The 283,911-nt window shown below is 48.2% G+C and overlaps 14 protein-coding genes across 32 annotated transcripts in view; 4 read left to right on the top strand and 10 right to left on the bottom strand.

The window, feature by feature from the left end:
* The window catches only part of LOC114857322 (zinc finger protein 536-like), a 13,555-nt gene extending 8,241 nt beyond the window's left edge, over window positions 1–5,314 (top strand). The window contains exon 4 of the mRNA XM_041071171.2: window positions 4,845–5,314. Within this exon, the coding sequence (XP_040927105.1) occupies window positions 4,845–5,080 (236 nt within the window). The 3' untranslated portion in view covers window positions 5,081–5,314. The remainder of the gene's footprint in view (window positions 1–4,844) is intronic.
* Window positions 5,315–24,320: 19,006 nt separating this feature from the next.
* Window positions 24,321–39,816, bottom strand: tshz3a (teashirt zinc finger homeobox 3a). The gene is made up of 2 exons (XM_029154469.2): window positions 39,435–39,816; window positions 24,321–28,021 (listed from the first exon to the last, which is right to left on the bottom strand). The coding sequence occupies exons 1-2, from the start codon at window positions 39,472–39,474 to the stop codon at window positions 24,717–24,719; spliced, it is 3,345 nt and encodes a 1,114-aa protein (XP_029010302.1). The 5' UTR covers window positions 39,475–39,816; the 3' UTR covers window positions 24,321–24,716.
* A 26,202-nt stretch (window positions 39,817–66,018) lies between these two features.
* On the bottom strand, window positions 66,019–137,436 carry LOC114857563 (neural-cadherin-like). Of its 3 annotated transcripts, none has more exons than XM_029154145.3 (33): window positions 137,297–137,436; window positions 112,127–112,324; window positions 109,180–109,405; window positions 108,215–108,419; window positions 106,984–107,095; window positions 105,356–105,605; window positions 102,882–103,024; window positions 101,298–101,470; window positions 99,774–99,942; window positions 99,118–99,288; window positions 98,590–98,762; window positions 95,885–96,052; window positions 94,759–95,008; window positions 94,223–94,350; window positions 93,777–93,963; window positions 92,096–92,239; window positions 90,452–90,735; window positions 88,496–90,104; window positions 87,545–87,638; window positions 86,711–86,895; window positions 85,528–85,760; window positions 84,882–85,159; window positions 82,935–83,149; window positions 82,097–82,218; window positions 81,874–82,001; window positions 79,985–80,108; window positions 78,342–78,525; window positions 78,055–78,221; window positions 75,782–76,046; window positions 74,972–75,161; window positions 73,190–73,440; window positions 67,557–67,711; window positions 66,019–67,065 (listed from the first exon to the last, which is right to left on the bottom strand). In XM_029154145.3, the coding sequence occupies exons 1-33, from the start codon at window positions 137,304–137,306 to the stop codon at window positions 66,499–66,501; spliced, it is 7,758 nt and encodes a 2,585-aa protein (XP_029009978.1). In that variant the 5' UTR covers window positions 137,307–137,436; the 3' UTR covers window positions 66,019–66,498. The 3 variants fall into 3 exon arrangements, with proteins under 3 accessions (XP_029009978.1, XP_029009976.1, XP_055365580.1); XM_029154143.2 differs by lacking the exon at window positions 137,297–137,436 and adding an exon at window positions 132,027–133,722; XM_055509605.1 differs by lacking the exons at window positions 73,190–73,440; window positions 137,297–137,436 and adding an exon at window positions 132,027–133,722 and having other exon boundaries at window positions 66,923–67,065.
* Window positions 137,437–137,745: 309 nt separating this feature from the next.
* mtss1la (MTSS I-BAR domain containing 2a) lies at window positions 137,746–158,267 on the bottom strand. Of its 8 annotated transcripts, none has more exons than XM_029154149.3 (16): window positions 158,067–158,267; window positions 157,086–157,148; window positions 154,272–154,333; window positions 154,096–154,169; window positions 145,371–145,455; window positions 145,108–145,199; window positions 144,944–145,018; window positions 143,189–143,346; window positions 142,980–143,087; window positions 142,451–142,548; window positions 141,125–141,257; window positions 140,431–140,505; window positions 140,061–140,216; window positions 139,547–139,723; window positions 139,244–139,409; window positions 137,746–139,155 (listed from the first exon to the last, which is right to left on the bottom strand). In XM_029154149.3, the coding sequence occupies exons 1-16, from the start codon at window positions 158,082–158,084 to the stop codon at window positions 138,350–138,352; spliced, it is 2,346 nt and encodes a 781-aa protein (XP_029009982.1). In that variant the 5' UTR covers window positions 158,085–158,267; the 3' UTR covers window positions 137,746–138,349. The 8 variants fall into 8 exon arrangements, with proteins under 8 accessions (XP_029009982.1, XP_055365582.1, XP_055365583.1 ...); XM_055509607.1 differs by lacking the exon at window positions 158,067–158,267 and adding an exon at window positions 146,137–146,248; XM_055509608.1 differs by lacking the exons at window positions 157,086–157,148; window positions 158,067–158,267 and adding exons at window positions 146,137–146,248; window positions 156,903–156,964.
* A 4,464-nt stretch (window positions 158,268–162,731) lies between these two features.
* Window positions 162,732–166,922, bottom strand: mapk12a (mitogen-activated protein kinase 12a). The gene is made up of 12 exons (XM_029154158.3): window positions 166,618–166,922; window positions 165,754–165,883; window positions 165,579–165,637; window positions 165,387–165,498; window positions 165,276–165,305; window positions 165,043–165,090; window positions 164,851–164,965; window positions 164,372–164,443; window positions 164,111–164,190; window positions 163,952–164,030; window positions 163,690–163,863; window positions 162,732–163,588 (listed from the first exon to the last, which is right to left on the bottom strand). Exons 1-12 carry the CDS (start codon window positions 166,734–166,736, stop codon window positions 163,521–163,523), a joined length of 1,086 nt encoding a protein of 361 aa, XP_029009991.1. The 5' UTR covers window positions 166,737–166,922; the 3' UTR covers window positions 162,732–163,520.
* A 388-nt stretch (window positions 166,923–167,310) lies between these two features.
* selenoo1 (selenoprotein O1) lies at window positions 167,311–172,051 on the bottom strand. The gene is made up of 9 exons (XM_029154155.3): window positions 171,373–172,051; window positions 171,082–171,285; window positions 170,793–170,970; window positions 170,431–170,561; window positions 170,053–170,330; window positions 169,733–169,901; window positions 169,149–169,334; window positions 168,758–168,914; window positions 167,311–168,613 (listed from the first exon to the last, which is right to left on the bottom strand). Exons 1-9 carry the CDS (start codon window positions 171,924–171,926, stop codon window positions 168,392–168,394), a joined length of 2,079 nt encoding a protein of 692 aa, XP_029009988.1. The 5' UTR covers window positions 171,927–172,051; the 3' UTR covers window positions 167,311–168,391.
* Window positions 172,052–172,242: 191 nt separating this feature from the next.
* trabd (TraB domain containing) lies at window positions 172,243–177,912 on the bottom strand. Of its 2 annotated transcripts, none has more exons than XM_055509613.1 (10): window positions 177,808–177,912; window positions 177,264–177,309; window positions 176,959–177,025; window positions 176,560–176,726; window positions 176,165–176,305; window positions 175,777–175,887; window positions 175,562–175,701; window positions 174,827–175,014; window positions 174,451–174,547; window positions 172,243–174,359 (listed from the first exon to the last, which is right to left on the bottom strand). In XM_055509613.1, exons 2-10 carry the CDS (start codon window positions 177,285–177,287, stop codon window positions 174,188–174,190), a joined length of 1,107 nt encoding a protein of 368 aa, XP_055365588.1. In that variant the 5' UTR covers window positions 177,288–177,309; window positions 177,808–177,912; the 3' UTR covers window positions 172,243–174,187. The 2 variants fall into 2 exon arrangements, with proteins under 2 accessions (XP_055365588.1, XP_029009990.1); XM_029154157.2 differs by having other exon boundaries at window positions 174,827–174,999.
* Window positions 177,913–178,635: 723 nt separating this feature from the next.
* panx2 (pannexin 2) lies at window positions 178,636–186,186 on the bottom strand. 2 transcript variants are annotated; one of them, XM_029153047.3, is made up of 6 exons: window positions 186,079–186,186; window positions 183,761–184,318; window positions 180,769–181,883; window positions 180,517–180,652; window positions 179,979–180,164; window positions 178,636–179,898 (listed from the first exon to the last, which is right to left on the bottom strand). In XM_029153047.3, the coding sequence occupies exons 2-6, from the start codon at window positions 183,987–183,989 to the stop codon at window positions 179,579–179,581; spliced, it is 1,986 nt and encodes a 661-aa protein (XP_029008880.1). In that variant the 5' UTR covers window positions 183,990–184,318; window positions 186,079–186,186; the 3' UTR covers window positions 178,636–179,578. The 2 variants fall into 2 exon arrangements, with proteins under 2 accessions (XP_029008880.1, XP_029008881.1); XM_029153048.3 differs by lacking the exon at window positions 186,079–186,186 and adding an exon at window positions 184,668–184,826.
* Window positions 186,187–186,655: 469 nt separating this feature from the next.
* On the bottom strand, window positions 186,656–192,256 carry mlc1 (modulator of VRAC current 1). Of its 3 annotated transcripts, none has more exons than XM_041071084.2 (12): window positions 191,991–192,256; window positions 190,986–191,295; window positions 190,505–190,594; window positions 190,314–190,367; window positions 190,129–190,230; window positions 189,949–190,050; window positions 189,777–189,848; window positions 189,585–189,701; window positions 189,451–189,507; window positions 188,613–188,735; window positions 188,283–188,438; window positions 186,656–188,025 (listed from the first exon to the last, which is right to left on the bottom strand). In XM_041071084.2, exons 2-12 carry the CDS (start codon window positions 191,238–191,240, stop codon window positions 187,945–187,947), a joined length of 1,209 nt encoding a protein of 402 aa, XP_040927018.1. In that variant the 5' UTR covers window positions 191,241–191,295; window positions 191,991–192,256; the 3' UTR covers window positions 186,656–187,944. The 3 variants fall into 3 exon arrangements, with proteins under 3 accessions (XP_040927018.1, XP_029008883.1, XP_029008884.1); XM_029153050.3 differs by lacking the exon at window positions 191,991–192,256 and adding an exon at window positions 191,511–191,920; XM_029153051.3 differs by lacking the exon at window positions 191,991–192,256 and adding an exon at window positions 191,511–191,916 and having other exon boundaries at window positions 186,656–188,022.
* A 761-nt stretch (window positions 192,257–193,017) lies between these two features.
* Window positions 193,018–240,696, bottom strand: btbd11b (BTB (POZ) domain containing 11b). The gene is made up of 17 exons (XM_029153046.3): window positions 239,646–240,696; window positions 211,944–212,096; window positions 206,635–206,839; window positions 204,964–205,116; window positions 204,525–204,690; window positions 203,815–203,904; window positions 202,723–202,824; window positions 201,682–201,775; window positions 201,376–201,511; window positions 200,529–200,749; window positions 200,276–200,454; window positions 195,270–195,375; window positions 194,845–194,947; window positions 194,478–194,559; window positions 194,316–194,384; window positions 194,100–194,213; window positions 193,018–194,013 (listed from the first exon to the last, which is right to left on the bottom strand). Exons 1-17 carry the CDS (start codon window positions 240,496–240,498, stop codon window positions 193,804–193,806), a joined length of 3,036 nt encoding a protein of 1,011 aa, XP_029008879.1. The 5' UTR covers window positions 240,499–240,696; the 3' UTR covers window positions 193,018–193,803.
* Window positions 240,697–243,167: 2,471 nt separating this feature from the next.
* cry1b (cryptochrome circadian regulator 1b) lies at window positions 243,168–251,469 on the top strand. Its single transcript, XM_029154387.3, has 12 exons — window positions 243,168–243,482; window positions 243,939–244,110; window positions 246,732–246,840; window positions 247,099–247,241; window positions 247,364–247,548; window positions 248,231–248,319; window positions 248,459–248,599; window positions 248,712–249,023; window positions 249,139–249,290; window positions 249,615–249,817; window positions 249,918–250,037; window positions 250,408–251,469. Exons 1-12 carry the CDS (start codon window positions 243,428–243,430, stop codon window positions 250,485–250,487), a joined length of 1,761 nt encoding a protein of 586 aa, XP_029010220.1. The 5' UTR covers window positions 243,168–243,427; the 3' UTR covers window positions 250,488–251,469.
* A 1,900-nt stretch (window positions 251,470–253,369) lies between these two features.
* On the top strand, window positions 253,370–256,683 carry zgc:153031. 2 transcript variants are annotated; one of them, XM_029154287.3, is made up of 6 exons: window positions 253,370–253,640; window positions 254,355–254,404; window positions 254,719–254,824; window positions 255,197–255,323; window positions 255,701–255,816; window positions 256,206–256,683. In XM_029154287.3, exons 1-6 carry the CDS (start codon window positions 253,633–253,635, stop codon window positions 256,288–256,290), a joined length of 492 nt encoding a protein of 163 aa, XP_029010120.1. In that variant the 5' UTR covers window positions 253,370–253,632; the 3' UTR covers window positions 256,291–256,683. The 2 variants fall into 2 exon arrangements, with proteins under 2 accessions (XP_029010120.1, XP_029010118.1); XM_029154285.3 differs by having other exon boundaries at window positions 253,372–253,657.
* Window positions 256,684–259,549: 2,866 nt separating this feature from the next.
* On the bottom strand, window positions 259,550–264,659 carry mterf2 (mitochondrial transcription termination factor 2). Of its 4 annotated transcripts, none has more exons than XM_055509604.1 (2): window positions 264,523–264,659; window positions 259,550–261,437 (listed from the first exon to the last, which is right to left on the bottom strand). In XM_055509604.1, the coding sequence occupies exon 2, from the start codon at window positions 261,409–261,411 to the stop codon at window positions 260,284–260,286; it is 1,128 nt and encodes a 375-aa protein (XP_055365579.1). In that variant the 5' UTR covers window positions 261,412–261,437; window positions 264,523–264,659; the 3' UTR covers window positions 259,550–260,283. The 4 variants fall into 4 exon arrangements, with proteins under 4 accessions (XP_055365579.1, XP_029010115.1, XP_029010117.1 ...); XM_029154282.3 differs by lacking the exon at window positions 264,523–264,659 and adding an exon at window positions 262,166–262,275; XM_029154284.1 differs by lacking the exon at window positions 264,523–264,659 and adding an exon at window positions 262,140–262,215.
* A 9,766-nt stretch (window positions 264,660–274,425) lies between these two features.
* Window positions 274,426–280,351, top strand: si:ch73-62b13.1 (Carbohydrate sulfotransferase 1-like). Of its 2 annotated transcripts, none has more exons than XM_029154569.3 (3): window positions 274,426–274,638; window positions 277,599–277,770; window positions 278,488–280,351. In XM_029154569.3, the coding sequence occupies exons 1-3, from the start codon at window positions 274,636–274,638 to the stop codon at window positions 279,615–279,617; spliced, it is 1,305 nt and encodes a 434-aa protein (XP_029010402.1). In that variant the 5' UTR covers window positions 274,426–274,635; the 3' UTR covers window positions 279,618–280,351. The 2 variants fall into 2 exon arrangements, with proteins under 2 accessions (XP_029010402.1, XP_029010401.1); XM_029154568.3 differs by lacking the exon at window positions 274,426–274,638 and adding an exon at window positions 274,649–276,501.
* Window positions 280,352–283,911: the final 3,560 nt, after the last annotated feature.

Below are 283,911 nucleotides of genomic sequence, written 5' to 3'. Positions count from 1 at the left end.
CGAGGAGCGAGTGTGAGCGTGAGAATGAATCACGCCAATTACGAGCCACACACTTCCCTCATACTTATAGCACTTTGGCGTCTCCTCCTGCCTGATCTTATCTCTGATCTCGAACAGGGGCTAAAGAAGACACAGGTGTGTGCCACTGATTACCCCCACACTTTAAAGGATGATATAATCTCCTTGTGCGATAGGTTACAAATCGCCCGAACCCAGCGAGCCCACTGATGGAGAGGTTTAAGCTCTTGTGCTGGTGTGATATGCTTGCTGAGTGCAGGTTTAATAATGCTGTCTCTCAGGAGAGGGAATCCAACAGCTGGGGTCTTTGATATGCATGTATTATGAGTGCAACATGATACACCTTCCCTCTGATCCCCCTCTTATTCGGAAACTCAATATGTTCATGTGAAAGACAGGAAAGTGCCTGTCAACTCCATTAGGGATTAACATCTGTTCCCGTTCTTTATGATTCCAACAGCAAGATGTAGTTTTCTGTTCGACTGTACAGATGGTTATTATAATATTCGGAAAAGGCTCCCCTCCTCTTCCACCGCCATCATAGCTGTCACACTGCTTTCTTTTGCTTTTATCGTCCATAACGCTGTTTGGATTGAAAAATTAGATAGGGTTTAGAAAAGCAGGCGGTTTTTCTTTGAGTCGTCTTTTATGCGATTTCTTTGTCTGAACAATCGGCGTCATAGCTCCTAGCCGCTATATTATAGTGTAACTGCTGCTTGTGTTTCTCAACAATCGGATCAATGTATCATTAGCTGCGAGCAGCTATTTCAAGCACCCTGTATTTGTTTCCCCTCGTCGCCGCCGCCGCCGCCGACGACGCAGCAGCACTCGCCTGTCACTCAAACCGGACCCGGCGACTGGCAGCTGACATTGAGAGTCCACTGGGCGTCCTCCAAAGCGGAACCGGGCAGGTGGTCCGGCAGCCTGTCCTGTCTGCGTGGCTGACCAGGTGGCTTTGTCACGGGGCTGTCTCCCGTCGCCCCCCCCACCCCCCGCTCCCCATCCTCTCCACACTGTACGGCACACGGAGTGGCACGGTGACATATTGCCGGGCAGTTTGGACATGGAGTGATGTGTTTGTGATGACAGTTCAGGTCGGCTCCAATGTGCCAACAGTGGTAATTGGCCAGATGGTGACCTCTGGTTGAACCTGTCTGCATGCTCATTAGTCTCGCTGAGCCCTCCCTTGCGTTTTAAGCAGGAGCTCTCAGCGGCTGCACTGCTCAGACTGAGCCACTAGATGGCGACATTCACCACTCTATCAGCAGATGTGCGTATGTGGCGTCCTAATATTCCTTCAGCAGATATTATGACCTGCATTCATATTTTTTTACTATAGTCATGCAGCACTCAGATGCCTTTATTGTTAAAAAATAAGCTGACTGTAAACCAGTTAACCAGTCGACTGGTGTAAAGGCCGTGGACCAACTGGTTATTTAGGATCTGACATCAGGCCTCCCGGCTGCATGAGAACAAGTGAATATGAGAAGATCGATAAAGAAAGGATTAAGAATGAAAGCACACAGAGGACAGAGAGAAATAAAAAGCCCTGATTTGAAAGGTTGAAAGGGGCGAGTCATTATCTCATTGTCTGACCTCTGCATAGCCTCCGCGGAGAGGGTGACAGAACGCGAGAGAAAAGGGAAGAGGACGATCGTATGGAGATAGATGGAGCGACAGCGAGGTGAAAGAGGAGCGGTAGCGCGGGCCGTCTCCGCGAGCAGATGTCGTTCGAGGGCAGCGAGAGGGCAGCGCGGCCTGCCTTTGTGCCGTGTCTCTCCCCATAGAGATAATGAAGGGTGGAGCACTGGGAAGGATGTGCAGTCATCACTCACTGTCTGTGTGCCATCAGAGCTCAGGCCAGTGTCATCCGTCACCATTCAGCTCCTCTGGCCCCCGTCGGCTCCGCCACTGTCATCATGGTCATTATCTCAGCCTGTGACACACAGAACACGCCCCTGCCACACACGCACACGCGCGCGCACACACGCGCGCGCGCACACACACACACACACACACACACACACACACACACACACACACACACACACACACACACACACACACACATATGTTCAGACCTGAGCTGCACATGAATGTATTATTTTACATTTTAACTTACATAAGTATCAAATATCCGGCTAAAATTACTTTTTTTAATATATAATATATAAATAACTATTTCATGAACCAGTTAACCCCGCTCCTGCCAAAGGTAACATCATCCGTCTCTCCCCACCTCTGGAGCTCACTAATGACGATGTTATATCTTGTTTGTTTAATTTGTACAAAAACCAAAGCTTAAATGGGAAAAGTGGCGGTTTTTAGGGAAATGTTATGCGCTCAAATGCTCTTGGTGAGTGAGGGAGCTTTGCTTGTATGACGTCTGAGTAGAGAAGAAGCATAAGCGCCCACACGGACACACGCCGGGGTCTTAGCAGCACTTAAAAGTTAAAAGGGCTTAAAAAATGAAGACAAATTTGACCTCACATCAGTAATAAACAGAGCGACTTCCTGCTTGGTCTGAGGCCTGGCATGCTTCATAAACTGTGAGGTGAACAGTGATTTGCAGCGTCTCTGTGCAAATACAACTGAAGGAAAGGACGGCAAACAAAACATGTCACGAAGTGGAATTATCCTTTAAGACAGAGTCAAAGTCAGCATCACTTTTTCAGTTTTGTTAAACTATTGGCACATCTTCAGTCTTTCTCTCAACACCACATAATACCACCCTGCTCATTTCCTGTCCAGAACTATTTGTGCATCTGTGCACATGGACATGTATGAGAGGCTGTGTGTGTGTGTGTGTGTGTGTGTGTGTGTGTGTGTGTGTGTGTGTGTGTGTGTGTGTGTGTGTGTGTGTGTGCGTGTGCGCGTGTGCGCGCGCACGCGTGTGCCTGTACACGTGCGTGTGTGTGTGCATGTGTGTGTGTGTGTGTGTGTGTGTGTGTGTGTGTGTGTGTGTGTGGCCAGAGCAGCCTGTGAATGGAGGATCATGTGGTGAAGAGATGGATGGCTCTGAGCCTGCTGCTGTCTCCTCTAATTGTAAAATATTAGTTACATTAGACTCTGGCCTGTGATTAATGGAACTTATTTGGAGGTTGCCCTCTCTTGGACCTCCCCTCTCCACTGGTGGGAGTGAAGAAAGAACAGCAGACCCGGGACGACGGGGAGGAGGGAGAGGGAGGGAGGCGGGGGGGGGGGGGGGGAGCAGCAGGGTAATGGGCAGCTGATGTAGACGTGAGTCCGCTTGACTTGTGATTAACAGACTTTGTGAGAGCGTGACACGGGCCAACTTCAACAAGTTTGTACCGAGGGGGGAATCTGGTCAGTTCATCAAGTCGCCAACTGGCGAAATGTGGAAAAGTTAGGTGAATTTATACATTTCTACAACTTTAGTATCAGTATCAGCAAAATGCTGCATCACCCCCCCCCCTCGTTTCCTGTTTTTCTGCTCCCAGTGATTGAGGCTGGTGACGTGGGACAGGTGGTGTTTAACTTGGACCACTAACCGCTATATATGTGGCTCTGACAAAGCTTTTCTTTTACTGTTGTTCCTCCTAAAACGACCCCCCCGTCCCCTCCCTCCCATCGCTCCCACCCATACACTGCTCTCTCTCACACTCACAAACAAACCCCACTGTGCCATCCTGATGATATTCAGATGTGTCAGACCTCATTCTCTCTCTGACTAGTCTGGGAAGACGTGAGTGTGTGCATGTGTGTGTGTGTGTGTGTGTGTGTGTGTGTGTGTGTGTGTGTGTGTGTGTGTGTGTGTGTGTGTGTGTGTGTGTGCGCGTCCTTTACGGCCATCAGGTTATTATACACCAACAGATGGAGCATTACCTTTTATTGCTCACACCTTCTGTGAGTTTTCCCTCTTTTCCCCTCAAAAACACCTTTTTTATGTAGATGTGAACGCGAGTGCTCAGCTGCGCGCAGCTGTCTCCGCTCTGATGAGGTGCATGATAGAGAGGACGAGGCGCGGGGTGGGGTGAAAAGGCTGAGGCAGCCCTCGGTTTTTGGGAAGTGATGTCAAATGACATCAGCACATAATGGTTTACTGTAACCATGAATCACCGAAAAACACATTGAAGTGTTAGACGGGGGGGGGGGGAAGAGAAAGTCATTATGTGAGGTAACATCTCAAAAATAGCTCGGCGGCGAACAAGGACACATGGCTGTCGAGGTAGGAAGGTAAATGATTCATCCGGAGCAGTTTTTTTGTTTTGATCTCAGCAACAGCTTCGGGGTTCGGTGTCACGCTGATGTTTACTGAGGTCGGGTAAACCTCTGGAAGCCGCCGCTCGCGCCTTAAAGCCGCAGCGCTTGTCGTGGAGGTATTTCGGGGCGGCGGCGGCGGCGGCGGCGGCGGCGGCGGCGGTGGCGGCGGGCCGGGGCTGAGTGACGGGCAGGAAGCTCCGGCGCGCCTTCGCCTCCCAGCTGCAGACGTCCGTCATTCCTCGGCTCGACACTTGCGCGTGCGCGCCTGTTTGTTCGTGCCACTGTGTGGGTTTTGTGTGCCCTGGAATGCGCCGCAGCGGACTGGAGTTTCTGCTCGGATAAAGTGTGCAAATAGTTCTGATGAAGCGGAATCAGACGGCTTCATGTAGACGTAGAAGTGTCGGAGGCATTTGAGGGTCCCTCTCAGAAACCACATTTCCAGTCAAGTGTCATATTTAAAATACTTTTTAACCATATGGACGATTTAGAGTAACTCTGGACTGTGGGATTCACACAGTAGCACAGAAAGGCATGAAAACAGGGCAAAAGCTGTATTATCGGTAGCACTAAGTCCATTTCCTGCCTCCTGCTTTGTTTTCCAGCTCGGAAGCCCTTCCAGTGCAGGTACTGCCCCTACAGCGCCTCCCAGAAGGGCAACCTGAAGACCCACGTCCTGTGCGTCCACCGCAAGCCCTTCGACAACAGCCTCTACCCCGACCGCCGCCTCCGGCGCTCGCACGCGCCCCACCGGCCCTCCAGGTCGTCTCAGGGCGTCGCGGGGGACGACCCAGCGCCAGGCAGGGACCAGATTGGCATGACATCGCTCTGTGGGACTTGATGTTGTCATGGAAACAGCGGATACAGACAGTTACCAGTGCTGCTTCAGCGTCACCTCGAAAGGCTTAGGATGATTGAGATTGTTAAAAAAAAAAAACGAAACAAAAAAAAAAAAAAACATACCCAGCCAACCTTGATGTACATTCCAGTGTTTATTTGAGAGCCACAGTACGTATTTATCTGTAGCAAAAGAAGCTGCCTATAATAATAAAGTCCCCTGTGATGTGAAAGTGTAGCGGGGGTATTTAGTGCCGTTCATTTTGTCAAAAGTGTCCGAACGATTTACTTGTGTTTACATGCATCTATCAGTTCAACACTTGTCGGATAGGGAGAATGTAGCGTGCCTGCCCACAGCACTTGTTCTTTCATCCAGTAAATACCCAGTGTTGCATTTTTGTAAATATCACTCGATTTCCCTTCCAGTCCAGAAGTCTCGTCTATCTGTCAGGATGCGGTGCCAGATGTTCGGGCTTTAATCGCGGCAGATGTAATGAAGTAGAATGTTGCACATCGGAGCTTCCATTTGTTCTGGATTCCACTCCAGGGAGAAAGCCTCTCTCACATATAATTATTGCCCATTAACTCCTATGCTTCATGCCCTCGCGCTGGAACAATGCTCAATTAAGGGGAACCAAGGAAATGGAAAAACTGCAGTCATTCAATGATAGTACATTCATTTTCTTTTTTTTTCCCATAATATTTCTCTTATTGAGTGGAGCCACCCGCGTGCGTACGCCGTCTGTCCACACGCGCTAAGCGGCCGCGGCCGCTCTGAACCTGAGCCTCCGTGGGGCCCTCGTGCCAGCAGTCGGCCCGCTCACCCGGGGATCACCTTGGGCAGCTGTGCGCCTGTTCAGCCGGGGCCTCGTAGCCACGGCGATGTGACTTTGACTGACAGCAGGCCTGACAACTCCATTCATGCGCCACCTGCTAGCTGTCAATCAGGGCGGCCGTCCTGGGGCTATTGACGGAGCTGTCAGCCCGTGTGAGATGTGTCTGTCAAAGCCCACCCGCTCTGCCACTCTGTCTCCCTGCCTGGGCAGCCTGACATTCGTTTACTGTCCTCCTTTCCCTCCAGTCTCCTCCTCTTTCTTCCACTCGCCGTCTGTCTGTCTCCTGTCTGCTTCCCATCAGAGACGCCGCGGCCCCTTAATCCCTGATCCAATCACAGATTCTTTGGGCACACATTTGTCATCCTCAAACTCCCCCTGTTTTTGTAATGGAGTGCTTCACGAGCGCGTCTGCAGGTGACTCACGCCTGATGTACATGTGTTTCTTGTGGCTGCATTCTTGTGTTTGTGTGTCGCCTGTCAGCGCTGAATACTGCGTGGCGTTCCTCCCCCTGCCCTCGTTCTCCCCCTGCTGCTCGCTCGCCCTTCACCTCCCCTGCACCCGCCGGGCGACGAGGCCCGGGCCTCCGGCTCATCAGAGGCCTGTCATACCTGTCGATACGTCTCAGAGCCACGCCGGGTCACATTACGCCCGACCCGATCGCACGGGGAGTTTACCGAGGCCACGGAGTTCACCACGAAGGGAGGAGACGCCCCCGAGTCTCGGCGTCGTAGAAGCCCGTCGCTTGTTCCCCTGCAACGGCCCTCTGGATATGGAACATCCCCGAGGCCTCATCCTGTCAAACTTGCTAATTAAGCACAGTTTCCCTTAAAGCAGGGCCCTTTAATTAATGCCGTGGAAGTTTGTTAATTACTCCTAATGGTGATGAATGTTTTAGTTAACGTGTCTCTACCATAGTCGGTGTCATATAGGCTGCTTTATTCTAGTGCACGGTACAGTCCCGCGTGCTTTTACAGTGCGATCGGCCTGGCAGGTACAGTAGCGCAGACGCGCAGATGCCAAATTCCTCTATTTCGTCCGTTTAAGCTTTGATTCACCTTGACCTTTTTTTTTTGCAAAGAACGTCATCCTGTTTACCTGCAGTAAATCAATCCCCGTTCTCCGATGCCTATAAATAACCCGTCTGCCGAGAGACGTGCCGTCTGACAGACCTCCTGTGCATCCGGCTCCGCGTAAAAGGATACGAAGGTACAGTATGCAATTAAAAGGCTAATTAGCTGAAGGCACCGTCGACTTCATCACGCCGTCATGTTTTCCTTCGTTCCCGTTCCTCCCCTCACCGTTCTATTACTATTTACGGCCGCGTATCCGCGGACCACGTCTGAGGTCTCCTTCTCAGCCTCGTGGAGAGAGGCGGACCATGTACCGCTAATCAGCCTGAATAAGTAAAGGAAACAGTTTGACAGGCCAGGTAATGAGAAGTAATGAATCACTAATCACAGTCTCGTACAACCCTTGGAGCACAGATGAAAAATTAAAGGTAATTAGCTAGCACAGTTGTGAAAACAATATTTAAGACTGTTGGCATCACATGGCACAGACTTAACAGATTTTCTCCGCCGACGACATACATCAACGCCGCTCTGAAGTCCTAATATCAAGCTGTTATTGGAAAAGCTTTCTCAATGTAATTTTAGTGACTGATCTGATCAGGGTACACAAGTCTCCCCTTTTTTCTCCGTCTCGCAGGCAATCTTGCCAAAATGCCGGCATGAAAAATGATTCGTTTAGTTTCTCCCTCGGGATTTCCGTCGCCGAGGAAAATAGGGAACACGCCAGGAACATGCTTCGGAGACTGGGCTTTTTTTTTTTTTTTTTTGGTGGAGGCAACACCGGGGGAATAGCGGCGCGCCAGTTATTATCCCGCTCCCACTTCTTCTACCCCGTGCACACGCTCGGAGTGTTAGGTGTTTCAGAAACATGTGGTGGGAAGCTGCCGCCGCCGCCGCCGCTCTCCTGCGCCTGACGGCGGAGTGAGGGATGCTTTGACAGAGCCTGTGTTTGACAAGTCTGCGCCAGACTCAAAGTACAGGATCCAGACATGGGCTGTCAGTCAAGGCCGGCACGTCTCCCGACTGAGACGTGCCAGTTTAGTCGCACTTACAAAGGAACTAATATGCGTTAACTGGAGCAAGGCACACATATGGGCCTGGTAGAGCCCCGTGTCCCGGGGCTGGGATTGAGCGGGTGCCAAAGAACATAAGCCCGAGATATAAAAAGAATTACAAGGGGACAAATAAAACATGGGGATTATGTCAGTGTGAGAAATGGAGGCGTTGTAATTCGGCATGTGCGCCGACTCGCCTCTCCCGTCTCAGCATCCAGGGCCCGTGGGCTGTAGCCCCGCAGTCCTGCACCTGTGCTCTGAGCATCCAGGAGCTTTAGAGACGGAGGCGGGGAGGAGGCCGTACTGTATGTGTCTGTGGAGGGAGGGGGGAGGGAGGGAAAGTGGGACAGGACATGCTGATTCCGGATGATGGAGGCAACAATAACAGCCCGGAACGCTTCATCTCATGCATAAAGCATAGGTGTGGATGTGGGACAGGTTTAGTTAAATACCAGCAACAGGAAGTGACGAGACTCAGGCCCGGAGCTGCTCCCGCCGCCCAGATGATCGTCCAAAGTCCATTTGAGCCCCCCTCACCCCCCCACCTCGGCCTCTCCGCAGAGAGGAACCTGTCTCGCATAACAAACAATTGCACCAAACTCCATTAAAATCACTTCCTGGCGATGTGATAGTGCCTAAAGTTAAAGGCTGTAATTGAAAAGCGTCTGACAAACCACGCACCGCAAAGCGGCAGCGGACAAGCTGCGATTCTCACTTGAGTTATTCAGTGGAAATGATTATCATCATTTTATTCCGTGCCCTACACAACGTGCCCGAGCGCCGCCGCTCTAAAACAGTGATTCTCGGGTTGGTTCGCGCTAACGATCCTCCGATGGATCGACGCCCAGATAATGATTTCCTTTGTCGCTGCGAGTCTGCATGCAACGGCCCGACGGAAGCCACACACTGATAAAATAAAAGCAGAAATGAGTTGCTTTTGCATTTTCTCCCTCCTTGATGCAGTGACACCTAAGCCTGGCTGCTTGAATGCCACTTTGACAACTTACTGTTCTCCAGCCGGCACTGAAGCGCAATGTAACCAGCCAGACCCTAAGAAGTGGAGAGTCTCCCTGGGAAGATGCTCCCGTCCATTGATTTGAAGTGACAGCCACATCCTTGACAAACACACCTGTCATTGTTCAAGTCACATCACATTTTCAGTTTCATAGACAGAAGACAGCCGAGGTGTGCGGCTGTGTGCGTGTCTGTGTGTGTGTGTGTGTGTGTATGCGTGTCTGTGTGTGTGTGTCTGTGTGGGAGGATGCGTGTGTTCACGCACATGAGCAAGAAAGCAGGAAAGTTTCTTTCCCCTTTTTTTAGGGGGAGGGGTGGGGGGGGGGGATACGTCCACTCTGCACCAGCTGTTGTTCAGGAACACGGCCAGGTTCTTTCACTCTGCTCCCTCGGCCGATGTTTATGAAACAAGACATCTGGGCTGCTTATCTTCACACGCGCGTCACCAATGGATTTAATGCGTCACAACGCGCTGACCGTCGCTTGTGAGTCGTACGAGTCGCCGGCTTGGTCAGACGGTCCTCTCCCAGTGTCTCTGCAGTGGTGAGTTTTCAGAGAGGGGGGGAGGGGGGCTGGTTACGGGGACGGAGGGAGGGAGGGCGATGAGCTGCTGCAATAATAAGCAGATTTTAATGATTTACTATAAATCAGCGGCCGAGGCCTCTGCTTGGGGAGACTGAGGGGGATGACAGCTCTTGACTCACACACCTCGCAAATGCCTTGCTGATGATGTGTATGCGCTTTGGATCATCAATCAACGAGAGAGCGCACACACACACATGCGCACGCACACACACACACACACACACACACACACACACACACACACACACACACACACACACACACACACACACACACACACACACACACGCACCTCCCATGGCAGGGGACAAATCAATCACGGGTACAGAAGTTCAAGGGGGTAAAAGATTGTCTGGTCTGTTTTTCCCTCTGCTATTGATCCCATTTTACTGGCATCATCGCCAAGCTGTCTCGCAAACCCCAGGAAGGCGCTGGATTGAAAGTGGATGATTGAGAGAGGAGGCAGGGTGACATTCACTGTAATCTCAGCCCCCACCCACACCTCCACCCCTGCGCCGCCCTTCTCCTAACACGCCGACAAATCCAATGACATTGAAAGTTAGAATTGGACTGGGAGGTGTTTTTTTCTGTTTTTTTTCTGTATTTTTGGAGCAGAATCAGCCTAAATCTCCGCTATCTGGCAGCAAAGGAAACACACTTGGCAGAGATTAACCGTTTGTGCGCGTGTGTTTGTTGCCCTGTCTCTTTGCGTTTCTCCGGCATCCGTCACCCCGCGCGTCTTGGACGTCGGTAGGTGTCGTGGCGCCTCCTCCTCTGACGAAAAGGACATCGGAGGCAACGCGTGCTGACAGCGCCTCCCAAAGCGCGTGGGAGCGTCAAAGAAGAGTGACACGCGCCCGTCCTGTGGAATTCCAACATCAGCCTTGTAAAGCGGACTGACGAACGCTCCGGCTCATGAGTCCTCGCAGCGCTTCCTTATCGCTGGTGTGTCAGCGAACGAGGGGGAGTTTTCCCAGAAAGGCCCGAGCGGCAGAACAATGATGTTCAAGCCGTTCAAGGTATCGCAGGAACAACAGATTGCAAACAGATTTTCCAGGACATGGTCGTTTGTGCGGAATCCTGGGAAAGTTGCACGGCACTATCTTCTAGTGAAGCCCAGATGATGACTAAGAAGCAGAGCAACCTCAACCATCTGTGTTTTTGGGGGCTTCATCCTAAATCCAGTGTGACAACGATCATTAAAATAATTCACCTATTAGAGCAAGTGAAGATGCACAGCACCGGGTTTTACAATGTAAACCCATAATTACAATATACTGCAGCTCAAATCATTTACCTTCAGTGCTACAATGCACACTTCAAGCCACGATGAAGCTCAAATAACTCACTGCGCTATTAGTTTCAGTATATCACCTTCAGGCTGTTTATCACATTATATCTACATTAAGATGATGCACAAGTTTAATTACAGATAGATGGATGCTTCATTCATCTTTCCTGTTGCTGACATCTTGATTAAAAATGCGTAAAGGATTGTCTATCGGGCTCCTATTTGTGTCCTTGTGTTTGTCTTTTCAACTTTCATCCACTCGCCTGATTTATTCCCCTTGTCTATAAATAAGTGGACAGGGTTCATGTGATGGATTAGTCTGTTGACATTGTACCAACTGCAGGTAAACAATTACTATTCATGCTTCATCGTCTCTCGAATCTATACCAGGATCCCGCCACTTAGCAAAGGGACAAAAGGTTATGTTGTAAGCTATTGTTCTGCGTTTGGTCAGATGTCATTCATTTCCTAATCCACTGGAGAAGCAGAAATTGCGAAGTGCCAGGATGTGTGAAGACATGAAACGGCCTCGTATGAAAACCCGATCCCGGCTTTTGGAATTTGTTTAATCGCGTAATCAAAGGCTGCTTTGTTGTCACGGCGGCGCGCTGCGGTCAGCGTCTGGAGGACTTTCAAATCCCTCCGCTCGCCGACGACCACGTCCCGCCTGTCGTCGCGCGGCGCTTGTCCAGAACCGGCACACGAGTCAGCGCACATGAAGAAGAGCCGGATGCGTCTCTGCCTATTTAAACGTAGTGGCCCCACATCTGTTAGAGTGTGATTAAAGTGTTAGGACTTTGGGAAACAGCCTCTGTATCAACAATTATTCATGCCCCTCAGGCCACAGAGCGAAAGACCTTTTTTCAGCCCAGACTGTGGAAAAAGGGATTAGGGAGAACACTGTGATGTGTGGCTCAGGAAAACAGGCCGCACAATGGCAGCATTCAAGAGCTATACTCAGGCAGTGTGTTCTCCAAAACATGATTTGTTTGCTCAGTCAGATTTAACTATATTTAGCTATTGTTTACTTTTGTTTTGACTGCGACCATCAAAGGAAAGCGCCATTGTTCACGCCGGAGGATGACAGACGCAGCTCAGAGTCAGAGACGATGAGGACTCTGTCCCGATCTGACGCTGTCGAGAGAAGCGACCGCAGCTTTTCTAACCAGAGGACCACCCATGCAGAGTTGCTCTCAATTTATTACACCTTGGCTTGAATTTGCATGGTTCCTTGTCTTTTAATTTGGCGAGTCACTGTTATATTCTCTAAATTGCTGATGAGTGCAATTTGTAAATGAAACGCGAAGATAAGAGGCAGACAATCACAGAGACCGACGCTTGAGCAACATTACGCTGCACGGAGGAACACATGAACACTGAGGAGGGATTTGATTTATATTTGTCTTTGTATTGTTACAATTTCCTGCATATTCGCTTCCAAATGCAACGCATTGATAATGTGTGTGTTTTTTTTTTTACTTTAAACAACAGGAAGCAGGAAAGAATCAGCAGGACAGAAGAACTAAAACACACAGGACGCAAATTTAGGGTTTTTAGTTTTTCTTCATGCAACAAAATAACAACACAAAGCTTGAAAAATATATAATAGCTGAAATAACTTTAAACAGCGGAATGATGACCCATTATTTTATTTCTATTGATACATCTGTAAAACGATTACATACGGAACACAGTCAGAATGAAACCACCAGCACGACCCACTGAAACAAAGCAATAGCAAAAGGCACACGAAAGCCAAGCGGTGATGGGTGTTTATGTGGAGACACATTAACAGGCGGTGACAGCAGCAGGCTGCTGTTTGGACTCAGCTGTGATGGAGGGACAAAGCTGTGGCCCGTGGTTCATTGGCCGAGACATTACTGGGCCATTTCTGTCTGAGGCGGCGTGATGCCTTGTCACCTGACACTGGGCTGCTTTGACAAGCTGTAGCACCTTCGCCGAGGACTCGGTGCACACACACCGCCGCCTCCTCCCGCGCCTGTTTTGCTGAGGGCCTACAACATGGGACGCGAAAATGAATGAATGAATGAATGAGAGAAAATGAATGAATGCCGCCCTGTAATAATAATGATTCTAGCATCAGGTTCTGGTATTTCATCTATGAACATAATTTTCATTAATATACGTAACGATTGATGGGCTGTCAAGTTTAAAAAAGTTCAAATATATGATATACTGTGTATATGTATGTATATATGACATATGATGGGACAGCTGAGCTGTCAGCACTGATCTGCCACTGGCGTAGAATGCTGTTGTCTTAATAGTTTGCAGGTGAACTAGTTGTTCGCTCCTACTGTGACTGTCGATCTGAAGCGTGAGGTCAGAATCAGGACCTGCAAGACAGCTGCTCATGTTGTAAATATTGATTATGCTGCGGGGGGGGGGGGCTTTAAAGGGTTTTCTGAAACCATTAAAGTGTACACACACGTAGAGGTCGGCGCCTCCACGTACTGTACATCTGTTTACTCCTGTTTACTGTCTTTGATGTTTCTTTGGTTCTGAGTAAAACATGTACGTTCAAACTCACTTTTCCATCCAGACTTAAGAGGGTTGAGTTTCACGCGGCCTCCTCCTCCTCCTCCTCCTCCTCCGCCTCCAACCCTCAGGTATGGAAGACATTTCTTGCGAGAACAAACCTTTAATTGTCTTCCCTGTCGACATGTCGGGGAAGTGATGCGTTCTATTATATCATCACTCTCCCTCACGTCCTCTGAATGACCCCGGAATCAATGATTCAGCTAAATGGGCCTATTGTTGCTCACATTTTAATCTTAACCTTTCAGTCATCTGATGAAATATCTACGGGGCTTAAAAACGCTCTGCGTAAATCGCTTCCTGCGTCTGTTTAACCTGATTGCGATTGACACGGGCTCCAGGAGCGTGTCCACCATCGAAGGAGAGCGTCCGCCATCTTGGCCCAACTTTAAGCTGCTCCTTTGTTCCTGCCTGTTCTGGAGAGGGGCTGCAGCTGAGTTACAACGCTGACTGAATTGCCCTTCACCGCGTGAGGGTGCAAGTTTGGGTCACTTACTATCGACAAGTCTCCGCTGAGCTCTGAAGTAGCTGGAGGCGAGAAGGGACGCATTGTTTGCTCTTCTGGGGCTAAATGTTGCTGCGGTTCGACTGAGAACACAAAACCCTAAACCCAAAACCAAAGAAAGGACAGTAAACACATTTTCCCAGCACAACGTCTGTATTGGTCCATTCTGGTGGTGCCGGTGGTGGGGATGCACATTCTTTCCAGTGACTGACAACTAAATCAGCTGTGGAATTAGCTACACACTGTTCCTCCCTTTGTACACGTTTCCTTACACAAGCCGGGCCTTTATTGGATAACTAATTAGCCAAAGAAAGTGAAGTGCAAAATCCTGTATCGCTGAAAGGTTCCAGACGGGGAAAGCAGCAATGCATTCTCAGACAAGCGACTGTTTGGTGGACCTTATTGATTCCCGCGGCAGAGGCAGGGATCAATGAAAAGAAACAGACTGAGACAAAGAGTGGCATTTAAGGGTGGAAAACGCTGACATTTCCTCCATCACTGTCACGGCCGCGGCCATAAAGCGGCGGCAAATATTAAAACATTATCTGCGCTGGAGTATTGGCAGCAGGAATTGTTTTCCCGGCGGTGTGATACTCGGGCTGAACTCCCCCGGCAGGATCCCCGGGGGGGTGGGGGTGTGTGTGGGGGGGCGCAGATTGGTGCCTGTGACACATCGGCGCCGGCGTCCACGCACACCTGCCACTCAGCCGATAGCGGCCGCGGAAGCCCCGGTCCAGGCGGCGAAGGTGCGGTGGAATTCATCAGCGGTCGCTATTAGTCAGCGGCGTCATCGCAACGAGCGCCGCCCCGCGTCCACCTGCACGACTCTTATCTGCGCAGCTGCAAATACAGTGGGACCCAACCGCGGTGGATGCAATTATAAATGTGCGTCCTGTCCTTCGGGTGCACTCCGCCGGAGTCTTGAACTCTGAATGACACCGGCGCCGAGGGGTCATACGTCTATTTGCGGGATAAATGATATTATGCTACACTAAGAGAATTACATGGAGGATGTCCCTTGGAGTCACCGGGCTCAGCCATCAGTCACTGTTACTTTGTGTGTCTCTTAAGCCCCTCCATCTGTACTCATCCACTGGTCTGGAACGGGTGTTAAATGGATCCGCGACCACATCCCATCATTATGAGCTTATGATCTCAGCCTTGCGACTGGGAAAGGATGGGAGACAGAGCAACGCATGGGGAAAATTAAGACAGAGAACGCGATTGGAAGAAAAGATTAATTCCGCCGTCCCACACACGTCCCTCGTCCTAACCCGTCTTTTAATCCAGCTCTTCTCGCTCTTTCCCATCCCCTCATCCGTCCTCTCCGATCTCCCTTTCAAAAATTCCACCTCCTCCGCCTCCCTCCTTCTCCCGTCTCCCCTCGCTCCTCCGCTCTCCCTTGGTGGCATTTGATAGCAGTAAAACAGGAAGCAGGAGAGCAAACAGCAGGTGAAGCCACTCTAATACTCAGCTGTGCCATCTGCTGCAGTCACATGACTGAGCTGCGAACGCCATGATGCCCCATCACACCTGACACATCGATCAATCACCGCCAAAGAGCCAGGGAGGAGAGGGGACCTGTCACCGCCGAGAGAAATCAAGGCAGCATTAAATATTATACGTCTTATTAATGAAGCCGAGCCTGGTGAGTGATTGCAGCTTCGCGTCATATAGCTCCAATAGCTGCTGCATCGCAATCCGCTCATTAAAGGCCTGATCTGCGCGTTGATAACAAAGAAACGCGACCAAGAAAGCTAATGAGGAGAAACAACAACGGAAAAAAAAAAAAAAAAAAGTCCGCGCTTCAACCCAAAGGTTCTCGATCGCGGTGTGAAGAACACATTCAATTACAGCAACAGCGGCCACAGGAAATGACTTCAGTCAAAACTGTCCCTGCCACAATTAAGCCGTGTTAATTATGTATTTCATTAAGTAAGTGGATTAGAAGCAGCGCTGATGAAATCATAAGAGGGTTTGCCGGAGGCCAGGCTGCAGAGGACAGACAGGAAACGACTGATATCTCTCCCTCTTCCTCGCGCTCCTCCGTTACACCCTGAAATAACCCTATAAATACTTAACACCTCTCGCGGCCTATCGGCCCTGTCTCCGCTCGCCCGCACAATCGCCTGCCCGCTGTATCTGCATACTGTTGTTGTGTAGGATCATATAGTGTAATTGTGCCATACATACTGTTGACATCCGCCCGCTGCCTGCGAGTCCTCGGCGAACGGCGGAGTCTCTCCGTTTCGCCGGAGCCAGTTCATTACCATTCAGGTGCAAAAAGGAGATAAAGCGAAATGCAGATCGCTCTCCCCCCTCCTCCTCTTTCTCGCCCGTGCACTCTCCCGTTCTATCTCTCTCTCCCATTCTCTGTGTTCTCTGATGTTTTATTTGATATCCCACAATAAAGCCTCTCTTTGAACTGCCATCAATTGTGTATGGATTTTTCCTCTGAGGAGAAACAGAGAGCTGTCTGAAAGGGCTCCAGTCCCGCAGGCTGCCTTCATATTGATGCAGAGGAGTATTGCCATCCTCATTGCTGGATCAATCACTCACGTCACTGTTGTTTTATGGCCGGGGCCACTTCACAGAAAGAAGCCTGACAACATCACCGCAGAGGTTTGCAAAACGATACAGCTCTGATAGTTAAGGAGGGTGGAGGAGGCGGCGCGGGGCTGCGGGAGGCGTTCACGGGCGAAAGGGAATGGATTTAGATTCTGTAACTGTCACGCGCATACGCTCACATATATCTCTGGCGCCCACAGCTGGGGGAGTCTCCGCTTTATCACTCGGCGCGCTTAAATGGAAGGGGGAAAACGCTGACGACGCCGCGGGACGCCGTCCCGGTCACCTTGCGGGGCTGCGGCGCGCCGCGTCCCTCCACTTCCTGTCTGTGCGACGTGACGAGCTTCCCTTTCCGCGGTGATGAGAGGTCGGCGTCAAGCATCTGCTCGCTGCCACCATCACAGCTGTGACAGGCCCGGTTCAGCCCTGGTTCGGGCCTGGATCGCCGACGTACCCCCCTCAGCCTGAACTCCAACTGACCCCCGCCCCCCCCCTGCTCTAAAAGACTAGTGCCTTGTGTGCACTCTGGTATTTCCATGCGCACCTTAAAGAGACAGAACCTACTTTTTCCTCAATGAGTCTCAATGAAAGGTGCCTCTTTCACCACCTACTGGGTGAAGGAGCGCCGCTGACCTTAAAGCTGGTAATAGCAGGGCAGGAGCGAGCGGACGGAGGCCTGCTCGGAGAGAAGTGGAAGTGTTCGTGTCTGGTGAATGGCCCTTTAATTCCCTTTCCTGACAGAAGGCAATGGCAGCCTGCAGGAGGGTCAGGACACCAGTTGGCATGAATAGACACATTTTTGTCTCGTCTCCAACTTTCTCCGCTTCGTGCCTCCACCGACTGTAACCCGCCCCCCCCCCCCCCCCCCCCCCCCCCAAGCTGGACGTCGTCTCAACAGCCATTCTCTTGTCATTGGAAGGCGGGCCGGCAGCTCTCTGTCTCCTCGCTCGCGCAGATGAATAGAAAATATTGTGCCAAAAAGCTCCAGACTCACCAAGCTGTTTTTGATTGCATATAAAACACAGAATTTGAGAACATGTTTGAAAATGACAGACTGATTGGCTGTGGTCATTTCAGGCTGTGTGGGCCTCATTTTTTCCTGTGTTTCATCAGTGGGTGCATTCATCCATTGAGGATAGATTGAAGCAGTAGCCTTTAATAAAGTCACTAGGCTTGAAAATATATGAATAAAATGACATCCACTGCCTTCGATGGCTCAAATTGACTTATCCTGGTAATAGCCCAGGGATAATGTGTGTGTGTGAGTGAGAGAGTGTGTCTGTGCAGACAGAGCTGGAAAAAAGAATTAGGAGCAGAAACAGAGATGGATATACTAGTAAGACAAAGGCACGAAAGACAGGAATATCAGAGAAATAAAACAAACTTGACCTAAGGGGACAGAATTCAATGAAAACATGCTACTGGACACGTGACTCTGAATCTTATTTGTATTGGTGAAAGTGACCCATCTCAGGTGCGAGCGTTATTAGAGGGCGCCGGGAAGGAGGAAAAACAAAGCCATTAAAGGCGAGAGCAGAAGAAGAAGAGTGACAAACTTGATCCTAACAAAGTTAAAGGGTTACTCAACACAAAACATCAAAATTATGAGTCCAATTTCTCCAATTCCACTGCAATTTGATCACGCTGAGCCACAGAGGACTCAAAATCCAATGATACACCGGAGGAGGCACGAGGAGTCGAACAAAGAGAACAAAGATGGCACAAAAAAAGTTTCATATTTCAAGTGGATTACAAGAAGAATAACGCACAATTTCATCTCTTCAGCCGCCGCACTTGTTTTGCACCGTCTTCTCCATTTTTCTCCCCTCGTTTGGCCGAACTGGGATTTTTTGAGGGAGCAGCTGTGAACCACAATAACGACAGTCAAACGCGACGGCTGTACAAGGAGACACATGTCTGTTCTCCGCTCTTCAAACATCCAGCTTAAACTCCTGCTATGTGTGAATAAAGAGGACAGGAAGTGGCAGTTTGGCAGCTCCAACCAGGAGTGTCACTCTCAATTGCGTCCCCTGCCAGCTCCAGACACGTCGCACGGCCGAAGAGGTCACGGGCCCGACTCCGATTTCTCCCTCTCGCTCTCTCTCTCTCTCTTGCTCCTTCCCTTCCCTTCCTTCCCCTCTTTCGTCTGTTTTACAGGACATTCCATTTCGGTGCCACCTACGCGATGCATAGCAGTCAGGGGAAAAAAAAAAAAAAGAAGACAGAATGATGTACGGAAGACACAAGCCGGAGCGACGGCGGCACATTTTCTGAACGCTCCGATAAAACATGAGGCTTGTCTTGTCAGATTACCCTGACAACCCCGTGTCAAAATCCCTGCCATGTCTCTGTGAAGCAGAGAAGCAGATGTCCTGAGTTTGACTTCCTCCTCTGGATTGAGCTGTCAGGATCTGCCTGTGAAGGACACTGAAGACGGCGCAGGGGGAAAGATTCGGCTGCTCGAGCTTCGCCGCCGCGTTTCCGAGTCAGGAATAAGTTTCCCTGTGAGTAATGTGTGTTGAAAAGGGGGTTTGTGACTTTATTTCCCCAACGTAACAAATTACATAAATGAGAACAACCCACTAACAAGGCTGAGTACATTCACTGAATAACAGTATAATTCCCACTCACGCAGCTGCTGCTGCTGCTGCTGTTACAGACTTGCTAATAAATAATGAACTGTGAATGAAGACAGTTCCCTCCATCTTTGGTGGTGCGTCATTATCACCAACAGGTACGTGACCTCTGGGAGCTGGTTTCCATTCCACAGCCTGGATGCCATGACATCAGTGTTATCATTGCTTACAGTAAATGTATAGTATGTTAGAGACAGAGTTTGTTGGATTATTAGTTGAATGCAACAAGAGATGAACACGTCATAAATGGACTTCCATTTAATAAAACGCTTAAAGGATCATAGAAGGACAAATGTCATTTTGCATCACAGGTAATGTCTACTTCAAATGTCAATTCCTACAATGGCTGCTCCGTGCTTTAAGACTGTAGGCACCCAGATTAAAATGTACCTATGAAATGTCATTTGTATCTGATATGAAAGGGTTCTTGATGATAATAAGCCTCAGCCAAACAGAAGGGAAGTCACACGCATTCTGATTCCGCTCCGCATCATTCAGCGGCTCCCCCGCTAATGTAACTTGATCAGGGCACTCTCAAACCCGAGCTCTGTGAAATGACAGTTGGGATTAATTTTGTCAGCCTTGTAATCGCGCCTTATTGATGTGTTTCCTGTGATATGGCACGTTGGAAAGAGCAGCCTCAGCCACGGGGCAACTGGCTTTCAGAAAGCGCTCAAAGACGGGCGTCAACGCTGACCTCCCGATCGCACACCTTGCTAGCGCTCCCAGGTAACGCTCTGTTATGCTGATTTATTGAAGGTTAATTTAATCACTCCCGTAACACCTGACCAGAGGCTGTTCTTACCCGCGACAAACCCGAGTGGGGAGGGATGGGAAAAAAAAAAAAAAAAGAAACGGAGAAAAACATGACAACAAATCAAAAAGTGATTTCATGAAGGTGGCACCAGAGACGGGCCGATCCATCAGCGGGGCGGCGGAGTGTGGACGTGCTGCCACGCGTGGTGCCAGGCGAGGTGCCAGGTGGTCCGAGGCGCATCCTCCGTGCCAGCGCCCCGAGGCTGCGTGTCCTCGTCGCAAGGACAGCGAGGTCGTTAGGAGCGGGCGCACTAAATCACGCGCCTCCTCCCCCACCCGCCGCCATGGCCGCCGAAGAGGCCGGCGCCGGGATGAGGCGCCGGGGCGAGCGGCTGGAGGCCGCCGGTTTCCCCCCGGAGGAACGCGCGTCGCACGGATGCCGTAATCTATGGCGTTGTTATGACACTTCCCCCTGCTTTTGAGAGCACCCCAATGTCAACAAGGCCTTACGCGGAGTGAATGATTCCCCCTAAATGCATTTTAGAGTTTCGCACAAATACATTTTCAGAGCTAAGTAAACAATGCGGGCCATTATCTAGATGTATTGTTTATGCATTTTGTGCGCCGTGGCTGGGATGAGCAAGTGAGTGGCGAAGGGAAAGACAAAGGGAGGGAGAGAGAGAGAGAGAGAGAGAGAGAGACAGCCTCCGTCTCCAAAATACATCAGCTCCGTGAGCAGCGCGGGCACATTTTCCATTTCGTCAGCATTTTTCCTTACGTGCCGAACAGAAAGCTAAAGGTACCACTTAATGTGATGGGAGACAGGATCTAATGGATTGATACACAGGTTTTGACATGCTATTTGAGCATGGAGCTCGCCATAATTGCTCATGTCATTGTGCATTAAACTAACGACATATAGAGCAGTGCCCGGAGAGGAGTGTCTTTAGCAAATCTGTCAGATATCACACCAAAATACCTCTGACAGCTATCTCAGGCAGCGGCGGCGCGCTGCAACACAGCGCCATGAAATCCCTCGCCCACTTCTGGAAATCATGCCGCCTTAAACCCGCGTCTCCTTCTCCCGTGTCTCTGTCTCCATCGCTTTCCCACTTTCTCTCTTCCCTTTCAAAAATCTCTGCATAATTTTCATGGCCTAAAGGGTTTGTGCCTTTTCAGTGAATCCACACACTGCGCCTGTTCCTCCAGCACTGGGGGGGAACGTTGCCGTCCTGGCAGGCCGGTGACCTTCATATTGGCTGTCAGACGCGTGACTCCTCCCATACATTGGAGACGCGGGGTGAGAGGTCCAAGGTGAAGCTGGCTGAGCTCTGCCTGTGACTCCTGCACCGCTGTCAGAAGGCATCGCGTCACCTCCGTCATGGAGGCTGCGTGAGTGAACGGCGGCTCCTCGGTCGCCTCGCGTCGTGGCGTGCGAGGGTTGTGTCTCATTTGTAGCCAGCAACACCATTGTGGCGTGGGGACACATAGAGGCTCACTGGATTGGTTGTAGCTTTATAACAGCCGTTAATCCGTTTTAGCATCTTAACCTGTTGATGATTTCAAGGCTTTGTCTGATCAGCGCAAACTACTTCAACACAACAGCTGGATTCAATACATCGCCCACAAATCACAGTCTATGGATTTTCACCGCACATACTTGTGTATCCGTTTACACAGTTGCACACTGAGGCAGAAAGGATATATATCAGCGTGTTCTAAAGACACCCACCACTATTTTGGCAGCCATTTTGTTTTCCTAAATACATACCCTCTCCTCCTCGGCTGTCTATCTGTCGCTGCTGTCAGCCACTCTTGTGTGATTGGTCTGATGGGCTTGATGCTCATCACTCTGTCAGGCCGGCCTCGCCTTTCATTAGTCTGGGCCCCTCCGTCCGCCACACTCACACAAATCACATTGACATCCAAACTCCTCAGATCCACAGAGCAATTTAACTGATATTCATTAGAGGGATGACAAGAGCTGATGGGAGATCTGTGGAGTGGAGGAGTGGGGGGGACTCATTCTCCTCCTATCCTATCTCTGTTCTGTCCGCCTCCTTTCTTCCCCCTTCACTGCTGACTTTGTTTTAGGAGCATCGAGGCGCATCGGCGTCTATAACTACCCAGCCCTCAAGGATAGTCAAGACAAAGGAACAATGGCTAAAGCATCTAATCTCCTCTTTATGACTGCCGAAAAACACAATCCAGAGGAGTTTTGTGTTTTCGGTGCTAAATAATTAGCCACAGCTCCTCTAGCAGCCGCTATAAAGCTCATCCATGCAGAAGTCCAATCATTTAGCCCTCTCCCTCCAGCTCCTCATTAACCCCCGAAGTGTCAACTATCCCATTAACACCCGAGCCATCGTCGCACCGCATCTAAGACTAATCAGAAAGCGTTCGACACGTCGCGCTGGAAAAAAAAAAAGAGATCACGTCTGGAGAGATAATTTTATATCTGCAAGTTCTCTGTAGGCTTGAAAAAGTCACAAGATATTCAATAAGGCAGCTCGGGCTTTTTCATTTGCATTATCAATGGCTACCGGTCGGAATCCCATCTTTCAATTATCATCCTTTTGTTAAGGGCTTTATTCTGCTTGTCAGATGTGAGTCATCGCCGGGTTCTCCCACAACGTTCGACCAATGTATCCTAAACGTCGGAGGGCCGGGAGCGAGTCTGAGGCGGTAATGAGTTTGTGTGAGAAGACGGGGTCAGGACACAGTGTGTGTGTGTTAATTAATCTGTTCCCGGGTGGGAGGAACTGAAGCGAGATGATGAGATTTAAGAGAGTAAATGGGTGTGCTGCACTCGAGCTGTCCTCCGTTGAGTGAGCGAGCGGGGTTAGAGGCTGGGCAAATGGCCGTTACCATAGTAACCAGATAACTTCCCCAGCCCCTAGTCACTCACTCAGTCAGTCATGACAAGCCAAAGCCTGGGAACATCAAACAGAAAGAACATCGTGTCCCCAGGCGTCGTCAAATTAGACAAAGGTAGACGTTTGGAAAATCGGAGGAGTAAACGTGTGCGTGCGTGTGTGTCTCTCTCTCTTTTACGCGCACTAAAAAACAAAAAACTTTCTCATTATGTGGCACTGAGCCTGAATTGTGACTACTCTGATAGCATCAACACCTGCCAGTAATGTTGTTAGATCCAAAAGCCCGCTTTGAGGGAATAGCACCTGTCTGTGCATTCTGCACCGCTGTCAGCTCGTCTCAGCACGCACATATAGGATCCGCTTTATTTTTTCCAAGGGACAGTCTTGGAGTCCAGGTGTGTGCCAGATCTGCCGTCTCTGCCCAGGGCTCCTGATGGCATCCAAGCCCCCGTGGTAATCAGCCCACTCTGCCTGCTGTTGCAGCCCGCCTGCCTCCTCCTCCTCCTCCAGTGGCTCGTTTCAGAAACATCTGGTGGTTTACATGCAGCACACACCACCTGCCAGACGCCTTGCAGGCAGTGGCACCGCTCGCACCTCTCGGGTCCCCCCCCCCCCCACCATCACCACCACCACCTCCCCACCCCGCCCGCAACAATGCGACGACGCAGGAATCGACAGCAAATGTGGCAAACCGCGGCTGCGGAGGCGAGTTGCACGGGGAAAAAAAAAGGCAGAGGGGTTTTTCGTGCCGCGTTCGGGGTTTGTGCGGATGAAATCGGGTTTGAGGAATCTGTCAGCCCATTTGTAAATGCTTAGTCATAACAATGCGGGGCGACGACTGGAGGGGGAGTTGTTTTCCGGCGAGCCAGGTGAAAATTAAATAACAGTCTAGAAATTACATTTCTGACCAAAACTGCGACGTGTCATCGCTCCTCATTAACAAACTGCTTTGAGACGCCGCCTGGTGAAATATTGCTTTTCAAATCTAGAAACATTGCAAGTGAATATGAAAGAAAACAAATTGTTGTTGCAGCAGTTAATTAATTTTAATCATAGAAGCACAAGGCATTAACATATTTGTATTTTTTTTATCAAATAACATTTATAAAACTATTGTGCAAAACAATGTCCTTTTAATCTTCTTCAAAGGCTCTGCACCAGTGGATAGTCGTAGTCCTCTTAAATTAGGAAATATAACAAGTATGCATAAGTTAAACAGCAACTTTTAAGCTTATACACTATATGTACATTTTTACACAAACCTGGATTCTAGGCGCCCCTTCCTCAGTGAGACAGAACAAGGCAGTTTTTACAATCAGCGAGAAAATCAACAGGCTGTACAGAGAGAATGATTAAAGCGAGCAGTAACCTTTGCCGTTTGGCAGATACGTTTAAGAAGCATTTCCAGGCGTTTGGCTGTTTTGCGTCGGTGTGTAAAAAAAAAAAATGACCGGCTTGAAAGGGACATTTTTAAAATCTCGACAGGTCAGGACTTTACAAACGGAACAGGAAAACTGGTCGAACATGCAGTCTACTAGCAAATCAGAAAACAGACTCACAGAAATACCAAATAAATACATTAAAGTTAACATGTTTCAAGTTATTCGCTGACTATCGTGTCAGGGGACTCGTTGTGGCCGTGGATTAACGCGTCCTCTGCTGTCTGCACAGAGGCGTCGAGTCGAGCTGGATACCTTTAGCCTACATTGTGTTTTAATGCGAAATGAATCAGAAATGTTTAAAGGCCAAAAAGATGTAGAGACCTTGTGCTGACATTTTTAACAGGAGTTCATTGCATCTTTGTGCATTACCACACTTAAATATTCTTTTAGTTTTTATTTTTTTGTTTTTACACATGTTGTCCAGCGCATCTCCTGCTGAGAGTAATTTAGTGTTTCTCCAGCTCACACACATATAGCAGATGGTCCTCGGGAGACTTCCCATGGCTCTTGCTGAGGTGAAGCTTGATTGCGTGCTTAGTGGCAAATTTACGGACACAGAGCTGGCAGCGGTACACCGCCCCATTACTGCTGCAGTCGTCTTGGGGAGAAAGGAAGGACTCCAGGGGCACTAGTTTCTCAGTGAGAGCGTGGGAGTCTCTGACGGTCTGTTTGGGCGACAGCTTGGCCAGGTCTTTGATTCGGAACCCTAGGTGGGCTTCCAGGTGGCACACATAAGCTGCTGGGGTTCGGATCTGTGAGGCACAGTCGCTGCAGAAGAATATTGGCTGACCGGAGTCCAGGTTCTTTAGGAACTTGGTTCTGCCTGTTCTCCTTAACTGGTACTTGACGTTCGCCAGCCAGTGGCTGATGGTGGTCATGGAGAGGCCTGTGAAGCGAGATACATGCATTCTTTCCTGTGGGCTGAGGTCATGGATGATATACTTCCCCTCTGACGTCTGCCTCAAGCTTGAGGCAAACTGGGCCTGAAGAAGGAGGAGGTGCTGCGGGTTCCAGTTTGAGTGGCGGCCTTTGCGTTTGTGGCCGTGTAGGGAGGCGTCGTCATCTTCGTGTGTGGATCCCACAACCTCAGCTTTATCGGCGACACGGGACCGCGTGGGAGGTTTCGGGACATGGTGAGACTGTGTCAGGTTCCTCAGCATGTCTGAGATATCTGACAAGGCATTTTCGTGCAGCGGGCTGCTGGATGTGTAGGGAGAGACCACGGTTAGCTTTGCAGGGGTAACAATGGAGGAGGGGGAGATGGAGGAGGCTGTGGATAGGGGCGTGAGTGGGGCTGATCCTACGGAGCCTCCTCGTTCGCTTTTCCCTTTTGTAAGGTCCATGGGTTGGTCATCACTGGGCTGCTGGCAAAAATGATCAGCCACACTTTCTGGCTTTTTGGACTGCGTGGGAGGAGCAGCCACAGCAGCCCTCTCAGCCATGTTGTGGCTGAGCCTCGAGAGCAGGCTCAGGGGATCCTGGTTTGGCAAGGAGGGCTTGGCTGCTTTCCCCAAATGAATGTTCATTACTGACTGAAGAGCACTTAGAGGGTTGACAAAGGGCTGCTCCAGAGGAGTATGGCCAGTGATAATGGCGGCGCTGCATCTCAGCGCGGAGGCGAGCGGGGATTTGACGGCTGTCTCTCTCTTGGGTTCTGTTGCCGGGGACGCTCTGTTGCTATGGCTTCCCCTGTCGCTATTGGCTGGGGTTACTGCCCTCCATTCTCGAGGTGAGTCCGCCTCTCCTCCCTTATGCGACTCGGCTTCACTGCTACAGGGGGAGAGCTGGTTTTCACCTTTAGGAGACAACTGCTTCACCCTTTGCTCTACTTTTGCAACTTTCTCTGTCACTTTCTTTACCAAGTCCTCCATTGCCTGAAAGTTGTTGCTGGGGAAGGGCGAGGACTGAGTAAGTGGTGGGGAAATGAGGGGCTGATTCTTGGTGAGGGTAGACAGTGTGCCATCTCCCCCGTTGTATAGGAACTTCATTGGGGAGTTCTTCTCCATGTTGCCTTGCTGAAGCTTGAGGGCGCCGGGGAACTGGTAGGCTGCGTGGATACTAGGGTAGCCCCCCCAGCTCGGATTCCCACTCTGTGCCTTGTTGATGGCTGATGTCACAGTGTTTTCCAGTGATTTGAGAATATCCAAGCCCCCTTTAGGGCTCTCCTTCAGGTCCTCTTCAGTAAGATAGTTATACTTTGAGATGTCATATTTTTCCTCCTTCTCAGCATCGTCCTCCTTTCCAGCAGGAACAACTTGCTTTTCATTCCCCACAGCGTCTTGCTTAGTGCACTCCTCTTCCACATCCTCCTTCTTTATGTCTTTCAGGGGGGGCGATGTAGACAGGGGAGTTGTAGATGTTGGAAGAGGTGGAGGGGAGAAGGTGGAGGGTGCTAGCGGGACAGACTGGACCCTATGTTCAGTGGGTGTGGTGACCCTGCCAGGATTTGGGGATGTGGCCTCAGGAAGTGTTTTGATTTTCTTTCCCACAGAGCTGGTCACCCTAAGGAAGTGTCCTGTCACCATCATGTGGGTTCTCAGCTCTTGCAGTGTATTGTGGGAACTCCCACACTCCATACATTTCAGGATCTGGAACTTGTTGGATTCAAACTGCCAAGCATAGCTAGCGCCGTTCTGGTGGCCGTAGCGGTTATTGGGGGTGGTGTGGGGACTGGAATATGGTTTCTGTGTGGGTTCACTCAGATCTGCTTGTTGGTGCTTACCCCTGTGACTCCCCTCCCTAGAACGAGGTGACGCAGTGAGGTCCAACCCCACGAGTCCTCTTTTCTTAGAAGACATGATTTTGGTTGCCACGGGAGCCATGGGCTCCTTCAGAGGCACTTTCTGATAATGTTTGGTCTTGATCATGTGGACACTGAGGTCCTGTAGAGATTCAAAGGAGTGGCCACAATACATGCACTTCAACACTTTCTGGGCATCTTCCTTCCCCTCCATCTCCAACAGCGAGCGCTTGCGCGGCTTTGACCAGCGCTTAGCGCCGCGCTCCGCCCTGTCCTGGTTGTCGTCGCGGTAGTGGCCTGTGTCATTCATGTGCACCGTCAGCTCCACCAGCGTGTCATATGCAGCACTGCAGCCCTTGCAGCGGAATTTACTGGCCCCTGTGAAGATGGAGCCAAACAGCTTTGGGTTCTGCCTGTGGAGCTGGACTGTGCTAAAGAGGCTGGGCTCAGACGGAGCAGGGTGACGGCTCTGGGGAGGGTGCTGTTGTAGCGTCTTTGCCACCGCAGACTGGTGCCAGTCGTAGCTGCCGCTGCTGCAGCTGCTACTGCTACTCGTGCTGTTGCTGCGACTTGGCTTCTCAGTAGAAGCCGACGACTGCGCCTGCGGTGGGGTGGAATCAAAATTCAGCGGCGACCACAGGGGGCCGGTCAGAAAGCTGGAGTAGATGGCCTTCATTTGCTCCAAGGTGTCCACGCCTATGGGAGGCGTCTTGGCGCCGCCATTCAGAGATCCTGTGACCAAGTTGCCCTCAGCTTTCCTGGAGGGGCTCTCAAAGTCTGACAGACGGTCACTGGTCTCACTCACATGTGACTCACTGTCCATCTCCTGCCCTGAGAGCTCTATGGCCCCAGCTGATTCCTGGTCACACGCAGGCTCCTTGGCAGGCACCGCGCTTTGCTCCACAAACTCATCTTTCATGGAAAGGTCATCCTGAGGGGCCGAGGGCAGGTCGTCTGCTTCCACCGCCTCATCCTCCGCGGCGTGCTCTGTCAGCTCCTCGGGAGAATAGGCTGCGAGGAGAATGGAGACAAAGGGAGAAAGGAAGAAAGAGATGAGTTAAATTGCAGGGAAAGAACACGCTATGTTAGAATAACTGGAGAAAAAGTTTCCTTGCTATGTGTGCCCGAGGACTCCCAGGGATAAATGAGCCATCTGTGTGGGAGCCTTTAAAGCTGAGCTGAGAAATTACAGTCATCCCATTTCACCTCATCAACCGTTGAGGTGTTATTTTCCTCTAGGCGAGCCTGTATTTATATACTACCCCAGCCACATGGAACTTATGCCTCCCCTCTTTTAACTCCTTCTATTGGAGAAAAACAAAAAAGAAATATCTTGGCAAAAACATAATGCACCATTTTATTTATCTCAGGGCGCAACAGCTTGAAATGAAAACTAAATCTGAAATTAATGAAGCCCAATCTCACTGTGGCATTCTCCTCTGGGGTAATAAATGAGTTGGATCAACCTCCATCTGTCAGTTAATATGTCTGACGCCTCTTCATCTGCCTCTTCTCTGATTACATACACATTCATTGAAACACATACACACAGACAGAGTATCTTGAAGAAAAAAAAAGGGGGGAGGCGGATGTCAGGATTTTATTGATGAAATTGTGACACGATGGACAGACATCGCACCCTGTCATCTGGACCAAAGCAAGTTTATTAGATTCCGACTACGTGGAGGACAGACAATAATGAGAGTCCAAGCTGCATTCTTAAAAGGAAACATCAGCGGCGCGAACAGGTGTTAAACCACACGCAAACATGGAACAAAGCGATTTCACACAGCGCAAAGCCAGAGTTGAATAAATAAGGAGATGAATAAAACGGGACAGAGGGGAAAGAGGACGAAGTGAGACTGAAGATCGTCAACATGATCGTGATGCATAAGCGACCTGTCACTTTGCGTGCTGGCGCCCACCGCTCACACGGAAAGAGATGAGCATCGTGCGTGCGTGTCTGTGTGTGAACATTACCAGGCCCTGCACACACACAAACCCCAGTGTCTGCCGTGGCACCGAGCCTGCCCACTCAACGCCAACTCACCCACCACTCACCCCCGTCCTCCACAGTGTCACTACGCCCTCCTCCCTCATTTCCTGTCCACCTCACTCACTAAACTACTCAACTTAGGGAAAAGCAAACACACTCCGAAAATAGTGGATGGCCTGTGGACAGAGCCGAGGCCATTTGGACAATGTTGTGTACTAAGACAAATGCCACAGAAGGAAGCTGTAAGTGTGGGCTTTAAAGGATTGGACAGTCACACAGTTGAGCTTGTGAATGTGGACTCAAACAGATACACGCACACAAACACACACACAGGCTGTGACTGAATTCCTCACCACCACCACCCCCACCACCCCCGCCCCACCCCACACGTACACGTCCAGTCTAAACAAAAATGTCATAGCTGAAATAACTCTCATTTCCAGTGCTAACAGCCAATCTCTAGGCAGCCATGCGGCTGGCGCTGGTCTGATTTGGGCCCTGGGGGCACAGTCAGCAGGCAGCCCCACCGAGAGGCCAGCCTAATGGAGACCTGGCAGGTGCGGCCCACTCTCCGTCCTCCCAGAGATTTGGTTTGTCACTGGGTATCCATTACCTGCCATTCTCCGCTGATAGGCCCCGACAGCCCTGATCAAAAGATGTCGTCGGGCCCCAGTCCGCTTGGCAGTCAGTGGCATGTCGTTTGTAAAAAAGGCCAAGCAGGGTGTAAATAAAATGACATGATCACTTCCCCGGCCCCTCATGTTCTGGACACAATTATGATAATGCGGACGCGGAGGGGGAGGGCGGGGGCTGGGAGGGTTCGGGGTAAATCGCTCACGCTTGGGCAAACACGCAAAAGGAGATATCTCACAGCTACCGATGCTCCAGCAATCGCCTGCACCCCCTTTGCTTTCGCTTTCCTCTGCAAGGTATTCGTGTCAGAATCTCATTCAAAAGAGGAAATCCAGCCGGGATGAGGTATAGTTAATGTGTTTGTGTTCTGACTAGCTGCTCGCACGTGTCAGCTCGCATCAGGCGTGCCGGGCACACCGCTTGACCAAGTTGTCAGGTCACCTTTCTCTCCCTCAACCTGAAGATATTCCACACATCGCCAAACTATCGTCCTGTCCAATTTCACGTCGCATCATCGTCTCGGGCCTCTCGCTCTCTGGGCCTCAACCCGGTGGTAAACGCTTTACATTTCACAGAGCCGTGATACGGAGGTTATTGTTCATTCGTCATTAAAGCCTCACTAGTGCAGACGAGGGTAGGGCCAGTCCAAGAGGACCGGCTATAAAACCTATGGAGTTTAGCCCTGCTCCCAAGCAATTTAAAATGCAAAACAAAAACCATTATGTCTGAGCACTATCTGTTAATTTAATCCCCAATGACTGATAATCCATCACACAGGGCGACAACCACATCCAATTATTCTCCCTGGCTTGACTGACAACAGAGGTGATTTATCAAGCTAATAAAAGGTGATGGGAGTATAGAGGCTCCCTTTGAATAAAAAGAAGATGATTATGAATACAACAATACTCTTAGATGCAGTCTTAACTAAGATCTGAGCATATGCATAGGGTCAGTGGATGTGTGTTCCTGGTGTGTGTACACGGGTAGGAGAGAAAGTGTGTGTGTGTTGTACTGATAATGTGAGCATGCCATGTGGAGGAGCGACAAGAATCATTAGGTTCCATTAATGATTCTTTTGGGGTGGTGGGTGGGTGGGGGTGGTGGACAGGAGGGGTAGGAGGTGCACTCTTAACATGTCAGTCACGGATCACACAGAGACTGCGATAAAACGTTTACGCAAACAACACACACGGGCTGCGGGAAAGAGAACCAAGTCTCACCCTTGGTAACACACATTCCACCCCCCCAGGAAGACACCCCCCCCCCTCTCACTGCAATTATAAATAAGGCCAGTCAGTCCGTCACAACGCGCCCCGCACAAACACAGCAGATCGACGCACGGCGATGAGGAAAGACAGCGACATCTTGGCATGCGGGAAGGCATTCCTGAGGAGGATCATTTTCATAAACATAAGGGCCGCAGACGAGGAGGGAGAGATCATCTGATAGAAATACTGCAGTGCTGCTCCGACGATCAGGAACAACAGACAGGGCAGGGACGGGGAGTGATTAAGCAGCAAGGTGCTGTGGCTGCCCCCGAAGCAGAGCCTTTCAGCGTCTTCCTTCCCTCTCTCCCATGGGTTGTTTCTCCTCAAGTGTCTGTGTTTGATGTCGCGTTTTTAAATAGGCCTCATATGCATGAGTTATAATAGGAAGTCCAAATAAAACAAATCAATCATCCATTTAAATTCTCTGTATAAATTTGAATATATTTCAGCACATTTGTCAAGTTGCAATCTGGTACTTCTTCATCAAGCGACAGCCCAAACCTATTCCCGTTCTCAAACCAGCCCCTCGACCAGCTCTACCATGCAAATTCCAGGTCTGGGCTCCGCAGCTGGGGAAATGGTGTGGGAGTCGGATCACACCCAGCGGCAGCGGGGTAAACAGGATGTGCCGTTAAAACCTCTACCTGAGTCTGACCCTCGGACGGCTGCAACCTTGCCACGGGGCCTCGGGATATGAAAATAAAACCTTTTGTTGTGTGAGTACAATATTTCATCTGTGCTTTTTTTTAACGCTAAAAGAGCAGATGGCTGTTTAGTGCAGAAAAATATGTTTTGGGCTTTTTTTTTTTTTTTTGCTGATACTGTGCAATGATGCAGAGCAAATCAGTTTAAATCCGCGTGCACATACTAGCATGTAAAATAATTCGTAAAACTTTCCATCCTTCATGAACAAATCTAAATTAGTCCTGTATGTTATAGCACATTATGAAGTAAACAAAACAGGAAGGTATAAAAAAGGGGGTATTTATGTGGATTTCTTGTTTGATCACTTCATTTAATATTTCTTTGTTTATGTACGCAAAATGTTTACTGTGCAGAAACACACAGCTGGGATCCAAGGAGGGAGAGGAAGTTGTCTACATGGGTGGCCGCCTATAGCTTTATTAGATATAACAGGAAAAACAACTCTATTGTTGCTGCTTTTATCAGATATAAATCTACATCGTTGTGCGATTGTGCCCTAAATATTAAAAATGAATGCAAATTGAGCTTGAGCTTTATACACAAAAAATCTGAATATCTATCATTAAAATACAATCTCTAAAAAAGCAAAAACGGGGAGAAGGAGGTCGAGCGGGCCGGGCGGCTCTGACGGAGCTGAGACTGACATGTGTACAGCGTTCCAGCTGGACCTTGATGCCCTTAAACCAACACAGCCGCTCAGCAGGGGGCTCTTACAGACAGGAAGCAGCTCCAGAACACTACGGGACAGGAAGTCACCTCCGTCTCAATCACACGAAAACACAACTTCCAGTCATGCTCTCAAGTTTCCCAGCAGCCCAAAAACTCCTTAAATAGATTAGAATAATTTAGCCCACAACAGCCCCATTCTGTCAAAACAGCAGCAGATCAGTAACACATACCTAAAACGCCTTTCTGTTGTACACATTCGTCAGTGTAACGCACTCCATCAAACTCTGTTCTCTCCCTTTGCCTTTGATCCTCGCAGGCCGGCTCCGAGTCCCACGAGAAAATATGTAACAGGTGATCTGTGGCCATTTGAGATATTAACAGGCTCTGACATAAGTCGCTTTTTCCGAGGCAGCCGTCGAGTGCTCCTCGCATTCCACCTCTTTTCGAACATGCCCAACTACTCCGGCATGTTATTCTCGCACAGGCGATCGCGTTACGAGCGATCATGGACGTCTTTGTCAGCTTTCATTTGTGCGTGTTCTCTACCCCCCGATGGCATTGTGAATACATTGTGTCCGCCGATTGTAGTACAGGATGTGTGATATGGGAGATGGGAAAAACAGAGAGATCATTCTGGCCCCAGGCAAAGCTCAGGGCTGAGCCTTGTCAATGCACATATTCAGAGGAGCAGGAGAGTCAGATAGAAGAGAGAATGAGAGGCTGAGAGACACGAACAGAAAAAGACCCAGATGCCGAATAGGTTAAAGACTTGTCTCATTGTGTTTTGACTGGACCTGGACGCTGACAGCTGCACACGCAGACCTTCGAATTCTCAAACTTCATGTCACGTACCCGACAGAGACGGGCCACAAACAAGCGATCGGGCCGACCGAACGCGTAACGTCTAAGGTCCACGCAGCCACAATAAGCGATAAACGCAACGGAAACACACGGAATCGGAGCTCCTCCACAGGTGCAGATCCAAGGGCAGTAATAAAGTCGGAGACTCCACAGGAAGGCGACGCTCCGGTTCGACGTCCACGCGGAGCCTGTCTCGTCTGGAGATGCGTAGTCGCTCAAACTTTCCCTCAACCAGCCTCCATCTTTTCATCATCATCAGCGTTTCTCCAGCAGGAGCTCCGTGAAGCAGAACCACTGTTTATTTCCCCAGCTTCTAAACTGTTTGGGCCTCACGTGACAGGGGTGTCAAAGGGTCACCCGGGTGCGTGACTGAGGGCAGAAGCCTGAAAGTGGGGCCCCGTTAAGGACGTTTGAATTAAGCTACAGGCAATCGTTGGACTGCTGTGTTCTCCTTGAGTGTTACACGTTATGCTATAATACCTGTTGCAGCAGTTTGGAGAAGCAGGGACTTTAGGAGCGCAGGTTTGAAGGGGAGGCCCCGTAAACAGCAGGGAGGCAACGGATATTAAACATGTCACTTTTAATCTGAGCTAAATGAATGAAAATGCATTTAATGTCAGTTATATTTATGGCTGTCACGCAAACCTGCGTGCGCTAAAACTACGGACAGTGGAGCAGATTACAGGCGATTCCACGACAAGCTTACTTAACCCTACGAATGTATCTCCTCATCTTCAATAGAACGTTTCCGTAACCGGATTAAATTTAAAAAACCTGTTTAATCCACTCACGGCTCCTCTTCCACCTGAACTTGGCTGTAAAGCTGGTGGCACGACAGGAGGCGCAGATGTGTGACTGTTCTCCGCTGTCACGACTGGCAAAAGTTAAAAAACAAGCACAGGCCTCGCATGTGACGTAGCTACAACACAGCGGGTTTTGGTAGCAGCGCTAATGAAGCGTCTCGGGCCGGGTCGACCGGACCCCCGGCCCCAACGCGCGGCTGCTGCGGCGATCGCCTGGCAACGAGGAGGTGATGGACGCGGCCTGAAGACGGATGGCCACCATAAATCACGGCAGCGTGTGGGAGGAGGAGCGGGAGCGAGGGGAGGACACACACAAAACAACAGTTTGTTCCCTTTTCTGCGGCGGCCGCAGACCTGCCCTCGCTTTGACCTCTCACTGTACGCGTTATTCATGGGTGGCGGCTGGAGGCTCCTCTTAGGGGGGCGAAGCGCTTATAAAAGATATTCTTTTAAATAATTGTAATAAACTCTATTGTCTCCGACATGCCCTTAAGTGTCTAGAGTTTCTTCGCGATACCGCTAACTTTTTTGAGGACGATAATAATGACAGACAATACCTTTCATAAAACAACCCTTCAGGCAAGGCAATCTGGGTAGTGTAGTTGTGGCATAAACATCCCTGGGCTATCTGATTATGGCCCACTGCTGCGGCACCGGTGTCTAGTAACACTCAGAGAGAGCGCTCAGTCATCCATCACACAGTGAGTGTCTGTCTCGGGCTTTCCACCCTGCTTCTCCTCGTCCTGGCTCTCCGGTTACAGCCATACATGGTCGGCCTAAATAATATTCCTCGTGATGAATGGCGCTATAAGCCCGGTATCCATCATTAATCTGATTTTTAAAGAAGCATCCATCTTGGGGAGAGCCTGTTAGGGCCACGGGAGAGCGGAGCGGCCCGGGTTCATGTAAAGGCCAGGCTGCTGCATGAGTGATACCTGTCAGGCCTGTTCATCAGGGAGCAGCGCGCGTGCACACACATACACACTCCGCCACACACACACTCACGCAGCATTAAACGTTGACGCCATATGGCCACCCATGTGCGCACACGTTGGGCACACGCGTCTCCGCGGTGCATTTTTGTCCGACTTTGTGTACTCACAGAGCACGTCTCACTGCTCCGTTCACACATCTGGGGACGCGTCACGGAGCAACGTCCTGTCACTCATCGCAACACAAGTCGGTGTTACTCAATCCTCCCTGTCATCTCGAAAAAATCTCCCCTCCCAGACACTTCCCTTTAAAGGGTTTCAGGAAAACTCACTCCTCACTGGAAAAAGTCTCTCACACGCACGCACACGGACGATGACAAAGTCTCCTTTATTAACTGGGCATTTGTCTGCCTCCGTCCACCTCGCTCTCCGCTCCCGTCCCTCTCTTTGTTTCTCCCAGACCTCTTTCTGTCTTCCTCTCCCCTCTTTCTCCCCCCCCCCCTCTGCCCCCCGTCCGCCTCCCCTTCTCTGTGTGTCTGCTAAAGCCCGTTTGATAAATGACACACGTCACCGTGTCAGAAGCGAAGGGTGGGTCAGTGATAAATGACTCTGTTGAAAAGGAAATCGGCTCTCTGGCATGGCTGGGCTATTCTCCTCCTGGATTGGGTTTCAGGACCCCTGAAGACCGGAGCGGCTCGGTTTCTCCGAAAAGAGCACACATCCCACTAGGCTCTGACGCTCCCTGCCTCTGGGAGGGGCGGGAGGCCGACCGAGTGTGTGTGTGTGTGGGGGGGGGGGGTTTGCGTCGGAGGGATCCAGTCTGTCCCAATTGTCGCCACGGTGCAGCTGGATCTATCACAACAGCGGTGGGACTATTTTTACAAAGCCTCCGACTCGGTGCCCAGACAGCGGTCCCGGCTGAAAGCACACTGAGAGCTGAAAGGGAAGAGTGGCTGACGCTCCTCTATGTGTGACACCGCTACAGCACTTACACTCCTCTTTCTCTCCCCGAGCCCAACCCTATGGCTTGACATCTGCCAAGTGCGTGTTAAAGAGTAGAGAAAGCCCATTCCGCCGCCCCCGCTCTTCTCCTCCTCATCGTCCACCCCCTCTTCCTCCCCCACCTCCCCGCCCCGTGCCCTCCTTCTCTTCTCTTACTCTCTCTCTCTCTCTTTCGCTCGCTCGCTGGCAGGGTGGCACTGTTATCTTTACACGGGCAGGATTTATGGAGTCAGGGCCTATGGCAAAAACAAAAAGGCATCTGTCAATACCTGTGGGAAACACTCCGTCACCCCCCCCCCCCCCTTCTCTGCTGGTGCTCACAGCCTCATTAGGTATGCACTTATCAGACACATAGATCACAGACGTGACTCAACCTTGCCGGAATCCAGCCACAGGACTTTCATTAGCGACGGGGGCCCGCGAGGCCAAAACATTCGCCGCCGCCGCGCTCGCACCTGCAAACGACGGCGCGCCGCTGCGTGCGTCGGCCCAAACAATTAGGTCCCAGCCCTCGCTCCCCCGCTGCTTCCGTAAGGGCATGCTTTTAACACGTAAACAACAGGAAGGCAGACAGATATAAAACACAGCTTACATGCATTTGACCCCCCCCCCCCCCCCCCACCACACACACACACACACACACACACACACACACACACACACACACAGTCACAACAGCATGTGTCGGCAACGTGTGCCACGAACGCGCTGGGTGGACTTGCGTTTGGAAGTTGGCTGCAGCAAGTGAAGACAGAGGAGAGGTGTGTGTGTGTGGGGGGGGGACTAAAAGGTTTAGAGAATTACATGTATGGCCTGACCCAGCAGGTGGCCTGCAGTTACAGCTCCTTTCATCAGGATCACAGGCTAAACTGTGCACACACACATACTCAAAGCCAGCAGAATTGGTGCATAACCACTAATCTGAGGGAGCACACACACACACCTTACACACACACCTCGCACACACACACACGAGTGATGGCAGCTATAATCCTGACCCTGCAGAAAGCAACCGTTGCCGTGGAGCCCGGCCCAAATCAGGCTCCACCGCCTCCTTTTGCTTCGGACTCACACTCCTGCTCCGATGGGCCCGGCTGCGGGTTAAAGGGGGTGAGCGTCTTCCTCACACGCGGCACCACACACTGTAAATAAACTGACCAAGTCGGGGCGGACGTACAGTATTGCGGAGTTGAGGCGCTCCAGAGAAACAGCCACGCCGCTGCCCACACATGCAAACGCCGTTAAGTACGGCGGCCGTGTCGTCCGCTTCAGGCCTCAGACCTGTGGCAAAGCTAATCACCGGCCCCAGAGGAAGGAGGTCTGTGTTTCCACAGCTGGGAGAGTCTCCCTTCGTGTTTGCTCGGCTGTTTACGTGGCCGGCTGCCCTCGGTTGTTAAGAGCACTCAGAACCTGACCCAGGTACGCGGGCCCATTTGTCACCTGCAGCGGAAAATTGAGTTACAGCGCAACCAAAGGCGAGCGGCTCTGTGTAATATCAAGTTGATTACATCAAAGTGGTGGCAAACCTCATTGGGCCGGGCACCCCGAGCTTGTCATCTCCAATCACAGAGCCTGTCAGGACTCCATCAGCCTCACGGCTAATTGGACGAGCGCTAATGAAGCAGGCAAAACAAGTTTTCTACTGTGGAGAGAGGAACCCTCTCAGACAGAGGAAGGAAAGAAAGCGAGGGAGAGTGTGTGTTTGAGAGACAATGAGAGAGCAAAGCAGTGTGTGTGTGTGTGTGTGTGTGTGTGTGTGTGTGTGTGTGTGTGTGTGTGTGTGTGTGTGTGTGTGTGTGTGTGTGTGTGTGTGTTGGGGGGGGCAGATTTTTCATGCAAGTCTCAAGGTTGCAGTGGGCTGACTCTCCCCCTAAGTCCCTAATCAAGGCCCATCATCTGTCATCCTTTTCTTTGCTCTCTCTATCACCATGCTCTGTGCTGCAATCAATTCATCATCACCCTTTGTGTGCCACTGAACAGTTGACAACTTTATAACTTGCAGCTGCACGGGCTGACTGACAGGGGTGGAAGGGGAGCACGGCAAAAAAAATGAAGAAATGAATAGATGAATGAATGAACAAAGACGCGTGGTTTTCAGGGAGAAAAAGTTGTTTTCTAAAAACACAAAACGATCTATATTACAGCCCTTTATTCCCTTTCGTCAACAGAGCAACAGCAAGTGTAGCGGGGAGGAGAGAGCGCGAGAGGAGAGGAGAGGAGAGGAGGAGGAGATGAAAAAAACATCCTTCTCACTGATCTGAAATCAGAAAGCTTTCAGTCATTCTTTATGTGCTCCCCGCGGCCACTCTGAGCCAGTGAGCATGTACATTAGGCTTGGGCATTTTGATGAAATAAAAGCCCAGGCCAGCTTATGGCTAAACAGAATGGGAGCACTCACTCAGCCTGTCTCTGATTGACCATTAAAGCCATTGATGAATGGGCCTGTCAGGGGAGAGACAATTAAATCAAACATGAAACAAAGCCGTTGTGACGGCCCGGTCTGACAGAGCAAACCCATTCCTCCCCTCCATTACATAGCACACGGCTCCTTTTACAACCCCTAACCCACTCCTCCCGCCTCCTCTACCCACCGTGTGTGTCTTTAAAGTGAACAAGTGAGCATGTGCACATGGCAGTGTGTGTGTGTGTGTGTGTGTGTGTGTGTGTGTGTGTGTGTGCGCGTGTGTGCGTGATGCTTCCCTGTGAAACCACTTTGTCTCTCCGTCTTTCACTTTTTCGTGAGTCACTTGACCATCAGAGTGCGAGACCGGAAGCGTGAGTGTGTGTCCGTGCGCGTGTGTGTGTGTGCGCGTGTGTAAAAAGTACACGGGGCCTTTCAAAGTGGCTTCAACGTGACGTCAGGTGCCTGCAGCACATGGTGGGAAGTGATTTTCTGATGCAAATCGGGAGGGATCAGATCAAAGCCGCATGACAGCCAATCAATCAACCGTCAAATCAGACATGGCAACTGTCGATTATGGCTCCTTCCAGCCCACGAAACACCATTGTCTGCTTTCAAATTGTTTATCTAATCCCAAGAAAAGGGGGAAAAAAAAGCTCAGAGGTGAAGCTTTTTTGGACGCTTGTGCAAATAAGTTGTGCGCTCGGATCAAATGCGCACAAAGCCCCTGTGTCCCCCTTATGGGACGGACGCCTCGGGCACTCGCCATTAGGAAAACACTGGACTATTTCAGGAGAGTTTACTCTCAACGAGCAAACGCAGATGGCACTCGGAACTATCGGGCATTCAATGTGGGAATAATGGGAAGTGAAAGTTTACAGCGGCCGACTCGTCCGGTGGGACGAGCGGCCGTGGAAGGCGCAGAATAGCAGATTGTTACGTGTAAAACGCGTTTCCTGCTCAGGAAGGTGACAGTTCCTTTGAACGAGGACAACACGAGACTAGCCCACGGTGACAAAGCGCATCGTTACCAAAGCCAAAGTGGAAACGGAAATGCAGTGACTGTAAAGTGAGCTTTACAAAACAAAGGTAGCGACTCCGGCTTGACGAGCGTAAACCGGATTTTTACGCACGGTCCAGAACACACGTACCTGCTGCGCGCTTCGGTGCCTCCTGTTTCCTTCGTGGCATTTTTTTTTTATATTCGTGAGGAATTTCCGCGAAACTCTTCTTTTCGTTAAATTTGATATACTCCCCCGTCGTGTCCGGGAAGATCCACCTCTAGTCGGGAAACATTCACGCCTTCGTGGAGCAGACCGCACAACATCGGGGAGTCCGACGCGAAGGGAAACTAAAAATCATCGCGGCGGAGCGGCGGCGTGCGGCGAAAAGTCAGCGGAAAAATAAATATGCGGGGTGGTGGTGGTGCTGGTGTGTGTGTGTGTGCGTGCGTGTGTGCGTGTGTGCGCGCGTGTGCGCGTGTGATCGCGTTGAGAATGTCAGCGGTGGGAGCCAGCGTCCACCTCGGCTTGCCTGGTCTGGCAACAGGCAAAGTTGAGGGATAAGAGCGATGATCGCGTCACTCACAGCGGGAGAATGGGCAAACCCACCGCTCCGTTAACTCTTTACTTCTCAGAGAGGGGGCAGACGCGCCGCGCGCCGAGTGTCCTCCCACCGCGGCTTCGCGTGTGACTCACTGCTCATGCGCTATTAGTTCATTATTACACACGGCGGGGCGATGATTACCCGCCGCAGCACCGCGAACGCTCCGAATAGTATTCCAATACTGTCACCAGATATGTGTCACGCGCGCGGATTCGTCGCCGGTGAATTAAATCTTTATCCCATTTTAGCCGCGGTAATGTCTCTGTTTGAGCGACTATGATTGACGTGACTGACAAAACACGTTTTTTTTCTTTAATATGCAAAACACACTCAGTGTTTCGCTACACAATATATTATAAAACGTCCGATGTGAACTAATTGATGGAATTGTGGAATGTTTATATACCTTTATGTTTGATGTATTTTTAGAGATAAATAAAGGTGGAGAATGACCATGAAGGGAAAGGGTGGTGTGTGAACAATAACGCACATACAATACAAAGCTGTGATGTATCCTCATAACAGGATGTGCAGGAACTTGCAGGAAATAAGTCCTATATGCTGTACATTACCGAAGGAGTCATTATGTTCTTCTTCTACTGAAAAAAATGTGTACAAACTGTTCAATTTATTGTACATAACAGGAAGTGAAAACAGAATCCAATGAGCCCTAGAGCCAGAGCCCTTTATGTGTATTTTTTAATACGCACACAGGCTACAGTACATTTAATTTATTCAGCGCCTCCCTCCTCGCTGCCTCTAAAACGCAAACACGCCTGATGCCTCTTTCTCGCTAATTTAATGTGAGCAGCTAAACGTTAGCTTTCATCAAAGTAAAAGCATCACTTCGCTCATATATCCACATTAGGTAGAGATCAAAGGCGGTTCAAGGAAGGAGCGTTAAGTCGCGGTGCCGAGGTAACGTTGAGGTTTTTGTGTTGTTTTTTTTTTTTTTTTCCCCCCACGGCTTTGCTGGCGTTTCTGCCGAGTTTTCTGTCCTCCATTGAGCCTCTGCGTGCGCTGACCCCTGCCAGAGAGAAGGATGCTTAGCAATAACCAAACAGGCCTCGAACCCAGATCTCAGACTAAAGAATCTGCCACCCACACCTCATCTCTGTGTGGCTCTGTCTGCAACTCCAACACACACACACACACACACACACACACACACACACACACACACACACACACACACACACACACACACACACACACACTAGAGGCCTTCCTGATCAGAACCTTACCCCTGCCTCCCCGTTTCTAGGAGCACAGAGGCTCTGTCCCCTGTCACTTTAACAACATGAAATTACAGCCCAAATGGAATGTCAGGGGTTAGCCGTGTCTCTACGACAACTATGTGAATATATTTCCTCCTATGGACTTGCCCCCCCGGTGACCTCCCCCAGGAACAAGAAGTAACCGGCTGATTGGCGTTTTTACAGCCAAATTAAACCGTCGCGCAGTCTTCAGGAGCCAGGAGGAGAAAGCAGCCATTCCAAAATTAGTGAGCCATCATCGTGACAGAAAGTAGCGGGGACATGGTGTCATCCAGCTACTGTATCGATTAACCCATAAATAGTATACGGCCTCTCTGCCGTCTCTCCCCGGCTCACGCTGTAAGTGGAACTTATCTCAGCCCTGTCTTGCTTCGCTGTGCGCATTAAAAGGCCAACATCCCGAGACTGCAACGCCCGAACCGTTAGCACATCCTCGAAAAAACAGTACATGAAGTGTTATTGTGCATGCATTTAATGTTAGAAGAGGAAGTTTCTTGCACATGTTTTCAGGATATGCAGTTTGACACTGCAAGTGTGCATATTAAAAAAAAAAAAAAAAACTCAGATTCTTTTCATTACAGGACTTTGTGTGAATTCTCCTCATATGTCAGGTAGCCATGCTGCATTATTCCCCTCTTCTCGCTCCTGACACCGGGATTATCATAAAAGAGCTACGTCTGTCAAGCCCGCATTGATTTGCACACAAGTTCCCCCAATCAATCTCAAAGTTACGATTAAAAAGCGCGAGCTGCTTCTATTTTTCTATTGAAATCTTTTGGCAAAAAAGAGAGAGGCCTTTCAATTTCATAGCCTCCAGAACACTCAAGTATTCATTGCGCTCTACTTTTCGCTTTCAACCTCTCTGCGGGAGGCCGGACTCATGACATCTATGTATGCCGCTCCTATTCATGATGCTATTCAGCCTTCAGATGTGTGCTGCAAATGATCCCTCAATACCATCGGATCGCTCTTATTGGCAACATCCCAGTTGTGGTCATGTCCAGAAAAAGGAAGACAACACAACAGCGCCCGGCTCTGTCGTCGCGCTGGTCCCACTCAGCACCTCTCCGCTCGCGCTCCTATTAAGCGTGGGTCCGTTTGTAGAGAAAAGTAAGAATAAAAGCTCAGAGACGACTCCTCGCTTATTTCCCTGTGAACAGAAACATGTGTTTGTCCGTGTGCGTGCCTTGCGATCTTATCTGTGTATTCATGTGGGTATTTTCATGTGTGGGAGTGGGCTGCGTAATGCATGGCCCTGTTGAGAAGAGTGATTGCTCTATTCCTGCCCTGTAGGTTGCTGTGGGGGCCGGGGCTGTGTCTTTGGGCAGCTGTATGGATGGCTTGAGGAGGTCTCCATCATTCATAAAGCAGCCTCCTACATGTAGAATTGATCTCGCAAAGAAACAGGGTGGCAATAGCAGTTCATCAGTCTTCCCCGACCACAAATCACCCGGAAGGTGTCCCCCCCGGGGGAGGAGGGGGGGGGGGGTGTGACACCGGTGTCAGCGCGGCGGTCCCCTCGGACAGCGGGAGGGGCCGGCTCCGGCCCGTACCGCGGCCCCCGAAGTGTCCGGCGAGACAGCTCCTGCGCAAAACGCCCACAAAAGACGCCTGCGCCGGGAAATAATGGCCCAGAAAAGACTAACACGAGTGCTGGAGCTGACAATGCGGCTAAATCAAGGCATAACAATAAATAATGTCTGACTGTTTTTCTATTATCTGTTTGAAGAGATGTTTTCTTAATTTATCGCCGCTGTTTAAAGTGCGCGGAGCCGATGAATTAGAAGCAAATGATAATTCAAAAGGGGGAAGGAGGCGCGATTGCTTTATTAACGCTCGTTCCTCAACGCTCTGATTCATTTGGAAAACGCGCCTACATGCCAGGCGCCGAAGTCAAACAGGTTTTATAAAGAATGCATAATTAAAGCTACCTTTACTCGTGGTGTTTAATATATGCATCTCCGCCTATTAATAACCCAGGTCATTAATTTGTGTAAATCATCTATGTATGGCACCCAGTAATTTCCAGCCCTCTAAAGAGAATCGGTGAGATGAAGTTCTTGCCTTTGGCCTTTGGTTGCACATCACACTCATCTTACATTAGGTCACATACTCCTCCTCCTCCTGCTCCTCCTGCTGCTCCTCATACCGTTTGGACTTTGCCATTGATCTTCATTCTAAAATAATCTCTTATCATTCCTCATTGTGCGCCCGCAGAGAAACCTTTTCCACATCCCAATTCATTAGCGCCTCTCCGAAAATAGAAGAGCCCGGGCAAAGGTGGACGCGCGATGACGTCCGAGAGCGAGCACCTTTAAGACGTGTCCGGCGACGCGCGCCCCTTAAATACGCGCGATCCGTCTCCGCAGCCGCGACGTGCTAAGCATTCCTCTTTTGGGGCCGCGCGTGCCCTAAAGCGCGAGCTGCTCGCGATAAATAATGGATTCGCAGCTCCGGCGTTGTCACTCTTCCCTCAGTCTTCAGCGCGCTCCCCTTGTTATCAAGCCGGCGTAGTTCAGTTTTCAGCTTGTGTCTTCATTAAAAAAACATTAACATTCACGCGCTGAATGGGTCGGACAGAAAAGGTCTCCTTAACATTTCTTGGGGCCTCTTCCGAGACGCCTCAGTCAGAGTCCAGGCAGAGCACGCGCTACGGTGCGAGACAAAGGCAGATCTTATAGCGTGGAGGTAAATTATTATGAGAGATCTGATAAGGCTCATGCTTTAGGGGTGGTAGATGACTTCACGCTGTTTCAATTAGCGCACTTCTGATTGTAGAGGCAGAACTCAGACGATTGATCAAGTCTCTCTCTGTTCTCCTCTTTCCCTGCCTCATTGCCCAAAAGACCCTTTTTAAATATTCAGGTAGATTATGAATGGTTACACCCCCTATCTATTTATACCTCTTTTATTGACAGTATTACATTTATATGAAGTCAAGGTGAGGGATTTAATTTAAGACTCTTGCAGAACTGCTCAGAATATTTAGCAGAAGACTGATTAAGGAACGGTGATTTATATGATTAACACTTTGTAGCCAACGTCTAATTTTATAAAATTCAGGAGCGTTTCGATAAGTTTTTATGAGCTATGGTCTCTGAGTGACTAATAATTGTGGCGTTACCTTGTTATGGAAATTCAAAGCCACGTCTGGCACATCGCTCCTCTGATGTCACGTCAGTCTGCTTAGCGCTGTCAGCTCGTGTTTGAGAGAGGGCTGATTTCTCTCTTTCGCCTTTCCTTCCCAGGCGGGGAACATAAAAGGGAGGATGTTTATGATGGACGGGCAGCTTTTTAAAGAGGAGCATCACAGGGCTGTTGGATGGGAGGGATCCGAATCAGCACGGCTGTGATGTGACGAGACAGACAGGAACATCCTTCTCCCCGTGTCGAGGTGTCAAGCAGGGGGAGTCTTAGCGGAGTCGACAGTATCATCGCTCTCCGGAGAGAAGCGGGGGGGAATTCGCAGGGGAGGAGAGGCGCGGAGGGACAGCGGTGCAGAGCGGGGCGACGTCTCAGCCGCGGAGGGCTGACTTCCCTGTCAGACTGGCCTTTTCTCTTTGTTATCGCCCGTGCGCTCGCGCCCGTTCGTCGCCACCTTGTTCATTTAGGTCCCCGGACATTAAACGGTGCTCGTCCAATCGGTACTCGTGCACGTTAGACGGACTGGATCTGTCTGATGCAGATGTTTAACTGCAGCTGGATGCAGCCTCTGACCTACAGGCAACCAGCTAAAACTCAACTATTATGCAAAGTATAATACCCGGAGCTCCGGGAGGCCCTTGTTTATTCACTCCGTCCACGAGTTTGCCAGAAAAGAAGAACTCGGACACATTTGCGAGGTTCCTCTTCCTCTCGAGTTACAGCTGAACGACGTTCCAGCTTCAGAGATAATCTGCATAAATTTACACCTTTTAGAAAATGTGACCGCTCAGATGTTCAGTCTTTCTCTTCCTCTTGCCTCTTATCCTGTTTGGCAATTAGCCTTTGACCCCCTCCGGGCTCATGCAGGCGTGAAGACTGAAGGACAGAGGTAGTTTAAGCGACGGATTTGTCATCGGAATTTCTCATCAGTCTGAAATCTTGAGGGCAGAGCTCCCAATTTATTACATTACAGGGCACATCTTGTAGCACTATCACTTAGGCAGGAAGTGTCAAGCGGAATCTGGCTGTGACTGTCGTGCCAAGCCCATTTGCCGGGCCTTTTTTTACAGCGCGCCCCCTTGACTTCGCCATGTGTGGAGAATCACTAGACGCTCGGTGATGGGCAGTAATTCCCCCGCCTGTACGAGCGAGTGATCAGAATTCATATTAGCATCTTTACACGCTGACGGCCGGCTGTCACTCCAGGTGCCAAGCGGTCTCCTTGGACTGCAGTCAGTCAGTGGCGGGAGGAAAAGGGGGCGGCGGCGTCCCGTCTCCAATCCCGCCGGCGCCGCAGAGAAAAACCCAGTCAGATCCAGGGGTTCCATTTGGAGGACGGAGCTGAATATTTGCTCCGCTTTAAGGCAGAAGCCCTGTCACCCCCCCGGCCCCCCGCCCCTCGGTGTCACATTGCTATTCTACATCCGCTTGCTCCTCTGCGTTCACATCGTTACGAGATCTCTTCCCGTCTACACCTTCTGTTAACAGCCTGCGATTCCGTTGTTTTGGTTCCCCCTCTCTTTAATTCCGCGAGATTAATGACACTGTCACACACTTGTAAAGGTGTCCTTAACTAAGATTCAGCGCCATGATGTCCACTCCATCTTTGTTTCATTTTTTTTCCATTGGAAGCGGCGTTCCAATCAGCATTAGGCCATCTTGAACGGCGCCTCGTTCTGGCTACCGCGCGGCGGCGCCGGCGCCAGCGTCGGAGGGGAAATGTCTTTGCCAAACAGATGGAAAATCATCACTGTGTTGCCCACACACAGACACGCGCACCCGAGCGCACGCTTGCCTCTCGGTGATTTCACGGCCTGACACTCAGTCATTCATTACAAAGCGAATTAATGTGCCAGAGTTGCAGTTTCCTCTTAAAAACAGATGTCGCCAGAACATCTAATTAAGCGACGCGTCAAATCGTCGCGCCTCGGCCATCTCCGGCCGCTCCCGCTCCTCCGGGAGGAGGCGAAGCTGCGAGTCGAGCGTCGGACGCCGGATCAAGTCGGCGTCGTGGTCGTGACCCCGACGCCCAATAACCTAAATCACCCTTTAAATTATTCACACAATAACGACAGCGGAGAACTCCATTATGAACATTATTGCTGAGAAATGGGCTCGGCGGAGGTGAAGGATGAGTCTTATCTTTCGCTGTCAGTCGGGGCATTAGTCATGGTAACGGGTGCCTCAGACCCATGTTCAGGGTTTTCATTGAGCCCCACGTGGCAGATTTATCACGGATCACTAGCTGATGTCAGCGCCCCGACAACGCGGTCGAGATGACCGTCGAAAAGCTGTTTAGCCTCAGCGTCGTAATTTAGGGTTCGGACGATGCAGGACGCGGACGATCAGGGAGGTTCGGTGCAAAAATAGGGCAGAAATTCAAGAGCTGTATACTGACATTAACATCTACATTTACTGTGACCCAGGAGTGAAAGAAACTTCACAGACAGGAAAAAAAAGAAAGTTTCCATTTGAGCCAAACAAGACAGAAGAACAGAAAGTGTTTTCTCTGTCATTGCTCTTTTCTCCACTGTCAAGAAGACAAACTCAATTTATGTCAAACAAGGTTTAAAGGACCTTGGGATTAAAGCCATAAACTGGCTGCTGTCAGACCTGAAGCTCTGCTAACAATTTAGTGCCAAACTGGCGTTGTTCAATATCATTTCATATTATATCATGTCACGACACGGTGACAGCTACACATCAGCCCAGTCACAGCTGGTTTGCCCTGAAGAACTCCTCCGACGTCGGCTCCAATCGAAGCTGACTCCGCTTTGCCGCGATCTAAAATGGGAAATCTATGCGAAAGGACTCTGCGGGGAACGGCTGCATCTTTTGGTAACGAACGCTAACAGGTCGATCGCGTAATGAGAAGAGATATTTGGGTGGGTGGGTGCGCGTGCGAGTCCGGCGCTGTAATGGGCCTGCCAAAAGCCTTCACCGGCTCCATTATAACGCCTGGAGACAGCACTAATGGAGCACTCACCTATACAGGGATACACAACAGCTACGGTCAAACCAACAGCATGTTGATGCGTTTGGTGCTGTCTGGAGGGGTCAAAGGTCACGGTCACGCCGATGCAGACGCATTTCGAAAGACGTAGCCAGACGTCAGTTTTTCCAACTGCCTTCAACAATTCAAGCAACAGATCATGTTACAGCTTCACAAATGTCACAAAGATAACAAACATACCTACTTGTTAAAAAATTGGTCAAGCAGCTGTAGCAGAGCTACAGCAACTAACTAAATGCTACATTTTTGGGTTTTCCTCCGGCTCATACATATGTGACGTTTTCTAAAAAACTTACCACAGATGACAAAGAACCAGCAGCTAGTCGGAGTCCACTGGAACAGTCCACTGGAACAGCTTCCATACATCATGTACTGTACATTATCCAAACAGGCCTCACATGATTCAATCAGGTTCAAGTCTGCTCTAAGTCTGATTCACTTCTTCTTCTTTTCAGTTCAGCATCCAGTGGCAAAATGCCAGATCTCAATATATTTATATATATATATATATATATATATATATATATATATATATATATATATATATATATATATATATATATATATATATATATATATATATATATATATATATTATATTTTATTTTTTCTTTTAAATTGTTTGCAAACATGCAAACGTCTGCCTGTGTTTTTCTACTGAGTGAATGAACTAATTACAAATTTCCCAGCCACCACTAATTTGAAAGTTTCAATAACATTAAAGAATCATGAAGTAACCTTTTTAATCCCTATTTAATCAGTTAAGCAATTACATCTTTTAATCTAAAAATAGATTTCTGCGCTCTTGTGATATTGCCTCAAAGTTCTGCGATCTGGCAATTTATTGAACTGAATTTGCCTTAACTTGTCAGATAAAGTCTGTTCACATATTAGATGACATTTATGCAGGAGTAAACAGGAACTATGCATGTGTACAAACGGCCCCTACTGAATGCGGTGACTTGTCTTGGACCTCCAGCTAACGTGCCCTGCACTCTGCACGCCTGCAGGCCTCTCTCTTTGCACCCATAATTCCTCATTCTGCACATCACAGTTTTCTGCGTATCTGCTGTATGCGCGAGTCGTCTCGAGCGGCCGAACCTCCTCAAAGAGACGACGGGGAGCCTGCGCGGCAAGAAGGACGGTGGGACAATTTGTTCAATCGGGGGAGCGGGCGGAGAAGGAGAGTGACAGAGGGCGGGCGAGACCTCCACGTGTTTGATGGCGACTGGAGACGCCTCGTACACAAACAATGAGGCGGAGGATGACAACATCTTCTGCGTGACGAGTGTGTTTGTGAAGGCTGTCCTCACACAACGGAGTGGCACTTTGAATCATCCTCACGCCTCGGACGTGTGCGCACATGACACGCACACACACACACACACACACACACACACACACACACACACACACACACACACACACAGATTTCACTTCGCATTTTCCAGCCCGACGTCGTGTAGAGTATGTAAAAAGGTGGAGAGGAAACGCGGGGTCACTTTGTAATATGCCCTGTTTGTCACTCAATACACAAGCGCTCACACGACACAAATGGAGTCAGGTGAATTGAAAAGATGGCCGCGTGTGGGGAAGCACAAAGACACTGGCTCCTCTCTCCCTCTCCGCTCGCCCTCTTGTCTTTCTCCCCCGAACATAAATGGCTTTGACGACCCACTGGTCTATGGCCGTTCGGCGGCACTATCCTTTCATTTGCCTTCCCCTTTAGGGTAATGTGATTTTACACAGTGGAAGTGGAGACACTCGCACATCCAGGATCAGTGAGCTGAGAAGACAGGCCATCATGCCCCGACAGTGGGGTCTGGTTACACACTGTGGCTACCTCGCGTATGGCACAGATGAAAAGGTAACAGGGAGGTCATCGGGCGGATGTTATGTGGAGTTTAGTTAATATAACACTGTACGTTGCCCTCATCCACAGGCTCCAGCAGAATGAATCTGAGTATTAGAAATGATAATGAAATGTTATTCTGTGAATAAAGGTATTTGTTCTATTGACAATTAGTGTCATTTTTGTTCGCTTTTCCATTTCGACGGCCCTTCAGAAAAACATTCAGACGTCTGTGATCGCTGGGGAGAAGGTCCGCTGAGTTTTCTCGCCCTTTCCACGGGGAGGTCAAGGTTCACAGCCCAGCAGCACCACGGAGGTGGTCATTTTCCAGTGCTCAGCTGAGCAGATGATGCTCGGACCAGTGCGGCGCGTTGCTACGCTTGGTAAGATGTAAAACGGCCTTTAATGAGAGCGGAGCTCTCAGCCCATGCTTTCCTATCGGTGCGGACGCCCAGCGCGTCGCCTTCCTCAGGTGTTGTCCTCCCAGATACAGCCCATCAGCTGTGCAATCCACCATATTCCGCTGCCAGCCTAATAAATGGCTGGTGTCAGAGGCAGCGCCAGTCTATTGGCTGCTCATTTTGAGTTTGTCTGGGGGGTCGGAGAGGAGCTTTGCATTCTCCGCCGCGCCGCTCACTGAGTGGCAAAGTCCTGACTTTATTGATTTCTTTCTTCACTGCTCTTTGTCAAAATATCCAAGCGTGGACCTTAAAGACCTCCGCCGCCGCTCGACATATGCAGCCACACACGCGGCTCCTCTTACGACGGCACTTTGTTTTTTGAGGGGGGGGGGGGGGTATTGTAGGAAGGGATGATAGGCCGTGTGAGTGGAAGATGATTGGAGAACACAATCTACAGCCTCGGCGGCTCCCGCTCCCTCCATTCTCTGCGTTTTTGCTCTGTCTCTCTCTCTCTCTCTCGCCCCTTCCATTCTGACACAGAGAAAATATTGTACACTGACTGGCTCCCATTGAATCCACGTTGTGATTCATCGCCCAATTTCAAACTGCCAAGCAGCTAAATTGCACCAGGTCTGCCAAAATTCATCCCAGGAACACGCAGGAGATGTGAAAAATTAAATGTCATCGTGGCACAGTGGAAAACTTTCACCTCTCATCGAGCAGAATATGCTCGCTTCATTCTGTACTGATGGATGACGGCCCGGGGCTATACTTAACCTACTTAGTAATGTCATGTACCGCAGAATGTGTTTACTTTTGAAAAATAGTGAGAAAACATAAACTCTATCAGAGCTTGACATCTACGCATTCTTCCTCCAAATAAAGTGGCTTTTTATGTTGATGCAGGAATGAATTTTCCCCTTCATCAGACTTGTTTGCTGTATATCATGGACTAATGCTGGAGGTGTAAGATAATGTAGGAGGAACGTAATGACAGATCCTGCTTCTGAATATTAAGGGATATCTGGTAGACGCGAGGGGTTGAATGTCTGGAGTGATTAGATTTTTTTTGCAGAGCTACTCTTTAAATGCCAATTTGAAGTTTTATCAGTGAAACTTATGTCATTTTGAAGAGATAAAGGTACATTATTGAGTGGGAATAAGAGAGAGGGCGAGAGACAATGGGCTGAAAAGCACAGAAAGGATGAGGTTGAGAGGCAGGGAGAGGGTAGGAGGGCTGAGCGATGACTGGCTACTTTAGCAATTAAAATGTGGGGCAAAGACACAGAGGCTTGGTTTGACCGAGAGACTGCACCATTCATCATCCCAGCTGCCATAAAGCAGCAGTAGATGGAATCTTTGATTTGAGCTTCACAGGAACATAAATCAAAATCCAAACCATGGCCTGTCAGGGCCATCGCCAGAATAACCCATTTGAGAGCGGGGAGGAAGAGGAGGAGAGAGGAGGTAAGGGGCTGGAGAGAGTAAAGGTAGTTACTTTTCTGGCTCGGCGCTCCATCCCGCACGCAGTCGCACAAAGACAGGTCCAGTTTACCGACGCACACCTTTTGTCCCCGCGTGCTCTCGCACTCGCCGAGGCCCGGACGCAGCTGCCCCGCACCTCGGCGCGGTATCGAGTCGCGGGATCATTGATCAAGTGGCTGGGTCCTGTCAGCGGCCAGTGGCGCGCCTGACCCGCCCCGCCAACCCCCCCCCCCCCCCCCACCTCCCACCTTCATAGCGTCCAATACAAGGCAGGGTACAAGGAAGTGAGGTCATGCGGCGTGTACACCCATCCATCTAAATAGCATGACAACGACAGCTAATAAATCATTCATTCATTGTTTAATCTATTGTCTGCCCGGGCAAAAGTCATGTGGCTCATATGAAGACAGATTTACCCCATGCAGGTGGGGCGCGCTGGAGAGGAGAGGGAGTTTTACTGTTACCGGTTGCCTTATCAATTAGTAACGTGTTCATTATACCTTGGAGCAATTAAAAGCACTAATGATTGAAATAACACGGAGGGTCTTTTATCAAGTCAGTGCCAAAGTAATTTAAGCCAATTTAGTCATACATTTTATTTTCGCTGGAGGCTTCGGGGCCCTCGAACGCCGTGATTTACCGGCGCTCGGTGAAAGTTGACTGAAAGATGAACGAGCGCTCGTCTAGAAGTTATTCCAACAGCACATTCACCTGCACATATGCAGGAATGACTCTAATAATATATTCATTTACGAGGGGGATGGGGGGGGGGGGGTGCTTGACTCACTTGCAAGGTCGGGGAAGGTTCACTCTAAATGCAACGCACAATCCCGGAAGGATGAATATTTAGGTTCATCGCCTCCACCCTGAGCCATGTTTAATGTATTATAATTAGAGAATGTCTGAGTGAAGGCGGTTTGCTGTGAGCAGAGGCAACAACTCCATGAAGGAGGGGTTACGCTACAAATAAGTGTAAGACACGTGACCCCACGTGACACGCGGCTCAGGACAGGTTCATGAGGCTACTGTATGTTTCCACTTGTTTGAACTTGTTTACAGAAGCCCCCCTGCGGAGCAGACGTTTTCCCGAAGCGGAAACGTGGAAAACACCACGTGACGCGCTTGACCCGGGTAACGGTCACGCGCTCCGGTCCCGCGGCGAACGCGACCAGGGGCGATTGTTTCACGCCGGACGAAACCATAGAAAGCGGCGGGGCGGCGTCGATCCCTCAGACGAGGCCGCGGCCGCCGCGCCGACGAGTGATGGACGAGCGCGCGCCGGACGGGCGGGAGCGGCCGCGAGGAGGCGCGTGTTCGCCCGCGTGGCGGCGCGCGGCAGCCAAAAGCAGTGTGTGGCACCGCCGCCGGTGCCCGCTCGCGGAGCGTGGCATTAGTCAGAGTGTGTAAAGCCCTACCAGTCAGACGGGAGACGTGTTGAGGGAGATGAATGGGAGGCAGGTTCACTTTATTACTGTCACTCCGCTCTCTCCCAGTCTGCCTGCACCTCCCCACCACCACTCGCCCATTAATCACATGTTTCTGCCTCCTCCCTCGCTCCCCATTTCTCCTCCCTCCACCTTCCCACTCCCCCCTCGTCGCTCAGCTCCCAGCACTTCCGTCCTTCCGTTTTCCCCAAACTCCTGATCGCTCGTTGTCACTTTTTGTCTTGGAGTTCGAGGGGTTTTTAGTTTCAAAAGTGATTTTGCCGCGAGTTGAGGGCTTTGGTTTGTGTTTGACTGGTTGAGTCCATCCTAGAACAGCATCACCTCCGACTTAGATAATAAAATTATAAGAATCTAGCTAAAATAAAGCCACTCAGGGTCAGATCCTTTCTTCACTGAACTTCGGTGTGACTGCTACATTTTCTGTTATGTTTCTTCCCTTGAATGAATGAACGCAGCATCATTTTGTCACTAGAAGGTACCAAAACATCAGACACAATCTAATGTAATTGCTTCTAAGCCGCTCGCTGTGTGACTATATTTGACCATTAGTACTTACATGGGGTAAATACTTCCTCCCCAAGGTGTGTTTCAGCCTGTTTCGACGTTCTTACACTTTAAGACGTTCCGACTAGGTTAAACTCACGGAGCATCTGGATCCTGATCCATAAACATGCAGACTGTTGAGACCATCCAGTCGTTCCACAGATCAATGCAGGGATGCCACCAGCTCCCATGGGCCAGTGCCATGTGTGTATATATATATATATATATATATATATAGCCTATATATATATATATATATATATATATATAGCCGGCTGGCTCTGCCTCTCCTGGGTACCTGGATGAGCTTTGTGCTCTGTGGATACCAGGGCTGAGAGGGAGGAGGGAGGAGGGAGGAGGGAGGAGAGGCCCCCATAGGCTGGCCGTGCCGCCGCTCCCCCGGATCCTACCGGCTAATGGGTCGGCAGGGATTTGGGGAAGGGGGTGGAGGTGGACAGAGACGGATGGCTCCTGACAAACTCGCACTGACAGCCAGTGAATACAGGGCAGCCTAGCAGAAAGGTCAGAGCGGGGATGGATAAAGGACCGCTTGACTTTCAAAGTTCCAACCTGCTCGGTGCCACCGCGGCCGGCGGCGCGGGGAGAGAGACGAGTGTTTACGGCTCGTCACCCGCTTTTCCCGTCAACTCGGCTGCTTCTTCTTCTTCTTTACACTCCAAAAAGCCCCTTGATTCCCACGGAACACGTGCACCCTGTGCAGCACGTAAGCGGAGCTGTGACAGCCCTTTCCAGAACTGACTGCGTCTCAAACGTGGGGTTTCTACGGTAGCTAGCGCATATACGCCCCGGCACCGACACCGGCACCGACACCAACGGGCTCATTAAGTCTTTAGTCGCTGTGCACCTTCAAGGGGAAAGAATCAAACCCTCTCTAAATGAACTTATCTGGTGTTCACCCCAGAGGCTCTGTTACTGTGTGTGTGTGTGTGTGTGCATGTGTTTGTGCGTAGGTGATGTGTTTATTGACTCCCTTTAGAGGAGTGGATAAGAGGAGAGGCTCTGACTGAAGAACACTGATCCAGTCAGATGTCACAGGCCCTCAGAACTGCCTCTAATGGGGCCCCTGAGACCCTCTCTCTCTCTCTCTCTCTCTCTCTCTCTCTCTCTCTCTCTCTCTCTCTCTCTCTCCTGTCCACACCTCACTGGCTCTCCATAACCAACCTCTCTCCATCTATGTCTATCTGCTGCTGGCGTTCTGCTCCTGTTACACTTTGTGAATTTGCAAAACTGGTACCAGGAAATGTAAAGTCCACCAGAAGTTACCGTGGTGGCCGTGGTCTAACATCTATTCCAGATAAAGATGTCTGAGTTTTTCACTATACAAAAAAAAAAAAAACAAGCCTGCCCTGATTACATGTGAAACTGTCCGCACTTAACCGCATTTGATTGGCCTGCTTAGCGTGAGCCTCATCATGCGAGATCAGCGAGGACACCGCTCGTCAGCGGGCCAGCGGAACCGGAAGGGACAGTTCCCGGCAGGACGTCCACTCCTACCATCGCTCCCAGAAGGCCATGCTTCAGCCATGTGTCCGTCATCACCGTCGGGAGGCGTCCAATTCTGAGTCCTCGCGTCCTCCGTCAGAGGCACCCCTGTCTCTTTGACGCGCCGCGTGACCTTTTCCCCACGTCGCGCTCGGTTACGTCAGGGTGGCGGCCGGGTGTCAAAGTGGGCTCCGGTTTGCGTCTGTTGACTCCGTTAATGGTTTTACCCAAAGAGCAGCGCTCTGGAGTGAAACTGGAGACGATGTGCGATGACAGCGGCGACGCAGGCGGAGCCCGGCTGCGTTCGATGCGTCGTCCCCGGCGCGACGGAGGGCGTCCGGTTGCTGTGGGACGGGACGCGCTGTTCACCATTTACACCCGGTGCGGTTCTGACACCTCAGACCAAAAGGCCTGAATCTAATCTTGACCCCTTTTCTTCTCCCCCATTACACTTCATAAGATGGGCCACCAGCAACCACTGCCCCCCAGAGGTTTCTTCCTCACAGACCCCCCCCTCCCCCCCTTCCCCACTGAAAGACGCCTCACGCATCTAGCTGGACAGTAAAAAACAGTCCTTTGCCGCTGTTTAGCCCAGTTTACCTGAAACCCCTCCGTTCCAGCATTTAGACCCGTTTGAGAGACGCGCTCGAAGGCCCCGACGCCCCGGCGTTAATAGGGCAGAACGGCAGGGGGCCTTTGATAACCACGGCCGCTCCAGTATGACATCCACAGCCAAACGATGGCTACCAGCTCTGCAAACAACCACCACACCCTCGATCCATTTTTATTGTATTTGAGCAGCAGTGTTATATTTCCTGGCCTCCCCTTAGCACCACACACACAGGGCACTCCAAACAAAAAATCCATACTATCGACCCGCCAATGTCACCACAATTACTCTTCCCAAACAGCCATTGAGGACAAATTACATCTGCACTGCCTTTTCACCCGGTCAGTATGGCTGAGCAGTAGCCCTCTCACACCGTCACCTCCTCCTGCTCCTCGTCCCCCTCCTCATTCTCTCGTCTCTCGTCTCCGTCGCTCCATTTGCCCCCAGAAAACGAAAATCTGTATATGGAGAGAGAGGGGTCACAGCAGGGGGGGGGGGGGGGGGGGGTGCCAAAAGCTTAAACTGAACATAACAAAAGGCATTTCATGAAATATTGCCTCAGCTTATCGCCGATCGCACGCTTTCGAGCCTCCCGGGCTAAATGTGCAACAGTTATTCTGCTCGAGCTGCGATTTCCCCCGCGCTGACACGCGACGCGGGGACGCTGATACAACCCCCCCCCCTAAAAAAAATACGTCTTTGCATATACCGCGTCGGAATGGGTGATGTTCAAACACCATCTTCCTCCCAGTGACGGGCTCAAGCTGCGGCTCCCTCTGCACCCAGACGGGCCTCCAGCGGGGAGAGGTAATCTCGCTCTGAGGTGTGAAGAAAACCACTTCCCATGTTTACATGAATACAGAAGCCCGGCAGCACATAAAAACCCTCTGGTATTGATTTCCCCATCTGTATACACTGCCAAAATCATTTATTCACTATTGGCAGCAGAGCTAGCAACAACCAGCGTTTAATGCTCTTAGCTATTAAGTTTCTTTGCAAGTAATCTCTGAGAGCGTTGTCCCCCATCCAGCAGCAGACAGGGTGATTGAATTTTCCTGATGCTACAATGGCCCAGGAGGACATTTAAATGACTTCTGGTGCAGGTGGTGTATACCTGGGTGTCAGAGTTTGATTCTGTTTCAGACGCCGTGTAGGTCTCCTTTCTGAATCAGGATCATCAGTCACCACCCACCCGCAGACACGCACGCACGCACGCACGCACGCACGCACGCACGCACGCACACACACACACACACACACACACACACACACACACACACTGCCTTTCACCTTCATCTTAAACAATGGAACGTGCTACACTTGCTTAACTGTAATAGCTCCGGTGCCACTTACTCAGTATTTCAGCAGTCGTGTTGAACCGCTTCCCTCTGAAGCACATCAGCGATGTTTTCTGCAATTGGAATCAGAAGAGAGCTGCTTTTTTTTTTTTTACTATTGTCCCCATATCTGGAACAGCGTGCAGACACCGCGTACACGTGCAGGAGGGGTTTTCTGCAGCAGTCAACGCCGATGACGCACGCTGTCTGTCATAAACGCACACTGTAACGCATTATTTACTTTCCTTCATTCGGAATGAAACAAATAAAAAAAATGTACCTCAGCTTATTGGAATGGATTTTTCAAAAATCAATCAGACGGTGACTAGCATGTATATCAGATTTTTCACAGATATAAATGATATTCATAAACAACACTGTCCCAACAACGCTTTTCCCACTGAGAGTAACAATATGAGAGAAAGGGGGAAAAAGACACAACAGGAGACGAGTAGGAGACATAAATCTTAGTTTTGTCGAAAAACATGGCGTCATGTCATACTGTACATCAACATAATCTCATATGAACAACAAAGGATATTTGACTGGCTTGTTTTTAGAGACGCAGATGTCCAGTGTATTATCAGGAAGCTTTTCCATTTCAGAAGTAAAAGACATGTAGAATTAGGCTGGTAGACATTTTAAACTCTTTGCTAAGACAAAATAGCAACAAACGCTTGACTAAATAGATCAAAACTGCCTCCCGTCCGCATGACACCCTATTATGGTCCCTCTGTAGATCCCACATTATTGCACAAATGTGCATTTTAACAGTAGAGCTCCTCATATTAAGAGCCGTGATGTGTGCGTGGGCGTGAATCACTCATGCATCCATACGTGCGCGTGTGCACGCTACGCGGCGATCAGTCACAGGAGGGGTTTTTACTGCGTGATTATTTCTGCTGTGACACTAACGAGCTTCGGCTGCAGATCCACTGCAGACCAATTACACCGGAGAAAGAGGCCGCTCGCTTATTACACTCAGACAATCAGCGGGTTCCAGCCTCATGTTGCAGCTCCCTGTTACACGCACGGAGGCTTGATTTTCAGAAAAAGATGTTTGAGGCCCGAGTGCTGCATTTCTGTCTCTTTATACGTGCTGGTGCATCATCATGCTGTTGTCTGTGATGCGGTGCTGACTATGTTGAAGAGCCCCAGCTTGTTGATTTATCACCGCTGCAGCTCTGGATTCGATTGTGTGCTTGGTGTGGCATGTGTCAGATTGTTGCCAGGTCTGCTGTGGGGGACCCTGCAAACAGGAGACCTTTGAGGACGAAGGAGACGAAGATGAGGGGAGAAAGAGGGATCAAAATCTCTCTGTGTTCTGTGACTGGGTTATTCTAGGCGGCACCGTCAGCACTTTCCGCAAAGAGTTGCAGGAAAGCAGGGAGGGCGGCGGGGGAGATCTTTTTGATGTATACTGTACCAAGGCATCAGTGTGTGTTTGCGTGTGTCTGTGTGTGCAAGTGACGAACTCTAATCACCTTAATTATTTCCTCTAATTACCTGCAAACAGCTAATGAATTCCTCAGGAATCCTATCATGTTGTGTATGTGCTCACATCATCATCCGTTTTGCACGGCTGCCATTAATTTGCTCATAAACAAATACAATTAGCATAAAATGTTTCATTACAGGCTCATATATCTGGTTTAGTCTCTGGATGGGATGCGAAGCAGCTGAACGACGCACACGGAGGAAGGAAAGCATCACTTTGCTGCATCGTCTGTTCTAAACGGTGGAATGAAACCAAGGTGGTTGAGGAAAATCTCCCAGCGTGTGTATGTTTGCCGTCCTTGGGGACGCTGATGTGTGCACTAGCGTGTGTGTTTGTGCCAGCCTCTGTTTGTGTTTGTGTGTGTTATTTATTTATTTATTTATTTTTTTTCATTTTATAAATTTTCCATCCAAGGTCGTCCGGAGAAGAGGGACAATGGGCTCGGTCCTGGGTGGACCGATGATGAATGTGTACATTTCATGACAACAAAAGCATAATGACCTTATTCTATAATGAATGGATTCATCATTAAAAATCTCTGGCCTGCGGCAAAGTCTTTTTTGCATATTCTGATGTCACCTCCTCTCTGAACATCACATGCGAGTGTGTGTGTGTGTGTGTGTGTGTGTGTGTGTATGTGTGTGTGTGTGTGTGTACGTACACATGTGTAGCCCAGACAGAGCCAGCTACACAGCAGCCATTAACGGCCATGCTAGCTCGAACAGAGTGGTGTTCGATTACCCGTGTGTGTGCGTGTGTGTGTGTGTGTGTGTGTGTGTGTGTGTGTGTGTGTGTGTGTGTGTGTGTGTGGAAAGACTTGTGTTTATATAACTAATGCTTCCATGATTGCAGACTGTATATGCAGCATCTTTCCTCAGATAATTAGCCAACCAACCCCCCACGTCCTCCGCGGCTTCGTTGAGTTGAAAATTTGTCTTACACCGAATCCAACAATCAAGAAGCATCCTGACACAAAGCTACAGCAAATTCCCAGAGCACGTTGCGGACGGCGTGTTAAGAATTGTTGTTTTTAACTGTTCTAGGAACGTTCCAAGGCAACACGTACAGTAGTGAGGTGACGTTTCATAGATGCATAGAAGCTGAAAGTTTCACATTGTGATTTAAAGGCACAAATGTGTCATGCAGGAAATAGAAAATATACCATAGCAATGTGAAAAACGACACCAATTAAAATAATTACACTGCACAATACCATGATTTTTCGCACAGCTTGCTTACATCTTTTTCCACTTTTACTTTTATGATAAATATGTGATCACTTTCAACTGTACTGCAGGTTCTGCCGACACAAACACTGAGCCAACCATTTCCCGGCTCCCGGTTTTTTAACTTCCCCCTCTTCTCGACCTACAGGGCACTCGAACAGACGTTTATTGGCTGCACAAACCCAGCGCTGATTGATTGACAGCGGTCAATTATCAGAGGCTCCCCCGCGTCGTATCGATCCCCGGGCGAGATTAGTATCTTTTTTCTAGCTCTCCGTCCTGCAGGTCATGTAAGAGGCTCTGACCCCGCCATGGATACAAATGGCACATACATCTCCTGAACTCCTCCAAATGTCACCTGTCAGACAGGAGTGCAGAGTCGAGGGGGGCGGACGGCGCTTTGGGGTGAACACGCACGCTCCGGCGTCCAGCGTCCAGCGTCCTCGCTGGAAACCATCCCACGCTGCAGATGAGGCTCCAGTTATGAAGCGGTCAGCGTCATGCGACAGCACCTCCTCACTGTACGTCCCCTCAGCAGGTACGGCGTGCATTATCAATGTGAAAAGTGCAGGTAAAATCACTCGGCCTTCGGTAAATATTTAATTAGAGGATCTCATTGAGCAACGCTATTCCTGAGCCAGGAAGCGCACCGGTGCATTTCACAGATAAAGAAGCCCACTGAATGTGGAAGCCACAATGGTTGTACTGTACGGCAGCGAGGGGGGGGGGTCGTGGCGGGGGAGTCCAGATGCCAAGTTGAGAATACAGAGCTCCCCCTCGGTTTGTAGTCAGGTGGGATGACAGGGGGCGAGTGCTGGTTGGTGGCTCTCCGGCGGCACTGACAGCCTGTCACAGGGAGATCACTGCCACATGCCTGTCTGTCCACGGTGCTGACGGCTGACCCGTCCAACACGGCCCGGCCCGCTGGTCATGCCATCCCTGTCTGCCGTCGGACGTCTCTGACAGCTGACAAGACACCTGGGACGCGGCAGGCAGGGGCCAGAGCACTGCTACCTGTATAGACATCAGGATTTACTGCTGCCAAGGAGGAGAGAGGAAAGGAGCGGAGGGGAGGGGGGTGGGGTGGGGGGGGGGGGGTAGAGGCACAAAGAGCCACGGACTCCAGAAGCTCCGTTTTATTATTAGAACACAATTAGTCGGGATTAGTCGTCAACTCATGCTCAAAGACACATATTACGGTTAATACAAAACTTGGCTTTGGACAAAAGTAGAAAGCAGTGTGTGTGTGTGTGTGTGTGTGTGTGTGTGTGTGTGTGTGTGTGTGTGTGTGTGTGTGTGTGTGTGTGTGTGTGTGTGTGTGTGTGTGTGTGTGTGTGTGTGTTACATTTTTCACAGCGTAACTCCCTTTAGATGTTGAGACAAAGGAGGCTGGCGGCTGGAGTCTGGGCTGCTGAAACATATGGGCCGTGTCATTTATCACGTCGGCTGGTGAAGGAATGAGAGCCCATCAGTGGCCTGGCATTGATCCCTGTATGGGCCGGCCATTGTTTCCAGCAGCACCTGGTGGAGCTCCGTCTGCAGTAATGGGGAGGAGGCGACACAAAGAGGGGAGCGGATGATTACGGAGCGGGCGCTGTTTGTTAGCGGCTCGCAGACTCGCTGCGGGAAGATGAAACGAAAAGTTGGGATTTTCATTCGCAGCCGGCGTCAGTCGCCGGCCTTTGTGTTCGGGAGACATTTTCTCAGCTCACTCATTTTTGATGCGTGGGGTCACGGTTGTTTGCGAATTGCGATGCTACACAAAACATTTGAGCAAATAATTCAGGAGAAGAACCAGCGTCTGTCAGTTATACGGTTTTCCAGTATATTTTCAAACATACGGTAAATACGTTTTTGTCTTTGAAGAAACACAGCAAAGAATTAAGGAAATAAGATTACAGAATAAGATAGTGCTGTTGATGGTGAGGAGGAGGATGTAGTAAAGGAAACTGTAGTTAATTTCATTTCAAGTCAATTGTAGGAAATATCGAAATAAACACAGTAAATTAATTAAATAAAAGAATTAATATTGGCTTATATTTAACATTCTACCCACATACACACATATAAAACATAAACACAAATAGAGTTTGTGTTATGAAGCTGTAATATTTTCACCTGGCTTTGTTAAAAACACGTTCGCTTACTCAGCATTGTTTGTCTGCAGTGATTCATCACGCAGGCCGGAGCTATTGATGGAGCCCTCATCCGTTAGCGGGCCCTTGTCAATGATTCACTCACTAAGCCCATCTGTCAGGTGCCCTCTGTTTCTTCCCTCTTCCTCCTCTCTACTGCTCAGCCCTCCTCTTCCTCAGTGATGGATGGATAAAGTCCTTGACAGCCTTGAACGGCCACGTTTAGCACAAGAACACCTCCCAGCTTCAGTTGCTCTTATATAACCCCCCCCCCCCCAAATATTTAATCAATTATTGTCTCAAAGTCACCTGTGGCGCCGAACAGAAGCCATTTACAACTTTTGAACTGTGTGGGAAGGTGATTTCTGGAGGTGACTGGTAACTATTTGAGTATTCACAGCCCAGGACAGTGATCAATAAGTCAACTCCTCGCAGAATCCATCACGACTGTGCCATTAAATGCTCCCAATACAGTCAATGATAAAGTGTGGCCAGCGCATTTCTGGGAGGAGGTGGCGCATCCTCGAGGAGGACCCCACAGGCGGAGCACGGAGGAGGCGACCGGCCGGGAAGAAACCCGGGGGTGACGCTGTGAGCTCAGGTGCGGCGAGGAGCGCCATCTGTGGGCGGAGGAGCGGAACTGCGGCTGTGACGCAAAGCTCACGTTCAGAAGGTGACGCGTCAAATAAATTCCTAATACTGTGATGGATAATAAGAAAGATCAACGTTTTTGTATTGTTACAATGCATATAATGCATGAAAATGCATTAGAAGGGAAGGACTCTATACGTATAGATAGATATATTCATGTATGTAAACCCTCTTCATAGCACTATAAGCCTCTCAAATTCAGTAAAATAAAATAGTACAGTTTCATAATAATACTAAAAAAATAAAACAATATTGAAATTCTAATGAATGATACTTGATAAAATAAGTATCAAGAAAGCCTGAATTTGAATTTGAAGAAATTATGAACTGTAAAAAGGTTTGTTTGGAGAAAAAAACACTTTTAATAAAAAAAAATAAAAAAAACGACAATAAACGTCCCATGAGAGTGAATGTGTCTCCTCCCTGTTTCATTCAGACTGAAGGGAAGCAATGATTTCCATATGTGATCTGAGCGGCTCACCTGAACTGATGAAGGTGAAAGCCACAGTGTCTCCTTAGAACTAACAGTGACCTCTGCCATGAGCCAAATGTTGGAGAATCTGTGTGTTCTGCATCCTTTGCAAGACTTTCCAGCAACTTTATAATAATTAGTTTGTTCCCTTAAAAGAAAAAGTCTCTTCTGTTCTATCAACTAGTTGAACTGAATAAAGCCTTCTGTCCTGGTGTGTGTCCTCTTTGTTGCTGCTATTGCGACTCTACCCTGCTGTGTGTAATTTCCATTTTTCTGTCTTTAATTTCCAGAAAAGCATGTTTCATCATTTCTCCTCTGTTTTTGGGGAAGAATTGAGAACTTCCTCGCAGCCCTGAACCAACAAACACCTTATGTGAATAACTGTGCTATGAAATAATTAGTTGAATAATGCTGGAGTCATTCGCAGGAGGACGGTAGAGGATGCGTTGACGCTAACACGCCGCATGTGGTGCATTTAAGGACCCCGTCAGCACATCGCTGACATAAACAGGTTCCTCTCGGATCCCGGACTGTAAGTGAGGCGCGGGACACTTCCCGTGTCTCCAGCTGTGCAAGGATCACTGCAGCCTTCACTCAAGCCCCCGAGAGCTCGGGCCCTCGGCGCTGACCCCCCACCACCCCCGCCCCCGCATCAAACTCGACTGCTCGTGTCCTGTCGGCGCGGCGAGTTGTCGCGCACGCTGTGTCGCTCTGTCACGAGACATGTCCCACATTTGCGGGCGCCCGTCGTCGGCCGGCGGGAGGAGCGCGTCTGTCAGGAGGGCTGACATGCATGCCACTTTACTGGGCGACTGACAGAGGGCCACGCCGCACTGTCACTCCTCCCAGATCTATTGCCTGAGGATAAACACGGACACGCACACACACACACACACACACACACACACACACACACACACACACACACACACACACACACACACACACACACGCGTTAATAACACAAGAGTAAACAGAGCAGGAATCTGGGCGCGTGACTGACTGACTGAGTGACAGCCTGACTGGACGACCGGCCGCGGCCGCGGAAGCTGGAGCTCTGTGTCACCCCTCATTCCTGCGATCTGCAGCTGTCACATCAAACACTCGCTCCGCCTCCGGACTCCAGCGAGCCACCACCTTCGTCTTCTCCGCCCCCACCTTGTGTACTGAGATCTCATCAGAGACGTGTCCTGTGGTGCAGGACACCGCCGCCGCCGTGCTCGGTGCATCATCCGCCCTCACGGTTCCTGCGCAAATATTGCCTCATTTTATTGATTCTGTCATGTTAAATGTTGTCATCTGCCGCACAGACAGATCGCGGACTTGATGTGATGAATTTGTTTAATTTAGGGCTTTCAGGTTTTCTGGGAACTTGTGTGAGACTTATACAATCTGATGAGTCCAATTGTTTGGTTAGCTGCAGGTGGGTGGCAAAAAAATACAAGACTTCAACATGTCTAATCACCTCAAGGCCCCGTGACAGCTCCAATGGGCTATAGCTGCAGGTTACTGGGGTTTATATCAGCAGAACGCTGGTGGAAAACAACCCGCCTGTATCCAGAGCCAGGTACTCACCTGCTCTGCAGCCCAGAGCTGTGACCTTTGGTAAACATTTGGTCGGATTCTGAAAAGCAGGCGATAAAGGAGGCGCGAATCGGTGAGTAATTGAAAATCTATATGAAGCAGAAAATGAGCTTTTAAATCTTCAGCCATCGGCCGCCTCAGCTCCTAAACACTTCCAGACAGTGTTTAAAAGAAGACGTGCTCAGTAACTTGTATTAAAAGTATAAAAGTGATACTAAATATTCCTCAAAGTCATAGGCCTCCAACTGGAACTCGTACTTTTGCTGAGGCGCAGTGTTGAACATGTGGACGCTTCTGGTCTGTGACCTTTAGAAAACAGCAGTGCCTTAATTGGCGCCGGTGTCATGTGCTTTTATGAATTTCCCTCAATAAACTTTATAGGTGGTTTCATTTCCAGCAGTCGAAGCAGTAAAATGACGCAGGATTTCCTGTTCCTGACCTGCAGCGTGTGGATCGCCGGTTTGAGCTAATAAACAGTGCGTAAAGCTACTTCCAGCTCCAGTATGGATCAGTGCATCAGCATTAAAAGCCTTGTAACGTTGTATTGAGAAATGACATTATTCGCATTGGGCTACTTTTACAGCTGTAGTAAAAGAGCTGGACGCTTTCAGCTGCAGCCCGCAGGCTCACAGCGACCTCTAGAGGCTGCGTGGACGAATGCAGCCACTGAAACAAATCCTTGTAAACACTGACAGCATTCCTGACGAATGATTTTCCACCGATTTATGGTGATTCTGCGGATGATGACGTCAGCGAGAACAGCTCGCGAGACAGGGTCTCATCCACACTGCACAGGTAAGCTCGCTGTGGCTGCACAGCGTTTCAGGAAGCCACATGGAAATCAATTTGCATGCAGCACTGGATGCTCATTTACAATTTTTATTTGGGTTTTTAATTAGAATTTAGATGGACTTTAAATTGATGTGACTGTTTACACTGTAAACCGGTGGAAAAACAGAGCAGTAAACAAATGTGCATTTTAAAGATGCACTTATCATGCATACAGTACTCGCTCTGCTTTCAATAAATGTAATAATGTCTGGGATAAATGTTAATTCCTTCTGCCGGAGATAACCGTGAACTTGTTCAAGGCTCCTTAGATCCCACTATTTCAAATCCCACTTGTCCTGCACAGATAAAGTGAAATAATGAGCCCTTGCTCGCGTCGGGTGCAGTGCAGCCACGTGGCCAATAGGTGACAGTGTGCATTCACGTAAAAGTGACTCGCCGAAGAGGACTCGGGTGGAATAAGGTATAATTTAGCACCGATAATAACCAGCACAGACAGGAGACGGAGCGTTAATGCGGTGATGATCCTTGGAAAGGTTTCATGTGCACTACATCAAGACTCATGAATAGAAAACAGATAAATGTGAAGCTCTTAAAAACCTAAAGGGAGTAAAAACCATCCGTTTAGCTTTTTATGCAGTGGTGGAAGATGGGCCAGATAAAAACATCAAGACCATCAGCTTCATGCAGCAACTCCCCAGCGGCCCACTCCAGTGTCACAGCTGTTTAACTCCAGTAATACTGTCCAATTAAGCGCAGTGTCGGCGGCCTGCTGGGGCTCCCGCCCGTCTCGGTTCGTACCGGAGACTCCCAGAAGCTCGGGTCAGAGGGCTACAGGCTCTGGGCATGAATGATTAATCCTGGAATTGACTTTGTTCTTTTCATCAGAGCTGTGTTGCCGGTAATGGTCTCGCAGAGTCAAACAAGTACAGATGTTCCAGTTTGTTTCGTGGTCACGATGCGTCCCGATCGCGGCCAGGAATAAAGGCCCGGCGTACGAGCTGGAGCCGCGCGGACGGGATCGCTCACGAGTGGGTGACGAGAGAGACGTCTTCACTCTGCGGCCGCTGACCAGGAAAGAAAAGCAGCCGCGCCGACGTTTGATGATGAAAGTTGGCTTGAACTTCAAAAGTGGACGGGCGTTTGAACAAGATCAAGCTCCGCGTATTATCAAAGATATTAATTTATTTAAAAGGAAATAGATAATACAAATGAAACTAAATCATTTTGTCACATAAATGATTTCATGAGTCATTAACAGGAAAGAAAATCCACTTCTCGCACAGGAAACTCGTTTGCCGTCTCGCAGGCAGACGTTACTGTTATGAGGTTCATGACACGAGTAGTTTAGACACAGAGCGCCTCCAAAAAGCAGCTTCCTGTGGAGCAAATACTGTACAGTGCAATGTCAAGTAAACAATACATCACATCTGATCATTCATTGGTAAACATCTTTTATATCAAAGAACATGAATGTTCAAAGTTTCATCAATACAGTACATGTAGAGCAGACTTCACATAGAGCCTGGGAACCTCCCAGACTCGGAGTAGTTCACATTTAATTATCTCCCATTGGAATTTCTCCTCCGCCTTTTGATTAGCGCCGCTCCCCCCGCGTCCCCCAGCTCTGCCTCCCTGCGACGCCTCACCCGCTCTTCTCGCAGTTCAGCTGCCCTCTGCTCTCCGACGCTTTGTCCCGCCGCTCCTCCGGCTTCTTGGAGTCTCCTCTCAGGTCGCTCACCGCGGCCCGGAGGCCCCTGAACCTGTCCGCGCGCGCGCCCCGGGCCCAGTGGAGCCGCACCTCGGCGCCCGGGGCCGCGCTGAGGGAGCTGAGGGAGTGCACCGCCGCCAGGCCGCCCTCCCTGGCGGGGGGGCGCCGCGGCGTCGTCATGGCGCCCGGCTCCCCCGGGTGCTCCATGTCCCGGATGACCTCGCACAGGTAGCGGGCCAGGTCCTGGCTGGAGAAGGACAGGGACTTCTGGGAGCGGCGGAAGGCGAGGGGGGACGGCAGCGTCTCCGCCTCCGAGGGGGGGGTGGCCAGACGCAGGGCGATGGCCGCGCTGCCGTTCTCATCACACGCCGGCTTCTTGTTGTTCTCCTGGGGGAGCTTGGTGTGCGGGTAGGAGATGATGCTCTGCGGGTAGCTGTAGCGCAAAGACTGGGCCGGACTGGGCTGGAGGGACCGCTGCAGCTCCACCATATTAAAGGCGTTCTGAGGGGGAAACCAGCACAGAGACACGCAGGAAATGAAAAGGGCAGATGAGAAGCGGTGCTTTTACTTTCCTGTGTAATCTTTTAAGGAATTTAGGAGATAATGAAAAACAACATTGCCACATGACACCAATCTGTGCTGGGAGCAGCGTAGCTCAGCTAATGCCTCTGCCAGCAAATGAACCTGTTACTCCAGACTGAGGCGAAGATGCAGCGCGTAGGAGGAGATGTGGCACCAACAGCACTATTGATTAGCCAAGTAATTAATTATCTGATTGCAGCGCGATCTGCTATTTCCAGCACTAATAAAACAGACGTCAACAGCTACCGGTGTCTACTTGCTTAATTCCAGCTAATTGACTCGCGCTGGCCGGTCCCCGTGGAACTGATATTTGGTTTTCATTTCAAGGCACCGGCAAACACTGTCGCCTGTCAAATGTTACGGTTTGCAGCCGGCATTTCATACGCGTGACCGCGAGAGTCGGCGTTTACCTGGTCCTGCTCGCCGCCGCCCTCCTCGTCGTAGTTGAGCACGTTCTCGCGGATGTCCTCCCACTCGCCGTGGTGCACGGACACGTGGTACACGCCCTCCTTCAGCCCCTTGTGCCTCCTCCAGCACGAGTAGAGGAACAGGCCCAGCATCAGCACTGGGGGGGGGGGGGGGGGGGTGCAGAGAGCGGAGATGGAGACGCTTTCACATAATTAAAATAAGGCTCTGTGCAGAAAAACACATTTTGTGTGTGTGTGTGTGTGTGTGTGTGTGTGTGTGTGTGTGTGTGTGTGTGTGTGTGTAAATGAAACATGAGCACAAGGCGATGATGCAAACGACGATTGACTGCACGTTTTCTCCATCAGATGCGAAACAAGGCCCGGCATCCTTGGAAAATACTCATAACGGCCTCTAAACGGGTTCCCCCTCGCGCCGATTCGGCCCGTTGCAGCAGCCGCAGCGGCCGCGCGCCCGGGAAACGCCGCGGGAACATCCGCGGAAGCCGAGGAACCACCTTTCCACCCGGCGCCTTTGATGTTACCTGTGTTTCCCGTCTTATCAAAGACCGCAGCTCCTCGGAAACCTATTAACGGAATTTGTGCTCCTCCCAGCTTAAAGTCAAAGCCTCGGCGGCTCGGAAGAACGCGGAGAGGAATGCACCGGGAGCGGAGCAGGAAAGGTCCCAAAGCACACACATCAATCACAGCTATTGTGTGTTGAATTATACAACACGCAGGACTGACCTTTAAAGTCCATTAATCTCAACCAATATATTTTTTCCAGCTGCCATCCCTATTCCTCCTTCTCCTCACTATCTGTTTTTACTAGTTCACACTCTGACTCGCTTCCGTTTTATCTTCGTAATTCTTTCTTTTCGTCTCCCTTCGTTGGAACTTCCTGTGTATTTTCTCTGGTCGTCCTCACTCATTAAGCCAGCGGCTGTTCGCATTTCGCCGTCTCTGTCTCTGGCCTCTGTCTGGCCCCCGTTTTTAGATTCCTTTCCTCACTCTTAGATGGGATCCATTTCAACAAGAATAGTTTACATGTTATGTTCCAAGCGTCAGTTTAATTGGAAATCTTCAGAGAAAAGCGGGGTAATCACATTAGTCGGGAGTTTTAAAGTAATTGCTTCAAAGGAGAATAATACAGCAATGGCTCTTTGGGGTCGCACTGAGAGGCAGGTACTCAGAAACAAAGACGGGAAAAACAACTCCCTGTGAGCAAATCAGCCTTGGAAAAAACGTGATCTCAATTAAAAACCATTATCTCTCAATTCGCTGCCTGCGACGCCTTCAGCGCAGCAGCTGTTTGACTTTTCTGTCTCTCGCATCACGCAGAAGAGGAGGGACGGCTCCTCAGCCGAACCTCCTCGGTACGGGGCGGTGTGTGTGTGTGTGTGTGTGTGTGTGTGTGTGTGTGTGGGGGGGGGGGGGGGTATTGATCAGCTGACCCCTCTCCTCCACCGCTGCGCCCGAGAGCCTTTGCAGAAAACACCAGAATCTCGATGAAGCCCCGCGTCGAGCAGATGCCGGGACGCCCCCCAACCCTCCCTACCTCCCTCCCTCCCCCCTAAACTACCCGCTCGCCTCCCCCCTCAGCATCACCTGAGCCGGCGTTAAACACACCTCTGCAGGCGAACAGTTCGATGGGCGTCGCCGTAGGACTAAAGTACAGCCCCCCCATCACATCACAGTGTGCACAATCACACCTGCACACACCGCTCGGCCCTTATACCTGCATCCTGTGCTGCCTGGGGTTCAGTGTGTATAGCTATGTTCCAGCGAGATCAATATCACTCTGGGTGGAGAACAAACATCGCAGTCATTCATCAATCCATAATGCTGCTACTTCTTTGCCCTCTAACCGTTACTGTAAACAGGGTATTATGTTGTTAGCCCGGACCAGACTGTGCATTATGAATGAATCTAAAGTAAACAACTACAACATAACTTGATCAGAACCCCTTTAACCCTTTAGCCGCAGCCCCGGTCTGAAGCTAATGAGAAAAAATGAGCCCTGGGAGGAGATGAAACGAGATTTGGCAGAAAAGAAGACGAACGAGCAGACGGAAATGAGACAGGTGAGAGATGAGGAGGAGTTGGGCAAATTATTTATTTATAAATCTCTCAAGGAACGAAAAGAACAGGCACTTTACATGATCGCCCGGCGTCAGCGAGCCCATATGGGAGGCTGCCCCCCCTCCCCCCATTCTTCGAAAACAAGACGCCAGGTTTGACGGCGGACTAATGAGGCTTGGTCGGACATCAGCTCATCTGGCTCTGTCAATAACGCGCGGCGAGCTCACATTCGGCTCGGCCCGTGATGGCTTATGTAAAACTTAATAATGGATGATGGTTTTAACTTTTAATGCACTTTGAGGCAGAGAGGGACCCCCGCCTCCTCCTTTAATTTAGCAACCAGCTACTGGGCTTGCTTAGTGCACCAAGCGTTCACAGGGCGAGTGCGTATTTACGGCCGCGCGTCCTCCCTGTTAAACAGCTGCATAATGCATTCTTCATTAGACCCAACGACTGCAGTCTGATGACTTCTATATGCAGCGCTGCTAGAAATTGGCATTTCTTGCTCAGTCTGTGAGAGCACACCAGAGTTTATACACGGCCCACTCTTATGTAGTAAAGGAATGCTCTTTTAATCGCCGTTACAGAGTGTGATTCTTGCTGAGGTGAAAGGTTTGAGCCTTGAATATAAATACCTCATCAGGCAGCGCGGGGCTGGGGAAGCTACTTTAAATAGACGCCACCTGCTCCGAGATAGCGTGCAAGCAACACGCGCATTTCCATGATTGACGCCAAGGCCGCACTTTATCATCTTTGAATTCATTATCAAATATTGAAGACTGCTTTATAAGTTTCACTCTCAAGTGTCAGAATAAATGATGTCCCAATACTAGCCACATGGCCTGGAGGGAGTGTTGAGTCAGTTATGGAGGCAGGGACAGCGTATTGAATTGCCCGAGCATTTTATAAGCTTGTCTCTGACAGAAAGACTCATAAACAGCGATGTGGTCTCACAGAGGGCCGGGACCGGACCAAAGCACACAGCAGCAATTATTTTAACGGTCATGACTCAAAGGATGCTTCTTTCCTGACACGCGTGTGATACTTGTGCTTTACGTATATATTAAACATGAACGCGGTTCAGTGCGACCGGTTTCCTTTCCCACTCCAACATTTACCCCGGCAGGTTCTGCTCGTCGCCGGCGTCTCATATTTACAGGTGGAACGTTTATCTGATTAACTGAAATGTAATTAACTCTTCATTTTTTGATACCTATTGTGATAAGTGACTAATTCTTTTCTCGCCAGAGTTGCTAAAAGCTGCTGGTGCTCATACTTTATTAGTGTGATTCTTTTCACTTCATTAAAAAGCAGCGCTGGTCATAAAAATGGAAAAAAAGGATCCACAATAATGTAGTCAGTTACAAACACAGGCAGATCTTGATTCTTTATTCCATAATAACACTTGCTGGGTTTCAGATTTTAGGGTTTATTGATTCTCGGTTTGTTCCCACATGGTTTTGAAATATAAATAAAATATAAATACACAATGTGTAAAGCCAGGTGGTCTCTGACAACTTGTCTTGCTCCTACAGTAATAGTAGCCATGTGAGAACTTTTTGAGCACCAAAGCGAAACAGATGCTTCGGAGAACGAGTCTCTCTCAGTTCACCGTGGAAATATTGTTATTAGTAGATCAAATCTCATCCGCACGCTCATTAAATATGACGCACAGAAAATAAAAGGCGCGATTTATTCAGCTGTGAGGCACTTCACGCCTGGAAAAGGTCATATATGTATTTATATCCATCTTCCTATGGCTGCAGCAAGGCTACGCGCTCAGGCATTAGTCCGAAAACTTCAGAATTCAGCAGCTCCTCTCGCAACAGGCATGAGGGAGAGACCAGATAACCCACGTCTTAAACTTATCGATTTTAAGATTCTGCTCCACACCTACAAAAGGAGTCAGGGGCTGGGCTCTGGTATACATTTCTGAACTCATGACCTCTCATGTGTCAGAGTGCAGGCTTAGATGAACTGACAAGTCAAAGTCTTCAAAGCCAGCGAAGACCCTCAAACTCCCACGCCAAGACTCGGCAATTGGATTTTTACTTTTCTATTATTTACAATAAGCCTTTTATAGAACTTCAATTGTAACGATCAACTGTACTGCTATAGGACTATACATGTAGGAGTAAAATGATGCACTGAGCCTTATTTCTAATTATAGCCAATCACAGGATGTTAACTTGTCAAGAATATTATGATTACAAAATCATAGACTGTTTTAAATATGCCTTGTAATTATGTTTTAAAATGTGTTGATCTAAAAGCAAAAAAGGAAAGAATCATCAAAATGATCTTCGTGTAATGTCTAATTTGAAGCTTATGAATAGTTTTGACATCAACAGAGGACAAAGCCCTTGTGGGCAGCTACAGGCGCTGTTGTTTAGATCACATGCTGTAACTACAGGACAGAGCTGATAAACTGATTGTGCTTCAGCGCCGAACAAAGCAGCTTGTCCAGAAAAGTGTTTTTTTGAGAGGAGACACAACAGCAGCGGTTCGCTGTCGCAAGCCCTTAAACTGTCCAACACCTCATGTTTTGGCACAAAGCATTTTTTGCTGAAGGACCTTTTTTTGCTACCGTTGACTTCTCCCAAACATCTGACAACAGGCGTCCTGACCCATGCGTTCCAATGTGCCTGCAAGTACGAGGGCGGAACTCGTCACTCCTGTGTCGAATCAAAACCGGCCTGTCAACATAAACGTATCAGCTCTCGCTTGTAGGCATTTCATCCGCAACTTCACTGGCTGAAAAAGTCCTTAACCTGGAGTAACCCTTACAATAAACACAGAATTACTTTTCTGTACTTTGGAGGTTTGTGTGTGTGTGTGTGTGTGTGTGTGTGTGTGTGTGTGTGTGTGTGTGTGTGTGTGTGTGTGTGTGTGTGTGTGTGTGTAATGCACAGTTCTACACACTGTACACAGCCATAAAGTGCACAATACGGACACATTTGGTAGAACTGGGAAAACAGAAATGTACACAGAAAAGAAAGGAAAAAAACACATCGAGGGAGTAAAATGAGTGGATGGTGGGATATAAAATAAGTTGGACAGATAAAAAATAAGGCTGAGAGTTAAATTGACTTCTGAAGTCAGAGCGCAACATTGGAAGAGACAGGGGACACAGACGTGATGAGAAATACAGAAAAACACATAAAGAAACTCCCCATTTCCCCTGAGACTTTTACAGCCTCCATGTGACTCACAAATTAAGACGTGCGCCGCCTCCCTCCCCGCTTTTGTCTCCCGCCTCCCTCCAACAACCTCCCATGGAGCAACCGCATCCAGGCACAACTCAAGAGATCAATACAGCTACGAGGGATGTGTATGAATAGATTTCACGGGCGCAAACATGGGCGGGAACACAAATAAAACACTGGATGTTACAGATAAAACCAGACATAATGGAAAAACAATGCCGTGAAATGGACAAGAAAGCAGAACCGGGGTGAGAATCAATGCGATGAATATAAAGACAGCGAGAGACGAAGGGAAACAGCGATGGCGGCGTGGTCACCACAGGTAGAACATGACATAGTCCACGTAGCTACCTAGGAAGGCCATGACGCAGATGCTGATGGCGAACATGGAGCTGAGGCTCAGGCTGGCGCCGTCCTCGTCGTGGAACATGGCGAGCGTGACCTCGCAGTGGCGCCCCCTGTAGCCCTCGCTGCAGCGGCACGTGTAGCGGGACGGCGAGTGGGCCACACAGGTGCCGTGGCGGCACGGGCGGCCGGCGCACAGCGTGTAGACGCACGCCGTGCCGGCGGCGCCCTCCCTGGTCAGGTGGCCTGGCGGGCACCTGGGAGCGAGAGACAGGAGGCGGCGCTGGATGAGACCGGGCGGACTGTGGTTAAAAAGAAAAAAAACATCCCCGCAGGCGTCCCGGCGCGTGGGTCGGATTTAAAGATATGCTTTTCGAGGGTCAGAGGGTCAAGCGTGCTGCAGGAAGCGCAGATTGGCTTTACAATGGTAGTGGCTTAGTATATATGTACAAAATCCCCCGTGCCACTGCTTCACTCTGGGTTTTATGTCCTGAGGCTGTGCTGCAATCACAGGATATGGGATGTTCAACCGGTGATGGGCTCCAAACTGGGTTCGCAGAGACTCTGAGTCTCTGACAGCTTCACTCAGGTACACAGCGAATTAGACACATGGTTGAACTCAGCCCAGCCGCCATCTGGTGGACTCTCTGGTTTTAAGTGTGTTCCCCTTTCATGCAGTAATGAATATGTATTTGACGTTAATGCGTTTGCTTTTGGAACGTTTTCATCTGTGTGTTAGTTAGCTGCGCCTCTAAATAAGACAGATTGCAGCACGTGACGTTCATGTTCATCACTGATGACAAAATGATCAGTACAGTAGGTGCAGTTACCAGCACGCTCATTTATTACAGCCCTTATAATTATCAGCGTCACTGTTTGTCAGGCTCTAATCTAAAGCCATGGAGCCATAGCATCCCAACCTGGCAACCCACCACCAATTGTTATTAATGAGGCAAAAACATTAGCAAAGCTTTTGAATCCAAGTTTTTTTCTTCCAAATTTACATTTTCCTGCCTACAAACACCGCACATTGCAGCAAACTGCTTCATTACGTTTCCATTCATGTTACAAAACGCCCATTAGTTACTTTCATTCCGCTTTGTTTTTCCACACTCTTCGGGGGAACTATCTCGCTCTTTGCTGCTAAACGCTTTCGTCGACCAACTCCGTCGTGACCAGTTACAGCTCAGTGGGTTTTGGCATTATTTTCGGCGGCAAAAGTCCAAAAACCAAACAGTAAAACTACACATTTGCCAGATACACCGGTAACTGAGACGTCGTCGCCTTATCTCCTTAGATGCTTAAACGACTGCTGTAGGACGTGATTACCGTTAGTGAAGCGCTTCAGACTCCTATTTTGGTCACAAAATACGACATAAAACAAAAGTCAACATTATTACCGCTGACGTGTTTATCCATCTTTGAAAGATAATGTCAGGCTTCTTTGGTTGTTCCACTTGGCATTTGATATTTCCGGACCACTGCACCTGCCATTTACTCGCAGATGATCACTCTTCACTGACTCTATTTTTGTGGAGGCCTGTACATTTGACTGATGTACATTCAACCTTTCATTCAAAATGACTGCATTATTAATTTATTGCAATGTATTATTTATCGGTGCAGTGTTAAGTGCTGGTGTTGCTAATTTTACCATGTGCATAGCAGTGGGTGCGTGTTTCCTGACTCTGGATGAGCAGCATGTGTGTGAATGTATACACAATGTTCCTGCCAACTGTTGGGCCTCATTAACGCGCGGGGTTATTTATCTCGTTGTATCTGCAGCACCTGCACTCGTGTTGTCTCCAGAGGTCCACGCAGACGAGGGGGGGGGCGCAGTGATGCTTCCTGCAGGCGTCCGAGGAGCAGCCCGCGGAGACGCCCTGCGAGGTGACCACCTGGAGCTCCTCCGACGTCGGCTCCGGCTCCGGGTCCAGCGGGACGGGGCGGCCGTTGAACCTCACGTCTCGCAGGCAACCTGGTGCAAAGGAGGGGGGGGCAGAGGAAATAAAAGGCCGAGCTCACGGTGCAGAGATGCAGCAAGACACCAGCCCTCCGGCAACGTTCTTTAAGTGCACATTGGTGCCGCGGCGGGGGTTTCGACTCACGAACAGAGACGTTGGCCCTGACGCACCACACACACAACCGACTCGCTGACACACCTGACGACGGGTGAACACGCCAGCTCCCCTGCACCTCACACACAACACGCGTAAACAGCCCCAGGCTACGATGTCAGCACCAACTTCTGATTTCTAGCTTTTTTTTTTTGCGGGATATTTTCTGTGCTGACTCGTTTCTCGCTCTGTGGGAAGCACATCATTTAAACACAGATCAGCTTTAATGACACACTTCCTCTCATCTCAGCTAAGGGATCAAAACACCTTTGGGTCAGATGTGAAAGCATCAGTAACTGGTGGGAGAAAGCACTGAATCATTTACTGTATGTGTCCAGTTGTTTAAATGCTTTCTGACAAATCGTCTATTTGCAAATTGACCTGTTTTTCCTTTCCGACACAGTTAATTTATCCTTTCGGTCGTTTATCTTATCTTGTCCCTTCGCTCGCATCCCTTCAAAACGCACGAGCAGCCACCCACCGAGGAAGCTCCGGTTGTGTCCCGACGGGAAGGAGTTTCCGAGCATCACCGCCGCCGGGTCGATGATGAGCTCCACGCCCCTCCCGGGCGCGGCCGTGACCTCCCGCCGCCCGCCGCCCCCGTCCAGTCGCAGGGTGAACTCCCTGTCGTAACGATCCAGCTCCACCTCGTGCCAGTCTCCGTCATCCAGGCGCAGGTGCGGCAGCGTGACGTTGTGGTCCCCGTCGCCGAGGTTGTAGAAAACGGCCAGCAGCCCCTGAAGAACCTGAGAGACGCGGGCGGAGAAACGCTGAACCACGCAGGCGAAGCCTCTAAACACACAATTAACTTATTGGATGCGCAGAGAATCTCTCTCCAGCTGGAGATCTTTGCTCTGTAAATCAAGCGAGTCCTTGTTGTCAACACATGCACTAACAACATACTGTTTGCCTTAGTGTGGATTTCAAGCCTCCTGCATCAAACTGTTAAGAGGAGGCGACGCATATGCAACGCTCACGGACCTCGACTCCTGCCATATTGCGCTGCGGTGATGAGCGAGAACAGATCTCCAGCGTAACAGCGTTATGAGAAGTGGGCCGGATCCCAAGGCGAGGTAAAGGCAGCAAAGGGTGAGCCCGGCAGGATCGCTATAAAACCTACAGCAGCTACCGGGCACGCGATCCACGCGCTGATCCTGTCAGGAAGCGGGGAATTTCAGTGCTACAAATTAATTTGCCAATTTTGCAGCCGCGATGCTCGGCGACAGCACGCTGCCCCGCAGACGCGTGGAGTCGTCCCCGGAAGGAAGGTGTAGTGGGAACAACAATTATCTTTAGCAGTTAGGGATGAGCGAGCACAATGGACTGAACCAATGAGGGGCCCTCACAACGGCAGCTTGTACATGTCTAAACCTTAATTGGAAACGGTGGGGCAGCATAATTCACACTCAGCTCGGCGTGCGTTAACTATTGGTCCCTCAGCATGAGCATCACACACACACACACACACACACACACACACACACACACACACACACACACACACACACACACACACACACACACACACACACAGTAAAAGCTGACCATGCTTTCACCTTTACCTCCTCCTGCCCTGAAGTCCACAACAAAAATGAGCAGAGGACAAAAGACTCAATCAATACTGGGGAAAAACCTGATTATACAGACTACACAGTTTCATCTCCCGAGAGATGGATGCACTCGCCATCACGCACCAAATGTTTAAGTCAATTCATCAAGCACTTTTCACTCACGACTCAGTTTTAAGTTTAAAATAAGAAAGAGAAAAGCTGTTTTCGGAGTTTTACTGTTGTTGAGGATTAGTGGTTTTTGACAAACTGCTCCATGACATCAGCTCTGGAAGAAAATCCCTCACAGATCGCATTAGATAAATGTTTTCTTTACAGAGACACCGCACTCCTTGGAAAGCTGCACGCTGTTTATTCCCAGCCAGCCCCTGGTAACCTTTGTGTTATTTATTCAGCATGCGTTCCATCCCGTATCTACTCCAAAGAAAAAGGGGAGAGACGGGCCTTTAAATTGGGGCTTGTTGTGGGCAAACACAGCATGCTTGTGCTCAAGTGTTTCTAAGAGCTCGGAGACGACCGGGCCGAAAGCGCCTCAGTGTGCCGCCACGGACAGACATCAGATGCAGCCTTACACAGCTCACCCCTTCACCCGCGGAGAGAAGCCTCGCGAACGGCTACAGCCTTCTGCTTTGTCTGTCACTGTGGGGCTGCAACGGGGTGGGGGGGGGGGCACGCTGTTTCTCCTCCTGTGGTCTGAAGAGCCGGTTACACCACAGCCGAGACGAGCGTCCACGTCCGGGTGCCGCGGCTTCACATCCACTCCATCACAGGGGCTTCTGTACAGTGACAAAGGGGCCGAGTGGCGGAGGATTGCGCTCCACTCGACCGGAGGATCTGACCTTCAACGGGGAGCGCGCTGCCCTTGAGCTACCGCGCCGCCGCCACCGCCGCGTGCTCACTGGCCACGTCCAACTTCGCTCGAAACGGGATCCACCGATGGAAATAACCTTCGAGAAAGACTAATTTTAAAATAGCAGCCTCTCAGTAGCGACTGTGTTCCGACTTACTGAAAGACCTTGTCGAGAACATGCATGTGCCAATCACCGGCCCACTCAGTAACCACCCATATGTCTCCAACCCTGATATTACTCACTCTCGGCTTGACAGGCGTTCGCTGCAATCATTGTCTGCTCCGCTCTCGTCACGTTGAAGACTCACAAGACAACGAGGGAGCGGCGTGACTCACCTCCAGGCGCAGGTACTCGCTCTGCTCCTGGGAGAGGAGGGCGAGGAGCACGCCGGCGGCGGCCCGCGTCCGGACCCCGGCCTGGACCCTGGTCTGCCGCGCCGAGAGGGGCCACAGGGGCTGGAACTGAACATGGCTGCGTCCGTCGAAGGAGAACTCGGGGGCCACTTGTCAACGGAAAACAGAGAGACCCGTCGGCAATTAGCTTCTGTCAAAGCTAATTGTTAGGAATTTCCCACAGTACTTTCCCAAAACAAACCGGATTCAAACCACTTCCGCGTGCCTACCTTGGTCACACCGCGGCCCCGTAAACCCCGGCTCACACGGGCACCCGAAGGACCCCCGCTCGCCATCACAACGGCCCGCTCTGCCGCAGGAAGGAGCCTGCTCGGCGCCGGGGCACTGGTCGTCTGTGGCCGAGCAGCCCGGCGCCGTGTCCGAGGACTCAACGGGGGAGCCGAGGTCGTAGAGCTGAACGGAGGGAAGACGGAAAGTGGGATTCAAAGGAGGGGAGCGAAATAAAAGGCTTTCTGACACATACTGTAGAACTTTTCTAGCATTCCAGCTTCTCTCCTTGTGTGTTGTTTTGGTTAGTTTTCCTCCTCCTCCTACTCATGTTTCGTGTTTTCTGAGGTGATGGGCTGGAACCATCCACTGGGCAACTTTCTGATCTTCTGTGCCAGATGTTACCATGGACACAGCAACGTTAGCAACATCCAGCCCGTTATTAGCTACTAGCTATCAGCTGTGATATACACACGCCTGTTCCCAGGAAAGAAAACAGGAAATACAGTATCTGCCAGAGGACCTGAAATCCAACCCGGAGGTGCAGACACGGCGAGATGTGAAGGTCTGCGACCAGAACCGGACACGGATGAATGAACTAAGTCCTCATTCACTGTAACTGGGCAGCTTTCAAAGACTGAACAGCTAACAAGGGCCTGCTGCCTTGGGACGACTCTGACTCCATCAGTCTCAACAAAGTCAAGTGACCTGAATAACTGCCGACTGATCTGTTGGTTTCTCAGCTTAAAGGCTCCTGTGGTTAAGTCCCTTCACGATGTTGTATCTCACCTTGCTTACTATACATACAATGTTTAATTTGTACTTGAGTGGGAATTTTAATCATGTTTGTGGATGATAGACATATAAGTAAATAAATAAAGTTTCCATTTGATGCTCATGTTTACACTGACTCCAACAGGTATGATTTCTCAGGTTATTTCCCAGTTCATTGCTTGCAGATTTTGAAATCACACACACTCCTACACTACTGAGAACAAATGCTTTGGAGCAGTGCTTTTATGAGGTCTGTGTGTGAAACATATGCATGAGGACAAACATGCACAAAAATGCCCAGAGAGTGTCCATCGCGAGCAGCGGTTCATTATAATTCCACCTGAATCAGGTCAGTCCAGAAAGCTACAGTACAACTACAGTAGCTTGACTAATGTTTTATGAAGATGCCTTCACTGTGTTTTTTCCCCCTCGTAGATTCAGGGCATGTGTTCTGGTTAGAATCACCCGAATTAAACAAAAAAATATGTTTATGACAAATCTCTACAGGGCACCTTTAAGAACCACCCAGCAGGGGAAACTGTCTCTTGTTAAGCTGTATTTGTGTGCTGCGATTTCACTGCCTTTGCAATTTAAATCCGTCTTCCAGAGCGTCTTAAGAATTAAGAAGCAATAAAAGCGCATGGAAACAGCATGAACCCCATAATTAGACTAAACAAATAAGTACATGTGGAATCCAGATGCCAAAGTTGAGGTAATGAGAGAGAACTTGACCAGAAAGGAAGACAGTGGGAGTCACATTTACTGTAGGTGGAGGCATTTGGCACCTGATCCACATTGATGGCTACAGGTACATACTGTATATACTGTCTGGAGTCAGCTAACAGCCCTCATAGCTATTCTTGCCCCATACCTTGCTGTCCACAACCAGGTTCCTTATACATCCGGTGTAGTGTTTGTGCTGCAGCTGTGGGTATTCATATGATATGTTCTCGTTGACCCCTCCGAGCTGCAATACATGACTTCCATTCAGATACCTAGGAAAGAAGAGCGATCCTCAATGCACAAGTAAACAGAGAGCAATGTGAACACAGGGAGAAAAAAAAACAAGCCTGGTGAATGCACAGTATGTAAGTTCTCAAGGTCAACATTCAAAGCAGACCTCTCACACACATCACACAAACTGCAGAGGTTTAAATTTGTGACTTTATTCTACTCCTGCCGAGGCTGTCATCGCTTTTGCGGCGTCTTGACAACTAATATGAATGTATTTCTCTTTTCCAACCTATCTCGAAAGTAAATGCATGATGGGTAAATTACATCTGACTGAAATCACGCACACATACAGATTCAGCAGCAGCGCCTCTCGTCAGAACTGAAACTCTCCAGACAGCAGCTGATACATCACAGAGTGTGTTCAGTCACCGTTTCAGCCCATTAACCAGCATATTTCTATGGTCATCATCATTATTGTTTACTTTTTTGAATCTACTTCACCAATTTGCATTAGGAATTAAGACTTTCATTTAAATCACCTGAAAATTGAAACAGTAAAAGGTTCATGATAGTCAAAACTATAAATAATGCAACAGTCGAAGCGTTCCATACATGTCACGCTTCAGGTTGGGTGTTAAATTTACAGAACAAACAATGACCCGAGTGACAAACCGAGCCGTCGGTGGCATAAAACAAACTCAGCCGCGGCAAAGCCAAATCTGATTATGTACACACTCACAGTCAGAAAGATTAGTTGGCATTTTATATCTGGGATTTGATCAACAGTTTCCTCCCTCCAGAGAGAACAGCCTGCTACATAAAGAAATTGAACAGTGTGAGCCTAAAACAGCCTGAGTCACCATCTGATTTGATTTTGATAAATGATGCAGCTTGTACATAAACACAATTTTAGATGCTATTTACTCAAGAGGAACTGTAAGACTATGCACTTTTGTTTAATATGCTGTTTAATGCTGAGAGAGCTTTGAGGGAACATTGGTTCTTTTTAAGTATTACTTCGAAAAAAAATGGGACAGTAGTGCTAATGTTTCTAATGTTTTTGTGGATCTGATGTTGGTTATGCTAATTTTGCAGACCCACCTTCACTGGGAGCCGTTATTCAGGGTGTTGTGGCTGTGCGTGTGGTTATTACTGTATATCAAATTAGCATCATTAACAAAAAGAAACCAGCCCCTTGAACATTAGTTAATGCAAACGAACAATCACAATTAAAACTGACGTTACATAGTAAACTAAAGTAGTATTACATGTTTCTTTTCTTTCAGTGAAGCTATTGTTTGGTTTATTAAATATGTAACAACAACAATTGCCTGTTTGTTGACACACTGTTCATGGAGGCTTGTTCCCTGATTAGAATAAATAAGTACATCCACTGTGGCATCGCGCTGCGTGTCTGTGTGCAAGCACTGAATTCATTTTCACTTTTTAACACCTTGCGCGCCGCTGCTAGTGCCACCGCTAATGCTCTGTGGAGGATTGTTTACCCCTGTGGGAGCGTGAGACATTTACACGCTGTCCCTACAGGCCACGCTCGCTTTGAGTTTTCAAAACTGTGAACGCAGAGAAACCAAACAGATTAGTAGTTTGTAACCACACAAACAGCCCCGGAGGATCTCTAAACCCTAATTGTTGGCTACTTCCACCACAAATATGAACTTCTTTAAAAGCATATTGTTATTTATCGGGTGGTTTCGAACTGGAGGTCTCACCAGCCAAGTGGGCTCCGCTGGGATTCAGAGGTACCAGACGACTCTTGGGCTCGGTTCATTAAATGACTCCACTTACTTGTCTCGGTTGGGCGTGACCCCTTGGATTTCACAGGAGGAGCGGTCGTCTAGCAATGTCCATGAGTCGACGCCTTCCATCTCCATGACCATCGCACTGGAGCATCGATCCAGAGTAAGACGCACGGTCTTTAAATAGGGAAAGGTTGAACAGAGGTCATCGTTGCTGCATGTGCTGCTAAATACTGGCCCTGGAGCCACCATCACGAACCAGCTCCTCTTACTTTACTGTTGCTCCTCACATCGAGGCGATGCCACTGTCCGTCAGCCAACCTCTTCGTTAACTGGAGGACCAGTGTGCCCGAGCCGTGGTTGATTTTCAGACTGGGTGTCCCACCAATTAGCTCTGAGGAGAGAACAAACTGTTATTAGGCTCAAATGGAACGATCCCAACAGAAACCTGTGGTGCAACTTATATAGCTCTGTGGAATGGGAAAAAAAAGCGCTTCACTTGCTTGCACATAGAGAAAGCGCAGGCGAGGTGAAAAACAACAGTGATGAAATGCGCTGCAAAAGGAGATAAAGCTGGCAAGATGCAAATAACAGCTTTGAGAACACATGGGAAAAGACCCAGGGGACATATGAAAAAGTCTCACCTCAAAACAAACATACAGTGTGAACAAAAGACGCAACGTGACAACGCAACACAGTCGGTTAGTGGCTATGAATATGAATGACGCCAGACGTAAACAGGAACAAGAAACAAGTACATGTGATCAGTTGAAGGTTCACTTCACATCAAGTACCGGTTACAGGGAGAACTGGTGATTACCCAGGAACAGTCAAAGCCTGATTGTTGATGATGTGAGCCTCACTACACTACTGACACCTTTCTATCACCACCAGCACCCACTTACCCATTTCATTTTCCAAATGTTCCAACATCATGTCCTTTATGGAATTATCATAAATGTACAAGTATCAACATTAGTCCCCTGTACACTAGCGAACAAAATTCGCTTCATAGATCTGATTAGGTACCAGCCAGTAATTAAACCCCATTTTAGCGCAGTAATGGCCCAGACGCCCCTCGGTGCACATCTAATTACCCAGGCTCTTTACCTATGGCCATGTAGTCCTCTGTGTCCCCAGGCAGAAGAGTGGCCAGTGGGCCCACGTAGAGGAGCAGCCCGTCACTCTCCTCCGTCATGAACTCCAGCGAGAGATGGCTATCGAAGCAGGGCCTCGTGGGGGGAAACCAGGCATAGCCGTTGCCAAGGAAACTGAGTCCCGTCTGCTGACAGTCCGGCCCCTGGAACCGCGGGGGGCAGCGGCACCTGTAGCACAGCGGCGGGAGATAGTGGGGAAAATAAAGGCGTGACGCGGGAACGCAAACAGCCGGCGCCGCCGGATTTGACAAACGTCCACAGCGTTTTGACTTTTCTGCGGCAGTTCCGACACCGGCCCGCTGGATATTCGGCCGTACGTTAAATCAATTAGCCGCGAACACCACGTCGCTCGTGTCTATTCTTTTATCTGTCACAGCTGCCCGTGCTGGACCCTCTGGAGACCGTCCCCGCTCCACACATTAAATCTCCATTGTTCGACCATAATTAATTCTAGTTCTTTCGCTTTCCTTCGCCGCTGATTTCCTGGACTTTTTTCAATTAACCCCAACCGTCCCCCCTTCTCTTTCTTAAGGTATTACACACTCTAGTTGATATCTGTGCAACTGCCTCCGCTTGTACTTATCTACTGGGATTAGAGACTGAGTGTTTAGGATCGCCGCACATGTGGAGACTAAAAACTAAATGGGTTTCTATGCCTCTCTTTAGTGCGTTTGTGTTTGAGATGCTAATGCTAAACATTGTAGCGATCACGCAACAGTGCATTGTGCCTCCGATGCGAGCGGGGATGTTCGATCACTGGAAAAGACCGGTTGATCTCATACTGCCCCCCCCCCCCAACCCCCATCCACCGCAGGAACGTGAGACAAGCTGGCTCTGCTGATAATGTCAAAGCCATCTATTTCCACACGGCGTACGAGGAAAGGAATGTGCGCTGAGGCCGTGAGGGGCCGTTTCTCCCCCATTGCTGTTTATTCTGCAGAGAGGCAACACACACGTGGGGAATACTGATCCGCACGCGGCGAAAGTGCCGGCTTAGCCCCGGCGCAGCCGTCCGCATACATATGCACGTACGCCAGGCATCGCGCCTCGCTCTCTCACCGCGCCGGGGTGTGATTCACGAGAGCGATGCCAATCCACAGAAGTGCGGGGCATATTTTTCTCTCACTTCTGACTGACAACATCTGATTGGCCGCTGTCTGAGACTGGCTGTTGGGCTTCTTCAACACAGGACAGAGGAAAGAAATTGAATTCTTTATGGTTAGGCTGCATTCACACGGGGGCACGCGTACTGTACGGGCAGGCTTTCTTCCCACAGTCGCGAGTCTGCAGATCTAATGCTGGAGATAATTCAAGACATACGAGAGAAAAAGGACTGCGCTTGCATGTTCATGTTCCGTAAATGGCGAATGAGATTTTGTGAAGTTGCAAAGAGGGGGAGCAGAACTGTACTAATCCCTTTGCCCTATATTTATTTAATCTGGGCATTAGTGCGAGTATGAAAAACTGCATGCGGCTTCTTGGGCGACTCCTGCAGAGAGTATTTCATTCAGAGGTGAAGCTCTGGCTTCGGACTGCAGACGTTTATTAACATTTAGGGTTAATATTCAAAGTACCGGTGAATGACCTTGAAAGATTGGCCGTGTGGAATATTCCCCGTTAAGTTCTGCAAAGAGGACCAGAACTTTCAAATCTTTCGCACGAGGCTATAAATCTATAGACACATGCTGTTCTGTTTACAGACACGTGGGCATTGCTTTTGCCTCTGAAGCCTTTTGAAATCTGCTGCCACTCAATATTCAGCAGAAAACGCAGCAGAGCAGCTCCAGGAAGTTGCAGTAGGTCAAGTAGCAGGTGAAATACATTTTTAGGCATAATTACAACTTTTGGGCAAATTCCCGAGTCGTCTCTTCTACAATAAGTCAGTGAGACCCCCCCTCACCTGTATCCACCCTGGGTGTCCACGCACGTCCCCCCATTGAGGCAGGGGTTGCTGGCGTAGGAGGAGCAGGGCCGGTGGGTCACCTCCCTCGCAGCGCAGCCGCACACGGCCACGGACGTGGCCCGCACCGACACCAGGGACAGGACCCCCGCGTCCACCAGCGTGGGCTCGTCGCCGACGCTCAGCTGCGTGGAGCAGCCGCCGGACGGCCCGCAGTCGCGGCGCGCGCACTCGTCCACTTGCACCTGGCTCACGTTCACGCGCAGCAGCGACTGCAGCTGCGAGGAGACGGGGAGGAGGATGAGCCTACTGCGCGTGCCAGCGGCGTAACGAGGAGCATTTAGGAAGATAGCGAAAAAAGGATGGCGAGATCTAATACACACATGCATTATGTTTTATGACAGGCGATTTAAAACCATGTGCGAGCCAGACATCGTAGGAAGGAAATAAACAGGAGGTGGGACGCAGGCAACTAATAAATGGGGGAGACCAAGAGACATGACAGGGCCGGGCAGTAAACAGACTGAAAGTTGGTGTAAAAATAACAGGGCAGATAAAAAGGCCTGTTATCGCCCCCCCCCAAGCTCCCAAGTGCATTGTTTAATATATGAGCATTGATTTCTATCTATCAGACAGGTTCACATACCTTCTTTTTGTGTGCGGCGAGGACGGCGTGCAGCTTTTCCGGGCGCAGGTAGCCGTTGTCGGCGAGCACGTAGAAATGGACGTCCACGGCCCCCGCCTCTCGGTCCGCCACGCTGAAGACGTTGACGCGCTCCGGCCTGACGGACAGGGCCTCGGACAGGAAGTCCCAGAGCGCCTCCAGCCGACTCCTCCCGTCGACGGAGCGCGGGTCGATGAAATCCCTCGCGGTAACGCCTGGAGGAGACAAAGAGGACCCGTCAATGGCAGCGACGGAGCCGATCAAAGTCCGGCGGGCTCCTCGGTGCATTAGCGCGAGGGGTAACCTATCGATCCCGGTCCTTGCTGCATCTGCCACGAGGGGACGCGGCTAAGCGAGAGTGATTTATACGTAATATTATAATAGGTTTGAGGTTTTGAAGAACGGCCTTCTACATAAAACTTCAGCAACAGGCCAATCAATCACATTGGCGGCACCACCTTCCAATAACATCTGGGAGATGTAAGTATTCATCTTCAAGCCTCCCAAAATGATAATGACTTGCAGTCGGAGGCATCCATAATATGCGCTCGCCAAACGACTTCTTAAATGTCAAGGACTTTACCTGACACTTCCAAATTGACCTTTATGCCTCTGATTTGCTCGGAGAGAGACTGACAGAAAAAATGAACGCTCCGACGGAAACTTCAGAGTGTGGAGGAATAATAATAACACGAAAGGAAACTATTAGCACTGCGCGGCGTGAATAGCGGCTCTACAATGCTTAGAAATGTTAAATAATGCAAGTATAAAACTCTGTCCTGACAGCCCATTATTTCAGCATTAACTGGATTGACAACCTGATAATCATTCAATGAAAAGTACCAATTTATTCATGCCTGTGGCAGATGCTGTCTCTTTCAACATTAGCTTCAAAAGAGAGGATTTTAACAACAACAGCGGAAACAAAGAGCAAGCTTTCTAGATTGTGGAGGATGACTGGGACCGAGACAGGGAATCCTATTGAAAAACTATTTTACTCAATATTTTTTTACTAATAGTTCTGAGGGTCATGTAGAGACATTAATGGCAAAATGATTCACAGCAATAATCATCCACCTGCAGAGGCTGCAGGCATCCAAGTGATTCCAAATGAACAGTGCTTGTGTCATTAGAGGAGTCAGCGATTGTGCCGGCATTACGGTACCTGTCAGGCGCAATGAGGCAGATGACAAGACGGCCTTCTCCTCCAGCTCCCTGACATGAACCCTGACGCCTGACATCACATCGGGCCACACCCCGTCAGACACCAGCACCCTGAGCCAGTAGCTGCCTGCCGGTGTGTTCTGTTGGATAGTCAGCACTCCTGAGCTCTCATTCAGGCTGAAGTATCTAAAAGAAAAAAAGAAGAAGCAGAGAAGATGTGAGTCAGGAGGAGACTGCGTAGCAGGAAGATGAGAGAAAGGGAAAAAAAGAAGACAAGTATCCTTTTGTTTCCGAGCTCTTGTTCAAAGGAGAAACACCTGACAGATGGCAGCTCAGACAAGAACAGAGGCGGTCAGCGGTACCTGGTTCTCCTCCAGCGGCAAATGCAAATTTACTTTACAAAATACAAAAAAAAAACTAAAAACTGCCACAAAGAACAAAAAGTCGGGAAAAAATCACTCTTTGGCTCACAAAGAGCTCATAAAGGCTTGTGGTGGTTGTCATGGTAACTGTCACAATTTGTTTTATGGATAATAAAAAAAATGTGCATTTCATATGTCTAATCTGATTTTGATGGTGTGAATAATGAATAGCTGCACAAGGTCCTCGCTGGAGTCAGACGTGCTCACACAGGGTGTTTCATTATGACCACGTCACACAGGCGGAAGGTGGATGGAGACTCTTTGAATCTCACTGCATTTTCCAGAACAGACGAATACGGTAACTGTTGATGCCTGTGATTAAAGTCTCTTACTGTACTTTGGCTGCAGATTCGTAAACCAGGGTGCCCCCCCCGAAATAACGTCTTTAAACAAATCTAGCCGTGAGCTCTTACTTGGCTGCGCTCGTCTCCAGCGTGTAGGTCTTGTTGTCCCAGTCATCAGGATCTGGGGCGTACACCTTCCCAAGTGCTGCATTCCCCATCCTTCCTGTTCAAAGTAAACACACACACACACACACACACACACACACACACACACACACACACACACACACACACACACACACACACACACACACACACACACACACACACACACACACACACACACACACACACACACACACACACACACACACACACACACACGTTGATTCCGTCTGGACTGAATCTGCTGATGCCAACACTTATCTTTTTGTCCCCCTCTTCCCCTTATCTTGCATTCTTGTGTTCTGTTCTACTTATTATGCTCATAACTGTGGAGCCCCACCGCTGGAATGAATAGGCTCTCTGTGCTCCACTTCAGACAGCATGGAGCTCAAGGAAGCAGGGCTATCTCGGTATGGATTATGTTATTATCGACCTGCAGTGCCAGAGTACTGCAGCTGGGTAAACAATGGCAGCCTGAATGAGTCACAGCACTCCTGTTTTCTACAATTACCAAAAGTGCCATGTAACCGCATGTGCAATCAAAACAATAACGAACCAGCACACCTAACGAACTTACCTGGGGGGCGAAGTGAATGAAACAGGGCGGAAAAAGGATTCATGATCCTTATCATAATTTGATGTTCAGATGAGCTTTAGGCGTATGGCTGGCAAAGGAAGAATGTGCTGAGGGGTTGTTAAACGACTCAACAATGACATTACCATAACAAAACACGGGTGAATGTAGGAGGAATTATGAATTCCAGACTACACCGAGTAGGTAAGGGATTGAAAAGTTTTCCCTTAAGCCGTAGACTCCCCTCTTCCCTCTTCACTCAAGCTCTGCCTGCAGTGAAAACCTCTGTTGTGACAACAGGGGGGCAAAGAGAATGAAATGAGGGGAAGCGAGCATCTCACCCCTTTGGCTGTGCACATAGACGTCTTTCTCCCCGGCCTGATGGGCGTTATCGTTCTGGTCCCCGATGGTGATGGTGAGGGTGCCGGTGGCCGTCATCGGCGGCTCGCCGCCGTCGCTCATGATCACCGGCAGGTGGAGCACGCTCTGCCTCTCCCTGTCGAACCGCCGCAGGGCGGTGAGCGTGGCGGAGCCGTTGCCGTGGTCCTGCAGGTGGAAGCTGGCGGAGAAGAGCGAGGGCAGGGAGAGGAGGAAGGGGGGCCCGTGCTCGGGGGAGTCTCTGTCCACAACGCGGAGCAGAGTGGAGGTCCTGTTGAGCCAGACCACTTGAGGCGCCGGGCTGTTTTCCCACAGGATCGGGGTGTACGCCGCCTCCAGCTCCGGGCCGTTGTCGTTCACATCTAGCAGCTGCAAGTGGACCGTGACGCTGCCAGTCAGCGCCGGGGCGCCCCGGTCAGTTGCCATGACAACCAGCTCATAACCCGCAACCGTCTCCCTATCCAGCGTCCTGGCAACTGTGACCACGCCAGCTTGGCTGACTGTGAAATGTCCATATGGGTCAGACTGAGGGAGGATGCTGTACGAAACCTCCCCGTTCTGGCCCGAGTCCGAGTCAGTGGCCACAACCTGAGTGACGCTGGTACTTACAGTTACATCCTCAGGCACAGGGGAGAGCGTGTAGGAGCTCTGCGCAAAGGCGGGGGCGTTATCGTTCTCGTCGTCCACTAAAATCACACAGTGGATGAGGCTGGAGAAGTCCGAGTCCTCCACTTTGATGGTGAGGTTAAACCTTTGCTCCCCTGGCTTCTCATAGTCCAGCTTCTCCTTGAGTTTCAGAGTGCCCGTCTGCTCCAGCCGGCGGCTGACCACGTAGAACTGCTGCTCCGGGTCTCCGGCCACCACGCTGAAGGTCAGCTGCCCGTACGTGCCGGTGTCGGGGTCCACGGCGCTCAGTTCCAGAACGGCGGCGTCTACGTTAGCGTTCTCCGGCACACGGGCCCCACACCGGCTCGTCTTAAACTTCGGAATGTGGTCGTTGATGTCTGTTACTAGTACGGTGACAGTAGCGGTACCCGTCATACCTCCCCCGTCCCGGGCCTCCACTATCAGCCGATGGCTGTCGGCCACCTCCCGATCCAGACCCTCTGCGGCCACAGATATGGTGCCCGTGCTGGAATCAATAGTAAAAAGGTCTGCTTTGTTTACAGTGGGTGCATTCTCAGTAATTCGGTAGGTAAGGATTGCATTCTGACCTACAGCTGCGTCGTCAAGGTCTACTGCTGTCATTTCCACAACAAACGTTCCGGGAGGGGAGTTCTCTGCCACGCTACTATGGCAATTATCAGGCGCGCACGCGAAGGTGGGGGCATTGTCATTGATGTCCCACACATTGATAATAACATCCGTGAAGCCGGTTAGTCCTTCGCCTTCTTCGTCTGTTGCCATAACAACAAAGCGCCACACGGCACGCTCCTCCCGGTCCATGGTGCGCTGGGCATACATCTCTCCTGTGATGTCATTGATCATGAAATGTGACTCCGCACCTTGACCGTGGATGGAATAACGGATGGCGCCCTGGTCCGCGTCTTTGTCCGGGTCAGTGGCAGTCACCTGTAGAAGAAGAAGAAGATGAACAGTCAGGCACTTAGCCAAAGCCACATTATTGCCTTCTCTCGTGTCTTTTTACTCAGCAAATCACATTCTTTGCTTTGGAATTCCTTTAGACAGCTCATTTAAGTGCTTGAATTTCTTCCTGACCGGCTAAATTAAAGCAGTGAGCTCTGATCAGGCTTGTTTCTTGCACCGGGTGAGAGTGGGTCTGACAGCCTTCCTGCTGAATTTCCCCACGCAAGATCCACAGGAAAGATGATTCCATAATTTTTCAAATTGTAAAGTGTAAACTGAAAGGAAATGAAAGGAAAAAGTGCTAGATAGACGAAGCGTCTCAAGCCTCCCACCTGTAGCACGAACACGGGCGACCCGTCCAGCTCCTCTGTGACAGAGCCATAGTATTCGTTCATGGAGAACACGGGCGCCTCGTCGTTCTTGTTGACCACCGTGACCACCACAGCGGCGTAGTCCTCCCACTTCCCGTCGGATGCGAGGACGAGTAACTTGTATCTCTTCTGCTGCTCATAGTCCAGCGGTTGTGCAATAAAGATGGTGCCCACTTCTGGCTCTATGTCAAAGACGCCGCCCTTGTTGCCAGATGTTATCTGGTAGCGCAGCTTGGCGTTGGCCCCTGTTACAAAACCAACACAGAGACACTGGTGAGATGTGAAGGTGAACCACAGGTGGATTGGATGAACTTGACCATCTAGAGGAAGTAAAGGTTGTAACAAGATTTCAGTAGGTGAACCTGTGGAAGATTTCTGGCAGAAAAGAAAGACATACAAACAAAGGTAACATCTCATTTCCTTCAAGACCGGACCATTAGTAGATTTTCATGTATCCCCCTCTCTTGCTTTGATGACTTAATTAAACGGAAACTTTGCACCTCGTTTCCTCGGCTTTAATCAGATACAAATTAAAAAAAAGCCAAGCAAGAAAAGTAAAATGGGGCTTGAGAGTGAAAACGGTGTAATGCACATTGATAGTTTCCTCAAGGGGATGCTTTTGCGGTCTAGGCGGGGGTGGGGGATGTAGTTGAGTAAAAAAAGAAGTCAATATCGGAACGCATCTGCTTTGTCTCCATGGAGACCGTCCAATCCAGCGGTTTAACACTGGAATAGATAAGATAATCTCCCGGAATGTTCGGCCTTTGCTTTCAATCATCCTGTTGGGTTAAAGTAGCTACAATCCCATTTAAATACACTAATCTGCACTATTAACACAAGCCTTGCCAACAAAGTGCTCCCTGCCTCCCACTGAGATCTGGTAGGCTTACATCAGACAAGCCCAGGATGGAGTTATTAAACAAGACAGATTGAGCGTGGCCTCTCAGGCATGAGTGCAACCGTGTTGCATCCTCAACGTGGGGGGCTGTTCTTCGTCTGGAGCTATTCATCATTAGTTCTGCAGCTGGGCCTAAGCCGCCCCCTCCCCCTCCCCACTCACCGTAAATACTTGATTAACGGACCCAAACATGCCTGATAAAGGGGATCTTAAACTACTGCAGTACAGAGGATGAGCAACTGCTTTATTGCTTAAATCCCGCCCACCTACTGTGTAGGAGCGTGTCGTTCTTTTTGGAACATATGCGCCGCGGTGCATCGCTAAGTACTCAAATGGCTACTGCTAAATCTAGCCGACTGCCTGATTTCAGCAGAGCTGTTCAACCTAGATTGGGGAGAGAGAGTGCCCACGGGGTCACTTTATGCATACTGATACAAATGCAGGCCATCCTGCAGAAAAGTGTCTACTTGGCACGAAACTCAGCGACTCGTAGACTGCCATGATATCTCTGTTATTTTAAGAGCGTCTGGTGCAGGATGCAAACAGCATCTCCTATGTTTGCTGGAAAGTTTCAAAGTAGTTCACGAGAACTTTATATTGGCTCCGCTTGAGTACCTTCTTTGACCTTTATTTCTAGGAAGTGGCATCAGTAGAATCTCTCAGGGCCCCCCCTCCCCTCCCCCAGTGTACCGCCTCATCAGGCGTACCTTCATCCTCGTCATTAGCGCTAACGGTGACAACAGCCTGGCCCACATCTGCATTCTCGTCGACGCCGACTTCATAGAGGCGCTGAGCGAACACGGGCTTGTTGTCGTTGACGTCGCTGATGAAAACCCTCACATAGGCCGTGTCTGCGTGAATGACAGGGTGGCAGACGCGCACACACGCACACACACACGCACACACACACACACACACACACACACACACACACACACACACACACACACACACACACACACACACACACACACACACACACACACACACACACAGTTAGCTGCGTTTGTCTCCATCCATCTGTTTATTGATTCTACAATTCATTGTCATTGTTTAGTGGGGAAGAGGCACTTAACCCGACGCAATGCGCCTCATTGACATGGAAATCAGACAAAACATTTCTCACAAAAGATGCGCTGTAAATTACATAAATTATTCATTTTGTCAGGAGTTTATTGGTTTAACAGTGGTAACAGAATCTACAGACAGAATTACAGCAATGGGGCTAAACCTCTTCAACAGGGTGCTGTTTTTTGAGACTAGATTAAGAACCTTTCCATTGGGAAGGTTAAATATTTATAAGATGACAAGTGTTTATGTCTTATCTGCCCCCCCTCATTATGCTGTTTATTCCTTTAGTTAGAAAGAGTAAATTATCTGCTCAAAGAGCGCACGGGTGACATGTTAATATCGAGCTGCAGCCGCTCGTGGAAGGTGGCCCTATTTCCACGGCTTGTTTTTACATTTTATTCTTCCCCCCGGCGTTTCCCCAAGGGAGACGCAGAGACAGGTAATGTTTGCAGAGGAGACGCCGGCGCTTCTGGATGCGGGAGATACGTTGCGCAAGACACGGCAGAGGCTCATTGCAAATGCTAAGCAGCCCCGGCGAACCAGGAGAGGAGGCTTTGCTGCTCCAAAACGTCACCCTATATCTCCAATGCTCCCATTACGAACGCTGGCGAAAGACCTATTTCGCTACAGGGACGTCTTACGCCCTCAATCTAGATACAAAGCGAGGTTTGGGGGACTGCCAGAATGTCACGAAGAGAGCACGGTAAACAGGCAGAGTCCGTGCTGGTTAAATAATGAACAGCACAAATTAAAAACGGAGGAAAATTAAAAAAAAAAAAAAAAAAAAAGGTTGCAAGACGAAAAAGAGGGCCAAGAAATCTCTGAGCTGTTTTCACATGGATGAGAGAGTGAGGCTGTCTGGTCATGGCGGTGGAATGAATCAAATTAAGATTCACTTTACAAAGTCACTCCCTAGGTGTAAACGAATGCGATGTAATGCTGCTGCAGCCTGTTTAAAACACAGCGCACAAAGGAAGCACAGCTCGTACTTGAGTTTTCACTATTACCCTGTAGGCTCTCGCCGACCGAGCAGCGCTGTGTTTTTATGAACAGGACGCGGCAGCAGAGGTCACTTCAAAGTTGAGTCAGCTAACTTATATAGTCCATTAAAAAAGAGCTCAAATGAAATATAACTCCCACCGTCTGTATCAGGGAAACACTAAATCTGAAGCCCCCGACTCAGATAAGCGAGCGGTAATGAGTCTAACCCGAGGTTACGATACTGTTAATGAAACGAAGCAGCATTTAAATTCACCAGCAGTATCACAGCACACGAGCGAGCCTTGTGTCAACATGAGAGCCCTCATCATTTCTCACCTGAGTTGGGCTGCTTGTTCTTGCCGGGTCGAGCCGACTCCTGGCCGTCCTCCGACTGAACCTCCAACAAGTAGGAGCTGCGGGCCTCGCGGTCGAACACGGCTTCTGTGTAGATGTTGCCGTGTTCTGGGTCAACGCGGAACAGATGGTGATCGCCGCTGCTGTCACTTAGCAGGGAGTAAGTGATCTGCGGCGCACAGGGAATTTAAAAGTGAAGTTACCGTTTTAAGCAATAACCTGCAGAAAATAGGGAGAAGGAAGGGTTTGAAGCCGTGAAAATGTCAAGAGCTCTCTATTATACTCCCAAATTCTGTCATCTTATTACGAGCAGGATCGATGTGCTATCCCATGTGTAGTGTCACAGTCAATCATGCGGACGCGGTGGCGTATGTTTCCTTTAGCGCGAGGCGGGTGGTTTAACAAGAACGAAGCCCGTCGGCACACACCTCCCCGTTCAGACCCAGGTCCTTGTCGTGCGCCGAGACCTGGAGGACGAGCGTCCCCGTCTGCGCGCCCTCCGTCACCGAGGCCTCGTAGATGGAGGAGGTGAAGAACGGCACGTTGTCGTTGACGTCTTAGGAGCAAAGGCAGAAGTAGAAACAAGGTGGGCATGCGCTCGTTTCCAGTAATTAGATACAGTAATACATTCTTTCAGATCAAAGCTGTCACACTCATTACACATTTAGAAGTTTCGATTTTCTGTCTCACTCCAATTTTCCGATTATTGGACTTTTCCGCCTACACGTTAAACTTAACGACCAAAAAGACTGCAGTTATATAACGATTACATAACGAATAAACCAATGTATTAAAAACAACATACTAATAATACATGTAATTATCACTCAGCAGAATGGTGAAGCTGATCATTATTAAAGACACAATTGGTTCTGATAAAAAACTTAAACAATATCATAACATCAGATTACATCATGTTGATTTCACAGCCATAAACAGATAATGGAGGCAGAAGAAATGATACCTGTGACATTGACATAAACAGTGGTGAAAGCTGCGAGAGGAACCGGGGCCACGTTCTGCGCTCGGACCCGCAGAGAGAAATACGGCGTGGTCTCGTAGTCCAGCGGCTCCGACACCAGGATGGAGGCAGAGCCGTCCTCACGGTTCGGAGACAGATAGAAGCGCACCGGCATGTTGGTTTCAGGAACCATCCCGTCCTCCAGGTTGTACGTCACCCTCGGGTCGCCCAGATGCGAAGTCGCTTTGATCGTCTGAACGGAGCGAGAACAGATCAGCGACGACAGATGCAAGGAATTAGAAATCAGCGCAATTACAGAGAAGACTGGGGCTGAGGGAGGCTGTTAGCCTGACTCCATTTAAAGAGGAGAAAAAAAAATCAATTTGACCGTCAACCAAGTAGAACATAACATGCTAATCTGTTCCCATTGCTTCCTGCTTCTCCTGTGAGCCAGAGCTGCAGAGCAAAGTGCTTAGCTTAGCATAACCACTGGAAATGGGGAGACTCTACAGCTGCTGCTGGGCTTCTTTTTACACTGTAGACACGGTGATTCTCCAGCCTTTTCCTCTTTATGCTAATCTAACAGCAGCAATTAATGTCTAGACTCATTCAAACCTAGAGCTATGCTTTTCAGCGAGAAGACAGCAGCCTGAACGGCACACAGATTATGTTAAATCATAATTATTAGTGATCACTGATGAAACTAAAGACTGCTATAGGAGAAGAGTCCGACTTGTTGTCTGGGCCCTGACGCAACCCTCTTATTTCAAAGTCAGTCCCACTGTGAAGACCTTGGGAAATTTGTTGCGCTCTTCAAATTGACAGCTGTATCATTTTCATATCAAAGGAACAATTTGAATGGCTTTAATTAGCCCAGCACACCAAATCCAACGTCAGTCGTCTTCTACAGTATCGAACTTAAGCACATCCACTGTTTTCCCGCGCGCTGACGTGCTTCTGAAGGTGGATTTCCAGCACAAAGGAACAAAAGTGTCTGAATAACATTCAGATGGCGCGCTAATCCAGGGAGCCCGGCAAACAAACATTTAAGCTGATTTCTCCAGTACTGAGAAAAGCTACGGTGGAGAATGTAAATAATACCCGCTTTGAGAGGAACCCGGACACGTACCGCTATCGGAGTGTCTCTGGCGGTGTTCTCAGGGATGACAACGCTGTAGCTCTCCTTATCCCACTGCGGAGGCTGGTTCTTCACGTTGGTGATGGTGACAGACAGCTCCACGGAGGTGCTTCGGTTTCCCCCATCAGTGGCTATGATGTCCCGCGTGATATAGGTTCTCTGGTCAACATCAACAAGTATTTTTATTATCAGTGTGCCCTTGTTGTTGGAAGCCATGAAGATCAGCCTTCCCATGAATATAAATATTTCTTTCAAATAATCCTTTAACAGATGTTTTATGAATGAGGTTTTTATGAATATATAAGGGAATATGCTGATTTCTGCTTTTCAAAAGTAAGAATTTGCTGTTTTCTTTGTGTGAAGTTCAGATGAATGTACAGTTTTACAAATGAGACGCATAGTGAGTCAAAACAGCTCAACTGAAGCCGACATGCCAGTAACCTGGAATGGAAACAGTACAATAAAGTACTGTGGCCTTCTTGATAAAACACAAAGTAAATCATTGTAATAATAAACAAAATCCAACAAGTGATACATTAAAAAAAATACATTATATGCAAATACTTGTATTGAACACAGACACAAAACTAACAATGTGTATCATTTTGGTATAGTTTAAAGGATGCTTGGTTCACAGGGAGCTGGTGGGAACTGAGTCCATTAGATGTGTTAATCTGGGTGTTAAAAACGTTGGCTGTTGTGTGAACAGTGTGAACAGCTCAGAGCCTAGGATCAGCTGAGGGGCAGCAGTGACTTCATGCCCCTGCGTGAACCTAAACATATTTGATATTTAATTATTCACCACATTTAAGCCAAGGACAACAACACAGAGCCTTAATTCAGGTTCCACAAAAAGCCTCTCTACATGTTTTACAGGAAAAGCTAAAAATCTTCCCAAAGAGGTCATTATAATGTTTGACTCTGTTTATCGAAATTAGACATTGTGTAAAATCAACATCACACACACCTTCTAAAAGGCTTCCTTCACTCACACCAAGTAATTTGTTTCATTATAAGACCTCACTGTAACAATGGTTACACCACTATGGTAATGAAAAAAAATTGCTATTCAATTGTTAAGTTGTAACAATTCACCCACCAGCTGCATTACTCCATCAATGCAAATCACGGCCTGGTGACCCATTATTGTGCCGCGATGGCCGGATGAAAAGAAATCTCACTTAACTTCAAAATTACATCTTCTATTCCTGGGACAATTCAATTAGTATTTATGAACAAGTCCAAGTCGTGTGCATGGCGCGGGACCAGAGAACGAGAATTACGCTCTGCGATGTCAAACGAGCGCCCAGCAGCAGCCGCTCGCGGCCGGCTGATTGTGTGCCAGCATCCGACTGTGGCTAAAAATTAGATTTGAAATCATGGCGTCGGGCCGGCACCAGGAAACACCCATGAAATATTCAGAATCCGGTCACAGCGACCTTTTTTCATCTTCTCTACTTAATTTTCCCCAACGCTGGTGCTGTTTCAGGGCGCGGGAGCATCCGCTGCGGTTCCGCGGGCTTGTTTTGCCCCCACGCGCCGCAAGTCAGCTGCATTATTCACCGTGAAGCGTGGTGTGAAAATTTGGCCCGGCGTAATCAGACGCCCCCAAAAAAGAATCAAATCAAGAACAATGTCTCCAACCAGTCAACACGTTTAACATTTAATAAAGGCCTTTTACAGGCTCGCTTGCATCACGGAGGCCATGGACCATCCAGACGGCTTTTGAAGCCGTTCTGAAATATGCAGCAGCTTTGTTCAGTGGCGCCTGGACTTAACACTTTCAATTTTGCATAATGTCAGCGGCAACATCGGAGTAGACACCCAACACCAGCACGCTAAGAGTATGCTGAATAATGAAGGAGCCCATAGTGCGATAGTAGGTCTCCAGCCAAACAGCGTGACGGACACAATAATTCAATTATAGGACATCAATTAGTTGACAACCATCAGCTAAAAGAGCAGCATGCTAGCGTGACGCTAATCTTTTTAGCCAGTTGTCTTGCTGAGCACAATCCATATATACAGTAAGTTGAATACTGTAAGTCCTACTTATGACAATTGTATCTACATGTAGAAGGAAATCACTGTAGTCTGAGTTTTCCTCTGCTTACGACTGAACACTTTACAAGATAAATGCATAGATCATCTTAAACCGCTGCTCTGTGTCAGTCTCCAGTGGCAAACTAAAAGGCTTTTGAATCCAATATCTTAAAGTAATAGCGTTTAATACAGAGAGAGTCTCGTCTGTTTCCAAACAGCATGTCTGCTTTGAAAGCTCCAGCAGGTCAGAGGAGAGGGTTCTTAGGGCGCGTTTAAAGGCGGCCTTTAGTAACAGGCCAATAAACAAATCTGTAGTCATCAAATGGAACCGCAGGAAGCCCAAGCTGCTAAAATCTATTTTAATAATTTGTTTAGCCTGATTTAGTGCCTCCATCTTCTCTCTGTGGCTTTTCCATATGCAGCACCGCTGGGAGTACACACAGCTCAGATTAGAAGTAGCAGACAGAGGCACTTTGAGGTGGCCCATTCATTAACTCTGTTGACACAGACCCACAGGCTGCCATTTGATACTGTGTGTGTGTGTGTGTGTGTGTGTGTGTGTGTGTGTGTGTGTGTGTGTGTGTGTGTGTGTGTGTGTGTGTGTGTGTGTGTGTGTGTGTCGACAGAGAGTCTGATAAAAACTGCTGACTGACCTGTGATATAGGCTGGTTAACGTAGATCCATCCAGTCACGGGGTTGACGCGCAGGTACTCTGGCTGCTCCAGGGACATGGAGTAAGTGATAGCCGCATTAGTCCCGAAGTCATCATCGTGAGCCGCTACACGCAGGAAACTCGTGCCCACCAAAGTGTCTTCTCTCAGGAAGTCTACGGGGGACAGAAATAATGCATGTGCACTCAGCAGACGTTCGTAGGGTTGAAGGCGAAAGATGATGAAAGGTCAAACATGACTGATGAGTTTGTTATGAGCACCACAGGGAACAACAAGGTGTTTTTAATGCCGGGCTCCAATTGCCACGCTAGGAAGCACATTTCTTCACATTAAACGCATCCATAGTCACATTTACTTTCAAAACATGTTCTCATTTAAATTTCTTACATTCCAGTAATGAAAAAGAACATGGTGTGAACTCCATCTCACTGTGTATCATTAGTGCTGTCTTCACTAATTATTCATTTGGATACCGACGTGTGTGTGTGTGTTTTTCTTGTCCACACTTACACTCGTAGCGCAGATTCTCAAACTTGGGGCTGTTGTCGTTCTGGTCCAGTATTTGGACGGTGAGCTGGCAGATGCCGATGAGCGGCTCCTCTGCCCAGTCGGTGGCCGTGACCGTTACAGAGTACTCTCTCTGGCGCTCGCGGTCGAACCTCCTGGCCGTCACAATCCCACCTGTAAATACAGAGCGATAATTAACCCCCTGCCTGACCCGCGCCGACAGCACCGGCGCATGAATACGTATGGGCTTTAATTAACATATTCAGGCAGTGTACCTGCCCATGCATCTTATTCTCTCTTTCTGTATCTTAATGAGCAAAAGGACTGTGGGTGCATTGTAAGAGATACGTATTGACTGCATGTTGATTTCAGAGCAGCCTCTTAAATCAGTTTTATTTACAGTATCATTTGGTCTTGATTGAGCATGTTGCTCCCGAGCGGTCGCACTAGGCTTTGCCGGGAATAAATCAAATGAAGACCACAGACGGGCTTGGCATTTATCCCACAGTGTGGCCATTTGCAATATCTGCACCAACATCTCCCCTCCTCTCGGATCACAGTTCGACCGCAGTGACCATTATCGATGCGAATCACCATCTAGAAGAGTAAACTCCGGGCTCTGGACGTGATTTATCCCTGACAATCTGCGGCAGCGCTACCTGTGTCTGGATGGATTCTGAAGGCAGGCATGGCGCTGTCTCTGTGCATTAAGCCATATTTGACTTTTCCATTTGCTCCCTCATCTGCATCCACGGCATGCACTTGCAACACAAAAGTCCCCGTCGGCTGGTTCTCCAGCACTGAAGCCTGCTCACGATATTGCTGGCACTGAGACAGAGAGGTGGGGGGGGGAGAGGCAATTCTCATATATTAGGTTATACGTACTGTCAGAATGAGTTACATTAACAAGGATACAGGGATCAAAGAAAAGGGACTCATTAGGTAGATGGTCACCACACACACACACACACACACACACACACACACACACACACACACACACACACACACACACACACACACACACACACACACACAGAGGTAGATGTACTTGTACAGTACTTCAATGAAGCGGTGCATAGAAGCGATGCACACAGAGACCATATATGTAAAAACAAAAGCTCTTGAGCCCACTTCCTTTGAACAGACAGTGACAGCTTTACATTAGCCACGAATTCAACCCATTCCTCTTAATGAACATACGCCCCAGATGACGAGCTGCTCTCTGGAGTGTTTCCTTTTTTGCAATCAGACACACTCCTTTAACAGAATGACCATGAAAAACATAAAAACAACAGTCGAGAAGAAACGGGGGTGAAGCAGAGGGAGGGAGATGGATGAAAGGACGAGAGGGTGCAATAATCCAAAAAATAATGCAAGGAGTCACGGGCTGTGATGACACAGACTCTATGGCCTGTAGGTAGCTCTTCATAAAAATCACATTATATCAAACATAAGGTCACACTGGCCCAGATGGTTCTGAGGCATAACTTGATATTTAAACACATCAAGTAGTCAAGACTTCCAGCCGGCCCAAAAGACCTCCGGAGTATGTCTGCTGCTGAAGTTCAAGTCATTCCTAATTAAGGTGGAAGTTAATTAAACAGGTATAGTATATTGTGATGATATTGCACTTTTTTTCATAAATTAATTGAAATCCCCGTGGAGCGCCTAAAGATAGAGTGGGTGTGCAGGCTAATCAGAACTCGTGGGAAAACAGGAACGGAGAGCGAGCGAGCGAGCAAGAGAGAGACAGAGAGAGAGCGATAGAGAGACGGAGGCCATGGAAACCAAGAGAAAGCCAGGGCAAAGGAAGGAAAAAATACTGGAGAGAGGGAGGAAGTGGTGCGGTGATAGACGGAGGAAGAACCGAAGTGCTCCGAGAGGATGAAGCAAACGAGGCAGACAAAAGGGAAATGTAACAATACAGTGTGAGCGCGTTTCTTCGATCCTAAAGCGAAAGCCCCGATTGTCAGCCACGACAAAGGGCCGATAGCGGCAACAAAAACAACAAGTGAATTGTTCCTGAAACGCAAGTTTAGAACAAATATGCTGTTGCACTTCCGCGCGGATCATTAGCCGAGAACATTGATACTGCTGCCACATCTGGAAATGACAAACAACGCAAGCAGGACAGGCCATTCAGATGAACTAAAATGAAGAAATAAACATCAGCAACTCACCTCCTCAAACACAGGTTTGTTGTTGTTGACGTCGTCGACCCCGACGATGACCCGCGCGGCGGCGGCGAGCGGCTGCGCGCCGCCCGACGCGTTGTCGTCGGTGGCCGTCACGTTCAGGACGTACTCCAGGCCTTGCAGCTTGGGCAGCGGAGCGGAGCGGAGGCGGATCAGACCTACGCACAGCACAGGGCGACACACGGCTGAGCCTCGACAGGGTCACGAGGCCGGACGCTGCTCGCGCGGCCAAGCGCAGGCCGCGGCGCTGTTGTTGTAGGAGTCGTGAGCGAAATAGCAAGCGATGGACTCGCACCCCCCGAGTCCGTGGGAATCTGATACGCAGACTAAATTCAAAAACCAATTTCACAGTGGTGACTTTGTCACTTTCCTAATCTACTAATTCCATGCTCTCCTACGTAACGACGCCGGTCCGGCTCCAGCACTTGAGCAAAAACATAAGCCACTGCGGCGAGAGACTTGGGTGAGAAGTTAACCGGGCTCAGCAGATGCCTATTAGCCGTTCCTCTCTCCCCCCTTTGTCTGCTTTCATGTAACCGTCGAGATAAAAGGTGGGATAAAAGGATGCAGCGTCTGAGTCAACATCTTTCTCGTCAACAGCGTTACGGAAAAAAAAAAAAAAAAAAGTCTGAGGTTGCAGGACGAGTAAGAGGCTTGTGATGTGGGGGCAAACTCATTGAAGTGTGAGCATGGGAAGGGTTTTTGAGTTTCTATTCATCTCGTTCAATGCTCCTGATTAAAGACAACACAGCATGCTGATGCACACAGACTTTCTTCTCTCCCAATTTACTTGGGGAGCTCGGCTGCCCACCGAGCAGAGAGGGGGTTCTGGCCCCTAATAACAACGTGTGATGTTGACAGCGTTGCACCACTACATTAAAATAAGTGAAGTGTGGGATGTGCACAGTAATTCTTCCAGCCTAAATGTCAGCCTTGTTTACAAATGTGACATGAGCCCTAGCAGCTCCTCGACGAGCCGGCGCTCTTCACGTACACGGCAAATAAGGAGCTGTATGGTGAGTACACCCCCCCCCACCACCACCAATACACCGGCTTCAGCATTCTCTCGCTCGGAGAATGCACCGAAAGGGAGGAGAAGGGTAGAAAAAGATGACACAAAGGAAAGAGGAGCCGGCAGAGCACAGCCGGAAGATTGTCAGCGGTGATAGAGCAGTTGTTGTGAAATTGAATTGAAAGGGTTGGGTGACAAATGTCACAGCGATTGCCACTGGTTTCAGATCAAAGGGTAAATAAAGAAGATAAACTGCGCAGTCGCCGGTGCTAGAAAGTGCAGAAACACGAGGAACGTTCGTCCTTTCGCATTTGCAAAAAGGCAGAAAATCTCCTAAATGATGTCATCTTTAATACTTAGCGCACCTAGAACATAAAAAAATGACGATCAAACTTAAATTATGCTTTTCATATCAACTTTCAGTGTAATTTCAGAACACTGGCCTTGAAGGTAATGGGCGTTCGCGGGAATGGGTTGGAATTAAAGGCCAGATTTGACGGAGAGCCTGTCGACTGGATGTAAAACGCGAAGGCCGTCGTTAAATTAGGATATAGCACCTTTCTGGCTGTCGATGACGAAGTTTCCCTCTTCATTTCCTGCCGTTATGGAGTAGATTATACCGTCGCCATCTGGGTCTTTGGCCAGGACCGTGGCGACGAGGGTGTTGGGGCCAGCGTCCTCGGAAACAAATGTTCGATATCTGCGGAGAGGGATTCAAGTGTGAGAAAGTGGGAAGAGACACTCGAGAGTCGCAGGTCAATGAGAAAGAACGCACTCAGTCTGGAGATGGGAATCGTTTACGCAGCCCGGAGCATCAGGAGGCTGATTAGACTTATGGCTGTGGATTTTGCTTGTCGCTATGATTTAACCTGTCCTCCTACTGGCCGGGCCAGAGACGAATGATAATGTCTGTGGGGATGTTGGAGTCGTTGAACAAATGCTGCTTCCACAAACCCGGCCCACTGTGGCCCATTTGATCCACTGCCTTTTAAAATGTCAGCGGTGATTTGCTTGCTTTGTGGTGCCGGGGCGGCGAGTTGGCCCGGCGACGCGAGGGGAGACCGATGAGGCACCGCGGCCGAGGGGGTGGAGGCGAGCGCGGGAGGAAGAGGGGGAGTCGGAAGCGCATCAAAAGCGAGCGAGGGAGGGGAGCGGTCGACAAAAGGGGACGGCTGGCGCTGACATAACCGGCGAAGTGATGTGCGGGAGCGACTGAGAGGAGCTGAGTGATGGGCGGCGGGGGAGCAGGCTGCTCGGGGGGGGGTGCTCACTCCGAGTTTGAGCTGACTCGTCAGCAGAACCCGTTCCCCGGTGAGACTTTGGGCCGGATCCTCCTCTAACACGCGCATGCGGGCGTCCGGCGGCCGGCGTCTACGGCGCGAAGTCAGAGGTGATTGATGGTTTACAGAGGAACGCTGATGGGTCATTCATCTCCGCCAGACGCCACGGTCTCCGTGGCAACACGAGTGACCTGTAATCCGTCACCCGGCGCGGAGGCCGCCTCTCCGGGACCAGACGCATGCACTCCCCTCGGTCCCGTTCTTCAAGCATCTGCCCACATCTCACTGAGCTGTGAAGTTATACTCAGTCCGCCTGTCTGACTGTCTGTCTGTCTGTCTGTCTGTTCTCCCCTCCGTCCGCATGTCGGTCCATTTTGCATTTCCGCAGGCTCTCCGTCCTGCACTTCAATCACTTTTAGCCTCTCCACAACTCATTCAGATGTGAAGTGAGAGGACACGCCAGTGAACATCAGCCTGTGCAATCACATGTCCAAGTATCTACACTAAACAGATTCCAAACTAATTTCACAGTCAGCCAACCTTTACAGCGCGCTACACGTTAGCTGGTGGGCTGCAGCTGGATGCTCTGTCCTCTCCTGTCCCCGGCGGCACCGGAAAGCCCCCCCGGCGGGGGCACAGCGCCCAACACGCTCCACCTGAATGTGAATGCGAGTGCGGGGCCGGCAGCAGCGCCAGTCTGAGCGCCGACAGCCTCCCGTGTTTATCTGCATATCTGACTGTCTGTCTCCCGCCCACTCGCCCCGCGTGTTTTGGTATTCTCCACTCACTCGCCCTGCAACCGTGTTCCGGTGTGCGTTTTTTATGTTTGCCTGCCAACATCCCCACCCCTCTGCCCGCCTGTTTGTTTGGCTCCGTGTCTAGCCACCCACTGCGACTGACACCTGACAACGCAAAAAAAAGGGGGGGGGGGGGGGGGGGGGGGGGGCGCGGAGGTCTGCAAGGAAGGTCACTGGAACATGACTGACGGGACCAGCGGCCTACTCATTGGGGGAGAAATAAATGCAGCGGAGCAATAGTGACAGTTCCTGCCAACGCGCTCGCCGGAAAGGTGGCGGAGGACACACACCGGATTGCATCTGTATGACAGTTTACCGCCTGCCTTCAGAAAAGGGCCAAAAATAAGCCTGGGCGAACGCTTCCCTTTACGACACCAGTGGAAACAGAGCCGTTTTTAGCCGACCCCAGGAACGCGGCGTGACAGCGGCAACGCCAGGCGTCATGTATAATTTGCGGGGAGCGAGTACGAGGCTCCTCGGGTGCCAGGTGGCTGCGATTAACCCACCGAGATCAGATGTGTGGATGGAGGTTTTCACCGCAGCGACGCGGGCTGGCCGCCGTTCATGGCAGGACTCCCAGCACCAGAAAGCCTGAAGGGGAGCGGAGCCGCCACGTGTGATGTAACAACCTATATGTTTGTGATGCAACGGCCGCGTCGGCTCAAAGCGCCCGGCTTCAGTGTAATGGAATGTGATCAACCGCTGGATCAGATAACTCGCCCGGGAGGGGAGCGTTATTTAAACTTGTCATCTTGGTGACAAACTTTGATCTGTGCAGCTCCACTCTGGGCTCGGTTAACACTCGGATTTGCTTTAATCATCTGGGAATCATCTTTTGGAATAACGACAGACCGGGCATCGAACTGTAGCGTATGCCCAAATAAACATGTACATTGACACATATGTTCTATACTGTAATCCACAGCTGATCCACAGACTGATCATTGTGCTCACACAGGCTGGGAGAACTCGGGCGCCTCGTCATTGACGTTCGCCATCCGGACGCGGACCGTGGCCGTGCCGGAGTGGGGCTCGTCGCCGCCGTCCACCGCCATCACCACAAACTCGTACAGGTGGTTGGGCCGCTCGTAGTCCAGCCGCCCGGCGGGGAACACTGTCCCGTGGGGGGAGATGCTGAAGTCTGGGCTGAGGGTGTAGTAGGTCAGCTCGGCGTTTAAGCCCGAGTCGCAGTCCGTGGCCAGAACTGGGGGGTGAGAAAGAGAGAGAGAGGACGTCACGCGCTCGGCCCGTCAGCGAGCACTTAATCGAAGCGCGCCGATGAAATGGCATCAGCTGATGAATATGTTGACATTTGTGTAGATCATTATCTCTTTATGGCCCTGCTAAACATGTAATAGATCATAAGCGCTGACAGCTACAATTACTAGCACGCGAACTGCACAGTGCCCCTTCAGAATAATTACCGTCATTTGCCAAAACGATACAACAAACACGGAGAAATAACAAAAAGACGGAGCGCTGGATATGGAGTCCATATCATTTAGTTAGTTTGGAGGAAAACATTGTTATGAGGTAATAAGACGGAAAGTTTGTTTGTGTTCTGTAATGCTAAAGCCACATACGCCCACGGTTCACTGTGGAGTAAATGAGGAGCAGCTCATCACGTTTGTTTCCTCAGAGTCAAATGTCACATGCAGCTTGTACATTATTCTCCATCAGATGCAACACACTGTACAGTATGTGCATTAAAATAGTGATGTGAATGTCTTTCACTTAAACCTCACTTCTTCTATACCACGAACCTCAGTTGGAGGAAATTCAAGTCTGATTTCAAGCTGTTTAGATTGTTTTGAATCTATATTTTCTCTTTAACCCATTGTTGAGGCATTCTGGGTTGTCGTCAGACTTTTGAACCCATACTGTATATTTGCTCAGCTGTCATCTATTTGTAGCATGAGGGTTTCACTCTCACGTTGGCAGCTCGCTCAGAACACTTCCTGTCTTCGTACTCTCTACCTTTGATCCCACTACAGCTGATTTTTCCTCACATACTGGTAGCTTTAGTATTTTTTGTTGATATTTTGGGTTGCCATTTCTTTCCCACCCATTGCCTCTGCAGTGCCAACGATTTCCACCCCTCCAGGCTGTGTATTTGAATGTTTTCAGATTAAATTTGTTCCGTTTTTTTCTCGGCCAGGAAGCAAAGCAGGAAGAAATATTTTAGAATCTCACAGATTTCCACAAATTACCTAAGGAAGGAAGGAGAGATAGAAATTCCACATGTGCAAAAAGATTTGACATAAATTAAATAAATAAACATCAGTGATTAAGAAACAAAACGTTTATATTTAATTAAAAAAATGAAGAATAATATGAACAACAACTACTGTAGCAGCAACTTTAGTTCAGTATGCAGTATGAGTATGCTGCTCAGCAAAATTAGAAGCATCTCACTGATCTTTAGGCCAAAACAGTGGCTTTAACTCTGAACTGGAGTTTCTTTTTTCTCCCAAACTACATCTGTTGTTTTCTTTTTGAAAAAAAGGGGACTTGGATAGTTTCTCTCCCCACTTCAAAAAGAAACAGATGGATGTGAGAATACGGGGTCAGAGGAGTCTCACCCTGCAGCAGCGACGTTGCCGTGGTTACAGTCTCTGGAACTCCATCCACACTGTAGATGGACTGAAGGAACTCGGGGACACAATCATTCTCGTCTGTTATCAACACCTGAACCTGATTAGCACCAGCGTGAGGAGGAGGAGGAGGAGGAGGAGGAAGAGGAAGAGGAAGAGGAAGAGGAGGAGGAGGAGAGGAGAGGAGAGGAGAGGAGAGGAGAGGAGAGGAGAGGAGAGGAGAGGAGAGGAGAGGAGAGGAGAGGAGAGGAGAGGAGAGGAGAGGAGCAAAAACAGAAAAAAACGGTGTAGGAGAATACAGAATTAGTCTTACTTTAATAGCCCTCACATCCAGGAGACAGCCATATGAAATTCCCAGTACAGGAAGCTGACCTCAAAACTTAATCTAAATTGCATTTTATAGTTCCTCAAGTTGCCAGTTCAACACATCCTTTATCTTCCACTTCATGATTTTCCTGAGTCAAAAATAGAAATGTTCTGAGCATGTGTGTGCCTCACTGTGTGTTTTCAACAAAGGCCCTTAGCCGCCCTGCGCCCTACAAGCTCCATGTCACCACTGTGTGTAAAGTGTGAAGTGACAGCTGAGTAATAGTCCTGAAATAGCCAGGATAGGTTTTCCCAGTCTCCATCTCGTCCTCCGCAGCGTGCAGCTGAGCAGAAGGAGACTGCGCCTGCTAAATCCGTGGAACGGAGCGGGCGCCTGACGAGATAATTAGGTAACGCAGTTAATAATTCAAATGACACTCAGCTGATGAATACTTCATGCGGAGATCTTGTTGTTTGTATATTAATACGTGGACTTGTGAGTTTGTTCTATATTTCATATAGATGAAACTTTACAAAACGCTCTCTGCTGAATCAAAAGGGTAAAAGGAAATCACTTGGGCCACACAGTTCACTTGTTCACATTTGAGAAGCGCTCAGCCGTGGCACCGCCGCAGACAAACACAAACCTGGCTTTTTTCCCCCCTTTGTGGTTATCTGCCAGTGGCTCGGTGTCAATAGGTCAGCGCTGAGATCCGATCACCGCTGTTAATGCAGCCTCCGTCAGCCAATACGAGCCGGAGCACTTAGGTGAGAAGTGCTGTGGCTTAGAGCCCAAGCACGGCCCCGGGGGAGGAGACAAAGGCGGCCGCGCAGAGTTATTTTAGTCCAATTCAGCTTTTGGTTGACCTGAGTGCACGCAGTCCCGTCCGCATCCCGCATCGCTTTAACCCACCTCCGTGGCGGCGCTGAGGCTGCCGGGCTCCTCGGCGGCGCGCACCATCAGCAGGTAGCGGCGCTGGTCGCTCTCGTAGTCCAGCGTCCGGGTCAGACTGATCTCCCCCGTCTCCTGCTTGATGCTGAACAGGCTGCTGGGGTTGATGAGCAGGCTGTAGCCGACGGGCTGCCGCTGGAAGGAAGTGGCGAACACCAGCAGGAAGCTGCCGGGGACAGAAACAGGGGGAAAAAATGAAAAGGGGGCCTTTGCTTTTCGATCTCCGCGCACACGCGTTGAACGTTGAATCGAAAAAATCCTCTTTGCCCACATCAGCGCCGCGATGTAATGCAATCAATTACTGCGCGGCCCATTGGCTGTGTGCATAAACACGGTCAATCAGCGCTTGTCAGTCCTGTGTAGTAATGTAATACTATTATGCAGATATCAATGTTTGTTTTTCACGGTTAGGAGAGCTTGCGTTCTCTAATGGCGTGTGATGATGATGCGTCAATTTACGCCCGACTGCGCCGGTGTGACAAACTGAATATTCATCAGCGCACAGGTAGCGTCTCTCCATCGACACCTTGAACAAGTGTTCCTCTGTCGCGCGCGCCCGCGTACAGTAAATCAGCGGAACGTTTGATTTTGAAGATGAACTGTATGTGCATGCGTTCGTTTTTATTTATGTGAGCGGAGATAACATTTCATTGCAACACCGCCTTTCCTGTGATTCCATAATTGTGCCTCCTGCATTAATAATCTGCGTTCGGTGTCAGCTGCGCGATGGCAGACTATATTTAAATAATAGCTCCTGGATAACTGTTTAATTAAAAGACACTGAATAGATACCACATTAATGTCACTCTGCTCAGGAAGCCGCCCAGTGCTGGGAATACAAACCAACCGAGCCGCTCTACGTGTTGACGGGCGTGCGTGCGTGCGTGCGTGCGTGCGTGTGGGTGCAGGGCGACGCATCGACTCACGTCTGTCCCTCAGGTGTGTTCTCCGGTATGGAGATGGCGTAGCTGGCGTTGGCGAACTGCGGCGCCCGCGCCCCCGCCACCACCGACAGCATGGCGGGGGCGCTGCGGCCGCCCAGGCCGTCCAGGGCCACCACGCTCAGCAGGTACTCCTTGTCCCGCTGCAGCACCAGCCCCGTGGTCACCACCTGGCCCGTCTTCTTCTCCACCGCGAAGCAGCCGTCGCCGCCTGCGGGAGGACGGAGTGCATTGAGTCCCAGGCGCCGGAGCCGAACCGGTCCAGTGGTGCCGGCGTGAAAGCGAAACCCAGGTCCACACAGTGTCGTTGTTCACCGTGCCACCAGGCAAAGGCTTCCATTTGGGCAATAAGAGCCTTGTTGCTACACTCAGAACCTCTTTAGAGTTTGAACAATTTGCATCCCACTGTGTTATCATTCAAACGCACACTGAACTATGATAGTGTTCTCTATTTAAAGCAGCTGCTATACATAAAAAATGACACTGTGATTGCTATTTTGTGTTCATACACAATGCTAGACAATATACGACTTCAAGTGTTTTTTCTTTCGGCAGATGCTTTTCATCCAGGGCAACATACACATTAGGTACAGTACAATCCCAGGCCCCAGCAGATCAAGGGGAAGCCGAAGAATAATTGACTCACTGCCTGGTTCCACATTCCACTTGACGAGTGACGGGTGGTGGGACCAGTCTTTGTTCATTTGCAGGCTGCCATGAATGAGAACCAGAAGCAGAGGGTTTAAGTAGGTGGGTGTCATATTAGAGCTAATTCCATAGGTGGGCTTATAGAATTAATTCAGCCAATGAAAAGAAACGACTAATTAGGTGACACAGTGTGAATGTACAGTGTAAACCGACGTGTTTTAAATAATCTAACTACCTACTGTACCATACATGTAGGCACAGTACTCTTTCCTCTCCCATACAATACATGCATTTCATGTGACAATTGGAAGAATGTTTCACCACAAGAAATAATCAGCTTTATTCTGAGTTTGGGTGTAGACACGTCACCAAAACATGGTTGGAGCTGTAAATTAGGCAGTACATTGATTAGAGACCTAGTCCTTCTTATACTATACAGTATAACAGCACAAAGCTCAGATTCCTTACAGACCTAGTTGGGCAGAGCAAACCAGGATCAATAATGTGCTGAACTCAGAGTGGCTGATCTCAGCGAGAGTCCAAGCCTGGAGAGAGACTAGGTCACGGGAGGCGTTGCACAGTCATTTTGAGGAACACGGTGCACTGAGTCAGGCAGGCTCACATCCTCGGATGAGGTAACGGGCTCGTCTGGTGGAAATAACCAACAGAGACGGGCACCATCATCTACATCTGCACCACACGTGTCCTTAATGCTTGTAGATAATTGAAAGCCATCATACTAATCCCCCTTTAGCACAGTATACATCGGCACATGCATTACTGTGCATTTTAATAACTACTGCACATCTACTGTTTCTAATTTCAAATATTTAATAAGGTGCATTTCTAGATGATAAATGACACCAAGCACCAACACAACAGCTCTGGATTCTCAAAGGCCGTTGATCCAAATAGTTTATAAGACTGTCAACAAGTTTGAATCTTGAGATTCTCAAAACGAACAAAACAAGAATACTAAACTTATAATTTAAGATTTTTGTGCCTTTATTTGTCAGCATCAACATCAAGCATGAATCCTGTTATTTAGATTTATATTTATATTACCGATATCCATTTTTCATTAAGGATGCTCTGTGCTGTTTTTGTTTTTTTTCCGTATGAAGCTGGATTTGATGAGTCTGTTTTTGTGTTTGTTGTGCTTAAGGGTACATGCACAGGCAAACGCTATCTTGTTATTCCGCTCATTAACAGTCAGAGGCAGCGCTGTACCAGCAAGTTTAGCAAGACAATAAAAGAGTGAGATGAAGACGCTGTCTGTCGGCACACGCGATAATAAACAATCCGGTCGGTTTTAATAGCTGCGATGTAGGGTTTTATACACATTTGAATAGAAAGAAACGCTGCCTTTGGTTTAGAAAGGCCCACAGGCACCTTTAAATAAATGATCCAAATACTTTTCCCATACTATTAAATACGGGAAAATGGGGCCAGACAGTCTGACCTGGCTCATCAAAAGGCCAACCACTCTCATCCTCTGGAGGTCCCAAAAGTTAAGCAGGATAAGAGGGTGGTTAATACATGGAACATCTTGAAATGGGGTCTTGATTACTTCGAATAGAAACTATCTGGTGTGTGAAAGCTTTTAGAGGCAAACCACATGCGCAGAAGTGTTCTCGGTATGGTCATTTAAACCATAGGTACCTGGAGGTAATTGTGGTTTAACTCACATCGGGGAGCTGTGGGCTGGACTGATGCAAGAGAGGGAAGTCTGGAGTGCTTTGTAAAGCCCCATTGGCGAGATTAGCACAGCCCCGCCATCGCTGACATGCCAACAAACCTCTATCCCCTCAACCACCAGGGGGTCCACTACTCTGGCAGGCCTCCAACGGCCCACTGTAAGTGTGTGTGTGTGTGTGTGTGTGTGTGTGTGTGTGTGTGTGTGTGTGTGTGTGTGTGTGTGTGTGTGTGTGTGTGTGTGTGTGTGTGTGAGAAACAGACAGAAGTGGACAGATAGACAAGAGTGCACAATAAGTGCGTAAACAAATGTGTGAAAGCCTCTGGCTGTGTGAGTGATGGCGTGTAAGTGTGTGTAGAGGAGAGAGAGAGAGAGAGAGAGAGAGGGTGAGAGAGAGAGACGGAGAAACTAATGGACACCTAAAGAGAGTATGAATGCATGAATGAAGGTGTGAAGGCCTGTGGCTGTCTGTCTGTCTAACTGCTTGTGTTTATAGCCTGTCAACCAATTCTAACAACACAGCTTATTTAAATAGCCCTTCCCCCTCTATACACTGTGTATACGGCGTATGCAAACTGCAGAGCTCACCGTCTGACAGGAAGTATTCCACCTCTCCGCTTTTCCCCTCATCCCCATCGAGAGCTTGGAGCTGGTAGACAAACGTTCCCGCCGAGGCCTCGGGAGACACCACGGCCAGGTACGGGTACGGCTTCATATTCCACTCAGGAACGTTGTCGTTGACATCGGTGATCTTCAGCTTCACCTTGTTCAGGTACCAGTCTTGGCCTGGAGGGATAGTGCAGAGATAGTGACGGCGCCGCCGTTAGCGGAAGCGACAGCTGTCATGTAGCTGCGTGTGTGGAGGGGAGACAAGCAGCCAGGAATCCCCGACAACGACAAGGGAACAGGTATAGAATGTGTGAGTCGGCTACAAGGGAAGGCCCAATTATACTTCTGGAATTTTGAATTAATTGCCAGCGTGTGGATGATATCAGCGTGAAGGAGATCCCAACAAGGTCCTGAGTTTTAGTCAAAGCCAATAACTGCACTATCTCCAACGCGCCTGTTTAACCGCTATCGCTCCTCTTCTCTTTGCTGAGGAATAGCAGCTGGGTTTGAGAGATTGCTGTAAGTGGGTGTCAGAAGGGCTCATGTTTAGGTCCCTGGTGGAGATTGGTGAGTGTGATGTCGCCCATCCATTACCCATCAGGGCTCCCATCCAGGCACCGAGGCGCCCCGGTTCCCAGGGGACAGAGTCTCAGCCACAGTCTCATCTACCGAGCCTGTGTAAAGCTACCTTGATCTTCCCACGAGGGCCGGCGGATGATGCCTCATGGCTCTGGGCATTTTGTCGCCTGCACACTGCCTCACCGGAGTGAATAAGAAGATTCCAGGAATCCAATTACCAACTTGCTGCACCCTGAGCCGGGGCAGGCAGCGCGGGTGCACCGCGGCGCCCAGGGAGAGGCGGTGTGCAGCTGCGACGGCGTCTCCGTGACAGCGGCGGCGCAGGCGCTGCATCCGATAGCAGGGGATCGTTATCCGCATTAAACACCGTGACACAATATGGAAATAACGCGCACAGAAAAAAACCCATCTAGGCCGCTCCTTGTGCAGAAGTAGAGCGGCTTGCGGGGCGGCGGGCGAAGACACTATTTCCACAGATACTGCCTTGTGATCTTGTGTCAACGCGACATGAAGGAATGTCAGAGGGGCTGCCAACCAGCTTAGCGGGCGGCGAGCCACGGAGGCCATCTGCCTCACCCCAGAAACCAAGAGCCCCCCGCCAGGACGGACAGAGACCCAGGCGAGTTGTCCCAAACAGTCCACAGAGCCGCCATTAGCCTCCCTCACACACGCACACGCACACGCACACGCACACGCACACACACACACACACACACACACACACACACACACACACGCACACGCACGCACACGCACGCACACGCACGCACACGCACGCATGCTAACGCACACAGGTAAGTAACCTAAGGGCTTAAAGTAACTATGGATTTCAAAATCCCAATATGTAAAGGTATCCTGCGTGTGACCCCAAGCTATATGTGTACTGTTTTTTTTTTTTATGTAATCCAACACAAACGCAGCAGGAGCATCCTTCCGCGACCAGAGGGCTGAGCCAACGGATGCGCTGTCATTGTGGAGAGGAAAGAAACACATAAGTGGTAAAAAGTGTTCTACTTTACTGGTTCGCCCAATATCTCCAACATAACGGCTCTCCAAAGTCGATTATAGCCGATAATGGAAAACTATACGTTGGTAATGAGCAAACAAGGCGTAGAGCGAATGGTATAAAGTCTTCAAACGGTAAGAAACGCTGTAATAAATCTCTTATAGCACCTCCTGCTCGTTCAAATGAGTTGGAAAGCTCCAAACGGATGCCGAGATCGCCATTTTCGATTCCCGTTTTTAACCGGCTTACAGTTAAGATGCGTATTGATGGAAAATACAAGGTCTTGCGTTGCAGACTATCTCTGCAGCGTTCACAACTGAAACACAATAGGTCTAAAGTGTGTGACAGCTCCTAAAAGGATTGTTAGGGGGATAATAACGGAGGGAGGAAGAAGCTGGAGGAGAGAATTAATCTAGCTCTCTGCTCAGGCTTTAAAGTTCCTCTGCGGAGAGCAAAGTTCTGACTCGGATCTGACGATATTTCGTTTTGGATAAATAGCCGCTGTATCGCGCGGGCAGAGAAACTAATCAATGTTAAGATGCTATCTCCTAAAATGTCGACAGCAGCAGTTTATGCAGTTTAAGCCAGCTCATCTTGCCCTGGAAGACGGAACAATCCTTTTCGTGATGAATAATGAGAAAGGATAAAGATTCTATTGCAAAGTAGAGGGGTTTAAAAGGCACTTAATCAAAAAGAAATCAGGGCTCCAGCACTTAACATTTGGTTGATTATCAAATCTTTGCGGGTGTGGGTGTGGGTGTGAGACACATTCCTCGCCTCTTTGCTTGTTGGTGTCTTTCCCAGCCGTGTCTCTGTGGTAATAGTGGTGATGATTTTACAAGGCTCCATCTAATTAGCTTGTTACATAGAGACTAATCAGAGCCAAGGCAGATAATTAGAGCCTATCAGCTCTGGAATGATAATGAAGAATGCACAAGCGCACGTGTGCACGTCCGTGAGGTGAAAGGCCGCGCGTGTGTGTGTGTGTGTGTGTGTGTGTGTGTGTGTGTGTGTGTGTGTGTGTGTGTGTGTGCGCGCCAAGCCGAACGTGGGCCCCGGATCCGCCGAGTTAAGTAGAACGCGGCGGTGAGTGATGCCCCGGGAGCCGCGAGCTGACACAACCGGCCTCACCTGGCCCGAGACAAAGGAAGCGATCAAATAAGCGGGCAAGGCAGAAGCTCACAGGCTCCGCTGGGTTCAAAGTCAAATATGCTCTCTGTGCTCGGTGATGAAAAGCCGGTCTTTACCGCACACTACAATCCCGTGGGGATAAGAGCATCTAGTGGATGACTAACGTAATAATGTGTCATAAAAAGGTGGATGACACGGGGGCACCGTGCAGGCGGCCGGAGCACAAACGAGCGGTGTGTCGGCACGCGTGCATGCGTGTGTGAGCGTGCTGCGTATAAGTGTGTGTTCCATATCCCTGCGAGCCGTTCTGTTGATGCTTCCTGGTGTTAATCCTCTCCTTGGGTAGTTGCTATATAAAGCTGCTAAGTGGCTTGAAATAAAAAAAAAAAGTTGTCTCAACTGCCTCTGTGCACACTGCCCACAGTAGCAGGACACTGTGTGTGTGTGTGTGTGTGTGTGTGTGTGTGTGTGTGTGTGTGTGTGTGTGTGTGTGTGTGCGTGTGTGTGTGGGAAGGGGATGAAGAGGAAACAAAGTGAAGGAGAGAGGCGCAGATACCGAAACACAAATATCTACAGAAGAGGGGGAGACAGAGACCGAGAGGAGGGGGAGGCGGGCGGGCGGCGTGGGGAGGAAAGCGCTGTGTGATGCTTGGACCAGGACATGAAATAACAATGCACACACAAATGCACCGCAGTGGATGTTTGGAACGCTTGGAAAGAAAACATACAGCAGCAGAACGCAGACCACAAGAGGAGAGGATCCGGATCACGCAACAGAGCACGCGCCATAATTAATGACCCCGGCTTTTTCTTATGGATCCCTCGTTCCTCCTACATCTAGCGAGGAAGGAAATTAAGATACAAATATTTCTGTGTGGAATTAAACAAATTGCGTCTGCAAGCATAAATATCAATGGCCCGTGAGAGACACAGGATTTCAGGGGTGCTTTTTTTTTTTTTTTTTTGGAGCTGCAGCTGAATGGAAAGTGAAAATCAGCTCAATGGGGGTGTAATAAGGTGCATTAGCCAAATGTTTGCAGTGTTAAAGAGGCTCTATTCTAAGCCGCCCACCTCACATCTCTGCCTAAAGCAGAGTGTGAAGCCGTCAGCAGGAGATCAACACGCCAAGAGCGGTGGGAACAGAAATCTATTAACTCAGGGATGCCGGCACCGCACACCGCCGACTCCGGGGAGGCTCAGAACGGCTGACGCGCTAACGGCGCGAGCACGCGTGCAGGCGTTTGCATCCAGGAACAATTAGAAACGGCGGACGTCTTCAAGTTCTGCACACACACACACACACACACACACACACACACACACACACACACACACACACACACACACACACACACACACACACACACACACACACACACACACACACACACACACACACACACACACACACACCAAATGTGCACCCCTGCAATAAATGCACGTTAAAGAAGCCAATAAACCAGACTATCAGTTGCTCTTAAAAGCTGTTTGTGCAAAGCTTCTAGCTTAAAAGCACCTCAAAGGTTGATGAAGGATGTGTGATGTCCACACAAGTGTAACCTCGACAAACACTTAGATTTCATTTATTTTTATAGAACTGTTTCGCTATTGAATCCATTTCATTATAAGAAGAATAATTTCTCTGTACAAAAATGTTTCATTTTTCTTGCTCAGATCGCTTTCTTGCTTTGGTGCCATGAACTTCAGCCTAAGCCGAGGACCCCCCCCCCCACCGTTCTAGTGACTCACTGTACTGTAGCTACAGTGAGATATCAGAACGCAGGTAGATAAATGTGTGACTCATGGTTTCGATAGAAGCAAAGTTGGTGACTGGAAGAAAAACAAAACGCCCACGCGCAGTAAACAGTCTGTAGTATAGTGCCGCATTGTACAGTACGCCTCTTTACACTGAGCCTCGGTGGGATTCGTCAAACGCTTGGACCCTGCACGGCCCAGAACCGCGAACAGGCCCGTTTCTGGTGGGCCCCGTTTCCCTTGTCGCTCGGTAGAAAGAATTCCAAAACTCTTTCAATCCCCCTTTGTTTCAGCGCTTTGAGGAGAGAAAAATGTGCCCTATTCCCTTCTATTCAGTCACAAGAAAGAGGATTTAGAGCGGCGGGAGTGTTGAATGGAGATACACCGGTATTGTAGCGCCGGCAGAGGAAAAAACACAATTTAGTTAAAATTCCTTTAAAACGTCAGTTTTTGTTTTGCTTCTAGTTCGGTTTGATAGAGATATTTTCCAGATTTTTCAGCAGACTGTAGTACTTTACATTTAATAATTTACTGCTCTGTGCTGAGTTACAACCAATCATTGCATGGAAAAAGAACAACTGCGTTATTGGCTTAAAAAGAAAAGAGTGTGCCAGTGATTTTAATGGGAGATTCTGAACGGCATATTACGCGCTCTCCTACATATCCACATGACGAGGCCAGAGAAGACGCTGCAAGGAGCCAGTGCATCATTGGGTTCACGTACTTGGACTATGGTCCCGGTAAGACTGTGTCCTGCAGGTGCTGCACACACACACACACACACACACACACACACACACACACACACACACACACACACACACACACACACACACACACACACACACACACACACACACACGCCCCCATGCGTGCAGGGACTTGCAGGCAAACGTCATCAGCGTCAAAGAGAAATCCTGGGGGCTCCCCCCGTGGTTCGGAGGCTCGCTCTGCCATTGCTTCGATTTTAACTAACTGCCTGTCCTCCGTCTCCTTGTCTCTCAGAGTTTGCAAACTGTCTCTGGGGTCGGATATCGACTGCATCCGCGACCCCGATTCAGAAACGGCGACCCTTCGCGGAGTTGAAAGCTCGCCTTAAATAGTCTGCACCAAACAGCTTTAAACAGTGACTCAAGCCCGAGAACTGGGACTCTGACACAGGAGTCAATAAAACTTTTACATGTAATCCCAGCAGTGCTGTTGAGGCGTGTGAAGGTAAACATACCCTCTTGGTGAATCACAGCTGACATTTGGGTTTGTCAAACAGTGAAAGGCGAGTTGCAAACAGAAACAATTGCTCAATTTAAAGTGGAGGACACACTGAAGGAAATGCCAGAATGGAAATCACCTAAATGTGATACACCCATTATCAAAATGATTCATTTCTTCTATCTCTTAGGTTCCTAATGTGCAAACCTGAAATGGCTGCTATGTACAGTAAGCGTATATTGTGTGACGTTTGTGAGAGAGACCTAATAATGAAGCATTCACATTTCAAACAAAGCAGACTCGACTCGCAGGCCTTTATTTACGCACAACCCCCCGAGACCATCAGGCCTGCGAGTCGTCACACGCCGAAGCAACCTGCTGACCAGGCGTCATCTGAATACGAACTGACAGAAGGAAAAGCAAAAATACATCCATGACGGAAATGTTAGTCACTTTGAACATGACTCATCAAACCCCTGGCAGCCATAAAGAGAAGGAGACAAATTCGCTCAGCTGGGGAAATCAAAATGTCACGTGTGTACTGGAAAAAAAAAAAAAAGAGTCATCGCTCTGATTGAGTGTTGAAACTTTTGAGGTTTTAGACTGAAACCCCTACAAATGAATGCACCATGAACTGAGATTATCAAATTAAATCAATTTGGTGAAATGCCACGTTCTGTTTGAAATGTTTTGCCTCCACTGACTCTGTACATCACAGCACCTGTACTGTGGGTGCTCCTATGTACAGTACAGTACGAGGATCTCTGCCCCACTGATGTGTGAAGTGCAGTGTTTTTCGGTGGTGTCAGTCTTGGTCAGAATAATGGAGGCTACAGTATCTGATCAGCAGACGGAAGCATTGAAAAGTTGAAAATAAGTTTAGACAGCCAGAGATCTTCAAGAAGTAATAACTGAATCATCAGAATTGATCAGAAGCTCCCAGACCAGCCCCCTTCTGATAGTTTAAGGGTGTTTTGTGCGGCGAGGAAGGCAATCTTATATTCTGCACCTGTGAGATAAAAATTTCATACCATCTCCGCGAAATCTGTTTACGTTTTTCTGATGTACAATCTTCAAATGCTTATTTATTTAAAGGGGCGAGATGACTTTCAAGTCGACGGCTGTCAATGGAGGCAGTTCCAATTTCCATCGCGCCAAAACGCTTGGCTTGATTTTAAAAGGGGGAGTGAGTCACGGCGCCGCGGATCTTTTTAGCCGCGTCGACGCATTCGCCACGCGGGCGAAGTCCGACACACAAAGGCACCGGCGCCGCGAGAACGTTGTTGTTACGGTTGATTTTGTGTTGACTGGATCCAAATATAGTTCTTGTTCCCGGTGCCAACATAGTGGGAAGCGCTGCTGAAAGATTTATTACCTGAAGTTTTACAGCGCGATCCAGCTCACATGCTGCATCGTTACTCCATCATGAATGAAAGGGTGTCATGCTCTGTCTTCCACTTTTGTTTCTCTGTTGATTTTGACTCAGGATCATTAATTTAAGGCTGGAAAAGGCCTTATTGTCCCCAAAGGCCCGCTAGCTATCAAACAACGGTGGCTGATCAAACCCCACAGGATGAGCCGCCTCTGCTCACACACGTGATCACACTAATACGACTTCACTTAACTCTCCTGGCATTTGCCTAAAGGTTATTCTAGCTGCACCTCGTGCGACATTTGGCCCGTGAAGAGAGATTCTTAATCACACAGCTGGCAGCATCTTTTCACGTTGCTCCTGTATGAGCAAAAAAAAAGGGTTTAAAATGCAATTACATTGTAGATTTTCCAAGGTTGTGCTTCTGAGAACAGCTTCTTGACCTTGACACAAAACGCTGGGAAAACAAACCCGTGTTCATGGCAGCAGTTATTTGTCTAAGCGTTAACTACTGTAGGTGTCCAGAAAAGCACCCGTGTCCACTTGATCCCATGCGGTAATTGACACCAGCAGCTGACTCTATGAAAAAAAACACAAAACTCAGAAGAAGAAAAAACAATAAAAAAAACATCTGAAATATGACTCAATCAATGAGCACGTGCAGTGTGAGAAGCCCGCTCTGACTCAAGCGATGGGTTTGACCCAGTGTTGGCCCCTCATGCTGAACCTGAGCCGTGTCCAGCGCTCGCTCACCCTCTGGCCCTGTTTTTGATTACTACCAACACTTCAGGGGAAAATGTGGCCCTTGTAATATTACAGTCTGGACAGTTTAATAATGAGCTGGAGCCAGGTCCCGGTGTGGATGTGAAATTTCTGGGGGTTATGTTATATAGCAACACTTCCCTCGTTTTAAGAAATGTGTCCAGCATGCATATGTTACATTATGTAGAGTGGGATAGAGGAGAGGGAGATTATCCCTCTGGAGCGTCGGGAATATTAAGTCTGGCAGGAAAACCGCAGCTTTGGCAAATAAAGGTAAGGATTTTCCCTCAAATAAATCAATTGTTTATTATAATACAATCTACTTCCTAATATGATAATCTGATTTGTTCTACACTATATTTATCAAAGTAGTCCCCAGGACGACCAACATTTAGTTGAGTGTGGTGTGATTTTTATTCCTACCTTTACACCTTTAGGACAATGTACCATGTGACTGTTGACAGAGCTCAGCCGCTTGGCTCTTGCTAATCTCGGACAGATGGGCTCATGTGTCCCACAGCCTTCATGCTGAGACCCGATCAGGCTGAACACGCGCCTGAACCTGCCCTTGATGTGTGACGTCACACAGTAAAGTGCCGGCGAAAACCTCCGAACCAACAAGAGCTACGCTCGAGACCCAGACAAGAAAACGACATCGCCGATAAATAAATGAACGAATGAATACGAATGGCGCCACATTAAAGTCCTTCTGCTTCAATTTCTGAAAATACTAAATACATCGAACCACTTGAGTCTGTAGCTCACAGGGCTCAGTGCTCTCAACAAATCAATACCAGTCCTACAGCACAGTGAGCCAGTAACAGGTTGACTGTTGAATGCCGGATAATAGGCTCCTCAGCTGCCGGAGAAGGAGCCACAGCGCTGCTCCGTCTATTTCTCGAGGCAAGTGGCTTCAAAGTTTCGAGGCCCTGATTAAAAATGCTTCGTTGCCTTTTGTCTCTGATCTCACCTTTGAAACGGCCACAGCGTCCCACTTTTGTCTGAAGGTATTCCGCAAGATTACCGAAGATCCAGAGTTAAAAGCTGCCTGACAAAAGGCCGCGGACGGCCAATTTGTTGTGGAAGAAGTCAGACGTTTAAAGCTCAAACGGGCGTTGGGGCGCTCTGCTCCACGGAGGTCTGCCCCGTCCTGTCGCTTTTTGATGGGCAGCGGAGAACGACGTGGGCCCGTTGATGCTCGGTGGGGGGTTGGGTTCAGAATCAAAGCAGAGTGACACTGGGTGACTGACTGAGTGTGTGGGATTCCTTTATTCCTCCCAAATCAAACGGGAGCGAAAGCAGCGCGCAGGCAGGTATTAGCTGCCATCTACATAAGCAGCGCATTAGCAGTCGAGGGGAGCATCGTCACAACTATGGGCTGTACGCAGCATAATTAGATCTGTGTTTGAAGCGGTCTCTCCATCCTCATAGTTCTGACGTCCCTTCTATCAAAACAAACGCTCGGTGTGGAAATAATGTGCACGGAGCGGTGTGTGGCACACTCTCCCGCCTATTCACCCACCCAACCCACAATACACACAACCCTATCACACAGCTCACAGCACAGCGGCCTTTTTGGAAAGGTGACAAGGGGAGTTAATCTAAATGACATTGCAAGATGGAATATTCCAGTCCAATCTCTTAGTAAGAGGATCTAACGCACTGATATAAATTGCTGTTTGGCCCGTCCCTGCCCTTCCCCAGCGCCTCGCTCTAGGTTTTCATTTTGCTGCCAAACAACAGCGAACGCGCCGAGCGCATGTTTTTCCGTTCGCGTGCTCCTCGGAGGCGCTATTGAATCGAGTCCCGTCGGTGGGTTCCGCGGGCCTTTCCCCGCGTGCGTGGAACCGCCGGCGCGCCGTTTGTCGTGCGCTAGGCGCCGCGGCGCCTCCACGCGCTCCCCTCGGCTCACTCTTGCCTGGGGTCAAAGCAGAGAATGCAAAAGCTTCCAAATAAAGCATGGGGGTTCGGTTTATTCTGAGCCGATTGCACTGGATTTGATTCCGACAGAGGAAATAGCAGTTGATGCCACGTTGCCGCTTCGCTCTAGTCAAAGGGTGCATTGTTCACACCAGAGCCTTTCATTTGGTCATTAGTCTTTATCAGCAGCCGTCTGTTAGACTATCTCTCTCCCGTCGCCAGTTTGATGATAGGGAGGTCATTCCTGCTTTATGATGGTATGACTCTAATGACGACGACGGCGGGAGATAAGGGCAGAAAAAGGTGAGCTTCACATCTGTTGTATTTGTTGTTGTTGTGGTTACGTATGTCATACGCATACGTGTGATTACGGATGCAACTGGCATCGGGTCCACCCCCTCCCCCCACATTGTCCCCCAGCACGGAATGGGCAGTAAATGGAGAGTAATGAGGGAGTACTTTCACGGCAGATGTGCCCTCTCTGCTACTGTGTTTTGCCCCGAGACTGTAAAACTGACCCAGGCGAGACACCAGCCGGCAATCAGCCGCTCCTCGGTGCGATGAAGCTCCACGATGAAGCTCCACGAAGCACCGCGTGTTGTGGGAATCCGAACGGCCTGTCTGCCGCGTTTAGCCCCCGTCGCCCGGGAGCCAGGAGGAAGCACCGTTGCCACGTAGCACCTACAGTCACATTAAATGACAAAAGCTCTGGCACTGTAAGCTAGCCCCAAAAAATCTGTTAGAGGGCCATCTTCTTCACTGGACTGTGAAATTATTTTAGCTCTCTGCTCATTATAGGATTTTAAAATGCATTATAGTTAGGGCTTTTATGGTGTGCCGCAGCATTAATTCAATTTACCCCATTCACGCTTACTTATTATCATGCTCCGTTCAAGCTACAGGGGAAGGAAGCTGCTGAGCAGTGCTCCTTGGCCTTATCTCTAAAGGATATAAACTACACTACCCAGCTCAATCACAGCCAGCCTGGACTGCTCCATCCATTCATCCACTTTTGTTCTACCCCCCCCTCCTCCCTCCGCTCTTCTCCAGATGTGGCTTCCTGTGACGACCTCCATCTCTCTTTCCATCCTCCATCCTTCTCTCCCATTTCCTTCTGAGCCGGTGATTGATGCGGGTTGTCCTCGGGGCCCTTTCGATATCCCTCCGCAGACGCGCGCATGTAGGCAAACAGACGCAGGCACACGGAGGCCACGCGCGCCCGCCGATGCTAGCGAGCACAAACACCAAACACCAGAGCCGGGCGGAGGCAACGGAGGGAGCTGCACAGGTTTAATGGGAAAACAAGCCACAGTGTGTGGGTGAGACAGCATTAATCTATCACCCAAACCAGAACCTGGGTGTCTGTTTGTTCAGCGCACCAGAGAGGGAGGCATTGAGGGAACACCCTATCACTGTCTGCTGTTGTCCAAAGAAAGAATAATGCCTCAGATCGCCAATGCATTCCCACATATTAGTATGGAGCACCAGCAGAGGGACGGACTCCAGCACTGACAAGTGTTCCGCCGATGCAAATGCCGCCCGCACGAATAAATTCCAGCTGACAAAAACACACATGGACGCAGCTCGGGCCTCTGTCTGCATCGCAAGCAGACGCCGCAGCAGCACACGCATGCGACTGTGGCCCCGCGTGTGACGGCAGCGTGGCATGTTGGCGATGGGGGGGGGGGAGAAAGAGAGGATGAGGATAAAGTCCTCATTTAGACATCTAATCCAGTGAGCAGTCTGTCCTGTGTGGACCATCATCTCCCGTCATTAGCAGCAGGCCAGCAAGATTAAACAAGATCAATGTTTATCACCCACTGTGTTCGAGAGGAACCGAGTGTTAAACTCCCCGACCTCATCACGATTTATCACCAAAGCTGCTATCGCTGCGGCGTTAGGACCAGGAATGCACGATTATATTTAACACAAGTGGTAAAGAGCAATATTATTCAACTGTAATGCCCCCAATCTGATCAAAATGATCCCATGTTAATGTTTTTTAAAAAGTAATGCCCCATCAAGGGGATTTTGTGTAAATACGTCTATGGTGACCTCACACTCCAAATATTCAGATAAGCCCACTGACTCATTTGTAACTTTGAGGGCGTCATTATTCAAGGTTCTAATCGAAGGTTTAGGGACAGATCTTCAATTTGGTTTTTGACAGACGCGTCCATCGCTCGGTCCGAGATATCCATCAAAAACCGACTTAACAGGCACTCACGCAATTAATTATTGAAACGATTCGACGGAACAGCAGCCGTGGCGTCGGGGGGCAGAAAGGGCAGCAGTAATTATGACTCAGTAACTTGTGGAAAATGATGTGGATGGCGTCTGGGCGAGTCTTCGTGCGCTACAGGGCTGGAAAAACGTCCAATCTTCACGTTTCGACGTGTTGCTTTCTTTCATTTCCTTTGTTTAGGAAGGAAAACGCTTCGCGAGGGCTGCTGCAAACTGAGCTCTCACTTCCAGGAGAGCTTCAGGAGAGAGAGCTCCAGGAGAGTCCTTAATGTGCGGCAGCGGCGCGAGTCCGCGTGTTTCCAAGCGGGTCTGGCACCGCTAACGACACAGCAGCACCCTCCTCCCATCCTCCTCAGAGCATCACGAGACTGTAGAGACCATATGGTCTGATTAGTAGCCGAAATCAAGCCCCGCGCTGTCCGCGCACAGAGACAGGCAGGACGTTATACGCGTTGGCTAGTCCCACAGAGATTGGACACGAATGGGAAGCTGGAACATAGTAACAAAAACAAGAAGCAGTGGAAACATGCTCCACATTGACGCGGGCCAAGCTTGGATCGGACATAATAGAAACGTCCAAATGCAGATGGGATGAACGCAACAAAAGCATACAAGAGTCGGTCCAATCTAGACCACAAACCAGGCAGGAACTGAAGCGCTCCTTTGTGTCATCTGTCTGCATCTCTCTATATATATCTGCAGATATCTGCAGCAAAATTCACATTGGAGAGTGTCCACGCAGCAACATGAGGCCCGGGTGCTTTTACAGTAGAAGGTCATCGCCCACAGGAGGAGGACGGGGCATTTTACTGTATGAGCCGTCCCCCGACTGTGATGTCATCCTGGACTCTTCCCGGTATTAATGAAATAAGTCCACCATGAGCCGGACATCATCTTCAAACGTACTTCCTAATCTGCGCTGCGTTTGCCCTCCGCCAAGTCTTTTTGATCAGTGGTCAGGATAAAATTTAAAAGAAAAAAAAAAGAGAAAAGAAAGAAAAGTCCCCTTTCTTCTCCCGTCTCGTCTCGCGCCGCAGTCATTTTCATCTCGTCGACAAAAGCCGCGCTCTCGCTGTGCAAATTGGTGCCGCGCAATTACTGCAATTTCCACAATTTGTGTGCTTTACTCCAAAGCAAAGTTCACGGCATGTCAAAACATCTCAGCAGGCGACTTGGCCAACCATGGGATCTTTCTCTCTTTTTTTTTTTCTTCTCCCCCCTGCATTAAAAATCTCCCTGTTCACAGCTCAGCCAGCAAAGCTTTCAAAGCTGTCTGTGTCGTGCGTGTTTATCAGGCCCTTCTTGGGCCACGGAGAGAGGAGCCGCAACCATTCTTAGGCTCGGTTAATTGGACCTTTGGGTACGAAAGGTTGAGAAATTCAAGACCAAATAGATAAATAAGCACAAGCACTGAATTCCCACAACGCATCGGGGCGCTCGCAGGCCTCCCCTGCTCATTCTAGCCTATAGACTGGCTTGTCTGAGAGACTGATTCATTAGAGCGCTTCAGGACAGTTCTATCAGCCAATGGACTGAATCACACCCACCTACCGTCCGGCGAGTTTGTAAACTATCAGCCACAGTCTGTCACAGCCCATTCTGCGACATATAAATTGTTGTTAAAGTGATGTTTTGTGACTGGGAGCAAAACAGCTCCCGGTTAATCAATAGAGCAAAATCAATTCGTCTCTCGCTGGGGAAATGCCACAGAGCGGCCGTCCAGCATGCAAAGATGGAGCCAAGAGGAAAGCTCTGGGTGGATGGATGGACGGCGGCGGGCGTCCGGTGGATGAGGCCCGGAAATGAACTGGTGCTGTATTAATCACAAATCGTTTCCAATGTAAGCGATCGCAGCAGACGATCGCGGCAGCAGAAGATTTAATTACGTCAAGAAAACCCCCGAAACCCCAACATCTGTCTGCCGCTAAGCCGGAGTCGGTGGATTAGACTTAATAAGAACCAAACCGCCGCTGCTGGTGGTGAAGCTCGCGGAGCCGCGCTCATTCATCACGCGAGCCGACACCGGGCGTCCTGGAAGACTCCGCCATCGGAGGTCAGCGAGGCATCTACCTGACAGCGCCCGCCTCCGCGCAGTGTGTGGAGATGACAGCATCTGCGGTAATGGGCATCAATAATGCAGACCCTGGGCCGGATGAAGGCGCCCTGTCGCCAGCGCCGGGCCAAATGGAGCGCCGGCGTCTCCCACCGCTCCTCGCGCAAGACGCTCGGGTCCTTCGCATGTGGCATGTGGGTCGCGCGTTTGAGGTTCCCGCGTGCGTAAACACAACGACGGACGCTCTCGGCTCCTTCCTTGACCCCATAATTACGCTCAGGAGCTCATTAGGTCGACTTTTCATTCAGCGCGCGGACACGGGCGTCTTCATCCGCGTATCCGCTATTAGAAATGCAGCGATGTGATCCGGTGTCGGGATCGATCCGACCTCACGGGGAGGACTAATTATAGGCCCGACCTGACCCATTCACCCGTCAGGTGGAATTTCTGCCCTCGACGCCCCCCCCACACACTTTCACGCCAGATGTTCTAGGGGAGGGGAAGCAGTCCAGGTTTCTTCTGACCCGGCGCTGGAGGAGGAAGTGGAGGTTCCAGCTGCCCGAGGAGGCTCAGCGCGTTGTTAAGTCCCACTAAATCTAGCTAAACCTCGAGTACGGCGAGCCTAAAACCGATTAGACAGCAGTTCAAGAAACCGCAAGCAGGTCACGTCGCCCCCCCAGTATCAGATCATGAAATGTTATCTTTTCTTTCCCTAAAGGGCACTTGCAAATAAATATACCGTTGTTTATCCTGAAGTCACAGCTTTACATTTAGGAACAGAGCACCACTGGGATCAATACTGAGGATTGGCAGGTACTTTGGGTGGAGGTATTGGATCGGGTATTGAAGCAGACCTATCTGATCTGCCCGGCTGACACACACCATTCTGCATTCGATCTCTCCATCTTCTGTTTTCCACCTTCGCTCCAAAGGGCAGGTCATACATTTTTATCACCCCCCCCCTTTGCCCCGCAACAATCCTCAGACAAATACTCGCGCGCGCTGCCCTTTGCACGGCTGCGCGGCGCCATGCGTTTTCATGCCCGGCGCCACGGGTCGCGGCGCACGCACACCTCGTTGCCCCCTCACCCCCGACCCCCCCTCCTCCCCCGACAGTTTCCCACTTCTGCCCTCTAACCATCTGACAATTAGGTTTCACCAAGCTGACCCCTCATCAGCAGTCTACAACTTCCTGCCTGTGATCCAGCTGCCCTTTACTTATCTTCACTGAAGCTGAGTGGGGGGAAACAATCTCACACACACTGGGGCGTGTGTGCGCCGCTTCCATCGCTCTCTGCCTCCACCTTTCCCTGTCATTCTTGTTCCTCATCAGGGTTTCCCCCCCCCCCTTACACCTGCCTGTGCCTGCGCTCCTGCTCTTAAAGCCATGTTCTGCGTCCACCACAGCTTGTCCTGACCTTTCTGTACACCTGACAGCGGTGTCTCGTCTCCATTTAAATATCTCAGGGAAGCTCCTCTCAGTCCTCTTTCCTGTTCCCATTCTCCCAGTGCAATCTTTAAGCCTGGTGACACACGGAGACAGCCCCCCCCGCTTCCCCTCCACACGGCATCAGACACATGTTAGGACTCCGGAGAAGAGGGTGACTGCAGGGATGTTGCACAGACGCACCCGAGCAATATGAAAGGCTACACAGCAGAAATCTGAACACTGCCAGTGCCACTGCGGCTCCTCAGAAGCAGCGAATCTGAAGATCTGCTGTGGGAAATGTGGATGGGAAGGGACAGTAACGTTTAAGACATGCACGGGCGTCCACGAGGAGGAGATGCAAAACAACAACACAATCGCAGAAGATAAAGCCTGATCACCACAGGCATATTTCCTACTAAATTGAATAAATGCAGACAGCTTTTTGTTAAATTGTTTTCTACTTAAACTAACAGCCCCACAGTCACAAATTACAAACAAATACGAGGACGGGTCTCTTCTCAATTCATTTCACATCACAGGGGGAATATGCAAACACGGTGGAGGGGGGGGAGAGAGAAAAATAAGGAGTAGGAAAGAGGAAATTGGATTAAAGACAGCATGAGGCAAGAAGCTGACTACGAGACAGAGGAAGGAAGAGGAGCATCGAGAGAAAGAGCATAAAAAGGTTCCCTGACAAAACAGGCTGAGGAGAGGTGATTACCACGAGCTGAATGCCACCCGGCCCACAGATACCAGCACAGATAAGACAGGGGGAACGTATTCCAATATCCTACACTCCAGCTCACAAAGGGCTGCAACGCTCGCTCAATGCTCCTTTCTAACCCGCCAAATACCATTAACAGATTCCCACTCAGGTGCAAAGGAAGGCATTCTTCGAGTGGGACAAGGAAACAAAAAAAAATAAATAAATAAAAAAATTTCCCCACCGATACAAATCAAAACTGACGTCCTCTGTGGGCCGGCTAAAATCCTTTACAGCAAGAGATGCAGAGGTCCCTCGTTCCCTTTCCTCAAAACAACACCACATAACCAGTTTGTGTGAGTCATGACTCGTGGCCTACTTCCATCGCTTTTTTACCTTTTTTTTCTCCCCTCATCCTGCTGGTTTGATACACAGAGGCTATGTCAGAAAAATATCACTTCGCTGTTTTCTCGGGGGATTTTCGGTGCACTGAATATGGTTTAGAAGGTAAATATTTCTACAACATTACCAGGGGATCTAGTCAAGGAGAAAGGAGGAATAGTTTCACAAGGCCCTGAGCAAGAGCGGATTCCTTAGATAAACAAGGTGAGACTGCTCTGTACTAAATCTGATGCAGGAACGGTGTCAAAGCTTGTCATGGGTCCTAAAATTACGTCTCAGTACATGCAGTAAAGTCCTAATTAGATCCCAATCTCCCAACACGGCTTATTATAATCTCTGAGCAGGTATAGCCATATAAAAATAATGTTGCGCAACCTGGTTTTCTTATCAGGCTCGAAAAAAACTAAAGTTTGGGATGAAGCCGATAAAAGAAGACAAAAGTAAATGCTTGTTTAGTGTTTGCAAAACAGAAAGTAATTTTCGAAGTTTTGGGGGTGTAATTAAAAAGTAAGTGGGGTAATGAATCACAGTGCTGCAATGTTAATAGGCAATAAAGAATTATTACTTCAAAAATGAGCAGGAGCAAAGACTGAGAGCGAACTGGTTAAACAATCTAATGGATCACACTGAGCACTGGTATGTGACAGTATGTCGCGTAATTACATTAGGGATCAATTTCTACGTTAATGCTCAGAATCACGAGGGTGACTAATAGCATCGGCAGCAGCAGATATGAGAGTTACGGTAAATTATTTGGTGCATATTGTTTACTGTGATACAAGGATGGGAAAAAAACGGGTCGCTTTCGTCGTTCAACCCGCGAAAACGGCTGCAGATGTATTATTGGCTTTCCGTTCCACGCGTATCCAAATAAACCTTTTGACTTCGCCTAAAAAAGAGCCGCACTAAAGGCGATATCCAGTCGCGTCACGTCTGGGAGCCGTGGGGGGAACTGAAGATTTCACTCAGGTAAGTATGTCAATGAGGCTGGACCCCACGCTGGGAGTAATCCAACGCCGCTGTTCCATCTTCCCCTTATCTGCAGCGTGCCCAAATTATTTATCCGCCACATCCAAGTGTCAAACTCCAGTTTTTTTTTTTTTTTATCTCCACTCGAGCAGCACAAACAACAGCTCCTCACTGTAACCACAGCAGGCGTATTAACATAACAAAAGCCCGGCGACGGCGCCGCGCGCCCGCATTAACCACCGAGTGAACTTTTCGCGGCGCGCGTTTACTTACATTTACTAGTTAATAGGCGCCGAGCTCTCTTCCCCCAGGAGACCGCGAGGTGCATTTACATATGCTCGAAATTATGTATGAGAGCCAACCTTATCCAGTTATGCAGAAAACTGATCACTAATTACACATTCCCATGTAAGCGAGAGGAGAGGCCTGTAGATTATTAAGGGCTAATGGCGGATCTGTATGCAGGCTGCAAGTGTTGGTGATGGAGAAGCTGGAGAGGATCTGACGCCAGGCTTCTATCGGGACACGTTACCTCAGTGTTACAATGAAAGTGGCAGGTTTAGTGTGCAGGCAAAATGAAAGGAAACCCAAACCCTGCACAGAGCTGCTGCAACAAGAACAACCAGTACTTTCACTAAAAAAAAAAAAAAGGTACAGGAAGTGCTGTACCCTTGTGTGCGTAACTGTCTCCTGGAAGTGTTCTTTCCCGGCACTGGCTTTTGCTTTGTCACGCTGTCACTGCTGAGTGTACCTATTATTTTGTCCACCCCCTGCGCATGGGAGTAATGTAAATACTTTAGGCTCACGCCCCGTACGCTGCTGACTGGAGCGCTGTGCCTGACGGCGCTTCCTGTTTGACATTCAGCAGGTGACTGTCAGCGCCGCAGACAGCTCCGCGCTGTGGAGGGTTCAGCGGCGGAACGAGGCCGGACGTGGCAACACGCCGGGCCTTATTAACGCCGTTATTGCACCCGGGGTCAGCGTCCGGGATCGCTTACGTGCAAACGCGGACGCACGCATGCAAAGCGTCCGGCGCATCCAAGGAGCGCCGGCCTTCATCGGGGAGACCGATCGTGAATTTATTGTAAGATTCGAAAGGCAAACAGCACGTGGCATGAACGGGAGGTGAATTCACATCAGGTTAAAAGGTCTAGAAATAATGGAAAAGAGCTAAAACGGACTCCGTGGCTCAGAGAGACGCGTATGCAGGGATCGGGAATGAGACAAGCAGAAGAAAGGCCTGTCCTCTCGCTCCCGTCAGGATTCTGTCTGGAAAGCTGTAGTCACAGGATAAAGGACATGTCGTGCCTTTGATCAGGAGAGGGGAGTTTTGCAGGTGAGAGAGGTAAAATGGAGAAAGGTATCTGAATATCTGTCAGGCTAGAGCGGCTTATTTCTGTTACACATCTGCGGGAGGAAAAGGGGGAAAAAAAAAAAAAAAGTCAGAATTCCGGCTATTTTTTGCTCCCTGTGAAAAACCTCCAGACGCCCCTTTGCAGAAATGCGTCCCAATCAGGCGACGCAATTACAATCTAGAGCACGCTGCGCATTGCAACCGCAGCAGGAAGCTCAAAGGAAAACAGCACACTGCTTCCTGCGCGGCTCGATTACAAAGCAAATCGTCTGGATTTTCTTCTCCCCCCCTTTTGTTTTTCGTGCTTGAACCAACTTTTTCATGGAGCCCCCCCCTCAAAAAAAAAAAAAAAAACAACCGACACATGGAGCTTCACCTTTTCCCTCCCAAGAATTTGTCGGGTTGCCAGAATGTGGCGGTGCTACTTCAAATCCCTGGGACTAGGGAGTGAATGAGAGGGAGGATTAGAGGGGTAATGCCAGTAGATGAGAGAGAAAGGGTCGCCGTGGTTTGCCACTCTGCAAGGATTAGCTCCGAAAACAGCTTCACAGTCGAAGACTATGTCAATCAAGGACACAATTCAACCACTTCACAAAGACCCTTAAAAAATAAACTGAAAAACTAATCTTCTTTCAACACACTTGTAACATCCAGTCATAATTGAAATCTCGTGTGCATATAACGAATTGAACAAGTCCATTAAATGTCTTCCAACCGAATGTTTTCATACATTTCAAATATGAAATTATGATAATGAGGCCCACCTGTGGAATGGGCCTATATCCTGTGGTATATGTTGCCTCATATGACTTTAACACATGTCAGGGCCGTTGGGGGGCTCCACAGATGTAGGGAGAGGTACCCAGATGGTACCGTGTTCAGCAATCCATTAAAATAGGGCATGATCCCTACAATGCAAATAATTCCTGGGGGAAGGATTGGGGGGGGGGTCGACTTAAGTGCAGATTAAAGAGAGGAATTCTCTACACACCTCGTTTGTCCTGAATCTTAACAGTGAGCTCCACCAGAGGCTCCGTCTCCCTATCCAGCCTCCTGGTTATCGTGACGTCCCCACTGTCGCGCCCCACGGCGACGGGCGCGCTCTCCGCCTCCGGGTAAATCAGCTCGTAGGCGGCTGCCTGGAACCGGGTCGGGGCCAGGCTCGTTATGACCGAGCCGACGCCGGCGTCCTCCGACACGTTGAGGGACAGCACGGCGCCGGGGTCGAGTAAAGCCCTGGGCGACCGCGCCGCGCGTCGCGACCGCGTCGGACCGGCGGCACGCGTCGCCCACCGCCGGGGAGCGACGGCGACCACCGCCGCCTCGCTCGTCAAAGGCGGCCAGCCGTGGTCCCTGGCGAAGACGCTGAACGTGATCACGGAGGGCAGCCCCAAAATAGAGTCCACGAGCAAAACTTCGCCCGTCTTCGGCACGACATAGAAACTGCCGTTTTTGGGGACAGACACGTACGTCAGGTCCGCGTTCTTGCCGCTGTCTGCGTCGACAGCCTCCAGCTTGTGCACGACGCTGCGGAGAGCGGTGGTGTCTTCTAAAGTTATGTGAACCGTGCGCGCACTGCGAAAAGTCGGCGCGTGGTCGTTGGTGTCCAAAACGTCCACTTTCACCGACGCCACCTCGAAGGTGACGGACTCCGGCAGGCAGCTCTGGCAGCACACGCCCACGCTCAGCAGGTACTCTGAGCGAGCCTCTCGGTCCAAAACCCTGGAAGTTTTCAACAACATATTCCCCCGCCTGTGGTGGGCGAAGGCGCGGAAGTCCTCGCTGCCGTTCCCGTGCAGTTTGAAGTGCATCCCGGAGAGCGGGCACCATTTTTGCGCGTTGATGCGCCTCGCCGGAACGCTCAGGCCGTTCACTTTGGACGCCGTCGGCGAGTTTTCGAACACATGCCCGTGAAAGAAGGGCAGCCGCTCCTGTGCGTCAATCCCGGCAGCCGGTGCCAAAAGGCAGCAGAGCAAAACAACCCAAGCCATGTTGGTGGCAAGTTACGTACTCCAAAGGGACTCGGGGAGACGATCATTAAACAAGAAAAAAGAACCAGGTGGGACAGATTCCCCGCATGGTTATCCGCTCCAGGATCCTGACGGGAGACCTCTGGGAACTTCAGGTGTTGTCATCCTTGGAGACGCTCTCCTGGCTCCATGCGGCACGTCCGCGTGCAGGCGGACCACTGCGCTGCAGGCTGCTGCGCTGTATTCGTAGCCAGCGTTCAGCACCACAGCGCCGGACAGCGCCAAGCGCGGGGGCGTGGCGGCGCGCGGGGACGGAGCTCCTCGCTGCACCCCACCCTGCGTGCGCGACGGTCAGAAGGGCCCCCGCTGGGCGCGCGCGCGCGCCGCCACAGCCTCCCTGAGCTCCCGGCGCGAGGACGCGTCGGCGGGTCGGGAATCGCTCATCCCCTCCACGGGGCGCGCACGCGTCTCTTCACGGCGACGCCGCGTCTGGAAGCGGAGCGGCACGCTCTCACGGCAGCGAGAGACCCTAGAGCTGTGGCGACGCTCGCTCGCACCTCGGCTCTACCGAGCGACCGCCTCGTACGTGCTCTGAACTTTAGGTCACACCTCCTGTAATGAACTGCATCGCTGAATCAAGAGGCAGACTGCACAAACATTATGCTCCGTGTGAGCGCGATGATTCGCGGCAGCCTCCGCTAAGTGGCTCCATGTGTCTTTGCGGGGACTGTGATACTGTATGTGCGGAGTTCAAACAGAACGCGCTGATTGCTCTTCCTTTTCCTTCCCACTCTGCCCGCATGCCAAGCACCCAGAGCTCTTTAAACCTAATCTGTAGGTGGCTGCCGCTAATTGCTATACAGCGCACACTTCCCCATTGCGCTCACCTCTGAAAGTCGGAACGCTAAATATTGCATGTGACAAAAGGCTTGTCGGAATTGTCAAAGAGGAGAGGAAATAATGGGCTAGAGGGCAAGGTTGTACGCTCCTCTACTGTACGTCTGATGTGCATGGATCAGTATTCATAAACCTGCGTGCAATCCAACGTCTGATACGCAATTTGAAGCCATGGTTTTAACACATACTGTAGGATGTGTCCGTATGCGGTTGGGAAATTCATCAAAGCTCCCACTGAAAGATCCGTATCAATTTGAGACCACAATCCATCACCGCAATTTTATCTGAATCCACTCTCTGCAGTAAACTGTTCTTTTCAGGCAATAACTCTGGTAACTGGCAGCGAGCCCCAAGACAATTTTGAACCGCAGCCTGCAGCTGGAGCACAAAGCTCATATGGCTTGATCGTCGTATTCTTGAATGTGGCACCAGCAGCGGGCTGCGACGCCAGGACACGCCAGCCGTCCCACGCTCACAGGTGCTTTTCACCTTCGACCCGTTGTTCAGTAGGTGAGAATAGCCTCGGACCGGAACGTGCCAGCGAGCCCAGCGGTGGGAAGTGACCGCCTGTAATACTGTCATTTAAGGTGAAATTGTGATAGCTAAAATAGACAGGGAGCCGTGCGAGAGGACCCCGCACGCTCCATTCTGCTCTGTAACTTCTCTTTGAACTTCCTAAGTGCTTCATGAATGCAAATCAAACCCTGTCTTTTATCGTGTTGTCTCACATGGTGAAATTCACCGAGACTGCCAGCATGGGAGACAGCTGTAGCAAAGGCTAATTCAATCACAGGGCCGGGCCAGAGTGTGAGGGGTAGTTTACTTGAAGGTCGCAGCAGTTATCGACGGAGATGAAACGCCGACATGAAAACAACAAAGCCGTAATGAAGTAAAAAGTAAAAATAAAAAATAAAAAAAAACATGAAACTGTCTCATCATCCCTCCTCTCCAACAAATAACTGGGAGCTGCAGGGCATTAAAGGGAAGAAATCACACTGAAGAAAGCAGCCGGCAAACATTAGAAAGCTTCATGCTAGCTTAATGAATAATTGACCGAGTCCATTCCCTTCACTCAGACTAGGCAGACGTAGCCTCTGTGGGCAGAGGTTGTAGCCTCGTAACATTTAAAACATTCTACCTTTGCCTCCGTGCCCCCCCCTCGGAGACGAGAAAGGATTGAAGTGGGGTTCCCATCATGTCATTTTTACAATAACAGACATCCTGCAGATAGCAGGTTAGGGGATGAAATGAAAAACAGGAAATGATGGAAGGTAATTTTAAGAGGACTTGGCAGTAACATCAGTTAATAGGCACTTTCTGCCATGGAGTAAGTAGAGTGTTTAAAAGAATCCTAAAATAAACCAAAGTCAATGAAATAATTGGCTGAAACAGACGGGTTTATTAAAGAATGACAGGACAATTAAAAGAGATGACTAAGCATCCAGCTCTCTGGTTGCTATTCATCTGTGAATATTAATAGTGAAGATTTATGGGAACTCTACCCTACAGTACGTTTCCCTGGAAGCGGCAAAGAGCCATTTCTGGAAACACCATGACACTTGACAAGCGCAGCAGCTCTGTAGCACCTTTCATTGTAGTGTTCCCGCGTATATAGGCCCCTCAGGACATTTTCCCTCATCACAACCCGGAGGCAAGAAGCAGAGAGAGGAGCTGGGAAAATATAAAGACATTTCCCTCATGTATTAGGTACGGCTAATTAGATTTGATCTGTGATCCCCTTAAGGCTCCCACCACCTACTGTAGTATTTAAGCTGTGCTGTAGAAACCATAGCGGTTTATTAATAGAGTGTTTTATTATGGAGCAACATTCACAGACATATCCAGAATAGACATTCTCCAGTAACCTTGCAGCGGAGGTACAATTAGGTTTATAAAACATCAGATGTGCCATCTCATTAGCGTTCATCTGTTTAGCCTTTTCACTCCGAATGCTCCTAAAAGCTCGCGTTCGTTCTGCTCACGGAGAGACTCAATAAGTCTAACAAAACGAGAACAACAGCAGCCACTTTGAAACGGAAAACGCCAAAAATAATTTCATGATTAATGCATGCGCCGTTGTTTTGATATAAACAAAAAGGCGCGCGAAAAACTTCCAGGGCCATTTTTTTTTTTTGTCTGACGAGCGCCTTTTATTAAAATCAACACTGTGATTAGAGGAGCCTGGGGTTGCCTCAGTGATTAGCGCGGGAAGAAATGAGCGTTGCTTTTCCGCGGGGCTCCGGCGTCGCCCCGGACAAGCGCAGGCGCTCACATTAGAAGACGTCTCCCATTATCAGAAGACACGGGAGGCAGTTATTTAAAAATAAAAGAAAATGATAGTTAGCGTAGCTCGGTGTTCCTCCTCGCCTTGCCTGAATTAGGGGCGAGAGTTTAGCGAGGCGTTGTTCTAATGACCTCTGTGAAACACAGTTTAGACAGAGAGAACATTACCTCGGATGCTCAGTGAAACTCCGCGCTTCTCTTTCCCTCAGTTGATTATCTGAGCAGACCCGGCCATTAGGCAGGTTTCCATTACTCCACCAGTTAAAGGCTATGAACTAATAGTGCAAATTCAATAATGTGCTATTTATGAAGCTGAGAGGATTATGAGGGAGCCATTTGGGGGAGAGTATGAAAAACACTGAAGGCTTCCTGAGCCGAAGGGGACTAATCATTTCTTCATTCATGGTGGTCCTGCGCACGAGTCGCACAGAACCTCAGACAATGGCGCTGATTTAATCGGAGGTACGACCACTGCACACGGGACGAACAAGTCAGCAAAAACATCCGCGGTGACAGAGTTCCGGGGAGTAGAACAGACGTGCAGAATCCATCTCTGCCTCAAAAACACACTCCTCTCTGCCCCCTGCTCTGACTTCAGCTAATATGAACGCCATTGTTCATTTTTCCAGGGTGCACTGTTAAGTGGCCTCTAAATAAAAGTGGCTCTAAATGGACTTTATGCTCATTTATCACTTGGTGGCTTCCAACAGGGGTCCCTTGTGCAGGCAAACCCTGCGCTTTATCATCTTGTTTTGCAAGAGGGAAAAAAGCTTTATACAGTCAGTTTAGGAGGTGTTTTCCAGCAGGGCCGATAAGTTAAAGAATAATGAGGGGATTTTCTCCAGCTCCCAGCAACATAAATTTCACATTACGTTGGCCCGTTGGTTTGTTAGGAGCCCGTTTTCCAAAATACAAGAGACTCTACACAGGACTGCTAAAAACACGTTTGCGCAGCTTAACGAGCTGCTCACACTGTACTTTTCTAAAATTACAAACTCATGAGTGTTGAGACCAAACAGCCTTTTCAGCCGTTTAAAGTCTTTCTGTTTCCATGTAAACGTGACATTTCACCTTTGCAGCTGAATGTGTCTCGGTCCTGCAACACTCTTACCTGCGTTCATTCTTCATTATCCCTCTAACGAGACGCCGTTCTTCCCCCAACAGCCAATCACCGTCGCTGCCCCGCAAACGTGACTGGACTTCCTGCTTCACTCTTCGTCTCGGCCGCTCGGCCGCAGTAAAGGGCCTTTGGCGCCCTCATCTGCCGCTTTGTGGAACTGCACCGATGTCAATGGCACGAGCGTGGGAGCACTCAAACTGAACTAAATTATTTTTTTATTTATTATTATTATTTATTATTTTTCAACTAAAATCAGATCAACTAAAAGCAAATAAATGTAAAATGTGAATGGATGTAGTTTTATTTGATTTATTGGGTTTAGTTGTGCAAGGTCCTGTAAAGTGCCTTAAGACAACTTTGTTGTGATTTAAATACAACTGAACTACTGTTAGTACTGTTAAAGTGAAAATAACTCAAATTAAAGAATTACAACACAAGTCTTTAACAGTAAAAAGCGTTTTTAATTGCAGAATATATTGACAATAGTACAATACAATCACTGCCATATTGCTTCTATTTTACATGACTTACAGTTTTATGAAACAAAACGGAAACACGGTACTTGTACAGTAATGATGAAAAACACAACATACGGGCAGACCCATCACTTTCCAGACACGGGGGGCTGTGTTCATTTAAAAACGCACAATATTATACTAGACTTAAGAGCAAAAAAAGATGAAGAGCTTTTGATACCTAGTTATGGCTTCATCACTGGGTCTGGTGGAAGAAACTGGGCTGAAACCACTGGGCACACAGGGAGCACAGCTACAGAGCCCACACACAAAGACGGGACCAAAACGTACAAAAAAAGAAGAAACCAAAATATATGGATTACTTTGTATGTATGCAATACATACATGACATGAAATGAATAGACATTGTCCATGGTCACTCATTACTCTGTCGACTGGCCTTCATTCACCACATTACATCCTATTTGTTATTGTGCCTTTGTTCATGTATTACATGAATGCTTTTGCCTTTCACTAACAAGCCTCAGTTTATAAAAACGGGTTCTAGCTGCTTCTTCGCAGCCTCCAGCTACCGCAAGATCCTCGGAGCCGAGCGGTCATCGGTTACGGCCTTGCGGAGCTTCACCCCACGTCGTATCGACACCAGCATATCCACATCCTCCTGCGTTGCAGAGGACAGCTCCCCGGCAGCGCGCTGAGCCGGGTCCTCCGGCAGTGAGCTAGGGAACGGAAAGTGACCCTCACCGAGGGCGTGGGCGCTTGCTGCCAGCTCTCCTATCTTCTCCACCAGGCTGTGGCGGTTGGCAGCAAGCTGAGGGTCTTCCTCGGCGCAGTGGGCGACCGCGCCAGGGGCGTGCTGGGCATAAACAGGCCTGTCGAACTCTCCACCCCCACATTCCCGGGCTGTGTCAGGAAGGCTCCTCCGCTTTGGAGAAGCCCACATGTAATCAGTAGCAGAGGGGTCACTGCCGTACAAAAAGTCCTCACTGTTTCCGCGATGTGGAGACGGGCTGGCGTACCCCGGGGAGTCTGGTAAGGAGGGGGTCTTCACTGGTACGATGGGCGGCCGGATGGGAATGGGGCCGGATGTGGAGGGCGTGCGTCTCACACCGGTTTTGGAGGACGGAGTCCGACGAATGGTAGCCGTCCCTGAGGCGATGGCTCTGGAGCCATTTCCCCCCACATCGTTTGGGATTCCCTGCAGGGTCTTACCCGCAGGCAGACCCGCGGTGCTAGCGGGTCTCTTGGTTTGAATCATGCGACGATAGCTCTGAGCGATGTTGCTGTGGCGTGGAATGGTGGAGGACCTGTCAAAGTCTGCCTGCCCTTCGCTGTCAGCATCTCCGTTGAGAGAGTAGCACTCATAATCTGAACCTAGAAGTCGGGGTGAATCATAAATATCTATTTTTACACTGAAAGAAAGTGACAACGATGCAGTGGAATGTGAAAGAGTGAGAGTTACCTTGCGAGGGTATTGTGTCCTCAGAGCAGGAGGGTGTGTTGGTCTGGGTACTGTAGCCACTGGAATATTGCAGAGAGTCCCTGCTGCTCTTCTGCTGCTCCATACTCAAGCCTCTGGTCAAGACCATGGCTAGAGTACTGGCTGCTGGGGAGAGGGGCTCACCGTGCTGAAGAGGACAAAGTAAAACAGGTTGGTTGGAAAATACATAAAGACTAGCGCATGTTTGCATATGCAGGTCCACACACTCTATCCCGGTGCATACAAATGCATGAACCCATCCACATTTTTCTTCCCTGGCTTCACCTTGGCTGCCATGCTTCCTGGGCCAATTCTCGCTCGGTGTGGATCGTCTGGTTGCATACCAGAGTACCCCTGTGGACTAGGTGGAGCCTCCAAGTCTCTCATCTTATCCACAGACCCCCTCCTTCGCTGCAGAGTGGCGGCCAACGATGGCTCACAGGAGCTCAATTTGGCCCAGTCCTGCAGCAGAAGATGCAACAATGAAGCCGAGGCGGTGGCTGTTTTCCAGCTCTCCTACATTTGAAATCCAACAGTCATGTAAACATGGACTCTGCAGATTTGGCTCATGAACTGGGTAGAGGCCAAGTACTGTAAGATATGGGGAACCTAGAATTTGTCGGTGTTGAAAAAAAAATTGTACTGAACTGAATTTATTGAGCAACAGCAAAAGGTGTTTGTGAGGTTAATTTTTATGCTGAGAAATGTGCATGAAGGCAATGAAAGACAAAAAGCAAGTAGGCAATAATGATTAAACAGAGAATAACAAAACAAAGTAAATTGGCAAATTAAAACAAACCTTCCAGCTAGGAACCTTTGATGTGGGTGAGGGAGTGTTGGATCCAGGGGAGTGGTTAAATGTGGGGGACGCAGGAAGTATGACAGAAAGAGGCCTGGTGGTGGCAGTGTGTGAGAAAGCGGGGCGGAAGGTACCAAAGGATGAGCATGAGCCAAACTGCGGAACGAACAGACAGCGTGAGTCAGAGCGCTCAACATCCATGAACAGTCCATGTCAAACCACAGCGCGGCTGTCGAGGAGGATCCACAGCACCAATTAGACTAGACACAGTAATGAATGAAATGCCCCGAACGCCGGCCGCGTAAATGCCTGTGAGTGTGCGTGTGTCCAATAAAGCAAGTGAGACTGGTGAGATGCATGCAGTACTAACCGCCGTAGGAGAGTTGCACTCGCTGACAGACTGGCAGGTTTCTGAAGCCTCAGAGGAGGCTGAGCTTGTTGATTTCTGGGAAAGGGGAAAAATGGAGCAAAGACAGTGGAGGGGAGGAGGAGGGGGAGGAGGGATGTTAGAGATGTGAGATGCATAGGAAGACATGGAAAGTTTTAGAAGAGTGTTGATGAGCTTTAGGAAGCTGAGGTATTTTCCTTTTTGAGGGCAGCTATAAACCACAGCTTAGGCTGAAAATAAGGCTGCCTGCGAGATCATTTATTCAGCAAAGGAGCGTTGCATCAGTCGGCGCGCCGCTGTACACTGCAATCTGTTGAGGCTGTGGGAGTCGGAATAACTTTATCAGACCAGTGGGGCAAGAACTCCACATTTGCAACTGATAAAGCTCTATTGCAGCACCGGCCGAAAGCGCCGCGCCAGTTTGACTGTCAACCGCCTATTGGAACCGCGGGGGTTACGCTCGGAATGCAAACGTAAATAAACATATGGCGCCGCAGACAAACGGGACCGTGTTTTAAAAGATGATTCTAGTAGAGCTGCTTAGACAAGAAAGCGCGTTGCTCCCGTGTCCTCGTGCTCTGCAGCCAGAATGCCTGGAGATACTATTGCTCCTGGTTGCAATAAAACACGGTTTTTCCTCCTGACTGAACCCAAGCAGAGAGGCTGAGGGGACTACCTGGCTGGTGATGTCAGAGGGCATGGGCGACGGAGGCTTGGAGTGGGTGTTGGCGTCCTGGGAGACGAAGCCCGAGTCATGGGAGGAGACGCTGCTGAGCCGATGGGCCCCTGCAGAGGGCATCTGGAGGAGACTGCAGACAGGATATTACAAAGATCAACATACAATACCAATATATAACAGGAGTTGGACATTTTCTGGTCTTAGTGCGTTTTCTCTTTGGATGCGCAGACTAAGGAGAACAGAGAAATATTGGAATGAAAAATTGATCACAAAAACTGCGAGCATGAAGGCAGTGTTATGTGAAAATTCTAAATGACGCCATTCTTCTAATTTCAGGGCATCAAAGAGCATTAAAAAGTTATCTCTTCTTTGATTTGTCTTTCCCTCAGAACAAAAACAGCTGCCTTTGTGCTTTTCTTCTGTGCTCTGTCACTCCCACTGAGTGTATCTTCTGTTTGTCGCCCACACATTTTTAAATGCACAACTTCTCGCCCTCGGTCTGCACCGTTACCACTCCTCTCCCCACGGAATATACAGTATCAAGCATTTTATATTTATCAGACCTCTCACTGTAGGCTGAATACTGTTAAATTAAAAAAAGACAAATGAAACAACCTTAATGATTTACAACCACTACATCTTTTTACGTAGCCAAGAAGTATGAAATAGCCAGAAGGTTTGTCTTTTCAAGACCTTTTGTCTCTCGGTCAAATCGTTTTTATTATATCACTGCTAAAAGTCCTGTAACACCAACCTTGCTACTATCAGTGCATCGTGAATTGCATCGATTTGGACATTAGGGTTCACCCTACTGGCCCTAATTTCATAATATAAATTTCAAATTAGATGAAGCAAATGGGTATGACATGAATAAATACAGATCTGAAGAGAAAATAGGCAATAGAAAAGTAAAATGTCCTTTTGAGCCACATAAATTGTTGAACATGCTGCACTATCACTATTAGCATTAGAAACATGGATTTTGCTTCTTAAGTAACTTCAACACCTTCAAGCTGTGGTGTTTTACAGCATTGGACATAATCTGGCTGTAAGAAGCTTGAGAAATGCAAATCTGCCAGGAGCAAGTGCCGGGAAGCTTCTAAGATACCCCATGTACTGCATGTCGACTGTCACTGGAAGCTTATTCTTGACAACCTTTGATACTTCGTTCCCTTTGCTAATGTGTGAAAAAGTGGTTCCAAAATGAAAAACGAGCGTGTACGTGTGTACAAATGTGAAACAGCTCAGACTGAGCATGAACGAAACACACAATGAACAACATGGTGCATACAGATATACGCGTGTGAGTGGGTGTGCATCTACCTGCACATGCTGCTCTTCCTGGAGCCAGCGCTGCTGGGGGAGGAAGGAGGGGTCTGGTAGGACCAGCTGTAGTCTGAGCCTTTCAGGTCCCGGATCACCTGTGGCAAAGATGATGAAATGGAAATTACCGCTATGTAATTATAGTTTGTCATTCTCCTTAATTGCCTTTACATGTTGCTTATAAACAGATCGATGCATTTTGAAATTGGTTTAAAAAAGGGCCGTGTATTCATACAACAGACATCCTGAAAACATAAAATCAACAGGGATGCCTGTCAGTCCCTGTGCTTTTGAACTTCCACAGCCTATTGCTCACACTCTGCTGCAGAAGACATACATCTTTAAAAACAGTCATTACGATTTAAAAACCAAACATTTTAGATGATTGATCAATTTTAGAAAAAGCTAGACATTTTCCCAGTGGTGCTCTGTAGTTTCCAGCAAATGTAACTCAAATAGTGTGGGTGAATTGAGATACAGTTGCCTCTTCAATGAGTATTTACAGCTGGACAGTAAATCAGAGACTCACCTGCTCACTAGCTGGTGGCAACTTGTGCGGGTCTTCAGTTAAAACCTTAAGGTCATCAACGATAGGCTGTAAATGTGTTATCTCTCCCAGCATGGCGATCTCCACGTTCTGGAAGAAAAAGCAGCATCAGCTGAATTAAGCTACTATCACACCAGTGCTTTTTAAGCAGACCATCGCTCTCGGATGAAAAAGGGCTAAACGCTCCTCACCACCACAGGCTGCAGCAGATTGATGAAGGCGCAGTATCGCCCCCTCTCCTCCAGGAGAGCTCTGCGCACCGCCTGCTTCTCCGTCTCCTCCATCAGCAGGTACATGTCACTGACGTCCTGCATCGCGCTGTCCAACTGAGGGCGAAGGTTTCCTCTGCCTGAGCACAGCGGACGGAGGGTGCAGGGCGATGACAGAGAGGACACGGTACAAGAGGAGGAAAGGAGGGAGAAAGAAAGAAGTGAGGGGAATTTGAGGGGAGGATGACAATTAAGGAGGTGACACGAAGGAAGAAAAATGTACAAGGAGGAAGAAACGAGTAAAGATGAGATGATTAGAACACAAAATGATAAACTGTTTGTGCACTAGAGGTCAATGCACTGACAACCATTGCACTCAAATGATTCATGTTCATGGGAATGGCAGGACACTGAAGCATGTCATCAGTCATGAATTGATGCAGAGCAGCTGGTAGAGACTTAGTGTTCCTGAAATGGATGCGATTATATAAATAGTGGAGAATATGAAGGGTCGTTCCCGGCTGCATTCCACAATGACACTAGATGATGGATGCAAGAAGGCAGAGGAATGAAAGAAGGATGAGAGGAAGGCAATCACAGACAAACTGTGGCTGTGGTTGGACAGTGAACAGACAGTGCCAGTAAAACATACCCCAGCTCTACGTTAGAACTAATTAGAGAAGTTTGGTTCTGACAACAATGCACTTATTGTATTAATAAGCATTTAGTAGAAGTCATGTGAGATGAAACAGTAAGGAACATGTTTGAATAATTAGAGTAATTTAGCCTGAATGTAAGCGCTTTACTGGCTCACTGGTGATTTTTACAGTTGTTAATGAAGCCTTTGTTTTCCCTGCCTCAATAACTGACAGCATCTGCATAGAAACGCTGAAGTGAACTTTAAATTGTCTGCAGTAAGTGCACTCACGTAGGTGAGGCGAGCAGCTCTACATTCTGTAAAACACATTTATTCACCCTCTTGCAGAGAGCTACATATTAAGATGCACCACTCCTTGAGTATATAAATGTCACGACTGTCATCTGGTTAGCCTGGCTGGATATACACACTGTAAATAGGGGTGAGAAGCCAAGTAACCTGAAACCTGACCAATGTCCTTCTACTACACTGTTTTAGAGCTTTGTACCTGCCTTACAGTGCCAACACAAGAGTGTATACAGTATAAATGTAATTGATGAAGGTCAGGGGGTTCTGTCAGTGGCAGTTTGATGAAACAATGATAATGATCCCTTTCATTCAGTGCAAAGCAGAGCGGACATACCTAGGAGCTCTACAGCCAGGGGAAATAGCCAGAAAGAGATAGAGGAAGGGTTGCAAAACCAGGCAAGGGAGGGAGAAGAGACAGAAAAACAGGCAGTGTTAGCGGTGTCACATCGGGCGCGTTGCAAGTTTATGATTAGCCAATGCCATCTGTGTAATTCCTGCGTGTGAATAGCAGTTTTATTGCACCCAGTGGCAGGGGCTAATGCAAGCAGAGCCGGTAATAATGACAGTTTATTTGATTTATAGGATTGAAGCTCGTAAACCCAAAGTTGGAAAAGAGCCCGTCAAAGTGTGCCAGGCATTATTTGAGTGAGCTGTCATTTATAGCGCTACCTCTAGATGGTGCCAGTTTAAATGGGAGCCTTTGGTCCAAAGCATGGGCCTCCAGCCAGGCAGTCGCTTCAGTGCTGTGCTACAGGTTAATAAATCAGCAGCCTTTTCAAAGCGTTTCTCACCTTTTCTTGCTTTTTTCTGGAGTTTTATAGTGTCTAATGACTTCCTTTTGATTTCCTGCCGCGACCGCTTGTATTCTGTGAAGAACGCATCCAACCAAAGATACAGATCAACTTCTGTCCAGTATATATTTCTAGAATAAAACACTTGGTTCCTGGGTGCTCACCTTTGGCATGGTCTTTGTCCAGCTGATTGGCTGTTTTCTTCCATTCCTCTATTTTGTCCTGAAGTGGCGTAACTAGGCCTTCCATTAGTACACTGGAGCGACAGGGAGACACAATGTGACAGGAGAAGGTGAAAAACAGCAGCATGAGAGGGAGGTCAACAGAAATTGGATATGGCCTGCGAACACAATAATCCTGTCAGAGCAATGACAAACCCAAGATTGCCGGGGAGGAGAAAACAAGAAAAGGCGCAGGTGGCACTTACTTGGTGAAGTGGCGCAATTTTGTCTCAATGCTGCGGTGCCGCATGCACATCCTCGTCAGTGCCGAGCCGATGTCCCTGGTGGCACCTTGAACGTGAAAAACAAGCACACGGTCACCTAGCATAGAGCTTGCAGACACGCCACTTGGTCTAGAGGAGCAGGATTCTCATATGAGGACTCTGAAAGGCCTAATTCACTGCTATTACTGGATGGATGTGTTGATGGCTATTCACCCTCTGCTGGAACGGCATTTACATCAGCTGCCACTAGAGGGACAAGTGCTGATTGTAAAAGCAGAAGCCATAAACATCACAATGTGACATGGTGCTTGAACTAAATTTAAACTAAAGCCCTACACATCTTAGCAATGCATGTGTTTTTCCACTTTGACCCACAGGCTCCTCCATCCCAGTGTCAGTAGCAGCTTGTGGGAACTGGTTACTGTACTTTTCCTCTCTGCTGAAGTGTAATTAAATGGGGTCTTAAGCCCCTAAAGCCCAGGCTGCTCCACTGTCTCACTGATAGTTCACATGCCAGTGTAATATGTGGCAGCACTGATCCTGTTGTAATCTGGGCCACATAGGGCTAATCTGAGAGTCTTGCCGAGAGAGAGAGAGAGAGAGAGAGAGAGAGAGAGAGAGTCTCAGCTCCAGACCAGCCACACAATCAATGAATGTGCAACATTACTGTATGTTTGCAGATGAGTTTTTAAATGTATCTGTGTGTCTGTGTGTTGTGTGACAGGTGGTGTGTAGAACAGATCCCCACCCTTTCCGAAGCTCTCACCCCCTTTATCCTGGAGGGAAAAGGAGGGAACCTTGTAAGGGGATATCCCTCTATTCTTCCCTGCCTGCTCTGCCTTTCCTGTTCTCTGTGTGTCCTAAACACCATTCATGCAGGGCGGAAAGGGAGAAATACAAACTGCTTGTAACCTGCACTGCAAAGGCGAGCCACAAAAAAACAGAGTATAAATAAAAACACAACTAACATGGCAGACTGGAAATCAGAATGCTCCAGATGGGAGTCCACTGAAACCTGTTCTAGATATGACACAATATCCACGTTACGGTCTCCAGTCCATATCATGTCACACTGCTAGACAAAGGCCACTTCACTCCACCTACAGGCTCTGAACGTGGGTAACGACAGTAAAACACTAAAGAAACAGATCTGCATTCATCTCATGAATGCTTTTGTCAGATTATGAACCATGAGTGATTGTGTGATGGGGAGAGGAAGGTTACTGAGAGTAGGGTTTAAGGTAAAAGGTCATTCAGCTGCGTCACATACGGAAAAAAAACACCAACAGTGACTGAAGTGCAATGTGGAACATATACACTGGTATTAAATACCTGTAAGTGAATCTGTCAACACTATTCAGTATTTTATAAACCAAGAGCAAAGGAATATGGGAAATGCAGATGTTGCGAAGGCCACGTGCGCAGGTTATTTAATCTCCTGAAACCATTACAGGCAGCGAGCACAGCTGTGACGTCTGCAGAGGAAGCATGCAGGACTAACAGGGGCTGAAGGAGACGGCGAGAGTGGAGCGTTGAGCCTTTTATCCCAATCACAGACTTTACCCAGTGTCAGCATCAGCCCCCACCACCCCCCCTCCCCATGGTCCCGTCCACACCTGCCAATATCCCTTCCTCCTCTCCCCTCCCATCTCCTCCCCTTCCCCTCCCAGAGGGGGGATCAGCTGACAGCTACATCCTGGGGAGGGCCAGAGGCTTCCTGAGCGCGTCCACGAGACCCGCTGGCCTCCAGCCTTCACCGGATGGACAGGGACGGAGCGATTCACTCCCACAGCACCCGCATGCACGCAGACATGTGACAAACACAAAGGGACAAGAGGGTTTAAACGGACTAGAAAGACAGGTATTATAGCACAGTTTACACAGTTCACTTATATGGGAGGGATTTGCTTCTCAAGCAGAACATTTTCTTCTCTTGGCGTTTTGCTGATCTTTATCCCGTTTCTTTGGGGTAATTTTGCACTACAGGAATCATATTGAAAGAACCCTTTATGTTCACGTTTGTAGCTTGGGAGTTAAAACTAAGTGCGTAAGTGCTGGTAAAGTGATTATTAAGCAGACCTGGACCTCTGTGGCTTTAGAGGGAGTAGACACCAACACGTGCAGAGATGAAGCCCAACACAGGCCGGGACAGGGGAGAGCAGTTATGTAACACAACCATGTATCTTAGGACATGACATGGAGCAAACCACTGGAAGCCAGTCAACACAGCAGTGATGAAGATGAATGCACAGCTTTACATGGGTTTGCTGGCGGGGAGGCCGAGCCTCCTAGTTAAGTTTCGGTGGAAACCTTTAGTATTCAGGACCAGCGTACTGCGGTTGAAGCATTTAGTGAGAGGTTCAGTCTAGATCTCTGGTTCTGATTATCTTGCCTGATTCCTCAGGGGAAGGAGGAGAGTTTAATAGGCCTGCTGTATAAAGGGCTCCTGCCAGGAGCCGGGAGCCAGGCTCCTGGCAGGAACCCTCATTCCCTGATGTCTTCAACATGAGAGCTTAGTTTAACTATCTGCCTCTTTCAGCATTTAAACCCTGCTCCTCAACTCGAGTTTCATTCACACTCATGGCTACTGAGCTGGAGTGCAGCAGTTAGACTTAACTGGCATTCAAGCTGAATACAGTCCTCCTGAGTGGAGTGGGTGCTCTCGCTTTCAGTGTCAGTAAAACATTTTTATATGGGCTATAGAGCAAAAAGGTACAGAACATCCTCAGGGTTGCCCTTCCAGGAACATAAAGTCTCTTTTATTTGTAAAGCTCTCGTACAGCCACCAAAGGCAGAGGAAATTCCACCATCACAGCAGTTATTCCTCACGTTGGCACCTTGGCTGGGAAGCTCTCTGCAGCTGGCATAGACAGTTAAAGCTGGCTGCCTTTACCCTCACTCACCCCTTTTAGGTGCTGAAGAACGTAAACTGGCAGGGATACAGCGGAGGCCACTGATGGCTGAAAAGGGCTGTGGGTTGAGAAGGGAGGAGAGGGAAGGATGAAAGAGGGCACACACTGCAGAGGCTCGGCAGCCCGGGTTCAGCGAGTCAGGGGGCAGACAAAGTGTTAACTGCTTGCTGCAGGTGCAAAACAGGCTGCCGGCTGCTCGTCTACAAAGTCCGATAGATGAACAGAATAGATTCATGTTGCTAAAACATGATGCATGCAAATGTTTAGTGAAGAAAAATCGCACAGGAGATACTCATTTAAATTAATCTGCTTTTAGTCAGGTAAACTACTGGGGGGGGGGGGGGGGGGGGGGGGGGTACGATACATCGTATATCAGATCATCCGACGTTCGCTTCAAAGCACAGCTGGAGTTCTGGTGAAGTAGCTCAGTGGGAGCAGTCAGCTATTTAAATAAAACAGCATCCCGTCGGTCCTGCTGGACGGGGAGCAGCAGCCTCTGATAGAAGAGTGGCAGATGAAACAGACACGTGCAGACATCGATTGTGGAACAAGAAAGCAGAGCTCCTTGCCTCCAGCAAGAGAGCTACTGATCTAAGTACAGTTACATTAACTGTGGATGACAGACGCAGTGTGTGCAATCTTGAAAGGTCTTTTTGATGTCTAATTTAAAAAGAAGGTAGCTTCCAAAAAGTAAATGTTGAAAATCAAGTTTAAAAAGACAATAGGTGTTTTAAAGTTTTAAAGTTGTATGATCTGTACAAATTAAGGAAACACACAGATTTCACAATCAATCTTAATTAAAGATTAGTTTCATTGAATATATGATATTAAATAACATATGGGTTACATGAGCTGTGTTTCTGCAGTAGAAATAAAAACATCATTCAGAGCCTTTGTGGCACTTCCTCACATGCGGGATGTCTCTTGTAACCAGAAACAATACTAATCAGCGCCAGAGGAAACAGCCTTGAGATCAATTGTTTTAGTCACACAGATGGAGTGAAACACACACTCATCCTATTGTTGTCTAGCCACACGGCACATACAACACAACCTTTCGACCGAAAAAAAACCCACACGCAGACAGACTTGTCCTTGTGTGTGGCGTAGACGTGTTCTGGAGTGGATTAGCACAAGGCTCAAGGAGGAGGAGAGGAACAAGGAGGAAGTGATGTTCTTCTGCTGGTGGGGCTTCCTGTCGAAAGACGGACATGGTGCTAAAAATAAACGCCAGCCGTTGACCAGATGTGCTTTTTACTGAAGATGAAAAAGGACTGGATGTAGAAAATGAGACAGTGCTCCATACAGCGCAGAATGAGAGTGGAGAGTCATGCAATTAACGGAAAGAACACACAACACTTCCCACTTCATTTTGAATGATCCTATATGCAAGGAAAAAAAAAACATGCTGATTTACTGTCGTTATGCCAACACTGTCATACTGTATATGAAGCTGCAATCTGCGGGACAGAATTTGGAATTTTTTAATTTAAGACTTGCGCTTAAAATAATAAGCGATTACATAATGTCACTGAACTCTCGGCGAGTTCTCTGCTCTGAGTCAGTCTCAGTTGATTAAAACTTTACATGTGTCCCTTTCATTGCTGCTTTTAAAGTCCTCCCCTACATTCCTCATCAGGCCTTCAATCTATTTTCCCTCCTCTTCAGCGTGTTCCACGCCGGCTTCGTGTCCAGGATATAGCTGAACACAGTGTTCTCCTCCAGTCTCGTGTTTGTCTACTTAGTTTGGTATCTGTCCTCAGAATGTAAGAAAGGCCCAGCCAAAAGATTTGTTTTCTCTGCAGTTAGTATTCCCCCCTTCGCCTGCTCTTCGCATCATTGTTGCAGCCCCTTCAGTCTTTACAGTATGTAGTCAGTATAATGGCTGGAAAATGTCAACTTGTGGCAAAACCAAGTTGAATTTTGAGGTTGAGGCACCTAAACCCCAGAAATGAAAAAGAATAAAAAGAATTGTTGAACTCTGTCTGAGAAATGGCTGAAGGAGAAACACGATGCTCTGCCTTCCTAACATGACATTGTTTGAGGTCACAAAATACCTGAAAACCCCAGAAAACAAATCAACACAATAAGCCCACAGACCATAATACACTGCCTGATCAAAAAAAGACGCCACCACACACTAATATTTTGTTGGACCGCCTTTAGCTTTGATTACGGCACGCATTCGCTGTGGCATTGTTAAGCTTCTGCAATGTCACATGATGTATTTCCATCCAGCGTTGCATTCATTTTTCCATCAAGATCTTGCATTGATGATGGTAAAGTCTGACCGCTGCCAAGCCTTCTCTAGCACATCCCAAAGATTCTCAATGGGGTTAAGGCCTGGACTCTGGTGGCTCTTTCACAGTCTGAGGCCAATGAATCCTGGCATTGCCTGTGCTGTGCTATTGGGGAAGAGAAAATCCACTGATGGAGTAACCTTGTCATTCAGTACATCCAGGTAGTCAGTTGACCTCCTTCTTTGAGCACATACTGTTGCTGAACCTAGACCTGACCAACTGCAGCACCCCAGAACATGATTGGGCCGAGCAGTCAGCTGGACTCATCTATGTGACTGCACGTATCGTCATTTTCCCGTTTTTTTAATCTGATATAAAACATTATTTGACAAAAGAGACAAGTCTATCCATCTTGTCCTGGTGCACAAGTACAACACAGGCTCATGTCGTGCTTGAACATGAACGGACAAGCTGATGGATTTTCCTGCTGGTCACATGGGTGCACTCTCATTACTTGACATGTCCGTAAAAATAGCGGCGCTGCTGGGATGGTGCAGAGGGCTGTAATCCCCTGATCTCGCTCTGCACTAGGCCACGGCCACATCTCGCCCATACCCGGCTGTCCAGATGGCGGCCAGGGATATCCGCTCCATCTGCCAACTTAGAGGAGCACAGGCCAAGCAGACTACTGCTTTGCTGACATACTGATCTACTAGCATAGCTCCATTGGGCATGGACAGTGTGAGTGGGGTAGAAAAGGACACGAGACAAGCAGAGAGGGCTTGCAACGAGCCCCTGAGACATTATGTCTGTGTATGTGCCTATATATAATGCTCTGTGTACTTTACAGGCACGTTTGTTTTTCTAAACCTAAAGGCACTGAGGTACGGCCAGCGTGCGTTTTCAAAGCTAGGGGTGGCTGATCAGGGAGGGAAGCCAGTCTGTGTCTGTGTGTTACAGAGTGGGGCTAAGAGGATTAGCTAAACGCCTCTGCCTAGCCTGGATACCCAAAGCTGTGGAAATCCCACTGCAATCACTACCCCCACCCAGGCCAACAAACCCCAACACTACACCCACCTCACTCTCCTACTGTATGAAGCCTGTATCTCATACCCTCAAGAACCAGTTCTTCGACCTCTATATGATTCACCAAGGTCTAAAAATAGAAGTGATGAAGTCAACTACTACCAAAACACACCAGCCTAGCAACAAAAGTCCTAACATTGTAGTGTCATTGATAAAAAAGGCTACACAACGCACCAAAAATGATTAGGCTGACCATAGTAACATTAAAACATCCCAGAGAACTAAGTAACAGGAAAATGATTGTTGAAAGAAGCCTAGAATTCTCCAAATACGTCAAACTAATATAGACTTTGTGGTGAGGGAACCTTTATTGAGCCCGGATGCCAGCAGGGAGCCTGACATAGACATGCCTTCACACACAGATCCATCCACGAGGCTTAGAGCAGCACTGTCAGACACCGTGCCAAAAGGCCTGGCAGTCTACTCCTCCAGCTGCTTCATAAAACACAGACGCTGACGCCGCAATCGCGACCATAAACTCTAAAAATGATCAACATTGGCAGGAGGAAACCAAGGCAGTTTAACACATTAAGAAGTGGAGAGGCCAAATCTGATATTGTTATTATGGGTATAAAGACAAAGAAAGACAACACAAATGTCACAACAGCCAATCATTAAATTCCCACTTCATTCACTGTGATCTCAGCATGGATCTACAGTACGAAGAACAGCGCAAAGACAAACGTGGGTTTCCTTGGAAGGAAACTTGTACTGTCTGAAGTGTGTGTCAGAGTTAAAGGGGTGACAGGGTGAGTGTGTCAAAGGTAGATTAAAGGAAGCAGAAGAACAACGTGATGAAACCTCCAGCTGTGCCAACAGCTGCAGCTCGTCCCTAAACACAAGTGGGAAATTGGGGTAACAGTGGTGGCAGCCAACAGTTCATAGCCAAGAGCCGGCCCCCTGTGGTGAAATCAGCCCTATATGGCTGTGTAGACGTGGAGGCAAACTTGATCGCTCCGGGCAGACAGACCCACACAGTCATGAAGAGAAACAGACAGAAAGAGGGGGAGAGAAAGCAACACAGGGACCGAAATAGACACTTACGAAATGGCAAGCACATAATCTCGGAATTCTATTTGTCAACCATGTGTTGAACAGCCTGGAATTAGCAAGTGTGCAGCCAAGAAGAGAGGAAAATATAGATGCAGTAAAATGTAGACCTAATTCAGAACGTCTGTTATTGCAGCTTCAAGAGGGCCGCATTTGCCTAAACTAGGTCTATGGTGCCTGCAGCCTGAGGTTCAACATTGTTAATATCAACATTAACTTAATTACTAGGAGAAATGGGATCAAAAATGTAAATGGGTTAGAGCATATAGAAAACACGGACTATTCAGAGATAATGTTGATGGGAGGTCAGATATTTGGTCATAAGCAGTAATTACTTGATGACCCTCTGCTCATCAGTTCAACGGCACGAGTCTAAACCGTGCTGCGTTTATTTCTTTTTAAATTGTTGCAGCCTCTGCATCCCTCATACAGTCTGTGGCCTGAGAAGGATGACATTAATCCTAAAGTTAATGTCCCTGGGAGACGAGCAGAAGAGTGAGTGGGTGTATGAGTGACACACTTACGGGGATTTGATGCATCTATAGCTGTGAAACTCAATTTGCTGTTCCCTCTCATCTCCCTCTGGCCCATCCATCATTCCGCTGTTTTTCCCTACTTTTACGGCAGACGCGCTTCTCGTTTGAAGTCCTGCCCTGCCATGCTCTCTACCTCTGCTTTACTGGAGCAGGCTGCCAAGTGTTAGCGGCTACCAGACTGAACCCAGGCTACCTCGCTTCATCTGGCGTAGCACATGTACACACACACACATCAGGAATCATTTAAGGTGGGTTAATATATCGCTATGGCAATAAAATGTTCAGTTATTAAGGAGGCTGAGAGCAAAAGCGGTGACAATGTGTGAACAGCGTTTGAAGACTGGCCTCTTATTTTCTTAAGCAGTAAGTGGTCAGAGACTGTGATAGCGACTGTTCAAAGCATGTTGGGATGTGACCTGTAAGGTCAGGTGGCCGGCTACCAGCTGTCACGCTATGATTATCTCTGTGTGTGCATGTTTCTACACTACACTACACAAGTCAAGAGCCTTTGTACGCGCGCACTGGCACGCAGGGGTTTTTTGACCTACATACTGCTCTCGACGATCAGCCCCAAAGAAATCTGTGTTAATCAGCTGCCTCTCTGGCCAGCCCGTCTGCTGCCAGTAGCGAGGCGACAAAGCAGATCAGCAGACCTCATTAAGACTGAAGAAACAATAAGCTCAGGATTTCACTTCTTTGAGCCGCCGCCTCCTCCCACAGCTACGCCGTTACGTGGCGCTAAAAATGTGTGTAAACGTTGGTGCGCTGCCACTTTTGAACAGTCTCAAACAAGAAATAATGTCTTTCTGAAAGAATAATCAGTTGATTTCCAATGTAAACTGCAGTCATAGGTTCCAAAGAAGCTGTGTTATCGTCCACTTACCTCTAGAGTTGGTAGCCATGTCTGCAACCTTCTGAAAGGCATCTAGGAAAGCCACTGCTGCCAGAATTGTGGTCCTGCAAATGCATTTCCACATGTTCACACCATCATGACAAAGTCTTTATAGAATGCACAATGCCCCCCCCCAACAAGTTTTACCATTTAAAACCACTTCTCACCTGAGCTGAGAGTGCAGTTTTGTGGCCTTGGCACTGAAGTCCTCCCACACAGGGTAAGAGCTCTGATAAGACAAGTGCAAAGAAGTAGGTTAAATAAATCTCTCACCAAGGACATTTGAACACACATCCTGTCAAACACAGTACTCTATACGTGTACGGCTCTGACTAGACATAATGTTCCCTCAAACAGGATGGAATGTAGACAGCTACATTAACGATGGTAGGGTCATTGGTGATAAATGCTTTTTCACATAAAAACATAGATAAGATACTAAGCGAAATCAAAATAAAGCTGCACTAACTGTATGTTCGAGGCAGGAGCACAGAGACAGGTTAGCGTTGTGCTATGTGCTGGCTTGTCTTTAAAAAAAGGTCACTTATGTTATTACTGTCTTCAATCAACCCAAACGCTGCGTTCTGCTGTCTGCAGGCATGTGCTATAGGCGTGTTGCCTTGCCCGTGCATGTGTGTAGGGATGACCTGCGCAGACATGCGTGAGTTACCGTGAGGGTGGGTGCTACATTCACCCCATGATCATCACACATCGCCTTCAGATAGAGGGGCTGAAGCCAAACATAAAACACGTTGAGGGCTAGATCCCATTAGGGCGAGGCCTTAAGCCTTGGAGAAAACAGAAAAAAGTCATGACTCCAAGGAGCTTATTTTATGGAGGGGGAGTAAAGGTGGCTACACATACTGAATAAATATGGACAGCTTGCTGTGGGGAAACAAACTTGTTGATCATCAGTTCTGGTAGAGCCTCAACTCTACCAAGGGCGGCCTTCAAAAGGTGATTGAAGAGGCATCATCCCTAACAGAAATGTTTGCCTTGAAGCACCCAGCCTCGCTGTCTGCACTTGACTCCGACAGGTGTCTAATTAGCTTGTGTGGCCTGTGGCTCCCAAGGGCAGGGGAGATGCACTGCCAAGACAGCTGAGGGAGGAGGGTGAAGACGAGGGCAGGGAGGGGGAGTTTGGGGTGGGGGTGAAGAGGATGCGTCTCTCTCTTCATCCACACCCAGCGGCACCCAGGGGGACTGAGGCTGCATAAAAAGAGTGAAGGATGGGAAGAAAAGCTCTTCCTCCCACGGCTCGCCATTCACCGGAGGGCGAGGTCAGACCCATCATCCTTCCAGCTGATGCAGAGTGTTGCTCAAGGACGTTTTTATAAGACGACTGCTTTCCTGAAAGCAGAAATCGAAAAGTGCAGCCTACATCTGCCTGTGCAAATTCAATAGTCATCTCGATCCTGAATGCTGATCCGATCCAGATGAATCACTGTATTTCTATCCAGCCCACCACCACCTACTCTTCAGCTTCACCAGTTACATAAGCAACAGGTGCCACATTCATCAGCAAATGTGCCCGCGGAGTCTGCAAGAGGCTGTGCTCTCCAAGTGCACTTCCTGTGTGTTACGTAGGAAACTGTACACTAAACAGTAACATTGTTCCCACTCAGTGAGATCAGCACAGAAAAGCTGCGCCGCTGCGTTGCTCCCAGGGGCTAAAACCAGTCTGGCCAAGCCAGGCAGCAGGAATGAGGTCATATGCCTGTTTCAGACAGTGGATATGGACACTGTGCTGAGTCAGGGCTTCAGTCTTATTCATCTGTTGGGCTTATCAATACACAGACTGCAGGCTACAAGAGCGCACGTCTCACTCGCTCTCTGGCCCCGGCCCTGGTAGGAACGGTCTGAATCAAAACCAGCTATGCCAATAGCCGAGGGATGATTTCACTGGAGCCCGACAAATGGAAGTCCATAAATAGTCCGTCTGAAGGCACGATGGCCAGTGATCAATAAGAAATCTGTTAGGTGGAAAGTGCAGTGTGATGCTTGACTTATTTGTGTGTCCTGAACAATGAGAAGACAGGGTGCTGCCCCCAGGCCTGGTGAACGCATTCACACTTTCCATCTGTTGTCATGAACAACAACAGACCACCCTGGCTCAACTTCCTTGAGGTGGCCCCTCCCCCCATACACACACACACACACACACACACACACGTACACACACACACACACACACACACACACACACACACACACACACACACACACACACGTGTGTATTACACATAAAGCGTGGCCATTTCCTGCATTACAAGTTTTTTTTAATTATCTTTTTAATTGTCTATAGAGCTGGAGAACTTGCACTGAACTCTGAGCCAAGCTTCAAAAACAAGTAGGTACACAAAGAAAGTTCCTGCCACAAGGCCAAACATCAGGGAGCACAGCCCATAGCCTTTTATGCTGTATGTTTGTTTTCTAGGTTGTGGAGCCTGTTGTTTTGGTTCAGGGCATCCTTCAATGTCTAGCAATTAATCAAGAAAACCCTGCAACGTGGGTTTAAAGAGCAGTTGTTTGAGATCAAATGCCACCCCAGAACATTCCTTAAAACAATTATCCATTATTCTAATTATCTGCCATTTAGTTGTAACGTTTTTCCAAATCAAACTATTTTAGAGGATGACTTTTTCATCCAAGAACCAAGCGCATGAGCTGCAAACTCCATAGTTTTTTAAAAGACTAAATGAAAAGGATCTTGGCCAATATCTCACAGCAAATAGTTGGTATTCAAACTGACACAAAAGCTAAAGTACTGCTAAATGTCAAGGAGTGTCCTGACAGACCTGATGCGCGTTATGCAAATAGCACAAAGGGAAACATGCTTCATCTCCCGGTTTGTCCCGCAGCGGTGTTTTCATTGGGGGAGGACCCGGTGAGAGACAAAGGCAGTAAAAACATTCGTCTGATCAAACACGGTGCAACCACAAAGGTCAGAATGGAGCCCTGTCTACTTTAATCTGTGTTACCTTCATATCGTTCACGATGGCCTGGAATAATCCACCCAGCGCTCCGCACTCCTTCTCCACCGACTCCATGGTGCCAAAAACAAACAAAACAGACCGTGGGGAGATACAATCAGATTAAATATCCGACCGCTCAAGGGCTTTTACACGCGGGACATGACGATCGTCGCTTTCATCCGCCCTTCGTCGTCCTCTCCTACAGCAACGCAGCCGGCAGCGGGGAGGATGCGAAGCCCCGAAGCCCACAGCCCGCAGCCTCACGAGCGCACAGACAAAAAGAAATGTGCCGCTCGATGGCACCGGCGGCTGCAGATCGCTCGCTCGCTCGCTCGCTCTGCGCTCGCCTTCCTCACGCACGGGAGTGAGATGGAGCAGCGACAGGGGGCAACTACAGCCCGAAAGCGTGGAGGGCACGTGCACCGTGGCTCTTCGCGATCAACGCGAATCACGGAGAAATCACAAGTCGGTGTGGAGGAGGGAGCCCCCGCGGGACACGGGGTCGGTCGTTGCTCTGAGACTCGGGGACGCGCTCCGTTGTTAGCGGCGGAGCAGATGTCTCGGAGCTGGAGTCTCCCGTAATACGATCCATGGGAATGGGAAAAGGGGACGGCCGAGTGAGGAGGAGGGGACACGGAGGAACACCCCCCCTTGTCTCCTCCCCTCCGCCCAAACCCACGCAAACAAAAGTGAAACGTATTGTAACGCGGGCTGCTTGTGCGTATTGAAACACGCGTGTTTTGTCACTATCTTGAGTGCAGCTCGTTCCGGAGACAGTAGCAGGTGCCGTGTCACTGCCCACCTCACATTGGATAACTAATCTTCTGAATCATCGTATTCTAATCAGAAAAAGTTCTTCTTACGTGAATAAAAAGTTAAACATGTGGATAAATATATTATTAGAGTCAGTAGGTAACACCACTATTGAGCAGAAAGAATATATAGCAACAGGCGGGAGCTAACAAGAGCAACATTAGCATAGCTTACCTTAGCTTGGTGTAGCATAGCTTAGCTTGTCTTGGTACAGAAACTAAACTACAATAGTATCGCTACTCCTGCTATTCAGGAACGTTTGTTATTAACTAACTAATTAATTAACTAACGATACACAGTGTTACTGTAAAGTGTACAAAACGGATTTAGCTCAGTTTAGTTAGAGAATATGCTCCAAACATTTAGCTGTACCTCTCAGGTTGTCATGGCAACCACCTGTTACCAATGTAGGCTGTTAGCGAAGTTAGTGCGAGACAACATGTTGAACTACAGTGTGTTGGTTTTGTACTTACACTTTTCTATAAATAAACACAGTAGAGCTGTAGACATGCTATACACTACTATTTTCTTACTTTCCAACAAGCCAAAACACTCTCACTATAATAGGAGGGGTCACAAAATGTTGTGTTTCTCAATGACAACATTTTCATTACGTATTTGAATCATACACTATCGTCTTCATTGTTTCTCAGCAGAGCATCTGGAAAACCTTGTTTTTTCCAGACCAAAAACATCAGCCTATGGCAAACTCAACAATCCTGGTCTTGTACCAGGACCAGTACCATGTCATAATATTTGTCTCGTACAACAGATAAACATATAGAGAGTCCAGAGATCCATCATCACAAGCACAGGATTTAAGCATGAAAACTGCAGGAGTAAAAAGCGAAACATGGGAATCACACAAAGAAAACACAATCGCACTGTCTTATTATTAACTTGTGGTGACTGGATTTAGAAACTATGTCTGGTTTTGGTATCTCCTGCCCACGTGGACAGACATGAGGTGGAGAGAATCGGACGGCCGCCCAGTCCCGGCGCTCCCACCACAGCGCTCGCTGGCATCTCCGAGAAAACAGCCGTAAAGAAGAATCATAAAATATCCCCAGAGCAGATGCTGACATTCCTGACCACCACCATCAACACCCCCATGGAAAAACGGGGCCTGTTCTGTGTGTGTGTGTGTGTGTGTGTGTGTGTGTGTGTGTGTGTGTGTGTGTGTGTGTGTGTGTGTGTGTGTGTGTGTTCCCTTAACTCAGCCACGGTGGGTTCTAGTAAGGAAAAAATGCAACAGTTTGTGTTTCACCGCGCTCAGTCGACAACTGAAAGCAATCATCAGCCCTAAACACATCAAGCTGGGGAGACTCTGCTTATATAAGTGTCTTATGGATACGTTTCAACTTGTTCATGGCAGAAACCAGAGGAAAACTATTCTTAATATCAATAATAACTTTGTACATAACTGATTGAAGTGTGGAAACCTTTTGGTGTTATTTTGAAGCAACTGCATGTTTGTTTCAAATCTTGTCTCATTTTCTTCTTTATTTCTTCTATTTGCTCTCTTCTTTCTCCTTTCTATTCAGGCTCCTACTAACCTTGATCCACACATAGAAAAAACCATCTCCCCTGGATACAAGAAGAAAAAGAAACAGGCCTCATGATATACTGCGACCTCTCACCCCTGATCCGGCTCTTAGCCATGATTCAGCCCGTGTCTTGCCTGGTTTATCACCCGTGCTGAAGAATAACATTCAGGGAGCTGCGAAGCCCCAATGAAGTCACCGGTGAGGTCATGGCTGGGAGCTTGTGCCGCTTGACCATAAAATCAATCAAGACCTCTCATCTCAGGTGGAGTGTGGTCAGAGCGTTACGCAAGTCATCATATGAAACGCTTTCTTCAGACCTTCTGATGAGCTCACCTGCAGGGAAGGACACACACGTGTGATCGCAACCTGGCTCTCATTATGACGAGGGGGAAAAGGGAGAAACTGGTACTGGGCCTGCAATCGAACAGCACAATTGGATTAAACAACATGGGGAAATTCCTGCGGGTGTCTTGATTTTTTTTTTCCACCGTAAAAACTTGTCACCAGTGGAATCCAGTTAATGCAAAGGAGTCAAGCTGCTGTTCTCTGTGAGGAAACAGGAGTGATTGTCTGCTCAGTAGATTAGGCATCAAAGTAGTTATGTGATTGCTAAAGTCAAGCCTGTACTGAACTGAGTTTTACAGTATCCACCAATAAGCAGTACTTTACTTTAATACTTTAAGTGGCACGTTGTACATAGTTACATGAGTTTATGGAATCGGCAGCTGACGCCCATCAGTCCTGCAGCTCATCTGACCTGCAGGACTCTTCAACAGTGGAACAACTGTCTAAAAGTGATGCCCTCAAACCCCCGTACATCAACACAGCACAGATGGGCCGAGGTTTGTCCTGGGAGAGGGTTCACCGTGCGTGGCAGGCATTCTGCGCTGCATGTAGCACAGGCGTCTACAGACAGGGGTGGGCGGCTAATGTAAACTAAACGGTCTCTTCCGCTCTCATTGAGCTGTCTGTGCGTCTCTCTCTGTCTTTCTCTTCATCCTTGTATCCTTTGCTTTCATCCACCTATCTGTTTCTTCCTGATCTTCACCTCTAGTCTCTTTGTTCCACCTCCACTCAATTCAGGTTGGAAAGACACAGATTAAACATTAAACCTCTACCTTAAACGTAAAAAATATTTCTTTTATTTTATAGACTTGTTTAAGTAGCTTTTGCAAACCCACATTAGATCCACACTTATTTATCTTTTTTTCCCTTATTTCTCATCACATCTAGAAAACTTATTTCTTTTCAGAAATATCCTTGACACACGTAGCTGTGTATGAGGAAAAGCAGGCGTCTGCTAACTTGCCACAGATCAGCAGCAGCAGACTGACATCTGGAGCCAAGTTCACAGTGAAATGTTAAATTCACTTCACTGTTTAAAACATAAATCTGTGTGAATGCCTGGAAAGACAAGGACATTGAGGGAACCGACGGATTTTAATTTCATCTCCTGCTAAAACTCAATCCATTTATCTTCACTGAATCCAGCTTATTTGATCGTCGGCAAGAGGGTGACAACACAAATTATATGGAGAACAAACACAGTCACAGTTTATGCTACGCTGATGTGGGCTTCAGTTAAAATCAGTTACATAAAAGCTGGCGTTTCGTCTTTACTGGCAGTGCTGACTCTTATTTAAATATTAGCTATCACAGATCCTGCTGTCAGACAAATAAGGCAAATTGAGAGGTTTCCCAGCTTCACCACTGGCAAAAAGATCAGTCTCTCACACACAGAGCTAAATTAGCTCTGAGGAGGGTCCAACATGAAGAATCTCAGCACAGGCCGTGTTGATGCTCTCGCCATGGTGATGCGCCTTCCGCTGACATTTAAAATAAACACGGCAATAACCAATAGATATCAGCTGAAGAAAAGAGAGCGACCCAGGTCACATCAGTCTTTGGGCATCGCTGCCATTCCACACGTACTCCCTCCCACGACACTGTGTGTGCATCAAACATACCAGACTGCATGTGTGTGTCTCAGGAAATATGCCGCTAGAGAGAGAGAGAGAGAGAGAGAGAGAGAGAGAGCATCCATGTGCCTCTGCTGTTTGTGTGTGAGACGTTGTGGGATAAAAAATGTGCTTTCCCTTAGTTTTCCTGACAGCAGCAGGAACAGAACGCCGTGACTTTTCAGTGAACTATCCAGCAGAGCCCCTGACCTGTGTGTGTGTGTGTGTGTGTGTGTGTGTGTGTGTGTGTGTGTGTGCGTGTGTGTGTGTGCGCGTGCTTTGTGTCCAGGATGCAAACACACACACACGCACACACGCACACACACACACACACACACACACACACACACACACACACACACACACACACACACACACACACACACACACACACACACAAAGACTCTGAGTTTGTTTGGAGGAGCACAGGCCCAGAAAAGGACGCTCCTCCTCGGGGGGAGTCGCCCCTGGGAGTCAAGGATCTGGAGGTTACTCGAGACAAGCTTGTTAAATTCAACACCCACCAGTGGAGAATGTACTGTATGTGGAGGAGCAGGGACTAAAGCAAACAGCGTTTCTGCTGGAATGTTTAAACATTGGTTCCTTGAGGTCGTTCATCATACGAAATACAAAAGCGAGGCTGTCAGTGTCTTTGCACAGCAACAACTGCTATGACAGCTCATCTCTGATAGGCTGAATCCCCTAAAAGAAACAAGAGGGCGCTAAGAGCCTTTAAACTACTAGTAAATGGCAGTATGTGCAATCTTTACCTAGTTTACTATCTTTATTTTGCTTAAACACCAGTAGAGAGTGGAGAAAATGTTAATACCTCTGCAGGTGGAAAAGCCTCATAGCAGATAATTGCATTTTAATAAGGTTTGACTTAATGACTATACAGGAAAACACTGGAGGTGGTCACTTCATTTCGTATTTAAGCAGACAATTAAATTAGCTTTTCAGAAGTGTCTTCTCACTGGATGTTGAGATGGTTTCATGTGTCCTCTGGGGATCTTAGGGATTAAGTTCTGTGAGATCCCAACCTTTCAGTGGCTGTGACAGGATCTTAAAGCTAATCTGACTTGTTTATATGCTGCCATCTAGTGTCGGTTTACAGCATTATCATACATACTGTAAAAGCCCCAAAGCTCACTGAAAAACCAAACTAGACAAAAATGTGCTCAAACCTGAGCGACCAGCATGAGATACGACTCCTTTTAAACAAATTTAGTATGACATAATAACATCCTAGTGTGCTTGAAAGTATTTTCATTCTATAGTATTCTGGAGAAGAAATCAGATTTATAGCATTAGTGACTAAACACACAAATATGCTATGAGTTTTTAGAAATTGTTTAATAATAAAACTGCATTAGTCAAATTACAGACAACTCAAAAATCGGTATAGAAAAGGTTTTCTACAAATGTCTGAAAACCGTTTCATGTGCTTTTGGACTGATTCTAAACGGTGAATGTTGGGAAAACCTTGAAACTGCTCAGCAATATTACGTTATTGTCATTAAGGCCACGTTGGAGACTGACGAGGTCACAGCAGAAACACAGCTGCACACAAACACACGCTCAATAAACCAATTTGATTTGATTGGTCGGCCTCTCTGTGTAAAACATAAAAATATGATTTGTTATAAATAAAAATAATTAGAATGATTGTTCAAATTCTAATGCATTAGTTTACCACAGACACAAATGACTCTCCAATCAAACAGTTCATGCAACTCAGTATTATTATCATCACTGCAACCTGTGTTTCATCTACAGTACAATGTGTCTACTGTACTAATAGAGCGTGTTTATGTACAGAAACACTCCATTACCTGCTACAACCAATTTAATATCTTATCATCACTAAACTGTGTGCGCCACCGTCTCAGTCGCTGTCAGTAGTGCAGGTACAGGTCTAATGCTATTCTCAGGAAACAAGCTATGGCAGAAATTATGCTAAAAATGTTTGTTCATGACCAAGTTGGAGGTCGCCGAAAACACGGCAGATTGAAGAATGGAAGGCGCGTGCTTTCATTATCAAGGGACAAAAATGTTTCATAGTTGAGATCGAGAGACAGAGACGCTTGTTCTGGTCTCAGGCTGCACAGTCAGCTGTTCCAGCTCTACAGCGCGGTTTCCTTTGATTCTGGCAGAACTGGTTTGAAGGTCAGAATCTCTGTGAAGGTGTGACCTGCAGGAAGACGCGCAGCAAAGTAACTGATCAATACTGTCCGTTTGCCTGATTTCCCCATTGAGCCGCCATCTTCCCCAACCTCCCCCGTTCATCCTTACGTTTCCATTGCTCGAGGGTCAGGTCCGCGTTGTCCAGCGAGTGGTCGTACGGCTGCGCCTCCGTCTCCTCCTCCGGCTCTCGGTACTCGGAGAAGTACGGGAAGGCGAGGGCCTCCGCGGCAGTGACCCGGCTCTGCGGGTCCAGCAGCAGCATGCGCTCCAACGCGGACACCGCTGAAGAACGGAGGTGAAGGGAGGCCAGAAACTGTCACGCTCAAAATACTCCACAGCATATTTGAAAAGACACCGTACGGACGTGTACCTTCTGGATTAGATGTGGAAAACACCTTCTGGAGGTCCTTCTTCTCCACTTTGGGAAGACCTCTAATGTAGCTTTTGGCCTAGGAGAAACAACGGGTGCTTTTAATGGCTGGGATGCTTAGTGCCTTTAACGTTGGGCTGGGGCATAATCTACACTCACGTCCTCGGAGTCAAGTTTTGATACAAATTCCTGAGTCGGAGTTCCCGTGATCTTCATGATTTCACTCAGCTGATCTAGATCTGAAGAGCTGGGGTCAAGGTACAAGAATGTCTACTCAGGGTAGGTCTTACAAACTGATTAAAAGGTCTCTGGGACCTGTCAGTGGAGAACTGGAGGTTAATCCGACCATAAAAACATAGATTGGTCCGTGAACGCTCCTCGGAATTGTTTGTGGCAAAGCTCGCTGGGGTCAAAGGATACGGTCGCTGCCTTTAAAAAGAGGTTTCCCTTGCAGCATCTCTGCCATTATGCAGCCCACCGACCAAATGTCCACTAAAGAGGAGACACACAAATACCGTTCATTACCAAACATCTAATGCAATTATGTTTCAACAAATGACATAATAATGCTCAAATACTGTATATGTGCCTATTACTGTGCTCTGCTTTGTGGTTCTAACATTTAAACTGCCACAGAAGCAATAAATACTATTGTCTCTGCCAGCATTCCATGGACCAGAATGCATTGCAAGACACTACTGAAATATAAATAACTTGTTCCCTTGAGGTTTTCCAGTTCAAATGTAAAGCAGAGGGCAAGTTACAACACGAAAACCACTAATTAATGCTCCATTATAACATCATCACAGGAGGCCGTCGCGCTAACGGGGGCACTGAGCACGCCGAGGAGACATGACAGTGTGCGAGCGTGCTTCGGGGCTTAATTAGCGCCGCGTTACCAGTTTGGGTGTAGTGCATCCAGCTCAGGATGACCTCCGGGGCTCGGTACCAGCGGGTCACCACGTAGCCCGTCATCTCGCTGTCCGCCTGCCGCGCCAAACCGAAGTCCAGGATCTGACATGGGGTCGAAACCACGGTGCAGTGAGAGGAAGGGCCGATTTGGCGAATGGCCGCGCTGGGCATTACTGTACCTTCAGCTCGCACTCCTGGTTTATAGCCAGATTCCCTGGTTTGAGGTCCTGCAGACGTGCAGAACGGACAGGCCCACTGTTATTGTGACGCCGGGCCGGCGGCGCACGAGCAAGAGGAAAACCACATACAGAGCAAGAAGCACCAGCTGGGTCTTCTTAGATAAGACTGCGTGAATACGCTCTTTATCTCACACACACACACACACACACAACAGCGAGCAACAACAACCTACCCTGTGAATGATCCCGGCAGAATGAATGTACTGAAATACAGTAAGAAGTCAGCGTATCAGAAAGACAACACAACTCAACACAACAGTCAGACATAGTTAAGGTTCAGCTACCTTCAGTCCTTTGAGCATCTGATAAACTAAATACTGAATCTTTTCCTCCGAGAGCCTCTGCAGCTTCATCAGCTTCCCCAGATCCGTCCCCATGAACGGCATCACCAGATAACTTCAAGAGGAGAAAGGCAAAACGGACTGAGGACGGAGCGTAGAAATGAATATTGTATTAAAAAACTCCCGCTCACTTACAAGTCCTGGAATCTGTCCAGGGAGAGGTCAGCGGTGAAGACGTCCAACAGGCCGATCACCTGCATCACACACACGCAAGTGGGACTTTATATACAGACGTCAACAGCGGTTTTGTGGTCAGTCCCAGTGTTTATCTGCGTCTGGACCACTATGCACGGTTGAGGCGCGGGCTCACATTTTCATGCTTCATGTGTTTGAGCAGCCTCAGCTCCCTGTAGGCGCGCTTGGCAAAGAGCTCCGACTGGAAGGGCCTGTAGAGCTTCTTGATCGCCACCTTGACTCCAGTCCTCCACTCCACGGCCGAGCTGCCACGAGAGCCACATCACACGCCGTGAGGCCAAAAGCACACGTAACATCCTTTAAAGGTCAGCTGTTCTACGACGTGGCCGATATGAGCAACTATTAATATAAGCTTGAACCAGTCCGGGAACTTCCAGGTGAATGAAGTGACGTAATGCCTCTACTTTGACTCTCACGGAGGTGTACAGTAAGTGAATCATTGTTGCTGTCTTTACTTGTCAGGACAGTCGGAGTATGTGCGCGTACGCGCGCGCGCGCACGCTTCGCTTTGTCCTCTCACCTTGTTTCTCCACACGCTCAGTCCCAGTTGCTCGAGCGTTATTAAGTTGCGTTCACTTACTCAGGACACTTCAGCGTCCACCCACTGGGTTAATCAGTGACAACAAAGGGGCCGCGTGGTGCGAAATCCACAAAGGTGCTTTTCCTCATTCTTGCGTTTACTGTAAATACGCGCCGCCACCACCACCGCGCACGTGCTAGTCACGATTTATTCCATTCTTAAGCTCCCGTGAGCGCAGCGGGGACGATCGCGGCGAGGGTGCCGCGCTCCATCACACAAGGAAGTGAAGCAGCATGTGTTCAGCGGAGCGCACGGACTTTTTCTTTTGTTCGGCTGCGGGACAGTGCGGCCGCCTGCGCCGCACCATCTGTTAGCGCCGGTGCTTTGTTAGCGCGCTCCAGCTGGAGCGGCGGAGCGATCGGCCTCGCGGCGTCTCCCGGATTCGCCGTTTTCACTTACCACACGGCGCCGTAAGACCCGGTCCCCACCTGCCGCAGATCCCGGTACCGCTCCGGGACTTCCCACGAGGTTTTGTTGATTTCTAGGCGGCTGTAACCGGGTCTTACTCGCTTAGTCATGCTGTTTGTTTGCGGAATATTATTGGGAGTCTAAGAGAAACTGCTCTTTTGTTGTTATGCGTCCTCCGTCACTACACACCCATTGTCCCAGATCCCACCTATGCGCTCAACCTCGGTAATTGCGCAGCTCTGCGTGTCAGCCGCTCAGGACGCACCCAGAGGTTACCAAAGCCACTCCCGACGCCAGCGAGGGCACAAAGCAACGCTGAAAAGGAGCTGAACGTAAAAATACGACTTGAGGCATTTTTTTTATTATTTTTTTAATAATAATATTACTTCTAAAGTCTAAAATATGCACTGACTACGTTTCAACTTCTGCATAAGCTGTGTTGCATTTGCCCGGAATTGCCACGGCACTTTGAGCAAGAGTCGGGTGAGCACACGTTGAGAGCCTGCTGAGACACGTAGCTGCGTAACTGACGCACAGCTGTTTGCGCAGCACCTAAAGGTGTAAACCGTGGTGAGAGAAACACCGCGTGCCGTGACGTCTCCAGGAAATAGAACAAGGAAATCGACGCACGATATACAGACTGGAATTTTCAACCTGTGAGAAGGTCAGGTAAGCGTCCAAACACAAAGGGAAAATGCAGCTTTTATTATTAAAGAAATCAAGGCTACAATATATTTTATACTCATTAAATAAAAATAATATAATTTATGGAAATTTCTTTATTTTTATAATAGGCTTTTTAAGAAAAATTACAAAAATTCTAAATAGATTGGCTAAACAAAATGTAACCAAGGTAACATCCTGTTGCATAGATTCTTTAAAGGAGACAGAGCTGAAACATCGGCCCTGAGTCATATGAACTAACAAGAGGAGGTGTCACAGTAATAATAAATGGGTATAAATGCTTCATCACTGAATCATGTTTTCATACAATATGATGGAACCTTCTCTCAAACTGTTACAAAAAGTTAAAGTTGCAGTTCTTCTATTTCTGTGCTCCACTCCCAGCTGCAGTCTGACGCTGATAATAAAAACAGGCACGTGTCTATAATGTGGCAAAAAGAAGCAGTTTTCTGTTAAAAGAGAAGGAGAATATGCTGTGCGTGTTTAACTACTGCGGCTTTTTAACAACATTCTCCGTCTCATACACATAAGACTATTTGTCGAGGCGGCATCTGCCAATTTGTCAGAGTCAGACTTGTCACTGAAGGACTTTTTGTCTGAGTCGTCATTAATAGCTCAGCAGACACTAACAAGACAAGGAACAAGTTGAGGATATTTGTTGCACTCAGAAATACAAGAAATCTGTCTCATAATGTGGAGCTGTGCTTAATTATAACTGGGAATTCAAATTTTCACCTGATGCATCTCACGTTCAGGGGCAGAACGCAATTCCCATTTGTGGATTTAAAAAGCTGACCTAATGCCAGATTCCGTAAATGATGTTGGAATAAGCATAGCGTCAAATTTAGCCACTTCTCACACGATCCACAGTTTTCCACTATACGTGATCTTCATTCCGTGTTTTCCATCGATCTCAACTCATTCCTCGTCCGCTTAGTTTCAGCCAGGTTGCCTTTGGGACGCCGAGCCTCGTGCCTTCCTGGTCGCTGCCTGTCAAAGCGGCAGAGAGTTAACGGGGGACTTTAAGGTGCAAAGTGAACTCTCATGGCTTTAAGCAGGAACGCTAACGCCCAGGAAGTCACTATGAAGATCAGGTGACGCAGATCTCAGTGGCCCAGGCCGGGGGCTTGCTGTCATAGGGCACAGGATGTCTGGCTGTGGATGCAGACGCTGCCTCTTGCTGTTCCTCTGCCTCGTCTCTCTCTCCTGGGACGGTGCCGCCGCCTCCACCCACCGAGGCAGGAAGCTCCAGGCCTGGCTGCGACGAGTACGGCCGCTTCAGAACCGTAAGGACCCGCCGGACCTGCAGCACAATGAGCAAGTCAGTGAGTCAAATAGTTCCTTTTAGCCCAGATGTGAATAAAAACACCATGACAATATATTAGAAAATCAAGACTTAAAATAAAACATTAAGTACAACCGTCATCACAGTGGACGAGATGCTGACCTCAGTGAAGTCTCCGTTCTCCGCAGCCTCTATTGCATTCTGGGCAATGTAGTTTCTGAGCACCACGCGAGGGTTGGTGCTGTCCATCACCCTCACCCTCTCCTCCTGCGCGACACGCACGTCACTCTGGCCGTCCAACTCGCGGGCCAGACGCTTCCTGTGCCGGCGATAACACCAACACTCAGTAATGGAACGCGGTCAGACACAACATCCCCATTTCCTCCGCTTTCTCTCTGCCCTCCCCCCTTTATCAGTAACACTTCCACCCAACACCTTCCCACACACTAAATAAACGTTCCATACTGTCTGTGCAGTTCCTCCAGCTCCTCTCGTCGTGAACGCTACTACAGCTCTAATTTTAGATATGGTGCCTTTTTCCCAGCGGCCTCACCTGTAGAGCTGTAGCCACTGGGTCCACTCCTCAGCGTGTTTAGCTCTCAGCTCTTCCTGACTGGTCTCCATCAGGTCCTTCAGCCTGCCGAGTCGGTCTAATTGCCTCCCTAACGTCATCCTGTCTGAGATCATGTGGAACAGCGCTGGGTTGCTCTGAGCCATAGAGACCAGCATGGCCAACTCACTGGAAACCACAGTTAGGAATGTTGCTTGTTAAAGAAAGAAGGAGCAATGCAGCGTGTTTTGGTTTTATCTACAGTTAAACAATTCATGAGGAAAGAAAAGACGCAGATAAAGAGTAGATCTATGCGATTCCCTGTGGCTGGGCTTATTTATCTGATATTATGTTTAAATTTAAGTGTTATCAGACTGTCCTTCCATGACTCCAGTCAAATAAAACCATCTTTGTCCTTCGGGTGTCAGTAAAGAGCATGGGATTTCATCTATGGCTCCATAATTAGTGTCTACTATTTTCTAAAAAATCTAAAGGTAAGAGGTGTCACTAACTAACATCAGAAATCATTGATTCATTCAAACATTGATCGGTGTAAGTTTTATAGAAAACCTTTATTGGTAGCTTACCGTGGATCCATCGTGGGCTTGTTGGCAGCTTTAAGCTCCTCTAAGGATGCACACTGTTCCAACAGCAGCTCTATGGCTTGTTTGACAGCATTCTCTCCTTCATCACTTTCCCCATCACTGGGACAAGAAATCTGACTCAAACTGCGGAAGGTGTTGGTAAAGTCAGCACCTGCACAAAGGGAAATGTTATGATAACCAAGTGTTAACCCAATGATTTGTTTCCCCATACTTTACATGCAACACCTTATCTGTAATATTAAATTCTCTTTATATTAAAAGCTGAAAAAGTGAGAGTAAATGCTTTCTAATGCTTCTCCCACCTGTGTTGTGCATGGTCTGCAGCAGCTCTGTGATCAGGTTCTCATCCTCGGGCTCTTCCTTCTTCAGTAAGCCCAGTTTCTTCCTCATGTTTTCGAGGTAGGATTCATTGTACAGGCTCATGTACTCGTCCAGAACCGCCTTCGCACGGTCTGGGGGCAGCTCTGGAGCAAGAGCCTCTGCCAGCTTCACCAGGTTCCACCTGCAGACGGCCGGCTGGGCCTGGTAGGAGTAACGGCCAGAGTTGTCGGAGGCGTTGCAAATGAAGTCTGGATCAAACCTTAAAGAAACAGTGAACGTTAACTTCTACAGTATCTCCTAATTTTATGGATGCGTCATAACAAGACGGTGAACTTTGAATCAGCACTGGGTGAACACACCTGTCCATGAAGCCATACGGACCGTAGTCCAGCGTGAGTCCCAGAATGCTCATGTTGTCTGTATTCAGGACCCCGTGACAGAACCCTACACACTGCCACTGGGCAACGAGTCGGGCCGTACGAAGCACCACCTCCAAACAGCAAGAGAGGATAGGAACAATGTGATCTAATAACGGCCTGTCTCCTGATTATATTAGCAAAAGGGCACAGTGACTCAGCACATGCAGGCACTGAACCTTCTACGGCTTAATAGGATAAGAGCATCCAAAAGGTTCACACTGTAATGTCAGGCCTTTAATCAGATACGTGCTCATCTGAGCAGGATTCCGAGTGCTCGGCTTTTACAGTACAGGTGCTCGTACCTCCCTGAAGAAAGCCACGTTCCTTTCCACTCGGTCGGAGTGAGCTTGCTGGATCTCGGGATAAAACATTTCGATGACGTAGTCCATCATTTGTGCTCGGATTTCGTCGCGCCCATAACTGGGACCCTGGCGGCCCGTGAACTCATCCGCCGGCTTGAAGATTTCAAACGATCCAAACCTGCGCACAAGGAGGACAACGAGGACAAACAACTAGTGAAGATGAAGACCTCAGAGAAGCACGACAGAAGGTAACGGGGCCACGGCGTTCGGCTCCGCAGTCGGGACTCACCTGAGGAAGGTGGGAGCGATGCGGAGCACCACGGAGCATCTCTCGTAACGAGGGTTCCCGCTGTAGTACACGTCGCGCATGACCCTGCTGTCGGAGGTCACGACAGAGCCGGCTCTGGTGGTGGGGACGCCCAGGAAGAACATGGCCTCGCTGCAGAGGAATTCTCTTATGCTGGAGCGCAGCACCTTCCGACCATCAGCTTGTCTGCGGTGGTCAGAACAAACGTACACATCATCTATCCATCCAGCTGGCCCTTATTATTGCAAATCAGAGAAAAATCCGCAGATGTACCTGGAGTAAGGCGTGAGTCCAGCCCCCTTCACCTGTATCTCCCACCGGCCGCTGGGGTTTTCCTGCAGCAGCGCCTGGTCCAGATCGGGTGGCGCTCTCACCTCCCCCAGGTAGCAGGCCGCCCCGTCGCCCAGCTGCCCGGCGAACTGGCCAAACTGGTGCCCGCAGTAGCAGTGCGCGGCGGGCTCGGACCCGGGCATGACTTTGGAGCCGCTCAGGTACTCCGCTGCGAGCGGATCGCTCACGACCCGCTCCCCGTCGAGCCCGAGCAGCGCCAGGGCTTCGTGCGACACGGCCACGAACCGAGGCTCGGTCAGCGGCTGCGGCTTCACGCGGGAGAAGCACGCGCCCTTCACCTGCCGCACCCCCGCGTCCTCGCACGGGTCCAGCGGGAGTTTCCTCAGGGCGACGTTGTCGAAGGGGAGTCGCTCCAGCGGGGAGCGGCTCGTGACCAGGCCCATGTCGTCCATAACGACCGAGCCGAGGAGCCTGGACCCGGACACACCGGGGAGAAGGGTGCGTGACAATCCGAGCCGAGGTCCTAAATAGGCCATTCAGCTCGAGCCATCTGTCTGCTAATGTCCACGGGCCCAGCTATAAAGTAGCGCCTGCGCATGCTTTCATAATCCTGCTCGATACAACAACGGATGTTTGCGAAACTTGGCGTGCAACAGCAATATGTGTCCGGCAGGAAACTAATAACAAAGACGGAAATAGATAGAACCAAACCCAAACAAACATCAAAATAAAGGTCATAACAATTTCACTTCATGCAGCATTTAACTAACAACCTTAAACAGAACTGATTATTGGTGTGTGTAAACAAAACTACACAGTATCCATGCAGCAAGAAGTACAGTACAAAGCATCTCTGAAGCAAATATAATTCATCTTTACTCAATAGATTTTCAAATTTATTACAGATTTTGGGATTGATTGTTTGGTTAGTTAATAATAGCAATACAACACTAGGGCAGGGGAATCAAATGCAGCCATTCATACAATTTTCTTGGCAAGTCTCACATTGATTATACCTTTGGAAATGACTGGCTATGCAGGAAAGAAGGACAGTTTGGCTATATTATACCGCAGAGGGTCCAAGAGGTTCCATGCCTATAATGCCCTCTGTATTTGGACTGATTATTTGATAAAACATAAATGTGTGGACATCCTGTAAGGGATCTAATTATGCTTTTCAGATTTAAATTTCTTAAACCATATTTTTTCCTGGATCATTTCACAAACTGCATAAATATACCTATAATATACTATAAATAAATTACTTGAATATTAGGAAAACTTGAGAAAAATGATAGTTTATAGCCTAGCAACCGTTAAATTAAGTTGTTACGGCTTAAACTCACTGGGAAAGGCAGCAGTGATTGCAGCGTAAGGCATTACCTCCCATATCTGAACAAATTTTAAGCAAACACATCTCACTTTCGTGCCCATGCTCCAGAGTGGGACATGAAGATGCATATACTGTATCATAAAGTTACAAAACAGCTGCTGTGCTGAATGTCAGATGTTCTTGGATCCAAGCTTTTTAGATGGCTTTCTGTTTAAGATGCATATTTTCGTATTCGGTATAAAGCTTCACTCAGAGATAGAGCTGGTTAAAACCTAAGCATGAAGGTGCCTCATATCAAAAGTACAATCAATTACACAGATCACATCTCTAACGCATTTCTCATTATGAGGCACGTTTAAGTTTGCCCTGTGTCAGGCCTTGGTTGCGTAGTTATCAAATAGTAGAATGACATGCAATTTAGAAGCAAATAAAAATTCAATGTCTAGTTTTTGGGCAATATTTGGGTCTCAAATTAGTACAAATCAAATTTTCTGCCATTTTGTTTATTCAATTTTAGTCCACACAGCTGCAGCATGAGGCACTTATGTTGATGCAGCCAGGACTGTGCAAGCTAATTTTACTTATTCACGTTTTGGAAATGTATTTTAAATTAATTTGGTACTTTTAGTTTTTTTAATTTCTTGCAAACCATAGATGTTACAATAGATCATTGTTTGTTTTCCTTTTTTTTTCCTGTTCACAGACTCTGCAAGACTCCTCTTATCTCCTATAAAGTGCTGGATTTTAACTGGGCCAATTACCAAAAAATGCTGGCTGGCACCAGGAAGGAGAAAGAATGAGAACGCAGCAATAAAAAAGTGTGCCTCCGAAAAATGGCTCAGTTGTATCAGTTGACCCAAAGTCATTCTGTTGGTGATTAAAATGTCCATGTGTGAGGCCACATTCACACAGACTTTCATTCTCCATGGAAAAATGCAGCTTTCTCATTACTGGAAGAGAACTTTGCTGTCTGTATAAGTGTTAAAAAGTTGTAACTCCTATCTGAGTTACAACCAGCTGTGCTACGCTTTGGTGTGCAATACGCTTTGAACACACAAACCCATTCTGGTATTGTGTTAAATTCTCTTAGGGCTACATGAACGCTCACATGTAGGGCAAACATCTGTGTGAATTGAGCCTGATTCACCAGAAAGAATAGTGGAGAAATTAAACCTATTCAAAAGCAATTACTGGAATTTGTATACCTTACAAAACATTGGAGTTGCACAAAATATATGAGAGAAAACAAAGAGTACTGTCATGGTTTCTTTGGCAGTACAGCCCTGCTGTGTCTACAGGAAAGTCAATACGAGGTGGGGTGTCTTAGTCCCCTGAGGTCCTTGTTAGTTCAAACTGTGGCTGGGGCTTCCTCGAGCCTCACCTCCTCGTTTTAAGGCCATTGGTGATGGATGCATTGTTTTCAGAGAGGTCATGTCACTGATGGCTTTGGTAATGCCACAAGGGTCAAGCACGGGGTGGCCGTAGAGTCTCCAGCACAGACTTTACTGCTCTTGAAGACAGCAGGGCTCTACCAACGCTCCCTCCAGCATAGTAACAGGCGTATCCCAGCATGCCCACCATGACGCCCCTCGTGACCATGCGCAGTACCCAGCCAAACCGTGAGGGAGGAGCAACGCTGAAGAAGACATGGATAAAGCACAGGGACCAGGACTTAATGTCAATTTTCTTTTTCTGCCTGCGATAAGTAGCAACAAGACACCTCATACCTCATGATTTCATTAATGTTGAGCTGCTTCTCCCAGTTTTTTTCTATGCCAGGGACATGACCCATCCCCACTACTCCTACCACCACAGCAGGCACCTCTACAAAACAGAGTAAAATGTTCTGTTGAATAGACATTAAATATACATCCTTGTGTCATAATAACCCCAATAAATATAAAGTAATTTTCAGTTCTGTAGAATTTAAACCATGTCACGATTCTGCTTAGTGTACAACAATACACACAGCAACTAAACTGATGGTGGATCAACATGTGGAAGCACATTTGACAGTACATTTTACAAGTACATGTAAATTCAAGTAATTTAATATTAAATATATATTCCTGTGGAAAAAATACTAAACTGTGTAATACATACTCTGGGCATTAGGGGGGGCCTCCACACTGCATGTAGCCTGGCGGAGCGTGTGTGTGAGGTAGATGTCTCTTTCAGCCACAATGGTCTGGTGGAGGGCAGGAAACTCGCCAATCATCTCTGACATAGTCTGCTCCAGAAGGTCCTTCTGTTTGCACTTTTCAACGTCTTCTTTGCTGAAATATGACAGACTGTCAACGAAAGCTACTGTATAGTATAAAGGATATGACATTTTGATTTTCTGGTGTTTTTTTACAGAAAAAAAGAGGAGGAGGAAGAGTGGCCTGCTTTAAAATTATGTTCTGTGAATCTATATTTTTTGTTAATTATTTTTTTTGCCTCAAAAATCAGTTATCGTCATACTTTAGGCATATATACTGCATAAGACTCTGGGTAACATCTTTTGAAGATCAGAGAACTGTAATTTTAGGCCCTGATGTAAAAAAAAAATGGACACGTCATTTTGTGCAGAAATCTTCTCAACACATCTTATAGACAGTGACAGCTCTAAATTGGCAGAATTGCGTGTATTGGAAAAATGTGTGTGCCTGAAATTAGCAAAGTGTCTTGTTTGATTTCCTAAATTGCACAATTTTATTATATCTAACACTAAAAGAAACTTGATCTACAGGTGAATATTACATTTACGAATCCAGTGCTGGATACAGAATATCTCTTTCGTTATGTCTAATAGAAACAGAAGGCTACTGTGTGACAAGTGATTAAAATGATGTTTACCTGATTGGATCTGACAGAAAACAAAGACCCCAGGCTAGACGGGCCTTCTGCCACAGACTGAGAGCAGCAATAGCCCTCTTAAACGTCACAGGAATTGGCCTGTCTCCAAGATGAAATTTGCAGAACGGCACACGTCCAGCCTGTGTGTACAAAGAGAATAAAATAAAAAAGGGGAATTATCATCCACTTGAGCAATGTTGTTGTGTATCTATTACCTCTTTGAAGGCCTCCCTGAACTCTCCTCCAGGAGCCATGCCCAGCTGTTCTGTAATGTGAGCTGAAACCTTGAGCAGGAGAATCTGCATCAGACCAGACATTAGCCCATTCTGCCAAAAAGAGGACAGAAGTAAGAATTTACAAAAGAAACCCTGAAATGCATTAACTGCGATACCGACGTCATGTTGCCATCCCCTACATTGTTGCTCTCTATCTGTGCCAGATTGTGAAATGCCACGGTTCATGCTTTGTTCAAAACATGCTGTATTCTCACTGTTAATGTTTCACTGCTAGTCTAACGCTCTTCGTTCCTCGCTTTCGCTCTCTATTGTCCTTTCTGTATGTTGATCTTGCTGTCATTAATCCCCATCTTTCTGGGGGTCTGACCTGTTTGATGGCCTGCTGAACCTTATCCAGGTTGATTTCTTTGGCTTCCCTCAGCAGCGTGTTCTCGTCCATCTTCAACATGGACACCCTGTACTGACATAGCTCCACCACCACAACGTCTGGCTGCACAGCGCGTATTGTCTGTGTGCAAGAGAGAGAAGTGTGTAAATGAGATAAGAAACAAAGTAAGAGAGCACATGGGGGAACAGGAAACAGTGAATGAACAGTGAGAGAGGACGTTAGATCTCACATGACAGAAAAGAAGCTACTGTAGGACTAAAGATGAAATACAGTAACAGGAATGACAATCTATTTACTGTACATAGGGGCCGGCACATTCATCATGACATCAATGTGCTACTTTTCTTTTTTACATTCTTGCAACTTTAGCTCACCATGGCAACGTCGTTTTTGCTGCTGTCGCTGAAGTGTGCAGTGCCCACCAGGTACAGGATGCTGCCATCTGGGGCAGTAAGGCGAGTCACCGTCTCTGGGAGCTTAGGAGACGCCTGGCGACGCTGCGCTCGCAACTGCCAGAGAAGCTCCATCGCTTCACCATCAGCTAAACAGCAGCAACAGACACGAATAAAAAGTACAGTACAGTATAGATGTATATTTTTTTCAGGCCATAAAATAGAAAGGCTTTTAATATTAACTGTAATCTAGAGATATTTAGTAATGGATGTAAATAATTAAATAAAATGAATCTGTCAGGTTGGGGAGAGTTGCTTTCTAAAAGGAAAGTACTACACTTGCTGAAAAATAGCACACTGTATCAGGAAGGAACAGCTTACAGAGCCCTGGAGGAAGGCAAGGCAGCTCCTCTTCCGAAGCATCTTCTGATGGGCCGACTGACTCATCCTATCAGGCATCAAAACAGCAAACAATAGCTTAGATAGGCAGCACAAGATTAGCCTCAGTAGATTACTCCTCACCGCGTCTAGACAGGTTGAGAAATACAGGGACACGGGACACGGTTGCAATAGCAGAACTTAACAACAGCTTTTCATGTGCATAATACACCAACGTAGAAGACACCAGCATCAGAAACGTGACCTCAACCTCTCTTTTACACCAACAGAATCAACTGCGTACACACCTCTGATTTGTTGTCTTGGTCCATGTTTACAGTAAATCACTGCAACCTGCGTATGAGACAAAACGAAAGGAAGGGATCACGCCATGCAGAGTGAACCGTGAGGCATTCACGGACAGCGAGAAACAGCGCAGCGTTACTAACTACGTACCTGGCTGCGGCGCCGAGTTTTAAAAGCCACGTCTTAACGTTACGACGACGCAGCGACAGACGCGTCTTTAGTTTGAGTTGTGTCCGTTGAAGCCAGACACAGCAACGCCGACGCAAGTTGCGCAGCTGGAGCAGCAGTGACTTGCCGGTGCCTGCGCCGTCAGCTAGCTTACGTTACGTCCAGCTACGGGGCTGTTCCGAGCGTCTGTTCATCGGTTTGGTTAGCTACAGCGCGGTGACAGCTGCTAACTAAGCTAATGTAGCCTAGCTAGGCAAACCCCGTAGGAATTTAAACTAAATTGCACGGAAAACAAGTCCGCGACAAATGCTGTCACTTTTAGACACAACGCCTGTTGAAATATACGCGACAGTCGTTTGAAAAGTACTGTCAACTCACTGAAAAAGTCAGCCCGTCTGGTGGTGTGCTCTTTGCCAGTGTAGCGCAACGGCTCTCAGCTGAAACTGACAGCCGCGGTGCATTGTGGGACATGTAGTAATTGCATGTTGGGACACAACTTCTATTTGTTAGAAAGTGTTTTAATTGTCTCGGTCATTTCACACGTTACAATCAAACATCTGACCTGTCTTTTTCTTTTATTAGCATTAAAACAGTCCGAGGTTTATATTCACGATGATCACAACGATCTAAAGGTGATAATCTAAACAGGAAATCGGACAGGACTATATGCCGAGCTGTGTGACATATACCATGCTCTACAGACTCTTGCATCAAGTCATAAAGTGCTTTTAGATGTATGTTATGTGCTTGAGTAGTCTATTAAGGGGATTTGGAGACAGTGAGATGGACAAATATGAAGTGAATGTGCAGAAGAGTCTCACTGTAAATCACAGGCAGGGTTCCTGTCAAAGGACAAAGGTGTTGGTTTGTTAATTAGTACAGAAAGTTCCTTCAAATGTTTGCAGGAAGGTTTTGGCAGGAACCCACCCTTCCTTCAACTGTTTTCTTTCCTAAAAATTGCTGACACACTTGAACACTTCATTTTACCACAATTAACTGAGCAATTATTTTATTAATTTCTTCACATTCTTGACCTACTGACGGGTTCCTGCAAAAACACACAGACCAAGTGAGACTAGAACACGACAAATCAAAAGCTTATGCGTGTGTCATAAACCTTCTGGTAAGAGACCGTTCAACACATATTTATGACGGCTTTCATATCACATCACAGCACTCCCACAAGAAGATGCACAGAAGTCATAATGTAGCTGGAGTGCAGCTTTATTCATTGCGTGTGGGCCACAATTAACAGCACCCTCAGAGCTGCCTTTTTGATGATTTCTAAGGATTTCTGTTTTTTCTACAACAGAACCACACTTTCATGGTAAAGCGTGCAGCTCCTCCTCCTCAAATATGCCAATTTACCTATTACTGTGGACATGCAAAGACATGGAGGCGAGATCTAACGCACTTTCCTAAACCGTGGTGACGGTTGATGATAAAGCCACACTTTAAGTTATACCCCACAAACACCAAGTCCTAAACCGTGTCTATATATCTATAGCTTCCTGTGAAATATGATGCCATAAGCGCGTATATTATTGCCACAAATTTATTGTGATCTTTTGCATAATAATTGTGCTGATCTCAACAACTGTATTATGTGAGCTACCCTTCTACTTGGCTATTGGAATAAAGGGACTAAGCGCTATTACACGTGTTTAAAATACATTTAAGTCACAATACAGTGCTTTTTGCAAATATGCATCTCTAAGATTGATGTCATTTTTAAAGCTCACACATCTCGTCGACTCTCTAAATGTCTATAAATAGCTGTTTGACCCTGCACTGTAGCACCCTGTTGAGTTATATCACTGCTGGTTTTCATTAGAGGGTGACTTACTCTACACAGTCATCCTGAGACATGAGTGTGACATCATTTCCTACAGTAATACTCTGATCGACGCCACCAAACACACACATTTCTGTATTTTTCCTGTCCGAGCAAAAGATTTAAAAGATTTTATTTAATTTTTTTTATTAGTACCACATTTCTCAGCTGAATCCATCAGTCAGCCCGTCACAGTGTGTGAGTAGGTTTGTAGTAGACTAGAGGTTGCTGTTGATAGGAGGTGATTGACACAGTGGTCATGTGCGTCAAGTAGAGAGAAAGAGGGAGGAATCCCAGTCCCGGTTTCCCCCTTCTTCAACATTCCCCGGCGGCGATGAGCTCCCCGGGTCTCTCCGGCAGCCTGTCTCTGAGATTCTCCTTATCCTCCTCCTGCTCAAACAGAGTGTGGTGTATACTCAGCAGCTGGTGTGTGGGGGCTCTGGTCAGGGGTGGCGGCTGAGACTCGATGCTCTCTGCCTGGGTGAGCGGCTCCTCTGGAGGAGGGGAGCACTTGGGGCTGAGGGCGTCCTCGCTGGATGGCGGGTTCGGGCTCACGCCGTTTACGTACGTCGTCGTGGGCAGCGCCACTGTAGAAAAGGCAGTGGCGGTCGACTCTTGAGAGCAAACCTTAGTTTCTGAGAGTATAACAAGAAAGAGGGCGTTAAGGAGAAAAGGAACCTTGGTTTAGATATATAGGAGACACCGGGTACTGCACCTGTAATGGCACCAGACACGTGAACAATAGTGTGCGTGCCCTCCAGGAACACCGTGTCTATGCTGTGCTCTGACGGAAGCGGCTCCGCAATCGTAGCCTCCACCTTGGGTTTCCGGATGGTCAGCATGTACGGGTGGACATCTAGAGAGAAGTTGCGATTGTGCTTTTTCTCCATCCCGCTGAGATCTGCGAGGCAACAAGCAGGTAAGAGATGGTGTCACTGGATTGGACTGGAAGACAGAAACCACCGGTCTGAGGCCCGGTTTGCTTTTATCCTTCAAACTGTCCACAGACATTGTGTTGTGATTGATCAGTTTTTACATTCAACTCTGCTTTTTGGAACGTAGGTGGACGGATACGTCCTCCCGTCTTGGTGCCTTATCCGCTGCTAAGTAACTGTCACCTATTCAGTAACAGTGAATAAAGGGTCTAAATCCACTTCAGAACCGCCATGCAGTGACCGAACGCCACCCAGAAGCAGCCCAAACAATCTAATAAACGATAATTAGATTCTGTGTGTGTGTGTGCGTGTGTGTACCTTTTGTTGCTGGATACTGTGTGCCCTTACTGTCCAGCAGTGGAGGGATGAAGCCGTCTGCCACAGTCTTTCGTCTGAGTGGTTTGGGTTTTTCAGGCTTGGTGTTGTTTTCCAGTCGTGTCAAGGTCAGAGGTTCCTTTTCACAAAACAAGAAGCTTTGACGTTATAGCTTAACAACAGTTCATGGATTCAAACAGAACATGTGATCTGTGAATACTTTAAAAATCCATCACACTACTTGAGCTGCCTCACCTTAAAAGACTGAGGAAGAGGATTTGAACTTGGGATCCATTTAATCTTCTTGCGTGGCCGTTTGATTACCAGTGGCTCGCTGCCCATCACTCCCACTCCCAGGTCAGAGGGGTCCATATTGGGATCGATGGTCTGGATGCCAGACTCCCTCACAGTGGGTGTTGCGTCGTGGTTGGACTGCGCCAGAGCGGCCAGCAGCTGCCTGACCACGTTGTCGTACATGAGGTCGCTCTCATTGGTGATGAAGTCCAGGCGGTTGAGCGACTTGATGTGGTCCCTGTTCTCGTTGCAGAACATGGCCAAGATGTTGATGTCACAAAACTGGGACTTCTGCCAGCGCCGCCGCGTTTTGATGCCGACCTTGTGCAGCTTGTCGAACACAAAGTTGGACTTTCGAACCACGAACAAGTGCAGCAGGTTGAGCAGAATGATGAGGTTCATGGTGCAGAGCAGAGCGATGTCCACCGCTGCCATGATGCGCTGCAGCTGCACCGCGGGCAGCTTACAGTTCACCCTGAGCTTCAGCTCTGAATAGCTGCTGATGTCTGGGGGCTCCCCCAGTGCACAGGTGAACTCATTCTGCCTCTGATGGGCGTAGTAGGCGCTCAGGTAGGAAATGGGAATGGAGCTGAGGCAGATGATAGCCAGGTGGCGTGCCAGGTACAGTTTAGCCAGAAAGTTACTCTGGCCCCGTCTCTCCAAGTATTTCTCAAACAGGTTCTGCTCGGGGCTCTTCTCCTTCTCGGCGTTCTCTATAATCTCCCTCCTCTCTCGCTCGGTGATGCCGGGCCCTTTGGATTGGATCTGCTTCTCAATCTTCGGGGCCCGGCCCTCGGCAGCCCGGTGATAGCAGTTATCAATCTCCTGGAGGAGAAAATTGAGCTCCGAGGTGAGCCGCGTGGAGGCGAGGAACTCCCAGCCCAAAGCCGGAATGTACATGATGCCGGCGAAGGCCAGCAGGGCGTAGGGCAGGAACTTGTGCTCCAACAGCGAGGGCCAGAGGTGCGGCTCCGCCCCGGGCACGGCGTCACGCAGCTCCGTCCAGCAGTAGCCCCGTGCGTACAGCGCCTGGTCTCTGGTGAAGTTGTGCGGTGTGTAACAGTAGATGGACTCCTCTGAGAAGAGAGGAGAAGGGGAGCTTCAGTTGTATCACTTCAGCAAGACTGAAAAAAAAATACTTAAGCCTCATTTTGTTTGAGCAATTCAGAATCAGAATCATTCATCATCAGCTTTATTGCCAGGTCCTGTAGAGTGCACTTCTATCTACATCAGTGTAGTGAAGTGTTGTTTATAGATGTGTGACCGAGGCCGACCAAGATATTTACAGGTCGGTCCAACAGTTGTCCTTGAAGGGAGACACAATAAGGGAAAGAAGATGGAGGCACAGCTAGATTGCCCCGGGAAGGGAGGGGGAAAGGGAGAAGGGACAGAATAATACACAGCCAACTCTAATAGTATTTTAACGATCCATGACTAATTTGTTCAGACTAATCGTCCAATCGGTCAGAACTCAGGGCTTTATTGCCTCTTGAGGGTCCAGGGGGTCCCGGTAACATCTCCTCAAGCCTGTCAGACAAGGCTGTCACCATAGTAACCAAGTGTTCAGTCTGTCTGCAGATGTTATCTGTCTGTCTCTTGTTTCCCCTGCAAACAGGTGGAGATGTTACTGATCAGTCCATCAGTCCGGGCCGGGTTCTGGTGTAATTCAGTCAGCAGAGTATCCCTGGACCCCAGGGCCATTTGTAACTCCACCGCCGGTGGACGTGTCAATGAGCCGGCCGCAGATTTTCCAATTTTTTGATAAAGCAGGGCACCACCAAGGTCAATCATGAGTAACCCTGTTATGAATGTCCAAAATATAAATAGATCCTCTGCATCGAACGGTGGCTTCAGACACACAGGGCACCATAAATCCCACGCATCCCGCACGAAACCGGAGGCAAGAGGGGCAGAGCGGAGATTCTTTTCTTTGTGGGAAAATTTTATCCAAAATGCTGAGTGACCAGTTGATTAGCTCCATGTTCACAAATGGTTATTCGGGAATAGCAGATCAGGGTGCACAGAAAAGACAGGACAAGGACACTGCAAGCAAAAGTAGAGTGGGAGCAGAGAGAAAACACGTCTGCACTCCTCGAGAGGCGGAAGTAGAACCAATAATATCAATCTTAAAACAACAAGGAACAATCCAACCTCAGTAATATCCTAGATGCTAAATACTTCCAAATAATAGTGTCATTTCATTATAATATAATATTTGTGTTTTCTTCATCTCTGTTTCAGCTAAGAATAATTTTTCTGGAGGAGTCATTTGTCTGTTGGTCACAAAGCGATCACATCTGCAGCATCAGATAAAGGAAGTGAGAGCATTCCTTCACTGTGTCCTTTTGCCGGTGTCACGAGCAGCTTCAGGACTTCCTGCTTAAACCTCTAGATCTTGGTTCTCTGTTACTGACTCAGCTGACCGCCTGGTTGAAGTTAAAACCACAAGCTTAGCTGTGCTGTATCTAATGCACTTAATATCTAGTCGTTTGAAACATCCTCAGATAGGCAGCGAAAGCCGGCGCTGTCTAAACACCCACATCTTCCTGCTGCTGAAGTTGAATGTTCAGTCCCAGCTGGCTAAAGGCTGCTCTGCAGAGAGTCTGACTCAGCAATGAAGTCCTCCCATCCATTGCCTCCACTCTGCCTCAAACCAAAACCCCCTTCTCTCCCTAAAATTATCCTCCTCGTGTCTCCAGCCTGTCGTCCCCACATTTATTCTCTGCACTGCTCATTTTCCCTCGCTAATTAATCTCCCACAGTGCACGCACGTCTTGGCACACAGACGCCACTAATGGGCTGCAGGTAAACCAGGAGGTGTATCCAGGAGCTTGTCTGCTGTAAAACAACCCAACTGCATATAATGAACAAGGTACAAACTGTGCTGTTCTGCTGCTGTAGCCATTGGTAACGACCCCCCCCCCCCCCCCCCACATCTCGTCTCGCATCTCACCTGCAAAGTTCCGGGTGAAGACAAGCGTCACCAGCAGGATGGGGATGATGACCGTGCCTATAGTGACGACGCGATCGAAGGGCAGCTCCAGCTTGAGCTGCACCATGAGTCCGGCCAGCGCTCCGCCCTTCTCGTCCTGAGAGGAGCCCGGCAGGATGAGCTCCTTCAGCTTCTCGCCGGCAAGCAGGGCTGTGGCCATGTCTAAGTTCTGATCAAGGATGTTCTGCATCCGGGCAGGCGGAGGTCACACGGAGGTCACGCGGCGGGAGCAGAGGGCTCTCCCTGCGGCGCCTAAACTCCCCTCCACGCGGGCGCACGCGCAGATGCGTGGCCCCCTTCAGCCTCTGTCACCATGCTGTGCTTTGTGTGTTGAAACCGTGTCCCGTTTCCCCTTCGGCCGCTCCTGCGGGTGCCCTCCACGGAGCTGGGCCTCGGCCTCCACGCTGTGCGGCGGATTGAAGAATGGGCTGTGCTTATGAGGCGTCCTCGTGAGCCCCGGAGACGGGGGTTCTTGGCTGAGGATTGTTCCACAAGCTTCAGTCAGACGCCGCTGACTTCCTGAAAGTAAGGAAGATATATGTTTGCACCTTTTAAATGAAACCCAATCAGTTACAGGATTCAAGATGCAAGAGTCTAAATACAGTCAGCATTTGAATGTAACTATCTTTTCAAATCAGCCTTAACAGTTTCTTCCGAAAAGCTCCCTGTTCGAATCCCATCAAATTGCCCTGAATATTGCAATCTGTCACGTCCTGCTGAGCACAACTAATCCTCACTCCCTGACCGGTGAAGGGTGGTGTGTGAAGGTGGATACATCTAAACAGGGATTTGCTTTAGAGGACGCATTAAAGTCTGAAAATGTATTCAGTGAAGTCAAAATATGCTTGGATTATTCATGATAACATACCTGGGCTTTGGCTGTGCGATCCCAATCTGTCACCCTCTCCTCTCGGGAAACCTGAGGGTCATTGTGTCTGTGGATCACTATGTTCACACTGGGACTTCAGCTAATGCAGACTCTGTATCTGTGTGCATATACATGTAGCTGTAGCTCCCTTAGCTGGATGTTTATGTGAATGTCCTCTGTGACAGTGTGAATGCATCACCCCATCTTGCTAACAACTGGCTGGAAGCTGAGCCCTCTAGTTCAGGGCTAGAAAAGAGACTGAGCGTCTCAGAGAGGGTGGAACCTGGGGGCTGCAGCTTCTCTGACTACAGGGGTAAAAGCGATGAGCTCTGGTCCTTTCGTTACTTTAAACTGTGAACAAGACAGACTTTGTGGGATTATGTGGCACGTGAAGGTTTGGTGCTGTGCCCCTGCATGCACCACTGCCGTGTGTGCTAGCCAGGCTAACCCTGTCCACAACTTGTTCAGGGATGATCGGAGAGGAAATGAAGTTTGCATAATTCAAAAGCGGCAGCATCGCGTTTTGGCTGAGAGGCTGCACTGCTGTCTGCGAGCTACTGGCACCGCTCCAGTCGAACAGATTAAGCCTCTCAGCTGGGTGATGCTACTGTGTCGGTATTTAGAGAGGGAATCCCACGGTCCTTAGCTACAACGAGAGCCCGCTTGAACAAAGATGTGGACACGCTCATTGACTATAGTACGGCTGATAGCACGTCTCAGGAGGGGAGAAGTTTCAGCACACATGAGTCTGGTTCACACAGCAACTACACTGGATACCTGTGTCAGACAGACAGAATTAGCTCCAAACTATCCTAGACAGCATCAAGTGTCCTTATCAGTGTTTCTCACATCAGCAAGTAACTATGGTAACACAGCAGGGACATTTCATCAGGGTGAGGAGATCACAGCATCCTTTTCTCTTGAGCGTGAGCTACTTCTCTATGCTGTATACTAAAGCTATGTGGGTCCTGGACACTGGGAGAATCCCAACCAGCGGGACCAGATCCCATGCACTGCAGTAAATCGCAGCTGCCTGCTGAAGATGACACGTTTCAGCACCTGAGCAGCGGACAGCTCCGGACAAGCAGTCGGGGGACAAGCTGCTAAACGTCAAGCGTAGCGACTAAATGTGTGTGTGTGTGTGTGTGTGTGTGTGTGTGTGTGTGTGTGTGTGTGTGTGTGCATGCTGTTGCTCCCTGCGTCTGAGCGTAGGAGATCTATGTGTGTGTGTGTGTGTGTGTGTGTGTGTGAGAGAGAGACAGAGAGAGATGAGGAGAACCTCCAAGGTGCTCTGTCTCTGCATCAGCTGTCCGCTCTGCTGAGACCAAGGCTGGAAACGCCACTGTGCTTCGTCCGCCGCTAAACGAGACGCGTGCATGCAGAAGTGGCAAGATAATACGAGCGCACTCACCATGTCTCGCTGCATCTGCCGGCACGGGAAGAGTTAATCTGCAGTGCGGGCGAGCAGCTACAGCATGTATCCGAGAACACCGGTTTGTTCCGCCTCCACCCTCCCCTGTCCCCCCCCCCTCTCCCTCCCTCCTCTCCTCCCCTACCCTCTGCCTCTCCCTCGGAAACGAGAGACGAGATACCACATTAAGATTCTTGAGTTCATTACATCATGCTGCTGTTCTCCCTGTGCCTAACTGAGTTTACGAGGGTGACTCACCAGCACTTTATTTTTTTATTTAATTATGCTGCACACATCCTCATAATATCTGTTTTACATGTTTACAGGTTTAGCTACATATAAATGTCACACATGACAAAAATCCAAATAAAATATGTGGACCGGCTTCGCTTCTTCATTTCACCCATTTCCTCCAGTCTACAACCTAACAGCCCTGGCTGTCACATTATAGGTTTATCCAACCTGTCCATCATCAGAGTGGGACTGGCCTCACACACGCTCACAGTGAATATAAAGGACATTTAAAAACAGTGGGTGTGGTGAACAGCTGCCTTCAGTAAATAGAGACCCCACAGCGGATGGTTACACCAGTTCAGTACAATTTATAGGAAGGCTTGTAAACTCTGGAAAGGTATTTTTAATCACTTAAACCACCTGTGGGTTAGTAGCATATGGCTATGCACAATTTATGAGACCCATCAATGGGTGAAATAGTAGTTTTGAACACTTTTCATCATTCAGAGTGTTATTTTACAATTACTCAGATTATAAAATCCCCCAGTCTGGATTCTCCCAGTGAGCACGTCCTCGCTGGTAACAAGTCAGTTTTCCGGTTCCTGCCGGTTAGGAATTCTCTACGCTCCTGGCTATGTTTGTTTCCAAATATAGTCTCTCTCTCTCTCTCTCTCTCTCTCTCTCTCTCTCTCTCTCTGCAGAAATGATGGTGCTGATGTTGTTCACATGAGACGTGATGCCGCTTCTTGACATGATGGTAATGAAACGTGCTAGAAGAACAGCCTTTAGGAAAGACACAACCCATTTAAACACAATAGCTCTGTTACAGGCAACATAAAAGAGACTTTATGTACAGTGTTTACCTGAAACTACACAAGGGTTTAGTAAAGGGATGAGTGGTTGAGTAACGTTTAAAGCATGGTTCAGAAATTATTCAAGATTATGCGATTAAAATAGGCATAACATGCTATAATGTATAATGTATCCTTATGTAACCCGCGTGTAGTCTATGCCCCTTCTGATTGGTCAGCTTGTGAAAGTCTGAAAGTCCTGAGGCTGAACTATGCCCAGTCAGACCAGCTTCGTCCTTCAGCATCAGCCGATATTAATGTTTCATCACAGAGGATACAAATACTGCATATACTAGGTAACAGCAGAAGACAAAAAGCCCATCAGTCCTTTAATAAGAACATTGTTCTGATTTTCAAATAAGAAACACACACACACACACACACACACACACACACACGCACACACACACGCACACGCACACACACACACACACACACACACACACACACACACACACACACACACACACACACACACACACACACACACACACACACACACAGGTTTAAACAACAGGCTTTATGTTAGTGAGTATGATTAAAACCATAATGATCGGGTTTGCATATCGGGTTTACAGTGTTGAACGTTACTGTACACGTGTAGTGCTTAGAGCAATATCTACGCAAACATCTTCATCCGAAACAAACAGGAAACATATTTTTTTACATTGCTGTTTCTTTCTTCTCACTGATTCTTTCTTCTCATTCTGTTTTAAGAGCCTACAGCTTGATTGACATATTTCTTTTTTTTCCCTTCTCATCCAAACTACTTGGGAGATGTTTATTGGGCCATTTGAACCACAACTGCTTTCCAGGCTCTGTCCTTATCGAAATCCTGCAGCGTTCCATTAGGTGTTTGCTGCTGGGGAGACAATATGGGAAAGAGGAGGAGAAGAGAGATTAAATATGAGAGGTTGAAGGTGACACCGCTGAAATAGATGATGTGTAAAGAATGAGCCGCTTAACGTAATTTTAGGACTCATAGAGTAGCTCATTCTCTTTTATCATCATATTTAAATGAGCACAGTTCACGAGTCTGACCGTTGAAGCAGAATGAAATGGAACACATCGCATTTATTCCCCCCTGTTCCCTTGTTTCCGCAGCTCTACCTGCCTCACCTCGCAGTAATGGGTGTGCATGCGGTCGTCACACTCTGGAGACCCCATGCGGAGCTGACTCTTGTAGGAGGCACAGTGCACCACAGTGGCCGAAGTCAGAACTGCCTGCACCAGCAGCAGCACCATGAGAATCAGCAGCAGGATGTCGTAGGATTGCTGGAAACACGAGCGCACGCATGCAGATGGAAGTCAAACGAGCAGTGGTTCATATTTACAGAGTAAAATGTCAAATTAGTTGCTGTGTTTGTTGCAGCTGAGTCAAAGCTCGAGCTAATGGGTGAAGCCTGCGCATTGGATATTGCGGCCACTTTTCCACATGGTTACGTTCACCTTGGCTGTAGGCACGTCACGCAGAAAAATTTCAATAAAGCTGATCACACTGCAAGAGAGGAAGCCAGAGGCAGAAAAGAGCAGGGGAGACGTCACGCTGCTGATGGCAATCAGCACCTCCACCTGAGAGACAGCAGGAGAAGGGAAAACAGTGGAACAGAGAGTAGAATGAAAGGCTGCTAGACTGAGAAGGAAAGGAAAATAGACCCAGTCTGTGTAACACGCAAGTGTTTGGGAAAATGGTGATTATCCTCCTCTGGCAGACATTTATCCTAATTAATCCCTATTAGACACCTGAACTGAACCACTTTTGTGAGAAATTAGAAATATGGCCCAGTGATCATTTACTGTACTATCAACTACTCCATCTTTGATACAATATCTGTGTAGAAACAGACAATTGAGGTGTAAAAAACATCCACCATTCCATATTAAAGTTCTGTGAGATATTTAAAAGCTTTGAGTCTTTAGAGCTTCAATTAAAACTCTTTCAGGCCAAGGTAGACTATGGCTTTAAAACAATGTATTATCTGCCCCAGGGTAATCATATATAATGCAAACAGAGTGGGTCCGAAGACACAACCTTGGGGCACGACACACCAGAGGTTCAGATGAAGTCACATAGTGAACAGCAGCTGAAAGCACCTATTAGAGAGGCATAGGGCGAGAAGCCCCCCCAGGGCAAACCCAACAGTACCCACCCACTGCATGACTACACTGACATACAACAGTGGCATCACTATACATTACATTTTTACCCCAAGATCTATATTTAAAACCTTAAATGAGAATAAGCAATGCAGATGCTGCAACGACCACACTTCAGTTTTGCACTCACCAGGTATTTGTTGGGGTACTCTGAGACCACGTGACTTGCAATAGCGGTGGGAAAACACTGCAAGGGGTCAAAGGTCAGGCTGGTGATGAGAAGCATTTAAATCCTAATCTCTCCGTGGAACAAGGAACACTTACGGCCACCAGGATCCAGAAAAATGTGACCGACAGGAAGGGGCCGGGCAGCAAGGCATCCATGTTGAGGGCAATTATGCCTCCGAAAACAGCTGAGATCCCCACAATCACCTCGATGACCTGCTGGAGACAGATCATGAGTGACAGGCACGTATGGGAACTTGACAGCGACGTTATATATGCGTGCTCACGTACGGAATATGCCTTGAGGACTCGAGTCGGGAAGACTGCAGGCGTTATAACCACAGGTCTGTCATATGCCACCGGCTGGAAGATGGATGGAGAGATGGAGAGGCGTTAGGAGTGAAGAGCGAGGGGAAGACGAGGGGGGGGGGGGGGTGTTTAAAGCAATCAATCACTCACGCACCTTCCTGTGGCAGCAGCAGTCCTCCGCCGAGCGGGCCGACAGGATGACAGTGCTGGCCATCAGCACCTCCAGCACGATCATCAGGATGAGGTTGAAGTTGATCTGAGGAAACGCAGCGGGAGGCGTGAGAAGACGGACGCGAGGGAGCGGCGACGAGCGAAAAGCGGCCGATCGGCTTACGTTGATGGCCGACGGGTTCAGGACCAGTTTGCAACCGAACCAAACCAGGCAGGTGGTGGTCACGGCAAAAGTGGACACGAACACCACCTGGAAGTCTGACACCTCCAATGAAGGGTACAAACAGTCAGCGGTGTTAGTGTCAAAGCTCTGGTGCTCGGAGGAACGTGGAGCTAAGCTTCACTCACTGAAATGCGTCTGTTCTTGGCAATCGCAAAACTGGCGATGGCTGCAGGGAGGCCCTGATCAGAACGGCAACATGTTAGCAGTGACGTGAGAGTTGAATCTAAGCCATGTAAACGTATAAAGATGATAGATGTGAGGGGGCTACTGTATATGAAGCAGTGTGGACGCCGCTGAGCGCTTAATAAGCACTTACAGAGCCGGCAGCACAGCGCAGGTAGTCCATGGCAACGGGAAACAGATTCCCCAGGTACAGAGAGAAACCAGATGTGATGAACAGACTCCCCTGAGGACACACACACACACACACACACACACACACACACACACGGAATTCATTCAACAGGTGAGGCTGAAATTATTCTTTCCAACATTTTACAAATATATAAATGTCAAGCGTGTCCCACTTAACCCAGCACATAACCTGTTCACAAAGACAAAACTGCTGACATTCGTAATATTATTATTCTAAAGCCTGGGTGTTTTATTCATCTGTCTGTTCTGGTCAACAGTTCATTCTATCCCTGCTCCTTGTTTTTCTCTGTCAATGTAGACACACAAATCAAGATTTGTTGCTGCCATCGCGTGCAAACAATAGAAGAGAGATCCTCTCATGAGAGCGGGACGACGGCGTCCTCTCCATCTGTGTGCTGCAGACTAAAGCGTCCCCCCCTCACCCCTATGAGGACGCTGTAGAGCCAGGCCCTGCAGCTGAAGCACGGGTGCCTCGGCGGCTCCGGCTGGGCCAGCTGCAGGTCGCTGGCCCTCACGTCCACCGTGTAGCTGTCCCTCTCGCCCCGGTCCGGCCTCCTCTCCGCCCCCCTGTCCCCCCGCCGGCCCAGCGTGCCGCCGCCGCCGCCGCCGCCTCGCTCCAGGCTGGGCATGGGGCTGTAGGTGAACTCCTCCCGGGCTGACAGGTCCTCGCGCTGCATCGCTGAACCCGGTGATGGTGAAGGTCGGAGGGTGTGAGAGGAAACCAGCGAGGACCTGAGGAGAAGTGGTCAGTTAAATGAGCTCATTGATTAAAGGGCTGCATAACATACACACACTTATTACTTATTATGTGTCTGCTTATTAACCATTTCTGGACCCATTCTGCAGCTCAATAGTAATAAAGCACAAAGTCTTCAAAGTCTTTAGTTTACCCACAATGCAGTGTCACAAAAACAACCCCCTCCTCCTCCTCCTCCCTCCACACTCACCTGCACAGTTGCTCTATAGTTCAACCGCTGGACACAAGTTCCCACATGGACGTCGACTGGTTGTGAGCTGCAGCCTCTCCTGCTCTCAGCGTCACCGTCTCTGTCTCACACTCACACTCGCCGCCGCCGCTGTCCCCCTTTTCTCACTCTCTCTCCCTTTACGCAACACTTCTCAGGAAGAGTTCTGAAAAGTTTTGTTTTTTCCCCCCTCTCTCTCTTTTTAAGGCCATCAAAGCGTGGAGCTGGAACACATGGCTGTTGTGCCGCCAGCCCACTCTGTGCCAAAGGGACGAGCGCCTGTGCATGACAACAAGGGGCAGGACGAGGGGCTCGCGCCGGGGGCAGTCACTAGGCTCAACCCCCCCGGTTTTAACCCTCACACACAACACAAGAATGCACTTCAACCCACTCGGGAAGTGGACAACGTTGCACATGTGTGATGTGTTTCACAGCTAAGACTGCAAACATCAAGCTGCTTACCTCTCTGCTCGCAGTTCAGGGCCCAGTAAACGAAGACGCAGCACAGCAGCGCTTTAGAAAAGACACACCAGAGACACTTCCATGACCTGGTCACATGGTCTTCCGTCTGACACCGCTAATCCGGAGGCAGACCGCTTGATTCGGGGGTGAATCCCACGGGATGACGACACCTTGTGAGTGTGTGGTCATTGTGTGGGTGCAGCTGGAGACGTGACCCGCATGCGCGCCTCAGGAATCTGTTCAGGCGCCAACGTCGCGGAGCATTCTCTGCTAAACATTGTTCCGGGGCAACGGTAACCATGGCGACTCTTTAACAACTGCTGTCAGCGTGTCAGTAGCCATTGTAATGTCTCCAGCACGAGCACAGAAACAAACTCAAATGGAAACAGTTACATCTCTCAAAGTCTTAAATGGACTTAAATGGAAAGAAGAAATTTAGACTAGTAGTTCTGCAACGACGAAAAGGATGAGGTTGAACATTCAGCCTTTTTTTTTGAGGGCCGGGTCGTGGTTGGGTCAAATAATCTCTGGGCATCCCGATTAGATCAGTATCATGTTCATCCTGAGACACAAATGACAAAAACAGAATCGATGTCATCCAACGGATACAAAGATGTCGTCTTATGTCCAGCAGCAGCGCCTGCATGTTTTCAGCTTTGTGTTATCCTTTATTTAATTTGCCTTACGTTAATAAATAAATCATGATATTGGGTGAATTAATTAAAAAAAAAGAGTCCAGCGTTCACAGCAAGTGAAGAAATGTGTGGTTAAATACTTCAGCTCTGTGATTGTCTGTGCCGGTGATTTTAGGCTGTTTGCCAACGCTGTGTGTGCGTGCGAGCGGTCGGGAGCCACATTAAACCCCCTCCCAACTGTGATCCAACCTTTGAGCTGCCGGGAACAAAAGAATAAGAGGACGGACTTCAGAATTCCACATGAAACAGAATAACAGATGCCCCAAATCCGCCCCTTGCCGCCGCCACGCAGGCAGCCGCGAGGCTGAAAAAGGCGAAAGCGGAGTCCCAGCGTTCTTTAAATTAATCTTTATAGAGGAACGTTAAATCAAGTCACACATACTGTACACGAGTCTCACAGTCGGACGGCGCCCGGACCCTCTCACGTGAAACGCAGACACTGTTTGACTGCTACATACTCATAATGACCCATGCAGATCACATAACTATTTCCACACAAAACAGCAGTAGCTCCTCAATGTACAGTAAACTTCCCGGATGAAAAAATAAAAAGTCGTCATCCCTCTGACATGCAACATTTAAACGCAGTTAAGAAAAGATGAGCTTTTTGTCTTTACAGCAAATACCCAGTAACAGTAAGACACATGAAAACATCTGTGTATATATACATTAACTTACATTATCAATAGCTTTGTCTTTATGAACAATATTTACACAGTATTGGCTTTTCCCACCCGGTTCTCTGCGTCAGTCACATTAAAGATTCTCCATGGTTCATTGTCGCGTTTGGCTTTGCAGACGAACCAGCACACATAATTATAAGTTACTGACAAATATACAAACAAATGACTCTGTTCAGGCCTGTGTGTTACAGGACACTTATAAAACGAGTTATTCCTTACCCCCCCGATCCCTGAAGACGAGACGTTGTTACAGACATGTACAGTATGCCACTGGCAAGTTGTGGCATAATACAACTATCTTATGACAGGTATTGTATGTTTATTCATAGTAGACACATATGAAGGCGGACAGACAGACGCGCGACCATCTGCGCTAAGATACCACGAAGCGTGTTAGCGGTTGGCGAGCCGATGTGCCCGCGGGGGCCGTTCCCCTCAGACGATGGAGCCCTTGGAGGAGGACAGGTGGATGGACTGGATGCGCACGGCCAGCGCTTTCTCCAGGCTCTGCAGGATGTCGCAGCCCGGGCTGTCGGGAGGCGCGTCGTACAGCAGCTGCTTGAACGGCTCCAGCTCGATGAGCATCACCATGTTCTTCAGGAAGTAGCCCTCAATGTAGGACGCCAGGTCCTGGGCGTCGAGGAACTGCGGGAAACAGCAGGAGAAGCCCGTTATGCATTGGAAATGGAGCGAGGCCGGCCGCCGCGCTCGCGTCCTGCTCGGGTCGGGACCTTGGCGTGGTTGTAGATCTCCACACAGGTTTCCGTGTTGATGTTCTTGGAGCAAATGATTTCGCAATGTCTCTGTAGCGCCTCCAACTGGAAGAACTTGGCCGCCGAGAGAAGCTGCAACAAAAACACAAGCACAGGTAGTTTGGATTCAATCCATGTCCTGTCTGCTGAACCCTGATTTCAAGACATTCTGAATGATATTATTATTAGTACAACCTCCATGACGTCGGTGTTCCTGATGTGCAGAGCTTCTGTCCCTCCACAGTAGAGATACTGCATTACCAACTGAAAACAAAGGTGGATTTGGACTTATTTGCCTTATTTGTGAGTATTGGAGTGTCACTTCAAAGACTGTATTATTCAACGTTCTTATGTCACCTGGAAAATGTGATATTTGACGTTGCTGATTTCAATGCAGGTGTTTTCGCCGCACGGCCTGTTCGCCAGCAGCAGTTTGAACCTTGACGGAGAGACGGCGCGTGTTAAGGATTCAGCATCAGCATCGCTGTCACTTCCACATTTAAACACCGTTAACGGGAATCTGTCTGAATTATACTGTACAGCAGCTTTTAACAGAGTGGAGCTTAAACCTCACAGGGGCAGGTTTGCATAAGCCGATCCGCATTTCCATATTGCACTGCACCCAGTTACACAATCCAGACCTTTCACAGGTCACATCCAGCAGAATCCTACTCACGGCTTCGCTGTATTTCTTGCTATTTTGTATGTTGATGTGTACAATTACCTGTTAGAGGCTGTGAAAAGCAGGACTTTGTGGGCGTAGAAAGGCTTCCCCTCCACCAGAAAGGTCACGTCTGACATCTCTTTATTGTTCAGGAAGTGCGGATCTGAAAAAAAGACAGATGGACAGAAAAATGTGATGTTTTTCTGATTTTCATCCAAAAACAAATGGGGGTGTACAACTGAGCCCCACAGTCTACATTAAACGTTTACACACAGGTATGTTACTCTCTACTGTTCTATTGCAGGGTCTGAACATTAGATGGCATCATGAGCTCTTCCTACTTATTATTCCCATTAGAGATATACTAGTAAGGACTGAATCCAAAAAACCCCACTTCAAAGCAATGCTTTGATTTGTATCATTCCTGTGAGATTAAATATAGATTTTACACTAACAGTAATAAAATGGAAAAGACATGCCCTCACCCAGGCGTGATATCTGCTTCTTCTTGATCTCTGTCAGTTTGGGGATGGGGTAGGGGCCATAACACTGAGTGAAGATTGCAGAAAGCTGCTGGCTGATTACTTCGTTCTGACACAAACAGAGTAACAAGACATGAGGACGGTGAGACGAGCCGCTCGCTGCTCAGCCGAGATCCAGGTGTTTATGTTACGCAAGAGCAAAAGCATCTACTCGTCTCCTACGCTAAATCTCCAACACAATTATGACAACAGTGAGAGAGGTCGGACTTCTTGCAGCCTCTTATCCGGCTTAGTGGTTCCGACAAGTATTCATGGCTAGCTGGATCAGGGGAATGTTATTCCTTACAGGATGCTGTAACAGACAACAGCTACCGGAGAAATGAGTGAAGGCCCATCTGAAAGCACAGCGTTCTAGTTGTGCGTTTGTGTTTTTTACGCAGCCCCAGGTGTGGCAGACTGTGCTGCAGAGGAAAGATGAACGATTGGTACCTTGATGTCATGGTGGTGAAAGCTGTGACTGGGTCCCTGAGGCCCCCCACAGAGATGAGGGTCACTGGGCCTACTACACATCAGCCAAAACTGAGACGAGGTGTGTGTGTGTGTGTGTGTGTGTGTCACGATCTGGGTTTTGTGTCTAGTTGTTTCCGGTTTTATTTTGGTAATCTCCCGGTCTCTGTTTTTGGTTTGAGCTTTACTTCCGGTTTTTGTTCTTCTCACAGCTGTTCCCTGTTAGTACCGGTCCGCATTATCCACACCTGCACTTCATCGGCTATTAGTTCACTTTGTATTTAACCACCACCTTTGTCCTCGGTTCCCCGCCAGATCGTTGTTTGTGTTTCTTCAGTGCCCCAGTTTCATCAGCGTATTCGAGTTCCATGAGTGTATGCATGTTTCATCGCCTGATCCTGGACTGCTACTGACCGTGAGTTTGTCTCATCCCTGCCTGTACTTTCGCTGAGCCTCTTTGTGTACGAACCCTGCCTGGACATTGGACTCGAGATTGCCTGCTCCCCTTGTTACTGCTTTAAACCCTCCCGTGTATGACCTGGACCGTCTGACCGTGCTTTGGAAAATAAACTTTCTTTTGTTCATAACCCTGCCTCCGTGCTGCGCATGTGGGTCCTTTCATTGCCGCCCCTTGACAGAACGATCTGGCCAAACTTGGACCCAGCCAGCACTTAGCCTCCGGTCAGGTCAGTGACTGTTTTTCCTTGTTTTTTTTTACGGCGAGTATAACTCTCCCGCGGAAGTATGGAGTTTACCTGCGCCGAGCTACCCAGCGACCTACATGTTTATTTCGAGATCCTCGCGGAGGATTACCGACGGGCTAGTAACCCGAAGGACCAGCGCTGCGCCGTGGAGGTGGCGATATTGACGCTGGAGGACGATGACACCGCGTTAGATCACCCCAGTGTTCGTCGCCTCTATGAGCGACTGTGCGCGAAGTCTGACGAGCTAAGCGACGCGCTCTGCACCACGCCAGCGCCGGTCGCACCGCCGATGGTTTCGGTTTCCTCCTCCCCGCCCCGTCAGATCGTCGTGCCTGCACCAACCTGCCCAGCTCCATGGTTGTTTCCCTGGGAGGATTTCCTGCTCCCACGCGGTCCTCAGTCTCCAGTTCAGCCGCGCACTGCTCAGTCTCCAGTTCAGCCGCGTGCTGCCCAGTCCCCAGTTCAGCCGCGTGCTGCCCAATCCCCAGTTCAGCCGCGTGCTGCCCAATCCCCGGTTCAGCCGCGTGCTGCCCAGTCTCCAGTCCAGTCGAGCCCAGTCCAGTCGAGCCCAGTCCAGTCGAGCCCAGTCCAGTCGAGCCCAGTCCAGTCGAGCCCAGTTCAGTCGAGCCCAGTTCAGTCGAGCCCAGTTCAGTCGAGCCCAGTTCAGTCGAGTCCTGTTCCGGCCCCAGTTCAGTCGAGCCACGTCCCTGTCCAGGTTCCAGTACAGTCGAGCCACGTTCCTGTCCAGGCTCCAGTTCAGTCCAGTCACGCGCAGGTCGTGTCCCAACCAGAGGGCACCACCTGTCGTACAGGTGCTATGCACACCCGATCAGGCCCGACGTCTGCTCCGTCGAGCTCGGTGGCGGCAAGTAGCCATGCCAGCTCCAGAGTAGATGCCGTTCCAGTCCCTGTCGGCCGAGTAGATGCCGTTCCAGTCCCTGTCGGCCGAGTAGATGCCGTTCCAGTCCCTGTCGGCCGAGTAGATGCCGTTCCAGTCCCTGTCGGCCGAGTAGATGCCGTTCCAGTCCCTGTCGGCCGAGTAGATGCCGTTCCAGTCCCTGTCGGCCGAGTAGATGCCGTTCCAGTCCCTGTCGGCCGAGTAGATGCCGTTCCAGTCCCTGTCGGCCGAGTAGATGCCGTTCCAGTCCCTGTCGGCCGAGTAGATGCCGTTCCAGTCCCTGTCGGCCAAGTAGATGCCGTTCCAGTCCCTGTCGGCCAAGTAGATGCCGTTCCAGTCCCTGTCGGCCAAGTAGATGCCGTTCCAGTCCCTGTCGGCCAAGTAGATGCCGTTCCAGTCCCTGTCGGCAAAGTAGATGCCGTTCCAGTCCCTGTCGGCAAAGTAGATGCCGTTCCAGTCCCTGTCGGCAAAGTAGATGCCGTTCCAGTCCCTGTCGGCAAAGTAGATGCCGTTCCAGTCCCTGTCGGCCATGTTGCGGCCGTTCCAGCCTCTGTCGGCCATGTTGCGGCCGTTCCAGCCTCTGTCGGCCATGTTGCGGCCGTTCCAGCCTCTGTCGGCCATGTTGCGGCCGTTCCAGCCTCTGTCGGCCATGTTGCGGCCGTTCCAGCCTCTGTCGGCCATGTTGCGGCCGTTCCAGCCTCTGTCGGCCATGTTGCGGCCGTTCCAGCCTCTGTCGGCCATGTTGCGGCCGTTCCAGCCTCTGTCGGCCATGTTGCGGCCGTTCCAGTTCCTGTCACCCTCGGAGCCGCAGCGCCCGCCGGCCTCCAGGAGGAGGCGGCGCCAGCTGCAGTCCCCGCGCACCTCCAGGAGGAGGTCGCGCCAGCTGCAGTCCCCGCGCACCTCCAGGAGGAGGTCGCGCCAGCTGCAGTCCCCGCGCACCTCCAGGAGGGGGTCGCGCCAGCTGCAGTCCCCGCGCACCTCCAGGAGGGGGTCGCGCCAGCTGCAGTCCCCGCGCACCTCCAGGAGGGGGTCGCGCCAGCTGCAGTCCCGGCGGACCTCCAGGAGGGGGTCGCGCCCGTCGCAGTCCCGGCGGACCTCCAGGAGGGGGTCGCGCCCGTCGCGGCTCCGGCCGCACCTGCATCGGTTCCTGGCGGCTCGGCTCCGGCCGCACCTGCATCGGTTCCTGGCGGCTCGGCTCCGGCCGCACCTGCATCGGTTCCTGGCGGCTCGGCTCCGGCCGCACCTGCATCGGTTCCTGGCGGCTCGGCTCCGGCCGCACCTGCATCGGTTCCTGGCGTCGCGGCTACGGCCGCACCTGCATCGCTTCCTGGCGGCTCGGCTCCGGCCGCACCGGCATCGGTTCCTGCCTCGTCTCTGGCTCCGCCGCCGGACGGGTGGCCTCGCCCTCGGTACCTCCCGCTGCTTGGATGGCGCTGCCTCCTGCGGCGCCGTCCGCCTCGACTCCTCAACCGCCTGGATCAGCGTCCGCCAGGAGGACATCGCCGTTCGGGGAGATCCCCGTGGACGCTGGCCCAGCCCAGGGGCGCTGGGTGTGCCCCTCTGCCTCAGAGGGGGCAGAGGCGGCTGGGCAGGATCTCGCCGCGTCTCCACCCGCCTTAAGAAGGAGCAGCGGGACGTTTCGGTTATTCATGCACCCTGGACTTCTCTCATGGACTCTGTTCTTGTTTCATGGACATTCGTGTTGGGTTCTTGATTTTGGGACTCGGTCTTGTTCTGTTTTTCTGTTAGGTCCTCTGGTCTGTCGAGTTCGGGCGTGAGTTTTGTTTTGATGGGGGTTCCCGTTCTGCCCTCCCCCAGTCCGCCCTCCGCCCGCCCTGTCGGTGTTCTGTGCGGGTTGTTTTTGGTTCTGTCCCTCCGCCGGTCCTCCCTCCGCCCGCCCTGCTCGGGTTTGTTGTTTTTTGTTTGGTCGTCTGGAATCCGCCCTTGGGGGGGGGGTACTGTCACGATCTGGGTTTTGTGTCTAGTTGTTTCCGGTTTTATTTTGGTAATCTCCCGGTCTCTGTTTTTGGTTTGAGCTTTACTTCCGGTTTTTGTTCTTCTCACAGCTGTTCCCTGTTAGTACCGGTCCGCATTATCCACACCTGCACTTCATCGGCTATTAGTTCACTTTGTATTTAACCACCACCTTTGTCCTCGGTTCCCCGCCAGATCGTTGTTTGTGTTTCTTCAGTGCCCCAGTTTCATCAGCGTATTCGAGTTCCATGAGTGTATGCATGTTTCATCGCCTGATCCTGGACTGCTACTGACCGTGAGTTTGTCTCATCCCTGCCTGTACTTTCGCTGAGCCTCTTTGTGTACGAACCCTGCCTGGACATTGGACTCGAGATTGCCTGCTCCCCTTGTTACTGCTTTAAACCCTCCCGTGTATGACCTGGACCGTCTGACCGTGCTTTGGAAAATAAACTTTCTTTTGTTCATAACCCTGCCTCCGTGCTGCGCATGTGGGTCCTTTCATTGCCGCCCCTTGACAGTGTGTGTGTGTGTGTGTGTGTGTGTGTGTGTGTGTGTGTGTGTGTGTGTGTGTGTGTGTGTGTGTGTGTGTGTGTGTGTGTGTGTGTGTGTGTGTGGACGAGGCTAAGTCAAGTCAGGGAGGACATGACAAACAGAAGCGCTAGATGGGACAGTGATGGGCTAATGTAGCCGAAGAACAATGAGTTTCAGTGATGAGACCAGGCCCTGATCTAATGAGAAGCTGCAGAGGAGAGCGTTGCAGACGTCAGAAGTCATGATCATTTCAGCTAAGTGATATTGAGGAGGCCTCTGGGGCTCTGTCAGTGTGTGTGAAGCTGATGACCTAATGACAGTCTGACACATAAAAAATGCAGAATAAAGTCACGCATCGCGTGAATGAACTCTGAGTCATTTAACAGCTGCGGCACCTTGCTGGCTCTGAGGATCTGGAACATGAGCGGCAGCCCGTGCGTGATGAGCTCCTCCGTGTACTCCTCCTCCTCGATGCAGCTGAACTCCTTCAGCAGACCCTGGATCAGCGGCCGGCGGTGCTGGTGGAAGCACGTACGCAGCGACTCCAGCCACGTGTGCAGAGACCACGGGACGCCTGCGAAACAGCGGCCGCGTTAGAGGGGCGGCGCCCGCGCACGGAGGGGCAGAGCCACGCGCACGGACACCCACCGAGGCTCCGGATGTCGATGGTGATGTCCACGTGGCCGTGCTCCGAGCTGTGGTACATGGCCTCCTTCAGGGCCTTGAGTTTGGCCTTCCCCGTTCGTATCAGGTCCAGCTGAGACGGACTTCGGCCTTCCAGCTCCGAACCCTCCGCCAGAATCTCCTCCAGCGACAGGACGTCCCCCTTCCCCTTCTCTGTGTGCGACAACAGCTTCCGGAATACATTTCTAGGAGGAAAAAAAGGAGTAAAAATATGTTTTTGTATTTTAACATGGTGATATTGTGTTTACAATAAAACATCACCATGGCATCGAAATCTATATATTTCAAAATCACATCCAGAAATAATGATTCTAAATGTCTGGTGTTGGTGATTTGAGGTTTGCTAACTGCTCCCATCACTAATATCTATGATAATGTGAAAACTCCTGTACAGTAGGTGAAACATATGTATTTTATAATTATGCCAATTATTTAATTTACTGTGATAAGCTGGCTTTTATAATGACACTGTGTTAATGCTAATAGCATTAGTCAGACTGAGCCAGTGTATCTTATGAAAACAGCTAAAACTGGTTCCACAACTCACAGTGGAGAAGCACAGTTTAACCGCACAGCATCGCAGCACATGGGTTAATTCTAGTGCAGTAAATCTGGATCAGACATAGACACGCTGTGTTCGAGCATAAACGGGATTACTGGCTGAACACACAGTCTGAAGCGGCTGTGTTTGCGCATCCGATGTTCTGCCACCTGTGTGCGTGTGTGTGTGTGTGTGTGTGCGCGTGTGTGTGTGTGTGTGTGTGTGTGTGTGTGTGTGTGTGTGTGTGTGTGTGTGTGTTTCTGATTAAACCTGTGCCCGTGAGCCGCTGCCAGGCTGTAGGAGTTCATGTCTCCCTGCGGTGCAGTGGAGATGCCGTTCCGGTACATGGTTCCCACCATGGGGTCTGCCCCCCTCTCCAGCAGCACGCTCACCAGCTCAAAGTTACCTGTGCCCCACGGTGAAATGATTGCCACCGTTAATATACATGCAAAAGTAAATACGGTGAAATCATAATTCTGCATTAAGTTCTCGTGCAGGTGTTGCTGCCAGCTGCTGTCAGCGTGACACACTCCACCGGGACGGCGGGTGGAGGATGCGGGATCCACATCCCTGTACCTGCAGCAGCAGCCAGCTGCAGCGGGGTCTCCGTGTAGTTCTCCATCCCTTCCTGCAGGGAGCCCTCCACGTTGGCTTTGGCATCCAGCAGCAGCTGCAGGAGTCAGATGGAGGCGCGTGGTGGGAGAGGTGGAGCGAGGTGGACGGGGGAGAGAGCGAGAGGGGAGGAGGGGAGGCGGTTAGCGACGTCGGTATACGGAAAAAAGAAAGAAGGATTTCTTGCCTAGACTCGTGTGACAGCTAAACTGAGCAAGACATAATCAAATCCCTCTAGAACCACAGGATATAAATAATATGTTGCTGAGGATGTTAGATGCCATCACTTCTTTCAACAAAGAAAGTGTGTTGAATTTCCAAAATGTTAAAAAAAAATCCATTTTATATGATAATGTAGCTACTCTATGTATAACTACACACTTTATTTACAGTTTTAATATTATTAATTAACTCTGTTGTTCTGCTTATTTTATTTGTAAAGGAATTGTCTCTCAGGTAAACAGACTGAGACAATTAACATTAATGAGTGTTGGGGCCGGATGTCAACGTGTCAACGAGCTCCTTAGGCTCATACATTTGTCATCTAATACAACAAAACATGTTGGTACTAAATATGGTCATCATGGTGATTTTTGCTCCATATTGAATTTTTTATCTGATGTCCTCAGAGAATCATTATATTCTAATGGGAATTAATGATTCAAAGTCCAATGGGCAGAGCATTTAGAGGACAAACTGCATTAGTTAAAGAGTTCGATAACAATTAGGCCACTGCGTTGCCACGTTCCACTCCCTGAACGCTGTCTGACGCTAAGTGACAGGAAGAGACCCTGTTCAGAGCGAGCGATTGACTGAACACGCGGCACATGGATTAAAGTGGTCGTCTGTGACTTAATAAAAAAAACAAAATAGAGACGCTGGAGAAAAGTCACAGTAGAGAACCATTATCACCACCACCAAGATGCTGGGATGACCAGAGGTGACAACGGTGAGCGACCATGCGGTCATGATGAGAGGATCACAGGTGAGGAAGGGCGTCGCTACCTGCACCACAGGCACATGTCCATGTAACACGGCGAACGTGAGGGGCGTCGCCTGCCGCGTTTCGGGAAAGACTGAGGGGTGCTTGTGCACTGAGTTTGGCACCTGGGAAAGGGACACAGGTAGGTGGGGTGGAGGTGGGGGTGCGGGGTGGGGGGGGGTATAGGTAGGGAGGGAGGGAGGGAGGGAGAGAGGTGAGGGAGAGAGAAACGAGCCATTAAAACTACGCCATGGCCTACGGTGCACAACAGAAGCAGCTACAGGAGGAGGGGGGGATCTGGAGGAGAAATTCCAGTAATGATGAGCACGATGGGTGGAGCTGCCTGGTTAGCGTCTCGCCCTCTCCTCTAACCCGACCTCTGCAGGGCTCAGCGACCTGGTTACGCTGCAGTGCATGAGGAGTCTGAGTCTGAGCTGGAGAGCGGGTGGCGAATCTGAGGCCATGACAAATATACTAACTTGTATTAATAAACACAAAACTATAAGCAGCACAACCTATGTTGTATTTCTCCTTGTGCATTATTCCTCATGCAGCTTCTACTACAGTACTTCCTATGTGTGAAGTTGGTCAGAACCCTTTAGACGGGAACCAGGAAATGACGCATGACCTTTGTTAGAATTCAGAAACAGATGCACCCGAGGAATCTCACATTTTAGCACATTTTGTGCTGTGGCCGTGGGTTCTGAAGACGGCGCAGTGCAAATCAACCCTGACACAATGACTGAGGGGACGCGTCGCTGGCGAGGTGACTAACAAAAGGACAAGGGGTCGCGAAACTCTGACGGAATAATGTCCTGTGACGCGTGCGCGGGTGGAGGGAGCTCAGCTCAACACTGATGAACAACGACACACAATCTGGCTGCAAATCTGCTAAAGCAGCAGCGTCGCATGATCCCTACCTCTACAAGCAGGACACAGGTCAGAACAAAGGGGGGGGGGGGGGGGCATGAACATACAGAACAGGTTTTCTTCACTTAGATACAAATACAGAGACAGATGTTAGGGCAGCGGTTGATGACACATTGTGGAGGCATATGGATTTCTATGTTATGAGGAGCAATAATCTAATCTGCATCAGCAGCATCGACACTGACCTCACTGTTGATTTCAGCTCCCGCATCCAGCAGCATCTGCACCATGGCCTCGTCTCCACGGACACACGCGTACATGAGCGGGGTCATCCCCTGCGAACCGCACACACACACACACACACACACACACACACACACACACACACACACACACACACACACACACACACACACACACACACACACACACACACACACACACACAGCATGGTTGAACACCGTGTTTTAACCTAAACATGCGACCTTGTCGTTCAGAGCGATGAGGATCCATTGCAGCAAGACTCTGCTGCTTTAAAGGATAATATCTGAAACAATATTTCCCCCGGGGCCATCAGCAAAAACACATCGTCCTCGACTAGAAGGGTTCTGCTTAGATCAGCCAGAACTAAACGTTGATTTACGCACGGACAGTAATTTGAGGTACACTTGCAGTATTCCCTGGACGATTGTTTGTGCTGTGGGTAGTGCTCAGAGCCCCATGCACAGATCCTTGGGAGGCAAGCTGCAGGAAATAATACGTCAGGATAAGCTTCATTATGTATGACTGCCTCTCTGCTCAGAGTGTGTGGTGCTCGGAGGTGAGGGAGCCGCGGTTTACCAAGCGAATAAGCTTCAGTGTGTGTGTGTGTGTGTGTGTGTGTGTGTGTGTGTGTGTGTGTGTGGTGTAAATACGCCCGCTTATGCATTTTTTACACAGTCACTGTGTCTCCAACCTGCTCGCTCGTGCTGTTGATGCCGTCCGGGCCGAGCAGGCTGACGGCCTGTTTCACCAGGTCCGTTCGTCCGCAGCTGAGCATGCGAAAGCCCAGGTCCTGCAGGAACTTGGCCTCAGTAGAGGCGGCGTCCAGCTTCCTGGAGCCACAGAAGCAGTCGTCGGCTCTGAGGGGCAACGCACACACACACACAGACACACACAGACACACACAGACACACACACACACACACACACACACACAGACACACACAGACACACACACACACACACACACACACACACACACACACACACACACAGCACATTGCATTTTCCCTCAAACACCTGATGAGGTTTCCTCCTGCAGGCTCGCATGTGTGCAGGCCGGTGCTTTCTCTTATCTATTTTGCGTAGGTGGGTGAACACACTCTCTGCAGCCCCCTGGGCGAGTGGCTTACCGGAGCTGGCGCGGCTCGCAGTCCACCCCGGGCAGCAGCAGCCGGGCGGCCTGCCGGACGTCGTCGCTGTCCACGGAGAAGCTGCGCCGGTGCTCCGTGTGAACCACGGCCACGCGCACCCACTCCATGAGAGGCGGCAGCACCATGAACGGCCTGTAGGGGGAGATAGAGCAGCACTTCAGCCGTGCCCAGCCTGTACAGTGTGAGGGCACCTGTAAGAGGAACCCACCTAGAGCGGAAGGCGCATGTGGTATTTTAGAGACGTTGCTCAGTGCAGCAGATGTTTGAGAACAGGGTGAAGTCAATCAGCTCCACCAGGAGACAAAATCTAAATTTAGAGCATGGATCATGGAAGTAAAATTAAAGTTTTCTCTGCTTCCCTGCTTCTGTAGTGACGTAGGTTTCATGAGTATACATTCAAATATGTCATATTTTACATTCACTGTTATGATAAGTAAATAAAACACTTAACATCCTGACATGTTTATTGTTTGTAATATTTCACGCAAATGAAATATTGTCTTTCAGAAAATGCTAACTGTTTTCACTATGATTCACGTTTAATAATACAGTAATCTCACATTCCCCATTTATGCCTGATCAAACTTGGTTTAATCTCCACTAAACCTTCACACGTGCTCCCTCCGCGTCACTCATTTCAATTAGTCATTCATCAAAGCCGCTCTGAGCTGATGGCACGGCTGTTTAACAGCAGCCTGATCTGCTGAGAAATGCAAACTGCTCTCCTTCGACTGGCTTCAAAGGAGCCCCCGCGCCGCGTGACGCTGTTGGGTTCACAGGCTCCATGGAAGCCGCACGCAGCACCCAATCGGAAGCTCTGGCTCAGAAGCTCAAGGCCTCGCTTGCGTGGTGGCAAACCTCTTTGAAGGAGCCCAATCAAGCCCGAAGGACTGCGACGGGGGCCAAGGCCGCCGCTGCGTTTGACGACGTGCTTTAACGCAAACACAACAAACCTGCATCGAGGTGAGTTTCATTTATTACAGGCCAGCAGCATATGGGTCACACATTAACCAAGGACTGTCACCGCTGGAGCCCAGATGAGGCCTGCACAGGCTCAACCTGTCTGCACTAATCTATAGGAAACCTTCAAGGGGTTAAAGGTTCAAACTAGCAAAAAATATAATATACAGCAAGGACATTGAACTTTTCTGTGCTTTGTCCAAAAGCCATGGACACATTGCCTTTCTGTGGATGCCTGCTCACCAAGCCACCAAGAGGCCGAGGGAATGGGCAGAGAGTTGACAGTTCACCTCCATGAAATGGCACTTTTCCTCTAGAGGAAAACATCTGGCGAGTCGTTATAGAGGGGAAGTCAGAGTTATAAGAGAAGAACCATGTGCGGAGGTGTAAAGTTACAGCCCAACGATCGCTACAGAAGGAGCATAAGCAGCGGACTGTGCCTGTAATGTCGTCCGCTCAGGTGAAACGCAGGACACAGAGAGTTTCCACTTGGCCTCCCTGGTCCGTTCTGTTCTTATTGTCATAATAAACCAATATAAAAAAAATGAGGGGCAGGAATCAGATGCCCTTTGCCTTGAAGGTTTTAAAACCTTATCCATTAGAACTGCACGGGAATATTCACAGGTCAAAGGTCAACAGCTGTTCCCCCCATAACGATGGCGGGCTTATGGGTGACGGTTGGCTTCTCACCTCTCGGTGTGCAGGGTGACCTTGGAGGGCTCCACGTTGGGGTTCTCCCACTCCATCTGAGGGCAGTGCATGAAGTAGCACAGCGTGTAGATGGCCTCGGGCGACCACTGGATCGCGCTGCTCTTGTGGTGGACGGGCGTCCCGTTGTTGTGGTTCTTCACGTACATCGGCTGCAGGTGGTGCATGGCCCGGGCCACCAGGTCGCCTGCACGGGGACACGCACAAAACCACACGCGCTGAACTGCACAGGGGGGGACTCACAACAGGCGCACGAGCAGCGGGGGGAGGAGATTCATATGCAGACGCGCACACACACGGGAATATTCTGAACACACGGCCTTTAAAATGACGCCGGGGATTCATCCTCACTCCTCCCGGCTCCCTTGGAGCTCACTCTGTCAGGGGAAATTGAGTTTCCACACACCACCGCCAGGAATAAGACAGGGTTCATCCCAGGCCCTTTGTGTGGCTCACAGGAGGAGCACAAACACGCCGGGGACTGTGCTGAGCGAACAATGAATATTTATGGATAAATATTAGCTACTCCAAGAAATTCCCTCTGCATAATTTGTCAGTACTTTAAGGCCGTTTAGGTGGAGTGAAAAAAATCAAAGCAAGAGAGTTACAAAGTAGGAATATTTCCTGAGTGGATAAACAGATTTTTTTTTAAAAAGCACATTCTGCTGTTTTTTTAGTTAAGAAACGAGACTTTCAGTGCAGCAACTGGTGAATCTAAAATTAAGAAGAGGTAGTGGAGGCCACTTTCACCATCTAGACAGGTGGTGAGGATGACCGTGCATTGCATGAAAACATTATGAATGTGTCACCCAAGTTATTCCATTGAGTGGCAGCGCACTTACTTGAAAAACAGCCCTATGTTATTACAGCAAGGTCTCAAATCCCATTTCACTGAATGCTGTCAGATTCGCGCTTGTTCTCCTTCCTGTCTAGAGCCGCAGCACTAAGAGGAAATGTAATGGAATTCTGCAGCATGATCAACCGGGAGAAAAAAAAAAGAGAGAGGGAGAGAGAGAGGGGGAGGGATGTCATAACGGTCAATTCGATACTATTCTAGAAAAACAGTAATAGAGCATGATGGCACTTAGTTTCCCTGTCTGAATGAGCAACATGGTGCAATGTGTCTGTCTGCAAAAGAGGGAGCGGGCGCAGGCAGACATTCCCACAGACAAAGGGGTTTGTTTAGCATCAGAATTGGGCTCTTTGGCGCTCGCCAAGATTCCATTTAGCCTCAACAATGCAAAAAAAACAAAAAAACAACAAAAAACACAAAAAGGACGAGTGAATGAGGGAGAGCGTCCATGCAGCAGAATCGTCCATCGCTCAGCCATGCTGATGGACAAATGGACTGGACATCAACCCCTGATGCAACTGGCAGGAAATGATGTTATGACCACCTCTTCTGCATATTTGAACCTCTCTCTCTCTCTCTCTCTGTTTTTCTCTCTCTCTCTCTCTCTCTCTCCTCGCTCCGTTTAATCGCCCCGATGGGAGCTCGGGTGGTGGGTCCACATGTCTTATTTACGTCAGCCGGTGAGGAAGACGCCGGACGAGGGCAACGGTGGCGGAGGAGAGGCACAGCGGAAGCTCGTGCAGGTGTACATACAGTAGAAGCATCAGCAGAGGAGGAGAGGTGGACGATGCACACAGCTGTTACCTTTAATGCACTCTTTTGTTTACTGGTTTTAAATCCCTTAAATCCCTTTAGAAAGGCATAATCACACGCACACCTACTAAGCCTACTAATGTTGCTTTGGTTTAGGGGGGGAATTTGTGAGAGGTGGCGCCTTCAAGGTCAGCCGCCGTCAATGCAGCCCACATAACGACCAAACCGGTCATTACATTAGCGCGTGTGAATGCCGTCTGATGGCCAGAGAGCGAGAGAAAGGAGCGTCTCGGCGGAAATGCACAAATCCGCTCTCGTGTGTGACGCAGCGATTGCATTGAGGCGCTGGTGGGGTAATAAATATACAGTAACCGCGTGTTCCTTTGAATCTGATGCTAAGCCACCAGGACTGGTCGGCCGTAATCGACCCGCAATTATGAAAAAGGCAGGAAAATTCTCCACATCTTTTCGTTTAAATATAAAGACGTGCATTTTTTTTCCAACTCAAGCTCAGTCTATGGTATTAAAAAGTAACTACTGCGTTCAATCACGTTCTGCACACTCCTTCTGCTGACTCAGGGAATCTATTTATCTCTCTGAAATATGCCTTAGTCAGAGCACCGACGTCCATCTGCAGTTAGCTTCGCACTGAAACAAGGCCCTGATGCCATCGCAGTGAATGTGGGGGAAAGCGCACGATGATTCACGCCTGAAGACTCAATTATGGTGTAAAAATATTTTTTATACTCGACCACAATTGATTCTTCACTTCCAGTTATAGCACAGATGTGTTTTGCTTTATCAGCATTAATATCTTATATTGTATGACAAAGGATCTCCAGGGAATATAAAACATTTGATGAATTAATAATAGTGGCATTAATACTTTAGTGCTACATATACTGTAGATGGACTTAATGAAATCTGCATAGAAGTTAAAAGCCCATGCAACAAAGCAACGACTTAATGAATAAAACAGCTGCGAGTCGCCAGGCGGCAGAACATGAGCAGGGCCCGAGTAGAAAGACACAGAACCGGACCCGTGTGTGAGCGAAAGAGAGGCAGGTTGTGGAAGGTTCTGGTCCAGCTGCAGGTAGTTGCCTGGTTCGACCCTGAGGCTGAGGCTGTTTGACCTTGTTTTGCGTCCGCTGCCTGCTCTCACCCGCTCGCATCAATTTACACGCGTGAATAAACACTGGAACCGCCCTCTGCGTCCCCTGTCCGTCGGCTCCTCCGAGAACTGGCCCGCCGCACGAACGGACCCGCGTGGGCCCGGGCGCGAGCGGGATGTCGCCCAACACGAGCCAGTGATAACGCGGTGCTAAAGAACGGCGGCGGTCGAGAGGCTGTCGTTTCAAATATGCTAATTTGGCATTTTGGCAGACGGGAAAATGAGAAAACACAAAGAGGCAAATCAGCGGCAAACCTGAGTCTAGAATGGAGTCTAAATGCCAGCGCTAAAGATTGTCCCTGAGCGTCCATGAGCTGTCATTTCAGTCACATTCACGCACACTACGTCACAGTTTGAGCGCCTCCGTTATCGACCACGTCCCGCTTCTTCTAATTATTCTCTTGGTTCGGCTCTGCTGCGTCTTTGCAGCCGCTTATTTACAGTGCTGCGTGAGCGCTGGCCTGAGCCTCGCTATTATCCATCGGCCCTTTCGTCGCCTCCGAGTGTGTTTACACTGTCAATATGACAGAATGAGCCCTTGCTTGACCTCATCAATACTACATGAACGCGGGACGGCTGGCGCGCTGCCCCGCCGCCTGGCTGCATCGCTCCCACTTCGGTCCTGAGAAGAGATACAGCCATGATGAATGTTTACTCTAGATATTGGCTACAGGAAATGCGCTCAGGCATTGTCTGGACACACGGTTGTCATGACAACGAAGGCCACAACCCTCCTGCTTTTTTTGACTTGATTCGGTGTCGTACCCGTTGACATTGGGGGATAATCTCATCTCGTGCATTTACTTTATCTTACTCTTGTCTCCGGAGCTGCACCCGGGAAACAAAGCGTCATTTGATTCTGTCATTCCATCTGATTATATGAGACGGCAACGCGTGAGGCTCAGTGTCTCTCATTGTCTCTCATTGTCTTGCGGCGCCGCTTGACGCTGCAGTTTTGTGGCGACTTTGTCAACGTTGGCGAGAAACTTTCCTTCGAAATGCAAATGAAGGTAAAAAGGACTGGAGTGGAAACTTTCACTGTCCCTATAACTTTTTATGAGCGAAGGGTGAATCCATCAAATGATGCAGAAAAGCTATTATTATTATTATTACTGAAGAACAAGTGACTCCTAAAGCCTATGTAAACAGCAATGCATTGTACAAATGTATTCACAAATCATTCTGATGCCAATTATTCTTTGAATAATGGGGACATTGTGAGTGGACAGACGTTCAATTAAGATTTAGAGGCCCCGCAAACTTATGAGCTGAAATTATCTTTTAATTAGAGTAATGCTCGCTGACAGCACAACTCCTGCTAAGTCACATCCATTTAAACTGGCACATCACATGCACATCAGGATTATGATTTAGTGATCCGCTGATGGAGAGCGACGTTATTTGCGCACTAATGAACGTCACAGATTATGACACCGGTCAATAACATCCAATTCAGAATAAGAAAACCTGTCTTTAAGAAGATACTCAAGATATACAGTAGTAACTAAGCAAAAGGTTCAGGTCAATGTTTCAGGCCTTTGTTTAATCCTTTGACCAGCTGTTCTGACCAACAGATCATCCAAGAGTCTAACAATCAACAAATGTGGTAAAAAACAGACAGAGGGAGCTGCTAAAGCAACCAAAATAATTTCAGCTTTTGCATCAGATGGTTTAACTAATGCTTCGCAGCCTGTTCGGGCCAAAAACAAAGAGTTCTGACTGGAAGCACCGAGTGCTGAAAACTTCTGGCATTAAAACAGACTATTTTAGAGTGTGTGATTATGATTTAAAGCTACAAAGCTCTAAATCAAAGCTTTCAACCTAAAACACACCACAGAGGTGAGGTGCACACAGACATATAAAGGTAGTTTTTAAGGGTACATACCATGAACTCAAATGGGTTTTTTTTAGTCGTTATTATGCATCAGCCAGCACGCGTCTGAGTCGACTCAGCCTCGGGGCTTTGTTCACATATATAGTAACGTATAGAACTTTTTCGAGACGACATTTTGACATGTCACAGCAGGAAGTGTGCGTAATTAAATGAATAATGGATATGCTGCATTTAGATGATTTCAGTGGGGACGGTTTCGTGCACTGTCACAGTTGCATGAGACACCTGAGAAGAACAAAGCCATTGTTAACGTTATTAGTGCTTTTACGGCTGTGACAAGTCAAACTGTCTCCTGTGAGTCTATTAGTGGGGCCAGCTACTGGTGCTGGATGATAAACCCTGCCTCACAGCAGTGCCCACGCTCACTCCCAACGGTGGAATGAGTTTGAAGTCAGCGTTTTTTTCTGCAACAAACAGGAAAAGGGTGCTGCTAAAAACTGATTCTCAAGTGACACTGACGACCATTCAGCAAGTGGGAGGGGTCACCTTGAACGACCTTGACTATGTGAGGGGGTCAATAACAACAACAACTTCACACACACACACACACACAAACACACACACACACACACACACACACACACACACACACACACACACACACACACACTGGGACTCACTGAGCTCAGAGACGCTGCCCACTCTCGTGGCCAGTAAACATTGTTCGATGGAGCGGAGCTCAGACTGACTGTAGGCGTTCCCGTCTCCGCTCTTCCCCGCCCGCTGCTGCTGATCCCTGTGAGGAGTCAGACCTTCAGGTAGGCTGAGCACACCTGAGAGGGAGAGGGAGAGGGCAATTACCACTGTGACATCTCAATATCTGAGCAGGAAAATAAAAAACACTGTGTAGTCCAGACAATGATTATTTGTGAGGGACAAGAATGTGGATGAGAAAACAATGAGCAACGAGCAGAAAACAGTAATAAAAATCAACTTTTCACTCTCGACTTGACTCAGTATCAGTTTGCTGTTTGCTGGGCGTCAACTAATGAAACAGCTGAAAGTGCTGACTCTCTGCTCAGCCCCATAATTACAGTAAAAAAAAGTTGCTTTGATTTTAATGGGTCTTCTCTCATAATGTGTTGCTAATTTAATGCACATGGTGCCTGCAGCAAAGGTGACATTCCTCATTCATCATGTGGGAGCACACGGTGGCTTAAAGGCCGCTTTTCTGCAACGAGGCCGAACGGAATCAAAAATGTCACCAATTTCAGATCGAGTTTTAAGCTTCACGTCGTCCTAAACGCACAGAGTTGATCAAGAGCAACGTGTAATTTGTGCAAAGCATTACATGCATTCCACAGCTTCAAGTTTCGGTTCGTTAGGGAAATTCTTGCGGGCTCTGCCGCAGTGCTGATTAGCCGCTAATGTAGGTAGCATTTAGCCCCAGTTTGAGATGGGGAGGAGCTCCAGAGGTCTGGTGAGAAACCTTAACGCCTCCACCCACCAGATGGTTTTCATTTGGAAACGTGAAAACTCTTCTATCTAAACCATGGAGATGGATGAAATGATCCAGTATTAAAGTACAGTATGTGCAGCTCAGGTTTAACAAATGCAGGTTTAAGTACATCATCTTCATTTGTGTACATATTGGTGGCAGTAAAAAGGTAATAATTCAAAGGGAATAACTCAAATAATGAATTCATTTTAGGGAGGATCATGCTATAAACCTCTACTTGCAACTAATATTTCATCCGGAAACTCAGTATGTAAGAAAGTATATTTGTTATTCATCATCAAAAAAACAATTCTGCAAAAACAAAAAAACACATGTTTTGTTTCTGGAGACGTGTGTCTACTGTATTATTGTGAAACACCTCTTTAGAGCTCTAATTGCTCACACTGTGCCCTCATTGGTGAGCAGTTGTGCAAATCCATCTTAAAACATTTAAAGTAGCAGGAGGGCTTCGCCGGCACCTCACGCTCACTTTCATCTCAAACACAGTAAATAGCTCACTCAAGTGCAACCACAGCATTCATGGCCTTACTGAGCCCAGACTAAAGACCCCCCGGGGTGATTTGGTAGAATATTGCACCGCAGGCGCCATCATTTGTACAATTGGCTAAAAAGTCAAAAGAGTCCCATTCACATTAAACTTGTCGTCACCTTCTTTATGCTTTACTTGTTTGATTAATATTATATTTAACGTGAATAGGTTTTGTGCTGGCAGGCGCTTGGGCCACAGAAACACAAATCAAATCAAAGTGTACTGCAAGCAGCCACACCGCCGTCGACCTCAAGACGAGGAACAGGCCGATATTCTGACATGCGACAGTAGAACACCGCTTTCAGACACTGTCTCACTGCTCAGCGTTATGAAATCTCTGCGGGGCCTCAACCAGCGGCAGGATCGATGCGTGTTTGTCCGAGTGCAGCGCGTCGCTGTTCGCGTTGTACACCTGATTAAATATTTCTGGATCTCCTGTTGACTCACTAAATTCCTGCCGCGGAATCCTGCTGTGCTCGGGACGGGTCCAGCGCCATCGAAGCTGTCGTCGCAGCTTCACATACTGTAGGATTCCTCCTCCAAACACTGTCCTCAATGCAACAAGCCTTGTTTCATTAGGGCATTATTGCAACCGCAAACTATATATAATCAAAGAAGCAACACAGTTGCCATAATACTCACAGCCACTGACATATTCATTTGCTGTATGATATAAAATGTCCTGTTACACACATCTTTAACTCTCTGGCTTCTTATCTGTGGACAAATCGGACCAGATGACAGCTCACGGGCTGGACTGAGGCAAGGTGACCCACTGGCTCTTTGCGTCCTAATGCAAGGCACTGTGGGCCCCTAGGGAGCCACTGATGGAGCTCTTACGTGCCGTCCAGAGACTGTAGCTCTGTTTGTTCCCTACAGTAAATACAATGTTCTCCGGTGCACATGCGATAGAATTGGTAAATATTGTTACATTTGTTAAATGTTGACTAGGACATGTACAGTATTTACGCTATTTTCACACAATTTGGAACTTAACATACCACAAATATTACAATAAGATTTTGATGCACCTAAATCTGTCAGTCAGTTTTGGAAATCACTGGTTTGTTTCCATCTGATACTATAGTGTCAAAAAGCTGGATATAAATAAGCTGCCCACACACACTACAGTCTGTTTTTCAGTCTTTCCTAGATCCACTCTTGTCACAGAGTTAACTGGAGCAGTGGGGCAGGAATGCTGACCTCGATGTGGCTCCTACCCTGCACTTAAATCTATTTCAGAGGAACACGCGGCGACATGCTCGTACCCAAAAACACTGCTGCGCTGCAGGAAGCCAGGGTTCGAGTTTCGTGCAGATAAGGCACGGAGACACCAGAGTCGAGCCTTGATTTGGCAAAACATACAGTAAATGTGCCGTCCAAAGGTACAGAGCAGTGAGGTAGAAGGAAATTCGTCTGACTCTAGCCTCAAAGCATCAGTGGTGTAAGAAAACAGAGGAAAATGCCATCAGCTCCATAGGAGCATGAAACAGTGCAGCATCATGGCTTTCAAGGGTTAATCGTGTTGTTATTGTACATGGATCACAGTAGTGCTGCCCCTCTCTGGGCTCCGGCTCTGTTCTGCCAGACCAGATGGCCGCCATATGTATACCAAGCCAATGATCATAGAGGGAGACGTAGTGAGATGGAAAAGCAGGAGACAGGAGCAGTGACGTTGGCTGAAACGTGTTCAAAATGCCCCGGTTCACTCTAAAAGGCCGCTTTGGCCACTCTGAGTCCTTTCCACCGCGCGCGGAGCTGCAGAAGTGGAGGTGTGAATGTGGAAGCGTAGCGTCTGAGCCGGCCGGCTCTCCAGAGGTACGAGCCCGGCTCGGGTTCTAAGGTGACCACAGTATGGTCGGAGGCAGCCACAACTGTTTAATGGGTTAGTCCTGTGCCAGTGACAGGGGGAGAAAGGAACACTGTGCAACCACAAGGCCTGCGAGAAAATACGCGTGCACAAGCAAAAGTCTGAGGGAATTAGGAGGCTGTCAGAGAGAGAAGACAGGAAAGAAAACATGTAAACATTAATAAAGAACAAGTTAACAACAAGTCGCACTCGATAGTGTGAGTCCCACTGACATAAAGAAGGAAACTTTCATTTGAATAGTCGCAGGCCTGCTGGAAGTAGCAGCAAACATTAAAAAAAAGGCGCCCGAAAAAGGATGCGAACATACTGTAAATAGGTCAGGCTAAAACACACATCCCAGTTCCCATCACACAATAGGCCATAAGCTCAGACACACAGACGAAGTGACGGGTGACCGACGCGCAACAAGGGCACAACCAGAATTACGCAATGGTCTCCAATCAGAGGGAGACCAGCTCTCCTGCAGGCTGCGTGTTACTCCACCCCGAGGAAGCAGCTCTCTCGCTATTATTTCTCCCTTTTCATCTCATTTCTTCTGTCAAGGGTAATAAGTCCGCGCGTAATATCCATGAGTTGCACGCTTCCCGCAGGATGCTTTCCAGACAATACTGGCAATCATCAGCAGCAGGGAAAAAATCTGAAGCCACTGAGCCGTAATCTCCCTGCTCACCCTGCATTACCTCTGCAAGAGCTGCTGGGAGAGCGCTGCAGTATTTCCTCTGCTGCAAGTATTTAATTTAATAATCAGGCATAAAGAGGATAAAAAAGTGGGCCTGTGTGGTCTTGTTGTGTTTTAGTGAGACCTGGTGCTGTGAATTACAGCTGAAAACTGCAACAGAGTTGTGAAGTAATTGCTCATTTAGCACCGAGGGCACTGAAGGATATGACTAATGTAATAAAATGAGATTTGCTGTACGAGGATATTTCCCTCTGGGTCGTTTTGAAGGGGTGACATCATATGGAGCCGCTTCTGAGGACGGGAGGGGGGACTTTTAAGTAAAGACGCTCTCGGACTTGAAGACTCGTGACGTGGTGCAAAAAAAAATAGATAAGACGGTAAATCCCTGAGGCGGCGAAGGTACAGTCACATTTGAATTTTTACTAAATAAGCGTGTCTGTGTGTGTGTGTGTGAGAGAGAGCGAGAGAGAGAGAGAGAGAGATGGAGATGGAGATACTCCAGGCACATGCGCAGCATGGGTCTGAACTGGTCAAATATGAAACACAGCACAGCTCACACGCGCTATTAATAATGCAGATGCCGTTTAATGAACATTCCCATAACCCTGAGCTGAGGCTGTGTCGACTCAGACCTGCGCTACTACAGCTCTGACACTGCAAACGTCACATGAGCAAACGGTCGCTTTCGAAAGGGAAAGGAAGCCACTCGCTGTGGAGGAACCAGAGGATGATTCAAGGCAGGCGGGTCAAAACATTTCACAAACGCGGCTGGTTATTGGGGGCGATGGTGAATAATGACAGCAGCATTTGTAATGCTGTGTTCATTGGAGCCTTGTTAATATGGAGGATGCTTCAAAAGCTTTGTTCTCATAATAACACTAACTGTGCTGCCTGTGATTTAGTGTTTTTATTATTTAATATTATATCCAACCTACTGCATGCATAACACCTATCTAGTGACAAAATGTCCTGTACCTCCGTTTTGCCCTCGCCTCCTCCAGGAGTCTCATGTCTGCAAGCTGGCAGAAATAATCTGATAACTGGTAGCATCCCAGCAGACAGGCCAGCGCCACGCTGCGCTGTGCGTCACATCAAGCACATGCCTCACTCTCTCACTCCTCATTCACTCCCCATACGCCGGGGCAAAACTGCGAGTCCTCCTTTACGGAGGCTGAAAACACTACGGCACTGTGCTGTGTTTGTTGTTGCTGTAATCCTTCTTTAATATGTTAAGAGTAGATTAGAGAAATCAGCACAGCAGCGACCATTTGACAAAAACCACCATCTTAATATTATTATTAACATAAAAGAAAAGCTGGAGCCACTCATTCGAGTTACTTTCTGAATGTTGACTCATTACTCTTCTCGGAGCTCTTTCAGGATGGGAGACTAGCAATTTATGAGGCATAGAGCTCCAAATTGCTCCGTAATTGTTTAACTCACCTAGTGTAATCTATCATTCTGACTTTGCAAAGTGGCTGCTTGTGGCACAGACACTGACTGGAAGTGGGCCACGGCTGACAGAGAATGATGAGTCCGGGGGCCGTGCGCCGCTGCCCCAACGCCCCCCACCCCCCTCTGGGGGGACGACCCTCGCTGTTCAAGGTGTGCGTTAACAAATATCCCAGCGACTTTAATAATCCGGCAGCATCCATGTCAGAAATGGTATCGTTCACTTTTGGAGGGCGCACAAAGCGCTGGGGCCCCTCGACGCCGCTGCTTATTATGGAAATGTGGAAAGTGACAATGTCCTCTTTGTTCAGCTCTTTGAGAGAACAATTTCCTTCGTGCTTTGGGGTGAACGCTGGCCAAGCTGTAATTGAACAATCTGCAATATCGCTTCACTGTAATGAGTCATGCAAAACTTTGTTCTCCTGCTCTCGCAGCCCAATCGAGCGAAACGAGCGACGCCGACTTATCGTACGCATCACGGGCGGAGATCCAAACGGGGATGTGCTCCGTAAGCAGCACTGTTATAGCAGGTTAAACCCATCACAGCCTGCGCCAACAGCACATCCTTGAACGAAACGTCCGATCCGAGCCAAGGCAAACACAGAGGGTGTCGTATCCTAGCGTCTGACTCCAGACTCCAGTCGGCTGCCGGCTGCAGGTACTCTGGGTCTCCCTCCAGCTCCGGCCGCTTCTCCTCCACATGTTTTCCCGGCCTCTCCCCCTCGGGCGCACACTGGCTCTGCTGTGAGAAGCCCCGCTCGGTGGAGAAGGCCGTCTGGCAGGCAGCAGCCGCTTCCAGTCCAAACACACACGCACACACTTGAACCCGAAAACACACGCACACTTTTCCTATTTTCCTGTTTCATGCTGCAGAGTTGTGAGACGAATGCACGGTGCGTGCCAGGAATATAAAGGCAAAATGGGAGTATTTGTTGCCACGGCCAAGTTCGGTCTTCGGTTCTCTTCTCAGACTCAAGGTGGAGTTTACCTAAAAGTTTAAAATAGCAAAGGGCGGATGTTGAAGTCTTTCCTGAGATACAGTACGAATGGAACAAAACACATACTGAGGTGTTTTGACCTCACTCTCTGAAAGGCTTCATTCTCCCAGCACCATAAATGAGCAAACTAGCGCTTGTCGTCATCGCGCTCATACTCTTCCTCCCTCAGTGAGTCATCTTGGCCATCAAAATGCATCACTGCCACTGTTGCCCTCTAGCAAGCACAGCCGCATGTCCCAACACAGCGTCGCACCCCCCCGGGTCTGTGACAGGGATGTACAGTCCATCACCAGCACGGGGGTCACTCATACTCAACTCATTAGCAGTAATTAATGGTGGCCAAGTCCCACACTGCCCGGAGCACTAGGAGGTCCAGATCCAACCCAAGCTGGGCCCCGCCCGGACCAGCCGAGGCGGGCACAAGTTGTTTTTCTGCTTGGTTGGCTGCGTCACTTCATCTGTGCAGCCTAACGGACTTGGCTGCGCGGCCAGAGTTGGATATTAGCCAGTTCCAGAGGGGGAAAAAAACAGAGCTCTTGAGAGCGAAATCACATTTTCTGTAGCCTGTCTGAGTTTTCTTAAACGGCCTGACTGTAAATGAAATCAGACCTATTGTTTTAAAAGCCGTCGCCGCCTGTTTGAACGGCCTTCCTTACGCGTCTCGGCGGCTTTGAGAAGCCCCAAGTGCAGCCTGCGCGTTAAAGACACTGACCTACCGAAGTCAGCGAGGCATAAACGCAAGTTTCAGTACAGATTAGCAGGAAGATGCCAAAGACCCTCAGCGGTGGACGCATGAGTGGTTGACCGCCGTCGCACAAAAGCATCTTTTTATGCAGTCATTATTAATTTCGCTGGGCGGACAAGCGCCATGAGAATTCGGACAGCTATAAGCCGCGCGGCAGGCTTATGAGTCCTGAGCCTGGTTCAGCACAAATACCCACAGATGTGTCGCGGTTTAATAACACGCTGTCAACAGTCTGCTGCTGGAGTCTCCACGCTGGTATTAATAGGCCTGTGATTCCTGCTCAAACTGCCATCCGTTCTTCTCATTGCTGCTTCGCCCGCACGCAGACAACTCCGGAATTGATTTTGCGTGTTTGCGCTACTTTACCCTTAAGTCATTAAGAGTCTCTTCTTTTCACACAACCAACCCCCTGGTATACGTTAAATAACGCTGACTCAGCCAAGTTCTTGACGGAGCGTATTTGAATGACCAGATGGGCCGACGCCTCGTGCTCAAATCCGCCCCAAACCCTCCATGACCCGTTCCAATCAGACCTAAAGCCCCGCGCGGCCATTGCACTTTCAGGCTTTACTCATTTTCCTTGAATCGTCTCCAGCAACGCGCCCTCTTGGAGTTCACCCATGAGTGACCTCCGCGCGCTATTAGCTCGTGTTCGTGCGCGGCGACGGCGGCGTGCCAGAGCGCTGGCGTGCCTCCGAGCGCGGCCGCCGCCTCCGTGAGCGCGATGGGGTTTTTTTCCGCCCCACTGGAGACCGGGCTGCATGTCTGCACACAAGCTTGCTAATTGTCCTCTGACTCCTTTCATGTCTGGCGACTCCAAAGTGCGGCGGTGGTCCATGCGAATCAGCTGACGCCATGTCGCGTCCCCCCCCCTCCTGCAGACACGTCAACATGACGGATGAGCGACACTGACACAGCCTTTAAAAGCAGTACGTCCAGAGCCATCAACTGCATTTTGCTCCACGTCATGATGAAATCTAAATATTCCAGCTCTTTAAAAAGGCAAAGTGAGTGTGAGTCAGTGCAACAAAGCAATAGAAGCAGAGCCTTGACGTTACTTGACAGTGTGATCTAAAGGGCACAGAAAGCGAGTCTTCTTTAATAAAATAAGAAGGACGTGGCTGTAAAGGCATTCAGACCTTAAAAGTGACCAGGACATTGTTTTGGGGCCCAACTCTGTTCAATCAATGGCCTCAACACACACCCACAAAGGTAATATTTTCAACCTGGCTTGCCTAAACGTCTGCCTATACACCATACTGGAAGCGTGCTACATCATACAACGGCTTATTTTTACATTCTCATCCCACAGGCTTCACCCCGAACCTCTGTGGGGACCTGTCCTGCCAGAACAGACTGATGCAGAGACAAAATACACAAGACAGGGGAAGAAAAAAACCCAAAAATGTGTCCTTAAAAGCAACATTTCTGAAAAAAACAACGATAATGCTGCCTTCAAAGCAAACAGCGAAATGACACCGCCACACACTGACATCCTGATGATCACACCGCACTTCCTCAAAGTTAGGACTCGCTGCTTTGAGGAGTTATGGGGGAGATGCTGTTTGGCAGCCGTTTTTCTTGTCCTGTCATTTGTGGAAGATTCAGCGTAAACACCCAGAAAAGTGCTACAGGCCGATTTAAGATAGGACTACTGTGAACATTAAGGACACGCTTTTTTGTTTTACTGGTAAGAGTAAAACAAAAGGTCCTCAAGACATAAATAAACCTATACATCCCTGAAAAACCACAAGGTTAAGTCACTAGATACTTATGACTAACATCCTAGTAAAAAATTGGCAACTAGAGATCAGTTCATCAGTTCAAGGTGATGGAGCCCGCTTGTTGCTGTGCAGCTACTCGTAGCTACTCGGCCCTACTGCACTAAGCAATATGAGCAGTTACTGTACAACTGAAGAGGAAACGGGTAAAAATTAATTTGTTAGCTCACAGGAAGACACATATTACTTTTTCATGACGGCTGGAAGGAGGCAGTGAACCTGGCGCTCAGAGATCACAGCGGGCTGCGCGTTGCGAGGAGCTCAGTGCATCTGAGAGGATGCAGCAGGATGAAGCGGACCAACGGAGAAAACGCTGACATATTGGCTGCTTTGCATCGGAGGTGAAGCAGCGGGGCTTGAAAGAAGAGTGGCGAGCGGTCGATGGCTTCGAAGCGCCGGACAGGAGGTCACGGCGGAGGACGGGTGCCAGATCAGGAGGAGATTTCAAGCAGCTGGTGCAGGAGACAAGAGGTCCTCTAGAGACAGTGAGCGGGGGACGAAGTGAAAGCTACAGTAAATATCTAGTACCATAGCACGTTTTAAGAGACTTCTGCTCTTAGAAACTCGACTGATGTAAAATAATTTCCAGGTGAATGGATGAGTAAACTAATAGTTTAATGCTATGAGCAAAAATGTCATCAACTAAAGCCAAAATGAGCTTCACTGGTCTGTGGCAGTCAAATCAAGCAGGTATCCCACAAAGACGGAATGTTTTTACCGTGATTTAGCCTTTAATCAACTAACAGAAGACTATTGATTGCTCTTCTTTATTGAAAGTCAATGAGCAGACACGCATGACTTACTGAGCAGGTTTCCTCCAGGCTTCTCAGACAGGAAAAGTAAAAGCTGGACAACTGATCGATACAGTGATCACTCGCTGTATCCATCCGTTTATTAATGGTTGTCAGCCATGAGGCGGATTACAGTTCCTCTATAATCAGGCTTCCAGGAGTTAAATCTCCGTTACTTTCGTTGGGACACTGGCATCTGATTTAGTTTTTGAGTTAGTAGAAATAAAGAGTTTTGTGGATGCAGAAATAAGGTTGTTTGTGTCATTCATTGATTTTTTTTCCTTCCATTTTTTTGTTCAAACTGATGACGAACAGACAAACAGACAGGAACCTCTGGCCAAAGAAAACAAATGAAACCGTATTGATTTTTGATCAAATTGCTGAATGAAATGACTCTGTGAGGCAAATTCATGTTTCATGTACAGTAAGTCTATTTACTTTTTTAAAAAGATTCAGTTACTCTGCAAACATGTTCTTGCAAAAGACTCTGGGATAAGGAGATAAACTACTTTGTTTAAATTATGAATAGTATGAGTCATACTTAACAATATGCTTGCTCATCATTTTTTAGTTCTAAAGTTTTAACTTGAAGTGAGATTTTTTTAATTTGCTTTTAACATTTTATTTGTCTACACTGAAGAATTTTATATATAACTTAAAAATATATATAATCTATTTATATTTGATTTGTAATTGATTGATCCTGCTATGTAGTATGTTTGGTCTAAACATTGATGATCAATGACAATTATGGACAATACAGTATGTAGATAAACCAACTATTTCAGGAAGATAAAGACTTTGCATATGGTTTATTTATATTTCCTATCACTGATAAAAGACATTCAGGGTAAAATGTTTTATAAGGTGACAGAGACAAAAAGCAAAAATATTACCTAAGTTTCGAAGACTTTGCACTACTTTGGTTTTAATTAAGTTTCGATTTTAGTTAAAGGATAATGAAAACAATCTACAAAATCAAAGGCAAACAGAGAAGAAGAAAAATTACAATAAAATTAGAATTACACTGTTAATCATCCACTTGTGTGACCGTAATGACCAAACGGCACCAAAGGCAGAGGTGTGAAGAGCTTGTACTAATATTGTTCTGATCAATAAAGTTAATTATCGTGAAACTTCAATGCTGCTTTGCATTTGTACTCTGAATAATCTGAAGAACAATGTGCTGGTATCTGGCCTTACACGCTGATTTAAAGGCCAATTTACAGTATGAGAGTTTCAAATAAAGAAGAGGTCACTGGAGTAATTACACAGCAATAGTTTAGTGAATGAATGAAGAAAGAAGTGGATTTGGGAACAGAAAGGCAAGCAGTGGACATATGCTGGAGACGCAGCTTGTGCTGCACCGGTGCCACTGGGCCCCTGCAGGGGATTTAGATTTGCCAGAGAATTATTATTTGCCAATAACTGGCAAGTCATTCACATGCTCCCTGAGGGGATGTTGTTGGTGATCCAGGTATTTACTCTGGGTAGAAACAAAGGAATTCAATGATAAAGTCACTGCAGTGCTCTTAGACTGAGGAGATGAAGGAATTTGCTGCTTTGGGTTCGCCGCTGAAGCCGGATTCAGCTTCTCATCAGACATGGCAACCTCCTGAATGACAGGCAGTGTGACAGGCATCACAAGTTACCTTCGCCGCACAAAGCTCCACGAGAAGATTTGTGTGTGAGGGAAGGTGTGTGAGCGCGACAAAAAAGTTTGTTCTCCTTCAGCCTTGGTGAAACTACAGTTGTTAATAATTCATTGTAGTTGACTGAAAACAAACCTGTGGGTTTAAGGGACATTAAAGGACCCAGTGCTAATAAATACTGTATTGAGCTACAGGTTGTACCCAGTATAAAGGGGTACACTGACATCAGGTTATGTGTGGTATCGGTGTGAGAGTGGGTTTTCTTTCTCTATGCAGGTAGAATGGAAACGGAAACCCTGAGTTTGCCGTTGTTCATTCTGCGAGCGTCCTCCACCCAAAGCCTTATCATTCACTGTGCAGCAGCAGCAGCAGCAGCAGCAGCTCGGTGCTGTGTAATTATGGATCAAGTATTGTGTGGATGGCTTGAGCTGGGTCAAAGATTGAGCTAGAGATAAATGCAGGTAACACACTGGTTCGTGAGGAGTTTTGCCGGGCTCACGTGGAGACAGGTTCACAAGTCGGACCTGTGTAGGATTCTCCTCTGCTCTCGTTTGTCTTGAGGACAAAGTGCAAAAAGCTTTAACTTTTTTTTATTATTAACCTTTTGACTTTTTAATATGATATTAAAATACCTGAAATGCTTTTAAAGGCCTGATGGGGCGCAAGATTTGTTATGAGGACCAGCAATTAACCACGTCCCAATCCTGTCTGTGTCCAGAGGTGCCGTAAATAATGAATGAAGTCCCGGCGCTGGCAGCAGAAGAAACACACCGCGTTTCTGCAGCTGTGAGACGAATACAAATGTTCAATCAACCGACAACAAAGATCCAACATCCTGCAGGTCTGTATTGAAAGGCTGCAGAAGCCCTGGTCTTAGGATTACAATCATTAGGATGTAATTACTGTAAAATATCTGAAAAACGTATGAATTTTGGAGCGGTCAGTATGTTGCCGTTGTTCATTCTGCAAGTATGTTATGTGCATGAGACTGTTTGCCAGCAGATCGTTTGCTAATTGAAATTTTTTTTGCTTTTATAAAACAGCATTAGTGTCCATTACCTTTTCTAATCCAGGAGAAGTCTTCACTTGTGACCAAAGCAGTTTTTTTCTATTTACTTTTAACGTAAATTAAGAAAGTGCTTTTATTTTGAAATTTAATAATGTCTTCCAACATGTCAAGCTGTATTAAACAAATTATGTACAGTAACTGATTTAAAGATCCAGTCAGACCACGGTTTGTCTACATAGACTTTTCCCTTCTCTGATTTGATTGGTATCTATTTTTATTATGCTGCATTTGGTGACTGGGAGAAGCTACGGAGCTAAACAGCAGAGGCCGGTGCCTGTGCCTGTTTCATTCGTTCTGTGGCTGCAGTAGAGGCTGTAACATTTGAACATTTTTTTTATTTCTCTTGACTCCATCTGGACATTTCCACATATTTACCTTCTGGAGAGGCAAGAAAGTCCAGGATTCAAACGCAGACGTACTGTACACTGTGAAACAAAGACAGTCGCGAATAATGAAGTGTGTGGAGAGAAAGAGCGAGAGGAAGTGAAAAAAGGGGAAAATCAATAAGAACAGGAAGCCGGTGACAGACAGTCAACAAACCTGAGCTGATTGGGAGCCGACACGGTCTGTAACCAACAGTCGCCGTGTCATCCACTGTTACAGAGACACAACCTGACAAGACCCGGCTATCAATCAGCTGCTTTCTCTCGCGGTGACCTTTTGTTGAGCGCACAAGAGACAAAAACACCGGCGTGAAGGTTGGAGCGCCGTCGCCGATGCACTTTTGGTGGAGAGCGTGATCGCGTGTCCGCCTCGGGGCCGCGCGGCCGGGACAGAACCGCCCGCAGGAGCGCGCGAAACACAATCGCCCCCGTCAGCTCCGGGTCAGCAGCTTTTCCAGCCCCAAAATAGGCCTCCGCTGTCGACCCTTGTAATCAGTGTTTAACGGCGCCACCGTTCCCGCTCACGGCGCTTTCGTTCCCCGCTCAGGTCCTCGTATGTTTGGACACGCACCCAAACGGGGACGGGCGGAACAAAGGGAGCCTTGAGAAACCCTCCGACTCGCTGTTGTCCTACAGAAACAAACAGCCGCGCACGCACCCTGAGGGTGTTGATACCAGAGAAGCCACGATGACATCATCAGCTGGAGGCAGTCGCAGCCACTGGCCCGCGTCCATCCAGCTGAGGGCTCCCAGATGAAGATCTCCACCCACGTTGGAGATGCCTGGGGAAAGTGAAAGGCCGCAACCAGTGGGCTGACAGACCGCTGGCTCACCCGCCCCGGACGCCGCACTGATTGACCAGGAACGTCCACAGACATAACAGTCGTACGTGAATCTGACAGGGGAGAGGGAGCGAGGGCCGCCGAGTAAATTGTTGGATTGACTTAACACAAGTGGGAAGCAATAAAGTCCTCCACCACACTGACTAATGACTACCGCATGCGGACTGCAGGGCGCTGCGCTGCACCTCCCTCTCCATCTCCTTCTCCTGCTTTTTTAGTTTCTGCAAAGACCGTGGGGGAAAAAAAACCCTCTCTGTCTCACATCTCTCATCCAAAACGTAAAGCCAAACTGTGCTTTGGTAAAAGTAACAGGACACACATTCTGCCAACGTAATGTTAACGTCGCTGTTATGCTGAAGACAACAGAATTATGCCAATGCAGCTACTGTGGATAACGTCCAGTCTCTAATATTAATTAAGCTGTTTGTCCAAACAGGAAGAATGATACCGGCCGAGACAAAAGGCATCGACGCACCCATTCACTTTGTAGGCGTGTACGGTTTCTGAACCGCAGGTTTCCAGGTGTCCATAAAAAGCAGCCCTTGCCCTCAGTCAGACATAAAAGCGAACATGTCCACCGTCCGTGGACGAGGCCGGGATGTCACGACGGGTGGGAGACAGGTGGAAAGTTTCACCTCCGCTGCTGAATATTACATTGCACCCCAGTGGAATAATAATAAAGTGGAAGAAGTGCTTCTTTTGACTCCTTTTGCATCATGGGGCAGGTTTAAGAATATGATCAATAATATAGCGACCATATTTTTTGGATGAGATGTAGAATTTTACACATCGTCTCCGTCTTTTCTTCTCTAAATAGAAGCCTGTGTTGTTGTAGTGCCTGTCATTTCTCATACTGAAAACCCGACACACCGAGATAATGTTTGTGTTTTTCGTGGCGTGCTATAAATGCATCTCCTCTTCCTTCCTTGTTTTATATCTCTAATGACACTCGCTACAGGTAAACAGGCGGAAGCGGCTGCGCAATAAAAGGGGGAAACAACCAACCCGCCCGCTCGTGAGCACGTTTGTGGGGACTGATGGCGTCAGAGAGGCCTTTCAGTCCATCGCGTTGTTGCACTGGCTTGTGTTCCATTGTGCGAGGCCGGCGTTGTTGTGTCACCGCGCGCCGCGTTTGCGTCGTTCCAGCTCTGAGTCAGTTCTGGAGGCACATGGCGTGCATGCTGTCATCACAGTGCAGACCCCCCACAGCTGAACAGTCACAGGATGATCCCTCCCTGATCTGACACGCACAGATCAAACGCCTCCGTGCAGCCACTTGTGCAGTTTGACTTTGTTAGCCGCTGATTGATTCCTCCTCTTTTTAAGTATTCAGAAGTGCTCGGGCCGGCCGCCAGCTGCGCCGGGGATGACAGTTCACAATTGCAGCCGAGATACGGAAAGCCATTAGCCATCTGGATGGCGTTCGGCGGCCGCACCGCGCATAGATCTTCCTGCGCCGTAGAGGCATGTGTCTCCCATGAGCCCAGAGTTTCTCTCCCTTCTACAACCAAGCGGGTGCCTGAGCTCACAAACTGTAGACTCCCATTGATCGTTCTATCCCAAACGGCCGAACTACAGACGCTCCTCACTGTCTCTGTCTGTGAATGACAGAACTTGTGAATCAGGCCCATGCGGTATTTTCCGTTTGCGCGCTGGAAGGGCGATGCACTGCGCGCTATTGTTCAGTGGCGTTTGGAGATAACGGAGCTCGGAGAAAGGCCGGATCAGACGGAGGCCGGAGGAGACTGTAATGAGGGCGCGTGGGTCGAGGGATCAGAGGCACAGTGTGACATATTAATCTTCTTCTCCCTCGGGAACCTGGCGACGACCAAGGTACGAATAGGAATTCGGTTTGCAGGCGGCAGCACAGATTTTGGAGTGAACCGTTCTATTACAACGCATAGTAAAGCCATTCATATGGTCGTCTTAAACACAGCGACAGGTACAAACAGGACAAAAAGACAAGGTTACATCTCATGTGATTGTCAAAGGTGTTTTCAAAAAACTCTTAATATAAAGAGTGATCATATTTTAACTCACATGTATAAAATGCTTTATAGTATTTCTTAGGGTTCACTCAGTTTTGTAGTGTGTTGACGTTTATACTTTGCTCTGATTCTCTTGTAATTAGGTTTAATTACTTTGTCATGTTTTTAAATACACGTCCATCATCATCTTACTTCCCTTCCTTGTCTAGAATTCAGTGGGACATTTCCGATTAGTCTTAAACCTGCTTGTTGACGCCCCCACCAAGCAATTAGCAAGTCTTGATATAACATCAGCACAGGGAAAGCGGGCGCTGGCCCTGTGCATTGCTCGCATATGTAATCCATCTCCTTTCTCTCCTCGTTATTGAGTTATGCAAATCATCATTGCAAAAGCACTAAACACAGTATAGTACAGTATATACACATATCCCAAAATGTCAAACTTCTCTTCAAAGGTCGGACATTGGATGGATGTGGTCACGTTCTACCCTCCCTCTAGGACAAACAGCACGTTTCCTACAATCTGTCCCACCAGTCATTTACTGCAGTGTGTAATTATTTACACATTTCAATAACTCAATGACGAATAACAAATGACGGCAGAGTGTTGTCATTTTAAGGTGCCCGGGGGCCTGCTGCTCGTTCAGTAGACCGGGGGAACGCTCATCTGGCTCCCTGCCGTCTTTCCTTCATTACACTATGAGCCTAAAACCCCCCAAACCGACGTTACCACAGCCCGGCCGCGTGGATCCCCCTGTGCTCAGCGCCGCTCATCCAAGCAGGTCCGCTGAAGATCTGCAGGGTGTGATGTCATGGGGCAATTTTCATGACTAAAGCTTCCTGTGAACACGCTAAATCCACCCAAGTCAAAGCACTGATGAGCTGATTACTGATTATCAACCAACGCTGTGGCCTGCAGCCTTTTCTGATAGAAGCACAGGAGCAACTGAATGGAAACACCGATCAGATCCTCTGCTTTGACACACTTGTGTGAAAAGGATGGTGCTCTTAAACTCCTCGAGCTGCGTGCGCGGTGACATCACTGTAGTGGTCTGGGTCCCCAGAGATGAGCCGCTACATGCTGCTAAAAACCCATCATTATGGGCTGCATCCACTACAAAATCCAGAACACATTCAATGAGTTTGCAAATCCACACAAGGCTCGGTTAACATTTCCTGTGAATGCGAAGCGGCGCTGGAGAGCTCAGGCTGTGTATAAAGGTGGCCTTGTGCCTGTGTTCAGGTCCACGGAGGCCTCATGCAGGTGCTACCCGTTGACTGGAGATGAAACCCAGCTGGCTGCATATACAGAGTACAGTGTTAGACCCTACTGGAAGGAGGACACGCGAGAACAAAGAACAAACAAAGCCCAGCGCGAGATCAGGCCACATTATTTAATTTCCATGTGCAGAGAAACACGTGGCGTGACGAAGGAAAGCGCATCCTAACGATTCCTTAATGACGCTTAAGCTCCGCCGAAGCTCTGCAAGTCGTGGAAAGAAAAAAGAGCTGCATAGATCTAATAAATGTCTTCAGTCACTTTGGCATCGGATGAGATTTGTGTTTAGGATTTATGATACTGCAACTGATGCAAGACCTGGGAGAAATAGTGCAACCTTTAAAAAGACTCCTCACTTTATTCTTAGTAAAGAGCGTGCATGTGATCTAATGCACAGAGTCTACGGCAGAATGACATCACCTACAGAGGAAGCAGTGGAGCCTGATGAACATCTGTAACTTGTTTGCTCGTTAGAACTATGAGCTGCGCGACAGGCGACTAAACACAGAACAGGTGAAAGGAGTCGTGTTATTCTCACAATGTTGAGGTTTATACTTCGTCGCAGTTTGACTTAAGGACACTGCAGATCGGAAGCTTCTCGCCGCTACTTCAGCTGCTTTCATAATGTCAACATTTCTCGTCTACTGGAGGTAAGTAAATGATTTATCTGACCCAGGATCCCAGCGCAGATCTGAATCATCCTTGCTACATTACCTCCTCGTTTCTCTCCCGCTGACAATCAGGCGTTGAGAGAAAAGCTCTCAGCGATCTATCACACACACTCCACCCGTTTGTGTTTCCATCACAAAGAGCCGCCGGTTTCAAATCTTCGGTTATTTGCAAAATGACCCGCGTTTGTTCAACGCCCGACCTCACCCTCCGCCCATTCACTCTTCACCTTCACAATGTCTGCTCTAAATAAGACTCTGGGTGCAATCAATTCTGTTATCCCTCAAATCAGCAATCCAATATGGCTTTTGATGGAAATAGATTGGCTGGAGCGGGTCAGCTCTCGTGCTGCCAGGATGAACATGCAAATGACTCCAATCTGTTTTGAATCTCAAGTAGTCGCCCTCGTCGATGAAGGAATCTAATCAGGCGGCGCCTCCTACACCTCATCACCTCGGCTTATCACAGACTACAGTACCGCTGGCTTGCGCGCTGTAGCACATATCGGTTAACGTGGCGCAGGGATTAGCCGGTCCGCCTGCAGCAAACAGCACGACAGCCGGGGGGACTCTTCACCTCGTGATCACGGATGCATGATGTGGATTTCAACAGCTAATCCATGCACGAGTAAATACACTGCACCGCGCTCCGCTTTTCAAAGATTTTCCAGAGGTGACCGATATCACGATCTGACCTCATCATTTCATCCATTAAACCTGAAATCGGTCTGAAAATCAATGCTAGCTTTATATTGTGTGCGCCGCAGAACGGAGGAAGAGCAGCGATGCTCCGGGCAAAACCTGGAGTCTTTGTCATTTGCTGAAGCTACAGCAGCTCCGACGTCTTCGTGATAATCTCTTGCCCCCACTGGGGGCAACACTTAGATCAACATAACTCCTCCGTCCCCAGGCGAGCTCCCCTTGTCTCTTCAGTTGTTATCAAGCAGCCAGAGGTGGTGGGAGAGGGCAAAGGGCAAGATCTCTATCTTCATGCCCCACAACCCACTTCTGCAGAGGAATCTGCCTCCAAGCGGCGTTCAGCAGTCGGGGCGTCGGAACGCATCGCGCGTTCGGGTGAAGGAAAGAGCGCAGCAGCACGGAAGCTCAAGGAAAAACAGGAGAGGTTCCCAGACGACAGTTAAGTAGACGATGAACCGGGGCCTGCAAGACATCAGGAGCACCATCACAGCTCAGCTACAGGTAACGGGCCTCGTTCACACACCTGGGAGCCACAGCTGTTGCTGGATGCGCTTAGTTGCAAGCAGCTGTCTCAGGTGCTGGACCGCAGCATCACCATCGGTTGGAGTCGCCGACGTGCAGCGAGCAGCATCTTTGGCTGACGGAGGAGTCGACCCTCATAGTTCGCCTCAGATCGCAGCTCAGGCCACTCTCTGTCTCACGCACGAACAGAAAGAGGCTCTCGTCTTGTTTTTCTCATTTCCTGCTTCTCTCTTTTCCCTCTCTCACTCATAGAGAGGGAGGGAGAATAAAGGGGGGGGGGCGCAGTTTAAATATCATTTCCTTCACAAGGTTCTGCAGGTGTGCAAAAGGTTACAATAGCACAATCCGGTTTCGCAATCAGTCATCATTGCCAGGACGCCATCAATAATTTATACGCTGGATGAAGAATAAGCCCGGGTTTGACATTTTCAGAGACAGAACATCGTGAGTCACAGGCTTTTTCGCCGCTCTCTCGTGTCCTGCACCTCCTTTTAGAAATAACCTGTAATGAAGGTTAATGGTTGTGGGGGAACGCAGAGAGTCAGGACTGAACCAGTGGCGCACCCAGTCGGATGAGTGTCTCGCTCCCCGGGAGATAAAGTTGTAAATGTTAATCAGACTCACCAACAACATCTGGTTTGAGAAATCAGCTCAGAGGATACATGATAAACAGCCTATCGTATTTTGTGTTTATTTTGAAAGGGTGTATGGCAGTGAATACGCTTGTTTGCATAAATATAAAGAAAGAGTTTGCAGCAATTGTTTGGTTTATTCACGTTTGGATTTGGGGCTTGTCTGGCGGCCGATGCAGCTCCTGATCAGGTACGACAAGTGTGTCACCCTCATCTCAGCTGCCCTCATCCTCTGAGTCAGAGACCCCCCCCCATGTCTGTTCAAAGAGAGACTGATGTAAAACAATGGCTGTTTATTGGCAGGGCTGACTCATTTATTCGCCTTTTCATCACTGTTGCATCGTGGTGTAGGTGTTTCCTAGAAATTAAAGCTGGATATTCCACACAGCAACGATAAAAAAACGCCGTTGTTTACCTTTTGTCCGTGTTGCTAATTAAAATCGCTCGCACAAAAGCATCTACATTAGCAGACAACCAGTGGCATCCTCTAAATCCACCACCAACACAGCAAACGAGCCGACGCCAAGCAGCACAATGGAAACGGGCCCCGTCTTCGACACTCGCCCGACGTTTGCAGACGTGTCACGGACCAACAAACAAACTGAATGTTCGAAATGCCGCGAGTGACCTCCGATCACAGCGGCAAATATATCGCGCTCCAGTAAGAAATTCTTTATGATCACTGCCTGAGACCGACTGCACCATGAATCAGTCCACTGCTGTGGTTGTGGACTTCTGTGTACGTGCTCATAAATCTCATACAAACCTCACACTCAGTCTCCAAAAAGCTACTTAACCTTTAGCCGAGCCCTTTTTATTCAGCCTTTTCCAAAGTCAAGAATATTTTGGAAAGCTGTACCTCATCTGTAATCACAATATAAGTTTGGGATTATTTGCTTAAGAACTAAATTAATTGAATAAAATTGGGTTTAGCAGACCATAATGTGCCAATAAACAATACATATAATTTCAAGTCCTTTGATTGTGATACATTTCTCCAAGGTAATGTTTATTTTATGGCTTTCAAATACTGCACGCTGCTTATGTCCATCATCACAAAACCTATAGTGATGTTTTTGAAAGGCATGAGCTGCTGTCGCTCCAAAGCGTCCGTCTCCTCACACACTGGCTGTTACGCTGCCAGAATTTGAGAGTGTAATAGAAGCAAGGCAGGAACCAGCATATGTTAGTAATAAAGCATGTCATGAGGTAAAGAGACATATACCTTCTCCTGTGCTAATCTCTGCCATATGCTGCTAGTTCGGGGGGGGGGGGCAAACGCCTTCAGCCAGCGTCGAGTAAAAGAAGACGTCCAGGAAAGAGCCGGTCGGTACTGGACGTGTGGGCCTGATGTTAAAAAAAAAAAGGTATCACTCACACGTGTCCACTCCACTGGGCAGACTGCAGATACAGTCTGTGGTTCAGTGGGAACGAGATCAGTCATGGTTCAGACACGTGCAGAGGCTCCCCAGTGGGGCCCTCTGAGTCTGATTTGACAGAACTATTAGAACCCGGCCAGACACGTCCGAGGGAACAATGGGGATCGCTCCATCAGGGCACAGGCAGAGTGTGGGCCCATTATTTCTGCACTGGATCTGAAAGCAGGACTGAAACAAAGAGCGAAGGAAGGATTAAGGCAGAACAGGAGAGTGGAGGGACGAGACCGAGGCCAAGCGCAGAGGGACCAGTGGAGGTGTCCGGCTCAACCTCGTGGGTGGTGAGTAAACAGGAGGAGAACCTGTGCGTCCACGTCACTTAAACAGAACAGTCTGCGCCAGAAACCCACCCAGTCTGAGCGCCGGCGCTGTGGCACGAGAGGTAATGGGACCCTGAATCAGCAAATCAACCAGCCCCTTGAGTGCTGCTAAGTCCCAGCATGTGCCTTTATTTACGTCGCTTTATAATGCCAAGCAAAGTAATCAAAGCATAATTGGGTCCAAAGCTCAACAATTGCTGGAAATGTTTTAACATCAAACAAGGGGCGATCCGTGAGGTCACCCGTTTTTCCATCCATTTGAAGCTGTACGTTTTAAAGTGTACTTGCATTTAACTGCCTGGTTCCAGGAAGTGTAGGCCAATACAGTGAAGCTGAGCTGACTTCAGGTCAGTAAAAGCACCTTGCAGCTGTTAACAACTTACATAAAGCTGCAGGTTAAGGCTGTAATAACACACCAGGGAGATTTGGATGCTTCATTTTTATTTATATATCTATCTAATATTGTAACTTGCCACAGAGCAGTAGAACAGTATATATAGTAGGCCATGGTTACTGTACTGCATATCCTCCACCTAAAGTATTTGCAGAGTGTGTTTATTTCTGCCACATAACTTGCTGTTTACTCAGCTGATGGCTGTGGATTCGTCATGTGCACACTCACGGCGGTTCACAGCAGTTCCCCAGGCTCCTCGTACTATAGCCACGGCATAAAGCTGCTGTAGACGCTGACATTTGCTGCTCTCGGTGAATGCGCCGGCATCTTTTTCACCTTGACTATTCCCCCCGTCAATATCCAGGACGGCCAAGGATGAAAAGAGGACAGAATATGAATGAATGGTCTTTAAAGGAACAGGGCGACGTTCTCGTTCTGCCTGTTTTCTCTCTATTTGAGGAGTAAGATATAGTCAGTTCAGTCGGAGGTTTTAGTTTGTTTTTTGGCCAATCGGACAGAGATAGATCATTATTTATAGAATATTAAAGACAGATTTGTCCACTATTGTAAAACTAAGCTAACTGACTTTTATTTAATGTGCTGTCTTCTGTAACGTTTCAGTCCAGATGGCACAAACCCCGTAAGAGTGTGGAACTATTCCTTTAATTCAATCAGGTCCTGCATTATGCTAAAGGTGAAGGCTTCATGCTAGAGGCTCAAATAATTTGGAGCGCTTCAGTCCATAAGAAACTGAATCGCTGCAGATACTGTCCCGCTGCTGGCTTTTTGAGGAACCGTGTCCTGATATGACGACGTTATCAGCTGGGCATTATCACACACACGCCCAGAGGAGGCGAAGTGTCGCGGCCGATGATTGCCTCACAAGTAATGAACTTATTAGCGCCGCTGCTGCCGGCAGCTCCTTTGACTCTCACTCCTGCGTTCCTGTTACACTACAGGTGAGACTGTGGCCACATAACTGGATCGGTGTAACGCTCCTTATTACTGGCGCTAACCACAATCACAAAACCCTTCGATGGGTCATTTGCAAACTTTCCCTATATAAAATAGTCAGGAATTCCTTCCACAGTTCACCAGCCGTGACTGGGTGAATATCCAGACGTGCTCTAACCTGCAGCTTACTCTATCAAACACTTCCCACTTCTTGCTTTCTTTGAAATTAGCCCGGCACTCCGCTCACTTCAAAGTGGGGAGACAAGTCAAAAGCTTGTTTACCAGTATATTCTCCATAATTTCCAGCCAGACTGCCTGTTACTTAAGCAGGATGATTCCCCACTAAACAACAACAGGGCTTCAAGAGCTGCACACAAAAAAAAAAAACCCAACGCAGAGCAGTAGATACTGATGCTTCACCTTGCTAATCCACTTGCTGGTACTTGTTTGCTCAGACTCTTCCTCCTGCTATAATAAGAAGAAGCCATTGCTTGTCTGGGTCTCATCTGTCACCCGCAGCTTCTCTTATGGATTTTCCTGTTTTGATCCTTGCCATCTGTGCCTCCTTCTCTGCCTCTGCCTTCCTTCCCAAGTCGGCGCGATGAACAATTCGTTCGTGGCCACGGCTTCAGTGGATTTGGCACCATGGTGCGCATTAGTTGTTCAACGTTATTTCGGTCCCCCTTTGGTATATTATTGTCTTAAATCGAACCCAGAGCTTTTCCAGGAGTCTGATAAAGGTAAAAGTGAACTGTCTTTGTCTGTGCTGCAAAGCATCTTAAAACGCAACTTTCCAAATTTCCTCCGCTTAACATTCATGGAATAAAGAAAGCAAAACACGTTATTCTAAGTGATTTTGAAGCAATAAGTGCAGTCTCTGGGCTGAAACTGTCGGAGCTATAACGGAGTAAATCTCATTTTGGCGTAAAAAGGTCAAGCATGGAAATGAGGAAAACCTACCAAATTAGTTCAAGCTGTAGCTCCGTCAGTGCTTCCTCAGATGACATCGCAGAACTGCTGTTCTATCTTGACAACATCGTTCATAAATATCGACTAAACTGGCCCAGATTGTAATATACTTGTAATTTGCTTTAAAATTTTAAATAACACAGGATAGTTTAACTCAGTCCGCCTTTAAATATGAATTACTGCTTCACTATGTGGACTATGGAGCATGAAGTCACTGTAGCAGCTGCATACATCAACATTCACAGCTATTTACACAACTCACTGAGCATAAGTGAAACTTAAATTACACTGATACACCAAAGAAAAGTTGGCCGACCTGTCGTACAGTAGGTGCTGCCAGCCGACATCTATCGCTTATCATTATTAACTGATGTCAATAAGAAAAGTTCTGCTGCTGGACCAGGCTTCATAAGCATTATTATTCTGGATATCACATAAGAAAACCTGTAATAGTCCCACAGTGGGGAAATTTTGTTAGTTCTGTGCATTTGACCCATCCCAGTGTGAGCGTTGCCGTACTGTATCTGTCCTTTTCTGCCTGTTTTAAAGGTTTCCCAGCCAGAGTCGTGCTGAATCCAGCTCCCAGACATAATGGGGACTGCTCTCCGACGGTACAGAGTGGCACCACTGCAGGCGGGAGTCCTTCCTGCCCGTCTGCCTGCCGTCCCCACAGCGTGTGTGCACCAGGCACCGGTCTCACACATCATCATCATCACCACCATCATCTACCGGGGAGCGAACAAAAGACCTGCGAATGAAATGGGACTTGCACTCTCTCACCCCCGTGCAGCGTCGCGTAGGAAAAGGTGTCTGGGAAAAGCTACTTGTCACCTTTGAATGTAAAGTGGTGGGGGTAATGTGGCGTGCTTGGCCCTACACTTCTGGCTTCCAGTGGAAAATCCCACCTCGCTAACACACCATAGCTGAGGACGTATTACACTGCTGTAATTTAGTATTTTTGTCTACACGCTGGTTTCCAAACTTGACTATGCAGCTGGTGATTGTCCACGTCTCTTAGAGTAAATGCAGGTGTGGCTTGCGGCGCTTACAGTATTTACCCAGCGAGAAAACACAAGTGTGAGGAAGTATAATGCAGTTATTCAAATGAGCTCAAATTACCTCTAAACAGTGTTGTATTTCACAGGCTACTGGCTCAACAAAGTTGTGGCTGCGCTGACTGTTGGTAACAGTCGACAATTTAGTATATTTGGAAGCTCTCTGATGAATATAAATCCAATATGTACCCACCCATTCATGTCTACTTGTTGGAATGTTGTAGAAATGAAGTGAATTATTCCTCATTATGTAATAAGCTAAAACTGTAGAAACACAGGAAATGTTTCCCATCAAGCCACAATAATTTTGGCTTCCCGTTGATGTCAATAAGAAAAGTTCAAACCACAAACCAAAATATTTTACATTCAAATGAGTTTATGATAAAAATCCTTCATCCAAATCTGCTCCGCCTATGAATAAAAGTGACTGATAAGGAGGTTGAGGTCCCTGTATATTACGTTGCACTAAACATACATACGTAAGGAAATCAAAGAACCACTGTGAGGCTGAGTCTCGTGGGAGACATAAGAAATAGCCCATCATACGGAGTAGTTTCCTGCTCTGACAGGATATCAGAGCTGAAGAAGGGAAACCCAACACCCACCTCCATATAATACTGAGTCAGACATGGTGAGAGGAGCCCCTGACATGAAGCGAGTGTGTGTGTGTGTGTGTGTGTGTGTGTGTGTGTGTGTGTGTGTGTGTGTGTGTGTGTGTGTGTGTGTGTGTGTGTGTGTGTGTGTGTGTGTGTGTGTGGGAGGCTGGCCATATGCTGCCTGTGCCAGTGCGGAGCTAAGCTGCAGTAGGTGTAAGCAGATAGATGCAGCCGGGGACAATTAAGGATCCTGTGTTGACGCCTGACACGTCAATTAATGAAACATGCAACAACATGTCCGAACACACCGTTGGAACAAACCCTTGCAAACACAGCATGAACAGTACTTAGACCTACAGCTGCATTTCTATCATACATCTCACAGCAACGCTTCCTTCATGTGTTCACGTGTGCTACCACAGTCTTGTACAGTATTCATTTACCTCTTTAACTTAATTTTACTTGACTTTGTTTGTGTACTGCTGCCACCACGTTGTGTGTATGGGACCTACATATGAACACAACACACACTCCATCACCTCCGCAGTAATCTGGCTCATCAGCGGTGGGTCATTCGGGAAATAATGGTAACGTCAGGCTTTCCCCTAACGCGATGTGTTTGTTTTCCTTCAGCTGATTTTTACTTTAGGAATTTTTTAGTGTTTGGAACAGATGGAAAATCAACAGGCCTGTGCTGCCTTTATTGTACACAGAGTTCTTCATGCTTTTTTTTGCCTTCTGGGGCTCCACACAAGTCACATGACTGTAAACTATGAATAGTTGAATGGGAACTACTCATGTTTACATATAAATTCATAGCTGCAGTAGTTTGTACCTGTCTGTGCTGGAGGCCATAGCTTCCTGAGGTTTGGACTTTCCAGAGAAGTTACAGCTTCAGGCCCATGAATATTTTAGCACATAAACCCTGCGACAGTAAGAGTTGCTCCCAACTTTCCGTTTTTGCAGCGTGTTCACTTGTAACCTTTGACCACGCACGTTTTCTCACCTTTGTAATTAAGTTGCAGATATGCCTGACTCCTCATTTTCATCTGACTCGCTACAACAAAGCCAATCTGTATATTTCTCAAATGTCAAACCGTTTTACACAAAAGGCTGTTATTTAGCTCACGACTAGCGTGGAAGCTGAGAGGTTCACCAGAGCCAACGAAAACAAGTCAGCTCTAATAAAGACATTCATCAAGCGACGTACAGAGCTGAGCTACCTGCATTTTAGAGTAATATGAACGAATCACCTCCATTACTCCCACAGGGAAAGAAAGGCAGAATGGACGATCGCTGGCAGACGGTGGCTCGGTTAAGGTGAAGACACCCTCAGATCGACTGACTGTGTGATTTTACTGGATGTGCCCGTGCCTTATCTGTCGCTGCAGCCCCAGTGTGGTGTCTCGGGGGTTTAGAGGTCCTGCAATGGCACAGTAGGAAGAGTGGTGGAGGGTGACATCAGCCGCGATACCCAAGTTCCCGAGCGCTCAAAGCGGGACGGAACCATCAGCGCACGTCTTCCACAGCTGAGCCCGGACTGCAGAGGGCGGTCCGAGGGAGCAGCGTGACTCAAGACTGACATTAAATATTGTGCAGTGTGAAATGATCACAATAGTAAACGCTCTGAATGTGACTGCGCAGCTGAAGCCGTGCCATCACGCGGTCCCGAGGAGAAGAGCGCGAGCGGAGGAAGCCGGCTGACAAAAGCTTTCGCTGCGGCTTCACAACAACAAGCTGCTCTCAGACGAAGTGCTCCTCTCGCGGTGGCAGCCGTTCCGCGGGCGAATCATCAGCGCGGCCACAAAGTCTTAACTAATTTTCTGCGTGTGCAATGCCTCCCTTTTGTCTCCCTCGCTCTGTAACTCAGTTTTAGTCACATCACTCTGCATAATGCATGATAGCACACAGGTCCCCCCAAGGCCTTTCATTACGTAAACCTGTTGCAAGACGAGCCGCGGCAGCACTTTCACCACATCCATCAAACCGGGGGTGAAGCATGTGCTCGAGAGGGCTGTGATTTATTGCTGGTTAAGCGGCGGAGGAGCCGGAATACGATTACAAGTCCTCTGGAAGCACAAAAAGCAAAAAAAAAAAAAAAAAGTATTTCTTAACACTCGGGCGGCCACTGTGAAAGCGAGCGGGGAGGTGGCGTCTGTATCAGAATCAGCAGATGTGCACAGACATGAAAGACTCCGTCCTCTTCAGGTGGAGAGAAGCAACTCGCCTCCTCAGGGTCAGTGAAGGGAGCGCCAGCAGGGAGGACCCCTTCCATTAAAAGCTCTCAGAGTGTGTGTGTGTGTGGGGGGGGTCGGCTCTGCGTCATCGGTTTGTACATTAACCACGCAGCCACATACACAACGAGGCAAAGACAGATTTGAGAGAATAATGACAGCAACATGACAGAAGACTGCACAGCGAATGCAGTTGTTTCATTTTAAAGGCAGAAACAGACTCCTCGGCTGATGTCTTCCACTTAGTGCGAACATTCCTCAGCAGGAATGGGAATTGAAATTTCGTGCGACCCCTTCTGCGGTGACTTACAGCACTGATTACTCACCGCCTGCATTTTTGCCACAGATCAGGTGCTGCCAGGGCTGCAGGGACCCCCACAGCTCCGCGTCGCCGCTGATCGCCTGCTCCAGGGTCTCCACCGTGAATTTGGGGATCCCGTTATCGCGCTCGAGCAGCGCACTGCGCAGCACCCGCGCGTACACCTCGCGGAAGGCGCTCTCCATGCACGCGGCCAGGTAGATCGCCGCGTGCTCGTGGACGCGCGCCGCCACCCTGCTGTCCACCATCCACCTGAAGAACTTGCCCACGTTGAAGGTGAGCCCGCAGCGCACCGACTTGCCGCGGCTGTACTTGTCCGCCTCCGTGCTCATGTTGTACAGGGACAAGGCGCCGAGGGCCGCGCTGATGCAGTTCACGGACACGGTCCACGACAGGACGATCTTTATGGCACTTTGGATCTCATATTTGGTGCACTTGGCGTAGCGCAAACTCAGGCGCTGCGCCTCCTTGGCGACGCGGACCAGGGCCCGGCTGACCAGCGCGGAGAGCCGGAGCAGGACGTCCTGCGGAGGCGTCGGCACGCGCATCCCCTCGTCCCTGCTCAAGGCGCTCGCCACTTCCCCGAGGCTCCACGGCACGTCCTCTAGCTCGGGTAGTTTGGCGCACTGCACGGTGCACTCCAGGATCTCGGCGTCTTCGACCAGGACCGTGTTAACAGTGTCCAGGCTGTTGTGTCGACTGTGCATCGAGTCGGTTAGTTGCCAGTAATTCGCTCCATGTGCATCTGAGCAGCACAGCGACGCACTGGAAGATCTGAAGGAGTCGGCGGCTCCACCATAACCTGAGTCTAGCGTCAAATCCTCCAGGGTCCTCGCTACTGACTTGCTACTCCTTGCCATAACTGCACTTCATACTGTATAAGGGGGCTTGGCAAAAGTGGGGGAAAATACTATAGACGGTGGGGCGTTCGCACGAGCCGCGCTAATAAATAGCGTATTTCCGTAAAAGTCAACGCGAAGCGTCCCTATAAAGTTAAAGAGTAGTATCTGACTACGGCGCATCAACAGACGCACACTGCTGGACCAGCGCAGTGCCTGACAGATGGAGGCGGGGCTGTGCTCAACCGAGAGCAGCTGTCAGCCAATGAAACGTCAGGACGGAGCAACGGAGAGTTTTAATTGGCCAATTTTCCAGAATCAATAAAAAGTCATTGATACAGCGGAAGATAGGGCTTATTGTTAAAAGGTCATGAAACTGAAGCAAACGTGTTTTTTCATTGCCTATGACATTCTTTTGAGAATAAATTTACTTTTAAACGTTGTAACCCCATAAATCTATATAAAAAAGTGTTTTATGTGAAATTAAATGACATATGCAATAAATAATAAATCACATATTAGAGTAGAAGTAGCAGCGTTTACATAACCATGTTTAAAGTACAAGTTCTCCAGAGGATCTAGCTTTTTACATATTTTCTCAGGGCCCATGTCTGATCGTAACATGACTCAAGACCATTAATAATAGATTGCATGCATAATGTATCCTTCTCTGTTCCACTAGGAGAAGTCATTGAAAAGATCCGAATTACTTTCAAGGTCACTCACATGATCTATAGCCTGTTCTTTCTCCCAAAGCCACAGCTCAGTGGGGTCTGCATCAGTCCCTGCCCCACCACCCCCACCCCCTTTGTTCTAATAAATGAAACTGAGGCCATGATGGACATGAGCAAATGCAATTTAAATGAGAAGTAGATTGTTTAAGTTAAACATACTACAAATAGCTGCAGACTTGCTGCAACACTGATAAACCTGAGGCAAGTCATTTAGGTGCTCAACTGATATAAACTGTGATATGGGTGAAGATAAATATAAACTGCTGGCAAAATATATACATCATCAGAAGATTTTTTTTATTGACCTGGCCCAAAGGGGCTGAGTTTTCATCAGAGATGCAATGAGACTAGTTTCTGGCATTGAAAGCAGGTGTGTCGTCATTCTGGTGCAACAGTGAATCCTAGTGTTGAAAAGATTCAAAGACAAACAACACATCAATTTAAAAACTAGATGGAGTAAAAATACACTGAATAATCCATAAAACAGACCTCTTCCCAAACGTTTGTAAGCATGTTAGGTCTCTGTTTATAGGTAGGGTGGCCAATCCTGTTCCTGATCCTCACCTTGCTGCTGATCACCATGGTAAGGTGTGTTAGTTGGCTTTTCTAGCTAGTGATCCAGTGAAAACAGCTGACCAACGTATTCCAACTTTATAGGGATTTGGAAAACCAGCAGGACAGGACCATAGAGGACCAGTATTGGACACCCCTGAAAGGTGCTAACCAAAGACTTCACAACAGTTATGTCACCTGTCCCTAACTTCAGAGAGAAAACCATAGTTAATATAGTTATTATCATTTGCTTCACAGGTTGCTCTTTGACAGCTCAGTTGTCGTTTTATTATGAAAGGCATCCAAGGATTTCCAGAGGCCATTTATATATACACATATGTATATCGCTAATTGGCTTTTCCAGCTGAGGGCTGATTTAATCTAATTTAATTGGTAAAAGGCGACGGTAAAACTGGTAAAGATGCTGTGCTGCAAAGGCTTTTAAAACCTATACTGCATGAATACAAAGCAATGATAATGTTGTCAGCATTGCGTTTACAACCATTACAGATGATGTTTTTCCCGAACACGTACTCTAATATTATATATTATATAACATTAATATTTAGGACACAGTATTGCAATCTAGCTGTAGAAAAGAGCTGTAACTTTGCAAACATGTACTATACCTTTCATTTTTGCAAATTTATAAATTAGTTGTACAGGAATATAATTCAGGGCTCACAAATAGTAAGCCCTTGACTTAAAATCCACTTATGATGTCATAATCATTAAAAGAACTATAGTAAGAAAGGAAATACAAGTTAAAAAATACTTACAGTAGATAAATGTGTGTTAAATGTTAAAATACATGTAACTCAATTAAAAAAAACATTTGGTTAATACTGCCACCTAGCGTCCATTTATAAAACTACACCGACACTGATGTAACCCAGACTAGCACAATAGTAGATGAGGTGAAATATAATTGGTTCGTTTTCAAGTCGAGTTGACTTTACTCATAAGCAAAAATAATGCAAAGTTTATATTGTTAACATGTTTGTTCAGTTGCCACATATTTTGTCAATATCCAATAAAACATAAAGCGTTTGTCTGTAGTCACAACTGCTTAGTAACTTCTTGTTAAAATGAATTCATTTAATTAAGTAGATCATTATATTTCAGTTTCCTTAACGTGTTTGTTAATATGTCAAAAACACTGATCAAACCACTGTTGTGCTGTTCTCTATAGAGATTTACAACATATAACAGCAGCCCAGTGTGTTTACCCTATATAATAATACGACAGCTAAGCCTTTATGTAAGTGAACGTGGCTGCGCAGACCACAGGTACACCTGATTAGAGGCACAGCTCGCGCCCTGACCTGCCTCTCCACGCGGCATGTGCTCATCCGGGCACTTCTGTGCGAATCACGTAAGTCGATCCAAACCGTAAAATCAGCTGCGCTTCTCGGATATTTTTTGCATTAATTTTTGCCCTGTGCTTTTTGAACGGGGCGGCAGTTGCGCGTTTATTGGCGGACACAACGGCGCGTGGACGTCGCAGCGGCGGGAATCCAGCGCGGACATGTAAGCGAGCACAGGCGAGCACATTACGGAAACGTGACGGAGGAAGGCTTTCATAAGAGCTACTTGTGACCAATCAGGGCGCTCCGTTCCTCCCTGCGTGCTCCTGGTGTGTTGATACAGAAAGGACAGCTTGCATGGCTGACGGCTTCACCGGGCGCTACGACGCATACACGCCGTTTTACCGTGTCGGTGAGTCGGACTGTGCGTTAGCTTTTGTGAGACGTTACGCGTAGAAAGGCGCGAGATATTGCTGTTTTGTTTTGCGTGTTGCTACGTCCGCTAGCTCGTGACACACGGGCTTCACCCGCGCGAGCGCTGACGAAAATATCACAAGTGTGGTGGCAGTGAACGGGCCCGCGACGGAAAGGCGATTTATTCCTGTAAAACGTGTTCAGCCGAGCGTTGAGCCGTTGTTCCGTGCGCCCCTGCGGTCCACGCAGCCACCGATGGTCGGAACACCCAACTCCGTGGACAAAGTCATGGAGCAAGGCTGAAGTCAGCGAAGGTTCTGATACCGAAGCCACGTCGCGGATTAAAATTCACTTCGTTCCCGGGAGCCAATTTGCATCAAAATAGCCCAAGGGGCCGTCTTTTGTTGTTTTTGGGAGCATTTTCCCGAGAGTAACCGCCGACTGGGATCAACAGAGACCACGGGAAACATGGTGGTCAACACCATCCACTGGTTCAGGAAGGGACTTCGGCTGCACGACAACCCGTCGCTGAGGGACTCCATCCGGGGAGCGGACACGCTGCGCTGCATCTACATCCTGGACCCCTGGTTCGCAGGCTCCTCCAACGTGGGGATAAACCGGTGGAGGTAAGAATGCGGTGGGACGTTGGTTTCGGGAAGATGGGCGCGTGATCAGCGGCGACAGGATGAGCAGATTGTTTGACAGTTCCCAAAATTAACCAGAACCGTCCACAGGCCTCAGCCTCCAATGCAGCGACGCTGCCGTTAATTCAGATTGTATACGGTTTGAATGTTTAGTCAAGACATTATTCGTTATTTTAGAAGATTTGAATAATACGTCTGAAGGTAAAACGAATGAAGGGGTCAAAACGTGGGAACCACCTCCTCCAGCTACTGTGACCTCCAATAATAAACACAATAGAGCATCTAACAGCCTCATAGTAAACAGTCATTAATTACAAGCTTGCAAAAGTGGAAGTCACTGTTGAGTTGCTGCTTTAATTTGCATTGGATTGCACTGGTGGACCGGGAGTTCTTTTAATTACAAAATAACATCTTGGCAGTTACGCCTATGTAATTAGTCCTTTTAGACTGCTTATTCTAGTTGTCAGAAAACCACATCACGTAGGTCATTGATAAAATGTGGTTGAACTTGTGTGTTTTTGCCCTATCATCACGAGTTGAATAATCTGAGTTTGTTGGATCGTCTTTAAATACTGCAATCAGTTGCCTATGGGTAGTGAGGGTATTAGGATTTTCCATGAATCATATATTTAAAACCAAACAGCACAAAATGCATGATTATAAACGTTTCCCTACAAGAGAAATTACAATATATTTTTTTAGTTAACAATTAGGATTTCTTCTTTGAGTCTTTGAGATTTTGATTAGTCTGACAAATCCAGCTTTGTAAAGTACCCAGATGTTCTAGTATACCTTGAGCTTTAGCTTGGAGCTACTGGCCAGATGTCGGCGTGTAAGCACAGGCCAAAAGAAACGCCGCGTAAAGGCTGCCAGCAGCAGGAACGGTGCCTAAACATGATTACGCTGGTCACTTTTACCATTTACTCACTTTGCTGCTCTGACCTGAATGGAGAACTGAGAAATTGCTGAGAAATTGGGTCAGTGTGTTATGGCCATTACATCACACCCACTGTCTGCTTTGACCTACATTTAATGCACACACTCACCAGACTCTACAACCCCACCCTTTGAGTCAGCTCCCCGCTTTCATTTGAAATGCATATTGGAATAGGCCATATGTAGATCAGCACATACAAGCACATTGTTCAGATTTACAGTTGCTGGTTTAAAGCAATAATCCAGTTTTATATACTATACAGGAGCAGCATCACTAGGATGTTTTACTATATCTGAATGAACCATTCTCTTGCTTCTCCTACATTTTTGTCTGTATGTTTCTGATCAGTGGGAACAAGTCAATGGTTCATGATTGTCACTGCCAGTTTACTGCTGCGTGTGGAATTATGATAAAGAAACCACAGGGAAATATAAATGACAATTCATATTCCATTCATATTTCATGTGGGCAATATTGAAAGATATTTTACATAAATACACAGAAGTAAATTTTAGGCAATTTTAGGCAGGCTCCAGAGGTCACATTCTGTGTTGTGTTCATCTTGTCTTGCTGTTACTGGTCTTAAAATTTTATGGTTTATCCGATTTCACCACAAGGGGGCAGCCTTCACCCTTTAAAACCATGCGGCGGTTTATGCACCTATCATGATTGCGTTGTCAAAACTTGTTACCTTTTTAAGTCGAATAAAGTAAATTATTTTAAATATTTAATCATACCTGACAATCAGATTGTCTTAGTGAGAACCAAACCGTGGTCAGTATTTTTTTCAAGTAATATATTATTATAACTAATATTAAAGCCTGTTTAAACATTCTTACAGAACAGTCAAGTTGTTTTAATGTTTTGGGCATTTGACCTCTGGTTTTAAAACAAATGGAGGGGATAGGTCATCACACTGAAGACCTGCACAATAACAATGAATGAATGAAATGATGAAAGCTTCATTCCACAGGATTCCTGATATTGTTGGTGCCTGACACTGTTTCTCATTCACTGCAATTCAGACTAATGTTATTTGTCTAAGACAAATAATTACACTGTTTATCATACTTTATATAATGTAGACTTCCCGAGTTTTTATGATAAAGGCTATGCTTTTCCTCATGGCAGTCCTCATCAGATGTAATGATTTTGTGTCCTATTAAAATGGATTTCAATTCAGAATGACTTCAGAAGAGTTAATTTGTAACTGTGTGTGTGAGTGAGAGTCAATAACTCTTGGTACTACTACAACTACTGTACAATTTCAATAATGTTAAAAGAGAAGTCAATGCTTCATTACTTGAGGAAATAAAGGTCAGTCAATCTGAAAACCAGGGTGAAAAGAAAAGAGGGTGTGGTTGAACGTGTGGTTTGCTTCTATCTGAGGTATGAAGTGGTTGCAATTAAGGGCTCAATTCAATAATCTAATATATAAAATAAGCTCTTAGTCCCTGGGAAAGTACAGATTGTTGTAAAAAGTGATTTTAAAAAAGATAATTTTATCTTCTCAAAATTGTCGTTATTTGTAAATCTCTTGTCAGCCATGTAACACCCAGCAGTGGCAGTTTAGACATAACTAGGATTAGTCATTTTATTAGTGCACGCTATGTAACCACGCTTATGACGCACATAGTCAATTAGCTGTTCCTTCTTTCTGTTTCAGGTTTTTGTTGCAATGTCTCGAGGATCTGGATGCCAGTCTGCGCAAACTCAACTCCCGCTTGTTTGTCATCAGAGGCCAGCCTACAGATGTCTTCCCTCGAATTTTTAAGGTATGAGTGTGTGGAAATAGCAATATATAATTTCTAGCACTTTGTTTAGCATCACCTTATGTGAAACTGCCGTTGCATATTATTGAGCTGTGAATGTTTCAGATTAATAATGTTGGTCATTTCTTTCTCATGATATTGGAGTCAGTGTTGGTTCAGTTCATTCATCAAGCGTTCAATCACCTTTGCTGAACTCCCTCACATTTAAATGTCTTTCTGTTCAGAACTATACAGTAATGCATGTCTTTTGCATTCTTTCAGGAATGGCAAATCACCCGCATGTCATATGAATATGACTCTGAGCCATTTGGCAAGGAACGGGATGCAGCCATCCAAAAACTGGCTAGCGAAGCTGGTGTGGAGGTCATGGTGCAGATTTCTCACACCCTCTACAGTCTGGACAAGTGAGTGGCTGAATAGTATTGGCTAAAAATAAATTTCAAAATGCTGAAAAAAACACTGCTTCTCTGTATTTGTGTGATTGTTGTTTACTGATTGTCTCTACATAACTTATGTCAACATAAAGGATCATGGAACTCAATGGTGGCCAACCTCCTCTCACCTACAAGCACTTCCAGGCCCTCATCAACCATATGGATCCCGTCGAGCTGCCTGCAGAGACAATCACATCAGACGTCATGAAAACATGTGCCACACCAATCAGTGAGGACCATGATGAAAAGTTTGGGGTGCCGTCTCTGGAGGAGCTTGGTTAGTTTCACAGCTTGTTTATTAGTGCCATACCACTTTTTGACTTGGCACACATTGAAAATTGCATGAAATAATTAACTTGGACTATATAAATAGTAATTGAATAAGTTAGAATGCAGTTATCTAAAGGGACAAACACAAGGCTGTTTATGTAATTTGTTACATTATAAAACAGTAGGTCTTTATGGATGGAGTTTGGCGGGGTAGCCTGGTAACGAGGGCTGCAGATGCAAAACATTCCGTGCAACACAGAAAAAGTCCTTTATGCACAGGCAGCCAAAATTGCTCTAGATTAAATGTTTCCTCGTGAATAATCATTCAGCATAACCCTGGGATTGACCACAAGACCCAAGCCAAGCAAACAGAAAGGTCAGGTAGCAGTTTACAAAAAGTAAAAAAGCAGCCGGTTGCCGGTTCTGGTAAATGTTAATTGGCAACAAAAGGCCGTCTCTTTCAAAAAGATGGAAAGTGTGCGGGGAAAAGAAAAGTAGCGGCATGAAGTAAAGCACCTCATCTGTTAGACATGGTGGTCATGTAATGCTGATGTTTGCACCACAGTGCCATTTACTGGAGATTTCACTGCTCCAGATCACGTCTAGTTAAATGTGAAGGGAAACCAATCGTGTAATTGTTTTTCAGCTCATTATGTTTCTAAGTATCTTATGGAATATTTGTTTTTTAGGTTTTGAAACAGAGGGCCTGACCACAGCAGTGTGGCCTGGTGGAGAAACGGAGGGGCTCATGAGGTTAGAGCGCCACCTGGAGCGAAAGGTAAAGGACCAAAGGCTACACAGCTGAAAATAAATATTATATTGCTTTAGTCTATATGATATATAACACAGGTGCATTATTCAGTCTCTACAACCACCATTGTAGTTGTTGTTGGTCCTGACTGACCATGTTTTTACAGGCATGGGTGGCAAACTTTGAGCGGCCACGTATGAACGCTAACTCCCTGCTGGCCAGTCCCACAGGCCTCAGCCCCTACCTGCGCTTCGGATGTCTCTCCTGCCGTCTCTTTTATTTCAAGCTCACTGATCTGTACAGGAAGGTATGAATATCTAATAGTCACACCTAGTATTGTGAACAGAATAATAGGCCGCATTCATTCATTCATTCATTTATTCATTCATTCATTCATTTGCTGTGGTGTATTCTGACAGGTAAAGAAGAACAGCACCCCGCCACTCTCCTTGTACGGCCAGCTGTTGTGGCGGGAGTTCTTCTATACGACCGCTGCTAACAACCCTTGCTTTGACAAGATGGAGGGGAACCCTGTGTGCGTCCAGATCCCCTGGGACAGAAACCCAGAGGCACTGGCCAAGTGGGCAGAAGGACAGACAGGGTTCCCTTGGATAGATGCAATTATGACCCAACTGAGACAGGAAGGCTGGATCCACCATTTGGCGAGACACGCTGTGGCATGCTTCCTCACCAGGGGAGACCTCTGGATCAGCTGGGAGGAAGGGATGAAGGTAAGCATGAATAAGGATCAAACGAACATGTGCACAAAATGAATATCGGTGTACATGCAGTTGCTGCCACGATTACTAATCCTGCCACACATTGTGTCAACCATCAAACGCACAGGTCTTTGAAGAACTGCTGCTGGATGCAGACTGGAGTGTAAATGCTGGCAGCTGGATGTGGCTCTCCTGCAGTTCATTTTTCCAGCAGTTCTTCCACTGCTATTGCCCAGTTGGATTTGGACGACGCACTGACCCCAGCGGGGACTACATACGGTCAGTCTGCATATTCTTCTCCATCACTGAGTAGAACACACTGGCCTTTCATGAGCTGCCAGCAAAGTGTTAACCCCCCTGCAGCCACTTTATTGTATCAGTATTATGTCATGGTTGGCTTGTGATGTGTTCTAGCCTCATACGAGGCAGATTACTTGTCATGGTAGCATCCATCCATGCTTACAGACAGATAGATATGTATAATATTTGGTGTAGTAATGATGGCTTTATCTGCATTACAAGGTTTACCATATATGAAATTTGTTCATGTGTATTTAAGTAGAGTGACTTTGACCCTATTTGTCTTTGTTTCTTTGTTTTCAGGCGCTATTTGCCCGTATTAAGAGGTTTTCCAGCCAGATACATTTATGATCCATGGAATGCCCCAGAGGAAGTGCAGAAGGCAGCCAAGTGTGTCATAGGACTCCACTACCCCAAGCCCATGGTGCACCATGCAGAGGCCAGCCGCGTCAACATAGAGCGGATGAAGCAGATTTACCAGCAGCTTTCCTGCTACAGGGGACTAGGTAGGACAAATAAAACTCACATATTGCAGCGTTAATTACTGTCACAGTTCCTTGACCTCAGTTAAAAGAGTATCAGGCTAAATGCTTTGGCTCTCTTCAGGTCTGCTGGCGATGGTACCGTCCAACAATGGTTCAAATGGCAGTAATGTTCCAGGAATCAACACAGAGAGCCGTCAAGGTCATGAAGACCGGTCCATTAAGGAGGGAGTACCTCATTTCGGTGAGCGCTTTGCCCGTTAACTCACACAAAGTAGAATAGAGCCACGTTACTAAACCTCTTATTTATTCAAATCTGCTCAGTCATGGCTAAATGAAATGCTCATGAGACCAGCGTCTGTTAGCAGCGTGATCAAATATTGGATATTTTTGACCTGTGAGGTTGCTGTGGTGTGTGAGAACTGGTATCCGACTCAGGCTATATTAGAGAGCATGACTGAATGAATTACTGCTCTGCCAAAGCAAGCCTGTGATACAGAAATCTGTGCTCCAGAGTGTGGTAATAACTTGCATATCCACATTAGCCTGTTGGAACAATTATTCAACTGCAAGCTTGTGCTAATTTTGTGCATATTCTGCGCATTTTATTGCAGAAAGACAAAGCACACAGAAGCGGCGCCATGAAGAAGCTCCATCAGAAATCAGCTCTAAATGCTGGCGGCAGAGCAAATAGAATAGAGAATACGCAGGGCCTCCCTAGTTGCTCTGTAGCCAGTGTGGTAGCAACTTGTCCTGCAACGCCCTCAGCAACACACAGGAACAATCAAACGTGGGATTTGGGTCTCACTCTTTGTCTAAGTTGGACTGGACAGTGTTCTGTCATCAGTATTTTGTATATATTGTGGAAGACACATCACTCGTCTCAGGAACAGAAGTAGGAAATGAGAATGGTCCAAATGGTTAACGTGAACTAACCCTTCAGCAGCTGATCTACAAAGTCTTCAAATCAGGGTGTTGTGAGCCCACCTGTTGTCTTCCAGTACAGCAAATCACTGCACGAGTGGTGAAAGCGCCATATGTCTTGTTCTTTTCCCTTTTAAACACCCACATGACCAGTTTAAAATAGGTGGTAAGGAAGCAGACTGTGTATGCAGTATTTAGTGCAGCTTTAATTCTCATAGTGATCCTTGTCCTAATGGCCTGCCTGGCTGGTCCTCCACACTATAATGCGGACCAACTGAGTTATGGAAACCTATAATACAGGGAGTTACCTGTAGATCATGTTAACAGCTCACCCATGAATATACAGTGAACTAATAAAGAAGAGACGTAGAAGAAAGAATATGGATAAGAGCCACATTTGTCAAAAACAAGCTCCTCATATCAAGAATAAGTCACACTGTCAATAATGTAAATAATGTATGAGCATTTTTACAAGGATTTATTTCAGAGCGGTGTGATGTACAGTAGTAAAGAATTCCAGGAGCAGGACTGTCAGACATAAAAAGGCTGTCGTATTTTGCAAATATTTATTGTTTGGATTTTCCACTTTTGTATATTTGGAACAGCTGCTTGTGTAAATAATGTGTTACCAAAACTCAAAGTTCTCCCGTGGTTGCATGTGCTTTGTCTCCCATGTGATCATTGATCTATTATTTTTGTATAAATGATCGATTTTAACTGTGTTGAAATGGTAATAAAACACGGAAAAACTTTTTGGCTTTTTTATGACCTGACATAAACATTCTAGACTAAAATGTTTAGTTGTTACTTTGTTTATTGTCCTTCAATGTGTTAGAGCTTTGTGAATCAACAGTATTTAAAGCTGTTTAGAAAATAATCAACATAGAAACTCACAATAAGCAAAGATCGTGTCCTCACATCTGAACTAGTCTCACACTGAAAGCAGCAAAATATAGGAACTCATAATCTTTGTTTTATCGCTACTGAGAAAAGCAAATCCACCTCCACTCAATCTCGAAAACAACATACAAATACCAAATTCTGATTGAAAGATGTGACAAAAGAAAATTGTTGATTGTGTTGTTGACTTTTAATTACAGTCAAAAACAGTGTTTAAAGCAGTCAACTCGTGCAGGCTGTGCTTTTATTGACATTACCTCTGTGAACTTTGAGCCTCAGGTAGTTTTTTTGTTCCACCATCAGCTTATCTGATTGGAGTAGATTTTCCTATAAGGCTTAACATCTTAAATCATAAGCCTGTTATGCAAATGTTGGGCATGTTCTATGTGTTTTAATGCAGAAAAACAGACCATGAAGAAGCTCCATCAGAAATGAGCTCTAAATGCCGGCGGCAGAGCAAATATAGAGAATATGTAGGGCCTCCCTAGTTGCTCTGTAGCCAGTGTGGTAGCAACTTGTCCTGCAACGCACTCAGCAACACACAAGCGCCATATTTATTGTTCTTTTGCCTTTAAACACCAACATCACCAGTTTAAAATATGTATTAAGGTGGCAAAACTATGTTTGCAGTAATCAGTGCAGCTATAATTCTCATCGTGGACCTTGTCCTAATGGCCTGGTTGGTCCGCCACACTATAATGTGGAACATTTGGACCAGCTGAGTTAAGATAAGAGCCACATTTGTCAAAAACAAGCTCCTCATAAGAAAGATAAGTCGAATTATTTTGAAATGGCAATAAAACATGGGAATCTTTTTTGATTTGTTTTTACTACCTGACATAAACATTCACTAGTCACAAGTTGTGACTTTGTTTATAGTCCTTCATGTGTTGAAGAGTATCTTGAATCAACAGTATTTAAGGTTGTTTAGAAAATAATTAACATGGAAACTCACAATGACCAATATTATGTCCTCACCTCACAGACTACATAATATGAGAGCGGGAATTTAAAGCAAATCGAATTATTCTATTTCTTCTTTTGCGTGACCAATGGATGTCATGGTGAGGGGCAGACTGTGCTGGTACTCCTCAGAAGCTTTGTTCTCTCTGCCCAATGTTCTACACGTGGTGCTATGTAACACACACACACACACACACACACACACACACACACACACACACACACACACACACACACACACACACACACACACACACACACACACACACAGCCACATTTGTCAAAAACAAGCTCCTTGTATCAAGAATAAGTTACTTGTTTTTGTATAAATGTTAAATTCTAACCTTATTGAAATGGCAATAGAACATATAATAAATAATATTTTTGATTTGTTGTATTACCTGACATGAATATTCTACACTAAGACGTTTAGTTGTATATTTGTTTAACTTTGTTTACGCACTGTGAAAGCAGCAATATAAAGCAAATCATTTGTTTGTTTAATCACTGCTTAGAAAAACATCTCTCCAAAACAACATGCCACACAAATATCAAATCCTAGACACAAGATGTAACAAAAGCAAACTGTTGTTAATTGTGTTTGTGACTATTAATTACAGACGTTTATTATAACGCGGTGTTCAGAGCAGTAAACTAATAACACCATAAAACGTCTAGGTGGTGCTGCTTTTATTGACGCCACCTCGGTGAACTTTGAGTCCACTTCCATCCACAGAGGAGCATAAGCCTCCCTTGTGAGTGGGTCACGTTGCTGTGTGATCGCAGCCTCTGGTCGTGGGGGTGGGGATCCGCCGCGGGTCCCAGCGTTCGCGACGCGCCGCGTCCAATCGCTGGCGGTGGGCGGTTATCGGTTCCCCCGGGTCCATAAATGAATCCCTCACGCACACGCAGTTTCCCCGTCAGATCTTGATCTCGTGCCGCCCGTCGGCTCGATCCGTCCGCGGCGGAGATGGAAAACAGCCGGAACGCGATGCAGAGGAAGCCGATCCGTCCGATCGCGGCTATTTGCAACAACATGGGGATGGGGAAGGATGGAAAGGTGCCCTGGAGTTTACCGTAAGACACGAACCGCTTGTAACGCATGCTGCTGTGATATCTATGACGTCCTCAGAGTGTGGTGTGCAATTTATAGCGCACATCGCTGCTTAGTATGCATCAGCCTGGCTGCGCATCACTAGTCTGCGCCACATCAGCGTCTCCTTTGGACCACAATGAGGTTCTGAGCTCCGTAGGACCTATTGGACCTACTGGAGACTGTAAGATGATAATCCCTGTTCTTTCAGTGGGTTAGGGTTCAGTTTAATACAGATTATTATTATTAATGAATCAATAGGCAACATTAGAACGTTTTTATTTCGTATAATCAGCACAGACATGTTGGTTTATGAAAAAGATGTAACAAATACATCGCTTAGCAACAATCTGTCCTGAATAAACATCAACGACATCAGCTTTAACTTGGACAGTTACACAGTTACATGGGACGACAACAGATAAACAGCGCATTGATTATGATCGATTATTATAGCAGCTAGTTGTTGAGCAGTGGGGAAGTGGAGGAAGAGTAGCAACAGGTAGAACCGGTTGGAGGAGCAGCAGTTATGACAGCAGCTGGCACCAAGCACCACGTGTTCTGATGTGTTACAGGGTGTCGTCTCTGCCCCATGTGGAAAGTAATCGCTGGACGTAATGGGTTTCCAGGCTCGGTGGCCTCACTGACCTTGTTTTAATTATGATAATCTGATTTTCACAGAGCCGAGTTCAAGTTCTTTATTGACACGATCACGGGCGTGACGAGACCAGGTACTGCCTCCCCATCAGCGTGTCACTTTATATTAAAATGTATGCATTATTTGCATGTTGGAGACCACACCTGTGTCCCGACACTTGTAAAATGTCAGTAAAATAATAAAAATAAGTCAGAGAGAATTGCTGAGTAAACAATAAGCATCCAGCACATCATTTGACAGCTAGGCTAATTTTACAGTGTGTGAAAGTGGAAACCAGACGGGTTTGATAAGAAATGTCCACATGACCAGTGTGATGAATTCGCTTAATGTTGGTTTTCTAATACATTTTCCAAGGGCAATTTAATTATTGTGTTCCTTTTATTGCAGGACGAATGAATATCTTGGTTTGGGGCAGACTGTGCTGGCACTCCTTCCCAGAAGCTTTGCTCCCGCTGCCCAACGCTCTACACGTGGTGCTGAGCAACACACTGAAGTCAGTAATCTGCTCTGCACACACACATGCACATGCAAACACTCACCTACAAACACGCACGCACGCACACACACACACACCTACATACACACACACACACACACACACACACATACACACACACACACGCGCGCACACACACATACACGCACACACACACCTACACACACATACTGTATACACACAGACACACACACATAAACACATACGCACGCACGCACACACGCACACACGCACACACACACGCGCGCACACACACATACACACACACACACACACACACACACACACACACACACACACACACACACACACACACACACACACACACACACACACACATACAGATCTTTGTTGTGTCTTTTCTTACAGGGCCGCTCCAGATCACGCCCACTTCTTGTGTCAGGACTTTGAGAGCGCCGTGCGTCTGGCTTCAGAGCCCCCACTTGCTGACTTAGTAGAAACCATCTGGGTTATTGGAGGAGCGCGGGTCTATGTGGTAAACACTGTCATTGAGGGAATTAGAACAATTCCTCCTTTTGCAGCAGATACTTTTGCAGACAGTGGACATTTCATGAGTCAATTTACATCTGGCTTATGTGCACATTGTAACATGCTTTAGGACTTGCTTGCATTTGCTTTCACTTAAAAGTCCTGTGTCCTGCTGGAAGCCCATGTACTCAGTTAGTAAAGACTAGTCATTCCAATCCATACCAGTACAAAAACAATATTTTTGAATATCTTTCTAGAATTTTACTATCCAAGTACATTTCTATGTTTCATTTTGTTTCTCTGAAATGTTTTTATCTGCAGGTCATATCTGTCACTGTTCTAATTATGACCAGAATGTTTCTTTCGATTTCTCTTTGTGACCAGGACACACTGAAGCATCCCTGGTGTGATTTGCTCTATCTGACAGACGTCATGGCTGACTTTGACTGCGATGTTTTCTTCCCCGAGTTTGACAGAGAAATCTTTAAAGTTCAAGAAAGGTATGCGTGTGTGTGTGTGTGTGTGTGTGTGTGTGTGTGTGTGTGTGTGTGTGTGTGTGTGTGGTAAAGTGAGGCCTTCCTGTCGCCTTGTCTGTCTGACGCTGGATTAAACCACTGAGCAACAGAGCTGCTGAGTTTGTTGGTCAATAATGTGACAGGAAACTTAGAGCTCACCTGCTGTGTAATTGTTGTAAGGATGAACAATATTTTAATTATCTTGATAGAAAGTATTTAATTACTAATTTGTCACCTTATTTTTGTAGTATCCCATATTATTTCAGTATATTTCCTACTACAATGTAATTTTTTTGGAGTTTTGATAGATAGTACATCTATTATATTTGTTCTCTAACGGACTCATCTCTTTTTTTCTGTGAATTCCAAATAAGATTTCCTGGCATTCCAAGTGAGATCCAAGAGGAAAATGGTATAAAGTACAAATTCCAGGTGTTCAAAAGGATCCGCGACGCATAGATGACAAAATGAAGACCATCTCAGAAAAAACTTGAAATGTGGAGCCTTTGTTAAAGCAGACTTGACTCCCGGAAAACAAGCACTCTTTCCAGCTAGTGTTAATATGACCTTAAACTCTTTTATTTTCAACACGAAATCGAAGCTCTGTGTGCACAGACACTTTACCAGCGTTCTACTTGTTGTCTACAAAACTCAGCCCCCTTGTTAGTGTCCTCCTCGTTAATACTGTTAATACTTAATACTTCTGGCTTGCTTTGATACTAAAATGAATTTTGTACTTTTAAAATGACTGAGATATTACATCTTATGTGTTTGTCGTGTTTCTACGCTGTATTTTTGTAATGGCTGATAGCTTTTATTGAAATTAAATAAAACGAACAAGTGCAAACTTTCTCTGAATTAGTTTTTTGTTAAACGTATGTTGAGCCGCTTGTTGCACGTCTGTGACCACTAGATGGCGCCGTAACAATGAGAGAAAGAACAGAGAGAGCCTTTTTTGCAGCCCAGAGCAAAAATGTGTATTTTATGATTATGATTGATCAGTATAAAGAATAAATGACTTCAACCTATACAACATAGAGTGATTAGTTAATTCAAACAGTAATGTGGGTAAAAAAGAAAGATCAGCGTATTGCGTTTCTGGTTGTTTCCCTGACTTCCGATCTGATTGAATAGACTTTTGAGAATGGGGCAGAGAACAACAGAAAAGGTGTGGCGGGTGCTTTACATGCCAGACACGCTGCCTGACACTCAAATAAAGCCGTGGATGCCACTCTCCGGCGCATTCCTGCTGCATCGCACGCCCCAAGGAGCAGGAACACAGCGAGCCATTCAACCTCAACCTGAGCGCAGGGACACGGGGGCCGCGCGGCTGAGGCGTCTGATACAGATGCTCAATTAGCATACATTTGCTTATTTGGCCGCGGGCCCGTCGGCGAGGAGCTCGCTCCTTCTGCGTCTGTGTGGGTTTCGCTCCTGCCTACAAGCAGTCAGGTTCACAGGGGACTCGTAGGTGTGAGTGAATATATGGATGGATGAAAACTGGTTTTCAAACGAACTAAGACAGAAACTTCTCCACTTGCAGTGCAGGGAAACAAAAACAATAGCAGTGTACAATACGCCTCCATTACACAGGAGGCCTGCACGAGCCTGTGGTGCTTTCCGCACATGTATCCGGGCAGGTAAAATACGGGTGCGATTAGGAACATGAGGGATGATAAAAATGCATCTGAATCCCCAGGTGAGACGCTACGAACGCATCAAGGAGCCCGAGACTCAAACAGCAGCAGCAGCAGCAGCAGCGCTCTGAGTCTCAAGGACACTCACTGACGTTTCGCTTAAAACGGCTGATAACATAATAAAGCACATTAAAGGAGGATTCGGGAAAACGGCACAGCCGGCGTTGCAATCCCGGGAGGCCGAGCTTCTCCACAGGTGAGAGAGCGAGCTGAGCCTGTGCGTCAAAGCTGGGATGAAATGATCAATAAAGTTTGTTTTTTTTCCACTTTTTGTTCATTCAGCATCCATCAACGTGACATTTATTCTCCTCCTGCAGTGTATGTACAGTATTATTTGTGTTGTGTCACCAGGGCGTCTGTTAGTTTCAGACAAGTAGTGACAGAAAACAAACTTCTCGGTGTAGGCGGGAGGGCAATAGAAATATGATGAAAATGTGTGAAAGGCACGAGACAGAGAACAGGAAAATAAAAATAAAAATGGAACCGAACTAGAATTTGAGCCTCTCGTTTTGTCCTTTGAGTCGAAAGAAAAGGAAAAAGTTCATTAGCGGCTTATAAAGAATGTGCTTCTAAACTTGAAGTTGACTCCCACTAACTCCAGCCTCAGGAATATTTAGTGCGGCGGCGCTCGTTCGCGTTCTGTCTCCGAGTGGGAAATCATAGCTTTTATTTGCACACGTCATCGGTTTCCGGTGAGGTACGGCCCATAAAAGCAATGTGTTAACATCAACCAGTGTGACGTTGGAAATGAGAAGGGACAATTTATGCTCCCTCTAATTAACCTCTCTGGCCGCTGTGATTCAAGGGCGCGGCGTGAGGCGACGCCCCCAGTCGACGGAGGACAAGAGGACGTGTGAAAAAACAGAGGTGACTCGGATCCACCCGGTCCACCAGAGACCTCGTCTGATCCGCCTCTGCTCGATTCCTGCTGACGAACCGGCCGAGAGGGGAGTCGATGTTTAAAGGGAAACGTCGCGTGTGTGTGTGTGTGTGTGTGTGTGTGTGTGTGTGTGTGTGTGTGTGTGTGCGTGCGTGTGATTAGCACCAGCTGCGGCGTACGTGAGTTACTGCTGCGTGCGCACACCCGCTTCGGGCCTCCATGTTGTGAATGGAAAATGAGCTCCACTCGGGCATCTATCTGCTGAACCCAAATTCATTACCAGATGCACTCGCATCATCTGCCCAGCGGCTATTGCCATGGCTACGGGAGCATGCTGAGTGATGCAGACAGCAGCAGATGGGAAGTGGAAGTTGTTAACGTATGTGCCCCCTCCTCTTCTTCATCCTCTTGCACCTCCACCCTCTGGACACACAAGTCCTCTCTCTCTCTATCTGTTGTGACCCCCACCGTCCACATTAATAGAGCACAGGAGCCTTGAGGAATAAAGTCGTGGCTTCATCGGCTGTGAAGCTCACTCCCATCAGAGGCCCCACTTACGCATATTTTAAGGGCTTCTGCTGCATTCCCAAGACTCCAACACATTGAAAACAAGACAGGGAACACTTTACAATGCTCTCCTCTCTTGGTTTAGACAATGCTCAGTGAGATTGTGTATTGATTTTGTGGCTGACACTGAAATAAGTGGCCGCCAACCTTAAGGTCTTTTTTTTTTTACTTCCATGTGACACTTCCAGACATGAAACCTTATTAAAAGAAGCAATCATAATGGAAAATCAATTCCGCATAAATGAACTGAAACTCTCCTGCTTCTTGAATAAAGATTGCAGAGTGTGCTCAAATAAACCACTTCTCACCCAAATCAAAGGAACTTAATTTTCCTCCCCCCTCTTTTTTTTAAACTACTCAGTGTGCTGGTGCATTTGAATTCATTTGAAATGATAATGAAGTGGCATCTCAGTAGTGAAATAGCTTATAATAAAGTGTCTCCATCTGTAAAGTAACAATAAAAAAATCGGAGACACAGTTAGATATCCTCCCTGAGGGGAACAGTCGTGCTGCCAAGAACATTGTGTGAAAATGAGACTCTCGCGCCGGCAGTAAATAAAATGGTTTGGAAAGCTTTGTTTGTCCTCACTTTTACTTCGTAATATACTTGATAGACGAGTCAGCACGTCTGTCATTGCACTTATGTCATGTGGCATTTTATGTGAAGTTATTAGGAAAACTTTTAAATAAATGTAATAAATTCTGTATCTGGCCAGGGGCTCCATCTTGTCTAAAAGCATGACATATTAAGACGCTGATACATTTGCCTCACTTCTCAACCGCTCTGGGAGGTCGTTACGTGCCTCTGCTCAGCTTTTCCCACATGAATCCACAGCACACACGTCGCAAGTGTCCTGTGTTTTATGATTACGGATAAACGCTGAACTTAGGGTGTGATCACGGCTTTCTGTGAAATTTTTTTTTCACTCGGATTCACGGTTTTGTGTTTAGCGTGAGGTTCCTAAATGCTGTGTGAAAAAGCAGTGTCACATTCCTCATTGCTGGATGTTGGCAGCAGGAAGGAAATTCAAACTAATTATTTTCTTTGTTGTTTTGCCTGAGTGTGTCTTCCTCACACCTGCTCTGTGTAGAGATCTGAATCTAGGTCAGACTTCACATCTATTGTTAATTCTTCTGTACTGTCAAGATACAGCATCAATTTCAAAGGGCATCACTGTAATTGGCCAATTTAAACATATAATGCTATGAATACATAACTCTGATTAGAAAGTCTGGAGACTTATAGGACCTGACAACAACCTTTTACATCCAGCAGCTTTAATTCTTGTATTAGTCCATGTAACCTTGTCATTCATCTGCTTTTAAAGGAGCAACCGGGTTAAAAAGAGGGCGCTCTCTACGCAGCCGAAGTTTTCCACAGCTCATTTCAAAGTCCTTCTTGGTGCCGTTTAACACCTTGAGACTTCCTGTCCTTATGTCATAACCGAGCTCCCGCAGTCGCTGGATTCGATGATTTACTATCTGTGTGTTCAGCTCCAGAACAGTTGGAGTGTCTATGATTTGGGACATGATGACACCTGCACGGAGGAGGCCTTTAACGCGCTCAGCCAGAGTTGATTCGGGGTAGTAAAGCACAGCGGGGCAGTGGAGGATGATGTCCCGCAGCTGTGCCTCAGAGCAGCCTAGAGTGTTCTGGGAGTAGTGCAAGGAGCGACACATGCTCTGGGGGTTCAGCTCAGTAACAAAGCCCTTGAGCTTGGAGAGAAGTTGGAGGAGCTCTGCTGTGCTGAAGCCCTTGTCTTTGAGGAAAAGCAGGTTCTCCCTCAACACCTCTGGTGGCTTGAGGAGGACAAAGGGGTTCTGGCTCAGCAGCTTCTGCAGCCAGATCTTCATATTATCCTCCTCCCCTCCAAGGTCCTGGTACGCCTGCTGGAGGGTGCGCACCATCGCCTTGTTCTGCTCCACTGGACAGGTGAAGCTCTGGGGCGTGCTGGCCATGAGTTTGGCGATGATCCGATTGTTGAGATGTAAGCTCTGAAAGTAAGCGATGTTGTACCGTTGGTTCTCATTGTGACTGGAGCAAGTGAAGAAGGACGCTGGGAATTTCTCAATGAAACCAAGAAGCGCTTTCTGGTTCGGACACACAGACATCCACAGCTCCGTCTGGGTCTGCATCTGCTCTGGGTGACAGAGAACCGCTTCGGGATGAACTGAAAATATTTGAGCAACCGTCGATCCTGAGGCCCCCATGTCCTTCAGCAGCTCAGCCACTTCGTTAGTATAGGCCGGAGTCTGACGGAGAACCCAGCCCTTGAGTTTCCGGACCTTCTGCAGGTCCACAGACAGGTCATACAGAGCATCCACAGTCTGTTGGTTCTCTGCTGAGTTCAGCGTCACACATGGCCTCAGGTTTAAAGGCAGAGCTGTAACACGCTGGCACCGGAGACACAAGGACGTTGTGATCAGGCGCAACATCGAGGCAAAAGTCTTGAGCTGATCACCTGCAGGAATGAAAATAAATATAATTCAAGGGGATCACAAAAGCTACAAATAACATGTCTATGACTCAAAGCACAAACTGACACAAATCTAGTAAAAAACACACAGCAGCCACAAGGCACAGTGTGACTTCAATGAACCAGAAACCTGTAATACTCCTGCAACACCTGTATTCTTTTTAATATGACACACTGTTTATCTAAAGGCGCTTAAAAGCCCTTTCTACTTTTATCTCCCATCCTTCTTCAAACAGTAAAGCACCCTCTTATTTACTAGGCGGCGGACTGAGTGATGTCACTCATCTCAGCGTTGCTTTCACGACAGCAGATAGCTGCTAATCAGCACAGCGGGTGGGAGACGTTTCATAGGGGAAAGTGGGAAAGCAGGAGCCAACGTGCACCCAAACATCTGTCGCGATCACTCACCCGCTGTCACTCATGATTAGACAGCACAGTGAGAAGCACCATGAGCCATGCGATCTAGTCACTTCACCAGACGGTTTTCACGTCAACTTCAGAATACGCGTCCTGTTTAAAATGACTCAAATGCACATGCTAGGTGGATAGCGAGCTAGCTAACGGCTAGGAGACGCACGAGCAGAAACCGCTGGACATCTTAACGGCTGGACAGTATCAAACGCTGTTAGACTGATGGATGCGATGGATAATGAACATTTACACATAGATATAACAAAATGTAATAACCCTAAAGCAGCGCTCAGAGGACGAACCGTTTTGTTGTGAAACTCTTCTTCTTCTCCTGTTTTTATTTCTATTCATGTTTTATCTTACAGCGCCCCCTACAGGCAGCGATGTGGGTACTGCATTAGAAATACGACAGAAACACTAAACCTGCACCTCTAATATCCTTAGAAGCTTTTTAAAATCGCAATACCAATAACCCATTTGTGTTATTTGAATTTTATGCTCATAGTGCCTCAATTGCTTCCCCTAATTTCAAAGTGCTGATCTTTTATAGCAGCCCATATGTCCAGTAATTAAATAATTTTGGCAAAAATCTGCATCTCAAACAGCAGTTGGTGTGCCTCCAAACCCTGCAGCATACGGGGCTCTGATGAGTATAATCAACGCTGGGCTGAATTGGACTGAACACACGGAGAGTTTTCTCGCAGTTGGTGCTTAATCATGATGCTTGATCACCGGCTCTGCAAGCTGTTCATTCAGCAGCACGGAACTGCTGCTGCTGCTGAGTGGGTAGCTGGGTTCATTACAGTCTATGTACTAGTAAACACATGATATGCCCCAAAGGAGAACAGGTTGGTGCCTCTTGCTTTTTGAAAAGCCCAATATGTTGATGAGACTAAGCTTGTCATCAAAGCACGCTGATCACCATGCTTCAGGTCTGAGCCCACATAGAAACGGGAGACATAGATTGAACTGGTTCATTGGCTTGTGTCTGATTCATGGGAAACAACTTTTTTTTGCGTGGATATAAAACAACATGTTGGCTGGCAGGGTAAACAATGTCATTCACTCCCATTGAATTTGTAGTCAACGAGGTATTTCCAGTGCTTTTGTCTGAGCTTCAAGCGCATTCAGTATGAACACCCCCGCTTCGTTTGTCTCTGCAGGAACAAGACACTTAAGAGGGAAAAATGTGAAAAAACAAAAGCAACATTCAAGTTTAATCAAAACACTGAACCACAAGGTCGAACCGAAAGGGGCAGCGTGCATATGGAACGTCATCAACCCCCAGTCTGATCTGGGTGTGATCCCAGTATAATGATGGTGTCGGGGAGTCCTGATGGTTTTACCTGCCGAGACCTGTAATCCCACAAAGTGTCACACTGCTGTTGTGTGCACAGTATGACTCTGTTGTGTTTGCACATTGGCGTTGTTGTTTTTATAAAAAACGTTAAAGCTGCAACAGTAACCAAAACTAACAAAGTGGAATAACAAATGCTAAACGGAGAGTGACAAGATGTTGACACACGGGATGAAGAAAGGCAACGGACTGGAGAGGAAAAAGAGAAGCTGCCACAGGCTGCCAGGCCTCACCTCAACACTCACAGCTCTGCGAAGTTAGGACTTTATAATAAACAGCTACTACTCACGTCATGTCTTTGTGTTTGCTTTGTTTCTAGTTTTGGTGGTTTGGTCCACCGGTATTTCTTGTGTTCAAATCATTTACTAGTCCTATTTCTTGTTATTATATTTATAGTATCTCTTCATCTCCTCGTTGATTATTTGCATCTTATTTTAGTCATTTTGTGTAATTTGTGACTTTGAAACAGGAAATATTGGAACCTCCATCACTTTTGTCCAGACAGTGTTTTTTTGCCCATGTGTGTCAGTTGAACGGTCTATTTTCCCACCATGTCTCCTTCAGCCAGAAACGGCACGATGTGTATTTTTATCAACCTCACTATTGCTTCACTTGGCCAGACCTTTTCTAATCCAACAGTAATTTTCCATGGACAGTCCCAGAGGCGTCACCTCCACACATTGTTAAAGTGTGGTGCTTTCCCAGGCACAGTCCTCTCTCACCAAAAAAAATTAATGACCTATAAAGTCATTAACAAACATAATGTATTTTGAAAACCCTCTAGTAGTAGCAGCGCCACTCATTTTGATTGTTGCATATCATATTTCCCAACTCGTGTGTGTTATGAAACTGATGAGACTGATATGAAATGTTTTCCGCTCTCACACTGACCCGTGTATCAACACGCCAGCTCCTTCATGGACTTTAGACACTGATTGCCTGATATTTACAGATGCGGTTCAGGTCATGGTGCTGAACATGGAGGTAGTACTGTACACTCCCTGAGCGCTGCCATGCAACTAAGCTTGAATGACAACATGCGTAGAAACCTGTCTAACAACAGTTTATATCTTTATATCTGTTTCCTCAAGCTTGCTGGGTCTTAAAAATGATTTAATAACATTTTAATAATAAGCTTTCCTCCTCTGATCATCGCTCTGCCATGCGGTCGCTGTGTGTCCGTGTTCACCTGCACCTCAGCGTGGATTCGTTTGCCCTCACTTCAAAGTTGAACATTTAGAGAATGTGAAACCGATACTAGAGGCGGGAACTTTAGTGACACACGCAGTGGGAACGACCTACTGTAAGTACTGTTCCCAGACACAGGCACCAGAACAGCCAGGCAGCATGACCTCCATTCGGTGCCTCGCGTTTTTGCTTCTCCTCCTGTGCCACCGTGTCCACAGTGAGGCTCCAGAGCCCGTGTTCAGAACCCGGGGCAGCAACATCGAGCTGGGATACTGTTTTGGAGTGGATTACATCCTGGTCTACAGATCCTCGCCAGAAGGCGATCAGCTGCTCGGCAACTCCTCCGACAGCGCGGCACCTGTCGCGCCTCCCGCTGACCTGCGGGGCCGGGTCCACGTCAACAAGCAGGAGCTGCTGCTCGGGCTGCAGATCGCCAACCTCACGCACGCCGACTCCGCGAATTACAGGAGGGAGTGCTGGCAGAACCGGACGCTCGTCGTTCAGGTCACGCAGCAGCTGTCCGTGTGCAATGAGGAGGTCGACGCAGAGGAAATCATAGTGAGGGAGGAGGAGGAGTGGACCGAGCTTCTGTGCGGCAGCGGCTCCATGGGACTGGAGGGCCTCTCTGTGCGCTGGTACCAGGAAATGTATCCGTCCTATAAGACCACGCTCATCCTGGATACCAGCGTGTCACTGGAGCCGCTGGTAACGGAGCTGCAGAACCGCACAAAGGTCAAAGCCAGCGGGCTGGTGCTCGTGGTCGAGTCGGAGCTATTAAACAATAACCAGCAATATTACTGTCTTGTGATTAAAGGTGAGAACTGCCTCGCTTTTCAAAACATGTACCTCCCTGTTCAAAGCGAGAACAGGGAGATTTATGCCTCCGCAGGAGAGCGAGTGGTTCTGTATTGCCCCTCCGATGGTCATAACCTGCAGTGGGACACACCATTAGGGAATATTAATGGCAGCGGCATCACAAAGAATCAGCTGCATATAAGAAAAGGGGACGAAGACTTCTCACTGGTCATTCCTTCAGTCTCCGACGAACACAACGGCCACTATTCCTGTATCTCCTCTGCACTTGAGATGCAGTACTCGCTGGTACTCTGCCCCAAAGAGGAACCCTCAGCGCCCCAGACAGTGGTCCAAGGCCAGCAGATCGTCATAGGCTGTGATGCGGGGGATGATAGAGTGCAGTGGTTCCACAGACGATCCAGGGAACACGTGATGGAGCTTATCCATGACTCAAAAGCTGGCACGGATTCAGTCCCAGAGGATTTGAAGGGCAGACTGAGTTTGTCCAGGAACGGCTCCTCCCTAGAAATCACCAACTCAGTGATGAACGACGGAGGCGTGTACTCTTGCGTTGTACTAAGAGAGCCTGAGTTTGTATTGATTGATTATGACAGTGATTATGGTGACAACTTTACAGTTGGAGACTATGAGGACGACCCAGAATGGGAGGACTCCTACGGGTGCATCCTTAAGCAGGACACCACCTTGACTGTGAAAACTGGAACCAGAGTTGAGCCGGAGAAAGAAACTAACTTAACCCCACACATCTTAGGGGCAGGACTGGGAGGACTGGTACTTCTGGTTGGAGTGATTGTCGCCGTGATTCTTGTTAGGAGGACGGTCAGAAAAAGAAAAGAGGAACAAAATAATCGGGAGAGAAATGCGACTGAGCAACCAATGTTGGCCACATGACGATTGACAGTTGTGACCTAGTTCTGCTGCGTTTGACAGGACGTTTCAACCGTCTTCTTTGTGCCAAAGCTCAAAACCAATGCAAATTTCAATGCACTTGAGGCTCAGACATGGAGTGACAATAGGTGATGAGTGAAAACCAGCTAGGCCACTGTACTTGCAACACTCAAGGCAGAGTACGGGAGACAAAAAAGTCCCCAGCGCTCCAGTGGAAACTCAAACAAACCTGATGAAAAACAAACATACTTCACTGTAACTGCAGACAGAATGTGTTTCTTGATAATGTTATTATTAGGAACACAGACTCAGAAAGTGTTTGTAGCCTTTTGGCTTTGTGGTATTATTGTTTGTTTCTTTTGATTTGTCTGATAATGTTTCGTTTTTATTATAATAAACCATAAAATAGCTTTAAAAGCTGCTCTTGCTTATTACAATGCAGAAATGTTTAATCGAAAGAAATACACAGCCTTATATGATACAGCGCAGTTAGAAACACTGTAGGGAATGGATCCATAAGTGGAAGTGAAACATGCTGAATTATGATTTCTCCAGAGAGTCCAAGCCAAACACAATGTGAGTTCCCACGCCCCCCCTCCTCAGTCGCGGTAATTATTGTTATTGTTAAGTGCAACTTATTTCCTGTCAAAGCTCCTTGCCAGATTTCAATATTAAATACAGTGTAATTAGCCTTTTTCTTCATAAGAGACATTACATCATTGCAAGAATTACAAGAATGAAAGCCTTCATGTGTGGGTACAGTGTGTGTTGGTTTCTATGCGGTTTCTGCAGGCAGTACTTTCTACTGTAACACCATCACTGTTTAGCAGCTGAACAATAGAAAGAGACTTGAACAAACCAAAAGTAATCTCATTTTTGAACTGTGCTTGTGTTTTAAAATAAATCCCTGTATAAATATATAATTCTCCAGACTTACATACTGACGTTACTGACTTTAGATTAATATATTATAAAAGGTGAAGATTTGCAGCCATGTATTACTGACAGCTGATTAACGTAATTATGTGAACTGGCTTATAATTTCTTCACCAGTGAATGAAAAGACTGTTTTCATCTTCACGAGTGTATCATATATAACCATACAAACATGGCTTCTAAATAGTGGAGGGCTGAACCAATTGATCTACAAAGTGTGTTACTAAAATGCTTTGTACAACAATTAACAACAAGCTTATTTTCTGCCAGCTAGCATCACTGGGGTCACATGAATGTCTGTGGTCTAGCTAATGTTGCTAACCTCTGTTAAAACAGGCTGCTGGTGTTGTTTGTGTCATGTGCTGTGTGTTTGTAAGTGTTTATGTCCAGAACAAAAGCTGGATCAGGTTGAATATTGAACGTTCTGTCCATTGTGCTTATCCTCATTTTTTCTAACTAAGTTCGGAGCGTCGTCTTGATGAACAAACAGACACACGACTAATGAGCGTGACATACATTTCTATGTACGGCTCCAGTCAAAGTGAAAAGCTGCACAAGCTGCAATATTGAATAAAAAAGAGAGAGCGTGTTTAACAGCACGCTGCTGCGGAGAAAATCGCTATCGATCCAGTTCAGTTTATGTTTGCGAAACACAAAATGAGATTCAGTATGTAAAGTCGTTATGTGTATTATTGACTGTGTTCATATTGACTCAGCTGTTTGTTTTATTATGTATGATAATATACGGACGGATGTGCAGCTTATGTTTAAACTAAATGGAGCAACTGTCACAATGACAATAAATTTAAATAAATGTTTTCAAACCAGACATGGAAAATAGTCTTCCTCTTTCACTGTAATTGTAATTTTCCATTAAAACAATAAGTTCATATGCAGCAGTTTACAGGAGGTTTAGAAACTCTGAGTTTCTCCACAGTGAGGTCACATAAGCAATACTTTCATTTGATGGTCAGTAACATATAACCAGGAAATAAAGAGTCTCAGTTCCTAAACATGCTTTATGGAAAACATCAGTATCAGGATCATGAAAACATCTGGGCATTAGCATTAGCATAGTACAAGGTCCAGCATCACTGCGTGATTTATCATAGCTCATAGCCGTTCCTCACATTTGTAGCCGCAGGCTGATAAACTGATCAAGGCATTTGGCTTGTTCTGCCACACAGTTTCTACTGTTCACTGTTCGTGGCACCAATCTGCGGCGTTTTTTTCATTCCAGGCTCTGCACAGTCAACCAATCACAGTTCTAGGACCACTAAGTGATTCAGCACCAGCCAATTATTAACAGCACTTAAGAAGGACTTTGATATTTGGGACTTTGGATGAATGTAGAAATAATATAAATGTTTTAAGAACTAAATCCTCCTAAAGTCCAGACAACCTTGACCAGTGTCACCCTCTTTCTTTCAGTTCCTCTGTGTAGCTAGAAATCAGTGGTTTAATTTACCTTTGAATGGCATTAGACACTGCAAGTCATACAATATTAATGTATAAGGAACTGACAGGTGAACCCATTTCATTCTTTCACTATATAATAAAAGTTGGACATCTTAGGTGAAGAAATACTAATAACCTGCTTATTCTCATACATGAAGCCTTACTGTCAAATCTCCCACAGTACAGTGCATAGTCCAGTAAGTACTGTGTAGTAAGTGTGCTCTAACCCTGGTAGAATATTTACTAGTTCATTTCTTGTTTTTATTAATCTCTTATTCTCACATCCATCTTTGGAATCAAATACATTCTGATTAAATACTATTACAGTATAATGTATGATCTCGTTAGTTCTTTTAATCAATATGCAGCTCTGGATCCACAGAATGCAGCCACAGAGGCTGAAATATCTACATGTTGATAAGATAATATGTTTTCATAGCTTAAATTTTTTTGACCTTTCAACTGCAAAATTACTAAGCAGTGAAAGGAAAAAATGGATGGCATCACCTCCGAAACTCCACGTTGTCTTGTTTGTACTGCAGCTCCCAGGTCTGTGTGGTTCTCTTAATCTATCCTGTTTAAAAATGCATAATTTCCTTAGCAACGTTCTGACACAACGAGGCAATAAAGACACTAAAGAAACACATTTTCATGAGGTCTGGTGATGCAGTGGGCCATTTTGAAGCTCTCCATCTTGCAAAACAATCTGGAGATGTTGTGTTTCAGCAATATTTTCAGCTGCCAGATTCTATTACTCCCACACACTTAACCTTTTGGAGCCATGATAAATATTTATGTTCCACAGCAGTGCCAATACATCCAAAGAGGAGATACGGTTCCTCATAGGAAATATTTGCTCAGCTGGTACATATAAAACACTGCACTTGATTCAGTCTTTGCGCTTATTTGATCTTGTGTCGGTATCTGGTGATGCAGCTGCAGTGAACAGGTGGCCTTTCTGGGAGATAAAGCAGAAAATCCTTACAATTGTTTACCTGTTGATTATGTTATGCTCTCTGTTTATATCCGCTGGTATCTTTCCTTGACCTTCCTTCTCAACCCGCAACCCTAGGATGAATTAAAAATGCAGTGCTACAAGTATATGCACTAAAAACCCAAGTAATGTCATGAAAAGCCATATCTGCAGAGCTGAGCTTTGAATGAACCACTGGCTTTTATTTAAAGGAAGAATTTATACCTTCTGCCCTCAAGGTCACCCTTTGTTTTGAAAAATAAAATTTATGACATTCAAAAATCCTGAATACTCCCAGGACATATTTAATCTGCGCCAAGGACTCTTTGACAGGCGCCTGTTTTGTGGCTCTGCGGCGCACAAGTAGAAGGCGGGGTGACGGGTCCTGCTTTGCACCGACTGCTTGAATGATGGAGTCGCAGATGTAGAAGAGGAGCAGCTGTTTGGCGCTCTCAGGTGTAATTAGGAAACGGCTCGGTCACACAGAAGGGCCCCCGGGGGCCCCGCGGCGGAGGGTTCAGACGAGGCTCCCTTCTGCTGGTTACAGTGGGAGGATGAGCTTAATTGGAGTATTGTCGAGGCACCTCTCCGAGCATCTGCGCGTGCGTCGGCGAACTACGCGCGGACCTCGAGCCGCGGCGGCGACAGAGCAGAGCCCAAGTTAGAGGAAATAATAAATCAAATCAGCCAGGAAATTGTGCTTAGACACGTCGACGCCCAGAGTCTCCCGTGTTCACTTCTACAACCTCTGCAGAACACGTTGGGGACGTGTGACCGGACTCCCAATTCGGAGATTACCTCTGTCGCGCACGAATAGGCCGCTTTCTTGTCGACGCCGGGGCGACGCTCCCTCCCCGGGCGCCGCTCCGTCAGGAGGCCCCGCACGTCTGCACCGGCGTTCCCTGGCGGCGGCCGGACTCAGCCTGCCGAGGCTCGAGCCGCTGCAATTCGCCAGGCCCATTACTCCCACAAATGTGATGGCAGCGAGCCCTGCGAGTGCGAAACAGTTGGTGGGATAAAAAAACGAGAGCGATAAAGGGAGAGAGGGAGAGGACTAAAGGGGCGAGCGAGCGAGCGAGCGAGAGAGAGAGAGACGCCTATCTCGCCCGTGCCGCTGTCTAGCCGCTGTGTCTAAAAGTGCGTGATGCGTTGGGCTAATGGCACCAATTATGCACCAGGGAACACTCTTGATGGGCTGGTTTACGGGGAAAAATGCTGGAGGGAGAAATGGTTGCAGAGGGAGCCCTTTCAGTCCAAAAGCAACAACGCGGGGGGAAAAAAAACAGAAAACAAAACAAAGTTAGGAACAGGAGGGAGACGAGCCCCCGGGGGTTCGTCTCCCTCCTAATGGCGGTCTGCTCGACACGCAGGCGTGTGGAGGTGTCCGCTTGGATTGCAGCCACATAGGAATTTATGTGTGTTATTTTCACAGGGGCGATCCAAGCGAGACCGGGACCAATCAAACACTCTCAATAAAAGTGACTTCCCTCTGGAAGTCTCGAAGACTTTCGGTAGATTTGATTTGAGGCCTATAACAATGGGACAAAGCTTCCCCTCCAACCGAGTGCTGAAGCTGGTGCAGAACAGGCGAAACTCCCAAACATTTAACGTTTTTGTCTTTTACTGGCCATCGGCGGCTGCATGTACCACTTTGCGCGATGCTTTGAAGCATCATCAGGGAACGTTTTAAGAGGAGAATCTTCTTACCAACATAAAAAAAGAGCTATCAACTGGTGCGACTGGAAAATTATTAGTCATGTAATTGGCTCCTCTGCCTCGTAAGCAGCGAGAGAGACGTCTTGATGGGCGCCAGGAGAAAAGCTTTAAAGCTGCGAGAAAGTTTTCATGTCGGCAGATAATTACAAGTGTTTGCTCGGAAGCTGATTTTTTTTTTTTTTTTCCGCTTCGCACAAAGCGGGATTCAACAGCAGCGCCGACTGGTCCGCTCGTGTGCAGACACTGTTAGATTAAAGGAGAAATGTGGTGAAAAAAAAGGGCTGATCTCACTCAGCGGCGGAGTGAAAATGAGACCATTTATATTCTGGAGATCACTCATTCAAAAACAATCACGCAGACGTGCGTCGGAGCAGGAGCCTGCGCAGCCACACCTCTGGTGCACAGATGGCACATGTAAACTTGGTCTCTCCCCCTTGATGTCGCGCTGAGCGAGGCGTCTGAGGCGATCTGGGGCAGGGGCTCGGTAGGTTTCAGAATAACAAGCGCTCGCAGTGACTCAGTCGCAAAGACTCACTGGGGTCAGCGTCGACGGATTGAATCATAACCCCCCGTTTAAAGGAGAAAAAGAGCAGCTCTATTAGTAGAAATGGAAAAGGGCTATTTAAGAATATGAGCAGAAACATTCAATCAATCTGCTTTGTGAGAACCATTCAGGTTTAGATGGAGGGTTGGACAAATCTGATGTCACCGTCACGTTGGCAGAGGACGCATGAAGCTGCGCCCGGCTGCTGCAGGTTCCTCGTTCTCTGCATAATAAGGTCGTGGATCAACACAAACAGCATTGGAAACACAGTCTCCACCGCTTATGTCTCTCCTGAACACGCCCATTGAGCGATGGCGGCTAAGATTTCCATCAGTCTCCATTTGGACAAACTGCCTCTAACCCGAGGCCTCGCCGGGTCAGTCCACCTGCAAATCCAAGAGGTGCTCAGGTCACAGCCTAAACCTTTTTTGAATATTTCCTATGACGAGAAATTTATTCAAGAAAATCATTTCTGTGAGTTAAAATGGGAGCTGTTGCTCATTCCCTGCTGTTGGACGGGGAATGAGCATATTTCCAAAAAGTAAAGGCTTCCTTTGATAAAATAATTGTAAGTGTTGCCAGCGCTAGTCGGCCCTCTCTGGTTGTCTGCTGGAGTAGATGTCGCACCCTCTGCTAGCCTAGCAGCGGGGAAATGAGATTTCCTTACACCTGTTTATTGCACTTGAAGCCAGAGAGAGGGCTGAATACAGAAAACATCGCTTCTCATCAAATGAGCAGGAATGAAATGAATAAGAAACAGCTTTCCTCCCTCAGATCAGATGCTGAGACCTGCTTTTCCCCGTTGTGACACGCTGACTGACAGATGACCTGACTGACGGATGGCGCCTTGAACAGAAGAACGAGGGTGCGAAGGTTCAGGAGCAAAAGCCCAGATGTAGACGTATACAGATGTGGGGGAAGAACCCGTGAAGCCTGCTGGTGATGCATGGGGAGACAAACAGGAAGCACTCCCGTGCCTAAACCGCGGAGGACTCAGCATCCGCTCACTGGAGAATCAGCTCCGCCTCTCGGCCTGCTGCGCTGAGGAAAGCGTGGGGGCGTTTGGCTGCTCAGAGCCATGGAATCGGCGCCGTAGGCCGACGGAGCGAGGGATCAGCGCAGAGGCGTGGAGGACAGGACACCCGCTGCATCGCTCCCCCAACAGCGTTGGCAGCTTGTCGTCCTTGGAGGAGTAAAACCTCTGTTAGTCGAACGCCTGAAACGCCTGAGAACAGAGCTCTCGCTGCACCTGGTTGCCAGATCTGAGCTGATCCGTGCACACCTTCGTTCCGGCGCGTCCCCTTGTAGATGCGTGAAGGGTTTAAACTTAGGTTAAGGAGCCAAAGGAGCCGATCTAGGGTTTAACGTCGGCAGCTGAAGCCGTGCTCAATCACAGCGGGAGGCGAGTGCGGAAACGGCGTCGCCTCCGTTCCCCAGGAGTGATGGAGCTATCACCTGTCAGGCCTGACCTCAGAGTCACCCTCCGGGGCAAGGATGTGGCAGCCATTGCTCCACGCCGCGGGGGGGGGGGTCTGATGATGGCAGCCATCCCTCCACGCATGAGGCAACTCACCACACCTGCACTTCCCCTCTGCCGGCCTTCAAAGTCTCCTGCAGCACAGCACTCTGTGCTGGGTCACTGTCGTACTACCACACTGCCATTGTATCACCTTTGCTCCACGCTGTCAGGTTGTCAGGTTGGTCGCCATGTGTGTGTTCTCTTCACGCCAAGCCTTAGTTCATTGTTCATGCCACGTATTAGTTTTGTGTCCATGCCATGTATTAGCCTTGTGTTCATCCCATGCTTTAGTTTCATGTCTATGCTATGGTGGGAATGTTTTTTTGTTAGTTTTCTAAGCTGTTAGCTTTTAAGTTTGCGATGTTGCTAGCTCGTTATGTATGCTAGGTTGCTAGCTCGTTATGTATGCTAGGTTGTTAGCTCGTTATGTATGCTAGGTTGCTAGCTCGCTATGTATGCTAGGTTGCTAGCTCGTTATGTATGCTAGGTTGCTAGCTCGTTATGTATGCTAGGTTGTTAGCTCGTTATGTATGCTAGGTTGCTAGCTCGCTATGTATGCTAGGTTGCTAGCTCGTTATGTATGCTAGGTTGCTAGCTCGTTATGTATGCTAGGTTGCTAACCCTGTAAGTTTGTAATATTGTTAGCTCGGTCTGTTCAGGCCCAGGTGGCCAAGACTTTGCCTCGTGAGGAGGTTTTCCTGAACTCTGATGAGATAATTTTTGTTTTGTTGTATCATGTTTAGCCTCCTGGTGTATTTTGTTTAGTTAAAGGAGTGTTTTGTGTTGAGCGTAAAAAAAACTGGTTTTCCTGACTTCCTGGTCTTCTCAACGCTCTGACTCGGTCCAGACCGACTCTCATAGCCTCAATCCGCCATTGTGTGCGGCGGACCGTGACACGTTTACTGTTCTCCTCACACCTGGAAACGCGTTCAGTCACAGACGCCAGGTCTCAGGGAGACGTCGCCGGGTCCCCGCGCGTTCACTGCCCGCAGGAGAACATGCACTTGCGGGACGGGATGAAACGCGTCGCCCGTGGCATGACGGCGTAATGCACGGCACCACAATCTTGCATCCAATCTAGAGACTCGCCTCCAGTATGTGGTCTCAGGAGGGGAGGGGCGGGGGGGAGGCGGCTTGGGGGGGAGACATGCCTCCTCACCCAGCCTCTCGCCGTTTCCCGTCCGTGGCGCGTCTCCAGCTCTGAATCCACTCCGGCTCTGGACACCGTCGGCAGCGCTCCATCCTCTCTCTCTCTCTCTCGCTCGCGCTCTCTCTCTCACACACACACACACACACACGCGCGCGCACACACACTTTTCCAAATGCATCGTAGAAGACTAGACCGGACGAAGCAATCCCATCCGATCCAGCGCGTTGATGGTAAAGCATCATTTTCATATTCATCCGTGCCTGTGCGTTGTTTTAATGCGCGAACCGCGGCCGCGCGATTGTCCGACGAGCGAGGTGCGACATTGTGTAGATCAGAGTGTGGATGCGAGGACGAAAGCTGTGACTGTGGTCGGGATGTCTTTATTTAGCCACTTAAAGTGAGTCCGCGCTTCTCCGAGACTTTGTGGAGCCGTCGTCCTACTTTGCCGTCACACTGGGTCGACAATAGTTTATTTTATTCTTTTCAAATATATTTCGCGTGCACAACTGTTGTTCATCAAACGAGAATCTCAGAGGAAGGCGTTTGGTTGAATTTTGATGATGCTCAATGTCGAGATGCAGATGAATTCACGTGCATATCAAGTGTAAATATCAGATGGGACAAGCTCCAGTGCAGCTTTTCTATTACTGTTCCTGCTGTGCCATCATTTGTCTCTTAGTGTAACCACAATTGAACTTTTTTCAGTTTGTCGATCTGTCATTTTTATTTTTATAATTGTCCTCTCTCGCTTTGAGAATTAAGGCTCAGCCGGATCATCTGGCGCTGACCTTTGTCTCCTCTCTCTTCGCTCCTTTACTCCTCTGTGAGAGCGAGCGCTTGAGGAGTCATGTAGGACAAGACTCGCCTCCTCTCCCATCACAGGAGCTCCTCCCAGATCAGATGCAGCTCCTCCGTCGTCTGCCTGTAGCGCTGCGCGTGTCGGTTCAGAGAGAGGGAGGGGGGGGGGGGGGAGTGGAAGCGGACTGATGGAGAGATTGGGAGTGAAAAGACGCTACCTGGAGACCTGGAAGTCCTTTTCGTGTTGCCACTGTTGCTCTCTCCGTTTCCCAGGATTGATCGCGAGGCGACAAACGGCCTCACTCCGAGGATCTGTGAACACACCGAGGTGCTTTAATAGAAAAATCTTTAGCTCCGTCACATCCCTCAATCACCGTCCCCGTCCCAAATCCCCCGCTCCCACCCTCATCACGAACTTCTAGCCTCATTCGTAGCCTTTATTTTCCGCAGAGGCTCCTGCCTCTCCTGCGCCACACGCACAAACGTCATTATCTCCGGCGCTTGGGCTGTGTTATCTCAACAGGAGCAACTTCTGTGCTCCGCTGAATTTACAGCTCCGACCTGCCAGAGGAGCAGGCGCCGCACGGTGTAATCTTTAACCGATCCCGTCCCCCCGGCTTTCATCCCCGTAAGCGCTGTTATTGTGCGAGGGATATAAAAGCGGAGGCACATCTGTCCAGCTGTTGACAGAGCGCCCGCCGCTCCCTGGCGTGCGACCCGGCGCCGGCCCGGTTATGGGCGAAGCCGCAGCGGAGGGCCTGCAAATCAAATGGCTTCAGCCCGTCGAAGCATCTGCCTTTATTCTCCAGAGGGCGGCGGGTGCAGAGGGGGGTGCTGAGCAAAGAGGAATCAGACCTGTCGCCGAGGAGTCCTGAGACCGTCCTGGGTCGGGCCATCTGGGCCGTACGCGGAGCACGGGCCTGCGTTCACCTCCGCCACTTTCTTGTCCTTCAGCAAATGCACAAACGGATCAAATCGAATCTGAAACGCGGGACGAGCGTTTCAGATGTCACCTTGTCTGCGGACACCAGCCCACGAGAACGAAAAGTTCATTCCGCGATTGCTGCTTTTAGCCGCGTTCAAACAGAATGGCTCATGATGTCAGCTCCGTTTCTCTTCCCCATCGCCCATAGAGTAAATGTCTCTGGTTTTGCGCTGTTTGTGATTAATGGAACATCAAAAGCCGATCTCGGCTCAGTGTGATGCGTTCCTGAGGATATGAGTCTGCCAGGGACACATAAACATCATTAATGAACAAGAGGCGCACTGGAGAGACACGGAGTGGCAGACGGAGGGTAAGGAGGCAAACAGGAAGGCAATATTTATTTTTGTCAGTAATATGATGTATATTTACCTGTGGTTCTGATGATGACTGCCTCTGCACAGCTGCTGAGTGATGGAGAGACACTTTGTGCCCAGGGATCTCATGTGATTACCTACCATCAGTTTGGCGCATAGGGACAAATGGATGGCAGCACCTTTCTCTCTCTCTTTTTTTTTTTTTCTAAATCCATTTGGAAAATCACATCTCCCTTTGCTCTTTCATGCCTAGTGGCAAAGAACTCAGAAGTATACAAAGGAAACTTTGCATCTATGTGAAGACAGCTATATTTATCTGGCTATGGAGCTCTGCTGGGCTTAGAGACTTAATTACCCAGAAGAGAGGGAAGCAGAAACCAAATGCAATTATGCAACTGTGTGCGCGTATCTTGAATAGCGGCGCTGTTGTACGTAGGGACATAACTGCCGCCCTTTTTTTCCGGCGATGCTCCGACCTTTAAGTCGTGTTTTTTCGTGCAGGGGAAAAAATGCGCAGATGTAAATTCTCTAAACGTTTAATTGAATTATTTAAGCGAAGAAGCAGAAAGAAGAAATGCTAAAAATAGCTGTCTGTAGGCCTCATTAAGGGTAAAGCCGGGTTTTTGGACCACACAGCATGTGCATTAAAGGAGGAGGTTGACATTTCAGTGGCAGCAGCCAGCAGGTGGTTCGCTTTGCTCACAAAGACTGGAAACACACTTGTTCCGCCTACGTGGCTGTTGTTTAGCGAGGTTTAAAGGTGCGATGTCTGTCACAGACAGACACTCGGTTATGTTAAGCTGCCGGGCTGGCACTTTCTATTTTGGCGTCAACAAAACTTGCGGTTTACAAATGAAAGGACAAATGTGCTGAGCTGTCCAGGGGAAAAAGTTGGCGACACGCACTGCACCTCGAAGGGCCCTCGAGCGAACATCCCACCTGCTTCAGCACCAGCTACTCAGCGGCCATTAGTGGACGGCCGCAGGCCACGAATGTGTGTGCGTCAATGTGTGTGCATGCACAAGGCTGCGGCTGCAAAACGGCATCAACACGAAATCTCATTATGCGCGTTTCTGTGTCCCGGTGGCGTCAGCGTGAAGGATGTAGAAGCAGAGGTGGGGGCAGGATGGAGTGCTCCTGGAAGACGGTGCTGCTGCTGGTGTGTGCGTCTCTGGGGGTCCAGTACACGGCCATCCGCACCCTGAGGGACTCGCTGTCTGGACCCTGCCAGCGAGCCTACCGCTGCCAGGCCAGGCACCACCGAGGTACCTGCCCCACATACCAAGCACGCACACACGCACACACACACACACACACACACACACACACACACACACACACACACACACACACACACACACACACACACACGCACACACACACACACACACACACACACACTTGATCTCCCATATTAGCTGCATTACAGCCCGTTTGGAGGAAAGCCTCGTGCAAAGAGAATCGGTAAGCGACGGCGCTTTGAGCGGCGGGCTGCGGACGACTGAGCGGGGGGGAACTCCCAAGAAGAGCGAAAGGGAGAGAAATCCAATCTATGTGATTGCGTTTTACAATTATCCCCCAATTTATCTCCATTAATCCGTCTCTCGTAGCGCAGCTGTAGCTCCGAGGCAGCGGGCTCCTGTGTACAAAAGTAACATCCCCTTTGCAATCAACTCCTCATCAGCAGTAATTACACGTTAGCTATATTTAGAGATCCGCCATTTCATAAGCCCCCTCAGTAACGCGCCGAGCAGACAGGCAACTAACTCATGCATGTTTACCCTCTGAATTATTTAAGCTTTATTGGCTTGATTTAGTTGACTTTCCTCTGGTCCGAGATTTGAATGAAAACTTTTACGTGCTGGAATGAGTCCTCTGAAAGAGCTGGACTGAGCTGCTGTGTGCCTGCAGGTGATCGAGGTTGCGTAACGCGTTATTTCGCTCCATGCAGACCCTGTGTAACGTCCCGCTCTCTTTCCAAGACTCCAGGTGGAGAGCGCTGTGCGACGACTGGATGGCGGCGGAGGCGCCCCGGAGGCACGTGCTGCTGTTCGCCACCACGCGCAGCGGCTCGTCCTTCACCGGGCAGCTCCTCAACCAGCACCCGGGCGTCTTCTACGTGTTCGAGCCGCTCTACCACGTCCAGCAGGCCTTCACCAACTCCAGCCGGCGGCTGCGGCGCTCGCTGGACCGCCGCGCCCTGCTGGGAGCCTACAGGGACCTGCTGCTCAACCTCTACACCTGCGACCTCCACTTCATGGAGAGCTACATGCGCCCGGAGCCCCAGGACCACGTCACCAGCTCCTTCTTCCGCCGGAGCTCCAGCCACGCCCTCTGCTCCCCTCCCGTGTGCCTGGAAGGAGGGGACGCCGCAACCTCTGACCCGCCGGACGAGACCTGGTGCCCCAGGAAGTGCGGCGCCCTGAACCTGACGTCGGCCTCGGTGTCATGTCTTTCCAGAGGACACGTAGCCATAAAGACCGTGCGGGTCCCGGAGGTGGGGGACCTGCGCACGCTGACCGAAGACCCACGCCTGGACCTGAGGATCATCCACCTGGTGAGGGACCCCAGAGCCATCCTGGCCTCGCGCATCATGGCCTTCTCCGATCAGTTCCGCGCCTGGAAGATCTGGAACGCGACGGGGCGGCAGCCGCGCTACGTGGACCTGTCACAGATCACCAGCACCTGCAAGGACATGTCGGCGTCGGTGCAGACGGGCGCGCAGAGGCCGGCGTGGCTGCGGGGCCGCTACCTGCTGGTCCGCTACGAGGACCTGGCGCTGAACCCCATGGAGAAGGCCGGCGAGATCTACAGGTTCGTGGGGCTGGAGATGGAGGACAGGGCGCGGACGTGGATCGCGAGGAACACCAACGCCAGCGCGTCGGCGGCGGCAGCGGCGGACTGGAACTACCGGTACTCCACCACCAGGGACTCCAGGTCCACGGCCGAGAGCTGGAGGCTCCGGCTCAGCTTCGACATCGTCAGGGCCGTGCAGAACCTGTGCAACGACACCCTGGCGCTGCTGGGATACAAGCAGGTCCAGACGGCAGCCGAACTTAGGAACCTGTCCCACAGTCTGGTGGGACACAGGACATTTCAGCCAGTGAAGTAGAAGTAGGTTTGACCAAAAGTTTTGTGACTTATTTATTTATTTATATGATAACTTGAATGTAATTTATCCCCTTTTTCAAGACGACCTAAAGTAATTTGATATTGCTTCTATTTCCACTTTTTTGTGTTTTTGCTAAAGATACAGTATTAAAAGTGCCAAACGTGCAATGCAGGAAAAAGTATTAATTCAAAATGAAGTTTATACTGAACTATGTGCTCATTAAAAACGGTTCATGTCAATAAGTCGGTATGCAGTTTTGCGTCTTGATTTAATTTTCCCATCATTTCAGTGTTTCCGAAATAAAAACAAACCCTTAAAACGGTTCAGGTATCACTTTGGAGTAAGTCAAACAAAAAAAACAAACACAAAACTGATGCTTGTGTTTCATGTGAGACGGGCAAGAAGTGAGGCGGATTCATCTCATAAAGAAGGAACAATAAATTCCACGTCCTGCCATCCAAGTGTCTCTAATGCATTTTGGAAAAGGATTAAAATGTCACGTTGCGGATAGAAACCCGGCGTCTGTGCGATCCTCCATGAAGCAGCTCTGTTTTCTCGGAGGATGTTGAGAATGCATTTGCTTTTTTTCCCCTGACTGTAAATACTTACAGTGAATAAACACGATAAATAATATAAATGCTGATGTTGCCAAATGTCATGTGCTGGATGTGTTTGGACATTTTATTGTTTATCTTTTTTAGACTTTTTGAAATAAATCATTCATATGTTACATATCTATTTGATGCGCGTTTGATTTGTATTTCATCCTGAGAAGAATCGTGTTCCAATTTGAGAGTTAAAAACAGAAAATGGTGCAAATTCGTGTCTTTTATGTGGTAATCCCTCTGTTTTTGCGTTTCCTCTCTGCCAGTTTTTAATCCCGTTGATGTGTCTGTAGCAACAGATATGTTTTCTGACTTAAGACAACGCACGCTGCGCCTTGCCTCTCGCTCGGAGTCGACTTTGAACCTGAAAGAACGACACCGGGATCAGACCGGGCTGTCTGCAGGCGGCTGCAGCTGCAGGTCCTCTGCCAGATTCACCGTTCGAAATTGGTCTTTGTGTCTAAACAGAGAGGGGAAGTGTGTCATCTCCAGACACCGGCCCATTTATTTCCGCGTGGAGCTGCTCTCTTGAGATAAATGCCCAAAGTAGTTTTTGAGGAGAACTCATTGCATGAATCACAGCTGCGCCTGTGATTGACTGTGATTTTGGTGCATCTTCCTATGGAGGCTCCGGTTGTCGCCCGCTGGGAGCTACGCGCTTTCATACTAGTGCTGTTGAAGAAAGCCACTCCGCAGTGAAGGAAGTCTGCAATTTAAACGGAACGGTCATGCCGCTGCGTGAGCACTATTAAATCTTAGGTGAAATTGTCTCTTTAATAATGTATTTTTAGACAGCCGGTCTTCTCCATCCTTCCTGCAGCCGCCCTGTAGCTGCTGACACCAGGGATATCTAGCGCTGCCCGAAGAATTGATCTACATCCAGCTGAGGAGAAACAGGATTTAAGATGCATGGGAAAAAAAAAGAGCGGCCGTCTCCCTTTGAACTTAATCTGCAAGGCTACACAAACGGGCCATAAAGCAGAGCTTTATGACACCCAGGGAGATGTGCTCCATCGGTTTTTCCATCCCTGCTCTAACACACAAAGCTGCCAGTGGCCTGAGTCAGCCGTCAGCTAATTACCCATTTCTTTGCACTCAATACTGGCAATCCCTTCTTGTCTCCTTAACCGTGCTGACAAATTTAGGTCTCATCAATACTGGTAACAAATATGAGGTGTGTGCTGATATCAGGAAATGCAGAGTGCTACGAAGTTAATCTTCTTCTTCTTCTTCTTCTTCGTCTTTATTGGTGTCCTGCAGTCCTGTGAGATGAACCCAAGTGCTTTGTTTTAACCATTATTCACGAGGCTACATTGAACTCCTCACAGTTCAGCTGAACAGGATTATTATGAAACAGACAAAATGTGAATGTAATGAAAATGTTTGTGATGCTCTTCTGGATACAGTGCAAAAATCACAGTAATGTGCAGCATTAGCAACCGCGCACATTAGTTGGTTAGAGCCCAGATGTTAAAGTGCAGTGCAGATGTTCAGTTCCGCACATGGTTTGCGGTCGTGGGGAGAGGAGGACGTGCAGTCATCGGTCACGCTGACAGGTCCTGGGACGCGCGGGGCCTCGCTTTGACTGTTTCTTTCTTTTAATCAGGCAAAAAAGGCTTCAAGTGTGCGAAAGTTATTTTCGTGTTGTGTCTTTTATATGTAAACGCCAGCTCCTCTTGCGTCAGCTCGCGCTGGGAGCAGCTGGGCGGCGACAAACAGCGGGATGCGAGTGCGCGAGGGCTTTGAATTTGAAGACGCTCTTAATTTCCAGTCAAATAGCATGATGAAAATTAGAGATCTCTCTGAAGCTGGAGGGCGGAGGAGATCGCTCGCAGGATCGGGGAGGACGCTCGAGCTGAGAGGTTTAAGGTTCAAAGCTTTGCCGTCTACATCGGCGGGCGAGTACAGAATGCTCCTGCAGGGAAATCTCCTGTTCATTAGACCCAAACTCGGCAGACGCACGATTTGCCCTTTTCCGCCTGCCAAAAATTAGCAGAAATATCAAGAAGCGAACTGGAGCCCGTGAAAGTTTTCCGAATGCCCCCTCTTGACCTTCAAGTGGAGCCGTTGGATCCAGTTGAATCATTTGCAGCTAACGGCGTCCAAATGTTCTGCAGTACGCGAAAACATTGTGTCGCCGCCGTTAAAATCCCAGCGGTGCGGCTTTGATTTTCCACTCTACACACTGGGAGCCAGACGCGCCGCGTGCAGCGAGATTAAGGAGCGTTTAGGACCGAACCAAAGCGCTTCGAGTCGAGGGCGTTGTTATTAGCGGAGTCGCGCGGGGAGCCCCGAGCAGCCGTCAGCCGCTCCCGCACCCGTCCTTCAAACGGAGCCCCGGCCTCTGTGTGCACACGCAGCGGCAGACGCAGGCCCTGGATGCGACTCCCCGCTGAGCGTCTTTGCTGCTGCTCTGTTCTTTCCCTGCGTTCGCCTCCGTCGCATAAAGATCAAAGTTGCATTGTCATCACATCTCACCACGGCATTTGTTTTGTATTTGTCCTAAAAAACCCTGGATGGGGGGGGTTGACGCCGGGGGCAGCGGCCCGGGTGGAGCTCCTCAAGATAAATACATATAATAAGTCATGAATCGCTGTGTCAGCAGTTTCACACAGCGTGGCTTTTAAAAAAGACCACAGCTGTATTGTATGTCGTGAAACCGCTTCAGCCGCCGCCTATTGGAAGCAACACGTGCATGTACATGATTGGAGTTGTCTGTCAGCAGGATCTAAATTGTCAGTTTACACACTTGGAATGATTAAATGCTTAATTGATGTCATCTTTCATTCGTCTGCCGGCTGGAAAAACGCACCCCCGTGGTGATTTCTAACCCGCTGTGATACTGCGAGGGCTAATTAGGCATATTACAATCTAAGGCAATAGGCATTACTGTATGTATTTATTTTTTTAATGTAGTGCATCTACAGCTTATGAAAGGCCTGCACAGAGAAGCAAGAGCTGAGACAGAATCAAATCAAACATGAGGCGATCAACAACAGCAGCTCCTCAGCGTGTATGTAACGTAGCTAAATACTCAGCTAATACGTTTGTAATTACTTGCAATGCTTAGATCTAATAAATGCAGACGGGAAGGGGAACCATTAAGAGTCTTATTTTGCAAACCGTTTTCCAAGGAGCATCCAAAGCTGCAACCTCACTTAAAGCTACAACATGCACCCATCTATCACTGACCGGCTCCGCCAGGTCGCTCCAAATCTTCAGGACGATAATGGAAAAGGCAGAGATTGGTGATGCGTGTGCAAACAGAGTGTGTGAAGCACTGAACGTCCCCTCTATCCAGTTTGCAGGGGGTGAGCATCCAGGGGCTATGTTGGAACCATGTGACTGTACACACCAGGGTAAAGCACTGGGCTCCGCTTCCTGCCGGCGTACAAATGGCTTCTCCGCGGGGCGGCCGGCCTGTTGCACAGCTCAGTGGCTGTAGGTGTCGCGTCTGGGTTATCTCCAGGTCTGTGCGTGGGGGTTGAGGCGTCCCGCCGGCGTCCTGTGCGAAAAAGGCCACAGAGATTTCCACCACAGTGCTCTCATAGAATAGCCATATGAAGACCATACTGCTCTCAGTTGTTCCACGCAACCGGCGATCCTCTCAAAATCATCTCTGTAATGACATACTACTACTTTAGCTGCAACTAACGTGTAAAACTGCTCCTGCACTCTTTGGATTGGAT

This window comes from Betta splendens, chromosome 6, assembly GCF_900634795.4.
Source record: "Betta splendens chromosome 6, fBetSpl5.4, whole genome shotgun sequence".
Classification (NCBI taxonomy): Eukaryota; Metazoa; Chordata; class Actinopteri; order Anabantiformes; family Osphronemidae; genus Betta; species Betta splendens.
Note: the sequence above shows the minus strand (reverse complement) of the source record. Positions and strands in the feature narration are given on the sequence as shown.

Excerpts from the sequence above, each read along its gene's own strand:
- tshz3a (XM_029154469.2), bottom strand. The coding sequence starts at position 39,474 with ATGCCACGAAGGAAACAGGAGGCACCGAAGCGCGCAGCAG. Across the intron at positions 28,022-39,434 it reads GGCACCGAAGCGCGCAGCAG|CCTATTCTCCCGAGGAGCTG; the intron begins GTACGTGTGTTC and ends TTCTCCTCGCAG.
- LOC114857563 (XM_029154143.2), bottom strand. The coding sequence starts at position 133,026 with ATGGCTTGGGTTGTTTTGCTCTGCTGCCTTTTGGCACCGGCTGCCGGG. Across the intron at positions 107,096-108,214 it reads GCCTCAGCGCCGCCACGGAG|GTTCAGGTGTTGATAACAGA; the intron begins GTGGGTTAAAGC and ends GGTGCTAATCAG. Across the intron at positions 85,761-86,710 it reads TGCCTCATTGCGCCTGACAG|GCGTTACCGCGAGGGATTTC; the intron begins GTACCGTAATGC and ends TGTCTCCTCCAG.
- mtss1la (XM_029154149.3), bottom strand. Across the intron at positions 145,200-145,370 it reads AAATTGCGCCACTTCACCAA|TGTACTAATGGAAGGCCTAG; the intron begins GTAAGTGCCACC and ends CTGTCGCTCCAG. Across the intron at positions 141,258-142,450 it reads AGGAAGAGCAGCATGTGCAG|TCTCCTCCAGATGCCCTCTG; the intron begins GTAGATGCACAC and ends TCCTGTCTGCAG.
- mapk12a (XM_029154158.3), bottom strand. The coding sequence starts at position 166,736 with ATGACTAAGCGAGTAAGACCCGGTTACAGCCGCCTAGAAATCAACAAA. Across the intron at positions 165,884-166,617 it reads GGGTCTTACGGCGCCGTGTG|CTCGGCCGTGGAGTGGAGGA; the intron begins GTAAGTGAAAAC and ends CTCTCGTGGCAG. Across the intron at positions 164,191-164,371 it reads TCTTTTTAAAGGCAGCGACC|ATCTAGATCAGCTGAGTGAA; the intron begins GTATCCTTTGAC and ends CCAGCTCTTCAG.
- trabd (XM_055509613.1), bottom strand. The coding sequence starts at position 177,287 with ATGGACCAAGACAACAAATCAGAG. Across the intron at positions 176,306-176,559 it reads GCAAAAACGACGTTGCCATG|ACAATACGCGCTGTGCAGCC; the intron begins GTGAGCTAAAGT and ends TCTTGCACACAG. Across the intron at positions 174,548-174,826 it reads GGCCCCCCCTAATGCCCAGA|AGGTGCCTGCTGTGGTGGTA; the intron begins GTATGTATTACA and ends TCTGTTTTGTAG.
- panx2 (XM_029153047.3), bottom strand. The coding sequence starts at position 183,989 with ATGCAGAACATCCTTGATCAGAACTTAGACATGGCCACAGCCCTGCTT. Across the intron at positions 180,653-180,768 it reads CTCTTCCTCAGTCTTTTAAG|GAACCTCTGACCTTGACACG; the intron begins GTGAGGCAGCTC and ends TTTTGTGAAAAG. Across the intron at positions 179,899-179,978 it reads CGTGTCTGGTGCCATTACAG|AAACTAAGGTTTGCTCTCAA; the intron begins GTGCAGTACCCG and ends TTATACTCTCAG.
- mlc1 (XM_041071084.2), bottom strand. The coding sequence starts at position 191,240 with ATGCAGCGCGAGGACCTGTCAGCCCGGGAGGAGTTCACCTACAGCCCC. Across the intron at positions 189,702-189,776 it reads GAGTCCTCAAGGCATATTCC|GTCATCGAGGTGATTGTGGG; the intron begins GTACGTGAGCAC and ends TGTCTCCAGCAG. Across the intron at positions 188,026-188,282 it reads TGCACACCCATTACTGCGAG|CAGCAAACACCTAATGGAAC; the intron begins GTGAGGCAGGTA and ends TTGTCTCCCCAG.
- btbd11b (XM_029153046.3), bottom strand. The coding sequence starts at position 240,498 with ATGGCAAGGAGTAGCAAGTCAGTAGCGAGGACCCTGGAGGATTTGACG. Across the intron at positions 201,776-202,722 it reads GACATGTGCCTGTGGTGCAG|CTGCTGCTGGATGCCAAAGC; the intron begins GTAGCGACGCCC and ends TGACTCCTGCAG. Across the intron at positions 200,750-201,375 it reads GCAGCGGCTCACGGGCACAG|AAATGTATTCCGGAAGCTGT; the intron begins GTTTAATCAGAA and ends TTTTCCTCCTAG.
- cry1b (XM_029154387.3), top strand. The coding sequence starts at position 243,428 with ATGGCTGACGGCTTCACCGGGCGCTACGACGCATACACGCCGTTTTAC. Across the intron at positions 244,111-246,731 it reads GTGGGGATAAACCGGTGGAG|GTTTTTGTTGCAATGTCTCG; the intron begins GTAAGAATGCGG and ends TTTCTGTTTCAG. Across the intron at positions 247,242-247,363 it reads ACCCTCTACAGTCTGGACAA|GATCATGGAACTCAATGGTG; the intron begins GTGAGTGGCTGA and ends GTCAACATAAAG.
- zgc:153031 (XM_029154285.3), top strand. The coding sequence starts at position 253,551 with ATGGAAAACAGCCGGAACGCGATGCAGAGGAAGCCGATCCGTCCGATC. Across the intron at positions 255,324-255,700 it reads GAGGAGCGCGGGTCTATGTG|GACACACTGAAGCATCCCTG; the intron begins GTAAACACTGTC and ends CTTTGTGACCAG. Across the intron at positions 255,817-256,205 it reads ATCTTTAAAGTTCAAGAAAG|ATTTCCTGGCATTCCAAGTG; the intron begins GTATGCGTGTGT and ends ATTCCAAATAAG.
- mterf2 (XM_029154282.3), bottom strand. The coding sequence starts at position 262,214 with ATGAATAGAAATAAAAACAGGAGAAGAAGAAGAGTTTCACAACAAAAC. Across the intron at positions 261,438-262,165 it reads AAGAGTTTCACAACAAAACG|GTGATCAGCTCAAGACTTTT; the intron begins GTTCGTCCTCTG and ends TCATTCCTGCAG.
- si:ch73-62b13.1 (XM_029154568.3), top strand. The coding sequence starts at position 276,457 with ATGAACAAGAGGCGCACTGGAGAGACACGGAGTGGCAGACGGAGG. Across the intron at positions 276,502-277,598 it reads CACGGAGTGGCAGACGGAGG|CGTGAAGGATGTAGAAGCAG; the intron begins GTAAGGAGGCAA and ends CGGTGGCGTCAG. Across the intron at positions 277,771-278,487 it reads CCAGGCCAGGCACCACCGAG|ACTCCAGGTGGAGAGCGCTG; the intron begins GTACCTGCCCCA and ends TCTCTTTCCAAG.